This window comes from Zosterops lateralis, assembly GCF_965231275.1.
Source record: "Zosterops lateralis genome assembly, chromosome: 1".
Classification (NCBI taxonomy): domain Eukaryota; kingdom Metazoa; phylum Chordata; class Aves; order Passeriformes; family Zosteropidae; genus Zosterops; species Zosterops lateralis.
The window spans coordinates 30,691,787-30,980,144 of NC_139762.1; the positions used below are offsets into that span (position 1 = coordinate 30,691,787).

At 38.9% G+C, this 288,358-nt stretch overlaps 4 protein-coding genes across 4 annotated transcripts; 2 read left to right on the forward strand and 2 right to left on the reverse strand.

Moving 5' to 3' along the window:
* Positions 1-9,661: 9,661 nt before the first annotated feature.
* ANKMY2 (ankyrin repeat and MYND domain containing 2) lies at positions 9,662-33,355 on the reverse strand (the record flags this gene model as incomplete). Its single annotated transcript, XM_083879200.1, has 10 exons — positions 9,662-11,120; positions 13,276-13,417; positions 13,824-13,952; positions 15,672-15,807; positions 16,884-17,098; positions 18,228-18,388; positions 20,475-20,573; positions 22,362-22,500; positions 29,892-29,956; positions 33,145-33,355. The coding sequence occupies 10 exons, from the start codon at positions 33,353-33,355 to the stop codon at positions 10,897-10,899; spliced, it is 1,521 nt and encodes a 506-aa protein (XP_083735326.1). The 3' UTR covers positions 9,662-10,896.
* A 223-nt stretch (positions 33,356-33,578) lies between these two features.
* On the forward strand, positions 33,579-89,537 carry BZW2 (basic leucine zipper and W2 domains 2). The gene is made up of 12 exons (XM_083868186.1): positions 33,579-33,687; positions 53,694-53,758; positions 59,904-60,080; positions 61,200-61,303; positions 64,346-64,411; positions 70,853-70,988; positions 74,946-75,055; positions 75,974-76,144; positions 76,537-76,683; positions 80,837-80,975; positions 87,313-87,435; positions 89,080-89,537. The coding sequence occupies exons 2-12, from the start codon at positions 53,701-53,703 to the stop codon at positions 89,106-89,108; spliced, it is 1,260 nt and encodes a 419-aa protein (XP_083724312.1). The 5' UTR covers positions 33,579-33,687; positions 53,694-53,700; the 3' UTR covers positions 89,109-89,537.
* Positions 89,538-107,408: 17,871 nt separating this feature from the next.
* Positions 107,409-123,439, forward strand: TSPAN13 (tetraspanin 13). The gene is made up of 6 exons (XM_083856951.1): positions 107,409-107,517; positions 119,107-119,274; positions 120,313-120,393; positions 121,228-121,341; positions 121,683-121,793; positions 122,969-123,439. The coding sequence occupies exons 1-6, from the start codon at positions 107,455-107,457 to the stop codon at positions 123,041-123,043; spliced, it is 612 nt and encodes a 203-aa protein (XP_083713077.1). The 5' UTR covers positions 107,409-107,454; the 3' UTR covers positions 123,044-123,439.
* Positions 123,440-128,170: 4,731 nt separating this feature from the next.
* LOC310907092 (anterior gradient protein 2 homolog) lies at positions 128,171-133,434 on the reverse strand. The gene is made up of 8 exons (XM_083856962.1): positions 133,313-133,434; positions 131,503-131,640; positions 131,153-131,216; positions 131,029-131,081; positions 130,036-130,109; positions 129,596-129,659; positions 129,095-129,178; positions 128,171-128,498 (listed from the first exon to the last, which is right to left on the reverse strand). The coding sequence occupies exons 2-8, from the start codon at positions 131,630-131,632 to the stop codon at positions 128,449-128,451; spliced, it is 519 nt and encodes a 172-aa protein (XP_083713088.1). The 5' UTR covers positions 131,633-131,640; positions 133,313-133,434; the 3' UTR covers positions 128,171-128,448.
* Positions 133,435-288,358: the final 154,924 nt, after the last annotated feature.

Genomic DNA, 288,358 nt, shown 5'->3' on the forward strand with positions numbered 1-288,358 from the left:
AAGGTAGGATTATATGCAATTTAAGATATTGAAGGTGGACATATAAGCAGTCTTTTCCCCTGATTCCTAGAGAAATGCCAACATAGGTCATGCCAAATGCTTTGTACTTGGGTAAGACAGTAAACAAGTTTTGTGCCTTGGTGACACGGTTAAGGAGGTGAATGTCAGAATGTCACCAGGCCATAACACCTCCTTAAGAATTCAGAAAGCTGAATGTGTGATTGTGGGAAAGGAAAACATGAATGAAAAATTAAACTTTTCATTGAACTTGACCCTGGACCAAAACTAAGAAAAACAAATCAAATGTTAAGGAAGACAACGTGCCAGCCAAACTATTGAAATTCTTTTCATTATATGCATGATAGAAAAATTAGTCCATTTAAGAATGAAGTTGTTTGAAGTGATTAGGCAGTGTCTGGAGTGACATCCTATGTATGAATGGTGCAGTCACTTGAATTTAATGTTAGCTCTACGAATTAATAAGGAGCTTCAACAGGCACAGTAAGTTTGTTGTACTTGTTGCAATCATCTGTGGGAAATTCATAGCAGATAGTTAAAGCTGCTGAGTTATTACAAATGGCAGTTACAAAGGCACAGTGAAAATTGGATGCAAATTGGACTGGCCAGCACCAGAGAAAAGGAAGTATTTAAAAGAACAATCAGACAATATATATAATATACTGATCTACCCTAATTAAAAAAAAAGTTTTTAAGTTCAAAGATTTGTACAAGAGTAAATAGTAATCAGTGGAAGAAACTTAACAACCTTAATAACTGTAACTTCAAAGTCATTCCTTCTTGACCTTTGCAGTCATGAAAAATATTGTCAATGTGTTTGCTTCAAGGGGATTTCATAATAATGAATTCTCAAATTAACAGGTTTCTATTGGTTTAATAAAATGCCCTGTCATATTTGAAGTGAATTAAATCAGCAAATGAACAAAATAAAATTTAAAAGTCATATCCTATGTATCATATCACTATATAATTTATCTGCCTTCTTGCAATATTAATAAATATTGAATGGGTGCAGAATTTGCATTATGTAGCTGTGAAAAGGGCTGTGCCCATAACTGACTTTTATAAAACAAAACCAGTGAGACTTCTCGCTGTTATGAGGTAGATCTTTTTTATTACCAATCTGATTTAAAAAAAAAACCAAAAAAATCCCTTGCTAGCCTTCAATAGAGCTCCTGGATGCTTAACAACATTTTATTATTTTGTAGCTCTTGGGGGCAATAGAATTATTAAAACATACTATTATTGTTTGCTTCAGGAGTAGCATCCAGCTGCCAAAATGTTGCATTTCTTTTCCTGAAGGCTCTCTCGTGATTTTAGTCACTGCCCTGCACTGGATGTGTAGCATAACAACCATCCTTCATCAGGTGTCTAGGGAAGACACTCAGCTTGAAAAGATTTACTGCACATGCTGCTCACAACTGCAGCCTTTTGGGAGATTCAGAGTGTTTCTTTATGGGCTCACCTTGTGCTCACATCTCCCTTTTGGAATCCAAGATTTTTGTTGTGTACTCTGTAAATTGCCTCAGCTGATTTATTGTCCACAGTTGATAACATCCTGCTGCTAGACCTCAGAAAACTCTCTTGTTCACTATGTTTCTGCCCCATGTGGCAGAGGCACACTGTTTTCCTACACTCCAAATAGAGAAAACAGACAAAACTGTGGAGGAAGAAAGCATTATCCTAATTTGTAGAACTAAAATTACATGACCTTGACAAGAAAGTAGATAGCTTAGCCAGGAATTGATCCCAGATGTTTTGTAAAACAAAACCATCTTGATCTGTACAATGGTTGAATTTATTGTAAAAATGAGTAGTAGAAAAATGCACATTCTCTAAAACAAACCTACAAATCAGTGTTGTTGAGCAGACAGGTAGTCCAAGCAGCATCCAGATTCACAAGTGTTTAACGTCAGACCTGGTTTGTGCCTTGGAAAAATTTCTCTTGAATAACATCAGACCTGGTTTGTGCCTTGGAAAAATCTCTCTTGAATCTTTATTCTAGTCCACTGCCAAACATACCTGCTTTTCAAGATCTTTGTGAAACATTTTTTCTCTTTGGAGTGCTATTTCTCTTTGTAGTATATTTTCTTGACTCAAGAACAGACTTATTAGATACTACATAATACTCTTTCTGATAACACTTTCTAGGAAAAAAAAATCGGTCAGTTAAAATAGAACTTTCTTTTGCTGCCACCTTGTGGGTGTCTTAATAATTTTAAGTACAGTGATTTAAAAAATTTTGTTAAAGAATTAAAAGTTCTCCTCTGAATACATGAACAAGTGTTTTCTGTGTAGGAGAGGACAAATGCTCATTCCAGTCTTCTTGTGTCTTCAAAATACTTGCTAAACCCCATCAAGCACTGAGCCCTCTCAGCAGTCATATTTGTCCTGAAGAACATGAAATTGCATCCTGTAGTTTACATATCTGTGTGGAATATTTTCAGACTCTTTTCTTCTACTATCTGTTACTTGGTTCTGTAATACCATCTTCCTCTCCCTAACTGCTAAAATGACATATTTTTTTACCCTAGAGCAAGTATTGGCCACAGCCTCTCCTCAGAAAAAGAGATGACTGTAGCCAGTAGCAGTAGTTGTAAAAATTATTAATTTAAGATTTTTTTTTTCCCTGCTTTGGTCTCAAGGTGACAGCCTCCTAATTATTTTTATGGTGTTAGAAGAACAGCATTTCTGTAAGGAGATAAAAAGCATTATGTTTTTTATTTAGAAAAGAGGCGCCACCCCACAACATTTGCTTGTTTATTAGCTCACCTGTGAATGAGCCAGTTTCTATTTCAATCAGTCTCAGATATCACTGTCACCGAACAAACTGATCTGGCATGTGAGCTAGGCTAACGTTCCACACCTGGAAAAGCAGCAGCACAGGGTTGATACCTGTGCTGCAAAGGTTTGGTTATGCAGGTTATGTGAAGCTGAACATAAACATTTTAGCCAAGTTGCTAATAGGCTTTTGGTATCTCCAGTCTCAAGGAAAGCAACTGGGACCCAAGTTCTCAGGAGTTTAGGCCCTCTGAAACAATTTTCTCTTACGTTTCTTGAGTTTTTAAACCCATCATCTGTCAAAATATCAGAAGGCTCTGTATTTGCATTTTATATTGCATCTGTGGGATAAAGCCTTTTATCAGCTCTGATAAAGTCTTAGGTGTCTTGAAACTCATCTAATATTCAAAACTCCATCCTCCTACAAATTTTGTGTATTACATTTAAGCTGTCACACCTAAAAGACCATTGCTATTTAAAATAGGCAATACCTAACAATATGTAAGAAAAATTGAAGGCAAACACTTCAGTGTTTTTTGTGGGCTTTTTTCTTAAAGATCTTAAAAAATAGAAAAAAACTTTGAAGGTTTGGAGTGCATGATGACACCTTTACTCAGTTCCTGCCTGTGGTATTTTGCATACTCTGTAGTAGATCAGTTCCTGCAGTCCATGTTTAGATGAGTAATTTCACATGTGTAGAGACTACTTTTCTTTACCCAGCCTAAGAACAATTTGAATTTGATATTTTGTACAAAATCTTTGGCTCCTAGTGACCTTTAATTTTCCTGCCTTGCAAAGTTGTTGTTTTGCTGGGTTTGGTTTTTTGTGACATTGTTGTTTTTTTTTTTTCTGTATATGTTTTGCAGATCTATTCCAAAACCCTCTGGCATATGATCCAGACTACCGGCTTTATGTGATATACTCCCTTCCTTCAGTTCAGCTCCTTGACAGGAAGTGTAAGGATTGCTTTCTTCTCTCACAAAGCATTGACAGTTGCTTTTCATTCTAACCAGTTTGGAAAAATAGGTGAATTATCCTATCCTTTTACATGCATTTGTTGATAGAGAAAGAGAACTGATAAACAAGCTACCTGGTTTTTGTAAGATTTATCAAGCAAAAACAGTTTGCATGGCATAAACACTTTGTCAAATGTTTTTGGTACCTTTTTCTTTCTAAATTGTGTTGGCTTTTCTTGTATCTTGGTCTGTTTGGGTAAATATAAAAGCTTGTGCTTAGAAATATGTACCTACCTCTGTGCATTCAAACTGGTACATTGACATGGGTGATTGTGCTTACTTAGGTGTGGATAATATCCTGAGCTATCTGCATGTTTCTGTACAGTTTAAGTATCTATATGCACATTTCTTCATAAATGCAGACCAAGCTTTCAAATATAATAAATGCCCACAAGATATCAAGAGATCTTTCACAGCTTGTCTACTGTAAATTCTATAGAAAAAAAAAAACTGTCTTAAGAAAAGCCAGAGTTAAAATCAGTGAATCCATAAACATGCCACAATTTACCCAGAAAATCATCTTTGGTGAATTTTGTCTCGGGTGTTGAGAGAACTGTGTGACTGACAGGACTGAAAATGACTGGAGAGCATTGAGAAAGTAGCTGGTTCCTACCTCAGCTCTGTAAGAAAGTAGCACAGAAAAGTCAGTGCCTTCTTGAGAGGAGACTGAGCAAGGGAGACGTGCAGGTGCTGGGAGGTTGTGCAGGTGTCCTGAAGGAAAGCTGCTGGATGGGCCCCAGCAGGTGCCAGGGCTTGATGAGGAGTTACTGGATCTCACCAGGTGCCCATTTGCTCACACAGTCATTTTGCACAGGTACCTCCACTCCCCTGAGAACTTGCTTTTGTCTTACACTTGTGCTTAACACATCTGTCAGCCTGTTACTAACATCACTTTTTGACTGGGGAGAGATGGCTGAAGTTTAATGTGCTGAAAAATACGTGTTGTATTTACATGTCTAGAAACGCTTCCATAAAACTTCCTGGACTTCATCTCCTAAATACAGTTCTGCTGTAATCAGCCCTGGATTAAGACTTGAGGCAGTAATTTCTATCAAGCTGTATCCTGGACTTTTTATTTAGTGAACTATTTCTCTAAAACATTACAAGGCTTCTTCACCATTTGTAGAACATTACCAGCACAGTCCTGGCTGTCTCCTGCACACAAGACATGTGCTCATGTTCTGCTACCTTCAGGCATGACTACTGCCGTTCCTTCCTAATTGGTCCCCTAGACACCATGACTCCAAAACTTCCATGAACTGAAAATGCTTCTGTCAGTTATTTGTTCTAAAAGTTTAGCTGACTTCTGTTCCATAGCTGATTAGTATAAAGTTCATAAAATTGAGGCTAGCATCCCCAATTTGATTTAACAGCCTCAAACTATTTGTTTAAAAATGAAAGTTATTTCTCTTGAAGTGCAAAGGAGGAAAAAATTAATTTTCTTTTGATTGCACTTCCAGGGTTTTATCTGTAATTGACCAATGGGAATTGAACTGACCTTAAACCAGGACTTATTTTTGCTATTGGTTAAAGACACTTCCAAATCTTTACTGACTTCTGCAGGAGGTCTCATTTAAGCACCACAAAATGTCTTGCTTTCTAGCATCTTCATTCAAAACTTCTGATCCTACTGCAGTCAGAAGAAATTTATTGTACAGGGCTTCACCCTAAAGCCTTAGGAAGTATCACTCCATGTTCCCACTTTGAATTGCCATGAAATTGTGTAATTAAAATTAACATCACTTTAAAAACTGCACAGAAAATTTATGAATCACCTTTTTTATGCTGCCTTTTCAAGTGATAGAAATAAACTTAATTTTTTTCTATCCCTTTTAACAGTAGTTACACCAAGAGAAAGGGAGTCAGCGCTTCATCTCTGTAACCCCAAAAGGGCTTGGGTCATACAGTCAATAGCTTTTGGGAGGAGAGTTGATACATCCCTCGGGCCTACAGTGGGATCCAGCAGATGCACTCAGCCAGCCAGAGGACCAATAATGCCCTCAGGTATTTATAACACTTGAAGGAAGGCACACATTTCTAGGTCATTTGAATTGGAAGCAGTTTTTTTCATTCATCTGATAAAATATTATTGGTTTTAATAATAAAATATAAAGGCATCAAGAACTCAGCTGGTTTGCTTCATAAAGTAGTTGTAGCAGCAGCAGGCAACAAACACATCCTTCTACCGAGAGTATTGTGGCAGATAAGATCTAGTCACACCCCATAGTTACAGAATTGTCTTTAAAGATAACTGGAAAATTTTTGTCAGTATGAGTCTTGTGTTTAGTTTTACTTATATTTAAAACATCTCAATATAGTTCTGACTCTCAGTGCTCAGCATCATAGAGTTTTGATGCCCTCTAGTGCTTTTACAAGATAATCTCTTGAAGAAAATATTTTCTTCTAGTGTTCTTAATTTTACGTATCTTCCCTGGTTTTGTAAGCAGATTCCTCTTTATGCTTTCCAAGCTGAGAATAATTTTAATGATGTCTTATAATAGCTTAAAAAGCAATTTTTAGAGTTCTTAAAATACTCGGATCTGGAAGACAGCATGATCCTGGCACAAGAAAGCAGGTGAACACCACTTGGAATCATGAGACTTGTATCACAATCCAGAACCAACTTTGAAATCCCACACAATCTTGTCAGCTTTTTTTATGTTTTAAAGATAAAAAAACACCATTGTGCATAGATAACTGAAATTGTAGCATTTTAAATGGTGTTGATAGAAGTTTGGAAAGTAAGCAAATACCTGCAAGTTTTTTTGAATGTATGTATCACAACAGTAAAACTGAAAGCACTGTACTTAATGATGATTTTGAAGGGGTTGGGAAAAGGAGGGTAGTTTGAGTATATTTAATAATTTGTTTTGCTGATGATTATTTAAGCTGGCAGACAGCTGTCTTTATCTCTACCCTGCAACCATACACATATACAGTGGCATCATTTTCTTTGAAAGAAAAATGAATGCCTGAATGTGTATGTCTACAGGAAATAAAATACAAGAAACTCAAAACTATATACACTTAAAACCCAGCAAATACTTGCTTCCATAGTAATTTAATAAAATATTATCTTAAACATTTCAAATCATGTGCTAGTTTTCCATTAATTTGAACAAGCAATTTAGGATCAGGATAGCAATCAATTCTCAGCTACTCAAATTGCTGTACAGCCATTAATGTCATCATCTGAACTTTCTGTTATAGGTCATGAATTTGGAAATAGCACAAATAAGTAAGTAATGTTTTCAGTGTCTTCTTCCTTTTGCATCTCTGAAGCATTTAAGTTCTCATCCCATGCCTGAAAATACCCTAACTAGAGAAAATATTCGTAAAAATGAGCTTTTGGAATGGTTTCAGGTCTTTGTATTCAATACAGCTGCAACTCTACACTGGGTTTGTTGTCTAAAATTTAGTATTGAAAGGTATTCCACATTTGGAAATGGGTACCTAAAAATGTCATTTATTTGTAAGATCAAACACTGATCACTAGAAAAAGCATGCTCAAAGTATTAGAACATCAGAATAGCTGTTCTGTATTATGTCCCAGAAAATGTTCTCCTGACTGGCTGTTCCAAAATACACTCTCTGGGAAATATTACGATGTAGAATAAAACTTTTTTAGTGTGTACATGTTGTTATTTTTATTCTGCTCAGTTTCAAAATCATGGAAATAAATGTAAAATTTTTATCTCCGTGTCTGGATTGAGACAGGAGAAAGGTTGCATTTTAACGTGATGACATTTCAGATGCAAACTTTTTAAGAGTAGATTTACAAACTTTAAGTATCAGGCTTGGCTTTACTTTCTAGCTTTATACATGAGAAGATTTGAAAAATGCAATAAAGGAAATAATAAGAGCCTACATACAATATCCTTTAACAGTACTCTGGTCACAGCTTTTTAAAAATCAAGCTAATTTCTGTTGAAAAATTAATTCTTACCTGCCTTCAGCGCAGTTAGCTGTCCTCATTGATAGAACGGATGTAGAGCTGCCTTGGGTCTTTATGGAAATGCTGAGGCTTTGCAAGGTGCCTTTTCATGACAAGGTGCATTATACTCAATGGAGATAGTCCTGTGGCTTATATGAAGTGTGTTACTACAGGGACATCTTTAAGAAATAAGTTCTTAAAAGATAAAGCTTTAATATTGTGAGTTGGAAGGTTTTCTTTCCTTGTCACTGCTGCTTTGATGTTGTGAATCTGCTGCTTTTCTCTCCCAGACTGCAGCTGTGGCAGGATACATGAACACAAGCTCACAGTGATCTGCATTCAGAGCTTGGAGAATGGGTATTTGCTGTTGGGCTAGTTAAAAGAGCCACAGTGAAATGTGCATTTCCATTGATGAGTACCAAATCACTTGAATCATGTCCATTGAATCAGAGCATTAAAAGTAGACAATTACAACTTTTGTGGAGGAAAAAAATTGAAAAAGAAGAAACATTTTTAAGTCTACTATGAATGTTTTTAAAATAATTTATAGCATGATTTTTTCAAATAGAATCCCATCATTCCAACCTTTCCTCATTTTGTTTTGCTTTCTTAAATTTGACAGAAGAAAATCTTACAAAAATTTAGCTTTTTTAAATCCTCCCTCTTTTATTGTCATTCATGATTGCTACTTTCACTTTCCAGAGAGCGTGTGTTGTAAATTAGTTCTGAAGTGGTTTGGGAATGTTCAGGTGATGGATTTGCTTTGTTCTTTTTGCAGAGTACCATTTGAGGACCCTGAAGATGCAGTTTTAGTACGGGCAATGACAAGATCTCTAATGGAATTTTCCTCTGTGGACTGGAACAAAGTAGCCACCTGTCAAGAAAGACGGCTCAAAGACGAAGCAGAAGAGCCCCTTGAGAAGCTGACAGTCCAGTTTAGATGAGAAAAAACCAAATTTTCTCTCTAACGTTAAGCCCATAAGTAGGTTAACAGCTCAATAATACAAGAACACAACACGCATCTAATTAAAGTGAATTTTCAGAAAAAAAAGTTAGTGTAACATTTATGATATGTAGCATAGAGAGTGAAGAAATTAAGATAACAAATGATAAATAGGGGCAATGTTATAATAAAAGTTGCTTGAAATGCAATTCTTACCATAATTTTGTTATCCAAAAGTACTAAACTGCACACTAATTTTTAAGAAATTAAAGATAAATAGTTTTATTTCTTATAATACACTTCCTCACATATTTCTCCTTCCATTCTGTCAATGCTTAAAGTCAATGATGATTTCTAAACACACCAAAGCCCTTTTTTCAGGTTGTAGCTTGTCTTCTGAGTTCTTTCCTTCTCCCCTAGTTAGCACAGAGCCACAGGACAGTCTGTGGCTGGGATCTCTGGAGCTTATCTAGTCCAACCTTCTTGCTGGAAGCAGGTTGGAGATGAGGTTGTCTGGTGGCCTGTTGGGGGAACCAAAGATTGCCAACGAGCAAGGCACCACCACTGGGAGAATGAAAGCAGGATCGGTACTGGGGATTTTAGCACACTTCCAGAACCCTGACCCTTCTGCCCCTGAAGGGATGGCATCTTCAGAGAATCCTTGAAGAGCAGCACACCCCTGTGAGCCCCAAACGCTGAGTGGAACAGGGAGGCAGCAGCACTTCTGCATTCCCAGACCTCAGAGTGGAGGACTAGAGCAGCACTACAGATCTGAGTTCCAGGCAGGCATCTCTTGCTTGCCAACTGTCATGAAGTTAAATTTGTATACCCAAGCTACAGGAGGCCCCTGCATGTCACATGAGAACGTCACTCTGTTACAGATGCGGGAAACAGAATTGCCACATAGCCCCTTTATTTTAAAAAAATTTCCCTTTATTCTTCTCAATCTGCCAATCCTTGAAATTAAAATACAGGTACATTCCCTGCACAGGTGCACTTATGTATCCTCACTCTTACAGTTTTCAGAATATTAAACAAAAACTTTCAACATATTAAATAGTAAAAAAATTAATAGCGTTTTCCCTCTCTTTTGAGGATGGTCCTTACTCCTCTAATTAGAAGAATACTGCCATGTGTAAAAGACCAGTGATTCAGCTGACAATAAGGCAGTCTCCAATTTTGCCATCCTTATGCAGCAAGTGATATTTTCAGTTGTGGCATTCCCACTGATTTCATGAGACACAGAAATAAATCTAAGTGAAAAACAAAGTTGAGGGAAGCTATTTTCTAGATCTGGTATTTAGCTGAAAGCCGAAGTAAAATCCCAGTTTTATCAATACACACATGATTTTCTCATCTAATTCACTGTGACCAGTTCAGCATGAAAAATATTAAAAGCATTTTTTGTTTATGAAATAATCCATAAGCATCATTCCATTGTGCTCTAAGGCATCTTTACCTGAAAAATTATTTAGAATGCGTTATTCTTGTCAGTCAAAATATTTTGAGTTGTTCTGGTCTTCCTTTCATTAGACTTTGGAATACTTCTAACCAAACCAATAGTGAAATACACATTTCACCATCAGCTTGAGACACCTGAAACAGCAGTTTCACTTACAATTGCTACAAAATAGACATTGTTGTGCTCTCACTAGTCAAAAATATTTACAGTAATGTCATGAGAAGTTGAGAGTTCAAATGAGTATCTTCAGAAACTTAATTGTTACTGAATTCCTTCAGATAAAGCTTCATAAAGTGCTGAAAAAAAGAGCAATTTAACAGTTGGCCTTCCAGTGTTTTTAATGACAGGTCTACGTACTTGCAGAAAAAAATATTTAAATTATGATTAAAATACATTTTAAGTTTGGAAAACCTGAATAATCCAAATCAAATGCTGTTCATTTTTCACTAAGTGGTTCATGAACCACAGAAACTCAGAGTTTCACTAGGCTTATTGTTGGTATACATACAGATGGATCTATGCCACTAATTTTTAGCAGATAATAAATATCTATCTTGACAATTTACAACGAAACCCGGAGTATTTATAGACAAAGTAGCCAGTATTCTATCTCTTGATGAACAGAGACATTCTGTCTTTTAAAGGGAGTCTTGCATAAGCCATGCTCCAAGAACTCAGACATGGTCAGCATAAAAAATTGTTTAGTACCCTTGAGAACTCTCAGTCCCTTCCTACCCTCTTCCTACTCCTCAGAATCTTGAATTTTTTGAAGATCAATGTCATCTAAGGCAGTTTCACTTTCCACTGGACTTTCAGGTTGCAGGGCTAGTGCCCCCATCTCTTTGGTTAATTCAGGTTCTTCTGTTCCATCAGTAGGACGATTTGGATCCACTTCTTTTGTAGGATCTGAACCGGGATCTGACTGTTGTTCACTTGTAGAACTACCCTCTGCTAGTTGCATTTCATCTAAACAAAAGAAAAATCACACAATTAATAAACACTGAACTCCTTTGCAAGCAAACATTTTTATTGTTGAAGAACAATAACACTAGGATACTTTGCATCAATTACAGAAGTGATTAATTTAGAAAAATCTTCATTGAAAAACCCCAAAACACTAAAGATTTGCTAAAGTTGGTATAAGGTTGCTCTGGAACTAACCCTATACAAAGCTCTCATTAATTTATCTTCCATTTTGCCAGACTTTTTTTTGTGGTTTTTTTTTGTTTTTTTTTTTTTTTTTAATATAGAGAGGAGCAGCAGTAGGCCACTACAGTTATTTTACCTTTCAATTCAAACATGCTTTATTGACACTATTCTTATCACCAGCTTTTCAAAGAATGGCTGCAAGCCAGTTAAACACCAAGTACAAGTGGGGCTTGTTTTAAATCAAAAAAGCATGGACACAACTATATAGGAAGCATTTCTGCATAAAACAGACTGAAGAAATTATGTGCTTAAAAACAATGAACTTTGGTTGAAATGAGTCATCCTAAAATTTGACTGCATGGGAACAGAATCAGCCATTACACCTTTACTCTCTTCAAGCAATGTTTTCTGAGAAAAAAAGTTGTTAAATAACATTCTTCCCCTGATTCTCCTAAGTAGGCCTTGCATGCTAGGAATTCTGAAAAGGAGGGGAAAGCCTAACTGGGAGCAATAGTTAAAGCTTGGTTTCTTGTTCTCTGTTGTGACTGACAGCCAGCCAAAACCAGCCAGAGTTAGCTAGCCACAACCCTGCCAAGGTCTTACGTGGCAGTGAGCTAACAGCCCTCAGCACAGGCTGAAGTGTGGACTTCCCTGACACTCACCCCTGTACAGTGGAAATGCTTAAACTCTTGGGTTTGCCTCTAGTTGCAACTGTCACATTTGTTTTTTTAATTATTACTGTCCTGATGTACAGGATTTGTAGGGGGTATTACTAACTTCCTGAAATAAAACTGCTGTTGATATGAAATGCTCTGATACAACACAAGGTGACCTGAAGCTCAGATGACTTCAGTGTCTTGCTCAAAGTGCACAATCTGATAAAGTCTGGCCATGCTGGCCATGTACCTGAATCAGTTCATGAAGATTAACATGTAGATAGTGGAGTAGAAACATAACAAAAAATGTTAGCTCCCCATTTTTAGGCAGGGAGGGAGAAGAGCCATCCACCAGGATCCTGCCTCTCCCTCTGAAAAGAACAGCACCTGGCCACTGACTCCTTCAGTAAATATGAACCTGCAAGGGTGTGTGTTTGGCACCACTGCTCACAGTTCATTATGTCTTGTTGTACTGGTACACAATATATCCAGGGAGTTCTAATATCCTTGCCTCCAACTTCCACAGTCATCCTGATCCCATGCAACAGCAGCCCTTGTAACAGGATCAACAGAGGAAACTGTTGAAAACTTCATTACTGATTTACATCCTGCTATTTTGAGGACACCTGAAGCAAGTACAGCCATTGTAAGGCAAGCACGAGTTGTGCAGTGCACTTCTATAATCTTTAAAACAAAGGAAGGGAAATCCAGTAAGTTGTAAAAGAGAACAGGTGATTTCATCCCCCATTTTCCTATTATTTCACTTGGAGAAACATGGGAAGGGACAATACAGCGTTTAATCAGTTATTATGTTTTAATTATTTGTTTCTTGAAGGGAGAAAACCACCATGAGCAGTTTGAAGACTCCTGCTTGCTTTCCTCACATTCAAAGCACACTGTGATTATGAAGAGAAGTATTATGGGAGATTTAACATCCACATTAACCTTCGCAACTGGAAGGAGCAGGTTGCTTGCTTATTATTCAGCTTGTCCTAACACCTCCAACAAAACACAGAGCAGCATTAAAGTTCTGCATCAGCTTGATTAAAGATTTGGATTTTGAAACAGTGAAGTATAAATCAGAATGCTTTCATTGTAGAAATCTGTGTAACTGCATCATTAAAAACCACATTTGCAAAGTATACAGCCTTTGTAAATCAAAAGGCCAGAATCACAACAAACTCAGCTTTGCTGTTATGTTTCATCAAAGATTTTTCTCCCAACCTCAGCTGTTACAGTTTTAACACTTGTTAAATTGCTCTTCATGATACAGTTATCACAGCATTAGTTTCAGCGAGGGAACAACAGATCCTAACCTTTCTTTTGCTTCTTTTCTTGTTTCCTTTTCTCTTTGGCAGCTTCTAATTCTTGTTTCTCGTGAATTTCCTTCAGGATCTTGCAGACTTTTTTGTGAGTAAACCAGTGTATTTTCTGGCAGTTCTGGTCACAGTACATCACCTGAAAGTTACCAGTTATCAATTTATTTGCATGAACTAAAAGAATAGACATTTTCCTTGCATTTCTTAGTGCAGCAAGTTAAATGTCTATGTATAGCACTTAATGGTATTTTTAAAGCAATTTTTAAGGTCATATGGAGTAATTCTTACCTATATAAGAATCTATAAAGAGCAGTTTTTTAATAACTGTACACATACAGAAATTTTACTCTTTCTTCATTCTTAAGTGAACTTGGAAATCCAAGTATTCTTTCCTACTTGTGAATTTCAGGCATCTTTCCCAGAAGTAGATGGCTAGAATGTCTTCAGTGCAGACATGCATGCCATTTCTTCTAAGTCTACAGAGTAAACAGGGAAGCATTCAAAATCCTTAACATCTCAGTAGAACTATTTTTTTTGATTCTTACCATTTTACATACTGAGCATCTTTTGTCTGCTCCCTTTCCCCCACAAGTTGTACAGAATTCAGCATCCACAAAACCCACTTGGCCAGTAATGGCTTGTGTAAGCACAGAAAAAGCTGTGGGGTCAGAGCCCTGAAAGACAAGAAGTGGTAATGAGATTAAAACCCAGCACTATTGAAGAGAGGGACACACAAGGGAAGACCAGAAATGATTAACACAATGTTGGTCTCACTGAAGCTGCTGCAGCAGTAAAAAAATAAAACCAAGTCACAGAACTTCAACTAACATGCACAACTTAAGATATATCTTTAGATAAACTTTTGTATATGAAGTTAACTTAAGCCCTGAGCTTCTGTAGTATTTCCTCTCTAAGTAATTAATAAACTCCACATTCTTTACACCTGTAGATCCTATGCAGCAGATTTCTGCAGCTCAGTCTCTGTGCTGGCACACAACAAACATGTTTCATTTGTCACTTTTGTGCTCAGTGCATGTAGGTGCTATGGTCAGAACTTGAAATTTTCAATTATTTGCATATTACTATTTACATGTTATTTGCAGCATCCTTCCCACGCGATGCAAGCAGTAAGGTTTAGGTAACCATATATCAAAACTACTCTTTTGGGCAATGATGTAAATATTTGAAGAAAAAATGCCAAGTTGTTCTGGCTGTAGGTAATTCCTTAAACTGTTAGACTACCATGGAAGATGTACAATCATAACTACTATGACAACACTAAGATACCCAGACTGAACCCAAGTAATCGTGCAATGACAAAGGTCAAAGGCTTCCACATAAATAAAAATTATAGCATCTCCTCCTTTCAAGTTCTGCATAATGGACAGAAATCCAATGGAATAAATAGTCATCGCTTTAAAGACAGAAAAGACTGCAGGCTCTCCTAAGAAAAAAGCAACAAGAAGGAAAATGTTTACTCTAAAGCAAGTTGTAATGCATCACAATGGCTTATGCTTTCACACTGTGTTTATCTTCCTGGCTTAGACAAACAGTAGAGATTGCACTAAGCCTCGGGACATTTTAGCAGACCTGGAGCCACTTAAGATGGAGGCTATTTTTAATTGGCTCTGAATAATCCAAACACGTCACAAGATTGTTCCAATTCCCCAGTGTTTGTGCGTTCAACATCTCGCTCTCAGAGACCAGAGAGAACATGCTTAAAAAAGAACAGCCACTCTCCTGTAAAATTTATTTTGAAGCAATGAATAGTCCTAAAATGAAAAGTGTGTTAGCAAAGACGTAAGAGGACAACTGAGGTTAGATTTTTAAGTTGTAATTTTGATTTCCTAATTTAGATATAAATTTTGCTGCACATTGCATCATCTTGCCTCTCCCTCTCTGTGATAAAAGGAACCTCACAGAACGTTTCTCCTTTTTCTACCATCATCTATTACCAAATTCTTGTGTACAATAAAACAAATGAATGCATTAAACCTAGGAAATTATTCAATCTTAAACTGAATTTAGACATTGTGAAAACTGAGTGCAAATTAAGCTTCATTTTTGTCTGAACCTACCATTTCAATAGGTGAACTGTCATTGAAAAACTGAACAGACATCCCAGAGAAGGGAAACAAAGCTCAGAGACAAGAAAAAATTGCATCAGTTTTCTTTAAAAGCTGAGGTGTTTAAGCATTCATTATGGGTACATGAAAAACATACTAGTTGAAGTATTTTTTCTGCAATATGTAAAATCCAGCTCAAGAGTTTAGGGACATCAAAACCCTTTGCTTAATATAATATATTGCAGAAGCTGAGGACAGAAAGATGTCTCAATCTGGATTTACTATGCAAGTTACTGAAAAAGCATTTTCTTGATGGGAAAAACTTACTATTTCAACAGGAGCAATACTTCTCACAAGCTGCTGGAGCAACGTAGCTTCACAGTAAGGAAACTTCCGGATACTTTCTCGAATGAGCTTCTCTTGATACACAGGGAAACCATCTTTATCCCTCCCTTTCAAGAGGCTAAAAAAATGCATGTGAAATGAGAAATCACAACGTAAATATTCAAATAACAAAATATACAGCATGCTCCACTCTGTCCCCTTTCAGATTTTAGAGAACAATTCATAATATTTTGGCAATTTCATATGTCAAGTTCATATGTTAGTGCAAATGAAGGTGTTTTTATTCTAATGCACAATCATTGTGAAACACACAATATATAAATGTATGCTCTGAAACCAGGACATACAAATTCAGCCACAGAGAAAAATAATCATCTATAGGTAAACTACCTACTATCTACATCTGACTAAAATATCAAAATGCTTTGTGCTGTTTAAAAATTACCCTTTTAATAATAAACACTGATAAATGAACAATAACTTAAAACACAAATTCCACTTTATTATGTCCAATAATATGTTGTAGCCCTTACACCTCTTTGGCTACTATATTTTTATATGGATCACTGCTGAACGATTCGATTTCATTATGTGACAGGTGACTGAAAATAATTTATTTTCAGTAAAAATCCACACAGGTGTACGAGGAACGTGATTGATATGTAAGATCAGGCAGCTGGTTTGTAATTCAGAAGATCTGTCTAAATGATTAAAGAGTCTAACTCTCATCCAGAGTCTGTGGGATTTGCAGTTCTCACTTGCTTAAGTGTTTTTGAAAAAAACCTCAACCTGCATGACTGCTGGAGAGCAAAACATCACAAGAAATGTTCCCAGGTGAACCATATTGGACACAGAAAATATTTTTTTTAAGCCTATCACTCCTTTTTTTTTCATCACACATTGCTATGTGCTGCTTCCTGGTATACATGTAAATGCCAAGTTCTAACCAGTTCTAGCAGAGCTGAAATTCTAGGAAAGCTTCCTTTGTACCCAGGAAAGGACAGTGTCACTTCAGACACACAAAAAAGGGAACCAGTGCCACCCTGAAGTAAATGCAGCCAGGATTATTTAACAAGTTCTTTGTCACAGCCTTTATCCAAGCCAATCCAATCTATTTCTTCAGTTGTCTTTTTCCTGGTATCTGTAATGCCAGGGCATACATGTGCTTTCAGACCTCTCTGTAGAAATGCTCACCTTTTGATAAACCCATCTAGTTTATCCTCTCGCTCTTTTAAAAATGTAATACATTTCTGGAAGATGCAACTAATGTAGTGCATTTTCATAGCAAGAACTTCATTCATGTCTTTCTGCTTCATGCATTTCTCACAAATGAGATCCAGAACCCTGTAACATTTCTGCAGTGCTTCTACTTCGGCCAACAGAGGGTTCTCTTTCACCAGCAACACAATCTAGGAGAAAGAGTGAAGAAAATGTAATCCAGTCAAGACTCGTGCATTGGCATTAAAGCTTATATAGCTCATTGTAGCTAAATTTCAATGGAGTTTCTAATATTCTTCTACTTCCTTCTTATGTAGTCTTCCCTTTCTTTTTCCATTAATTATTTAGCATTATTATTCAGTATACTGTAATTCACAATTCCCAAACGAGAAATCATTTAAAACTAAGACTGGTATTAAAAATAGCAAGATTGTTTGGGGCTTTTTTTAGAATAAGTACCTGAAAAATCAAAACTACTTCTAAAGCAAGTTATAGAAACTACCATACATTATCCTAAAATCTGTTTCCTTCTGAACACTAAAATAAACTGGACTTGTATGATTTAAGCAGTTTTACAGAACACATCAACCTCACATAATTGTGGAGTATTTCCTGCAGCCTAGTAAAGCACTGAATAAAATGTTCTAAGATGAGACTGTATGCTCTACTCACTCAATTAGCTGCCACTGCCACTGCACTACTGTCTCTGTGTACTGCAGATACCTGGCTGGAAACTGTTAACAAATTTTGGACTTTGATTGGCAAGCCCAAGGAATTTGTATTTGAATTCAGGTGTATTCATTTCTCTGAACTACACTGGAGGAGCAAACCATAAAAGACATTATTGTCAGCAATATCCTGGGAAGTAAAATAAACATTCTCTTGCAGATATTTTCAGAAACGGCAGCAGTGGTAGATGTTACTGTGGAGAACCAGTGATGAAGGTAAGAAGATACATGCTGAGAAAAGCATTGAGAGAACAATGAGATTTTGTTAAGATAGGAAATTGTTCTATGTTTCCACTTCAAGTGGGGCTGAGAAATAAGGCCAAAAAAGACAGCTATTTATGGTTACTGATATAAGAAATAACAATCTTTCCACTTAAATGTGCTAGTTCCAGATTCTGGTGTATACAAACAGTGAAATAATTTTTTAATCACATCTAAACGTTGAGCCTGATTCTTCCTCATTTTCAGAAGTAGCTGAATTACCAGATAATGCTTTTGATCTTAGCAGAACTTGTGGAAGAGCTGAATGATTTCTGACACAAAGAAACAGCTCCCACACCAACAAACACATACAATTCACATATTACTCCACCTTAACAGGATGCATGTTGGTAGTAGTAATAATTTTATGCAGAGGCCCAGCTAATTTTACTGGCAGTTTTGGTTCTTTGTCTAGGCCTTGTGGTTTAGTATAGTAGTCCAGCCTTTCACGTGGAAAGAAGTTGTTGATGACAGTCACACAGTCATGTTGACCTAAAGGCACACAAGAAAAAAATGCCAGTGAAATAATAACAACAACAATAACAACAAAAAGAAACAAACAAAACCCCCCAAACCACCGACAAACCTAAATTTATTATAAGCAATACAAGTGAGAATGACCCACATGCAAAGGAGCTTTGCATGATACAGTCTGCACTGCAAAGAGATAACTCTTGTCATTCTCTTGTGTGTAGTCTTAATCTTCAGTGTTACTAACTTACCGACTCCCAGCAGGGAATGCCCTCATGCAAATTCACTTTGAATATCCTGTCCCCTTCCTGCATCCTCTTTCCCTGGTAAGCCACAACTAACAGAACAGTTGTTTCTCCCCAGATTGTACTATACTAGTAGTCTCATACTGGTGTTACAATTTTTCAAGATAAGATTTTTCTACCTTTCACTTTTAAAATTAATGACATTTGCATTGAGACTCCTAAGTTTTCAGACCTGAAGCAGATATTACTGTATTAACCTAAGGTGGAAGAAGTTATAAGAACAGAACATGCTTTAAGTTTACCAAAAATAAAAGGAGTGTAATGAAAGTAACAAGATGAGAACAGTTACACTCTTCTTGTTTTCTGAATCTGACAATACAATGGATTACTTGACTAAAGGGAAAGTAAAACTTATCTTTTCTAGTTCAGGACTGCATTCTTTAAATTGATTGATTTGTCTTGACACTAATCCTATAATCAGTAGAAGACACAGCCAACCAAATTCCAGCATTTATAATCCTCCACTGTTTTAGAAGAGACAGCTCTGAGCTAATAGAACACAGTCTAAGACAAATGACAGGGGAAGAAGTATCCTCACTTCCCACACACAGGCAGATGAATTAATGTTGTTTGGACAAAGAATAAAAAAGGAACAGGAATAGATTCCAATGTGCAGACTTTTACAGAACAGTGTATCTCAGTATGCCTGAAAATATTTATGCTACCTTGGTGATGTGATGGGATTTTAAACAAGAATTCTCAAAAATTATGTTGGGGATAATATTCCCCATTCACTCCATACAGCATCACACTGGAAAAGACTCTCCAAATCCAAACGATCATTAACAGGAGTAGACTTCTCTGATATTAAGTGAATAGTTAAGGGTTTGCTGCTCAAACCTCAAGTGAGCAATGTCAACCTTTTCTTCTTTAAAGAATGAGATAAAATAGAAACTGAAACATAGCACTAAATCAGTATTCAAGGAAGTAAATCTAAATGGCAAAGTAGGTTTGAATTCAGAACACCAAAAGGACTTGAAAGGGGATTCTCAGGCATTTAAACACTGTGAGAGGGTTGCGTTTGAAAGAAGATACAGGTCCTCATTTTTGGTTTTTGGGAAGCAGCAGCTGTGCCATTGAAAATGACTCCACTTTACCGCATAATATTTTATCAATTCTCCTTACTATAGAAAAAGTGCAACATTAAGCCAGGAACCTAGTATTGTAAAGGAGAGTAAAAATATTAAAAGGGCTTATAAAAACAAACAAAAAAAAGACCAAAAATAAGAAACACAACAACAGCAAAAAAGCCCGTTGCATGATTTGCCAGAGATAATTCCACTGCTGGAATGACGAATCTTTATCTTATTCTAGTGAAGTTCAGGTCAGTAAATAGTGACTACCTCAGAAGAGGTTCCAAGACTTCTTCCTCTCCCAGAAGCTGGGGAGAAGGGCAGGGGGTGGTTCACTGCCAGCACACAGCTGCAAAGCTCAGCTGAGTTCCTGACTCCTGGCTTATCCTTTCCTACAAGGGAAGCTCCAATTAGCACTTGGTGCTGCACTTCAGGCTCCTCCAATGTAACCAGCTTCCTCTTACTATTTCCAAAGTAGTGACATTGCAAAAACTTACACATATGAACGGTAGCACCTGTTTTCACAGTAAGATCATCTGTGTTTTTAGGAAGTCAAACATGGGAATAGAACACAAATTGACTCTTACATGATGAGATGTGGAAAACAAAGCTCAACAACGTGTAAGTTCAGAACAAGTCATTATTTAATATTCTTCTCCAACAAAAGCATCAGAATCTAACACTTTACTTCTTTAGGAGTTTAGGAAATTATAATAATTTTCATCTTACCCACAAAAGCAGCCATCTGAGCTGCTGTCCTTCCCACAGAGTTGACAACATCAGTTTCTGCTCCAGCCTCTAACATCATCCAGGTGATTTCTTTATTTCCTGAATTTGCAGGAAAGATATGGGGAATGAGCAAGGACAAATCAGAACTTGTAATTCTCCGTGCTTCAGAAAAATATGTACTGAATTTCTTAAATACCAGGAACAACACTGAGGAAAATGAATGTTCTTAATGTCATTATTTTAAGCATGGATTAAGAGAAAAGCCTGTGCTTATTTACAGTTCCAGCAGCTGTAACTGCTCTCTGCAATGCACATTCAGCTTCCCATGGGGCTTATGGGACTCATGTAGCTACACTAGAGCTTGGTCCCTCTGGAAAGCAGTATAGAGGGAAATTCTACTAATCTAGTTTAACAGTTCAACTACATTTGCTATTCTAAGAAGAAAAACACATTCAGGACTATGATGTAGCAGGAACACAGTGAACAGAACAGATTGTTCCTTTCTCCACAGTGCGAACTGGGTGTTCAGACTGGGCTAAATACCAAGTAAAATGAAGCTAAAATTTGATGGGAAGATTAGATGACTTAATTGGTGCCCTTCAGAGACTAAAAAAGGACATTTGTCACCACTCCTGCTGGTTCTGCTTTCAAAGGTATTCTTAGTTTATCAGTTTTTGTGCAGATGCTTAGTATAGAAAAGTGAACACAAAAAGGGGGTGGTGGATGAAAATCAATGTTTAAAAACAAAGTCACTGCATCAATAGTGGTCAAGTACCTTTTGTGCTCACAGATAACAGACACTAAAGTCAACATTCAGAAGCTTTCACACCCAGGATGACAGGTTAAAAGCTCAGCTGTGAAAGAAATGGTAAAAATCCAGCATTTTCCATAAAGCTGCAGTCATTTAACAGCCTCTAACAGTTTGCTCTCATCTATCTGCTGCAGATGTGATATTGCTCAATACCACAGAATACTGGAATTTCCCAAATCTTTTTACTGAAGTTGTCGCTGAAAAACAATCTGATGTTCTAGTTAAGGTTCACATACACACATAAGCCTTTTGTTTTTATACTTATGATGAAAGAAGGCAGTTTAAACTCTACCTGCTAAGGAACCTGACTCTCCTAGAATCTCATTTTTGGGAAGATACAAATGGCCTAGTAGGAAGATACTTAAAATAACCTGATATTCCCAAATTGACTCTTTTCCCCAGAAGGAACAATGTTTTAATGTAGTGTCTTTTTCCCATTCAAGGAAATTACTGTTCCTGCCATCAGGGAAAAAGAACAGCAAGAGGAAAGCTGCAAATCACCATTTGAGACAGGAGAAGATACATACAGCTATATGCACTTTCATGAAAAAAAAAAAACAATGTAAGAGGAAAGTGAAAATTATTGTGAGAAAATATGTTTTTGAAACTTACTAAATACATTTTTTAAAGCCCACATTATAGTTGGAAAATAATGCAGGAGAAAGACAAAATTTGTAAAGTACTGGATTGAGAAGTCTCAAATATTACCAAAAGCTACTGATGCAGCATCATTTTCAGTGTAACACAGTCTGAGTAAACAGAATTTATCCCACTGCACAAGAAAACTGTTACAGGAAAGCGAATGTTGAGATCTCTAACAAATAGGACAAGGTAGGTACAGGACAAGTAGACTGTATGCTTCAAAATGCTGAACAAAATCAATTTCTATATGAGCCCCAACAGAGGCTTTCCTGTTGCACTACCCACAGGATTCTACTGGTCATGACACAGTTGCATGGTTCACATAAATAACAGCAAACCTGAAAAATAAAAGTATGTCACACTTACTTTTAAATTATTAACTTATACCCATTGATGTCATAAAAATCAGTGATCTGAGTTTAGTAAGAAGTTACCTGAAAGTCCAGCAAACATCAAGGCAGTGTATCCATGCTCATGTTCATTGCAGTTTACATCAGCTCCGTGTCTCAAGAGCAATCTGCACATGTCCACCTTCCCTTTGTAGGCTGCATGCATCAGAGGGGTCATGCCATGCTGGCAAAGGAAAGGAGAAGCAAGTAGCATCCAAAAAGAATGTTATATCTCTTGATCTTCATACTACTGATCATTTTTACTTGGCCATATATATTCAATGTAACTACCGAAGCCTCTCTCCCACTTCTCCACCCTTCTGGCATTGTGTCCACGATCAGCCAGAGCTCTGAAAGCCTCATAAGGACACACAGCTCTTGTCACACTTTAACAGACCTGGCTGATTTGATCAACTGTCCCAGTACAAAAAGGATTTGCTTCAGCATTGGAGGACTGAGGTGTGATTATAAATGTAAAGCTGGGCAAACCCCAGAGGACATTTTCAGAACTAGGGTGAACTGCCAGTGCAGGCTCTCACCCTCTTCAAGGGCAGGGAGAAGCATGCTGCTGTTTGAGAAAATTGCATGACACTCCATTTTTAGAATATAGCATGCTCTTTCCAATATGCTGTTTATTTTCACTTAACATCAGGTCAGGATTCACGTTATCAGCCAAGACACTTTAATTGCCCAAGAACACCCTCCAACACTGCCTGCTGGGGAGAGAGCTTTAGTTTGTCCCTGAAGAAAATCAAAATGGCATTCTGTTTCCTTGCCAGACAAGGCTGTGTGCTTGAGTACCTTCATGTGCACCACTACTGCAGCTCTGTAAATGCCTGGTGAGGTGATACTCTGAAGTAATATAATTGTCAGTTTGAGCCTTAACATATTTCTAGTTTCAATTTATGACTGAGCAAAACCCAGGTAAGTTTAATTTACCAGTGTAATTTTCAAAAACTTTCTAAAGGTGAGAGAAATTGGAAAAGTTAAAAGTATAATAATTTTAAGATATTACATTTTCATTACTTTCCATCCTAACTGAAAATAATAAAAAGTGCTTATTTGATGCATTATATTTTCATAACTCACATATTTTGGTAAACTGCAATATAAACTGCCATTGAAGAAACAAAATACCCAAAGATATCACTTCATGAATACAAAACAGACTGCTTTTGCTAGATTTGGGGTGTCACAAATGTTGAATAAAGACTTTCTGTCCTACTATATAAAGTACATTTTATTATATTATATTTCATAATGGTACATCAAAAGCAATTTTACAAGCCAATCCCAGTCTGGAGTCACAGTAGGGATTTGTCTCCTTTAGCAGCACAGAAAGGTACTGCAGTAATGGAATATAAACACAGGTTTTTGATGGGAGAAAGAATTTTTAGAAAACAATGACTTTTAAGTTTGGTTATATCTTGAAAGTTAGTTGTTTCAATTAAGATCAGAAGATTATATAACAAAGTAAAGAACTGGGTTTGTTTTATCCTCTCCTCCCAGAAAACTGTTTATAAAATCCTTTGATTAAATTTTGGAAGTGTCAGGTTGTGGTGTGGATCAAAAAAACATATCAGGCAGAAAATATGTGGACAGTTGCTATAAAATTTGATTTAAAGTCACATTAATATCAGTTTTTCACATTCACAGCAAACAAAAGGGGGTCAGGCTAGACACAAGTTTATCTGGAAATGCTTGGTATCCTGTATTATCCTTACACTGAAACTGGCTTGACTGCAAATACTTTTCTCAGCCTGAATGTCAAAGACGGGTCCAGCAACAGCCTGTTTTCTCACAGACGACAGTTGGATTGTGAATACAATGTCCTTGAAAGACAAAACTTGCAGATGAAAGCATACAGAAAGTTTTGTTCCACTACAAAACATCTGATAAAGGATCCTTTTTCTACCTGTTACCATGCAACACTCATCTGACAAAAACATCAAGATCTTTAATCTTATTCCTCAAGACAAAAATGAATCCTTCCAGTTTTGGTTTTTTTGCAGGTATGTTACATGGTAACATCTCTTCTCTTCTGCAGGGCTGTAACTGTTCCCTGTCTGTCTCACTATACAAGAGGAACAGAGTTTGCAGTGCCTCTAAAAACTACCTGGCACTTCTCTTGACTGGGTTCTCCAGCTCACCAACCAACAAGCCGCCCTGGCACAAGAGGGCTCTTGGCACAGCCAGCCTGGCCACTACAGACCATCCTTCCCAGTTCCCCATGTTGAAAATAACCCAAAAGCAGACTGAGGAATGGGATTCCAAGAACTGCTGCCATGGTGGGGAAGTCCATTGATGAAAAAAAACTAAACAACGAACTATGGGGCCAGTGGAGGGGCAGGCAGATGAGTACCAGAACTGGGGAGGGGTTGGACTCCACCACCAGACACAGAGGAAGAATAAAGCAGGTCAATATCTCTTCAGCATCCAGCTGAGATGTGCTTGACCAGGATGACTAAAAACAAATTTACAAAGATAATAAACTGGAAGAGCAACTTTCTGCCTCCTAGGAACTACAAAGGAAGTTCCCAACAAAAGTGCTCAACCTTCATCAACTAAAGGAACAGGGAAACACAGGAGAGCCATGGAACAAGAAGTGGGCCAAACAAACAAACAAACAAACAAACACCACAAACTATCTCTCACTCCAGTGACGTGTGCATATTTGGCACAACATCTCTCCATTTTGTGAACATTTAAACACTCATGCTGACTGTGTAGGAACACAGACATCATGTGTGTATTGTTCTGTGGATAACACAATGGCAATTCACCACTGAAATAGCCACAGAAACCTGGGTTACTCGAGTGAAAAGCACAATCCAAGTGCTCCCAGCATTCCCACGCTCACTTCACCCTTCTTCTCAACCACAGAACTGTGTCAAGGTGGGGCAAACAGGCTGGATCACACTGCAGCAGTCCCTCAGCAGGTACTGGGGTACATTGAGACATTGTACATGTGAGTACCAGCTATTTAAATAGAGTGGGAAAAGTAAAAAAAAAAAAAAAAGGAAAGGACTGACAAAACCCTAGCTGAAAAACTGCTGTAGACACTTGTATGCCAGCAATATTAAACCACTCACCTCTCTCTTTCCCAGCTCATTTTCCAATGAGGAACCCAGCCACACATTAACAAAGGAAGAGTGTCTTATTTTAGCCTTTAGATTTAGGCAACAGTTCAATTCAGAAAATTATAAACAAAACACACAACTCTAGGTTTGGCTTTTACTTGAGACAGTATTAGGGACATTACTAAAAATGATGTAAAAAGAACAGATGCTACAAGGCAGAAAATATTTGTTGATGTATATCTCCAAAATCGACTCTGGTAATGAATGCTGCTAGTCTACAAAGACAACTTGACTCTTCATTGGATGAAAGCCTTCAGAAATTTCACCCTTCAAGCTTTTGAATAAGATTGCCCTTACACATTTTAAATTTCCTAAAAGCAGGATTTGGAAGGAGGTCAACAGTTACATGCACAACTAATTTTAGCTGCAGCTAAGTATGGATTAATTAGAATATGAAATACTGTTCAGTAAGTGTCGATCACAGCTATAGTTCTCCTTTATAGTCATCCTGCTCAGCTGTTGGTTTCACATATGTAACACATTAGATTCCTCTGATGATCCTTCAGTTCATCTGCAGTGCTGAAAAGTTAAAGCCCACATCAATCAGCAACCTGAATTGAAACCAGATAATTCTTACTAACAGTGGAATTTTCTTTGCTTTGTGTATTTTGAAGCACTGTGTAAAAAACATCAAAAGACAAAATACTTCCTCCTCAACAAAGGCCAAGGACCTGGGCATTTTCTGCTAGCACAGGATGTTCACACTGGAACAGCAGGATTGATCTCCTGAAGAACCCTCCATCGAACACACTCAGTAGGAGTGAAGCTACACACATCTCAGCCATGAATAAGCAGGCTGCTGCTGTAATTCCCAGGAAAGTGTTTGGTTCAGTAGCATAGAGAAGGGCACTGTTTCTAAATGCTGCATTACTGAACTGAACAGCTGAATTACCAAACTAGATGAAAAATGTAATGCCGCTAAAGCCAGATGATAGTTCTGTATGTAAGAAGATTATGAAAAACCTTACAGTTATCTTAAATAGAGAAGAATTATGTACTTTTCAGGTCAAGTCTGTTGGCTTGATCTGCAGAAAATAGGGGATATAGTACTACAGTGCTCCTTTGCAACCTTAACTACTAACAGAGGAAACTTCCACAGTTGGAAAGCCCATGTGCTTCCTTGAGCCTGCCTTTTTAAACAATCTGAAATATTTTAGCCACATGCTAAATGGAGTTCAAGTCAGCAAAGTGCAGACAAAAAGTCACAATATTTACAAGCTCTGCACTCTCAGGGGAAAGAAAAGTCCTGAACACTTTCTCCCATACTAAATTTCCAAATTAGCAACCACTCCATTTAAAATCGGACAAAAAATTACTAAGCAGTGTGCATTTAAGTTAAATATATTTGTGTTTATTTTACATCCATTTCTACAGCCTGTCTATTTGTCCTAATGTTTGAGGACACCTGAACTTAAATGCCTCTGAAGTTTTAAGACTGTTAAAGACCAGTTTTGCAGAAAAGACATTGAATTTCTTTGTTTTCATAAAGACAGTGATTAAGCCTAAATATCCTTTCTTTCTTCATCTACCTAAATCCACAAAGACACAACAAAACAATGCATTTGCTCAGAAAGGGTGCTGAGAAAAAACAGGACTGTATCTACTGGATATCTTCAACCTTCTGGAAGTTGGGCATCTGGAAAACTCATTTGAGTGAAGGATCTTACTCTGTGCTGACACTCCCAGCAGAGCCCGGCAGACAGCAGGAGGTGAAGGGTGTGAGGGAGTCTTGGAACAAGGGCAGGAAAAGCAAGCAGACTTAGAGGAGTAATTTTTTATTTTTAAATACATGTATCAACAGCAGAAGGGATGCTGAAATACTGCATCCAGCTCAGATGTATGTTTTTTAAGTAAGAAGCCAAAACAACTAGAAATTATTTGAAAAAGAGCCACAATTATAGATCACTTATTGCAGAAACATAACTTTAGGCAATATACTTAAAAGGTCACTGCATCTGGAAGATATTGAAATGTGACTTGGTCCTTGTCTAAAGATACATAGAGAAAAGACAGCTGATTGTTAGCAGTTTAAACCTACAGGAAGGAGGACCCAAGCAGTTATAATATATGGTCAAACCAAAAACAAAAGGAACAGATTATGTGTGTTTGGTTTGTTTGTTTGTTTGTTTGTTTAAATTAGGAAGTGCGCTATATAACAGCCTTCTGGATTCTGTTGAGTTCTTCAGCCTGAAATTATTAAATTGTGATTGCACACTTGCTGTACCACAGCTAGAAGACAGAATTACACGAAACCCGTGCTCATTTTGTGGATTCTCTCACGTAAAGAAGTCTTTAAGGATGGAAATGAGTTCCTAATTGAATTGAGCTCCCACTTAAATACCTAAGCATTCCATCTTCAGGGCTTCCTTACTTCTTAATATTAATAAAGTAAGTAACAGTAGTAATAAAAGTGTCAATTTCAGGACAAGCAACTAAGGCAACAGAAAAAAAAGTAACACCTGAACTGAGAGCAGCTTCCAGTTGTGGCAATAATGAATAACAGATGAAGCTGATGTTTAACTAGGATTTCACACACTCTTACTTATCTATAGATATTAGAACAACACATTGGAGGCAAAATGGGTTATAAAAGAAAAATTGTAAAGCTGACATGGCAGATGAATTCAAGAAACCTAAACAAACCTGAACCCTCTCCTGTTTAATATGCATGATTACACACCCTTCTAGGGGACAAAAAGTAGTCTGCAAAAAGTCCATTGCATAAACTTTAAAGTTTGATGAGCTTTATGTGTATTTAGTCACATGTAAGCCTTAGGCAAATACTGTTAATACTCTTTCTTCAACAACAATAGCCCCAGGCATAACTCAGATATGGCTTCTTTGAATGAGCCATATCCTCTCAACACTAATCCTGGGAGCTGCACTAATACTGCAGCAAGGCTGCCATCAGGCAGCATGACTTCAGCAATTACACTTAAGGAAAACCTTTTGATGTCCATACAATAAAGCACACTTGCAAGCATACCTATATTGTGTCTTGGGTTCCTAAAGTTCACTGTAAAGTTTAGTCTGACTAGTTTTAGAAATTTGTTGAAATTCATACAATAGAAATTCAGGTTCAGTATTTAACTCAAGAACAATCAGAAAATTGATCTGTTGGCAGAAAAAAAGGGGCTAACAATATTTCATGAAGGTATCTGGTAGAAGAAGTGGCAATTTTTCTCCATTCAGCATTCATGAGACCACATCTACAATATACCCTGTCCCATTTTGAGCCTTCCAGTGCAATAAAGACATGGATAAACTGCAACAAAATCAATGGAATATCACCACTACATGGTAGGAACCTGAGCAGTTGTGCAGTGAAGAGGCTGCAGGAGCTGGGCTTGCTCAGCCTGGAGAAGAAATGGCTTTGGTGGGACCCAAGAGCAGCCTGCCAGAGCTGACAGGGAGATCACTGAGAAGACAAACTCTACACTTATGGTGGTAGGAGGGCAAGAGACACTGAGCCTAAGCTGACATTCAGACATAAATGAAACACTTTTTCACCAAAATCACAGTTAAGAGAGTAGAACAAGTTGCCCAGAAATATTGTGCAGTCTCCATCCTTAGAGACTTACAAGGCCAGACAGGTCAAACTCAGAGCAATCTCATCTGACTCTGGAGCTGAAGCTGCTTTGAGCCAGAGGTTGAGCTAGACACATTCCCAGAATTTCCCAGTGATTCCTATGACATTATAAAGATGTGAAAAAACCCACAAATTAACATTTAAATTGATAAATTATGCATGGATTTAACATGCATGATGGGGAAGTAGTTTTGTTTGCATGTTACATTTCGTATTAATGTTGCATGCTTTAGAAACACATTGTAAAAAGAAAAAGAAGAGGAAACATGAACATCACAGAAGGTTCCTTTTTCCACAAACTTATTCCCATCTTCAGGTAGCCCTTCAGGATTTAATCTTCTACACATTTACCACACCCACCTGTATAAAAGACTGTGGTTCCATTTTTGACCAACTTACTCACCCTCCAAGTATGTTTATGGTTTGGCAAAGACAGGGCTTTGGGCAATGAGAGCCAGGCATGGGACAGGGACAGGTGCAGAGTCTGCCCACAGGGGGACTAAGCAGAGGGACTGCTGCTCCTGAAGGTGACAAACAGCCAGGGAGCACTCCCACGTGTTTTGCTGCAGTGTTTATCTTACCTTACAGACAAAGCTCATGCTGGAACTTGAGACAAAATACAGTGCAGTACTTTAAGTAACATTAGTCTTTAAACTTTCTTTAAAAAACAGTAAGAACTCTTCAAAGGTTCATTATCTAGCTGCAGGCTAGAAATATCTTGAGAGTAACTCTGATTTTCAGGGCTAAAATTGCTGTTAGAGAAACGTTATTTAACAACATGAAGGCCTTCAGATCTAGCATTTTCCTTATTAAACTCAGCATAATGCTTGCACAGTCTTGCAGTACCTCATCCAGGCAATTGACACGGACATTCTTGCTCCCCAGCAGCCTTCCAGCCTCCTCGGTGTTTCCTTTGATTAAAAATAAAAACACACAGAGAGAAAAAGGGGGTGAAAAATAGAATAAACTGAGAATCTAGAGGAAAATGGTCATTTCCATTTCTCATTAGAATCAAAATCTTTGTATGTTAGCTGCCTGGGATGTAGATTAAGTGCAATTAATAAATTAATTGCACTTAGTGAAGAAGCTTAGGAATGAACAGTATTATGTTCTAGAAGCTAAAAACCAAAACTCACAACATCATAGAGCAGTGGGAAAGCATGAACTACAAGTAAACATCCATTTTTTGTGATGTAACTGACCTACACACACAAGAACGGGACACTCACATGTCTCATCATAAACAGCACATGAACCTCTCTGAAGGAGTACAATGATACTGAGCACTTTAACACCTTTTGTACTTTCATCTCTTTTGGAGCATCTTTTGTCTAAAAGAGCTGTCTACATTCTTAAGAAATTGCCTCACTTCAAAGACACTTTGGCTTGAACAAACACACTTTATCATTTACTCACATAATTTTTCCTGTTCAATTTGAAATTTACAACTTATCACATTCACAGGAGTGGAATGAATTTGCTTTTGGTAACAGAGAATGAGATAGAAAGGACAAGGACCCAGGTAGCTGATTGTTGACAGTTCTAAAAATTGCCAAATGCATAAGTAGACTGAAGTCTGAAAAAAAAGTGCCAGGAAAAATAGGCTACACCTGTTTTTCAATTCTACTGTCCTACTGTTTTTCAATCCCTTACCAAAATCCTTTTGGCTAAGCCACAGGTCAAAGAACTTGATTTAAAGCCCACTGGAGGACTATTCAGATATTGCAAATGCAGCTTCTACAGGCACAAACAAACAGAAATGCAAGAACATTCCAAGAGTCTGAGTTTGAAGAATATTTATGGCAAATTAACAGAAACTTCTAATTACTGATTCAATCATAAGCAAAGCTCTTTCAGCAGTGATGTGCTTAATAAAAATAAGCACTGCATCTCTTCTTTTAATGTTTTTTATGTTTATCTGCACTCTTTCAGAAGGAGGTGGTCATCCAGCAATTTTTCAGCCAAACAGCTCTTACAGCTTCAATTTTGGCTGAAAATCCCATTAAAATACTAAACATAATATCTTTTCATAAGGCTTTTTGGTGTGGATTAACTATACTACAGGAGCTTTTACTATTTTTCTTTTAATTCATTAATTTAAGGAAAAAAAAAGACAATCACTTGAGTAATCTCACACCCTTGATAAAGACCCCTGACTGACAGTCAGGGAACCATCAACTAACTTGTGTCTCCATACACACGGATATTCTAAACATGTTAGAAACTTAAGAACTGGATCAGTTTTCAGACGAATATCCCAGCCAAAGAACAAACATCAGCAAGAGAAAGTCTTCAATAAATTTCAATACAAACAAACCAAAGGTGCATTTACAAAGTCAGAGTTCTGTATGACAAAACATTGAAGGATTTTCAAACAAGACATTAAACTGATGGAAGTCGGACTTCTAGAATTGGCCAAAAAGAGCTAAAAGTTGGAGCCAGGCTCCTCATAGTGGTGGTGTGGTACAAAGCCAAGAGGTAACAGGCAGAAGCTGAAATAAAAGGAAGCTTCACACTGGAGACAAGGAAAACCACTTTCACTATGAACCCAGTAAGACAAAGAGGTTGCCCAGAGACATTTGCCTTCCTCCTTGGAAGTTGTCAAGACCTGATGGGATAAAGCCCTGAGCAGGAGGCCTAGAGACCTCCTGAGGCCTCTTCCAACCTGAATTATCCCATGACCCTAATCAGAAGCATCAGGTAAATTAGACAGAGGTGTCTGCAAGACCAAGGTCTAAAATTCTTATTAAAGTGAGTCAGTCAAACTGGTTCTGGTCCACAATAAATTCACTGCTGACAGTCCTATGCTTGTGTCTCTGATACAGAGGAATATTTTAATACAGCTGAGAGTGAAGCACCAAATCTGTAGTAAAACTTTCATGGGTTCAAATTGCCTGGAAACTACATATAGAAATGCACAGAACAGAAAGTTTGCCTCTCGGTTTGCCTCCAACTAATGAATGTTGCTCACGATTTTCAAACTAACAGTTAGAGGGTAACTACTTAGTTGGGGTTATGAAATTCACATTGCTGGTCCAGGAAACCCAAATGACAGAAGCCTCCCCTGGCAACAAGCAAGTGTGCCAGACAGTGATGAAACTGCAACACTCATATGAAATGCAAAATCACAGAATGGGTCAGGCTAGAAGGGACCACAGTAGTCTGGTAATCTGGTCCAGCCTCCCTGCCCTCAAGCAGGCTCATTCTAGAGAACATGGCACAGAATTGCATCCAGACAGTTCTTGAGTATCTCCAGTGAGGGAGACTCCACAATTTCTCTGGTTAATCTGTTCCAGTGCACAGTCAACTGCACAGTAAAGTTCTGCCTCTTATTCAGGTGGAATTTTCTGTACATCAGTTTCTGCCCATTGCCTCATGTCCTGTTGCTTGGCACCACCGGCAAGAGCCTGGCTCCATCCTCTTGACACCCTTCCTTCGGAGACATTGATTCCCTCTCCTCTCTCTAGGAGGACAGTATAAGATAGTATAAAGGATAGTAAAATAGATTATAAGGGATAAGAGGTGCACAAGACCCCAAACAAGCTCAAGTTCTGGCAATGTGAGAATAACGTGTGTGGAAAGAGGCCCTGGTCTGGCAACAGCACATGGGGAAAACCTTATAGCACGCTGGAAGACTGGATCAGGCCCAAGAAAACTTATTTTCTTTTTTTTTTTTTTTTTTTTTTTTTTTTGCAGTGGAGATTAACAGCAATGATTAGGAAAACGCCAACAGACATTGCCAATAAGATGCAAGCTTTCCTTGGCAGAGTTAAACCCGCCCAGCTGAGCCTCCCCAACCCGACTTCACCGCGACGCGTCCCCTGTGCGCTGCCGGGGTGACGCGGGCCTGCCCGAGGGACAGGAACCCTGGGAACAGCCCCTCTCCCGGCAGGGAGAAGGGTGCCGGCCCCAAGGCGGGGCGGGAGGGCAGGCGGCCCCGGCGCCGTGCCCCGAGGAGCGCGGGGAGCCCGCGGGGAGCGGCCGGTAACGGCGCCTCACCCGCCGCCCGCAACGTGCGGGGAAGCGAACCCCGCCCGGGCACGGCCAGCGCGGCCCGGGGGAGCTGCGGCCCGCGGCCGCGAGGGCCGGGAGGGCTCACCTGTGGCGATCACTGCCAGCAAGTCCTTCTCCTCCGCGCTCAGGTCGCCTTTCCTGGGGGGAGCCATCGCGGTCCCCGCGGCCGGTAAGGCGGGATCAGCCCGGGACGGGGCCCGCAGCTCCTCCGCCCGCGGCGCCGCCCCCGCCCCGCTCCTCACGGAGCCTTCCGCCCGCAGCCCCGCCCTGCCGGCGCCGGCTGCGGGCCGAACCATTCCTGCCCAGGGATGGGGGTCATTGCCTGCCAGCCTCTCGCTTTCCTCCAGCTTCCCACCCGGTGCTGCTGGAGAGAAGGGGCCTGTCCACTGTTGACCCTGGTTTTCAAGTTGAGAAATGCGTTCCGCTTTTCTTTTGTCTCCCCTTTTTGGCTTCTCCGCGGCTCATTCGTTCGCCCCCCCCCCCGGGGAGGTGCCGGGAGTGGTGCGGGCGGGCGGCGGCGCCCGTGTGTCAATGTGTCCGTCCTTCACTCCTCCATTGTCTCCCGCCGTCGCTGCCGCCGTCGCGCTCGCTCGCCCTCCCCGCCCCGGACCGCGCAACCACCCGACAGGTGCGGCCGGGACCGGGAGAGCGCCGGGCGGGAGCCGTGCCGGAGCCCCGCCGGAGCCTCGCGGCCGCGCCGCCCAGCCCACCGCGGCTGCTGTGGGGCAGCTCCGGCCCGGCGGGCGGGCGGGCGCGGCGGCCATGGCGGGGCAGGGCAGGGCGGGCGGCAGCGGCGCGGCCCCGGCGGTGGTGCCGGACCGCGGGCTGGGAAAGGCCGCCGCTCGCGGGTTCGCGGGGCGCCGCCGGCCCCGGGCCCGTGCGGGAGGGCGGCGGTGCGGGCTCTTCCGTCCGTGCGCCTGCTTCCCTGCCTTTTTATGGCATCGGCTGGTTGGGTGGTTGGGCTTTTTGTGGCTTTATTTTTTCCAGGCAGGAAGAGCGTTTTGTTTGGCTAAAGCGGCCGAACGGAGCCGTGGTTGTGTCGCGGCACCGTGTCTCCAGGAGGAAGCGGCGCGGATGGATCGGGAGGGAAGGAACGCTCGGGGTGTTCGGAGCCTTTTGTTGGCGCCTTTCTAAAATTAAACTGTTGGTGGAAAAATAATCTTTGTTACAGATCCAACTTTCCACTATTCCAGCGGAAGCTCGGTAGGCACAGGGACGATCACGCAGATTCCCTCCAAGGGACAGAGACTGAGATTTAACATCCTTAATTTTTGCCTGTGTTTAGACCAGAGAAAAGAGCAGGACCCTGGTACTTGGTGCGGACTTTTACCTTTCTTTGCCCTACTCTTCAATGTATGTTTTCTGTGTCTTTTAAGGAATCTGTTTTTTTCATGTAACTGATTTTTGAAGGCACGGCTTTATCAGCAAGCCAGATTTTTCTTTTCCTTAGTACTTTGCAGCTCACCTAATGCTTACTTACATATTGAAATTTCTCTTTTTAATACTAATCATTATTTTCTATTTTGATACCTGTTGATGACTGTGTTGATTGACTTTCAGAAATGTTGAAGTCTTTTTCATAGAATAGAATCCTGTCTGAATATAGTGTGTCTTAGTAACTGGGTAGAAAAAAAATAGTGATGCAATTTTGTTTTAACTAAACAGCCAAATCATGCACGTTTCTATGATTTTAAAAATCATGGAAATATAGGAGTGTACCACCATCTAGTTTTACTTGCATCAGCAAGTGTAAATAAAAGAGATTGGTTTCGAGTTCAGATTATAACATATTCCCTTGACTTTTTTTGTGGAGAACCAGAAACGTCTTGCAGGAAATGTCGTTGAAGCACAAATGCTTTTGATATTCTGATCCAGAGAACGATCCCCATGTTGTGCTAACAGAAGTGTGTCACTGGCTCAACCATGAAGGCTCAAATTAGGGTTTAAATGGTCTTTTGTTGGTTCACTGCAGGGTGTGAATTTTACCTGCTGTGAACAAATTTTGTGATACCACAGTGCCCTGATAATCTCTGTGGCACTATTAAATAAAAAGAGCCTTCAAGCTCCCTTTTGCATTAAAAAAAAAAATCCGCCCTAAGCCTGTTGGGCATTCAGCGCACAAAAATATGCATATTACATTCCTTTTCTTTAATATGAGAATGTCATTTTTGCCATCCCACTCTTGTTCACAGAGTGAGCAGGCACACACAGTTTTTCCTTGGCAGTCTCACTGGATCTCACTTGGTGACTAAGGCTACAGGAGTGCTCCATCTGCAAGGGTAATAAAGTACTTTCAGTGCTAGTTAAAACATGTTTCTCACTCTTACCTGGCTTCTGTATGACCTTTAATCCTGTAATATGCAGACATTTCACAATCTTCAGATTATCATTGTGAGATCATGATGAAGTGCCATTGCCTCCATTTTATGAACATAATTTAAAGCATGGAGGCAACAAATGATTTTTTTTTTTTTCTAGGTGATGTAGGGAGTGTTGGGGCAGGAAACTGGGATGTGAAAATGTAGCTTCTGTGCCTTTGTGTCTTGCCCCTTAATGAATTTTCTTTTATCTGCTGCATCTGTTTGTTTCACATATTTAAGATGTGTGTATTACTGCTTGGTAATTAATAATTTATATTTGGGGTATTACAGAGGGAGAAGGAGATGTTCACTTCACTGTGATTCAGAGTATTTTTTAGATTTTTAAATAAATGTTTATATAGTAAAAATTCCCTATTTCCTCACCAGGTGGTACATTTGGTACTTGTGACTTGCAAAGCAGGAACCAGTGGTGACATTTTTCCCCAGTGGTTTGCTGGTTTTACTGCATGGAGGTGTGCTCATGGGGATTTGTGATAGCTACTGTTACCAATGTATAGGTGATCCTAAGTGCCCCTGTGCAATTGTCAGGAGTAAGATTCATGCAAGAAGATGACAAGAATTCCTTTAATTAAGTAACATTCATTTTGGGAGAATGTACAGAGCGATAACCTTTTTCTTGGGTCAGTTTGGGGAGAAGACACTGCCCTGTGCCTTGGAGAGTGCACCATGAAACTCTCAGTCTTTGGACATGGAAGAGAGGGAAAGGCAATGCTGAACTGGTTTCACTGTTTTCTCTCAAATGACCTACCTTCACTTCTGTCTTGCAAGGTTTCCTGAATTCTGGGCATGTACTCTGCAGAGGTCAAAGATCCCATAGTCTCTTTCAGTGCCTGGGCCTGGCAGAATCAGAAATCTGTCTGACCCACTACATTTTGTCTAGGGGAAAATAAAATCATAGGTCAAACCAGTACACATAGTTCTATGACTTATTTCCTAACTCCCATCTCACTGGTTCGGCTAGGGATTTCCTCAGCAAGAAGTGGTGTCTTTGTGTTTACTTTTATATTTGACAGCTTAAGTAGGCTGGTAGGCTTTTTAAATTTAGGTAAATTGTGTGTATGCAGCACCTCATGATTATAACTTTCATGACTGCTTGAGAGAGGACAGCTTCCTTCCTGTTTTTGAACCTGCTGCTTCATGGTTTTGTTGAATCCCCAGCCACCAGTTCCTGTTTTGGGAGCCGATGAGGAATTGTTTCCTGTTCAGCAGTCATGCCTTGACAGACCTGTGGTGTCCTCTGCCGTTGTCTTTTTGCCCAACTGAAGTTTTATGTGTATTGAGTCATTCCTGTGTAAAATCCATTTCATATTGTTGTCAAGTGTGTTTTTGTAAACTAGCTCTGTCTTCCTGCATGCCCTGGGCAATAGGAAATCTCTGTCAAGTGGAGCTGAGCCTTGCAGACAGACCCCCACTGGGTTTTGGTCCTGCTGTCTCCAATCCTTATAATTATATCCTGGCCAAAGTTGAGAGAATCTAATAGGATTATTCATTTAGACCAATTCAAGTTCATGCGAGTTCAAGGGGTTTTTATTGCTAGAAACATCCTCTGTTTTTTCCTCTCAGATCTCACAAATAGTAATCTGTGGATAAGTTACTTCCCCTCCCCGTGTTCCCCCCCAGCCCAGTTGGTTGGCATTGTATAACTCTTTCACTTCTTTAAGTGCTTTTATTTCAGCGTAAGGGATGTTTTTTCAACCTTCATCTGTTTCTGGATCTCAGGACAGCCACTTGGTCTTTGTTATGATTTGTCAAGGTTGCTAAGGCCTGTTTTGTACCAGAGGGTTGATTATAAAACCACAGAAAAATAACTGAAGCTGACGAGCGCTGATATATATTTTTGAACACAATTGGTGTATCCACAGTAGGTATTACCACACAAGGTATTCCTGTAGCTAAGGTGCTAATCTAAGACCTCAATAGAGATCTCTACTTGCTAACAATTCTTTGTGAGACCTTGCACAAAGTTAGGCTTTCCCTACACTTTGAACTTCAGGAGCAAATCCCAGGACTTGACTCTAGATGTATCCAAAATCTGTTAAGATGAGGTTTCTGCTTCTTTGATCTTCTCTTGAATCCTGACTTGAAGGATTCTTACATGTATGGGACAGGACACCAAAGTATTTTCCAAAAGATTGCCTGATCCAGACTATAGGATGAGCATGGTGAGGTGAGCAGTGTTCTCCAGCAGGAAATACAGGTCAGAGAAGTGTGAAAGTACCAGTTTGGGGCCTGAATGTCTCTATAATGGTAAGGAATTCCTGTCTGGGCTTAGTAGTCTGATTTAATTTGGGTGTTGGTTTGCTCCAAGACTTGACCTGATTGAGCAGAGCCAGCTTTGGTGGTTTTGCACCAAATATATTTCCAGAATAACAGTCACCTACAGAATTTTCTTCTAAGAAAACTGTTCGCAAGTTTATTTGTATACGTTATGAAGTGCATTTTTGAGCATATGCTTTTATTTTCGTGTCTTTAACTGCTAATCGTGCCAGGGCAACTAGAATCTTCCCTCAGGGAGTGAGGATTAACAGAGCAAAGAGGAAATTGCGAGGTGCGCAGGTACTGTGATGATGATCATGGGTAGTGTAAGTGCCTTAGATGAATGTGTATTTGTACTACCTGGTTAAAAGTTTCCTTTGAAAAAGTCACCATTGCTTTCACAACAAAATCAGATATGTGTACCTTTTTCTTCTTTTATATACCCAGCATAGGAAAAAAAAAATTGCTCTTTTGCAGATTGAGTTCACATTCTCATAATAGTTTCTTCTAGGTGATTCTAGTTTGAGCAGCTTGCTCAGACAATACGTGTTCTGTGCTTTTCATGTGTAGCTCTAACTCACTGTGATTTTATTGTATTAAAAGAAATCTAAGCTTTAAACAAATTGTTTCATGCCTATGAATTCCACATAGATAGATTCTTGCATTTTTTGGAAGCAATGGCATGCAAGCAGCTTTTTGCTGTTAAAGACCGAGATGTGTTTAGTGACAGCAGAGTAATATGTGTCAGACTGTGCCTGAGCACCTTTGCAAGACTAACTTCTTTCCCACTTAAGCTTTGCAGGTGGTAGCAATAACCCAGTAAGGCATTGGCACAGCTTCTGTAAGAGTTGATTGGCAGTGGCTTTTCAGATAGCTGTTCCTAAAATAAATTCAAAATTTCAGAGATATAAAGCAAATAAAATTACATAAAGCTGCAAGGGAAATATATCTGTGTGTAGAAGGAGATTGAAAAACTACAGCACACATAGAAATTTGTACTGGTTTTGGGGATTTATGAGTGCAATACTGGGAAAAACAGTGTTGGCAGCATTTAGTCAGTGACAATCAAACCTTTTTTGGTGAAGAATGGTGGAGGCACTTGGGTTAAACATTTAATTAGATCTAATTAGTGAGTGGTTTTTTTAACCTGCAGACGGGATTATTTAAACTGCATACAGTCATGTGCAGATATATGTACCCCTTTGTAGGCTTAAGGTTATTGTTTAGGACAGAGGAATTAGATCATGCATTGAATGGATGTGTGCTGTTAAATTCAGATTGCTTCAAGAAGCATCATCTTTTATTCCTCATCTTATTTCCTGTCCTCATTCCTCCTGTGCAAATTCAAGAATTCCTGTGTCTGTGTTGCTCATAAGGCAATAGGCTGTCACCCACATCTGTCTCTCTGCCTGAGCTTACAGGTAAAGTAATTCCATTTTGATATTTTATGAGCAATAAATCACCTGTGAACTGCCATGGTTGCCCATTAAATTGTAGATTTCATTTCTGAAACAGTTTCTTTTCCCGTGTGATCCAGTGTTGATTAAAAATTACTCTTCCCCTTAACAACAGTAGGGGGGATGTACTTACATGTTAAAGTACTAACTATCTGTTCAAAGATAAATAAAATGCACAAGGATCACTCCGAGGTAATGCTGGGGTGTGAGAGAAAAATTGACAAATGGAAAAAATCTATTTTCTCTCCATAGAGAGAAGTCTGGAGTGCAGTAATACTCTACCATGCCTGAAAGCCCTTTTGAACTTGCGATACCATAGTTCTTAAATGTAGCTGTGAATCTTGTAAGAGACTGCAAAAATCAAATTAAAAAGCCAGACAGAGTCCAGTACCGACGTGCAGTGGTGTGGTGGCCATTTTACAGCACTGTAGTGCTCTTTACCATTCTTGCATGCTGTACAGCCGAGAGAAGAATTAAATGCTTGAGTTTCAGGGTTTAACAGCTTCTGTAAAAAAGCGTGGTTGTATAGTGCAAGCACAATATAGGGAACTCAGCTGTTTGTAACGATTTGCTGGTAAAACTTCCGACTTGGATTGCTGTTTGTGATGGGGATGGTTAAGTCCAAGTGTGGCAGCTCGTGTAGATCAGATTGCAGGACTGTTCTCACTCCATCTTTAGATACATTTTTGTTGGCTAAGCTGGTTTTGATAAAGTAAAAAAGTCTTCCTTACCTGTGCCATATAAAACAATTAATCAATGTTGAGGTGCTTGTTTTGGTTTTTAAATTACAGCAAGTCAGGAAAATACTTCCAGGAAGAGTAAATCAGTAGTAATTCCTACTTTGTCTGTGAGAGCTTTTAGTTGCTGTGTGTCTAAGAGCTTTTGAAATTAAAAATGTGGCTTTTTTTCTCTGCTACAGAAACTTATAGAGTGAATTTTAAAATTCACTGAGTCTTTCATACATAAGTGTATTTTTGCATTCTGTCTAAGGATTTGCTCTGCCAAATCCGAGCTTAGGTTGGATGGAGAAGTTTTGTGTAGAGATCACTTAGAGTTTTTGCAGACTCATAGTGGCAGACAAAGATTACTGCTTTTATTCAGCCTGTAGAAGGGTGGATTATGGTGAGAATTAGGGCTGAGGACAGACAGGTCAGGCAAAGGAAATGCTAGGCACACTCTGAGACAGAGGTTGGCCAGGGACATTGGAAGGAAGCATCTTCTGTGATGTCTTGAATCTCTGTGAGTTACACCCTTCCACAAGTCCTTCAATTACTGCAGGCAGAACAATTAAATATGGCTTTGGGGTTCTACTTGCTTGTAATGACTACTGTCTCATGTATTTTCCTTAGATGTGTTTTCATGCAGAAAAGAAGTCTAAGCAGTTCAACGGTTTGTAATTTGCAAGCTAAAGTGATCCTTTCATTTTAGGTTTTGTTTCCATAAATAAAATCCTCTAGTTCTCTAGAAATGTTCTTTAAGAGGGAAGATACATTCAGTGCATTCAAGTTATACATTAGTCATTTTCTTCTGATAGACACTGTGGTGAAATCTTGGGAAGATACTACTGAGCATTAGGTACAGGGGTTGTCATTTATTTTCACTACCGTTTCATGCCTTGAGCAACAGAAAATTAGAAAAACAAAGTATATTATTTCTTTGTTTGAGGAGAAGTCAGCCCTTTAGAAGAGGGGATGGTAAGTTTCTTTTCAATCTACAACCTTCTTTGTATGCACCAATATTGATGTGAGCTTGGTTTGAGTCTGGTTGCTGGTTTTTTCCATGTTTCTGCACCTTTCTGAAGCCTGCGTTAAGTCTGTTTTGTCTTAGGTCTGCTTTGACTGTATTTTCTTAATGTGTGGTTTCTTCTGACCTGAGGATCCCAAAATCATCAGCCAGTGCTCTGGAAACCCAATGTTGTGCTGTTGAATACCATTTCTGCCAAGGTGTTTGTGGGTTTCTTTCTCTACTTTTTGTATGAAAAGAGGCCCCAGTCAGTGTGCACCCAGGGCCATGTGAATCCTTGGCTCTGCCCTTCAAATTTGTCATGCTGCCCGTGTGTCTCAGCTCCCTTCCCAGCATGAGGAAACACCTACTTTATGCTCAGGCACATGCTTGAGGTCTTTTTGCCAGGTTTTGACTTTGGCTGTCTTGTTTTGTGGGGCCTTGTTAAAAGGCTTCTTGAATTAGATTGAAAGGATGCACATAATTCTCTAGAAGAGCCAAGGGAAGGGCTTTATTTTATCAGTTGTTTTATTCCTGTGAAATTGTATATTGGTGCTGAAAAGTGCCTTTTTCCCATTGTACTCTGCCATCAGTATGTCAGTGTGCATTGCTGCTGTGCCTCCAAGACTCTTCCTGATGCTAGTGGACTGGTTTGTTGGTGAGTCACACTGGTAAATTGTCAAGGCATCAGACTCCCAGGCCTCTCCCGTGAGGGAGTTTTGTGATTCTTGAACTTTTATCTGTGAGTGTTAGTTCCCAGCTCACTGAAGCCAAATATGTCAAACCAAAGCATTTCATGGGTAGCCTGTTTGGTGCTAGGATTAGTTTAGTATCTCAGTGCCCTCTCTAAGCTGTATTTTGTTGAGGTATAGGAAGGCCTCATTCATTCCCCATTTTCTTTTGTCAATTTTGCAATTGTTTACCTTTTCAGTAGGTATCAGCACTGCAAAAGCAGTGTTATGAGGAGACAACATAAAGTCTTTCTTTTGAAGCTTAGGGGGAGCAAGATCTTGGTGATGGGGACAAGAACTGTAGGCCCATTTATTGTCTTCCCCATTTATTGTTTTCAACATACTTGTTACTTTTTTTTTCTTTGTAATCCCAAGATAAATTACTTAATTTATGTTGAAAACCAGGCTACTAAATTACTGAGTAAAGTACCTTAATTCATGCTCCTAACCCCTGATTAGTAGAGGTTCCTATTGACCTATTTTTAGCTGAGTATCAAGTTTATCTTTAAAGCATTGTCAAGAATAGCAAAAAAATACCAGTTATTGCAAAGCCTCCAATTGAGAGTCATGTTGAATATCTGCTCTCTTCTGTTTTAGAATTGAAGAAAAATTAATTTAGGTTGTCACTTCTACCTTTGCATTTTTATTCTCCCTTAGCAAAGAACATACGCTAATTTTACTAGTTATTCAGCTCTACAGAGTGTATCAAACTATGCAGAGCAACATTTGAGGTGGTATATAACTGTGTTGGTTTGCCTTCAGCAGTCAGTTCACTGACTTGGAGAGTTTGGCTGTATCCAATGGGTGAACAGCTCTGCATTGTAGGATTTAGCTAGGTTAACTGCCATGCCTTTCTGAAGCCTCAGAAGGACAAGCCAAACCTTTCATTGTGGTTTCTCAGCCAGCAAAAAAAAAGAAAAAATCCTTTAGCTGCCTCATTAGTAAACCCTTTAAAATTCTTCATAGTTTGCATCCTCATAGGAAGTGAGTTGTAGAAATCTAATGTAGCTTTTACTGGTGTTTTTGCTCTCTTGTACATATGTGTGTATGCATACACCTACAGATGGAACCCTTACTAGATTATCTACTGAAGTAGGTTGCTGATATTGGTCTTTCCAGAGCGTGAACAGTGATGTTGTAAACAAGAAAATAGATTTCCCTATTAATAGTATCAAATGTCATTGTGCCAAGCTGACGTTGACATAAGCCAAACAACCATAAAGTGGATGTATGCTTTCTCTGAAGGAAGCAAGGCTGTCTGGCATAGTGATGCTTTATGCACTTTAAAAAAGATACTAAACATATTCTGGTTAGAAATCCATAGCTCCTTGCAGTAATGCTTGGCTTCAGAAACTGGGTTGGGAGTGGGTGGATGGCTATGGTCTGCTGCTGAGACGGTGCTCTCAATATATTTGTGGTACACTGGATTTTGAAACTTCTCAGCCAACAATGAAAGTTCTGTGAATTATTTCAGAAAGATATACAAGCAGGTATACTGAATTAACTATAGAACTGAATAGTATACAGATAGTAATTGCCTTATTGTTAATTTGGAGTGGGTAACTAAATTCCTAATTCTGAGATGTTCATAGGTACCACTGAGCTATAGACCTTCACACAGATGGCCAATCTGCAGGTGTGAAGTTTGATCAGATTCAGATACCTAAGAAGTGCTTTAAATCTGAAGCTGTGGAGCTGTTCACCCATCTCACTCTAAGCTGGGCAAGCTGAATGTTTTAGATAAGCTATTTTTTGGAAAAGTTTGTTTCTCCTTATGGTGAAAATAGGCAAGAATTGCAGGGACAGACTCGATGTCACCATTCATTTTTAAAGGCAAGTCAAATGCAGCCCCGTATTTGAGTTCTGACAGTTGGCTGTTCAGTCAAGAAAAGTCGATGGGGGTTTTGGCTTAGCTGATTGCCTCCTAAAGTGATCAACAGTGAAACAGGGAGTGGTCCTCACGACCACTAGTGTCAATTCAGTTGCTGGGTTTTGCCCTGAACTGAGCTGACTCACAGCTCTCTGTGCTTCCATTACCAGTGTGTGGGCACAAAGCACTGCAGTGTATTCAGTATTGCCTGCTGCCTCTGTGGTGGAGTGGGGTAAAATATTATATACCTGCTCTGATCTACATCTGGGTGAAACAGATGTCTCAATAACTGATGTGAATAAGCTTTTAGGAGATGACGCTCATACTGGAAAATAGATACAAATTAGTGACACAACAGGCCAGTTGCTCTATTTTTTTTCTGCCTCGTGTGATTTATATTGTTGCTTTATTTGACTTCCGTTTGTGGCAATATTTCTTAGTCCTGAATATATATGTATATGCCACCTGTGTATATAAATGCATTTTTGAGAACCAAGTTTTCATCTGATTGCAATTATGATGAAAATTGCATATAATTACCACTTTTTGACAAGCAAAACTTAAGAAGCATTCATAATAGCCATTGCTTGCAGTGCTGTGTTTATAGATAGACTGTGAGTTCTTTGGGTTCAGTTTGATGTATTTCAAAGTCTCCTGAATATAGATTACCATCAAAGACATATTCTTGGTTTTATGCATTTATATTTTCAGATAAATCTTGCATTTAATGTCATTTATGTTTAAATACAGGATGGAAGAAGTTTAAGAAAAGCAAAGTTAAACTCAAAATTGAGAGAAGACTCAGTGCTTTGAAAATTTTCAGGATTGCGTCTGTGTATGATACTCCAAAATAGGGGAAACTTTGCCATACATGATTGCTTGGCATTTGAGCTTTGGGTTACCAAACCAAAACTGATCTCCCAGTTCTGATATGTGAATAGTGCTGGAGTCCAATACTCTATGATCAGCATCTTTTAGATATTCTGCATGTGGAAGGTATGATGTTTAATATCTTATTTCCCCACCTGAAGGTAGTGGATATTACGTGGGATTTCTGATTTAGCAGAGTAATATGGATTATACTGAGAATGTCATACAGTTGTAAATGACCCATAACAAAGTAAAGCAGTTGGGATACACAATTCAATCACAATACCAATGTGATTCCCATTACCAGTCTTGACAATATTCTCTGGGCACCCCCTGTTTTTGGGAAGAAATGCATGGCTTGAATCACAATATGTCTCAAAGATTTTTTTCTCTCTGAAGAAAACTGGTTTGAATGTTTTCCCTTATCTTACAAAAAGCAACTGAAGTCCTCCTGCAAAATTAGTAATACAACAAGCTAACCTAGGATAGTCCTCTTGGGATTTTTGTTTACTTCTCCTCCTAACCTGACCTTACTCAGGTGCCACCAAGCTCTTAGTGCTGTTGTCGTAATACTCTCAGGTGAGGTATGCTGTCATGGGTAGGTAATGCTTGTCTGGTGTGTTAGTGGATTTAAGAGACAACCTTCTTATACCAGAGCTTGGCTTACTGGGAGAAATTTGCCTTGGATCTATAGTCTCATCTCTGGTAGTGTTGCTAGGTGAGAAAATAAAAACAAAAACAAACCCCAAAAACAAACAAACAAAAAACCACTGACAATATAAATAGGGGGGACTGCTACATTTCTCTTTCATGTCCTGTGAAACTCACAGCAATATTCAAGCTTAGAAGGCTGTGTCATTCATATGATTAATAGCCCTTGATAGACTCTTCTTTCATGAATTAAATCTAAGAGCTTTCAGGTTTCCACATAGGGGTGAAGAAATGCCGTTCTGAAGTAAGGCTGAGAGTGCAGGTGTGGGAGCTGCCAAGCAATGGGTAGAATAGCAAGTGCTGCTCAGTCTGTAATAGCTATTTTTCTGGCTCACCTAGCATAACAGTTGATTGTGTAGACACCCCATGGGAGGCCTTTACTTTTTTTTTTTTTCCCTAGCACATACCTTGGATGTGAATCAGTATCTATTGCCATGGGATTATCGTAGCTTGATCTGAGAGGAGTTGTACCCACTATTGCCTAGAAAATAACTGTTGGCAGGTTGAAGCAGTCCAAACATTGACTGCTTCGTTCCCCACTCCAGGAATTTATTTACCAGAACTATTGTGTAAAAAAAAAAAATGTTCACCTGCTCTGAGGAGGAAGAAGTAGCCACAGGGAATATGGGACTGCTTGGGATGCAGAGTGACACAAGTCAGTTACAGACTCCTTTTTTTTGTCCAAGTGAATACTGCTAACAGCATAATCAGTGTTAAGCTGGTACATTTGGAATTCTAGATATGGTGCAAAGTGTTGTATGTTTTCACTGCTAGTCCTTTGTGCCAGAAAGATCAGAATTCAGATATCTGGAAGCTGATTCACTTTCCCTCAGGTAAAAAAAAGAAAAAAAAAAACATGGATTATCTTGGTGAACTCCTTGCATATGCTTTGACAAAATAATTAGGAAGTTCTGAATTGAAACTTGCTTTAATGCTTAAAGCAGTTGTTCTATTAAAATCAAGGCCTTCACCAATTGCAGGTGTGTAGGAGGTGCTGGCTCTTAATACATCCCTCCTTCCATTACTGTATTTAGTTCATGAAATAATGAACTGCTAGCATCTGGGGGGCATTGCTTTCTGGAGAATGCACAGATTGTATTTATTTATTTTTATTTTTAACCTTAGCCCCTCTGTTTATTGGTTTTTAAGTGCTGCAGTGCATGTCCTGGAGGCACTAGTGATGTCCAGTGCTTTTGGTGCTTCTCAGAGCTTTGAGGCAGCAAGAAGAATGGAAAAGGCACATCTTCTGATTTTATTATTGATACTGAAATTGTGTGAGTAGGGTCAACATTGTAAAAACTTCCAGTGGGCTGATACATTAAAAAAAAAACCCAACAAACAAACAAAAAACCAGAAGCAGAATGGACTTGAACAGAGGAGTGGTACTCTACATGAGAAAGCTGATCTTCCTGCCTTCATTGCTGAACTGTTATTGTGTTGTCTTCTGTCTTACAAGCTTTGTTCCTGGAAATGAAGCCTCTCTGGTATTCTTTTTAACACATTTTCTTCCAAATACCTGTATCTATTGGTTTATTAGAGACCTGGTTCAAGGGAACCCTATAAAGTAACTCCATTAATGATTTCTTGCAAATGTACTGTGAACAGTGTCTACTATGGTTCTCCCTCAAACATTAATGAAGGATTGAGCTAAAGTGCTGCAGTACCTTTACAGTCATGTTTTTGCAGAATTTCAGCTACACCATTTTTCCTGTAACAAAATCGTTTCTATGGCAATTGCTAAGACAGTTGTTTATTTCAGGATGATCAGGACATTCAATGTCTCCAAATTCAAGAACTCTGTTTTAGCATTTACACAGTCCATTGAAAGTGGTGTCTTATGTGAGGAAAAAACTTCGTTAGCTTTGGAAGAGTTCTGTCTTTCTTCAGCCTGTTTTCTCAGTTCACCTGACCCCAATCTCTGCCTGATCTTTTTTATCCCCTTCTTTTTTCTGGTTGGCAAGGTATGCAAGCTTGGAGTTGGCATTTTACTTTAAAATGAATGTTAATTGAATATGAATTGATCTGTAGCAATACACCATCTCCATTATTGCAACCTATTCCAATTAAGAGTGCAGCACCTAAGTGAGCTCTCAGCAGTGAGAAAAGCTCCTGCTAATACCTTGTTCTTAAAGAATTACATCTAATTCCTCCTCTCTAGTTACTGGAAGAAATCTTGTTACTGAAAGTCAACATTTTTCATGTGTCAACCTGAGTGTGTGATTTAATTTTCTTAACTTGTATTTCTACCTGTCAATTATTAGGAATTTTTTTACTCTTTTTTTTTTTTTTTTTTCTTCACTGACTGTGCCATGACTCACACAGTTTTTTATGTGGCTCCTGATGGCACGACAGAGAAGTCCATTGTCTTCAGTGCTCAGTTAACAGTTCTCTTGACACTGTGAAGTGCACTGGAAGTGCTTCAGTAGTGTTACTCATCTAAGCCACTTGTGTAGGAATTCCTGGTTAGTGACCCAAGGAATACCCACGCTACTGAAATAAGTGCAGTGAGGTGGATCTCTAATGCAGTGTGTGATTGTACAGTCATTGGTGGCAGTGGGAACTGGGGTTTTTCTGACTGTTTTTCAAGAAGCATTTTGCTGTGCATCCCAGTTTAGCTGTTAGGTGATGTGATTTATGGTGCAGACTTCAGTGAGTTTGTCTTCTCATTATTTCTGGGTTTACCATGTCCTTAAGTGCCATCTGCATGTCTACCAAGTCCAACTACATGTGTTTTAAGTACTTCCAGTGACAGCAATTCTACCGCTTCCCTGGGCAGCCTATTCCAATGCTTCACAATGCTTTCAGTGAAGAAAATTTTCCTACTACCTAATTTAAACCTCTCCTGATGCAACATGAGACCATTTCCTCTTGTCTTGCTGCTCATTACTTGGAAGAGACCAGCCCCACCTGGCTCTGGCCTCCTTTCAGGTGGCTGCAAAGAGCAGTAAGGTCTTCCCCCTCCTTCTCCAGGATAACTCTTCACAAGCTGCATGCCCAATTCATTCCTGGAGAATCTTGCATGAACACTGTTTTTTATTTATTATTTAATGTGTGGTAAGTTGCATTCTCTTCTGGTATATGTTTCTACTTGCTGCAGAATTAAATCAACTCCTTTTGTTTCATCTCTTTGTTTTGTCTCTCCCACTAGGCATGTTAATAAGGGACAAATACTTTTATTGAAGTAGATACACTTTTACTGTGGGCCAATACTGTTCTGTGATTAAAAAATAAACATTTAAAAAAATTTAAATGCCTTGAGAGCTTCTGGAAGGCTCTTTAGGGAAAGACAGGGCATGTGGTTCAGCAATATTCGTATTTCATGTAAACATTAAAACCCCATGTTGATCATATTTCCCCTGCAGATTCTTATGTTAGTTACTGTTTTGTCCCTGCATGTTGCAGTTGAGGCTATAAAATCAGGGAAAGGATTTTAATGTGGTAAGAGCCTGGCTTTGGCCCTATTGTTCCTAATGAGCAGCACCTTTGGGTTAAAGGTTTCATAAACAGGGCAGCTGTGCTGGTGCCTCTGTGGCAAGTCTGCAAGATAAACCTGGTTGCCAGTGCTGCACTTCCTGGTGATTTGTGCCATGGTTGAATTTACAGACCTCCAGCTTATAAGTCAATTATTTAAAAAATCCCTACGTTTTAGGAACAAAGAGCACAGTGTCCCGGTGGAAAGTGGGAAACCTGATGGGGATTTGTTGAGAACCTGTGTCTGCATTTCATCTGCTCTGTCTTCTTGTCCCCTTACATTGCTCTGTTCCTCTCTACTGGTAATGATTTATAAGTTTTCCACCTACAGCTTTTGTTAGCTCATAATCTAGCTGTCTGCTGCTTTTCAGAGAGCAGAGACAGCTGCTGCCTGCATGCTGACATGTTTCCTCTCTGGCAAAAGTGCAAGGGCAGCTCTTCCTCTATGCTGCTCAAGTTCAGTAATTTGCATTTAATGTAAAATCTTGGCTTGCTGCTGAAAGGGGTGGAAAACCCTCTTTACCCCAAGCCTGGAACTGTAACTGTGAGAGGATGAAAACACCCAATAGTGTTGCTGGATAAAAAAAACTCAGTAAACCTTTAAATGTCCTGGATATTCTATGGGGGAAAAGATTGCCCTTGATATGTGGGTTGAGATGTTTCCTTCATAGCAACTGTACGAATTTATGCTTCTATTTTATTTGCCTTTGTGATGAGTGCTCCTGTCTTACATGATATCTCAGCAAGGGAAGGAGCTGGAAATAGTTCCTGCTAAGCATCTGTTCCTGTGAAAGCTGGTGGTGCTGTGTTGGTGGTGTTCTGGCAGCTCTCTCCATCGCCCTGTCAGTCAAACGCCGTCAGTGCCAGTCCCCACAGCAGCAGCATCCTATGGAGAAGTGCTGCTTTACCTCCCCCCCAATCCAGTGGGCTGCCCAGAGGGTCACTGCCTACCCTTGGTGTTGTATTTTGTGCCCTGCACACATAGAGCCATAGAATCTTGGTGTTTTTTATTAAAACGTTGTTCTTTCTCTTACGTTGTCTGGCACTGTTTCCCTCCTTTCTGTAACTAGGGCAGTGAAGTTTCGCTGCTGTGGAGCAACTGTTCCCAGATTCATCCAAGCGTGTTAATGTTTGAAGAATCTCAGATGATTCTGATATTTTGGTCAAAAGAAGTGTAAAATGATGCTTAGAAAAATAGTGTTGCTTTAAATGAAGGTTTTCAGGTTGGTTTTTTTTTTTTACAATTTGAGCAAAAAGTTTCCAAGAACAAATGGTAGAAACTTCAGCCTTACCAAGGCTTTAAATAATTCAGGAATTAATAATCATAAGAATTTCCCTGTGGTGTGGATAAAAGACTACATTTTTCTAAATTAATAAGCAAGTTCATACTTGTTGAAGTGGTGAAGAAACTTTTACTTCATCTGTTGCAGGTTTTATAAATTAATTTTATTAATTAATGCTGGATTTATTAATTAAAATAGTTACAGTTTTTATGGATTGTGTGAGAATGATTGGTTGATTAGAGTAACTGCTGTATAATATATGTCTGAATATCTACAACTGTAGATGTCCCTCAGTTTTATTTTAACTGTTTAGAGTCTTTAGCTTGAAAATGAGGAGCAACTGTAGAGAAAGCTTAGCTTTTGGACTTCAAGCAGTCTCAGGAGAATGTGCCAACTCACCAATTTATGAATTTTTAAAGTATGAATCTTTTTTATACATGCCTGTTAACAAGAGTGGGAGTGGAATTTGATAAACTTTGAAGTCATGCATTCTTTTTATTTTTCTGATGAATTTTATAGCTGCAAGTTAGTAATTAGCAGGCTTAGACATTTTGTGGTTTCTGTGGAAAATGAACCAGTTGTGGGGTGTGTAGGTTCCGTACTGCTCTGATATCTACTTGAGTACTGAACAGTAAATTGAGACTGAAGCTTCTATTGCTGAGCCTGTCCCATCTTCTGGTGAAGAGTGGAGTGTGTGAAAGGAGTGAGGTGCCATTTCCACATCTCTCTTGCTTGCTTTCCTGCTGACAATTCATATAAATCCTGGAGGATGTTGGGCTGCAAAATACAAGTTTGACTGGTGGTTTGGGTTTTCTTTTGGAGGCTCTTGCTTTCCTGCCTATATCTATCCGTAAGATCCTTGCTGCATTGAAGCTGTTGTGACTTCTCTCGCTGCCATTTCAAAATTGGCCACTGGCTTTGAGCTGTCCAGGTCCTGTACCTTTCAAAATGGAGAATATATGTAATAGTTCAAGGTCCTAAGTGATTTCAAGGTTTTACAGCTGACACCTGGGAGGCAGACTGCTCTCTGATGCAATCAAATGTGCTATACAAGTTTATGTGCTGCCACCCTGAATTCACAACCTTCAGCCACCACTTTTGTGCTGGTGTTGGTTTCTTCTTGATTGAAAAAAGGTTTTTGCATTGCATTCACTTTTTAAAATTTTAAATGTTATCCAGTGGTATTATCTGTTGCTACTGTGGTAGCAACAGCACTTCAAAATCTCATTTTCAGGAGCCGATGCCATTCTGGATTGTTGTATAGATCGCTGGGTTGGTTTTGCTAAGTCTCAAGATGCTGTTTCTTAATGAAGGATCCTGGGTCAGTGCTTGAGGCAGTGCCTTATAAAGCCAGACCCTCACTTGAGCAGATTAAAGCACAGTACATTTTAAGCTAAATATAGAAGGCATATCCTGTGTTCCTAGTAATTACCTATTCAAGAGTGTTCTGTTGCACTGAACCTCTAGTCATTAAATCTGCCACAAGTTGTGAATCCTGCTTTAACTGCTTTTTTTAAAAATCTTTTTCCTAGCTGTCTTAAAGGACATATTTTATGTTCACAGGAACAGTTAAAATCCATAGTCAAGCTTCAGGTGGATGCAAATTTTTTTACAGCTTAAAAATATACTGCATCCAAGGAAAGAAAGAAGTCTGGTGTTAGAAATTTAGCGTGTGCATTTCTGTCTTTTATAGAAACTGGGAAACTGCACCGGTATGCCGAGTTGAAGGCTTTTTTGCGTTTCTTAAGGAAGTGGGCACTGTTGACCCCAGCCTGACAGCATATTTGTGCTCTGGAAGAGCTGTGAAAAGTGAATTCTTGCAGTTCTTACCCGCTGTGTGGCTTTCTGCTTTGCAAACCTCTTGGGCTTCTCTCACCATCACTTAAAATGAACGTTTTTAGAATAAACTGTAAGGTGTCCAGGCAAAACATAAACACAAGTCAAAAATGAATGTTACAACAGATCATTCTCTTTACAAATCACTGAAGCTCAGGAAGACAAAACAGATCAGTATGTCAAATGTAGCTTGTCACTGGCTAGAGGCTGGGCTGTTGCTTATCGCTGTAGACTGCTAGATTATCTGACTAATTAACTTGTAAAGCACCTCCTGTTCCTCTAACACTGAGCTGTGTCATCAGGGTAAAGAGCCTTTTGAGCTCTGCTGTGAAGGCACTCTTGGATCCTCCATCTCTTTGAGGGATCTCACAATATCCTGCTTTGCCATGTTTAACTCTATTTGCAGATGAGCAGAACATTTTTCCAGAAGGCTGTTAAGCGTTACGGTTGCTTTGAGATGCTCCTTGGTCTGTTACAACTGCAGCTTGAAATCTCAGTGATGAGTGTGAATCTCAGTTGAACTGCTGGTTGTGTATCTGTGTTTTTGTGACCTACAGCAAACCCAGTCTTGACTCTGAACTTTACTGGCTATTTCCAGTTCATGTGCCTGCATGCAGAGTTTTTGACTGTGGATAAGTGGTAAACCCAGACTAGAAGAAAGTGGTTTGCCAAGTAAAACGTTTGAAATGCTGCAAAAGTGAGCAGGTAGGGGTGCTGCCGCTAGAAATCTGGTGAATGGGAATATATTGTATAACTGGAGCATTGTTAAGAGAGTTAGATTAATTTTCAGGGGTAGAGAAAACACTTCTTGGATAGTAACATGTGATTGATGGCTTCTTTCTCAGCCATGGAGCTTGAGTTTAATTTGTGGTAGAAGTATGTTGGCAAATCTCTGTACTTCTAAACTAGACCTACAGTGTCCATGATGAAGAAATACAAATAATGCAGATTTCTGTAAAACTAAAGTTACTAGAAGAACACACTCAAAGTCTTGCATGAGAAGACTTAATTTTGGACAAGCAACTCATAAGTAACGGTGACCTAATGGCCTGGAGGGTGTGAAGTAGGTGGCTTCTAAGTCACAGGGCTGGCACATGCTATGGGCATGACAGGGTGATGACCTGTGGTGATTCCTATGTGCTGCAAAGCTTCCTTTTAATTGCTGCTGTTTGCATTCAGCTCTTGGTTTAGCTGCTCTTTGCATAAGCCGTGTTTTGTGCAATGAAACTGATTATATCCAAAGCTTTAAAATAGTTTTGATTTCTTTAGATAAAATAACATTAGTATTTTATCACTTCCCAATTTTTTTGACATTATGTGTTGAGATTTGCTGTAAAAGTCTGAAGTAATACAAGCCCAGGATATTTTACTGTTATATAATGTGCTGTATAGGTCCTTAACTCTGTATTTATGCTCAGTGTTGATGGGGCGAGGGATTTGTTTATTTTCTATTATTTTTACAACACCCACGTGCTTTTCAGAACTAAAAGTTGCTAAGATACAGTGATGCTTTTAAGAAATGTTTGATTAGAATTTGATGGTTAGAGCACTGTCTTGATGGTTAGACCACAAAATCTTGTCTTGAGTTGGACAGTGTGTAACCCTGGGCATCCGTCTGCCTGGTGACCGTGCCAGAGGGTGAGACCTGTGCCATGCTGAGCCCCCCCAGCATGGTTCCCAGTGCTCTGCCTTAGTGGCTTCTGTGCCCCCAGCGTCCCCATGAGCTGCATGGGCAGTGGTGCTGTAGCCCTGTCCCAGCAGTAAGTGCACCTTACTGTTCACCTTCCTGTTTGGTTTTGAATCTTCACGTTTTTTTTACAGAGACGCCAACAGCCAGATTTTAAGAATAACACATCTCGTTGGAGTTATCCTTGGATTGTCGTGTTCTTTATCTTAAAGATAATCACTCTTGGAATATGTGTTAAGAACTTTCTTTACTTTCATATGTTGGGATTTTGCTACACTGAGTCTTAATTTTGCTTTTAGATTAAACTGTTGCTGCAAATGCTAGAGTATAAATATTTTTCCCTTTTTTTCTTTCTCCAGAAATTTTATGAATAAGAATCAGAAGCCGGTGCTAACAGGCCAGCGGTTCAAAACTAGGAAGAGGGGTAGGTTGCATTACATCTTTTGCTTTATTTTCTTCTTTGTTAAAATGACTGGAAACAGATCAGATGGAATAATTGAAAGTTGAGCTAAAGGATTTTTCTCCCCTTCTTTTCAGCCATGTTAAGATTGAAGATGTTACTTTTAACTAAGCTCTATGAATTCTATTATTTTCACTATATACCCTAGAACTTTATTTAAAATTTGAGTTTATTAGCTATGAAGTCCTCTGGAGGCCTCAGTTAAAGATAAGATGCTAAATGAATTTACAGTATATTTACACATGATAAAGAAAACTTGTTAGATGTTTGTTTCGGGTGTTTCTTAAAATGTCTTTTTCAATTAAGAAGGCAAAATATGAACTTTTATTTAAAGGCTGTGTAAAGAAAATTATCTTGGCTTTTTTGGTTTGATTTTCATTTTTACTTCTTTGACTCAAATTAATGCCATGTCTGTAAATGAACCTTTCATATCTAACAAGGGTTTTTCTGACCTTCCTTCTCCAGGAGATAGTCAGCTAATCTCACTGGCCCTGCTTTCAGGTTAGAAGGAGGTCAGAAACTTCCTTTACCGCAAATGTGTATTTCTCTTGTGTTAGTGTACTCTCTTTTTTAATTGATAAAAATCAAACAATTGTGTGAGTTCAAATTTACTCCTTGTGATACTGATTTTCTGTAAACATGACCAACACTTTGTTTCATTAAGTGCAGTAGAGTATCAGTTTTTAAAGAAAGCTGAGTGGTGCTGATTGTGCTGACCATCCAGGTATGCTGGCAAAGCAGGTGTTATCCTAACACACTCACTCATACTGTACTCAGAATTCATTTGTTGCAGTTTAGGTGGCTGGAATGAATGGCCAACAGTTTTAGGGAGAGAGACAAAATATCTGTAATTATTATTTTATTCCCTTCCTCCTCCCCCACCAAAAAACAAAACCAAAAGTCTGGTTTGTGAAAAGAAGGATCATGTTTTTTGGTAGTATAATAGGAGATTTATTACAGCAGACACAGGTGGGGTTCCTATCTGTCATGAAACAGACTTTTTCCATCTTGACTTTCCTGTTTCTGATCAAAAGCTAGCACTTTATCTGAATGTTTTGTGACAGAAAATGTAAATATTAGCATTTTGTTAGTGAATGAGAAAAACAAAAAGAGTTGGTAACCTTTCTCAGAAAATTTCAAATTCTCTCACAAGCCTTAAGAGCTGACTGATGAGTGTCTAGAGACCTAGGATAATCACAAATCTTAGGTAGGAATTGCAAAATAGTTTGGTTTCAGTCATGTTAAAAAGCAGCGCCAGCTTTCTCTTGTCTTTCTTCTCTTTCACCCAGCACTTCTTCAATTTGTTTTACTAGTACAGTCTCTTAAATGTATGTCTTTCCTATGGTCCACATACAAACGATTGTAAGAATAACTAATTAAAAAAGAAACCAGTATTGTTTGTAATTAAATGCCATGGTGCTTCAGTAATTAGTGGGATTAACTTTCTCTCAGCACGGTCAAGGGCATTATGCAGTGGGAGCTGTACACTGCATTAACTCACAACCAGATCGATGTAGCCAGAGGAGTGGAATTAACAATCCCTAAAGAAATCCCTCTGTCAGATCAGCCAGTGAAAGCACTCAGATATGCACACTGCTGGATTGATCCCATGTATTTTTCAGTCGAGGTCAGTCAGTTGTGGTAAATATGTTATTTGGTAAACTTGTATTAGAAAATATTCTCTCTCTCTCCTCTCTCTCTCTCTTTCACCTTATATTTTTTACAGAGTCTGGCATAATCTGTCCTAATACAGATTTGGTCTTTGACTCCTATTAATGCAAGCAATAATTAGAATAAATAAAGATACTTGATTTGCAATTCTGTGCCTATCCCTTGGATTTCTGTTCACAGTGATTGGAAGTAGCCCTAGGTAACTTGCTGACTACATAGAAGAAAGGAAAGACCTGGGGGGTGGTCTGAAAGTTTGGTTGGGGTTTTTCTTTTGAGAAAGGTTACTTAAATGGGATTTTGGATATTAAGTGGCTTTAATATAGAAATTTTAATATGCAAATACACTTTTTGTACTCAAAGCATAAAATTTCTTCTTCTAAAGTGGTGTCATCCTGGTTGCCTTAATATTTTAATATCCTGCTTAGAAATTTTTAGATACTTGGTCCTTTCTAGAGGCAGAATGTTTGAGGAAGAGAACTGGCATCCAAAGTATGTTTATTCCCTTTTGTTTCTGTATACTTTTGTATCACAGCAGTCATAGGTTGTTAGGTCTTTCACTTGAGACTGAATGATACTGTTAGGGTTTTTTATGCTGAGTTTCAGTATATTGGGGAGTCCTGAAATGTCACTCAGGTAGGACAGAGTGCAGTAGCTATGGTTTGACCATGACATGTCAGTTTTTGGAGACTGTACTGTGATGTGTAACAGGCAGGCAGGTAGGGGTTCTGAAACATGCACATGCTGGGGACAGCGAGCTGTTTTTATCCCTTTGTGTCCCATGATACTCTTTTTTCCCTTCTACAGATCCGTGGAGCACTGCCATCTCAGCAAGGTGTGACACTGCAGTCAGACATCTAATAAAATTAATTGCATGTGTGAACTCATCACTGGTCAGCTAGCTGCAACTAATCTTGGGTTGTGAACAACTTAAGAGCTTTCAGAGAGCAAAAAAGAATAATACAGTGTTTTTCAATTTAAAGTTTGAAAGTATGCTTAGTGTGTAAAATACCTTTTAGAGAGAACCATGATGGAGGAGCTTGTAAATCTCACTCTTTATAATTATATTGATTAACCAAATGAAAGAAATATGGCTTGCTTGCATCATATGTAGTGGCAGACATTCAAATCACTTTACAAGATTTGAAGGAAGAAAAATGATGCTGTTAAGGGGAGAACCTGCCATGGGAAGGAGACATCTCACAGTTCCTATTAATCTAGACAAATAAAATTGTTTGGCTAGTTTTTGTTATAATCTCTATACCTGTTGAATATTTCTTTTTCAGTGAGGGTCAGCAGTAGTTGGTGTCTGGCCAGTACGTGTGCTTATGGAGATAAGAAAATTGTCTAATAAAAAGTCAAAATGAACACCTTTATGTTACCTTGTTTGACCCCCTCTTCTTATTTCATGTTCTCTTTTTCCTTCCACAGAATTACAGCTGTGGGCCTTCTGTTGAAGTGATAAAATGAATTAAGGACAGGGCTATGAACGTGCTTTATGATTTTTCTTGGAAGCAAAGGATAGGAAATAAGGATCTGGGAACATGCTGGAAATGAAAAGCTGTTTATAGCACTGCTGCAGTGGATATTATGTGCATCACATCTGCAAGCTACACCTGCCTCTGCTAGCCCATGATTGGAGCTGTGCTTGTTCAGTAATTGTGCACTTGACAGCTCAACAGATTGTCACCCCTTGTTGGTGATGGCTTCTTACTCACCCTATTGTACTACATCAACATATTCCTCTTCAGTACATTAGCTTGGGGGAAAAAATGTTTCAATAAAATTATAAATCATTTTTCATGCAATGAATTCACCTTCTGTTCCTGTGTAAATTTTTAGATTGTGATAGACAAGAAAATAGTAGGGTACTGCAGATGAGAGGAGGACTTCTGGGATAGGGGAAGAATCTATTTAAAATAGCTAAGAAATATTAATCATGGTATTTGTGTTCGTACTGAGCACTGTGTACTCATGATACCAAGCATATAATACCTTCCAGTTTAGATGGGAACATCTTAAATTTTTAGGCAAAATACATTTGAAAAAGTAGAACAGGATTTTTTTTTAGCTCTTCAGGCTAAAGCCTGTCTTCTTGCTGGTTGAGGTGTCATTAAGCTTTTTTTTTTTTTTTTTACTATTCAAATAATACATTCTTATTTGGCAATCCAAAGAGAATAATTATACTCAGATGCTTGTTTATGGGTGGAACTGTTTCTTGTGCACAAGTAAAACTGCCTGAAGTACACATACTGGAGTACTTATTTCAGTAAAAGACGGGTTTGTTTGTGGGTTGGCTGGTTTGTTCTTTGTTTTGGGTTGGTTTTTGTACTTGAAGTTGGAGGAGAGCTGCAGCTGAGTGTTTGGTAACAGGTCTGGTGGCTCGGATGCTTCTCTGTGGGCATTTCCCTGGAGCATGGCATGTACTTCAATTCCCCTCTCAACCTTGTGGTTTGACCCTGATGGCCATGCCCTGCAGCTAGGACAGGTGATTCCTCAGAACACAGACTCCAGGTTTTTATCACAGCCAAAGTCGAGGTTACATGGCTGAGAACCTGAACATCTCCAAGGTCTGGTGGAAGTAAAAGCCTGAGAAGTCATTTGCAGTCCAAAGAAGGGGCATCTTGAGTAGTGTATTGGGGTGATGAGGGCATGGTCGTGGAGAATCTAAGTTGGCCCTGTGTTTGTGTGCATCACTTCAGGATGAGCCAGAGCTGGGAGCAGATGGTTGCATGAGCATATATATATGGGTGTCCATGGAGTTGCCTCAGTTTTGGTCTGAGGAGATCAGATTTGGGGGATAGGGAAGCAGTCCGTGTGGAGATAGGTAGTAGACTCAGTAAGTCATGAAAAGCTAGGCATAGGAGGGGATTTCTGGAAAATGAAGGGATGCTACAGTTTTCCAGTGCTTAGTGCTTGAGAGACAGCCCTTGAACTGCAGCTGGCTGTGTGCTACCAGGCTCCTTGGAAGGACAAGTGGACTAGTCTCCTGAGCTTCCCAGGGACTGCTTTATGCCTTCCAGATACAATGGCTATGGAAGAAGGGGATGCATTGGAAGAGGAGGAAAATGTGCAAGTGATGTGCTGAAGGAGCTAGGATGAGCACACCCTGGGTACATGCAGCAGACGAGAGAGAACTTTTCTGTATGAGATATAGAGACGTTATCAAAAGTAGGAATTGTCTGTAAAATAATTATTTAATTCCATGAAAGTACTATGGCACAAGGGAAGAGATTAGGGAGGAGAGGCTGTTAAAAAGCAAGGTCTCTTGTTTAAGGCCTGGGATGAAAAACTGCCCTATGAGTAGCAGGGAACAGAAGCCTGCAGCCAGAGGTAAAGGCCAGAACCTCATGTCACAAAAGGCCTGCAAGAGTTGCAGCTGGCATGTTTCAGACTGCATTAGCACATTTTTAGACAGAGATTTAACCAATCCTCATTTATCTTAGTCAGTAAAAATCTCTGGATTTATCCTCTGGATATAGTATTTTCCAGTTTTTCAAGAACTTGTATCAGTGTTTGTCAGCAGGTGATAACAACCCTGGGTTTGAATGTGCAGAACAGCTTGCAATTTTGTTTCTGAAGTTCAAAGTTATTTTAACAGTAACAGGCATTTCATTTGTGCCCTTATATAGTGCAAATTTCCTTAAAAAGCTTCAGGTGGCCCTGATAAGCAGTTAACTGCAAAAAGACAGGAGGAGGTATGGGTAAATCTGCAAGAGAGTTATCTGGACTTTGCAGTTGTTTCTGTTGTGACTAATGACCTTGACACAGGGACATTTTCTGGGGGTCAGGCTGTGCCTTAATTGAATTCAACAAGGGACAGCTGTGGAAAATGCAGTGTGAGTGCTGTGTTCCTAGTGCTGCAGAGGTCTGTGAATATAAAAGATAAATTCTTGGCTACATTGTGTTGCCTTAAGTGTTTATTCAAAAACTAGTTTTATTAATAACTCAGTCTCCTTTTTTTTCCTGAAGACTTGGTCTTTTTGAAAACATTTTAGTTATGTGACCATAGTTACTAAAAGAAAAACAGCATGAGATGACAAGTGAAATGTTAATACGTGAGATTATGTGCTCATAGCTTGCCATTCCATTTATTCTGCTTTCAAATTTAGCAATGCACAGGGCTGCATACATGGGATAATATCCTCAGCAAAGAAGAGTATGAAGTTTGAAAACCGTTTCAGTAGTTGCTTTTTCTCTGTTTATTTATTCCCATATGTTTGTTTGTGTTTGTTTTGGTGTGAGGAGATGAGAGAGGGGAAGCAAGAGTAAACACTGCAGAATTTCCAGAAACTATACAAGTCAAACACACTTTTGGTGTGTTGACCAAAATGAGAAGAGTATATTGGGTGCCATGGGCCTTTCCATTGCTGACTGATACAGGATTTTAACAAGTTTAAAAACTGACACTCTCTCTCCTTCTCCTTTCTCTTTGTTTCAGATGAAAAGGAGAAATTTGAACCCACAGTCTTCAGGGATACAATTGTCCAAGGCCTCAATGAAGCTGGGAATGACTTGGAGGCTATAGCCAAGTTTCTGGATGCAGCAGGCTCACGACTTGATTATCGCCGCTATGCTGACACACTCTTTGATATTTTGGTAGCTGGCAGCATGTTAGGTAATTTGCAGAGTATCTGACAGAGAATTCTGATGATCTGCCTTGCTTGCTACTTTTAAGATGCTATGTTCCTCTACAGTGGAAATTATAACTTGTATTACAATTTCACTGCTTGCATCTGATATCATAGCACTGTTTGTTGTTTGTCGTGCAGTAACACCTTCGTACTTTCTGGATACTGCTCTGAAAAGCCTTCAGTCTGAGCTAAACCAGCATATAATTGCAACAGCAAAGAGAATGAGAGAGATGCTAACTAGGGGAAACAGAAGGATTTATTAGCATAAAAAGGTGCACTCCGGGTTAAGAGCTGCTGCAAATCTTGCTTTGTAGATGTTGAAACAAAAAGTAGCTCAGGGAAGGATAATGAGGTGCTCTGTGGATGTTCATTGGACATTTCTACCAGATATCAGTGGCAGCTTCTGGCAATAACATACTTTTCACTTTCCTCTTTATTTTGAGTAAGTTATCTCGTTTTACTGGTCACGTTGCTTTGACTCCTGCTTCCTGCTCTTTGGTATGTAAACATACATGCATAGATATGTATACTCTTTCTTCTTTGGCAAGAAGAAAAGATGTTTTTGTAAGACTTGAGATAATGCAGGATGTTTCCTGCATTAGCTAGTGGAATTACCTAAGGGAAAAAAATAAGCCAGTGTTTTGAATGTTTGCATGAGCCTGGTGAGTGTTAGAAGGGTTAGCAGGATGTTCCAAGTACTCAGATTACTAACGCAGTGCTAATACTTTCTCTTTGGGAGGGATTTACATTATGATGGTGTTTAAAGTAAGAGTTAAAATAATGTGTAAGGGTTGTGCTCCAACCCATACTTACCTGATCACTAGCAGTGCTTTCAAGACCACCGGAGATTCCTTAGGGTGAACTGAGTCATTCAGTCCTATGAGGACTACGTGATCTACAGTGCAGCATTTCAGCCAGGTGTCCCTTTCTCAGGTGCCACCACATCTTAGCAAAGCTTGGTCTGTTTCTCCCTCTCTCCTGCTAACTGTTACTGTGGTCTTTTGCCTCAGTGATATTAATGTAAGACTTACTAGACTTATTAAATCTTACATTCTTTAAACTAAGAAATAATTCCTTGCCTTTTTTTTTCTGCTTTCTTACAGCTCCTGGAGGCACACGCATAGATGACAATGACAAGACCAAGATGACCAACCACTGTGTATTTTTTGCAGATGAAGATCATGATGCCATCCGAAATTATGCTCAGGTCAGTAAAGGCATAGCTGATTACTGTTTCCCATTTATGTGTCAAAAGAGATTATAGTGGAACATCTGCAGACTGTCTAAGCTGCACTAGGCTAGCTGCAGACCAATTGAAAATCCAGTTAATCATTAATCTACCCTAACATACACATTTTAGGTAAGAAAATAGGATGTCTAAAATAATCTGATCACAGTTGACAATCCTTTCTTTACAAAAAGCAGTCTTGCTTATCACAGTCTGATTGGTTGAGTCTGTTTTTAGATAACCACCCTTATTAATTTTGCTAACCTTTTCTGTGTGCAGACTGAAATATTTATGTGACCATATTTTGAGAAACACATGAGCTGTATCAGAAATTCAGAAATTCAGCTTTTATAAGCAATGGTGTGGCCAGCAGGACCAGGGCAGTGTACATTTCCCTGTGCTCAGCACTGGTGAGGCCACACCTCAAATCCTGAGGTGTGAAAAGAAAGACACTGAGGTGGTGGAGAGTGTTCAGAGAAGGGCAGTGGAGCTGGAGAAGGTCTGGACCACAGGCCCCGTGAGGAGCAGCTCAAGGAGCTGGGGGTGTTCAGCCTGGAGGAAAGGAGGCTCAGGGGAGACCTTATTGCTCTCTATAATTCCCTGAAAGGAGGCTGTAGCCAGGTGAGGGTCAGTCTCTTCTCCCACATAACAAGTGACAGGATGAGAGGAGATGGCCTCAAGTTGTGCCAGGTGAGTTTTAGATGGATAGTAGGAAAAATTTACTCACTGAAAGAGTTGTAAAATACTGTAGTAGACTGCCTAGGAAAATGATGGAGTCACCAGTCTTGGAGGTATTTAAGAGATCTGTAGACATGTTAGCCTAGGGCCGTGATTTAGTGGCCCTTGGCACTGCTGGGTTACCAGTTGGACTCTGTGGTCTTAAAGGTATTTTTCAATTCTATGAAGTACATGAATGACAAAAAATAAAAAGCTCACGCCTCCAACCTTTAGTTGCATAACGAGTTAGGAATTGGGCATATATTCCAAAAGCTTTCATTTCTCCTACATATGGGATGTATAATTTCTTCCTGCAGGAATAAGGCTTGCATAAATAGGCCTATGTGAAATTATTACAAAAAAAAAAGTGAACCCTAAAACATTCTTGAAAAGAAGCTAACTTTGCATAACTCCTTAATGGAAGGTAGTAATTATATGAGAATGTACAGTAAGAATTCTGTGGAAAGTTCAAAGCCACCATACCCTTGCAACTCCCGTATCTCAAAACTCTATTGTTAATGAAGTATGTATTTATCTTTTTTAAGTGCTAGGTATTATTGGAATGCTGGAGACAGGAACTAAAAGCATAAAAGCTTCTTTCCCTGCTAAGGTGTCTAGGGTGATAAGTTCCTGTAAAGGTGCACAGTTGATTTAAAGAGTGCTGGGATCAAAATCTGTGTTGGTAAAAATGTTTGCTTAATAGCTCCTGTAAAAAAACATCTTTAATAATCTGAATTAGTGAAATATGCTTATTTTTGGAAAGGGAGTTGGTATTTCTTATGCATCAGCTTTATCATCTCTTAAAAACAGGGTATTCTGCTTCAGGAATATCTGTTATCAGTAAAAGCATTGATGCTGTCTTCTTGAATTCTAATATTTTAATGATCTTTTGAACAAAAATCAGCAGTGCCAGTCCTCCAAGGAGAAATTTAAAGTAAAAGATTGCGTGTTGGAAAACGGAAAGGAAGGCTTTGCTTCAGAGTTTGAAGGAGTGGGATTTTCAGTGGATTCTCTGCACTTCAAACCAAAAGCCACCAAAATAAATCAACTTTTTGTAATTAATGCCTGAAGAGATGTGGTTTTTTTATTGATCTTGCCATTTTTTAATGCATAATGAAAAATAGTTATTACTCCATTATGAAAATGTGTGGTTAGTCTAAAATAGTATTTAGATCTTTTTTTATCTAGAAGATATCTAGAAGGTAATTTCTTACTCTGTCTCCCAAATGAACCAGTAGCATGGCTAGTTTTTTGTGGATTTAGTTATGGAAACAATTAAAAGTTAACAGTCTTCAAATCAAAAGACTGAAGTTAGTATTGATATTTTAGCAGATTATTTGTATATGAAGTCATGTTTCTGTCATTTACAGAGGCTTAAAAAATATGCAGAATTTTGTTTGGAAATATTAACAAGAATCTTACATTTTCATCTTCTATCTTGTTAGGATTCTGTGTGTCTCTACTTCTCAGCTTGGCCACACTTGATTTTCTTCTTTTTCTGAGCCAAAATACTACCAGTTAGGATGTTTGGATGTATTTTATATTCTGGAAAGTGAATTGAAGCTTTCTGAACCCAATTTCCCTTCCTCCCCCATCCAGTGTGGCAATAATGTCATTTGTTCCCCACATAAACCTTTTTACCTGTGACAGTGAGTCATGTGCTTTGTGCCTTTGTACAGCAGTGCGAGCGATGATTTGTTTATTTAATTTCTTATCTCTTCCTTCTTCACCTTGAATGAACTCTGCACCTGTGCTGCTTCTGGTTTCATAATCTCTGCTCACATGATGGGAAACAAATGGCCAAAAGTGGTTCCAAAAGCATAATTGCTGCACAAGCTTTGGCAAATGTTCTTCCTCTTTCTTTGACAGTAGTGTGTTTTGTTGTAAACATTTATGTTGATTTGCCAAGATATTGCATCTATTGAAGACGCCCACCATCCTGAGTGCCTCACTTCATCAGCCTACAGCTGAGAGCTTCCCCAGCACTGCATTACTGGGGGAAGGGTGCAGTTATCCTCCTTCTCCTCCTCTCCCTTGCTTTTATCTGTGAATAGGGTGAAAAGTAGAGAAGGAAAAAACTGTTGAGAAATATGAAAATATTCAAGCTGCAATAAATTCTTCAATCCAACCATTGCTTTATGAAGCAAGAATGACAAAATTGAGAGAAGGGTGTTTCGTGCTCTCCATGTGGCAGACAGCCCTAGAGAAATATTCTGCAAGCTGCTTATTTCCCTTTACCTTTTTTTCAAAAGAAAGATGGCTGTAATTGTTACACTTTTTAAGTTAATCTGTGTTTATCTTTAGGTCTTCAATAAACTTATCAGGAGATACAAATATCTGGAGAAAGCATTTGAAGATGAAATCAAAAAGGTAAAGTTGATGGCAGTCTTTACTGGAATGCTAATATTTTTTAATATATTTCTAATTGTATATGTACAAATGTGGTGATGTAAGGCATTTTATTTAGCTTTACTGGAAAGAGGATGGAATCTACAAGAGGCAGCTTTACTCTGCAAATTTACCTCTGTGGGAATACTGCAGGAAGCATTTGATGTAGAGTATTTCTGAAGTAATGATTCCTTTGCTTGCTCTGACTTAACTGCTTTTCCTATTCCAGACTTTTTTGTGCAGAAGTTTGATACACTTTGGGATATACCTCTTAATGAGAAGTGGTATTACTGTCCTGCAAATAGAACATAACTCTGTTTTTTCAAAAAAATAAATGCAGATCTGCTATGTAGAATGTATCTTGATGTATGAGTATTAGACCACTCCTGGACTGTGGAATGAATCCTAACCACAAGATTTTTGTATTTGAGGCCGCAGATACATGTAAGAGAAAGTCCTCACCAGTGGCACAGTGCTCAGGATTTGCCTGTTAGACTCTAGTGGCTATTTGTGGATACTGTTTTGTTTTGTGATACTGAATTCTCAGGAGACAGGAAAAGCCAGGGTAAAAATGTTTGAAAATCAACGTACAGATTGATTTTGTCTATTCTGAGTTCCTAGTAACAAATGTAAATATCTTTTTCTAACGGCCTGAATGAGTAATAAACACTGTACTGTCATGTAACTTAACAGGCATGCTGGTAGTGGCAAAACCTGTCCCATGAGTAAAGTATCATGTTTGTTAAACAGAGAAATGTGTTTCCATATTATTTAAACACTAGAAAGGTTGCTGTAAGGGTCAAATGAGGGCGCATTTGTAGCTTGATACTAACACTTCTTGTGCCTGAATTAATTTGGCTCTGATTTATACATTCTTGCTAATACAGGAAATTATTTTTACACTTGTGGCCAGCATGCCTATCAACTGATGCTGATTACTCAGTACATCATTCTAAAGACCTAAATTTACCTCTGTCCCCACACAAATCTAATGTTCCTGCTGCTAATTACTGTAATCACTGACATGAGAAGCGCTGACTCACAGCATTCAAGTTTCAGAGAGTGCTCAGCATATTAATCAAATGCCATGTCAATTCAAGCCGCCTCTGCTCATCTTTGTAACTTGCTTGGCTTTGCATCCTCTTAGGCTTCCAAAAATTCTCTTTGCACCGTTAGTGACAAGATGAGACTATGGTTAATACATAATAATTTAACTCTTAGTAAAGGAACAGGTGCCTCTCATGTGAAGTTTATCCATATGCCAGCTTGAGAGAAAGCAGTCATTTGAGGTGCAGTGTGACTAGGGCCAAGCTACTCATTGAAAGCCATTGGAAACATCCTAGCCATGCCAGTGTGGGATCAGAGGAGGCTTGTTCATCTTGCAGACTGGAAACTTCAATTTTATGTACATGCTTTTTGGATAGTTTTCAGTGTCAGACTATATCTTGTACGACAAATCATGAGATGAGGTTTGCACAGTGGTCCTAGGCTGTGGGGAAATCTTTCCATCTGCCCTTCCACCACCACCCATGGTGCTGTTGTGAATCTTGGTGTGGCTTCTGGGAATGCAGGGTGTATCCTCTTCCTCAGTTTATCCAGTTTTTAGAGATTTAGAAAATAGGGTGGTGGTTGTGAGGGTGTTCTGCCATGCCCTTAAAACCCTTGAGGACTACTTGTAGGTGCCTTTTGCTTACCTTCTCCCTCCCCCTGCTTGTGTGAACCCACAAAGTGGCTGTTTTCCCATTTATGAGGCTGCAGGGGTTTTAACCACTTAATCCTTTAATCCCTGCGTGCTGTAATCTGTACAGGAGTAGCTGCCCATGGAGGGGCAGAAGATGGATACCTTTGTATTTCCAGAAAGTGTTTCTGCTAGACCAAATAATGCTGCAGTTAGTCGGTGGTTAGATATGTAAGAGAGTGACTCATTGATGTTTTTTTGTGGGTCATGATCCCAGCAATGAAAGTGATGTTTCTGGCACTCATTAGGCAGATAGAGCATTTGGGGGGAAATTAGCCCTTCTCATAGGAAAAGGCATGCCAAAAAAGCCAAGGCAATACCAGCAGTTTCACGCTAAAGAAGCAGATGGTGTCAGTGGAGCTTTTCTTTCAGGAGAGATTATCTTTGATAGCAGTATTTGCATAAGTTCTTGCTTTATGTCTTCTAGATCACAACTTTGTCATTACAACATTATTTTCTACCATCTTTCTCCTTTTTGTCTGCTTCCTGCTTTCAGTTGTTTTATTTCTTAACTCTCCTCAAAATTGCTAGTTACTGGTTTTTCTAATGGCATAAGCAAACTATGTATCTAAAGTTTTACATCTAAATTATTTTGTGCAAGCAATTTCAACAGAAGACAAAAACATCTTTAGATGCATTGCTCACTTGCTGTGTTTGGATGTAGGCAGCTTAAGTTCATGTGAGCATGGCCCAATGTACTGACATAGGCCCATGACATTTTGCAATAATTTCAGTAAAATTTTAAGTTCCAAACTTGTGTTCATCTTTCTCTACATATGTATTTCCATGAAGAATGCAGATGCTATATGTATATTTAGTATGTTTACATGTTTAGGTAATTTTTATATAAACTTTTTAATAACAAAATTGGGATAAAGTACAGATAAATTTATTTTTTGTCTTAACAGTGGTAAATATTACTGAGTCATGAGAGGACGTCTGAAGTGCTGGGAGATGTTGTGACATCTGCTATTTGTGTTCCTATTTTCCTAAGGAAAAACTGTAAATTTAGCTAGGAATTAGAAAATAAGAGGAGAATTACATTCTGAGATTGAATGGAGGGTAAGCAGAAATGCTTCAAGTCAGCTAAGTGAAAGGCAAGACTCAGTCAGCAGATATCTGTTGCTATATTAGCTGCCTTCTCCGTTGCTGACAATTCAGTGCTGTCTGCAGATGTGACAAACTGTCAGCAACAGACCAGTTCAGATAATGAAGACTTAAAAAGACACCACGCTCTCTGTGTGGGTAGAGTTTCTTAATTTTCACCATTTAAAATTACTGGATTACAAGAGGTGATCAGAAGCACTTGTTTCTCTTCTGTGTTTTTTAATGTTGTATGCATACAACAAATTTAAGCCCAGAAATTGTGCTTAAAAGACTTTTTTAATGACAAAAACAACACGGAGCATCACATTAGGTCTGGTCCTGTGCTTATATTCTGAATATGAGAATATTCTGAATTTCTGCTTAAATAGTTGGGAGTTCTTACAGATATCATAGAAATACAAAATTGAGAGCCAGAGCTGCCCTTTTTATGCCTGGAAGCAGTTTGTACCTAGCAAAAGCAGTAATGTCTGTGCTTGGCTGACAGCAGGGAAGCATTAGCTTGGAGAACGTTCTGTGGGTGGTTGGGAACTATTCTGAAGTGTCTTGGACATTTTGTGACTTCCCTACTGAGGTTTGTAATTGTGATGGTAAAAGAAGAGTGATTAAATTAATCAGCAGTAAAGATCTAAAATAACAACTTTGAACTGAAATTTAGGTTCTGTTTCATGTTTTTTAAAATGGATTTATGAAAGGTTTTGGGTTTTCCTATCACCTAGTCTCCCCCTAAACTATGTTTTAAAATTGCTGGAAAGTACAGAATAGATTCTTAAACAGCAGAAAAGGACAAGTCTGGGTTTGAGCTGCTTTTGAAAAATATTAATAAAACAAAAATTGGGCTAGTAGCACCAACAGTACTTTAAGTAGTGGGATGTGTAGAAGATGAGGGTACTGTTTAAAACATACTACAGTGGGATGCAGTTCAAGAACACCAGAAACCACATTAATGCTGAGAGAGTTGCAAGGAGCATGTTTCAGAGGAAGGGGAAGAAGATGAGGCTGCAAACTCCATAGACATGTGGTTTCAGACCTTCCAAAACATTCAAACAAATACAGATTTCTCAAAATTAAAGTTGATGAATTTTTGGGTGTCCCTCTCATGGAATCTGTCTTCATCTTGGACTGCAGCTATAACTTTGGCTTTGCAGCTGCATTCTTGCTTTCCTGGCTCAAATTTGACATGAATGGGTATAATTGTCCATGATCTATACTGATAAAGGATGGAGGTTAGAGCTCAGAAGTATATCAGAACCTAGCTGTAATATTAAAGTGGTCAGTGGTCAGTGTGATCACTTTCTAATCGAAATCCTCATCTATTGCTTATAGAGAACCAAAAGAAAAAAGACTTAGGTGGGGTACAGAGAAATCTGAAGCTGTTTCTTCTTTATTAACAGTCTCAGCACTTCCACTAAAGAGGTCTAATTCTGATTTCTTTTTCTTGTACAGATCCTAATTTTAGTATTATTGATAAAGCTTGTATAAAGAAAGCTTTAAATCCACAGGCTTCCAGTTTACACTAGGATTATATCGAAATTCTGTAAAAATACTCTGTTTTCCATTAAATGTAGCCTTGGAGTTCCTTTGCCTACACCATTATACACACCAATTAGTTGCTGCATTTGCAAATATAGCACACCATTTGTTTCTCATTCATATATTCAGAAATAATAACTCCATTCTTCTGCATCCCAAATTTTCATGCATTTTGTGGTTGAGTCACAGTTTGCTGAAATAAAATTACACCTTGAGATTTGGTCGTTTCATAAGTGTTCTTTTAAGCTGAAAGTGTATGTTGCAGTCATTTGGCTGAAGCCCACTGAAGAAAATTGAGTGATTTGTCTGAGGCTGAGTCATTCAGTCCTGTGAAAGCTGTAATTTAAAGCTGATGTTATTATGCAAGTACTACCATATGAATGAGATTTTTTCAGTTCTGTTCACTGATGCAGAGCAGGACTATTCATAAAACACTGCATGAGATTTAATAACTTTGTTAGTTACCTGGATTTTTAGAACATCACTGCATTCAGAAGGCTTTACAGTTGTTGATAAGCTGCTTAGATATGTCAGAGAAGATCGCTCACTGTCCATGGTAACAAACAAAGACAGGGACATATGTAATATTCTGTCCCTTTGTATGGGTAGAATCTGGTAATTGAGAAATACCCTGAATGTGGAAAACTGGTGAGAATTTTCTATCAAAACAAACTCTTTTGCTTTGATTGTGTTTGTTGCTCATGTAGAAAAGGAAAAAGAGTGTCCTGACAGCAGAAGGTCAGGACATCCTTTTGGAAGGGTGCCATTTGTTCTTCCTTATGAATTGCATTGAATGAAGCTGTCTTTTATTGTCTCACCGTCTTTTTCCTATCACCCATATTTTGATCACTAACAACACATTAAGAAAACATTATTGTTAGCAGTAATGCCATTGACAAAATCTGATTCTGCATGACTTTCTTTTTCTAATATAAAGAAAAAAGGGGCATAATGTACTTCATCAATATCCTCTCAAGTCAATAATTCTAACATATGAAATTAAAATTTTAAAAACAGACTTAATTGCCAGTTTTAGAATTAAAAGGTCTATATGTAGTTCAGATCCTCAAGACAATGAGATTTGTATTTTTTTCTCAAGCTGTGTGTTTTCTCTTGTAATTAGTACTGGGAATGGCAAGGTCTTAAATCAGCCTATGTTCCTGCCTATCCTTTGTCAGTTTTATCAAGAATGTCTGAACTTGAAATGTATTTCTTATTTTAGCCAGTAAAAAAATCTGTTGTAATTGTGCTGTCTTCCCTTCCCTAAAAGAAAACCATCAAATTTTCCAATCCTTTTATTATTTGATAAGCAGTAGTTTTTAAAGCTAGAAAACAAACTGCAACTGTGTGTGGCTTAGCTGGAAGTCTGAAGATGTGAATAGGCAGGCTCCTGTCTGTGATCCTGTAATTTCTGTCTGTCTCAAGCCTCTGGCAAGTACTTTTACCTTCACACATATGTATATGTATGTATGTATATTTGGAGAAGACAGGTGTTCTATACCTGACTAAGGCCATATCCCCCGAGAATCACAGAATCATAGAATAGTTTGGGTTGGAAGGGACCTTAAAGACCATCTGACTCCAACCCCCCTGCCGTGGAGTCTTACTAGACCAGGTTGCTCAGAGCTCCATCTAACCTGGCCTTGAACACTGCCAAGGGTGAGATATCCACAACTTCTCTGGGCAACCTATCCCAAAGCCTTGCCACCTCACAGTAAAGATTTCTTTCTAATATCTAATCTAAGCCAGCTTTCTTTCAGTTTGAAGCCATTCCCCCTTTTCCTGTCAGTAGCTGCTCTTGTAAATAATCTCTTTATATTTTGTTTATAGACTCCCTTCAGGTACTGTCTTGTGTTCTTAGAGAAAGTGAAATTACAAGGGATCAGTGAAATGATACTGTCATGCTTCTAGATAGATTTTGATGTGATTGCTATAATTTGCATTAAGACTTCTCAAGAAATAAGAAATAAAACTGTTAATGTTAATTTCTGCCTATTGTCTACCTATGCCTCAAATAAATACTTTTTTTTCCCTTGTCTGGCCAACAGCTCCTGTTGTTTCTTAAAGCCTTTACTGAGACAGAGCAGACAAAACTGGCAATGCTTTCTGGCATCCTGTTAGCCAATGGGACTCTTCCTGCTACAATTTTAACAAGCCTCTTCACTGACAATATAGTCAAAGAAGGTAATTTTCCATTTTTTTTTCTTATCTTAGCTTTTTTAAAGGAGATCTATTTTATTGGTATGTATGATATATGTTGCAATAAAATGAAAGTTGGAAACTTGTGGCTGTACAACAGAAATCAGAATTTTAAAGCAGAAGCATATACAGACAGCAGTGCCCAACATACTTTGTGAAATCTTGTAAGAGGCCAATCAGACAGAAGAAGGCCACAAAACAAAAACAAACCCCAAAGGATTTTTTGTTTTTTGGAAGTCATACTTGTTTGTGCAAAATTGTAGAATTGATGTATTATTGTGGTACTATAAAAGTGTGAAGTATATATCTTCCTGAGATAGATTTGCTGGCATTTCTTGAAATGTTGCTAATGTCTTGTGAGTGAGAAGCGGGACAGAGATCCCATGCAGGCCAGTGGGATCTTACAGGACAAAAATCAATCCCTCATTTTGCCTTCATACTAGTAATGACCAGTGACTGATAAACATTCTCATAAATTTGTTTTTATTATATTATGAGTAAACGAGTTCTTTCAGTCTTAAGGTACGATGCCTTTTTGAGATTACTTTTTTTAAAAGATTTTTGTTACGTATTTATAGCTGTCTACCATGGAGTCCTGATTTTGCAACTGCTTGCTCAACAATTTTTTTGACGGTTCTGACTACCTGGCATGATTGCAAGGATGCTGGCAGTTTTGAGCAGTTTTCATGACCTTTTTTTGATTTTGTTAGAGTTATGAATTAGCTAAAATGTATTCTAATTTTCATTAAAAAAAAATTCTAACTCCATGTTCTCATTTGCAGCATGCTAACCATTACATTTGTTTTCTAAATGCTGCAGAAAGAAAAGGCACAGCTGCAGCTTTGCTCTGTCATCATTCATGGCTTTTGGAATCAAAATTAAACTAGGAAAAATCTCAAACAAAAGCACTAATCCATGTTTTTAGGCTGATTGTCTGCAATGTGTTTAAATGAAAGTCTTCCTAATTATGGGAAGACAACAGGCATTGGAAAACCCAAATTTTTAAAAATCATGGAAATTGTTATATTTTAAATCAGCATTTTAAGAATATAATTTTTATTTGCATTATGAATTCTATGTTTCTAGGAGCCCTAAAATTTGTCAGAGCTTGCATATACTTTTAGTTCTAGGTTTATAGATACTAAAAATGCATCCGTGACAGGATTTAAGGAAAGATTGTTCAGTCAGTATCCTGGGATAGATATTTTATGCAAGAATAATTGAAGATGCAAAGATAGTTTAAAAATGGGGAACATAGCAAGGCAAAAGAAGTAGAACATACATTAATAAACTCCAAGATTTCTTTGATTTACAAAAAAAAAAATAAAATGCTGCAGGCAGGTGAAATTAATACACAAAGAAACAATTAGGTGAGCTGAGGGAGTTTTGATGAGCATGGGATTTGTAACACTGGCTAAGAAATGGCTGAAAGTGAGGGAAGAGTAGATTGTGTGGACAGGAGATCTATCAAGTTTGAGCACAAATACCTGCTTTCTTTTTAGATTACCTAATTTCAGTGTTGTCATTACTTTCACTGTTTTATATAGATGGAAAACAGAATATTCTTTCGTGGATTGCTGACATACTTGTAGTAAAGACAGAGAAAGGTCTGGGTGGTGATGGAATCCTGTCAGGGTTAAGTGTATCCTTCTTGTTCCCTGTGCTGGCAAAGTAGTAGAAATGCAAAAAGCAGCTAATGGGGTTACTCAATAAAATAAATGGCTGGAATTACTATCTGCAAATAAGGGGGAAAAAAACCAAAGCAAACAAAAAGAGAAGAGCTATTTGAAGGAAGAGAGTGGCAGCACGTGCATAGAATATAGGAACAGGCCAGTGATAAATTTGGGCTGTAAATGAGAAGTTTGAAAATATGTGGGTAGTGAAGCTGTAGAACAGCCTGCCTCTGTCATGGTGTAATCCCAGCCTGCAGTCAAGCCCCACACAGCCTCTGGCTCACTCCCACACCAGCAGGATGAGGAGAGAATGGGAAGAGTAAAAGCTGGAGAATTCATGGGTTGAGATAAAGACAGTAATGGGGAAAGCAGAAGTTGCACACACAAAGCAAAACAATGCATTAGTTCATTGCTTCCCAGGTGTTCAGCTACCTCCAGGAGAGCAGGGCCCCATCGTAATTGGTACTTCGGAAGACAAAAGCTGCCACTTAAAACATCCCCCGTTCTTGCGCCTTCTCCTCACTTCATATACTGAGCATGACGTCACACAGTCTGGAATATCCCTGTGGTCAGCTGGGGTCACCTGTCCTGGCTGCGTCCCCTCCCAACTTCCTTGCCAGAGTGGCAGTTGGACAAGCAAGAAAAGGCCTTGGCTCTCTGTAAGCCCTGCTCAGCAATAACAAAAACATATCTGTATTATCAACCCTGTGTTCAGCACAAATCCAAAATACAGCCCTATACAGCCACTGTGAAAAAAATTACTCTACCCCAGCTGAAAACAGCACACCCTCTAATACTAATACTGGCATAAAACTTACTTTGTTTTAAGCTAAAACTACAAAACGTGTCTAGGATATGTGTGTTGGGACAATGCTTGGTGACAGAGAGCATTCAATTTTGGTATTGAGCACATAAGAACATGGATATGCTGAAGTGTGTTTGCAGGTGGAAGTTACGCCTAAGTCACCTACTGGTTGACCAGGCTTTGTGAATCTTGATTAGTCTGCTTGCAGCACTTAGGATTGCTGCATCATGCCCAATATGTAAAACAAGCCCGAAGAAGTATTTGCAGGCCTCTCTTGGCATGGTATTGTGCATCCCTGGTTCCGTGCAGTACTTCTCTAAGGATCATGTCTTATGACTGAGCTCCTGAAATAAGCTTGCCAAAACCGCCATAAGAGTCAAGATGTGTAATGACTGTCAGTGAATTTTACAGTGGTCTGGAAATAGTCTCTTCTGATCTTGTTTGGTGACGCATTTAGTCGAAGTATCCTAGAAATAAAAATAATGACTATCTGTCTATAAAGTGGCTAAGAGTGATGAAGCTCCTTCTCACCAGTAGGTTCCATGTAGCTCTAAGAGGTTTTGGACTGTCTGGAGGTGAGACAGAGAACTACAGTGGCCAGCTGTAGCATGGGATTGTGCTTTTCATTATGCATTACCATTATCACTACCTTCAATAGCCCTGATGTTGGTATGAGTGTAGTGTGGAGAATCATAACTGACCTACAGGTGACATTTCTCAACAATGACCTTCCTCCTCCGTTTCTGAGGCCTTTCAGCTTCCTTCAGCTCCCTGCACTTCCACTGGAGAATCTGGAGCAGTTGTGGTGGTGGTGCAGCTCTAGGAAATAGGAGGTGTGAGCTTAATAGTTTATTAACTCCCCTGGGAAATCCACAGCTAGTGGAGGTAGAGTTTGTTTGATTAAATACACAAAATACTAAGCTGTGCCTCGAGGAAGGAATTTTTTCACTTTAAAATAGTGTTTGTGCCTGGTACAACTGGCTACTAAATGGCTCCTAGGAAGACTTAGTACAATCAGTCACCTTGAAGTTGCAAAGTTATTTACCCTATTCCAGAATTTGCTAAAAAATTTTGAAGATGTGTTTTCTTAGTTCTTGTTCCTGATTATTCTTTATTGTTTTGTGCCTTTGTTTCCTATTCATTTAATGCATAATGTTCCTTTTGCATTGTACTCAGTCTGTGAATTGGGAACGTAGGAAAAATAATTGCAAAGAAAATCTTTGAACAACTGCATGGAGATGGGCAATACCAAATGAAAAGATTTTCAAACAATCTAGTATAATTCAGAAAAATAATTTTGCGTTGAAGAAAAAAATAGGCCTTTCAGCCCTACATGTTTGTTTCTGTTGTCATAAGTATTTCATTCCACAGTCTTGTAACTTTTTTGTAACCTTGAACTTCTTATTGTCAACTCTAATTTATGTTGAAAATTGCAGAAATATGTTTTGTGCTTTTCTCTAATAGGGATTGCAGCCTCTTTCGCTGTAAAGCTTTTTAAAGCATGGATGGCAGAGAAAGATGCCAATTCTGTTACCTCTGCTTTAAGAAAAGCCAACCTCGATAAGAGATTGCTAGTAAGTACAATATATTTTCAATAATCTTTATCTTTCCCAGAGAAAAAGAAGGAAATGAAATGCAGATGGTAGTTTGCTGTAAGCATGTTAACTCCCCCTCAGACTATGTTAGCGTTTCTAAAATGTTTTGAAACACAGCAATATTGTTATGGCTGTAGCACTGATACAGGTTCAGGAATATTAAGTATCACATGTTTTTACATTCTGTCTCTATTTTTCCTGTAGTCAGATGCCTTCTGAGAGACTGTATATATGGGGCTTGAGAATTAAATAAATGGGGAGTTTTTCTAACCATTGCTAACAAAACATACCACCAAATGGGCATAAAGAAACTCTGTTTCTTTAAATAAGTTTTCCTTTTGTAAATGGTATATAAAGTATAAGGAATTGTGATTTGAATGTAAGTTTCTGAAGCAGCAGTGTTTAAATAGTATAGTAAATGAATAGTAAAGTAATTTTCTGCAGCAGTAGCCATCTAGGTAGCATAAATGGTCCTGCAGTGGTGACAGCAGACCTAGTAAGTAGGTACAGTGCACGATGCTTTCAGCCTTAGAGTGTGATAAGTGTGCTTTGCCTATAAAATGGCCATCTCTTCCTTTGTACTTTCCCTACAAGACTCCTGGAATCTGGAAAAAGTATGTTTCTTCTTAGGACTGTTTTGAGCAACATGTTTGGCTCATGGCTATTCATAAGTACACGCACTTCACATGGAGTGAGTGTTAGGTTATTTGCGTAACTGGACATCATTTTTCCCTCCACTGCAGTATGAATGAAGTGTTGACTTTTCCAGTGTGGATACAAGCAGCATTTTAAGTGAAGTAGCAGGTTATTCCCACTGTTCATTCTTAAAAAATGTTCTTTCCATTCTGTCAAGAGTCATAGTTGATTATTTAACAGAGAGCATTCCTGTCTTTTTAGGAACTATTTCCAGCCAACCGGCAGAATGTGGACCATTTTGCCAAGTATTTTACTGAAGCAGGTCTAAAAGAACTCTCAGATTTCCTTAGAGTTCAGCAGTCTCTGGGGACTCGTAAAGAACTTCAAAAAGAACTACAAGAACGTCTCTCTCAGGAATGCCCAATTAAGGAGGTAAAAGTGGTTTTTTACAACTTTCTGTTTATTTAGTCATAATCAAAGACTTAAATCAACATTAGGTAGAGAAGAACAGATTTCCTCTGTTTTTCTTTAAACTATTTTAATTTATTCATCAGTTCACTCTGTGCTTAAGACTAAAGCAACCAAATATCCTCTGGATTTCCAAGTGTAGTAGTCTGTGGGATGGGGGTGGTTTTCCCTCATTTATCCTTGAAAATGTATTTTCTTTAACTGCATTAACTGTTAGGTTAGAGGGGAGGGACAAAATCTTGTTCTAACTTTATTTCTTAATACTTCTACACCATAGTGTTGTAAATGACTGCAAGTATTTGGAAAGTCAGGATCATTTTTGGTTCATTGAAAATGTTCCTTATGTCCTTCTCCAGGTAGTACTTTATGTAAAAGAGGAAATGAAGAGAAATGAGCTGCCAGAGCCAGCAGTGATTGGTCTCCTTTGGACCTGTGTCATGAATGCTGTGGAATGGAACAAGAAAGAAGAGCTGGTTGCAGAGCAGGCCCTCAAACATCTGAAGGTACATACATGGGTGAAGATGAGAAGAAAGCTGTGAATTCACAGAATACGTTCTTTGGCTCTCAAGTTACCTGCTTAAATCCAGGAGATTTAGATTTTAGAAGGCTGATGCTGAGCATACCCAGTCTTGTGTATAGTCTGACTTCAGTCAAATGGATGCAAAACTGAGGTAGTTCAGATCATTGAGTGTCCTGAGTCCCACAGTACCAGGGCAAGCCAAGGTGGTCACAGCCTGAGCACTTCTTCCTTGTGCTTTCCCAGGGTGGCAGATCCCTGAGAGGCTCCTTGCACCGGGGCAGGGCTAAGCAGCTGCTGGGACTCAGCCTGCTCAGACCTGATTAGTAAACCTGACTAGTAACCCTGCAGGAACTGCCTTTGCAATGTCTTTGCCAGAAGCAAAGACATTTTGGGAGCATGATGAGGCAGCACCTGTGCTGGCTGTGCACAGGGCTGGATAGATCCAGGCAGGAATCCAGGCCGGAACCTGTGAATCGGTTGTTGCTGATGTTGGCTGTGGTAGCTGAATACAGTGACTTGTGGAGTGATAAGCCAGGAGCTGGCTAGGGACTATGTGCACATACAGTGTGGTTACTCTCTGATCCAGCTACTGTCCTTGAGGATGAGGGAGCTGAATACATAGAATGACAGGCTGCAGTATTGCAGTAGCACCATTGCATGTTGATACAAAAACTCTAAAGGACTTGGGATAGAAAAGAAGCATGAAGCCAATGCAGAAGCATCAATCACTGCCATCATTGGTATTCCTCATCTAAGTCTGAAGTAATTGTGCAGTGCAAGACACTGGATCTGAGAGCAGAGGCTTTTCAGCAGACTTAGACCTTTTAAGCTGGTAATCTGTGACCAGGAGAATATTCCCTCACAGCCAGGGCTTCAAAGGTTTGCCTTGGAACAGAAGCAGTCTGGGCTTTATTCTTTATGGTAAAGTAGATCTTTATTCATACTGGATGTCTCTCCATACTTGGGTGTTCCCATGTTGGTTTAGCTCCTACTGCTGCTGTCCTTTTGTCTGAATTTGGTTTCCCAATCAGTAATCCTAGAAATGCAGTCGCTTGGGATATTGTGTAATCTTTGATGGTAAGACTGAAGGCCTTCGAGTTTTCTCAAGTGGCTCAAATAGCAGGAGAAAGACAAGATAGTTTCCAGAAGGAGGAGAGACATTGTTTTTCTTGTTCTTTCTATATAAAATCTGATTATCTCTCTTTGAGTTGTAACAAAGTATCCATTGAGATTTATTGCTTAGTACTGCAGGGCAAATTAACAAACGCTTTCCGGAATATTTGAACTCTGAGAAAAGAGAAACATAGCTGGTTTTGTACAAATCCTGTTGACTGGATGTTTAGTCCTATGCATCTCACTCGCCCAATCCATCAGCTAAGTATGTATCCCCAATGAATTAGGTAAGGCATCTTGCCTATATAAGATAGGCATCTTTCTAGGTACATCCACTTTCTAAAAAGTGAGGAAAATTTTGTATGGGGTATTTACTATTTGCCCTCAGGGGTAAGATTTTAATAGAAGCAATAGAAATAGCAGTTTAGACTTTGATACAGTTTACAGTTTTACAGTTCAGTCTTCAAAAATGAACCAACACTTTTCACATCCTTCCTCTTAGGACAGGTGGAGACAGATCTTGGATCCTTCTCTTAGGGTTCTCAGGTAGCTCAATGTATGAGCCAACTCCAGAAAGTGGATTAACAGTGTTAGAATGATGTAGAGCTCAGTTCTGTGCCCTCTTGTGTGTCATTGTCCCAGGAAACAGTCAGGGAGTTGCTTTGACCTGGTGCACTAATTGGGATGTGTATAAATACATACTTGATGTGTGACATGTCAAATGGTGGGATTTATTCTTGTATAGCTCTAGCTGACAGGTGACTTTCACAAAGCACGTTGCCAGAGCTTTGACAACTGGGTACCAGTCTCTAACTTAACAGATTCTTCCAGTAAGTTGTACACTAGGCACCCCTGAAAAGATGTGTCAGAACACAGAGTATTGGCCTAGTTTACAGGTCTCAAAAATCCTTGCTGGGTGGGTCACTACTTATTGGCAGGGTTGGGGCGGGCAGCCCTGAACCAGCACACTCAGGCAGTAAAAGTCATGTGTGCCATCCATATGGCAGGACCAGCAGGAGCTGACCTCAGGAGGAGACAGGGCAAGCTGTTCAACCCTGCATCTCACAGAATAAGCTCCTCATTGTCCCAGTAACCTCTCTGTGACACTGGGGCTTAGTGCCTAGGCCGTCTCCAGTGCAGAGAAGAGATATTCTCCACGGGTGAGGAGAATCTTCCAGACTATTCTCACTGGAGGCAAGGCTCTGGTGAGCTTAAGAGCAGTGTGGGTGCTGACCCCCTGCTCCCTAACATGATGCAAATGGAAAATAATGCTACTTGCTCAGCTAGCAATGAAAAGAAGGTTCCTAAGTCAGCTGGACATTTGTGAAACTCCTATGAGCCTGTACCAGTTGAGAAGTGAGGGAGGAATGTGAAGGGGATAAAGTCAGATGTGGCAAAATGAAGACAATTTACTTCTGAACTGAAAACACAGGATTTTTATTAGAAGTTATCAATGTTTATAGACAGCAGCGCTTCACAAACATGTGAATGGGGGTGAGCTCTGCTGAGGGTGTTATATAAACTGCACTGTATGTTGCCCTGCCTCCCTGCAATTTGCCTGGATACCAGCTAGATGCTGCAAGGGCTAAAAAGGGAAAAAGAGCTACTCACAGCCTGCACAACTTTTTCAGTGCTCTTACCAAAGCACTGACATTGTTTCTAAAGATGTGGTTATACCTGCCAGGAGTGGAAAAACTTGGCCTCTGGCGTTAGCTGTATCTAGCCATTTTAAGGGAGTTTCTTCCAAAAGTACTAAATACCATCAGCCTGCTGAGCTGCTCCTTGCTATTGTGATTTTGTGCTCTCTTAAATAGCTGATAATTACTGCTAAACACATTTTGGAACAACCTGTCAAATTTCAGTTGATTTTTGTGTGTTTTACTAATTATTTCCATGGACCACATTGGATAAAACCCTCAGGATTTAGCCCCTTGCAGAGAGGTGCTGAAGTGTACTTTTGAACATGCTCATCAGTGCTGTGGGTGATGGGTGGTTTGTCACCTGACTAAGACCAGCAGCAGCCCTGGTCACTCAGACCAGAACTCTGTGATATCAGGCCATTGCAAATCCAGCTGGAGATGCCAAACTGGGGTTACTGAAGGCTTGGAAGAAAGGCTGAGCTGATTAGTGCAAGAGCAGATGAAATAGTAACATGCAATGTATATTTGGCTAGGGTCTCTGAAGATCAAAGGTAATTTAACTTCATCTCTGAAAAATGCTCATAATATTACCTTAAATTTAAGATTGCAGTCTTAGCTAGAGGCTAAGATGACAGGAAACTGGAGAGATATGGATATAAACACTAGCTTTTAAGAAAAGATATGGTCCTTCAGTGTAATTTTTAGCTTTAAGATCTGAAATAAGAGTGGAAAATTGCATAACAAGTAAGTTTTTGCTTTATTTTTCATTATATTAATTAACTCCAGGAAAAGACAATGAAATGTACCGCTACTGTCTTGTCAGAGTAACATTAGCAGTTAATACTGTGCTTGGAAAATGTTGCTACTTACCAAAGAGTGTCACGATATTCTTGATTGTGGTAATGAGAAAAAATAAGGACAGTTGATTACAGTTAACTTGAAATAATTTACTTTATTTCAGTTTCATGGGACTTCTAAAAGCCCTGTGAAACCAGAGATTTTTTTTCATGTCTTTCTATTTTATCCTGGGATGTCTTACGTTATGAACATCTGTAAAGCATCACTCCTGAATGAACAGAATGCTGCATTGTGAAATGTATGACAGAAGTAATGCCAGATTGTGGGCTTTATAAATTGATTTTACAGAATTCAATAACTAAGTGGTACTGAATTTCAGTTTGCAGCATGCAGGACATGGTACAAAAAATCATGGATATTTGTGTATATGCATTGTATGTGTTTTAGAAAATGCAGTGTGCAAGTAAATCTAAGGTTTCAGTGAAACGTTTTCAGGGATGAAATTCATGATGTTTATTCTAAAAAAGTTTATTATTTTTAAGTATACTGACATGCATTTTGATTTTTACCCTCTTTTCCTTTCAGCAATATGCCCCCCTACTTGCTGTGTTCAGCACTCAAGGCCAGTCAGAGTTGATCCTACTCCAGAAGGTGCAGGAGTACTGTTATGACAACATCCACTTCATGAAAGCCTTTCAGAAGATAGTGGTACTCTTTTATAAAGGTAAAAGTGTATAATCCACTGTTGTATTCTCTTCTTGGATTCTCAGTGTCAACCACTCTCCTATGATGTTTCACCAGGCAGTGCATATGAGAAGGCTGTGTTGGTGTTGAGCTCTGGAGTACTTTGTGCTTCGATAGTTCAAAGGAGTGTGTGGCAGCAGGAAAAGCTGAAATAAGCCCTTCTCTCCTTCTGTTGTTTTCATCTCATATTCAAGAAGCATGAGCAGGATCAAGCACTGTCCAGTCACTTCAAGTGCAGTTTAGTCCTTGTATAAAACCAGTTCTAGGAAGACATTTCTATAAATTCCTGGCAGATTTCAAAAGTAGATCAGAGCTTGGTTTTAAGAAACCTTGAAAGTGCAAACCTGTTAAACAGGAAGATTTTTCAGTGGTTTGGAGTTGGAGGGTTTTTTGACTCATTCCCTACCAGAAGGAGCTTTTCTTACTCTTCTTTTCCTGCCAAATTTTTGCAGGTGCTATAGTTTTGAAGGATTTATTTTTTATTGTGAAATTGACTTCTTCACAAGTTTATTCTGATCAGGTTGTCATAGAGACTAATGGTCTTGCACCGCCTGTGATGGGTGGGTGCCAAACAGTTTGTTCTGACGTTCTTGCTATAAATAGTTGGAGGAAAAAAATCAGCAGGAGTAGAAACCTAATGCAGATCTTTGTTCACCCTGTTGAGTCCAGGTACATGTTCAAGGCAAATTGATTCCAACTGTTAAAATAATTTCATGGTTGCAGAAGGAAGTGAGTCATGTGGATTTATTTCTATCCTTTCAATATAGCGTGGCCTCAATGATAAATGAAAAAGCAGTGCACCTTGTCCTTCTGCCCTCAAATTCTACCATTTGTAAATACTATTAATGACTGTGGAACAGCATGAAGCTGCAAGCTGCAGCAATCACTTGATTCAGTTTTCTTAAAAGAACATTTGCTTCGGACATGGTGAATGAGAGGCGTAATTACTGTGCACTCAGAGCATAACTGATGGTCAAACCAGAAATAGGCTTGTGTAGGATTGCCTTCAGAATTTTTGGAGATTCATTACTGTGTTAGCCTGTAAGAGCAAACCTGACATGCCAAAGCATTTAAAAATTAAAAAGAAAATGAATCACTGAATTGTACATTAAAAGTAACATGCTTGAAGAACCTAGTTCCCATCTACTCTGCTCACCCCGCATGCTCTTGTTCTGACTTTGGAGATTACTTGGGCAGGCTTGTTTGGAGGGCTGAGAAGACTTCAGCCTCAGCACTACAGGTGCCACAATACTGTTTAGGATTCACATGATGTCTAGAGGAGTGTTTGGAGCTACCTTATGGTCTGTCCAATATTTGCTGTGCCTGCATTCCTGTTTGGAATATCTGGGGTGGGCGTGCTGCAGCACCTGCCTCTGCCATATGATGCAGTCATGCAGCAGCACAGCTGCCAGCCCTTCCTTCAGCCATTTAGGCTGAAGCTGAATCTGCTCTGTTTGACAGAGCTGCTGCATGCTGCCAACTGCTTGCCTGACCTTACAGCTACTGGCCATAGGGCCCTTCTGGGTGCTGGATGCAGGGAGCATCAGCTCCATCTGGTTTTGGGAGCTTTGGAGTTAAACAGTGTCCATTAGGTGAGGACATGCTGCTTTGTCAACCAGGGAAGATTCTGGGAGAACTAGGCCTTCAATTCCTGTTTCTTCTACATGACTGTATTGAACTTTAATGGCTCATGGTGTGGCTTGTCCAGTGCCATGCTGCCTGCCTCTTCTTTGTTTCAGTGCTGGTAGATTTCACCCTCTACTTCTCCCCAGTTCATATCTATCTACTAAAAACAAGCCATCAAGTCTTTTTAGAGACATGCACTTTATTTGGATAACTTCCCAATGACAGCATATCTTCTGTTTCCTAATAGCTGAGAAAAAAAGCCCTCTAAAGCTGTTACTGGCTGTATCAGTGGTGAGGGAACAGCAGACACCTTTGTACCCCTTTCTGTTGTTAAGTGTAACATGCACAAGATATGTAGAGATTTCAGGGTCCCTAATGAACTTCATCTAGTGACAAATAAAGGTATCTGAATATCTGTGAATGGGCAGATAAAAATGCAGCTTTGTACCAGCATGAATGTATACAGTTTGTTGCTTGTTACTCATTATGAGGGAGTGCTTCCTGGGCATAAAAATAGTCAGCAGTGATGATGATAGGCACCTAATGCCAGTCACGCTTTGACTAATTTAGTTCTATGACTACTCTGATCTTACATCTCAATGCTTTCCATATTTCCATCATAAAATAGCCCTTGGATTACTTTCCTGAGAATTACCTGGAGATACATGTTGACAGCTGGGCCTCATTAGCACCTAGAAGATCTTTAAATTCTGTGATGCTGATTTTTTTTATCTATTATTCTGTCTCTAAACAAGAAGGAGCATCCATTTTTTCCCCAATATAAACCCAAGCCCTATTTTCCCTTAAGTAGCAGCAGCTACTTACTGGCTTGCAGGTATAATTTTCAAAGCAGTTCTGTAGTTGGCTAAAGCTTGTTGACATCATTATTTATATTAATGTTATTACTCTACCCTTGTGTTCCTGAGACAGTATAGCAAAAATAAGCTGTCCAGTTCTATACTGCTCCCTGGCTATGATCTTGCTTCTTCAGTTTTCACTTAAAGCCAGTACAATTTTTAATCAGACAGCTGCATTTTGACCAGATCTAAAAGCCAGTTGCAGAATAAGAATTGCTGAGTTCTGAGTGGCATTCAGTAAGTTTGCTGATTTCCTTGCTAGCATTGTAACATGTCTGTTGTTAGTTAGTTCCTTCTGTTTTGCAGTGTGTCCCTTAACTGTTGGTAAAATTAGCACTGTTGTTATTGGAATACCATATTCACCTGTTGATCCCCTTTCTTTTAGTTTGTGTCTGTCCTTGAAATTTCAAATGTGAAATCTTGACACTGTTGAAATTAATGATCGTTCCTTTAATCAGAATTTCACCCTCTGAACGGCAAACAGAAAGCCTCTGTGTACTTTTTCATTAGAATTCAAGACAACATTTACAAAATACAAGAAGAAATAGCTGATTGCAAGTACGTGTGAAGCAGGGCTCTGGTTTGAGGCATAATTGGCCTCAGAGATATTCTTTTGCAGATACATCAGCCAAATGATGCAGACTGAAAGAGATTCTCAAACTCTGCAGGAAACAGAAGAATGGAATCTTGAAGTTCCACTTCATACAGGGGTTTTGTTTTTTGATGAATCTCAATTATCTTTAAATATCTTCATTATGCAAGTACTTTCTGTGGTACTTGATGCAAAATTTTCCTGGGAAAAACCCAAAACAAACCAGAAAGGCCTTAACTGTACTGTGGGGGACATTCCTTGCATTGAAAGAACCCTTGTCTGAAGGCTCTGTTCTCCCAGCTAAGTTAGCTGCAATAAAGTTGAATTTTGCAGATTGATTGACTGTGTTGGCAGCTGCCAGGGTGTGCTTTTCCCTTTACTGCCTGTGGCTATGTGGTTTGAGTTAAAAGCAGAAATTCATTTGAACTGGATGATTGAGTGCAAAGCTGAGGCCTGAACCTCAAGTAACTCTCCAGTTAACCCTGAAGAAAAGAGACTGGGGCTGTTCAGTCTCTCTGCTCTGCAGCTTCTCCCTTTCATGAAGGACGTCCCTGGAGGCTCTGGCTGTGGGTGGTTTGAGTGGCAGTTGGCTGCACCTGCAGGAGAAGCAGCTCTCTGGGGCTGACATCACCTGGGACTGCAGTGAGAATGATGTGCACACGCCCACAAACCGCAGTGCTCAGCTCCAGCCATTAAAATATATCTATAATCAACTTTAATGAGGAATAACTATATATGTACAAAGTGAGTCATTCCCTTCATCCTCCTTCCATTTTCCCTTCCCACTGCTTCAAAGCAACTTAGAGGTATGATTAACTACGCGCTATCCTGCATGATTGTTGAATTGAGCATCTTTGTGCTGGTGGGAGAATGCCATCCCTTATGAGCACTGGAGGCATGAAATGTATTGCACATATTATTTCTTAGAAATTAAAAGAGCATTGCAGTTGTCCTTTTTGTAGTTCAAGGCATTTTGTTCTTCTCTGTTAGGGTAGGAGGTTTATTGCCATGGGGTTAAATACAGGCAAGTTTTTCATCTTCCAGACTTGCGAATGTTTTAATCTTTGAGGTACACAGTGAGACTTGCTGCTTTTATTAGATTGGGGTTTTGGGAAGGGAGGGAGAAATTGCACTTTCCCTTTTGGCAACAAAACCATTGAGCTTATGGGCTTCAGATCAAAAAAACAGACTTAAGTCCTATCACTTTAAACTGAGCTATGTGGCTACCTGGAGGTGCTTCCTTGTACAGTTATCATAATGTGACCTGTCCTGCAGCAACAGGCTTCAGCACTTCTATACAGCAGCTTCATACTTGTGAATGTCCACAGTGCCCCAGAGCTTGAGCTGGGGACAGGATTGCTCTACTTGGGTTTTTTTGGTTGTTGTTTTTTTTTTCCCTGAAATCTCTCCTGACTTTCTTTGCCTGTTGTTATGTGTCATACCCTGAGTAATTTTCCAGATGTAGTTGTGAACTTCAGGACTTCGAGGTAAATGTAATCTTTTCACATGCACTTTAGCATTAAACTGCAGGCTCATGAGTCCATGTGAAATATTTTCATGTATGCTAAATTAAAATCCAGATTCATTAAATAGTGTAATGTCTTAGAGCTGCTGCTAAGGACTACAAGCAAGTACTTACCGCAACATGTTCAAAACCTCTTTCTTGTCTCAAGCATTTCTGTAACATTGGAGAAAATGTTCATTGTGACAGGTTGTGATTTCAGGAAGATGGTGGAATTTTGTGCCTCCTGTAGGTTCACTAAACACAATTTATATATACAGAAAAAAGCCTAAAGCCAGCTCAGTTCTGTTTTCCCTGCATTTTCTCAGCATTACTGTCAGCTGCAGTAAACTGCAGAAGAGGTTTTATTTTGGAAATGTGCCTGAGAGACAAGGTAATTACCAGTCACATGCACTTACTAAATTCCTAATTTTCAGGGAGATTTCATATTCAGTTACTGTTGAATGTCTTGGAATAGTTTTGATTAAGTTCAAACGTATCCCTGGTTGCTTCCATCTGTTTATTATTCAACAGCATATGTGAAATGTGTCTCCTCTGTCTCATTTGATCAGATGCTTTGGGGTTTTAGCGTCATTTATTTCAGTTTGTCTTCTTCCCTTCCCTGCCACATCTGCTCTAACTTCAGGCTGAAGCAGAAGGTGATGGTCAGGGTCGGTGCCTTGGCAAGCAAATACCCAGTGGGTGGGATGGCACCAAGAAGCTCAGGGAAGCAGTGAAGTACATAAATGTGTTGATTTTGAGCAGGGAGGGTAGTTTGTTCAAAGACAAAAAGAATGGAAATTTTAATGAGGTGTAGAAAGCTGTCTTTAGTCTTTTTATAGAACAAATACAGTTTGATTTTTGTTGTTGTTGATGTTGTTGTTTGTTCTTGCCTCTTGTATTACATAACTGCCAAAATGCCATTGTGGATCCCAGATTTTGCCTCCACAGCCATCAATTACTGAGATACTTGGCTTGGCTGGATCACAGGAGCTTTGTCCTGGAGCTAGAGGTCTGTTGCTAGACCTAAATTTGCCTATGTTGGTAACAATAAGTGTCCTTGCTATTTATTAGTACTTCTTTATTTTGAATTGCACTCAGCCTCACATGTCCTAACTGACAGCTATTTTTTCCTGATGCTTGACATAAAAATGTCAGCTGTGCTGTCCATCCAAGCCAATTAAATGGGTGGTCTGAATAGTGACCTTAAAACTTAGCACCTAAAAACAATATAAGACCTTTAGGGGAAAATGATTGCAAAAAATCCCTACTGGCTGTCGCTTAAGTGTTCAGTCAGAAGATATCTGTCACTTCAGGCTTCTAGAACCATGCCCAATTCTGTGATACAACAGCAAGAAAATCATAGTAATTCTTATTGTGGTAACTTCCAAGATGTACAGGCTGATTATTATATTTCTTTTATCCAGCAATCTTATGTGGTATATTTAAAACAGATGAATAAAGAACTCTTCTTGACAGAAGCACAATGTTTGATACTTTATTTTAGGCCTAATACATTACACATTTTATTGCATCTGGAACCCATTATATGCATCAAATATTCTTTATTTGATGCATATAATATAGCCTAATGTAGCCTAATATAGATCATGCAAAGCTTGTTCCACTGCAATCATATTAGTTTTAAACTGCCTTGAAAAATCTTTCTCCGCTCATGTTTTAAATTTGCCAATCTCTAAAAAATACATTTTTTTTTTACAAACACTGCTCTGTATTTCAGCTGATGTTCTGAGTGAAGAAGCTATCCTCAAGTGGTATAAAGAAGCACATGTTGCTAAAGGCAAAAGTGTTTTTCTTGACCAGATGAAGAAATTTGTGGAGTGGCTGCAAAATGCTGAAGAAGGTACGGATTCATTTGAAGAACTATGGTAGTCTCAGCAAAACAATTTTTTTTTTTTTCACATTTTAGTTTTACCAGGATATGAAGTATTCAGGACTCAAAATACAAAACAGCAGGCATGGCCATCTCAATTGTTTCCAGGCATGCTTAAGCCTAACAATGCTTGCTGCTTTGTTAGTGATTATGGTGTTCCTGTGAAGTCCTTTATTCATTGGGTACCACTTGTCTATAGAGAAAATCTTCTGCAGGGAGGAGCTCTGCACTGATGACAGCATGAAGTACCTTGGTGCTAACACCTCCAGCCACACAGTTTTCTGTCTCAGTGCCTTTTTTGCTATTGTCATGTTTAATGGCACAGAGCATGAGCTTGCCTGTGCCCTGGCTCTTGAAACTGACTTTATCTGAATGGTCAGGTTAACATTAAGTGGTCTGTATTTGCTGCTTTAAAGTGGTTATTTAGAAGGAGAATGGGTTTCTTTAGTCCCTAACTCGGCTTTTTTTCCTCGTATTCTTGATAGGAAAATACTTCTACTGAATAAGTAAGTTATCTTTTGCTGCATGGACAAAGAATTCCTCATCAGTTGGGAAGATAAACCCATGTGTAATAGATAGGGATAGAATTATTAGGGTTCATTTGCATCCATTTAATATAATTAATTTTATAAACTTGGAGGGAATATATACTACTGACAAGGACCAGATAAAACTTAGCAGCATTCACATATTGAGGAAATGGCGGCTGCTTTCACACTTGAGATTTTGGATGGGCAAGCTTGGTCTAATGAGGCTTTTTTTCCCCCTTTTTTAATTTTCTGCTTGTATGCCTCGGCTGCTCTGTATTTTTATCCTTTCCTGCATGTCTCCTCTGCCAGATGTCCTTAATTACAAAGTCCAGCACAAACAGAGACAAAATATTTCTGTAAGAACATGCAGACCATGTTTGCTCTCAGAAATCTGATCTATGGTGTAATATTTGTTGGCAGTGAGCTCTTTCCTGTCAGGTGAATGCAGAAATACAATATGATGCAAAGTAGCTTTAAGTTACAAAACCAGCATGTGTATTCCTGCTTCTAGGTTACTTCCTACTTCTTCTGCTTTTATTACTAAACGAACTTTATTTTATGCTATAAAAATTATTTAAAATTTTGGTTTGTACATGTTTCATACCTCCTGTAAGGTAACACCACTTAGCCTTTCTAGATAGGCTGGATGGTGATGTTGATTGATACTTGCAAAGCAAATAGTTTCAAGGGTGCTTCCTGGATGACAGCAGTACAGTCTACTCACAGAGATTAGAAGAGCGAGTAAATAATGCTGATCCTTTATTAAACTCAGCTCAGGTACATGTTGTGTGGCTCTCTAGATGAGGACCAGAATCATTCATAGCAACATGGTGAAAATTTTAATGACAGATCTGTAAATTAAGTAGCCCACCATGGAGGGCAGCAGAGTAACCCTTCATCTCCTGAAGCTGTGTGTTTCTTCCTTGTTTGCTCTGTTTGATCTGCCAACCTTTCCTAGGAACTATGAGGTGTGGTAAAAATTTTCATTTCCATTTTGGAAGGATATCTTGTTATTTTTACAGACTTACTCACATCAGTGTCCTTGTGCAACTTACATGAAGTGTTTTACTCTCTTCTCTTCTAGAGTCGGAGTCTGAAGGGGAGGAGAACTGAGGTGGTTCCACAAAGCACAGTCTCAATCTAGGTTAATGCCAAATGCGCTTGGGAATGCCGTACTGTTCAAGCAAAGAGGCTTTACTTCAGTGTCATACAGAAAACTATAGACTAGACTTTCCTTTTGTTTAGAAGAATAAAGGTTTTTAATGGAGCCCTGAGGCATTAGATGCTTTACTTGGGACTCTACCTCTGGCTCAGTGTACACTAACTTAGGCAAAGACATTCAGCAAGGAGCCATATAGAAAAAGTGACATGAAATACTTATGGACTCCTTTTTATTAACGGTCTTTTTCAGGTACTATGGTATATGAACACTCCAATTTCTGTTTATAGAACTGTTTGGTCTGTGTTTGTAGCTCAATATTGGCTTGTGTATGTGATTTGACACCACCACATTTTTTTGAATAAATGGCTTTTATATCTTAATTTTGTGGTATTAGTGTGTATGTAAAGTTCTGGCTTGCCAAAGTTTATTATGATTCTTCAAGTAAAAACTACACAAGAATGCAAACAAAACATTTTCATACTTCTTGCCCAAAACATCAGCAGCTGTAGTTAACTGGTATAGGGATCACTGTCAAATCTTTATTCCTATCCTTACATACAACTTTGGACAGATTAACCATATTCCATAGCAAATATTGATTCATTCTGTTCCTTAATTCAAAGAAAATGTGCAGGAACAAAACTGTGGAGTCCAAATTTTGCAGGTACAGTTTATACAAATGGTATATAGAATAATGTGCTCTGCTCAGTTCAAACTACACTCAGTTCTTGATGATTGCTGAATTTTGAAAGAGAAATTGTCTCATTTTAGAAGAATTAGCTTCAAAACATGCATGACTAGAAGTCATTATTTGTGAAATCTGAAATTTATTTACATCAGGTTTAGAAAAGCCAGGCTTGTATTCTTACAGGGGAAGAAGCATGACAGGGCATAATCAATTAATGAAGTGATGTGTTTTGTAATTAGAAGCCAGTAAGCTAACAGATAGTACAGATTTTTCTGAGGGAAAGTCAACACTTCATATAAACCACAGATCATATGAGTGTAAGTGTCGTGTCTCAGTATGTATTTAGCTTTACTGTAAACAGCAAGTTAGCAAGTGGAAATCAAGTGCTGTTGAGCACCAGCTTTCCATCTATTACAGCATTTATTTTCCTAACAGGTATAGATCTTTGGAAGGGGAAATATGTCATGGTGATGTTTCCAGTAAGTTTAAGAAGACCAGAGCCAGTCATATTAAAAAGCAGAATTGATGCATTAGCTGCATACTTTCCATTTTGATCCTTGTTATTACAGAAAATAAATTTGCTCGGCATGAAAATACATGCACAAAACTCTGCAGCTGTGACGTTGGTAGTATTGAGTCATTGATATGCAGCCACTATTCCTAAAAACATCTTAAATTCAAAATTGCTGTTTCCTGAGGTACTAATGGGTGTTTAGTTTGGTGTACACAAACCCACTTTCCTGTATAGTCTTAAATTTAGGCTGATTTTGAAGGTGCCATTCTCAAGTAATGTGCAGAGATCACAATTCCATTTCCCTGCAGTGAGACTGCCAGGGAGAGCCAGGCACGGCTGGCTGTGGGCTGGCTGAGCCATCTGCTGGAGACAGAAATCATTGGCTGCAAGAGGCACTGTTGAGGCCAAAGGCAGCAAATCTGGGATTCCTGCTGCACCTGTGCCCCCAGCACACTGCAGGCACAAGCAAAGCTGAGTGGATCCACTGCACTGGAGTTCAGGTGCCCCCAAGCCAGGCACCTGAGTTGCACCCAATGATCTTTTCAAGGTCCCTGCCAAGTTGAGATATTCTATGGTTGCTGACATAGTTGTCCTAGCTCCATTTATAGACATTGTGTTAGAGAGAAATGGGTGTTTTTAGCACAGGGCTGCTGGCCAAGTTGAGACTTGTGATTTGGAGCAGGGTGAGGAGTTGCACTCTGGGCTGACAGGAGTTCTTCACTTTTCAGTCATGCAATGCCCAAAGCCCTACATCTTCCGTGTTAATATCATGCCTAATGAGTAGCTCCTGGGAGGCTCTCTCAGCTTGCCCTCCCCTAGGAAAATTGTTAGGCACTAACAGTTTCTGAATCTAGTTTTCAGGAATTTTTCTCACTTAATCTCTGAGATCAGTTCAGAGGGGAACTTACATGTGTATTTTTTCTTCCAGCATTTCACATATATGCTGGTAACGGAACTAGGTAGGTACAAATAGATCTAGTTTGCATCAGACTGAATGTCAGTACAAAAGCATGTAAATGATAAGGTTTTTCAGGAAACCTGTAAATTAGAAGCTGAGCAGAGCTTTTGATGTGACTCCCTTCAGGCAAGGTGCCCTTCCCTTGAAGCCTTCAGAGTCTGCATTTCAGTTAAAAATGTTCCCAACCCAAGGCATTTCTTCAACACAGCTCTTGAATTATTGTTTCTCTGCTAGAGAAATCAAACCTGCAGTCAGCATTAAATACATGTTTTAAACATGGAACCAGTTGTCTTGTAAAAATAAAAAGATACTTCATAGAAAATGTGCTTCACATAATATATTGCGTTCAATTTTGAAACTGCAACCTTAATGTGAGAACTGTACATCTTTTACTTTACAATAAATTGCAATAGGGTGCACTTTAAAATGGCGACTGCTGAATTTGAAGGTGATTCTTCTGTTCTGGCCTCTCCCTTCTGAAATCGTGCTGAGGTTTTAACTAAGAAAGCCAATTATATTGCTTTAAAACATTCTTCTGGTGTACAAGTGCTCTCCAGGAGAGAGACCACATCATCCTTGGGATGCAACAGTGAGGTTGGTTAAAGTGCTGGTTATGAATCTGAAAGGGGCTGACACAGTTCCTATTTCTTGCTGTTCCAACTACCTAATTGCATTGTAGGCTTGTCTAACTGTGTCAAGCCCTGTGCAAAGGAGGCTTCCAGCCCACTGCAGTCTGTAATCCCACAGATCGCAAACCATCATCGAGCTGACACTCCCTGCATTGTTTTCAACAACAATCCTGCTTCACCATTACTATGCTTTGGCTGATAGAGATTTACCCCCAAGTAGGTGATGACCTGCTGTGCCAGCATCCCCCTTTTCTGCTTGTTCAGCACATCCCAAACTCAGCAGCCAGACCTGTGCCAAAAGGAGTGATGGAATACTCCCCAAACTCATCTCTATGGCAGCTGTAGGCTGGCTGAGCAAGGAAGGCATTTAACACCAAGAGAAACCAGCATTTGCCAGGTGAGATCCCCTACAAGATCCCAGGGTCCACTTCATGATCACACTTGGGAGATGGAGGGATATGGAGGTGGTCTTGTGTGTGTGCGTAAGTAATATTTTTCCACCAAAGTGGTTCTTCAAGCAATATAGAGCCATTTTCTCAAGTCTTTAAAAGCCTTCCCCCTCCTCAGTCCATTTAGTGACAAGGTAGTGTTAAACAATGCCTCATGAATGGGTGGGTGTGGGAGTCATGTTTTCCTTCTATGCTGCCATAATCCACAGTTTAAGAGGCAGAGCTCTCATCAGAACAAACCTGTGCACTGAGTGAACAGCACTGAGGGACTGATGGACTGGGGAGTGTTGGAGGCCCTTCCTCCCCACTCCAGGTAACACCCGGGCTGAGGGTGTCAGGTGCAGCTCTTCATGGGGCTCCTGCTCCCAGCACAGCTCCCCAGGGGTGGTGCCTCGGTCAGGGCACTGACAAGCAGCTTTGGTGTTTCATTAGCAGCAAGAAACAAGCTGCTTCATGTGTGTATTTGAACAGCACAGCTTTATTTCAGGGCAGCTTGTGCACTTCAGCAATGACAGGCCAGCACTTCAAGGCAAGCAGGGGGCAAGAAAAGGTGGCCCTATCCCTTATGTTTGCTAATGTAAGGGTGTAGGGTTGCTGAACTCTGATTTCTGCTTTGAACCCCTTCCTCAAAATGTGACCTACCAGAACCAGTGGGTTCAGCCTAGAGTGGTTGCAGATGGGGGGCACATGGTGAATCAGTCGTGTCACGTTATTCTAAACAGCATTTGGAGAATAAAACCTGTTGCTACCAAGCATGCCCTAAACTGAGGCACTGGTAAACTGCCTGGTAGTTCTAACAGGTCTGTTCTGGCATCTCAAAGGCTTTATAGCTCCTGTCATGTTCATGGACAAGAATAACTACCTTTAAAGTCACATTTGCACTTAAAAATGGTGATTATCTAAAATAAGTCTTGTGGGCTGAGACAAACCAGTCCTTTCTCAAAAAGAGCCACAAATAACATTACATGGGTTAATTGCAGCAACCATTCAGCTCTCACTGAGCTGTGCTGGTTATTAAGAACCAAAATTAGGACAAATTACATAAGTATATATTTTCCAAAAAAACCCACATCTTTTGATTTTGAAGGGGGGAAAAAAGCAAGGGTTCACTTCTTCCACTTTTCCACCAAGCTTTTGGTTTTGTTTTTGCTATGATATTTTAAGCAAAAGTTAATTCTTGCTCCTTACCAGTGACATGGGCCTTTATAGCTTCATGTAAATGAAAACAAATCCCAGGAGGGGAAGTTATGCCAACACCTGCAGAAGACAGGATTCAGGCAGGCAAACACTCCTGGGCTGTGCATGTAACCTATATTTGGCCCATGTTACAGAGCCACTGCACTGGTGTCCTGGATGACTAAAATAGCTCACTTGCTATTTTTTTCCTGGCAGGAATCTGATTAACACCACGGTGACAACCTCACTTTCCTCCCACAGAGGCCTGGTAGCTCACATCACACCACACACTAGCAGGGGATTCAGGTGCTCCTTTCCAGTTCACCAACATTATTCCCTGATGAGAAAGAGGTCCTGAGCTTACAGAACCTCAGAAAGTTCCACAGGAGCTGTGCAGGTTGGAGTCTCACCTCACCACAGCTCCCTGCTGCCCTGGGCCCCCCCCCAGAGGCCATGCTGGGAGAGCAATGTCCTTAGCACTCATCTGAGGAGATCCGGATTAGGAGGGTGAAGGGTCTGTCCTTGTTTTCCCGCTGCCTCTCCCACACGGATGCAGGAGAGAAATGCACTTGTCAGTCTCAGTGCTCAGCAAGCAGGACCCCACACATGGCTCTATTTTGCAGACATACAGGATGTGTCTCCTTCCCATGGGAGAGGCAGTGCTGGGCTGTATATGCCAAGCACAAGGGAAGAGGCCAGTACTGGAGCTGCTAATATGACCCAGCTGCAGACTGACAGGTAACATTTTGGTACTTGGATCTGTCCCTCCCATGGCTGCCAGAAACTCAATTGCCTCAGCCCAAGTGCCTCATATAAGAGTTCAATGTTAACAACTGCTTACTGTGTCCTACACTCACCACAGCTCTTCTACTGATGGTGTTACAAGATTTGAGTGTCTGCTTCCATGCTGTTCAGTACCCTTCACTCCACAGGACTGCAGGGAAACTGCAAACTGCTCTGGAACATCACCAGCAGGGAGAAACACACCCTGAACACCAAGTTTTGCTGATTTAGAAACACACAAGAATTAAAAAAAAAAAAAAAAATTCAATCCACAGTGAACAAAATAAAAGACTGTATCATGGCAACTTCATAAAAAGAAGATACATTTATGTTGCAGTGTCTCAAAGGGCATCAGTTGCCTGAGATTTTTCTCTTAATTTTTCCCTGATGAAATAGGCTAACGTAACACTCTCCATATCATTACTACTTATTGTTTAGATATTTGCATAGCACTGACAGCCATAAATTATGCTAGAAGAAATAACAAAACAGTATTGTTGATGTATCCCAGGATATGATCAAAATAAGGTTTTTAGCCAGACCTATGTTATTAAACCCACTAGTCTAGCTGGGAAAAAAATCAATAAGCTTTCAACTACATTTCCTTCTCCAGGTCCAAAATAGCAGCAGCAGCCTTGAAAAAATTAAAACCGACTGAGAAAAACTGATCTAAAATTTAGTTAGATTTGTATCAGTAAGACCACCTGAGAGAAAATAGATGGTATCTGTGATACTGAAGGAGATTCTAAAGGGAAATGAGAAGGCAGGTAAATCACAGTTTGTGGAATAAGTAGCACAGTCAGTGAAAGAAATGGTAAAAAATTGTCACAGAATCTCTCTCTTTTACTGATGACATAGATAGAGAAGGTGAATCTTTCATGAGGCTTGCTGTCCATCCCTACATCAACGCTGTTCCTTTCAGTCCCTACAATCCAGGCCCTTGGGATAACAGCAAGCAAAGACATCTTCTGAAGGATCCTAGAGATGTCTCTCTATTTCCATTACCAGAAATTTTTGTGGTGTCAAGAAATGGAAGCAGTGGAAGACCTGGAAGATTATACTTTTCCCACCTTTTGAAAATAAAACCCAGTTTTCTGTGATTTTATCAAGACAATGGTATTCTGGGATTAATAGAAGCAGGGTCTTTTTTTTTCTTCTTTGTATCTTCTGTATTTTGCTTTCAGTTTAAGAAATGAGTGAATCCAGAAAACTGAACCTGTAATTCCAGAAGAACCCATTAATGCTGATCTCATAATGAAATCATTAATTTGATTTAATCAAAGGGTATCTCATCCTGTACTCAGCTGAGAAAGTCCTGATTTCTCTCTCCATCACAAACCACACATAATTCAATAAATCCAACATGGAAATATCTTCTGCTTCCAGACAGATCACCTTCACTTACTGTGGTTTCTCACCTTCCTCAACCTCACAGGCTGGCCCAGATTTCCAGAAAGACTGGGAAAGCATTTTGTCACACTCAGCTAAACTTCTGGACCTGCAGTCAGAGCTGTCTGCTCTCCCACGCTGCTGAAGAGCCTGTGCAGAGACACGTCCTGCAGCCCCTCGCTTGGAGCAAGGAAAGGGGATCCCCCCTTTCCCAGGGGCTGAGGCAGGCACCAATGCCATTGCTCCAGCCCTTTCTTGGTGTCCCTCCAGCTGGCACAAAGCCTCCCTGCCGGGCCCAGGGGAAGCAAAGCACATGAACCACATCTGGCACAGTTCTGCTGCTCCTCAGGGAAATGTGCGACGAGCACTGAAATAATCACAGCAGTCAGATTTGTACGGATGCAGTCCCTGGAGATCCCAAATAGGCAGTAGCTTGTCAGGGAAAATGCCAGCAAACACTCCAAAGACAGAGAGAGAGGACAGGGAGAGGGGGAGAGAGAGAGAAAGAGCGAGAGAGAGAGAGAGAGTAGCAGTCCCAAGAGAAGGAAGTATAGGACACAACAGAACAGAAAGAGAATTCAGAATACCTGCATCATTCAAGGTCATGTGTTGTCTCTTCTTGCATCAAACTGTACTTATGTAACACTCCCATGCATTGCCCCTCTTACAGTCACACCAGATCCCTGTTACTGATGAGCAGACAGCTTTATTTCTAATTTTTTTTTTTTATTTTTCAACTTTTAATAGCTTTTGTACATAATCACATCCACAGTTCTCTTCATCTTTTTGTTGTTGTTGTTTTATGGGGGTGAGTTTTTTTATAATAACTGGCTATAATTCAGTGATTTTTGTAGCATTTGTGTCATATTTATGTTATAATTTAGTGCTGTTACAACAACTAATGTCTTTTTAAATAAGCTTTTTTGAAACAGCAGCTCCTGGTAATCCTTTAAACTGAAGGATTCTTCAGGCAAAATGCAGCTCAGATGATAAGGCACACCCCTGGATGATTTATTTAAACTAAATAAAACTATCCTCCCTTCAAGTACTAAAAAACTAAACTTGTTTATGCCCTGCCTTTGTGCAACTTCACATTTATGCATTACTAAACTTGAATAGGATAGATGAAATGCAATAATCAGATGTAGGCAAGAAGAATCAGCATGGAGAAATCAAAGACATGGGTATATTTACTAGAGAAGTCCTAAAGCTACCAGTTCTCATGACCCTAAACTCCAAATGGCTTTATCAGGGTGTGGGAGAGGTCTGAGCTGTATGGGCAACTGACTGAAGAGAGACATACGGTGGTGCTGCTGCTGCAGAGCAACCCTGGAGTTTTAAAATGAAAAAAGCACAGAGGAAAAGTGTGGTCTTCTAGGGAACACTAATCCTCAGAGAGGAAGCAAAAGGACAGCATCTTCCCATATCAAAGGAAGAATCCACTAGGGACAATTTTAATAGTATAGATAGGAACCTAAATGTAAACTAGAGGAAAAGTACCAAAGCATGGCCTTCTACAAACATAACAGACAGCAGAGCAATAACCTGCCAGTCCTGCAACAGTGGGAGGTCTGAATCATGTTGTAGATGACATTTAAGCTGGAATTTTGTTTCCATATTGAAATTCATGTTAACTTTTCTCACCAGAAGTCACTTAAAATATCAGGAACTCAGAGATATTCTGAATTCCCAGGGGGTTTTAGTCCAGCTCATAAAATGGAAGAATCCATATAACCCCCCAAGACGAACAAGATTCTCTCATCAGAGCCAGAGACGCCTTCCTGTTTGGAGAAGGTGTTTGAAGACAGTATCATTATATTACTGATCCACCTCTCACCAACCACTTTCTACTGCTGTGCTAGTCTATAATGGACAGAAATACATTCTTAAGAGGCAAAAAAAAACCCCAAGAAATCATCCAGCTCAGGAAAATAATAGCAAAGAGATAAAATGATAAAGCATTGTGAAAAAAACCTGACTGCTGAATAAAAATATCAAGTGTGATCTACTCCCCAAAGGCAGAGGTGCCTTGGTTTGTGCAGCATTTGGTTAGTGAAAAGCACATGCCTTTGACACAAGAGTGTCAAATAAAATAATAAAATTAAGAATTGTCTCAGTAGTTAAGGATTTACCCAGCATTGAGAGTAAATCCTTTAAGGGATCTTCTTTGTTCTGTCAGACCTGTGACCTTACTGTCCTTTGACTCAGAAATGGAGATGACACTTAAAGAAGACATTAAGATGCCTGTAAATCCTGGATGAGTTCTGACAGCACAGACTTGGCAGGGTGAAGTGGTGCTCTCTCAGCCCCAGCACAGGTATAGCAATGTGAAGCAGGTAAGAGACCTGAAGTCCATTCGTTTCTTTCTCAAAGAAAAACTTCTTTGCACCCATAGCCAGAATTGAAACTAGAAACAAACCCTGGCCTGCTGCTGCTGAGAAGAGGGCCATAAAGTCTGTTCCACCTTTGTCAGCCACCTTCTATCATCACTTGTAATATCTGATAGCAATCTTTTATCCCTCATGCCAGAAATTCCACTGAACAGGTGCAAGGCAGCACCACAGTGCACCCACCACCCAGATCTCTCCACTCCTAACATGACTGACTGCTTGCTCTCCCTAAATCATGGGAAGAAATATTTCCTGGGGAAAAGTAGCCTTCAAGAGCACTTTATTCAGTGTACATGTTAATTTAAGGCTAAATCCTCTAAAAAGATTGGTTCATATTTAAAATAGTAGCCTTGTTTTCCATCAGCATCCCAGTTATTGCTTTGTCAGCTGCTGTGTCTGTCTCAGTGGCATCAAGAAGGAAGCAGCACCAAGAGTGCTGCCAGCTGCCATGACTTGGGCTGCTCTAGAGAAACTGTGCCAAAAAGTTTCAATACACCTCTAGGAGAAAAGCCACTCCTGTGGCAACAGGCTGGCAGCTTCCCAAGCTGCCATCTCTCACTCATACATAGAAGGTGGGAATAAAACACAAGATGGTGTCAAAAACACCTTCTAGCTGATACTAGGAAGTAAACTAATTATTTTAAGCTTGAAAATCCACCATCATTTAAAATTGTCTGCAGATTAAGTTTAGATTTACCTCTGGATTTGCATAGATTTCAGTGTACATTCTGTAAAGCACAGTAACTGCAAATACTCTATTTTTGGATTCTTCAGTTACTTCCTTAAAAAAAAATAGAACCATATAAAACCCACTTTATTCTTCCTTTTTTCGTAACAGTTTGCCTCTCTTACCCTCTTGCAGAAGGGTTCTTAACCTACATGAAGTACACAATTAAATGGAAACTGTATTAGCCCATTGGCAGAACACTTCTCTTTGTCTGCATAAACTCTATAGTAAAAAAAAACTGCATTAAAAAAAAGAGAGAACAAACCAAAACTAATACCTGGCTAATTAATATAAAACCATTTTCAACTGATGGCTATCTTGATCAGCACTGACAGAAACCCACGGTTTCAAAAAGGCAAACCCTAAACTGGGATTGCAGGCTGGGAAGCCAGATGGTAAAAAGAGATAAATCTCGTGACGCCAAGAAGAAACTTTGGTGAAAGATAAGCCATGACCTATCAGCTTTATCTTTCTTCTAGAAAAATCGTAGCAAGACAATTCGACTGACAGAAAATTCCTGTGTGCTTAAGGGATTAATTACTTATTGCAGATACCAGTATCTGACTCTCAGCTTGTGTAATGTCCCTAATACAGATGTTTGGGCACTGATAGCAAAAAGCACTGCCAGTAGACTCCATAAGCAGCTAACTTGTAGGATAAAATGGGAAACTAAGTTTAAATGTGTAAGCCTATATACTGCTTAGCTTACATAAAGCCAGAAGTGCACTCCACACCAATACAAATGGGCTGATTTTCACAGTGATATGTCTGCCATTGTACTGGAGCTGGATTTATATAGCTCAAGAGCAAAGCAGAGAATTCAGAATAAGTATGATACTTCAGGGTTTCACTGTCAAACTCTGGGTTGCCATCTGACACTTCAAAGTAACAAACAAGGTTTGTTTCTTCTATTTCCATGTTACTAGATACCCATTCTGCTGTTAGTGTCATCTGCTTGCAAGAAGACCACTGGAAAATAAAGAGCTGTTCTTATAGATGAACATACTCCTGAGCACTCTTGTTGCTTTAAATTTTTATGTGAGCATGGTACGCTTTTAGTGCCATCAAGGGAAAAGACCAGACGATGAAATTGCTTCCCAGCTTGCACTCAGATGATGGTGGTGATGCAGCAGAACTGGCTGGCAGCAGCAGGTTGTTTTCCTAACTAAAGAGCCATAGCTTTTTCTATATACTCCTCATGCACACTCCAAAGTGCTGAATTCACATTACTGGAAGCTCACAGCTATAGGTCTTCTGTTTGCAAGAAAAGAAGCAAACGAGATATTTTAACAAGATATTTTAAATAAAGATGACTGGCTAGAGGCATGTAGCATTATCACTGAACCAACTGCTTCAAAATGTATGTCAGGTGTCTAAATTAATTATGACACTAGTTTAAGATTTGATATTAGGAAAGAAATGGGGTTCTTTAACTTCTGAATTTTGAGTCATTTACTGCTCATGATTTCAAGGTCATGCTCATGACCAAATTGCCTGTTTCTGAAAAGTTCTTACCTCACCAAAGTAGCACATAAGCTAACTTTACCACAGCTAAGCCACGCTAATAGAGCAGGGTGAGAACACTGACTGTGCTTTACAGAAACCACAGAAAGAAATAACATGTACAGCAAAACTTGGCATTCTATCTTTCTCTTTGCCCTGTGAATTTGTTTCACTGGGGGTTTGCTGATTTGGATGAAATGTCTCTCTCCCTCTCTTCTGTTCTTTAGCAGGATATTAAAGGAAAGTACCAGTCATGATATCACAGGGAAAAAAATTAATGTTCTCGCTCTAGACAAATAACGTAGGAATGACAATGGGACTGTGTTTATTTAGTCTACATAGAAGAAGGCTGGGGGTAGATCTTACTGCAGTCTTTCACTCCAGAAAGTGGAAGACTCTTCTAACTCCAGAAAGGAGTTAGAATGAAAACAGAGCCAAACTTCCCACTTGACACAGCAAAAGAGCAAGACAATGGCCACAAATTGCAACAAGGTTAATTCACCTTCAAGGTTTTCAGAGTGAGAGTACTCAACCACTCTAACAAGCTGGTGCTGCCCTTCATCCTTAGAGACATTCAAAATTTGACTGAATGTTTCTCTGGGAAAACTGCTTTGGCTTTTGAGCTGAATGTTGGATCACACAACCCCCAGGAGTCCCTTCTAACCTGTGTTCCCCATGGTTCTCTGACAGGCACAGCACAGCTAATCACACAGCTCACATGCATAGGAGTAACAGTGACACAGTCAACACACACACCTGGTGATGGTTGCTTAGCAAATCAACTTACATCAGGACCTTGGTGCTCAAATTTCCTTAGTGATGCACAGCTTTTCCCCCATCCTTACGCTTCCACCATATAAGGTCCTGGTCAAACCATCCTATTCTGCTCTGCTATGTACTTACAAAGACTTAGGATTTCTGCTTCTTAGAATTTCTTGGAACTCTCCCAGAGAATCATCTGGAAGGGCACTGAGCAGATGGCATCCATTTTCCCTTGAAGAGGTGATGGTTTCCACCTGAATGTGATAAATAGGAACCCTTTGGGATGCAATGTTAATGAGATCTCGCAGCAGACACAGCATAAACCAAATAAAACCTGCAATTAATCTGAAAGCTATTTACTCTCCAAAAGCTTACACCCCAGTGTTAGTCCACAAGCATTAAAATGTCCTGTTAATCACAGAGTTATCAACTTATATTTGCCATTGAAGTTTGCTGGGTTTATTTCAGACCTGAAGAACAGATGCAGCAGTGGGTCAGGTACTAGCCTGTTGCCATGATTCCCTTCCCATGGAAACAAAGTATGACACACACAGTCACCCAGAGGCTACTTTCCTGCTAGTTATCCACCTCTCCCAGAGAGACACATAAGGGCCGTATACATAACAAGCCAAATAAGTTTGGATTTGTCTGAAGGAAGCCCTAGACCACTTCACTTCTGGGATCTAGAATTTTGCCTTTTTCTCTTCCAGGCTTGACTAAACCCAGCCCAATTTCAGAACATTTCTGAATCCTGGTCCTGAATAGAAAGACTGGGCTTTCTGTCAAGACTTTTATGTACTACTATTTAAAATACCATTATATTGCTATTTTGAGCTTCTGGCTGTTTCTTTAATACATTAGAGGTAACAAACTCTCCTTATCCTAATCCTCTATGTGCTTAATTCAGAATGGATTTTAAATGTGATGAAAGGTGATTCTTACAGTTAAGATCTTTAGAAATCCCAAGATATAGCTTTGAACTTCTTAGTATTTGCCTTTTTTACTATTTGTAGCAGGTTGGCCTAATAAAATACATTTTCCCTTTAAAGTTTGTGTCCTGGCGCTGTTTCAGATATTTCTTTTGTTGTTTTGCTTTTTTTTTCCCCTCACCTGTCTACAAACTTCAGAGGACAAATTTCACCAAGCCTACCTTTTCTGGCAAGAACTGTTAGTGAGGCAATTCAAAAGACATGGACATCAACTGAGTTAACAAGCAGACATTTTATTGTTACACTCCAATGTTATTTTCCACCACTGCATGGTATATCTGGTGGGAATTATAAAGAATGGCTCAAAAAGCAAGGCTGGGCATACAGCTGCTCCATCAGGGGCAACAGTTTTGGACTGGCCGGTAGCTGCTTCTGCTTGTGTAAGTCTCCATTCTAGGTAATTTCCTAATAGGAATTTAACTTCCCAGGCTCAATCCAAGAGCTTTATGCCATTTGGATTTTGGTCAGAAAGTTTGTCAAAGACTACACTCGTTATCTGTCTCTCCAAGAGTGCAGATGAACAAGCCATTATTTCCTTTGTAACCACTTGTTAGATTTATTAAACTGAACAGGAGCTGTGTCTTTGTGCTTTTGGAGGAGCTAATTTCTGACCTAGTTGTGGGTTGCTCTAGCCACAGTACTTAAACGGCCTACTTTCCTGTCCCAAATTCCTCTTCTCTATCTACAATGCTCCACTTCACTAAAGAAATAAATAAAAATGCCAAACAATTTTGTACATTTTTTTTTCTCTGCAGAGAAGATTCTCTGATCCAAAGAACACAGATAATTTTTTTCTGTATGCCAAGCTCGCCTCTCCACCATGTCTGGCTCGTAATGATCATTGACAAGAAAAGGCACCACAACACCTTGTGTGTCAACCTGTAAGACAGCAAAAGATCCATGCAACAGCTACGCCTACTCATGCTGTTCTTCACTGCCAAGTGCCAGAAAGGGCTTCTTTAAGGCTGGTGATGGAATGGCAACCAAACAACTGCAATAGCACTGCTGGGAACTGGTTTTGTTCCAGGAAGCAGGGAGAATTTCATGACTGCAAGCAAACATCACGGCACAGCCAATTCATTACTAACACATCAGGAAATAGCTGGGGTATGTCCACAGGACATTTGCGCTGAATTTGAGCGGGGGGGGGGGGGGGGGGGGAATCTTGATTGTTACAGCAGATAACATTTTAAGTGTATGTTTAATTGATTCTATATGTTCAGTCATCGGTTACTGGCAACTAAGGTGACTAATTGACATGACTCAATAACTGGGGCAGTTCAGGTGACTGAGATGACTCAGATTTTCCTGCCCAGTGACATAAGAAATGACTGGACATTGGAAACTACATCCATGGAGAAACACAATTGATGATAAACAGCATTTTACTTCACAGACTTTGTTGACAGATTCTACTATCGTCACCAAACTTCAGGCATACTTAACTGGCATGGGAACACGCTCTAATGGTCAACTGCCACGGGAAGATAAGCACTTTATCTACTCCAAGTAAAGCCAGCTGAAACCCTGTCTTGTGCGTATACACTATTCACCTCAATTCTAATATCTAAATATGTCAACTGTACACAATAAATACTACTCCTGGAAACACTTGGCTTCCTTAAACCCTATTTTCCCCCTCCCTGATTTTGATGTGCATGAGAGACTTTATACAAATAAGGGGAAGAAAAATGACTTTACAAGACAAAGAGTGAAATGAAATACCTAAAGTGCTGTCAACGACTCATTGTAAACGTGGAGAAAACAAAGCGATAAAAATCAATTTCTGCAAACAATGTTTCACTCACAACATTTTAGACTCCATAATAGTAGAGAGTAACAAAAAAGGTCACACTGTCTTAAAATTAAGACAATAGTATATACACTTTAGGAGAACTTTGTTCACACTTGAGGCTTCACTTTTCAAATTTGTGCCTCGGAAGTGACACAGACCTTCAGATTTCAGGCACATAGTAGGTAACAGAAACCAGCAGTACCGACGTGAGGCCACAGCCTACAGAAATAGAATAGATTTGCCTATAAGCTGAATTTTCATTTAGCTTGTTACAGTAAAAGGCTTCATGAAGCAATCCTCTGGAAAACAATCCAGCTGATGCAAATTTACTGGGAAATGAAGAGTGAACTACCCAAACAGCTTCATTTTAAGCTTTTTAGACTAGTAAGAAGTGTGCCAGCATTGAGCCCCAGTAACTCTGTGTTTCCACTCCCCTCTCCCTTTGCAGAAGCATTTACTTTTTGTACTGTCTTGTAAGTGCACGTCAGCAGCATTACAAGTGCCCAGTGTACTCTCCCCCACTGCTGTTTCCCATGAAAGAAAAACTAATTCACACTGTTTGTAGCTCCTCCTGCTGCCAGCAGTGCCATTGAAACACACCATAGAAGGGCAGGAGAACAAAGACTGTGCAAGGAAGCGGAGAATAAGCACCAGAAAGACAAAAAGTGAGGGAAGAAAAGGAAAAGGCGTATTCTGCTCTGGGTTATATCCAGCAGCTCTGGATTTGTAACAGATGGGAGTGCAGAATTTATTCCCTAAAAAGACAAAGGCTGAGAAGACAAATACCTAGGATCCTCACTTAGATCAGGTACTTAACAATTTAAAAAAATATCAAAGTATCACCATCTGTATTTCCTCTACAAAGAAGGACAGATTTCCTTCCAACTGCAGGAGAGTCTTTTCATAACTAGCAAGTCATAATTAGCCATTTAGAAAACTTGAGCCAATTAAGTTCTAGCCAGAATACAAGCTAAGTGCTGAAACCTAATGTGAAATAGGAGCGCAGACACACCCTGATCATCATCAGAAATTACAGACATCAGCACAGCCAACTGCTGTATCACCAAAAGTGTTATTTTAAATCCAAACCATATTATTCCAAGTTTTTACTATAGCTCATGAACAAAATTGAAAGGGAGATGGAGGAAGGACCCATTTGTCTCTGACAAATCTGCTACATTTGTCATAGATCTCCTTACTTAGAACCTTTGAGTGCTTACATCAGCTGAACTATGCCCCAGAGATTATGGTCAGAGGTGGGTATGAACCACGTTGCACGCATGGTTAGATGCCTACCTGGACATGAAACAGTGGGCAAAAGGTACTTCCCACCCACAACAGGCTGTAGGAGCTGGGTCCTTCAGTAAGAAACACCAGCATTAATTAAGAAAGTGGAGGCACAGCTTTTAATAATTAATTGTGAAAGAGATCCTCCAAAAAGAAGGACAGTGGATGATCATATTGAATAATTCATCACCATAACCAAAGCAACAATGGCACAGTAACTTTAGATGTTAGCATTTGCAACAAAATCCAACAAAAGCATTTGATATGCTGATGGCTGCTTGTGTTCAGGAAAGGGCATACATCCAAAATACACTTTTCTATCAAGTAGACTTTCTGATACCAGCCTTTACCATAAAATTACAAGCTGCTAGTAAAATTACACTGAAAGAAGTGACTTTATACTGGCTTTATGCTCTGCTAGAGTTGGGCCCAAAGGATTAGAAGCACAGCCCAGTAAAAGCAGTAGATCCAGTCAGTAAATCTGCATTCCCAACAGGCCAAATTAGTTACAATATTAAGTCAGTATAATTATCAGAGAAAAAATTTTTCAACAGATTTTTAAGGCTTCCTGTCACTTCACAAAGCTGCAGCAGCAGGGATGGCAAGTTTAGAAACAAACAAACATAAAGCTTCAGCAGCTGTTGAGCATTCAGATTCAATTTGTGGTCACAAACGTTGCAGAATTTGAATTTTGTCCATCTAGCAGCTGAAAGGTAGATATACATCAATAGAAAAGCAACAAGTGTTTGTTATTGAATGAGGGGGGGGGAAAGTGTATTGTATTTAATTGGAGAAATCTAGCAAAATACCAAAGAGCATGGAAAAAAATGTTTAAAACTAAAAAGATCTGAGTGACAGACTAGGAAAGACAAAGTGTGCTGCTGTTCAACATCTCACTGCTGGCAAGGATTATTTGCCTGCTGGGGCTTCCTTAGCAGATGAAGGCCAGCCAAATTACAGAAAAAAAAATTGCTTTTGGAATTTTGTCCCTGAACTGTTTTGATGACAAATTCCTATTAAGATTTGTCGTGAATTCATCAGAAAGTAGATGCAGCTTCCTTTGCTTACTAGGAACTGATCATCACAAATTCTCCAGCACCAAAACCTGATAAAGTAAAACTACTGTTTTAGTTTGCAAACAAAGTAAACTGTGCTATGTACTCTTACAGACATCCCAAGAGAGGAACAAGCATGCCCCTGTCTCTTTGTGAAGCGCAGCAAAAAAGATAAGAAACTCTCTTGGACACTAATGCCACAACACTCGTCCACACAGGAACAGCTGGCAGAGATCAGGTGTGTTGTATGTATTACAAAGCATCACTGGGCAGGCTGCAGCCCATGGGGACTGTGAAGACAAGATTTTGGATGGTTGTAGTGAACCAGGACACCGTTCAGGCCAAGTACAAACATTTAATAAAAACTAACTACTGAACAGCAGGAAAATTATTGATAGAGATGGAAGGCTTTGTGAAGTAGAATTATTGTAATTGAAAATATTTAACCCTCAAACTAAGGAAATACACAAATATGTAAGGAGGCGCAGTAGAAATACGACTTAGTAAAAATAAATCAATAAAGAAAATATGTTAAAAAGAGAAAGGACAGCAGCAGTGCTGGGTTGACAGTGGGACTTGACAACGCTATGAAGTGCTGGTAAAATATCCGCACTCCCAATACTCTCTCGGTCTGTACAAGTAAATCCCTGGATGTTTTCCGTGGGATTACACAGGCCACGGATTACAGGGGTGCCGCCACCGGCCAGGCGCCGCCGCCCGTGCGGGAACAGAACGGCGGGGCCGGCGGGGGGGGCGAGGCCCGGGCTGTGTGTGCCCTCACGGCAGCCGGGGACGGGGACAGGGGCAGGGCCGGTGCCCTCACGGCACTGGAGAACGGGGAACAGGGCCGGTGCCCTCACGGCAGTGGAGAACGGGGAACAGGGCCGGTGCCCTCACGGCACTGGAGAACGGGGAACAGGGCCGGTGCCGTCACGGCAGAGGGGAAGGGGAAAGGCGCTCGTGCCCTCACGGCACGGGGAACGGGCCCGGCGGAACGGGACCCGCCCGCACAGCACGAGCCGCCGGATAGCGGCTGACGGCGCCGACGTCACAGCCCTCATTTGCATACATTTACCTTTGCGCCCCGCGGCGGCCAATCAGCGGGCGCCGCTCACCTGCTGCGGCCGCACCCGCGCGCGGCCGGGGGCGGGGCCGCGGCCTCCTGGCGGAGCGGCTGCCGCGCGGGGCGGCGGTGGCGGAGCGATGGCGTGCGGCGGGTTCGCCTGCTCCAAGAACTGCCTCTGCGCCCTCAACCTGCTCTACACGGTGCGTGCCCGCGGGCTCTGCTCGGCCCGCCGCTCCCTCCGCCGGCTGGGCTGCGCTGCGCTGCGCTGGGCAGGGGAGGTGCCGGGGTTCCTGCGCTTCTCTGGGCGGGATGCGGCCGCGGGGTGGGGGGGTCCGCGGTGCGGCCGCCGGGCGGTCGCGGTTTCCGGCCCGGGAGGACGGGCTGGGGTGGGAGCGGTGCGGGGGTGACAGCGGCGGGGCCGGGCTGTGTCACCGCGCGGACGTGGCCGCTCGGGATCAAAATCCAGGGCGGTCCCGGGGCGCTGGCCGCCCGGGGCGGCGGCTGCTGGCTCATCGCCGGGAACGAGCGGCCCCGGGCCCGGCCCGCCGCTGCCCTTTCTCTCCCTCCGGGAAGGGCGCCGCATCCATCCAGGCGTGAAGCAGGGAGGGGTTTGTTTTGCTGTTCCTCAGCCGAGGATCAGCGCCCAAATAAGTGCAGTGGGGGCAGTGACGAGGCCCCAGCCCCAGCGGTGTTCCCTGGGGTGGACCGTGGAGTTACCCAGTCGGGCTGCCTCGGGTGGTGGGGACATTCGTGAGGACGGGGAAAAAAGTAGGATGTTAAACTGAAATATTTATCTTTGCTGGGGAGCTCCAGGCAGGTGCCCGATTTTGTTTCAGGATGTTGGAGGTCTGGTTTTCAACAGAGAAGAATAAAATCTCCAATTGTGGTGCAGCTACGGAAATGTTTTTCCTCACTATCTATTTTTAAAGGGCTCTGAAATAGCAAGGAACGGGAGTAAGTGTAATGGCTTCCTCTCACAGCACATCTGGAGAGGTAGAATGTCCTCTAATGTTTCAAGTTAACAATTGTGCTTGGGAGTGACTTTCAGCAGACTGAAATTGGGGTCAGCCAGTGCTTGTGGGCAGTTGTATTTGTGCTCTTTGCTGAAGGCAGGACGAGAACAAGCAGGTCTAACGGTGTTCATCAGAACAAACAGTAGCTGGCAGTAACTGGAGCTGATGGCCATCAGGATGGAGCTCGAAGGGACATGGAAGCGCCTCTGCTGAAGCTAGAGTTGGTTGATTGTATATTCTTGGGTGTACGAGGTGACCCGACCCCCCTTTCCTCAGAAAAGAGCAGAAGAGAAACCTTTATATAGGAGAGGCTGCACTATTACTTGGTCTCTGTCCTTGGAGGAGCTTGAGGAGTGAAATATGTCCCTGAAAAAGTCTGGAGCATGCTTAGGCAGCCCAGCTGCCACTGTGAAAGTCAGCCTGGATCCCTGTGATGCCTTCGTTGTTGGGCTACCCATAGCCAGAACAGAGGGGAGCAGATAGGTGTTTGGTATCTGTAGTTGAAGGTGAGTTCGATGCATGTAGAGTGTCACAATGGAGCTAAGTTAGAATCATAAAATAGCTCAGGTTGAAAGGGACCCCAGAAGATCTTTGTGGCCAACTTTTTCTGTGATTTTCCTGTCCCAGAAGGTGAGTTATGGGTGCATTATCCCATCCCAATTTCACTTTTCAGTAAATGCAAGACTTCTTTTGTTATTATTGCTATTACTCCTTGAGTGACAGAAGAGTGAGAGAAATCTGGATCATTCTCAGATGGATGCACAAATCTTATTGTGATGTCATGTGGACAGCAGGTTTTGTTTCCTAATGACTCCATCATTTATTTCTACAGCCATATAGCCATATATTAACCAGGTGTAATGACTCTGGTAGGTCTTTTGGGCATATCTGGCCTCAGCAAGGGTGGGTTGAACTTTTGGACTGTGGTACCTGTATAGTGTATTTACAAACTTAATCTCTGCTCTGGTGTCTCCTTGAGTAGACTTTACTTTGTGGGTGTCACTTGGTCTTCTGTCACTTGACCTATATAGAACATATGTTTTTGCTGAAGGGAGGGAATGATGTCTTTAAATGAAAGTTACAGGAATACAAGAATTGTTATTGCTAGTATTGTTTATTAATTATAGACAAGTTACAAGACTTAATGCTTTTAAATCCATGGTTGGAGAAATAACACTTAAGGTACTTAGTTGGCCTGGTAGAGTTGATCCAGTAAAATGTGTGGGCTTCTCTGTTCCTTGGCTGTCCAGAAACCTGGAGTACAAGGGTTGGAGCAGCACAGTGAATGATGGACTTACTTTCTCGCAGCTGGAAAAAAAATGCAGAAGACAATCAGAGCAATAACTTAATAATTCTCTCTTTAAAATAGTGTTGATTCACTAATAAGTGGTGAGAAGGGAGTAGTGATGGTAAGAAGGGATAGCTAATACTTCTTGGATGTTTTTATGGTCAGCATTGATGTGTCTATATGAGATGAACAAACCCTGAAAACTGTATATTGGAGATGTCAGTTTACATTCTGCCTTTCATTAAAACACTCTGAAATAAAATATTATATTGGAGCTTTTTTTTTTAATTTTTATTTTGCAGTACTGCCTCTTTTTCCTGAGTTCTTGTAGTAGTACACCAAGATAAAAATATATGTCCTGGCAGTAATAAATCAGTTACTGGTTTAAGGCAAGAAACCAGAAGCCCAGTAACCTAATTGCTCACTTAATGTTCTTTTCAGATGTTACTTTGCTGATGACTTTTGGTTCTTCTCCTGATGAAGTTAGTGTCCTTAGGCCCTGCCTCTATTTTTCAATCTATTTTATATGACTAATTCTTGCATCTATGCTGAGCCTTGCTGACTTCAGTATGGTTCCTTCTCGGAACCAAGAGGAAGAGTAGAAAAAAATAATTGAGACTATTTGTTGACTCTGGGTATACGATGATGTATATTGTCAGAATAGAGCCTTACATGGAAGAGCTGAATAGAAGAACCTTTAAAATACTAATTTTGGGTATCTGGCCTATTTAGTTTTTATTTAGTCAGTCATATTTATATTTCCCATCAAATGGCAAATCCATACAAACTGTTTAAAGTGCCTGTCCACAGAATTAATCCATATTCAGGGATGTGTTTGTAGCTTAAAACTTAAGCTTCTGAGGAAGGCTTTAATATTTGTGTTGAAGTGCAAGCAGTCAATATCTTTCTTCAAATCTGATTTTCGGAGAGGAAAAGGAAGTTCCTAAATAGTGGTGAAAGGTTGAAGTGGTAGGTGAGCCATGAGATTAAATATTCAAAATTTAAAAAAAATGCTGACAGTTTATTTGGGTGATGTGTGCTGGTTTTGCTACCCAAGCAGCAACTTAATTATTGCTGCAGTAGGAAACATGAAGTATTCATTGGCAGCATGTAAACATCTCTCATTTAGATCAGCAGGCTTTGTTTTCTTACACCTGGAGCAGCCATTTGATTTCAATTAAAACATACAGTATCTTTTCCATTAGAAGTTTGTATTTTTTAGTAGCACAAAGCTTATTCCATAAATGCATCCACACTTACTTGTAACACTAGAAAATACCGTATCAAAAATTTTCATTTTTTAATATTACTTCATTCTCTCAACCTCTTTCTTTGATTGCCTATTAAGTGTCTCGAGTTTTGCATTTATTTTCAAAGCATTGTGTTTGAAAGAGTTTTTTGGGTTTGTTTTGTTTTTCCTATCACTGTTTCTAGTTCTCTGGGTGCTGTAATTATTGAAGGTGCATTTGGGCTTTCTGCCCTCTTTATCAAACTTGCTTTCCCTGTATTATGGAAATATGCAAAGATAAGTATAGAAATTCTCAGATTTGGACAGTGTGTGCTTGGTATCGTGGAATGATTTGGGTTTGGAGGGACCTTCAAAATCATGATGGTCCAACCCCTCTGCCAGTGGACAGAGACACCTACCACTAGACCAGGTTGTTCAAAGCCTCATCCAACCCAGCCTTGAAGATTTTAAGAGGGTTTTTAAATACTGAGGTATTTTATAATAATGTTTGTCTTTATAATAATGTTTCAGAGTTCCTAATGCAGAGGAATGTTGCATCTTCCATGCAAATCTGTCTGCTTCATCTTTGTGCTGCATAGGGGAAACTTGGTTTTAGAGGCAGGGTGGACATTTGGATTTTCATCAGGAAAGGGAATGTGTCTTCATGTTCTCTGGTATTTCCTGACTGCAGTAGTGGCTACACAGAGCCAGGTACAAGCAGACAGGAGTTAGAGAAGCAGAGTTCTTGCCTCAACTCATAGTTTCTTTCACATCGGTGAGTGAGCCTGCGATCTCTGAGTGCAGCTCTGTTGTGGTTTGTTCTCAGTTGTGAGAAGTAAATAACCCTCTGCTCGCCCTGTGTGGCAAGCTCTGGTCAGCATTTAGCTGTGCAGCATCAAGAGTTTGCCCCAGCACCAGCCTGTTCTGTGCTGGTCTCCCTCATTGCCACAACTGGATGCTCAGCAAATGGGGTGGGTTGCCTTGGAGCCATTTCTGTTGTTCTCAAGAACATTTTGAAGATGGCAGTGTAAGCTGGGCTATCTAGTTTTGACATGTAAATAAAACTGGTACAGAAGCTCCCAGGTATTAGTCAAGGAAGGTAATGTTGGTCATGTCCATCTTGTGGCCTTTTTGTTTTTGTTGGCATTTTGGAAAAGGTTTCTGTGCTCACGCTTGAGAACACACAAGAGTACAGCAAAAGTACAGATAGATATTTAAAGGTGTTTATTCCAGGGTTTAGAAAGGCCTTGGCTATACTGTGTCAATTTATAGGCAGAGTGTCAGTGATTTGTGGTGGTGGGTCAGAATTGAGACATGTTCTGGGTCCATAGACAGCCAGGAGTGGGTTTTGGTTTTTCATTGTCTTGTGCAGAGTGCACAGGGGCATTTGGAGCTAGGAAGGCAGCCTGTCCTTAAGGAAAGAGCAGGAGAATGACAGGGCACAGAGGAGGAGGGTATATGGAACATGATGTGTTCTGATACTGCTGATATCTTGTCAGCCATCCTGTGGTGCAGGTGGGCACTTTAAAATCAGCACAACTATTGAGAACCCCTTTGAATGCCCTGTAAGAGCCTTGTAGCTTGTATCATTAGTTGTGGAGTTTTGTGTTCTTGTTTTTGTGTTGAAGGAGATATGATGTGTGGAGGAAGGATCTGTGGGCTCACCAGGCTTTGTGAAAACATTCATAACCTCTTAAAAAACAGTGAACAAACACACAAGTAAAAGTAAACATTTTAGAACATAGTTGTTCCTGCTGCACAGCAGAAAGCTTCCATTTCCAAAGACCAGAGAATATTAAGCAGGGGTTAAATCTAACTGACATTTTAGTGTGTAAGTAGTTTGTTACATGGCCAGTAACGTGAATAACTCTTTACAAGGCCTGAGACTGAAAGAACAGGCTTTTGTGATAGGAGTCAGGAATGCTGCCTTTCACATAAATTGCTTGTTCCACACTACGTGTCTCAAGGCTGTTCAGTAATCAGACCACTGATCACTCTTCATGTAAGTAAGTCACGTAAAGGTGGAAGATTTCACTTTCTGCTGGAAATCCTTCGGAGGTACCCAGAGCTTTCCTTTGCTCTCAGTAAAGCTGAAGTAGTACTTTAAGGAAATAAAGTTGCTTACAGGTTGAGTAGCTTACAGCTGTGATAGAAACCGATTTAGCTTCGTTTTAACTTGCTAAAGGTTATGGTTACACCACCATGTACCACCTGTTGTTTTAGTGCGGTGTTTTTAAATGAAGTGCCAGGAATCAGAATTGTCTTCTAGATTCTCTATGGCTGTACAGAAATGGTTGTTCAAGTTGAAGAGGAGAGTGGTGGATACCTCTACCTTCAGTATATATGCCATTTGACATTTATATTTTAAAGCACCCTTAAAAGTAGTAGAATATGAACTTAAATGTGGAAAGAGTGCTTAAGGAGGATGAATTTCATCATTTGTGTAATCTCTCTAGTTGTAGTTCCTGTTCCATATCCACCCTGACAATTGTTCTGTAAACGTTTCCCTTGCTGATATGACTATAAATAAATGCTATATAATCTCTTTACCTGGGAATGGTAAGTTGATAGTTTGTGAAATTTAAGTTGTGAAATGTAGTTTTTACCAAGTCCTGTTTGTACTGAGGCGATAAGGAGGCGGTGGGAATAGCAGCTTCTGCGTATGACTTCCTTCCTAGCCAGCAGTCCAAGCTAGCTGAAATACCAAGAAGTTGCCAGTTAGTTGAGACAGCAGATTTGCTGGTGGCTTGCTTTTGTGGGAAGGAGGAAGTGGTTTTAGCATTTGAATTGTTTCTCATGGCATTGTATACAGAAATAGGTTGTCAATATCTCTGTTTCTTTTTTGTAATGTAGACTATAAACTTTCACGTAAGTACAGAAGGGATACTTGTGGAGGGAAATATATATTTTTTTTCAGTACAGGAATGAGGGAAATGAACAGCTATGTGCACTAGAGAACTGTGATTTAAAGAAGAGAGAAGATAAGGAAATTTGTTAGAGAAACTGTTATTTTTGGAACATCTCTGAAATTCAAATGTGTGTATATATGTTTGTAAAAAAAAGAGAAGTTGCCTAAACTGGAGTCTGATCTCTTCCACTGATCTTGAACTGAAATGTTCCCTAAAATTTTCCCTATACAGATACTGACACTGGGTAATGTTTTGTCTACTTGACAATATGCTTGAGTTTTTTTTCCCATTTTTTTAATTACAAAATAGAAATGCTCTTATCTCATAGAGAGAACCACTGATCTTCACTTAGGAGTTGTGCTACCTACAGGTTTTTTTCTTAAAAAAAAAAAACCATTTACCTAATTTCAAAATTACTAGTTTTTATATTGAATTATGCTAGCCTGTATTTGTGTGTGTGCCTTTTAAGTAAGGTAGCTAAGGCTTGAATTGGTGAAGATAATATACAGTAAATGAAGATACAAAATACTGTCACCCCTTCACATGTATACACTTTCCACAGCTTTGTATTGTTTTTCTGGTTTGTGGACAGTGTGTGCTTATAGCATCATTTTGTACACAAATTACTCCAGTTCAAGGTTACTACAAATTCTTTGCTCGTAATGCTGGTTGGCTTTTATGTGAACATGCCTTAAGTGAGTGTGACCTTTTCAATCACTTCTGGGAACAAGACTTGTACTCATGTTTTGAAGTACTTCTGAAGAATCAATAATTTGTTGCTCTTTTATTGAGAGACTTTCTTACTACTTGTAAGAAGGTGTTTTGCTGATAGACAGTTTAGAAGCTACGTAGTGAGCTAGATGGTGCAGGAAAGTCTTTGGTCAGTGCTAAATCCATCTTATCTACCTGTTAAAACTTTGATTTTTGGTGTGGAGAGAGTGGCATGGTCAAAGTGCTGGTTGTGGAGTTTGGGAGTGTTGTTTGGAAGGCATTTTTGAGGCTCATCAGTCCAGGTGCCTGCTCAGAGCAGGATTATGAATAACAGTAGCTTGCTGTCTGTGGCTTGGTCTGTGGAGTCTTGGAACCCCCTGAGATCATCACCAAACCACCTTGCAGATGTGTTTTCCTATGTCCAGTCTGAACCTCCCAAGCTGTTACTTGTGATCCCGGAAGAGTTTGCCTCCAGGTTTATGTAACGTGTCTTCAGCTTTAGTTAGTATGTGATTATCCCTGGGCAGCCTCTTTGTCATACAAAACAAACCCAGATCCATCACCTCTTCTCAAACCTCACATTCTCAAGGCCCCATGCCGTTTAACTGACTCTTACCAGGTTCTCAAATTCCTTTTCCACCTGGGGGACTTGAAATAGAACACAGTATTTCGGGCTTCAGTCTCACCAGCATTGTGTTTCCTTTGATTGCACTCCTCTTGGCTCTCCCTGCTTGCAGTGAGAGCTTGTATTCAACCTGACAAACAGTTTGATCCCTGTATCTGTCTCATTAAGGCTGTTGTTCAACTGGTCCCATCCCAGGCTTCACTGAAGCGCCCAGGAGCACAGTTCATCACTTTGCAAGGTTCCTAAGGTTGGCTTATTCCTCAAGTTTATCAAAGTATGTCTGAGTTAGATCTCTTTTTGGAGAGTCAACTACTCTTCCTTGTTCAGTATCATCTACAGATTTTCTGAGGATTCATTTTGTGTTATAATCAGGTTGTTGATGAAGATAGTGTGTGATAATGGCTCCAGTATCAGCCTTTGTGGTGGTGCTTACCTGCTGATGCTTACAGCTGGATGCTGAGGCATCAATTACTGCCCTTCAGGTTCAGCAGTCTGGCCTCTGGCCATTCAGTCTAACAGGCCATTTCTCCAACCTTTCTGTGGGAAACTGGATTAGCACTAATCACTAAAAACTGGACTTTGATTTCAGATATTTCTGGTACATACATCAAGCAGATATTTGAAGTGTTACTAAGCAAAGCTGGCTTTGTGTAAGTAAATTTGTATAGGTAAAATGAAATTTCACAGATAACTCAGTCTTCCAAGGATGACACCGTTTACTTTGGCAGATTTCTGCTGCTGTGAAGTGTGGTCTCAGTTAAATAAAATGTGACATTCAGAAGTTCTGTAGAGAGTCCTTCTTTCTTTATTTAGCAGAAATACATGGCCTTTTTGCATGCAGATGAAGCTTGTATATTTAGAATGTTCATGTTGCTCATTTGAATTGATTAGGGTCACTAATTTTGTTTCAGGGACATTATACTATAAAGCTGTAGTTGCTTCAGTTTTAGAAATATTGCATTTAAATATTTTCATCTCAAAACACTGGAAATAAGCACTGTTGAGTGGTCATTTCTAGTGGCTAAAAAGTACATAACTATGAGCCTTTCATTGTTTTACAGATTTTTAAAGACTCTTCTCAAAACAGCTTATTTTTCCTTTTTGTAGTAGCGTGCTTTTACTTTAGCTCTTTGCATTTTGGCACTAAAACACTATATAGAGTTATTCCTCTCATTCAGATAGTCCATGCCAAACCTGAATATGAAGAAATAACAGTAATTTCATCTTTCGGTAAACATGTGGAGGAGACAGAAACTTAGAACTATATCAGTATCCGGAGTGGTTAGTAAATCTGTAGTCTCCATTTCAGTTTTGAAGCAGAGTCAATTTTCCATGATTTCAAGTGGCAAGATACAAGTAGCCAGTAATGATTTTGATACAGATCATGGACCTGTCTGACTGGGTACAGCATTTTCGTGTAGTTTGTCAGCCAGATCTCAGCAGCATGGATCTGTGATCCCACTGAATTTCCAGATGTTTTAAGGATTTTGACAATGGACAACTTTGTCAAGTGAAAGAAAATAGAGCCTTGGTATTACTGAGGTAACGCTTGAAAATGAGATTGATAACTCTAAAACTTGAATGTGACAAATGTGAAACTAAAATGGTTTTTGTTATTTCCTGAATATCTGGAGTTCAGTAATGGATTTAAAATCCAGGGAGGCTTTTTTCCCCCAGTTGATTGAAAACCAGGCCTTTTCTAGATTCAGCATGTGGCTGTTTCTACCAGAAAAGCTTTTTGTGCCAGGGTGTTGGGACACTTCTAGCGTCATGCAACTAATTTTATGCATATGTCATCAGATTAATGTAAGATGAGATCAGCAGTGGCAGCAAGAAGCAACTGGTACCCTGCACCTCACAGACTGTTTATCCAGTAAGTCTTGAAGGCACAGATTTTGTCTCTTGTTTAGATTTCAGTATTTTGAGAACAAACTAATTGCATCTAATGCTTTTGAATCTCTTACAAAATGAGTAAAGAGCTGAACACACATTTTGGTATCCTGGAGGCAGATTGGTGAAAGATTTGCCTTCAGACAGAAAAGTATTGGTGAAAATCATTAGAAACAAAGTTTCGTCTGCTCTTTTTTGTGAAATAAAATAAAATTTGTCATGGCTTGTGAGAATTTTATTTTTAACAACCTATGTAGTGACAGTGTGAGTTTAGTGCTTAGAAGCTGATGCAGAGCCTGGGATGTCAGACAGCACTTTTTGATTGGGAATGGGGCTATGTGGTTTCTTTTGTTACTTGCTTCTGGTACTTATATGGAAAAATAAATCTTTCCAGTGGAATGAGACAGTGAAATAAAGTAAGTGGGCATAGTTTAGAAAAGGTAGGTATTGGAATAAACTGTCTGAGTAACAAGGCTAATTTTTAATGTACTGGTATCAGGAAGTTTATAGTCTTGTGCAACAAGGATTCAGAAAATTTGTCCATGTTAGAGCCAAGACATTTTATTTTTTTCTTCAATCCTCTCTGTAAATTCGATTCTTGACTCCTTTGCCTGTATTTTTTGTTTTAAATAAATGTGGTGGTTTGGGCTTTTTGTTTAAGAGAAACAAATGTGAACTTATCCTAAAACTGCTGGTATTGAACAATTCCTTTGAATTTTGTATCTTTTTTTGTCTCTTTATATGTAGAGAGAAGTGTAGGTATAACAAATATCCTGCTTTTGTCCTTGCAGACTCTTTAAATTTCTGGTGTGGATTACTGGCTTTTGGTAAAAAGTTTTTTGAGATGTATTCCTCTGTGAACACACAGAAAAAAATCCACCTGCAGTGTTTTGATCTTGATGAGCATATCTAGTTGTTTTATTAGCTTTTTTGATGTTATCTGAGATTTCCATGTTTCAAAAGCTCCATTACATAGGTTAGTCCTCTAGAATGTACTTAAATGGAAAAAATATACAGATGTATTTGACATTAAAACCAACAAGAATTCCCAGCTGTAGGGTAAGTTGACTAAAGTGATAAGTTGGAAATTACCTTTTTTTTAATTATTATTATTATCCTCCTGCTTCTGGGTAAGCAGTAAAATGTCATGAGAATGTGCCTTGTTTGAATGGAAATGGTGAGCAAGTGTAAGTGCTTGCTCTATACCTGTTGTTAAATGAAGCCAAGTGGTTGGACTAGGCCAAGTGCCTACTGTTTTATATTGTTGGTTTGAATTTTTTTTAATAACTATACAGCTGGGTATTTTTTGGTGAGATGAGAGTTTTGGAAAGTTAAAAGTTGCATGTTGAATTGGTGTCATTTAACAGAGAATATAATGAGTAGTGTTACACATAGGTCTGTTTCAAACCAGAGAGTCTTGGGCATCTTGTGCCTTGGACATCTGGGTTGGCTTTGTCTGCTGCTTTCCTCCTGCTGGACTTCATTACAGATTTCCCTGCAGCTTTTCATGTTGGAATTTCTTTCTTCTTGGGGTTGTGTTTTTTTGGTGTGGAAACAGGAAGGGCTGGAGCTTCCTGCCCATATAAACAATAAATCTCTGTGAAGTAACTGGGACAGATTCCTGCCTGTGTAGAAACTTCTTTAATTAATAAATACAGCTGATTGCAGTAAGTTTTGGCAAAGTGCCCTTTTTTACACGTTCAGAGCTGTGCAGCTATATATTCTATTTTCTTTAAATATACTGCCACAGTTTCACAAAACATCTGAAGTTTTTGTTCTGAATTTAAGCCTATGATTTTTAGCTTGTTTGTCAATTTCGTTATGATCTACAGTTTAGTGTCTCTAGTCAGTCACTGATAGTACAACATGGCTTGACTTACAGGTAGTTTGAGTTGTAACAGTTCCACATTGACAGTGGAAGAATATGTATGCCTTAAAACATCTGGAATTGAAATTACCTATAGAATGATGTAGAGGATTGGTTTGTTTAGGGTTGTGTTTCTTCTCTTTGCACCAGAAAGGAAAATTTTACCTTTCTAAAAACAACTTCAGTATAAAAAAATTATCTGTGTGTGGGAGCCTGTTTTAATATGCAGTCTAACTTTGTGTTTTCTCTTCCCTCCAGCTGGTGAGCCTGCTGCTGATTGGAATTGCAGCATGGGGAATTGGCTTTGGCCTCATCTCTAGTTTCAGAGTTGTTGGAGTGGTAATTGCAGTGGGAGTCTTCCTCTTCTTTATTGCCTTAGTCGGATTGATTGGTGCAGTGAAACATCATCAAGTATTGCTATTCTTTGTATCCTTCTGATGCATTGCATTGATTGCAGCGTGGTTTGAGCCATGTAAACAACCTCCTCTGTCAGCTGAGTGCTGGGGGAGGTGCTTCAGAAACAGAAATTCACAATCTTACTTTGGTCAAGTACAGTTTAAATTAGACTTCTTTCCCATTTAACTTCATTTCAGTTTCCTTTTTTTTCCTCCACTGTTTGTGCTCTGAAGATAGAAGTATTCATGTCTTTTTTAAAAAATGAGACTATTTTAATTCTTCGAGAGCTTTTTATGGTAAAGTGGTTTTTCACTGTGTCACAGGTGCCTCTTACTGTGTGCTCAGCCCTACACAGAACTAAAGTAGGTGAACTATTAATGTTTAACTTTTGTGGTCTGTGAATAAGAACTGACCTCCACTTTACAAACAGCTTAATTGTGTGGAGTATCCACCTCTGAACACAGCAGCCAAATTTTGAAAGTACTCCCAACTTTCAAAACATGATCTTTAGTCTCAAATTTTGTTCTTTTTGTTTTTTACCATCTTCAGATGCAGTAGTCTAAAAGTGTGTGAGGCTGTGCTCCAAGAAGCAACTCTTACTCTTTTTTTTTTTAATCTATGATAAATTTATTTTTTTGTAATTAATTGCAAGGCTCTGCCATTGAAAAAAAGTAATCTGAATATGCAGTACCCAGAAAAATATTTTCTCTACTACTTTAAGTGAAGTATATTGAAATGATATGAATCCCTAAACTAGGAGAAAATGGCTGGAGATTTTTCTCTCAAAACACCTTTTATTAACCTCTCTGCTCATGTTTTCTTGCTGGGCAAGAAAACCCAGAAATACCAGCTTTATATAGTAGTAGGCAAAAAGAGATAATACGTAGTGATTGTATTTGGGAACATTATTTACACACATCCAGTTAATACATCCAGTCAGAATTTGCTTCCATAGTTCTTTTGTTTTAAAGGTCTTACTGTTATCCAGCGAAATAAGGAATACCATTAGGTGTATATGTTATAAAAGCAAAATTAATTTCAGAGGATATCCTTAGCAATTGTTTCCAGTACATGATTATTCTTCTGCTAGTCTTTATTGTCCAGTTTTCTGTCTCCTGTGCATGTTTGGCACTAAATGAGGAACAGCAGGTAAGAAAAGTTTCCTGACTTCGCAGTTATCTATAGCATAACACTATAAATATATATGTATGTGTATTTGTATTACACCTCCATAAAATGGGGAGAGCATATTTTAATAAAATCAGCATTGTCCTATTTATTAAAGACTAGACCTTGGTCAATGCTTGGCTGTGGTAGCTAGAAATAAGTACATTTGGGTCCTAAAATTACTTTTTTTTTTTTTAATTGATTTGTTTTGAAGTTTCCTTTCTAGGTTTATGGTCACAAGTATAGCAGCGTGATATCTTGAATATATCTCGTGTTCAGCAATTTCAGATAAGCTGATGAAATAAACAGTAAACATGGTGTAAATTTGATAAAGTCACTGAATTGTTCTTGCATAACTGGAAAGGTCGTAACTACATTAGGCAGTTACATGTGAAAATACAACAGTCTTCCATGTGGAATGGAGACTAGTTCTTACTGCATAAGAAGTGGGTAAAGGCACAGTGACCAAATTTTTTTTGGTTTTGCATGTGAGGGTGCTTTTTTGTGCACCTAGCCTGGGCAGTCCCAGCTAGATTAGTCGTATATCCTTTTACTAGTGATCCTGTTGGATCACCATGTTAGCAAAAATGAAGGAAAGGAATTATACCCATGAATGTGCTGCTGTTAGGTGCTGTTCTTTCATTAGCTACACAGCCTCTTTGGACACTCCAGTCATTCTTTAATATGTTTATATTCTCCAGTTAAGCATCAAGATCTGAAGGCTTTAGTTAGGGCATTATCAACTTGATTTTGTATATTGGCTTGCACTGAAAAACAGTTCAATTAATGTAATTTGTATTTGCTTATGGCTTCTAGAGTGAACTCCTAGAGGTGGGATGGAGCAACACCAACAGCGCAAGAACAGATATTGAGAGAAATCTGAATTGTTGTGGATTCAGAGTATTCTATGCGAATGAAACCTGCGCCGCTGTAAGTTCCTCAAGTGTGAAAAACCATAACTTTTTCACACTGCCTTTGTCCAAAAATGTACAACTGTTTTCATAGTTTCAGAACACAGCATTTTAACAGATGTGTAAAGTAGTTGTTACAGTGTTACTAAGCTTTTCTCTTAACTTACTGGAAAGACAATTACAGGTCACCCTGCAAAGTTTGTACTCCACTGTCATTTATATATACTTGCTCTCTTGGAGTCTTTTAAAACTCCATGGGTTTTGTCCATTGGTAGCAGTCTCTTCTAGAGCCAACTAGATGCTTTCAAACAACCAATTGTCATCCAGCAAATGGAAAACAATTCTCTGTATCTGCTACAGGATTGTCTTAGAACTCTCCACTGTAGACCATGTGCACCGATAATGGAAGAATATTCTGGAATGGTGCTGAGATTTGTCGGAGGGATAGGACTCTTCTTCAGTTTCACAGAGGTGAGTGGGTGGTTGGAAAATTGAGTGCTTTTTTCCCCCCACTTTTAAAGCTTTGTTTTGTGAAACACAATTTTAGGGAGTTTATTACGGGAAACCTCAATCCAGTCTCAGGAGTCAAATAATTAATTAAGCCACATTTTTCAAAGCTATGAGTTTGCTTAGTCTGTCAGAAGGAAGGCTTTTCTTGCAACTTTGTTATTTAGACCACAAACCTCAGCATTAAAATGTGCTTCTGTAAAGTTTAAGCTTTTCAGAAAGTTAGCTGTTCAAGTGGACCATCCTCCAACAGTAATAAAAAGAGTGCTGCTGCTTTACCTTATTCCCTCTTCATCCCACCTATTCCCCACTCCAGCACACATAAGGTCTTTGAGGGTTTGTTTTTGTTTTTTTTTTGATGCCACCTATAGTGCAAAGATGGAGTTGCATGAGAAGTGAAATGTATTTTAAACACTAGGTTAAAATTAAAAAGGTCTTTTGGCTCTGCTTTAGTACCATGATGATGCATAACTTGCTTTATTGATTGGAGTATAAAATTCATCAGAGCAGGTGTTTTCTAATCGCCAAGTAGAGCATGTGAAAATGCTCCTCCTGCCTCTTAGTGCATTTTTTAGAAGGTTTGTACATATGACAGCAACCAGAGAGATACAGCAACTTAAGCAGAACCACGCTGACCTCTGCCATTTCATCTAAAAATGTGAAGGTGCTGGGAGCAGGGAAGGTAGCTGGGGGGAATGGCAAGATTTGAAAATGCACAAGAATAGCTGTATGTGGTAATGATAAAATGAAACTATTCAGAGGATTTTTTTAATCATTATGCTAAAAGCAGCTTTATGAGTATTTATCATTTGAAAGGGGGAGAAGAGTAACTTTCATTGTAACAATGGGAAATTTTTTATTGCATTGGGAATATGGCTTTGGCTTTTGTTGTTTATAGTTTTGTGAGGTTCGGTTTGTTTTTCTCTCTTGCAAGGTTATGATTTTTCTCAGAGAGAGAGAGTGCATTCTTTTTTCTAATTAAGAAAGATAGAATGTGGTTGTACAATTTTAGCAACAGTAAAATATCCTAAACTTGTATAACTGGAAATTCATTCTCATGATTTTATGTTTAAAACAAATTTTGTAAAACTAGGGATGGAGACCCTCTGCTTAATAATACCTTTGGTTTTCATTTTCAGATTCTGGGAGTCTGGCTGACTTACAGATACAGGAACCAAAAGGATCCCCGTGCAAACCCTAGTGCATTTATTTGATAAGTTTATAAAGGACTAAATCTTCTCTCTGCACCCTCTACTTAAAAATACTGATTCTCTATAGTTTGGTATTTCTCCATAATAGGTATTCCACGTGTACCTAAAATAAAACTCAAGTTCTGTAAGAAACTTCTGTAAGAAATGTGTAGTTTTCATATTTAATTTCTACTATTTTTCTTCTAAGAATCTCTATCTTAAAGTAGATGGGTGCATTCAGTAGCTGGGCAGAGTTGAACTGCTGGTGAAGACTTTGTTAATTGATGTGGTGAACTCCATACAATGAGTTTTATAGCGCTACTGGGTTATCTGGTGTAAAAAAAACCCCAGAGGTATTTTCTGCTGTATTCATTGATTACAAAAATTCACATGAATTCTCATTAAAATGATAAAAATTTATGGTGGATGGTTGGGTATGATTTACTTAGGTTTTAGGATGTACTCTAGTAAACTTTTTTGTCTCCCACTTTCCCGTTAAGATAAAAAATAGAAGCTAGAGATGTTATTTTCTGTAGTGCACATAAGTGTATGTTAATGACTACTGTAGTCTTCACCTCTCCCTTTCCCTGTTTGTTTTGGTTTTCTGGTAGCTTTAGAATTTTATTGAGAATAAAAACAATGTTAATGAATATTGTCATTATGAGAACAATGAATTAAAATCAGGAGAATGTAATCTGCAGCTGATTAACTTGAAACTTTTTTCCCTTGACAAGTGAATGAGGTTTGGTATTTGCACAATCAATGTCATCTCTGATGTAAGAAACTTGATGTCTGGAAAGTTGTTGTACAGCTATTTTTTTTAGATGGTGTAAAGTCATTGTTGTAATAACTCAGCAGTGTATATTTCTGTGTCATCCAGATAACAGTCTTGATTTCATGAGAAACTGAATGACGTGTAAAAAAAAAAGAAAAACAGCAACAAAAAAAATGGTTTCCAGTAGTTTGTTTTCTGAAAACAGAGAATTCAAGTTAGAATGGTATGTTACCCATGTAGAAAGCATTGTCTGAGCTGAAGGAAAGCATGATCCCTCTTGCTGCCTGTAAAAAAGTGGTGCATCAGCTGAAACAGCAGACATCTAAATACCCAAGGTGCACAGTGTTCCATTTGTTTCTAATCATACTGAATTGCAGATCTGCACTGCACTTTTTCTTCATTCATTCTTCACTCAGTTGTTGTTACTGGCAGGGTAGGCAGTTGCTGTAGCCTGAAAGACAAGTCTACAGGAAGAAAAGGGGAAGAGTATTAAGGCCTTTTGCCAAGGATTACAGCTCCTGAGCAAGATGGAAAGGAAGTCTGGAAGCAGACAGAAGTAGATGCCCTTTTAGAGAGATCCCTCCTTACTCCTGCAGAGGAGGCAAAAAGAAGTTGAAACATATGCCCATCAAAGCACTTTCGGACTTTCATGGGCTGAGTGCTCCTGAAGAAGGAATTATCTTGAGGTTTTGAAGGGGAAGAGCAGAAACTGAAAGCAGAGGGTAGTCATGAACTTGATATGGAACTCCATCTCTTCAGGTGTAGCTGAGTTTTCAAATCTATGTTCAGCACCTTCTGGAGCTGCTCTGGGAGCTGCTGTGTTTGGCTTGAGCACATACCTAGAGATCCAGAGTAAGAGCCACTCATGTGCTGAAACACCTGAAGAGCCTTCAGGCCTGCTGAAGTCAAATAAAATGTACACAGCACTTTTCCCAGTTGCTCTCCAGCCATTCCCAATATGTGGCAAGAGGACAGTGATGATCTCATGGCCACCTTTAAGAACAGGTCATTTTCCTGGTTTAGACAGGCTCTGTGTTTTGTGCATTACAGTAATAAATCCAAGGAGTTGTCATAATGGAGAGGGTTAATGAAGGTTAAAATAATACCACATTGCTACTTCAATTTTGACCATTTTCCTGGTTGTTTTTGTAGTGCTTAGTTTTGGGTGGATCTAGTTTCATAAATACAGTAGATTATACTGGAGTGTAAATGTGCACCAGTGCAGAAATACTGAAAATATTACCACTTCCAAAACTCTCCTGTCTCATAATGTGAATTTGTTTTAGTAGTCAAAAGACAGATCAGTGGATTGTATGGAATGATTAAAGTTTATCATATTAAAAATATATCATCTCTCTGGGATTGTGGTTAAACAAACCCATCCACCCACACAAACACTGAAATACCTAATCAGAGGTATGGATTTGCTTTCCAAGTCTGATTCTGAAGGGGGCAGTAAAACACAATGAGTCTGACTTTGATTTTGGAAAGTGAAGAGTGTTGTCTCTCAGAGAAAGTGTGACTTGTGTGAGTATTGAAAAAATGCCATACTATTCTGACGTGCCAAACTAGAGCACTTTAAAAAGTTATTTATACCTGTTCTTGGTGGGTTTTCATTGAACTTTGTTGCTTTCTCTTCTTGAAAACCACTTTCACCGCACAATGACTTTTTGTTGTTGTTTTCTAGAGATGCTTTTTAATTTTCACCTGACTACTTAAGATTTGGACTTCATTGTAACCAGGTTTTCTAGAAGCTATTTACAGCAGCACAGTGTCAAAGTAATGGAGTAATTTCACTTGCAGCATTCTTACTCCTTACATTAGATGGCTTTTGGCCTTAGTTTGTTGAAATGCTTTCTTCAATTTGGTTATTCTGGAAAAATGTAGAAAGACGTCTTCTTTCAAAACATACACATTTTCATCATATAAAAGTAATTGGCTATAAAACAATCTAAATATTTTCCATCTGTGGGAGAAAGTGAATCCAGATATTGACCAACATTCTGATACTACCGCACAGTATCTTCCCCCTTTCACGTGAAAGTAACTGTTAGAAAAGGGAAAGCTTGTATAACTTGAAGTGATATCTGTAAAAACATACCTTAAAAGCTGTAGCTGACAAGTGAATAGGAGTGTGTTAATATTCTTGCATTACTGTTTTAGACCTAATTAATTATAAGATTGTCTGAATGCTTAAGTGAAATTCTTAAAACCCCCCCATTCATCCTGTGTATTTGGGTTATGTAATGATCATATGTATTTTAGCAATGATTTCCCAGGTTTTCCAGAGAAATAGGCTTTTTTTAGATATCTCAGCTTGGCTTGATGCCTCTGTAAGCCTAAAAAAAGAATCTGAATTTAGAGAAAAGAATTAAAATTGCAGGATTAAGTTGACCATTTATGTATTAAGAGTCTTACAAATTTTGTTACAGTAAAAAGTAGATGAGAAAAGCATAGCCTTGAATGCAAAAAAATTTCAGTTTCTTGATACTTGCAGGCTGGACTAACTTGTGTATTCACATCTAGGCATGTACATTAGTAGACCCTTGTAGTTATGCCTTATATCCATTTACTGGATGTTATCTATAGCATCAGTACCTCAGTGTAAGAAAATGATGCTACTTCCATAGTGTTATAAAAACAGCATTGTAAAACATGATGCCACGGGCAGCCTTTATGTCATGTAGCTCTAGCAAGTGTGTATGTAAAGATGATTCTGATAACCAGCTGCTTTGGCCGCCCTCTGTGCTGTCTCTCAACTAAGTGATATGACCACATTTTTTGCTTTTTCTGACTGATAAATGATTCTAGAGACTCTTTCAGCCCCCCACTGCATCTCCTTCTCTTCTGTCTTCTGGATGCTGCAGTAGAAAGTAACATCTTACTGAAGTGCTGAAGGAATGCTGAATTCCGTGTCTGGAACCCTTTCCAGGTACCTGTGGTGGTTTTTTGGTAGGCAAGGTTCTCACAGCTTACCAAAGACCTCCCTTCTGATTTTGCTGAGGGGATTCCCTTGAGCTGAACCTCTTGCTTCTCTCACATGTCCTGCCCTCCCAAGTGTTTTCCTCTTATAGTTCTCACTATGACTGCTAGTGGCAGTAATGGTAATAAAAGTGGTGAGAGTGCTGTTATTGCCAAAGAGCTGAGGAGATAATAAAGGCATTGTCCTGGCCAAAGCGTCTCATTGATGCTGCTGCTGAGTTCAGAGACAGCAGATATTTGAGGCTGGAAAGTCTCCTTTTTGCATAAGTTTTTATGTGATGTATACTGTCATGGTGTTCATCTACAGCATTTATTTTAGTTCTGACTTCTCTTGTCTCTTTGTGCTTATAAATAAGCAGTTGTGAAACCAGCCACATAGTCAATGTGGTATCCCTTTATTAATCATCTAGGGGATTTACTGAAATCTGATAAAAGTAGGGATCTTTTAAGGGAAGCAGTTACATCTTAAATCACTTCAGAATACAGCCAGTTCAAAAGAAAAATAATGCAAACAATGTATGCAAACAATCCCATTGTCTAGTCTCAAATACTTTTCTGTAAAAGATTTTCACTTGCTACCTTACCTGTAAAGAAAGGGCTGATGATGAAAGCTCCACAAAGGCTGGTGCTACTAGAAAATAATTGGAGATAAAGTAGGCTGAGTAATAGGGAGCTTAGCTAGCTGCTGAAACTGGAGATAAAAAGCTGCTTTCCTCTGCTGGGTTTGTCTGAGTGAAGCTGATTCTCTTCACAGTAGCTTGTGTGGTACTGTGCTTTGGATTTGCAGCCACAATGGTGCTGATAACACAAGGTTTTTTTCTGTGACTGTGGGCACAGAGTCAAAGTCTTGGCTGCTCCCTCCCACTGCCCTGCCAGCAAGTAGAGCTGGGCTGCAGGAGAAGTTGGGAGGGGACAAAGCTGAGACAGCTGGCTCCAGCTGAATAAGGGGATATGCCACGTTCACCATACCAGCTGGGGGAAGAAGCAGGAAGGGGGACACATTTGGAGTGATGGTATTTGTCTTCCCAAGTCACCATTACATTTGGTGGGCCCTGCTCTACTGGAGGTGGCTGAACACCTGCCTACCTATGGGAAGCAATGAATTAGTCCTGTGCTTTGCTCTGCTTGTGCACACAGCTTTTGCTTTATCTATTAAACTGTCATCTGAACCCCTGAGTTTTCTTATTTTGATTCTCTCTTCCATAACACTGGAGTGGAGTGAGAGAGCAAGTGGCTCTATGGGGCTAGGCTGCTGTGATTGAGCCATAACAGCCTTTTACCTACCAAAGTGCTTGAATGTAAAATGCAAGCTGTTTTCTCAAGCAACATGATGCTTTTACATTTTCTGATAATGGTAGGTGAAGAAAAAAAAAAAAACAAAACCCACAGCAATGTTTTGTATGTAAACACTTGAAATGAATTTATTTTTTAAAAAATCATTTTTACAGTTGAATCATACAGTATTCTTCTGTACGCCTTAAAATAAAAGCCTCCAGCTTTTAAAAATATTGCCCAGTACAAAAGTGCTAATGTAAAACTGTAGTGTTTATGTATAGAAACCATGACTACACATCACTAAATATCACTCTAAATAGGCTCTTCACCAATATCAAGGTGTGGAGAAGAAAGGGAAGATAAGACTTCATAATATTTAAGGGCTTTCTTCTTCGCCTTACAGTTCAGTCTTCAGGAGCTTCAGCGCTTTCTGCATATTTGAGTACACTGGAAATGAAATATTCATGCATGTTATTTTTGCTGCAACTTCCTCTGCCAGCAACCAAAAATGCTGCAGAGAAAATGTCATTATTATTAAAGCTTTTAATCACGTGCCTATTGCTATAGGGATTCAGATGCTCTTACTCTTCCAAGCAATTTGTGAACATCATGGGTTTAATTTTTACTGGTGAGAACATTCATTAATGCCAACACATGGGCAGAGATTGGAGCTGTGCAGCAGTGAGGGATGGCTGTAGCAAACATCTTTCCTTGCTCCCAGAAGGTTTCCTGACCTGGCCTGTAGGGACTCGTGTGTGAGTTCTCACCATTGCTTGCTTGAATGCTGCTGAATTATGCAAGTTCCTACTGACGTATGCTTGCTTTTAAAACAGATGGATGTTTAAGGCTCCAGGGTTCTGCCATAATTTTCTTCATCTCACTGGGTTTAAGTCTAGCATCCTGTTTAATTTTAATCCTGGTTAAATGTCTTTTCAGCAAGTACTGATGGCAAGGATCTGTAATGCTTGGTGTTATTCCTTGTCACATGAAAAATGTGACTGCTTTCAGAATATTTCCAGAATGTGTCAGAACACTCTACTTACACAATGAAATGTCAGAGGGCTCATACGCATAGAGACGGTTTGAGTATCTTCCAGTAATATCTGCTCTCACAGTCAGGGAAGGATCTGGGGGAAAAAGGATGAGACAAATTGTAGATGTTAATCTTCAAGCAGAAGGAAATAAAAGGAAATAAAGCTTTCTGCACCCCTGCTTGCTTCCTAAATATTTCTCTGAGACGTGTCTGCTTCCGCTGACTAAGAGGTTGTTCCAACAGGGTTACTGACATTTCAGTTTTAAGTGTTGTGTTTGCAGGTTTATTAGGAATGGCATGAGCCACCTATTCCAGCAACTGTGGCATCAGCCATTGAGGGAGGAATGCTGGACCTGTGAAGCTGAGTGGTATTGAGTCAATATTTGACCCACAAAACCAACTTGAACCTTTATATCTCTCATGAAATATATTCCTGTTATTCCGCCTGAGGATTTGAGATGCATGATGCAGCAGGGGCTCTGAGATCAGCTTTGATGCTTGAGGTACTCACCTATGAACAAAACCCGAGGGACGTACTGGCCATCAGGTGCAAGATTCTTGTCTGTGGTTTCATACTTAAAGAAAACAGAGAAGGTTCTTAGTCAAGGAGAGTGTATTACCTAAATATTTTTTTCCTTCACCATACTTTGTATTATGAAATACAGCTCAAATACTACATATTTCAGTTTAAGAGATTGACTGTATGGGTTACAGTTTTTTAACATCTGGAATTGCAAATGGGTAGCAGTTCATGTTATTATTAAACTTTACATTTCCTCACATTCTGAGTTTATGATAAGTACAAGTGAAAAAGACTTACTAAGAAATCTCATGCTTCAGCAGTGGCCATTTTCCTAGCCAACCCTAGCTATTAAACTCACGTTAGAGAAGCCATAATTAAATTCAGAACTTTGTCGCTTTCACTTAATTAAGTGTAACTGGGAAACTTACTACAAGATTCAGGAGAATGAATTTTTCAGCCAGTTTCTGTATATCTTTGTGTTCAGCAAAGACCTTCTTGAGGGCTAGAGTAGAAACAAATGAGAAAGAAATGGATGAATGCCCTTGAAATATATTGTTCTCCAAAAAGAAATTCAAACAAACTGATGAAACAAAATGAGAATTTCCAGTTTACAACTGCTGCAAATAAGGATTTCCAGTTTATTCCACTGGGACATGATCCATTCATTTATATTCTGCATTAAAGAGCAATTGCAATAGTGCAAAATGTCCCATCTTCCTTCAGAGATTACAGCTGGCTCTCAAATTTGTCTGCTTAGGTTTAATTTGAGCATTTGACCCTTCAAAGCTCCTGTTCTGCTTATTGTGGTTTCTGGCCCCAGATCTCAAGCATGTAGGGCTTCAGACTAAAATGTTTGGATGGGTTTAAATACTTGTACAAGTAGAGTCTTCTGGAGTTACTGGAGCTGTGGATGGATACAAAGATCTTGCCATGTGGATTGACTTGCATGAAGGAGAGCCCTCGGATAAACAGTTACCAGAAATCCTGGAATAGCTCAGTTTCAGCCTGGATTGATTTAGTCCCTGGCTGGATTCAGTCTCAATCACTGATGATATCAAGAGCTGAATATGGTATTTCCAAGAAATTGTTATTTGTTGCTACTGGTCTTCCTATTGATTTTGGCTGATCGTGCTGTGAACCAAATTCAGATTTGTGAGAGATCAAACCCTACTGATCTGTGCTCATTTCTGTATCCATTTTGTATCACGCAACACTGCATTACCACTTCTATTTTATTTCTACACATTGGAAAACACCTTTATGGTACAGTAACTTGAAGAACACTCCCCATGCTTGTGCAAGCTAGTACTTCACTCAGGTTTAAGCAGAATGGTGGCTGATTTTTTTTTAAAGCAGTATTTTTCCAGAAAATTAAAACAATATTTATTTCTTTTTTTCACTGCCGAGTGCAAAAGGATTACCTTGGCTGTGTGGGCAGTCTTCCAAGTGGTGGATGATCATCAGGGGTTTCTGGCTGTAAAAGAAGAGCCCTGGTTAGCACCGGGGGAGGCACGGGGGGTCGGGGGGGCACGGCGGGGCGGGTACCTGTGCTTGGCCCGGAAAAGCGCCTCCTCGTAGGTCTGCGTCCAGATGAGCTGGTCTCCCCAGCCTGCGGGAGGGACAGGGCACACACCCCCTCAGACAGCGCCCACAGGCGGGTCCTGCCCCTGCCCACCACTGCCGGGAGGGGCCTGGAGCAAACCCGCTGCCAGAGGGATTTAAATCAGGAATGGAGGAGGAGAGGGTGCTAGGAAATACTAGAAAAGGTTTTGCAGAATGAGTTGCAAGAAAATTAATTTTTTTAGAATAGCAGAGTAGCTGAAATATTCACAAGATCGCACTTTTAAAAAATTTGGTGGAGGTTATTTTTCAGTTGTTTGCGGGTTTTTTTTTACCTCTGGAGAGCGTCTGAGGCAGTTTTGGCTTAGCGGTAGTGTCCTTTGAATCCTTCTTGCCTGCATCCTTTGCCAGAGCACAGGAGATGACAATGAGCAGCAGGAACATGGACACGTAACTCTTCTCCATGGCTGCTCCTGGAACAGGTGAGAGAGCTCCCGGTGACTGTGGTGCCCGCCGCAGGTGAGGACAGACCGGTAAAGCAGCGGCTCGAGTCACAAATATGCAGCGGGGTGAGTCAGGGCTGAGAGGAGCAGCTCCAGGCAGGGCCCCCGGGGCACGGAAGGTTTCTGAGGTTTGCTCAGAAAACCGCCCTGAGGGACCCAGCCGCTCCCAGTGCCCTGTTCATGCGCTGGGCTATGGCCCTTTTAGGATGTGCACTCTGTGTTTGTGAATATCTCCCTCTCCTTTCTACATATATTGAATGTGCTCAGTAAAATAACTGAGTTACAGCAATTCCAAAAGTTCTTACAAGTCCTAATAAGTTCACAGTTGTACCTTGATCGCCCAGCGCTAGAGAAACCCGGCCGCAGGTGCTGGAAAGTTCATTTGTCTCAGCTCTTCCCCCATTTTGCTGGGGGAGCAACTCAAATGCGAAGTCAGAGTGTTTAAGTTTCTAAGTCACAGTGAACATTAGCATGCACACAGCTTAATGGCGTCGAAGCTTCCAATCCTGTTTTTTTTTCCCTTAAAAATACTATCTAATCCTAAACCCCAGCAGAATGTGTAACAAAAAGAGTTGGGAGGAGTTGATGTGTGGCCCAGTGAAAACTGAAATGGAGTTTGAGGGTGGAGCAGCTCATAGCACAGAGCTTTTCCTGAGCCAGGCTGGCTGGGGCTTTGAGATGAGACAACTCTGATGAAAAGCTCCTCAGCATTCAGCTGAAGGGGAAAATTATTTCAGCAATGTGACCCTATGTTTTCTCATTGCACGTCCTGCTAGAAACTAGAACCAATATAATGGGTACAAAAAGAAAATTTAAAATGTTCTAAAAGCAGTATAGAACATTGAAAAGATTCATTAAAAAAAAAAAAAAAAAAAGAAAACAACAACAACAAAAAAAGAAAAACCAAGCCTACAAAACAACCCCCACCACAACAGCCGACTGTTTTTAAGTTCAGACAATGAAAAATAAACAGAAGTGTTTTTCCAGGTAGGAACTGCAGGAGGAGACATTAGCTGAGTTTCCACGAGTGATACAATGCTCTTTACTGGGATGTCCAATAGAGCTCAAACATCCAGAGAGTCCCTGTTTCAATGGTATGAAATACAACTTTTGCAGCAAACTGCATTTCTGCTCCAAGAAAAGTCTCTTAGGCAAGGAGGAAAATGGCATGAAGTTCAGTTAAACTCTGGATTGTCAGGGTTGCCTCAAGAATTGTTTTGGCTAGAGCTGTATGGCAGAAATAATGCTTCTTTAAAAAGGAAGATAATAAAATTTTAAAAAGTATGAGACAACCAGGAAACTCAAGATCAGGCATGCTGAAGATCAGGTTGTGAGGTTGTGGAGGCAGCATGCAGAAAGCAAAAACAGAGGAACCTTAAACCTGCTCCTTAAAAACCTTGCCTCTGGAAGACTATGTGCACTTTTGAAAAGCTTTCCAAAATAACCCCTCTTCTGTTGTGTTTTTTTTTTTTTAAACCTGCAATGCCAATATTTCTCTAGACATTTTCCTTCCTTCCTGTGCTGGACTGTGCCTGCTTTGCTGAGGTCTTCTCTTCCCAGTGACCAGATTCCCCATCCCCAGCTAGCTCGGGCTCACAGCTCCCCTGGTACCTCCCGCAGCAGGGAGTGTGCAGTGCCTTACCTTGTTTACTCGCCCAGACGCCTGCCAGGATGGGAAGGTGTTCCTGGTTCCAGTGTGAATGCTGCTGCTCCTACTGCCTATTTATGCACCTTCACACCCCAACTCCACCCACAAGCTTTGAATTTGAATACTACTTTCAAAGAGCTAAACTTTCTAGTTTTTCCCCACCAAAAGGTTCAGAGTTTATTTTGTATTAAAAAACATTACTGTCTCCTGTCAGATACTGTATCCAAAGCTCAGAGACATTTCTGTAGACTTTGGGGATATTTCTTGAAAGGTGATTTTAAAAGATTGGCAAAGATCCAAGTACAGGTAAGCTTTAGTCAAGACTCCTGATTTGCCTGAAGAGTGATTTGTCTTTTTTTGATTGGTTGGAAAATCAGTATGGGTTGCTGTTCTTTCAGTCCTTAGAAAAAGTTAAATTGATGACTCAGAACTGTGGATGTTAATTAGATAAATAACTATGCACCTTATACAGATATTTGTGCACACATTCACATGTAACAGCACATAGAATTGTAATCAGATCTAAAAAAAGATTCGTAAAGGTCTCCACAAAAATATATTTGGAAGATATAATGAAAAACCTGTGTTCATAAGCAGAGATCGAGGCCAACATGTAATTCAAATTCCATGATTAATTGGTTGTGTAGACATTTATTTTTAACTACAATATAAACCTCAATCACCTTGGGTTTCCAATACACACATAATACAGTGCAATGCTCAGGAAAATGAGATCTGGATGGTCATTCCCACTGCTGCACTGACTGCACACAGTCCTTTCACAGGGGTCAGTGCAATATATATTGAAACTACGGTACATTCTCCATGCTGCATGCCTCATATATTTCAGTGAGATTAAAATCACGAGTTCATGGTCAGTGAATGCTTAAAATTACTCAGCTGGGTAGATGAAATCCATCAGATATGGATTTTCCTGTTTGAAATTCACAGTGCTGCCTGATGGCTGCTTAAAGCATCCATTTGTTACAAATGTACTTGAGAGAATTAAGAGCTTTGGATCTTAGTGTGGATTTGGTTGGTTTTTATGGGGTTTTTTTCCTGAATAATAATTTGGAAACCAAAGTGCAGAAGCAAGATGGTGAACTCAAACAAAAAAAAATTAGTGAGTTCTACCATGAATTTCTTAGCTGCTTGATGTATTAGGAGGGTGAAACCAAAGCTCCTAGGCATGTCAGTCATTTTAACTGCCCTTTCTGTATGTTTCATGAAATAAGTATGTTTTTCTGAGAGAATTTGCATATAAATTTCTTCTTCTCCTCCAGCACTTATCCGTGAAGATTTAGAGATGTAATTTGTTTGCTTCTATATTGTCTATCCAAACTACATCCACTACACCTTTCTTCCAAAACATACATGAAAGAAGTCTCCAAGGTCCATATTTGGACATGGGACCACTCACTTTGGACAATTTAGGTTACGTTCTAAATCCACTTCAGTGCAGATGTAGAAGTTAACCTTGGGTACCCATGTTGGTCTCAACTTGGACAATTCATAATTGTAATTTAACACGCTTTTGCTGACTCTCTTCTCAGGTGACACCTAAGAGCATTTGGCAGTTTAAAAGCCCATAAAAGAAGTTCTAATTGCTCTCTGGTGCTGTGCAGAGATAAGCAGGTGGGTTCTCACTCACACACCTTATTAAAAAAATTGAGTTTTGTTTAAAAATGCATCATCCCCAAAGCTAAACCCCTCCCTGCTCCTGACACCAGCCATTGATGTCTCTCCATTTCATCTGCACCTTTGCTTTCTCCTGTTTTCAGGGGGTGCATTTATCTTAGCCTATGTCCACATAGTCTTGTTCTACTCTGACAGAAGTGTTTCCTGGAAGAGTCTCAGTAATTCTAACACAGCTGCTCACAGGGGCTTCCCTGTCAGCTCAAACCCAGGGACCTCAATGCAGATAGTTAGACGTGTCTCCAGACCAGTTTGTGCTCTGTGAATGAAGAGAGAGAGAAACTCAGTCTTTCCCACAGCTCCCTGCTTGGGCCCTGAGGCTGAGCATACCCAGCTAAGATTTCTTCTGGCCTTTTATAATGGGCTACTTTCTCTGCCTCAGTGACTAAATCCTGCAGGAGCTGCCCTAGAGAGCTTCAAACCAAATAGGACTATTCCAGAACGTTTTTCCTCTTTTTCTATAAAGATCCGGTAGACCCTATTACTGTTAATATTTAACATCTTTACAAAACTAGCCATCAGATTTTTAATATAATTTTGGTTTCCCTGCTCTGAGGTGCCTTTGTTCATTGTGTTATACAGAAATTTGCACAGCTTCAGTGGCTGATGTTACACCTGTTCTGAAGGCATTCTCTGACCTGCTTTGTTTTTTCTTGTATTTTATAATACATAAGTTTTAGAATTCAGGCATTTCCCCTAATTTCATAATAAACATATTTCCAAGCTTTATGATCTACTGCTTAGAATAAATATCAGAAATTTACATGAGAGGAATAAGAAGTAATGAAGGAGATGTGTAGTCAGTCCCACACTAGCAATGCTCTGAGTCAAAGCCAGAGACAGACAGATCTGGAAATGATCAATCTTCCACTGCTCTTAAAGTAGTAGCATATTTTAAGACATGGTTGAAAGCAAACAAAATTTATTTGAGAACTGGTCAAATTTCTATTCTCAGTGCTTTAACCCTATACATGTTTTTTATCACCTGAAAGGTCTTTGGATGAAATTTGATTAAAATTTTCCAGAAAGACTTATACCCCAAAATTTAGGAGCTGAGACACCCTCTTACACCTATGACAGATGCAGGCTCCATTTTGTTTCCTTCTTGCCCTGAAATAGTTCAAATCCTTTTCATGAATATGACAGGTAGGCACTGCCTGGATTGGGATATGCCACGATGATCAATTGTCCCTGGTCACACATCCCAGGACTGTTTATTTGTGCAATAGGCATTTATGCTGGAGCAGGCACTGAACCCCAGGCCTGCTCAGTTGTGATCTGTTAGGGAAGAAAGTGATTTTTCTCACACTGGCTCAGGAAATATTTGCTAACACTTGCAAATGGAAAGCATTACTAAAGGAGAAACTGGTGTCCTATAAGTGGTCCAGACATTCTCTTGAGAGCTGGAAGGCCATGGTCAACCATCCCCTGACTACTTTATTTTCATTACAAAGCCACATTTCAATATATGGCTGGAAAGACAAAAGTTCAGCAGATTTCTATTGCTGAACATTTAAAGCTGGTAACTGAAGCTCAGATAGATTTTTGCTAGGAATCTGATGATAAAATATGTTAGCCCAATATTTTCCTCTTTTTAGTTGAATAAATTACTCAAATAACTTGCAATACCTACAGTTTGTTGATAGTATTTTTCAAATCAGCTAGCAGAAGAGAGGCTGAGGATTTAAAATATTATAATCTGACTCTTTAATTACTGCTTGCAAAACAAAAGAGCAATCTGTGAGGATTTTGGTATCTCTGGAGGCTTTTTTTCCACTTACATGTGGATGTTTATGTTTTTATACAAATCACCACCACTTGATACAGGCTGTCATGAAAAGCATGGAGCATCCCTTACATAGTTTTAGATGAAGATGTGGGTTTGTCATGTAGCCAGTTCTTATCCCGTATTTTGTTTTGAATCTTGATGTGATGAGATGTCTGGAAGGCATTGCTGAATGACATGTTTTAAAATCACTAAGTCATTTGAAGACCCATATTAAATGTACTTGCTCTTGTATTGCTTAATGCCCTTTCCCCAACAATAAGGAAACTGTCATGGTCTATTACACCAAGGAGTTTCAAGGTTTTCAGCATATGTGGAGCTTCATTGCTCAGTTGTGTTTGGTAAGAGAAAGCCTGTTCCTGGTAGCATTTAGATTTAACTTTGAAATATTTTTTCCGTCCCACAGGGAAGCAGCAAATGAGTGAAGAGGAATTCTGTGATGGGAGGGACTGGAAATATGGGGTTGTACCACAGCCTGTGAAGAAGACTGTTTATCTGGTCTTCTTAACTGGGCAAATCAGTTATGATCAGCAATGCTTCATGTCTGAAATTCTTGTACTGAAGCAAATGCATTTTAATAAATTAAAATAGCTTGCTCTGTCTAAAGCCTGAAAAATTGCTGTACTACATAATTGAAGCCAATGACTCCTTCCCTGTCTGAGTAACTGATATCCTGTTTTTGGTATAACTTGAGATCTGTAACCCATCAGTTTCTTACTTTGTTATACTGTAATATTTGAGAATTGTGGGGAAAACATTTAGGGTTCAAAAGAACAGCATATTTTTGTACTTAGTATCACATGGGAATTTTTTAACTAACCCCCTTTCTGTTAATTAAGACCCCCTTCTGTTTCTGGCCTGCCTTGGTCCTTGGATGCTAAACTCTATTACAGGCAAGTAGCTGAGCCACAATGTTCATAATTCAGTGAGTATCCCAGGGCTGCCACCTTGCTGTGATCTCTCTTTAGGCCTCCTTTCTATTCATTGTTCTTATTTCAAATTTATGTCTGTTTATCTGTAACCCAGATCCTCTTAGTTTTCCTAATCCTTTGCCTCAAAGATCAGAAACCTTTGGCTTCTAGTGAGTGTGAGTGACATGGTGTCCCAAATCTGACTCCAGAATTCATGGTCCTTAAGTAGTAATGGATGGTACTCTCTTTACTCTCTTTATTCTTGCTAACTTTCCTGAAAGTTTGGAAAGATGAAGGATTCCATCCTGTTCTTTTTAATTTTTTTTCAATGAACAGTAAGCACATCTCAGCGAAATTCTAGCTGAAACCAATGACACAACTGCTTGCTTATTCCCACTGTTGCTTGTGTACTAATGTCTTCTTTTTTAACATTGCTTTTGCTTTAGGGCCAATATCTCAATCAGCATGACTTCTGCAATTAAGTGCATGCATTTGTTCTGCAAAGTTTCTCTCTTTCCTGGTAGTGCTGGTTTTTATCTCCAAGCTATGCAGGCTCTCATGGGATTGGCACTCTCTGGCCTGCTCCACAGAACCCGCCATCTTTTCCTAAGTTCTTGACATTGCCTTGCCTTGTGTATTTATCATAGAATGTGCAGCTTTACTCAGCCACACAGACTGGACAGTTTTAGTGGACTGCAATGCTGAGTCCTTTCTGCAGCAGCTCTCAGAGCTGCTTATGTGTTCTGTGTTCCCCCACATCCTCACTGTGTCCATGTCATGGTACCATTTTCCTTTCTCTGCTTCAATCTGGACTGGGTGGAGGTCTTTGTTTGCACAATTCTAGTTGCTTTGTCAAGGTTAAATCTGGGATCTAGAAGTCTCATTTCTGAGCTGGATTTTCCAGATCCTGAATATTATATTTTTATCTGGGTCTCAGCCACAAAGTTGTAAAACTAACTTGCCAAATGTAGATCAGGTATAAAATCTTCTATGATTTCACATCTTATTTTACTTTGTTTTTCCTTTTCTTTTTTTTTTGCCCCTTTTTCTTTTTTTTTGTGGAGGGAGTGTGAGGATTTCCATCTTTGTGAGGAGAATGGTTTATCGCTGGCACAAGTTACCCAGAGAAGTGGTGGGAAAACTCTTCTGTCAGGTTTCAAAGAGTTGTTTGACAAACTTGTTTGATTATTAATGCCATTACTCAGTGATCATGGATGGGGACAGGGTTGGAAAGAATATTTTTGTCCTGCCTGACCTTCAACTGTTAGTAATATGAACTTTGAAATAACACAGCACCCAGTTCCAGCTGCTTCATGCTGTGAGGTGCTTCCTAATGCAGAATGTTGAATGTACTTCTCAAATCTTCTCACTACAATCCTTGTCTTCAAATATTGACATAATTTAATTCCTTTTGTTATACAGTATTCTAATGACGTGTTGCAGACCACTGCATTACCAGCAGGACAAAGAAGGTGAGGTCGCATCCACAGTGCTGGGTGACTGTTCAGCTGCAGAAGAGATGGCTCAGGGGGCCTCACTGGTGTGTATCAATACCTGACTGTGGGGACCTCCTTGTCCAGAGAAAGGCCACAGAGATGATCAGAAGGCTGGGCCGTGTCTTCAAGAGACTGGTTTGGGGTTTTAGCCTGGAGAAAGCTCTGGAGAGACCTTACAGCATCATCTATACCTAAAGGGGGGCTACAAAAAAGGTGGAGAGGGACTTCTTCCAGAGCATGTAGGAATAGGAAAAAGGGTAATGGCCTTAAACTGAATGAGAGTAGATTTAGATATTAGAAAGAAATTCTTTAAAAGGCTGGTAAAGCTATGGGACATATTGTCCAGAGAAGCTGTAGATGCCTCATCCCTGGAAGTGTTCAATGCCAGGATAGGGCTTTAAGCAGCCTGATCTAGTGGAAGGTGTCCCTGCCCATGTCCAGGAGGTTTGGAACTTGAAGGTCTTTAAGGTCTCTTCCAGCCCAAACCATTTTATGTTCCTTTGACTCTAAATAAAGAAGGAAGAGCCAGACTCTTCTCTAACATCGTGACAATATAAGAGCCAATTGAAATTCAGGAAATTATGTGTAAATATAAAGTAGGGGCTTTTTCCTTTTGTAGTGTGAAGTTGATTGAAGACTGGAACAGGCTGTCCAGAAAAGTTGTAGAATCCTCATCCTTGGACATATTCAAAACTCGACTGGGTATAGCCCTGAGCAACCTGCTGTAGATGACCCTGCTTTGAGCAGGCGACTTGGACAAGACAGTCTCCAGTGGTGCCTGCCAAATTCAACAGTTCTGTTATTTGGTGAATCTACATATATAGTATGTATAAAATAAAGGTTAAATAGTACAAAGGTGAACTTATAACTGAACCCACACATATCCTACTCTCAGCTACGCCTGATCCTTTGCCCAATATAAGCTAAATTAATGGAGAAATTCCACACTATGGTCACAGGTTAGAATATTATTGCTGGAACAGTAATGAATGGTTATTAACTTTTGCCCATTAACTTTTGTCATGTTTCACCATGGTGTGGGTCATACACTGTACAAATACAGTTGTAATGTCCCTATCAGGATAGCTAACTGGCTGCTCGAGACAATTGGAGTGACTTTAGGCAACGTGTACTTAAATTTTTGTTTAAACATCATGGCCTGGAAATGGTAAGCACACCCCCACAGGTGGTGACACTAAACAAGCAGTATCAGTCACAGGGAGCTGATAGAGGATGGGTGTTCCCAACTCCTGGCATAGTTCCAGCTGATGGCTTGATGGTAATGTGGCTCTATCTTGGCATTCAAATGCAAAAGGCTCATTTAAAATTGCTCTTTTAAAAGAGTTTTTTTCTGGAGGTAGCATAAGCAATGCTATCCTAAATCTTGTGAAATACTTAGTGGTCAAAAGGTTGATATATGTTTCAGCTGTGCTTAGCGCAGAGGCTCAGGAGCTGGGACAGAGCAGCCGTCTCTCGTTTGCCCTCCCTCTTCACAAGGTCATTCCAGCAGCTGACAATGACTGAAAGAGAAGCAAGCTTAAGCAGTGTGGTCTTTTTGCATCCAGCTGTTCCCTGTACCTAGCTGTATCACTTGGAGATTCCTGGAAGGCAGTGAATTCCCACACAGTCAAGTCAAAAGTAGGCTAATCTCTGTGTGCCAAAAAATTTGTGTGGAAAAAGATGGAGATGTGTGATCTGAAGGAAGATCACTTAAAAGTAGACCACTTCATGAGGAGCCATACATAAGTAAAAATGCACATATTAATGTTCCTGTGTCAGTTATCTGTTTGGAGCAATTTCTGCTTTTAACATGTCTGAATGAGAAGAAAAAATAAGGTATAATTTCTTGTTTTGTGTTTAGAGACCTGTAGCTATCCTGCTGTAGCTAGCTAGGTTTTCAAAGTTGAATGCATTGAGTCATTACAAACACTGGCAGGCTGGGATTTCAGTTCCTGCCCTCCTATTTCGTATCATGCAGCTGCTGGAGCTGCAGAGCAAACAGGGAGCTGCTGGAGAGCTGCCTGCAACCAGCAGCCTCCTACATTCTGCATGTGTTGCTGGGCAGAAGTAACCAGGGACCAGCTGGAGTACCCACCTCCTTTCTGGGATGAGTGGAGGGGATGTAAATCAGCAGCACAGGAAGAATGGAGGAAATGCCTGTGTTTGCCTGGCTATTGTGGAGCTCTGCTGTTTGCTACTTTGGTGGCTTGGTTAGCAGGGCTGAATCCAAGCTGCTAGTTCAGGACACAGTGCTTATGCCTTCAGTGATCTGAAGTTTTAAATGTCAAATATCTTGTTAAAAAGCAAACTGAAGGTAATGGATGGCAGTCATGTAGATGATATCAGTTATTTGGAGAGAAGAAATTATTCAATGCTATATTCATGTGGATGCAACATGCCAAAAGACCACAGACATGGGGGTCAGTAATCATTGCTGTTGTTTTCATTACAGGTTTATATGGTAGGCATTACTTTCACCTGGTTCATATGATGATTAAATAATAGACTGTAAACAGCTCATAAGCTCCACTATCTGTTACAGCTCCTTGTACTTTCTGACTGAAAATCCTAAAAATTATTTGCAGTTTTGGATGACCTTCATGTGGACCCTTGGATATTGCAAATGTCACACTGTGTGTGTGCAGAGCTAGCTGAGACTTTTGGCATGATCTCCTATAAAAATCTTACTTTTTTCCTCCTCTTTTAGAAGAAAAAGAATCCATCTGACAAGAGGTTCAACTAACGATGCCTTCATGGTTTTGAGAGGTGTTCCTTATACTTGTATTTCTTCTTTCTGTTGACCAATAAGATTGTCACACCTGTATTTCCTTGCCAGCTTCCTGGTTGATGTGTGCAAGAGATCAGCATCTATCTTACTTGACTTCGTTTCTCATGTAGCTGTTATGCAGAACCAGTCCAGCTTTTTGGTCTTAACTGTCCTGGCTCAGCCCAAAAAATAAATAACATTCTTATATTTGGTAGATTAAAGTAGAGTCATCATAAAAGCCTAAGAATTACTGTAGAAAGCAGCAAACTGCATCTTGAACTTTGAGACCATCCTTTTGGTGACTGACACTGCTATGTCAATGAAACTTAAGCATGAATGCACCATAATAATAAGAATTTTCCAACTGTCTCCTTGAGTCAGTCAGATTGGTTTTGAAATAAACCCACCCCATTTTCTTCTGTTGAATACAAAAATGTAGGAATATAAAACTCCTGCTACGAGTAGCTCTACCTTTTAACTATTTCAGCTGCAGGCTGTAAGAGTTTCTGGGAGATGCCTCAACATTGTGAGGCACTCCAGCAAAGTTAGTGGAGCCATTTGTTGTTGAATGTGCATTGGTCTAGCAGAGCTTGAGTCTACATTACTCACAGGCTTTTTAGTTCCTTTGAATTTGGGAAATGAAGAAAAGAAGTTTAATTTAAAAAATCTTTTTCAGGTAACTGATACATGCCTTGGAAGACTAAAAATGCTCAAAGGGGCACACAGTGTGATTCTTGGGGATGTCCTGTTCTGGGACAGGAGTTGAACTTTGATGACCTTTGTGAGTCCTTTCCAACTCAGCATATTCTATATTTCTATGGTCTTTTTAAAAGAGTAACGATGTTAATTTAAAAGAAGTGTTAAATTCACAGAGGTCTGGGGAAAATGAAACTGGTCCTTTGTGCTTACAGGTAATTTAAATTGAAAAGCAAAATTGTTCCAGGGGTATTATTCTTATTGCACAATCATAAGATTTTCTTCCTGTCACTAACATTGCTCATGTAAAGAGAAATCACTCCTTTTGCTCTGCAGCACCTGATTCATTAACAAGGTGAATCTATTAGCAAGGTGAATCTATTAGCAAAGACCCATCCAGGAAAGTCTCAAGAGTTTTTGCCTTTATGAGAGTGCACCATGTTGCCATGTTTCTTTCCTGTTTCCTGTTTGGTGAGCAAACAAACCTTCTGTGAGTTCATTCAGTGATCTGGTTTACACTCAGCAGAGAGCTTCCAAATTCTATGTGCATCTGTCTTACTGTTATGTCTAAAAATTTTAAAGTCAAGCTCTATTTTTGGCCACTTGTCAAAAGGTCATTTTAAAATTTTTGTGCAGGAATGCTAATGTTCAAGTCAGGCCTTAAGTGAATCTCAAACTGAACACTCTTTGCCTTTTCTGCATCAGCTGGTATGATAAATTCAGCTCTCCTTGCAAACTGCTTTTTATGGAAACCTTGCTAGATAAAATGCTTTGGTTCAAGTGGAAGATACATTGTGTTGGAGCTGAATTCTGTAAAGCCTTCTAACCAGTTCCAGAACAGTGCTGCTCTCCCATTTGCTTGGTTTCACTGAAATCTGCCTTGTGTGTGAGTCTCGCCCAGGATGACTTGCAGAGCTGGCGAGCAGGAATCTCTAATTGCAGTAGCCCTGGGTGTTGGTTCTCTGCTCTGTGGCACCATAGCAATTTGGGAGTGGCTTTGTTTAATTCATAATCAAAATATCCTACTTGCTGCCTTTAGTTTGACTAGGGAAGTGGGGGGGGGGGGGGAGGGGGGGGGGAGAGAGAGAGAGAAAGCCTACCTGTGGTGTATAACAATAATGAAGTTTAAATATTACAGCAGATAAATAACAAAGAGTTTATTCTATCCATGAAGGAAGATAACCTTTAGCCTTCTCTCTGTGTGTTCTATGTGAGATGGTATTGTATTCTGAATGTGTTGGAGACACATCCTAATGCAGGAATGCAGCTCTAAGTCAGCAAATCTGAGATGGATGAAAGTTAATGCTGGGTTTACTCTGCTGGTTGAACAGTAGCTTGCAGCTAAGTTGTACCAAAAATGTTGCTGCAATTCTTCTAACAGGAAATGAAGTGGATATAAAAGTAAAGCTCCACTCTACAGTTTTGGGGGTTTTGTTGTATTATTCTATATTTTCAAGATTGTCTTATTCACCAGTTCACACTGTCAGGAGTTTAGCAGAGATATTAATGAAAGACCCACCAACATCTCTTTGCCATTTTGCTACAGGGTTGATATTTTGGAAAATAAATGCATATTTGGAGGCTGGAGCAATTACACTTGTTCTTGTTTCTGTGAAGCTATCCCTACCCTTGGGCCTATTCATAGGTTCTTCACCATGCAGCTTCAAAATAACAGTGGAGCCAGATTCAGGCCACTCTTTTTTCATTCATTCATTTTGCATTTTTTTTCTCAGGCTTCTGCAGAAGGATGAAAACTATGATTTAAGCAATTTTTTTAGAAGAGGTGACTGGGGATCCGGAGAGTTATTTGTTGTCAACCAAACATTTTAAACAAAAAAAAGTAACTTTAAAAAAAAAACAAAGTGCTTGATCAAAGATTTGCTGTGTCAGATTGTCATTTTGCAATAAAAAGGAAAATCTGTTTGGATATGAAAAGTAAGATTTTTTGCAAAATTTCTCATTGAAGTAAAAGTTTGTTTAGAAAAAGTAATGATTTTGGTTTCACTTCCCAAAATGAGACTGTCACAGAGAATTGCTTGTGCTGTTTCTACTTGTGGAGATCCACAGTGTGAATAATTCTCTAAGTGAAAGCATGAGTCAGTTACAACGTGTATGTTTTAGAAAGGACTTAAGCAGTTGAACAGCCTGATGGGAGATTGGTTAGATGAAATTGGTCAAATCATAATTAGATGGTGGTGTAAGATGTAGCATGACATATGAAATTTGTAATTTTCCATAGAGTCTCCCACTCCTGATAGAAAATCAGATAGTGGAATTTTTGCCTTCTAGAGTAAAATGGAGAATTTAAGTGCTCTTTGAAGCATGGAGAGGCTTTAAAAATTGTTAGAGCAACAGATTCAAATTTTTGAAATTCTTATTCTTTCAACCTGCAACTTCAGGACAAAAAGCCAGTGAAATCTGAGCAATATTGGACTCAACACTTGGATCTACAACCCGGATCTGCATTTTGTGCCTACCATTACTAAATTTACTTGTGACTTTCTACTAAGTAACCCTCATGTTCTTGTTGATTAGAAACACTTTGTTAAACATGGTTTAGGTGTTTAGCACTGCACAATGACTACAGCTTTTACCATTCTGAAGGAGTTTGTTTTGGACATGAACCTGGGTCATTCCAGAGTTCTTGTGGGGCATCTTAATATGACATCTACACTTTGAATCCAGCTTTTTCCTTGAGGCTCTACCATTTATGCCTCCAAGGATGAAATCAAATAACCACTGTAAAGCCCTAAAATTAGTCACATAGATCAATGCAGTTATGAAACTGTGGGAATGAAACTGTTTTGGCAGACTGTTACTATTATAATAACAGAAAGAGAAATTATATAAATGAAGATGTGAGAGCACAGGGTGCTTGTGATGTTGACAGAGCCCCCTATGCCAGAGCTCCTGGAGCAGAGTGTTGTAAGTACATACAGCAGTGGAGGAATTGGCAGGTCACAGCATGGCCACACAAATGTTTGGAAAAGCTTCTCCTTTTAAGTGGTATATCTTAGCTTATCTGATATAATACTGTGCAAAAATTGGCTTAAGCACTGCTGGGGTTATTTGAGACACAGGAGTGATCACACTGTCATTTTGACAGATGAAATGCACTGGGCTCACCACTGTGGGTAATCAGTTAACTGCCTGGCCAAGTGCCTTCATTCCTAAACTCCTTTTCAGTCACTGAAGAACTTCCCCTTTCTTCTTGGGTGAGCTTTGCCGTAGTGCTGAGTAGCCCTTCCTTTGGCAGGTCTAGATGAAGAGTTTCACTTCTGCCAGACATGGTTTTAAGGTTAAGCTGTCTAAGGTACAGCTTGTGTGTGTCATGTCTTAGTGCTCAGTTGTGTCCTGGTTCCTGTCCAGTTCCTGGGGATTGGCTTTGAACAGAAGCATCAGCTTAGAATGACATCTCATCCCTCTCCCTGAATGACTTGGGGGCATGATGATGTGTGTGTTTGTGATTATAACTCTTGGCTTGAAAAAAATGTGACAGGGCGACTTTTTGTTACTGACTCAAGTTTTTAAATTCATCCTTATTTTTTCCCAATTATAGTGATGTCGATATTTAATAATCTTTGAAATACTGTCCCAGTGTCACAGAATATGGAAATATAACTCAATATAGTGCAGGGGTGTAGCAGCTGTGTGTTCAGGCATCCTGAACAGGATGTGCTGGCGGAAGTGTCCTGGAACTACCTTCCTCTTAATTCCTGCATTTAGCTCACTTGCAAAGCTAATTGGATATAGTTTCTTCATGTAAGCAGTAGCTTGGCTTCTACTTCTACTTTGTTTAATGACTAATCTCTTCCAATCTATATATGTTTAATCAGGAGATGACCTAGGTCAGATAATAAGTCTGCTGCAAATGTTCTATTTGCAGCATGTTGTGCTAAGCAATAGCAAATCTGTTGAGTATTCTTGTAATGCAAATCCCTTTCAAATCACTTTTACTGATGGAGAGAAAACATGTCAGCTTGTGAGTGGCTGCCTGTCTATTCCTGACTGACTTGATGTTTTCAAATAGAGTTTCAGGGAATAAATATACTCGTGCTATATTTATCCATGATGGTTTCAATTTGTCAAGCTGCTGCTAATTTAAGTTGCAAAGAACTTCCTTTAGTATTAAGCAATTATTTCTAGGTTGATTAGTCTTAAATAATTTGTCCTAAATCTAAGACCTGTCCCAAATCTTGTGTACTTTTTTCCCTGTTGTTTACTGCTTCTATAAATGCAAATCTCTATATATCATTAAAATCTGATCCGTAGATTTCAAATTGCCATGTCTGTCTGTCAAATCTACATTTTAAAAACATCTGTATGTATATCTATCTGTCTGTCTATCTATCTTATCTGTCTATCTCTATACACATGCAGACTCCAGAAAAGACAAAGGGTCTTGTTAGAGCAGTGATGCAGACCTCTTTTTCAGTTAATATTTGAGAACGGGAAACAAGCTTCTTTCATGGTGGTCATTTTAAATATTTGATATCTATTAAGACTACTGCCTCCCTAAATTTGAAAGCCTCTTTGACTTTTCTAGTTTTTCTGTAAGGAGTGACACCAAGACTGTCTGTCAGAGGATCTTTCCATTGTGGTTATCAGGCAACCCTGTTCCTCTCTGTGTGAATTTATTCCCAACCAGTAAGCCCTGCCTGGCACTGGGGACTGCCAAGTTGGATGAATCTGGCCCTTGACAAAGGACACGCTGTCTCATTATAGTGCCTAGCGTGATGTCAATGATGTGGTTGGTGCTGGCTGAGATCACTGCTGCTCTGGTGAAGGGGAGGGCAGCAGGTCAGCCCTGCCAGCCCAGCCTGAGGAATGCCTCCGTGCTGGCTCTAATTGTGCTCCTGTGGTGAGGAGCTCAGAAATGAGAGACTAAACAACTGCACTAAGCTGCTGCTCTGGGAGGACTATTGGGAGGTTTTTCACATGGTAGGCTGTTCAACAAAGCCCCTAAATATACCCACGCTGGGGAATGACTGTCATTCTGACCCGGGCTATTTGTTTCCTTCTTGCCTGATTATTGAAGATTAATATTCTGCCTTCTTGCCCCTTGTGATATCCTGGTCTAGAGGGAGCATAGGAAACAGCTTATCCTATCAAGTAAAGTGATAGGGAATGATTCTTGAATGCTTGATCATTCTTGTCATACTGTTTGACAACTCTTTTTGTATTGTAAATGTGCAGTAAGACCTTTGATCCCTAAGCTGGTCACATTAAGTTCACTGCTCAGGCTGAAGCCCTGCTGTGCATTCAGTGAAGGTTTTGTATCTGTGGAAAAGAATTAAGGGACACAGAGAGCTTTGTGCAAACCAACCTGAGAGGATAGATGTGTTCTGGAAAATAAGCTTGAGCTGTGCCTCTGCAGAGGGAGTGGCATTGCTGCGCAGGCCAGCAGCTGCTGCAGCTGAACACAGCTTTGCCTTGCCCTGTTTGCATAGCTGGGTGGGTGCTGGAGACAAGGGGAAAGTGGATAGGAGCCTGGACTGGTTTGCCCACCATGCACAGGGTCCTCAGTGAAACACAGGAGTCATCGTGTGGTGAAAAGGGCAGAAAGGTGCCCTGTCCTTTCTGTGCCAAAAAGGGAGTGTGTGATGCTCACTCTCAGCTCTTCCTGCCTGGATGCACTTTTGTGCTGGAGGAGGAAGTGAAAAATTAGGGTGGTAATACACGTGCTTATGGTGTGAACTTCCTGTGGCATTGGAAAGGATACTGTTATTTCCCACAAAACCTCCCACAAACCTTGTAGGAATAACTGCAACCACTCCTGATGTGACTAACCCTGAGTGACTGCTTAGCAGAGTCCACATTGTGAAGGGCTTGACTCACTTCTGTTCTCCTAGGTGTTTCAGAAAGTGGGATCTCTAAATGAAGATTAGTAGAATCAATGATATATTAAACCAATGACAAAGAAATGTTGAGCAACAATCAAAATTCTGTGCAGGAGCTGGAAGTTTGCTGTCATGGATACATGCCCATTGCTGGGTTATTTTAATTGTGCAACTGAATTTATATTTCAGAAAAGCACAAAGTGCTGTTTTGGTGAACTCCCCCCCCCCCCCTATAATACCTATAGTTTTACCTAAAAATAAGTATTTTAATTATAGCAGTTCTTCTTTGATTGTGAAGATTTCCTTTGATTAATGAATATTACTCATATTATGTGCCCTGATGATAAAATAATTTTCTAATTGCTTATGAGAAAAATTCACTGGAGAAGTATTTCCTTATTTATACTCCTTTCTGTAGAACCTATGTTCTTGACTTCTTTGATTCATTTACCAGCCCAATTAATCCAGGTGGCCTTCCTTTGGTCATGCCCACAATTCCTTTCCTTCTTCTTTACAGGAAGGACCAAGACATAGGCATAAACTGCCTACACAAGGAGGCTTCATGGCCTGGAGATATGAGAGAGAGAACAATGTGTAATCCCTGTAAATGTGGAGGGCAGATTCCAGAGCTCCTTCCTTAGGAAATCCATGCTGGGAAATGGCAGTTTAAAGTAGCTCAGACCAGCCCCTCTTTGATGCATTTTTTTTCCCCCCAGGTATAGAGTTCATGGAGAAATGAACCTCTAAAGACACATTTTGCACTGTTGTTTTCTGCAGCCTTTGTCACTCCATCTTCTGTTGAGTAGGACAAGACTATATGTTACACTATTTGTCTCAAACACCTGTCAGTGATGACCCTCCCTTCCCCAGGCAGCCACTGACAGCTGACTCATGCCTTTTTCCTAGAGAATGACAGCCTCAAGGCTTTAGTTTTTGGCTTAATCCTGGCTTGAGTTCAGGAAAATATCATTTAAGATATACAGAGGAATTTTTCAGTGAACAACTTATCCTTTCTTTCTCTACTATCTTCCAAATTCAGTCTTACTTTTGACATTGCTTTCTTTCATGTTTTTGCTCTTAAATCAAGAGAGGATAAATATTTTGTGCAGACAGGGCAATTGTGCAGACAATGACCAGGAGAATTGAGATGCATGTAGGCATTTTAAAAACAAATTAAAGAAGTGTATCACTGTTATGTTCCCTAGTATGCAGTGTTTTGTAATAAATTAATTCATGGGTTGCTAAATTGTCATCCCCACCTATAGTCTCTTTTGCTGACTTATCCAAATAATTAGTTGAAACATAAAGATAAATCTTAGGTCCATATGGTGTAAGTGGTTTTGTCAACATGAAAAGAAAATAACATGGCTATTTTACATTTTTCAAGTTTAATGTCTAGAATGGTACACTTATGTAAGTTACTTATATAAGTTATCACTTACTTCATCAATTTGCACCTAAAATTAACAAAGAAATCTGTGTTTCATTCAGGATCTACTCTTGCCTAGCATTGTCACTTCAACTGTGTAAAAGCTGTCCTTTATTAAATAAGGTCATTTCTATCTTCTGTTCTACTCTGGTTTCACAAAGTCTAGCTTATATAGGAGATAAGTTTGAAAATCTTCTGTAATGATCACACAGTAAATGCCTTGGTAACTTTGAGGATAATTAGAGATGTTTTTTGTTGCATAAAGAAGTGCATAAAGAAGTGATTAGAGCCAACATATGCCAGGAGGAGGCAGCCTTTCTATATGAAGCTTTTTATAACAAGAGATTATAACCACTCACAATTTAACTGCAGAAACACACTGACAATATGTCTGCTGTTTCATACAGTAAGTTTATATCCTTCTTATAGGTAATAAAATCAGTCATTAAAAATACTACCACGCAATCCAGGAGATGCATGTTCCAAATATGTACTAGCATTCATGAAATCACTTGATGTAGGTAAATCACAGGCAATGATACATCTTCATGTGCTTGTGCACACTTCCCTTAGGTATCAATAGGGAATTCAGGCATCTTTTCAAACCAAAGCACTTCATGCTAACAGTTAATCTAATTTTGGAGTAATACTTCTAAAATAAGAGAAAAGATCTTGTAAGGAAACTTCAGGATTTGATAACTAGCTGCACATAAAAGGCCAAGGCTCTGGTCTGAGGCAATTGTTATTCTCCAAAAAGAAGTTAGCTTCATATTTGGTAGATGCAGGGCCAAGCCTTCTTTTCTCCTGCCACCTGCTTTAGGCTGTAGTGGATACTCTGCCCTTGAAACATAAGCTTCTGCACTTAATTTGTACAGGGCCAGCTAGCATTTAGTTACTAGTTAAACTTCAGATAAGCTCACAACAGTCAAGGCATTATGATTATTGTTTAATCATGTGCCAAAATGAGCCAAGGAGGACAATGATGACAGCTACCATAGCTTCCCTTCATCAAGGCAGAGCCAGTATTGTTGAGTTGAATAGTGCATTTTACTTGTTGCAGTTATCATTCACCTCAAGTACCATGTGAGGAGCTTAATGGCCAAAAATGGGAAATGTGATCGTGCCAGCAATATGTGCTGCTCTTGGGGCTGAGTTCTGGCTTCACTCCATGGAATCAGAAAATGGTTTGGGTTGGGAGAGACCTTAAAGGCCATCTATTTACAAAACCCTTTCCATGGTCAGAGACATCTTCCACTGGACCAGGTTGCTCAGGGCCCCATCCAAGCTGGCCTTGAACACTCCCATTAGAGTCCTAGCAAGCCCAGCAACTGCATGCAGACCTCTAATTCCTCCCACTTGTCCCCATGCCATGTATGTCTGTGGACAGGCAATATAAAGAGACACCCTCTTGTGTTGGTTACCCACAAAGGGGATGGGAGCCATAATCCTGCCACCTGTTGTCCCCCCATGCAAACAATCTACAGTTTCATAGGTAAGATACCCCTAGAAGTATATTTTTTATTCCCAATTTAGCAAGCATAACCAATACCTTCACAAATTGTGCATATAAGTATATAAGATTTTTATTTTTCTCTGCACTGTTTTAAATTATTATAATTACTTTTATGGGAGATTTTGCTTGTTTTCCAACTTTGCTGTTTCAAAATGTGGCTGTGAGCCTGACATCTTTTTGGCAACTTGCCCCCTATGTAGTTTGAATATTTTCAAGATTTATCAGCATACTGCCACAAACATATTGAGCCTACATGACTAAAATATACATACAGTGTAATGCCAAAGTATTTACTGGCACTGGCAATGCTGGCTATTGTCAGACTTGGAACCACAGTGTCTTCTTTAAATGAATTTCAGCTCTACCTGGAGACATGGCAGCTACTAAAAAACCTCTAGCACTGTAGATAGAACTGTGGAATTATGTTTACCAGAAGTATTTCAGGTATTCACTCTTTCTCAAAGACATTGTTACTTCTAGGCTTATGGCTCAGTACACCATATTATGAAACTATATAGCAGGAAGACTTTTCTTCAGCTTTCTTGGTGAGTCATCCTCTCAAAGGACACGTATCCTTTGATTTGTTTCAGTGCAGGAAGGAAAGGTTTTATGGTTTACATGTCTGTTACAAAATAGTGGATGCTCTTTTTCATTTGTCTTAGCACAATGCCTTTTCTCCCTTAATTTCAGGAATTCAAATGACTGATAGAACGGATTCCACAGTCAGAAAAGGGCAGTGCTAATTAGTTGGTGCTTTTTTCTATTAATATTAGCTGGATTAAGGCACCCTCACTTATTTGACCTGCCACATGCTTTTTGTGTGATCTTAACCTGCTTGTGTTTTAGTCCCTTCTGTATGTATATAAATATATGGAAAGCTAAACATCCTTAGCTCCTGCAACTCACTTCAGGGTAAATAACCAAAGGAGCTGTCAGCCTCTTTAATGCTGTTTCTATACAGTAGGACACCTTCAGGCAGCACATCTGCCTGTGGATACAGCTTTGCCTAGTGCTTAAGGTGTTTGGTGCTTTGTGCTCCAGAGATGCCCTATAGCTGTACCCAGGGCTGTACAGGCTCAGCTCCCATCTGTGCAGTCAACACAATTGGTCAGGAAAGGCAGCCTGAAGGTATCCCCAGTGGTCATACTTGATGGTGTTAATAAAGTGGCTACCACATAAGCACTTCAGATAGGTTCACATTTGCACTGTTGCCTTCTAGAAACAGCATATGAAATACTGTTATTCAGTATAGTTTATTCAGTTAAAATTCTCTGTGAGATATCCACAAAGCTATTTCTTGGCTTTATAAACAACAACCAAATGCATGCTAAAGGTTCATTTCTCTTTAATGGAGTTGTTCTGCATCTCATATCTTTAGTCCAGGAATGCAGGACAGCCCATAATACATTTTTTAGTGGACTATGACTCCCTCTGCATTAATTTGTTTGGTAGGTAAATAAGATAGGGCATTTTTCCAAGGAAGTAAAGATTTAATCACCAGGTCCAGGTGCTGCTCTGAATCTTTGAATTCCCTTTTGGGAATTCATTATGGGATTTAGGAATTTTTTTTACTTTTTATTGTCAAGGTTGAGAGTATATGAATTACTGAGAACTAAGCCATTGAGGCTATGAGGGAATATTTTTTCGATTAGGGCAAGAATGCTCCTCAGTAGGAATGTATATATGAAAATGTTTGAAACATAATAATTTGATATATTGGTTGTGGAACTGTCTTCCAAGTGAAGCATTGGAGGTCTGGAAGATGCATGCTCTTCTCCTGCTCTTATAAAAATGTTCAAGAGCTATGTAAAATCACACCCCCAACTACCTGTAGGCTTGACACAAAAAATCCCTTAGCAGAGCAAGGCTACTTTTCTCTCCATCCTATGCAATATTCCTCGCCATAGGGTGTAGCTTCTCCTCCAGGCAGTCACTGTTCTCTTCCCTGCATGTGAACACAAGCAATGAGGCCGGTGGTTTTTTATATCCGTGAACTTGTCTCTGCAGCTGGCTGAGTGCTAAATAGCAGGGTGGGTTCTTGTGTGCCAGCCTTTTACAAACAATCGCCTGGGGACATGTAGCCAGGGTGTGCTAAGGAGTAACAAGTGATACCTCAGAAAGGTAACAGAATATACAGTAGATCTTTTTGAACGCTCCATGTGGAGTGTTTTCTTTTGCATCTTATAAACTTGCAAAGTTATTGTGTATGGTACCTTTTTCTCACAGGTCAGATTTAGATGTGTAAAAAGGGTGACTTGATGAATGTTTGCTGGAGATGGCATTATAGGGAATTTTCAAAATGCAGATCTTGATATGGCAGTATGAATGAAAAGATGGTTTTGCCTACTTGGGTTTTTTTTCTAATTACACAAAAATAGGGGAAGCAGCAGTTTTTCTGTGGCTTCTCTGATTCTAAAGGGATCAGCAAATACCTGGTACCTCATAAGAGAAAAGCATCTGCTGATACAGATGTAGTTTTAGTGACTAGGGGGTCAGTTACATTACAATACATGGTAGCAACCAAAGATGGAAGTGATGAATTACATGAGCATCTTAAACAGCAAGGAAAAGGAATGAATAGATAGACTGCAACCTCTGTAGATTTTCTGGTGGAAAAGTAAATATTCCTCCCCTTCTATTTGGTGGTTTTGGACTTTTTAATTGCCATGCAGACTATTTATTTCCTTCTGACTTGTACTGTAGATCTCTACATCCATTTGAAAAAAGGAACAAACAAAGGGAAGCAGATCAGTGACTTGGCTGATCCTGTGGAGGACACCTCAGCATTTGGAAATTTCTCTGTGTCAGCCTTTGGCAAGAACACGTGTAGTACATGAAACAAGCCTAATTATATCAATCTCATTCTGCAGGATCAAGTTAGTTTTGCAGTTTGAGTGCTGAGCTGTCCCACAGTCTCTCACCTCCACGGTACACAAAGGTATGGTGCCTTTTCTTTTGTTCTGGTCAGGTGCAAATATTTGCACATGGGAAAATGTTTTAGCTCCACAGACCAGTAGATCAGCCATCTGCCTGGAAAAGGGAACGCCTTTCTGCACTGAGACGGATACACAGGGGAGGATCCTGTTCTGTCAGTTCTCAGATTCCTGAGCTTCACCTCACTGACGTTAAGTCCACGTTTGTTTGTCTACGCTTGGTCTGATTACACCAGATAAGTCCAGACAGTAAAGCAGAGACGGATATGTGAACAGGTGGCAGTAATTTTGCTTCCCAGAATACGTTGTGTTCAAAACTCAGAGAAACCTTTTTGTATAAAACATGGATTTCCACAGGTGATGCCACATTATGCCCATGCCAATATCAATATCTAAACACAGAGAGTACAGGTTATGAATTCTGTAAAAGCACAGTCTACACAATAGGTTTTTCTCATCTATTGGTCCTTATATTGTGACTGAATTTATTCTGTATAAAACAACTTCTGTTCTCACATTTTCAGTCTTTTATTCTCTTCCTTCAGCTCTGACCTGGTTTAGTTCCAGATAGCCAAAGAACAAAAGGAACAGTTTCCAATTCTTTCTTTAAGAAAGTGGAAAATAAAGAGTATAAATAAAAATCTGCCGACTAATATGGTGAATAAATTTGTGTGGTGTGCAAACAGAAAAGCAGAGAATAAAAGAGGGAGCAGATTATTATGCCATTCATTTCAGAGGAAAAGAGAGGAAAGAATCATGTTATGTCTGTTATTGAACAGGTTACAGGCTTGCTATCTTGTCTCAGAGCAATGAGACTCTAATCTGAGATCTGAGTTTCTGTTCCATTAGCAGAATATTACCTGGCAAAAGAGTCTTCAAAGAAAAGGCAGAAAGTGTAGTAGCAGCTCTAAAATTAGGGATGAGTGTTGAACTAAGTTGTGAATAAAAAAAAAATATGTGCATACAGGATGTCTTTTACCTGAATATCTAGCTCCACCAAAAGGACTTGTTCTGAGTCTTTAAGAATCTCAAAGCTTCAGTCTCACTTCTGAAGGCTATGGCTGGGAACAGATTTCAGCATGGTACTTATGGGGATTTGAGAAGGGAAAGAAGAGGGTGAAATGCCCTTTACTTACTTTGCATAGAGATTTCATCTGGCATAGCACAACTCGTGTACCTGTGACATCTCTAGGAAGTGTCTGCTCTCTGCTTGAATGAGTGGCTTGTTAAAACTGTTACAAACTTCCACAGCAGCAAATACTGTTCAAGGTTACAGATGCAATCATTATCAATAATACCTTTGGAAATGAATCTGGATTTTATTCAAATGTTAAAATAAAATTCACTGAAGTGTAAATTTAAAGGCTAGCTTTCATCTGACAATTAAGTCAGTGATCATTGTTCTGAAATTTTTGTTATTTATTTTGTTTAATTCACATAGTTTGTTTCTATGCCAGCCCTTCTGCTGGCTCAATGTAAATGCCAAAAAAGAGCAGAAAAACAGTAGCCTTCCAGGACTAAGGTTTGAATTACTTATTTCTTCCACAATTTCAGTAAGTGGTAATTCTACCATTTATTTCCTGTTACAGCAGTGATATAAGACAGATTATGAAGTTAATCTTTCTTGAGAGCTAGCAAGATCTGGACTGTGTGTGTCCAGAGAAGGGCAATGAGGCTGGTAAAAGGTCTGGAGCACAAAGCTTCAGGAGGAGTGGCTGGGGGTAATGGGGTTGTTTAGCCTGGAGAAAAGAAAGATGAATGGCTGCCGTGGGTCATCTCTGGCAGCCAGTTTGCATTCCTTTCTCCAGAATATCTCTGGCATGCTCAAAAGAGAGTACGACCACAGACAGGGAAATCTTGTCAAATCTGGAACAGATAAAGAGGTAAATGAGTAGAGCTCAGCACAAATCCAAGGAATGAGATTTGCAGTTTAATTTTGATTCTAGCATTTTCCCATAAATTAAAAGCATCATGCTGATTGACAATACATTCCTAATGGCTGAATTTTTTTTTTTTTCTTTTAGTGTACAGGTCATTCATCTCCACTCAGTTGGAATATATGCTTATATTGAAATTTTACATAATTATGAGAATATGGATATGTGTAATATAACTCACTCATAACATATTAATACTAGGTATTGTGAATTAGCAAAGCTTTCCTGCAGAGATCCTTCTCTCATATATTATATATACATAGGCAGCATCACATCAAATACAGGTGGCACAAACAAATGACATGGGTCATACATGGGTCATTCATGCTTTACATGAAACAAAACATACATGCTCCTACTGCAGGTGAATTGCTACTTTGCTCTAACAAAAACCCATATTGCTGGGATAATAAACCATTTCAACTGACTTTAGCTTTTTTACTCAAAACAGCTGTCTACCCTTGCATACAGTAATCATCTGAAAATTTTGCCAAGACGTTTATGTCCAGATTCCCCCAATAAGCTGTCACCTTCATGGTGGAATGCTGAAAAAAAGGAGGGAATGATCTGGGATGAGCTCCCCATGACTGAAATGCTACTTAAATGCAAAGAGCTAGGATAAACCTCCTTACTTTTCCCATGCCAGAAATTACAAACATCAGTTAGCCTCAGGACTGGAGTTCTCGATCTATCTCCTTCCATCTCTCTTGCTTCACTGTATCTTTATTGTAGCAAAACCTGTGGCTGCCTCTTGATTATTATCACCTCGCTGAGACTGCATGCTCAGTCTCTTCTGTTTTCAGCTACCACCACAAAATTTAGAGGATTATACAGAGGAAAGCTAAGCCCAGAACTCTGGTGGGTTTTTTGGTTGGTTTTTGTTTGTTTGTGTTTTTTTTTTTTTTTTTTTTTTTTTTTTTTCCTGTTAGCCAACATATATAGCATGAGCTTTCCAGCCTGATTTGACAGCAAAGTTTCCTTTCCTTTAGCGAGATATGATCATATCAAGCAGGAGTATGCTAACAATTAATAAGCTTCTTGCAATAAAGTTAAAATGGGGAGACAAGATGCAGATACTAACACATGTTTGCAAATAGACATCAAAACGATTGTTTATAATTCCTCTTTAGAAGTCATAGCTGGCCTCACAGAGTCATAATTGGATTGGTAAAATACAGCTCAAATTTGCTGCACTTAAAACCATCATTTTCAGTTATTTAGATAATTAATTTCAAAATGTTTAATGTATTTCTCCTCATGTTTTCCAAATGGGTGCTTTAGTCTTTCTATGTTTGTTCTCCAAGCTGTACCTATACACATCTTATGAAATCTGATACACCAAATCTGCTTGGTAAAAGTTCATTTTGCAAGTAGAGACAGAGAGGTGCAGCTTCATCTCGTAGAGGTTGTGGTCATTTCACTGTTACTGGTTACAGTTCTGTCTGAATAAGGCGTAATGCTTTCTTCATGTTCTCTATTACTGAAAGAAAAATAAGAACTGTGAAAATGTATTAGAAATACATTTGTAAAATTAAAAAAACCCCACCTATCTTGATTTAATAAATTATTCACACTGAAATTGATTTATGGTCACACATTTTATTTTAGAGATTTCGATTCTGAAAATTATGTCATTGATAATAAAACAGAAAGTAAAACAATTCCTTAATCAAAATGTTTAACTTAAAGGAATTGACAAGAATTCTTTCAACTCCCTCATTTCTCAACAGCAAGTCTGGTAATCAGATGTGATGTGTGTATTTGTGGTGAGATACTGCATTGGTGTCAAATAGATGGCAGAGAGTAAGAACTGGCTCAACCTGAAAAATCACATTCCTTTCTGAAATATCGCTGTTAGGGGTATGGACACAACCACCTGCATTTCTTCACTGATTCCCTCCCACCACTGGCTGTTTACATTGTACAGTTGTATACTTTTGAGCACAGTGACATTCACCATTCTCCACAAAACTGCTCAGATCTTGATCCTGAAAGTTCTCACCCATGATCTTCCAATTTTTCTTACTTGAGTAGTCCCAATAAATGCAATGGGACAATGTGTGTGATTGTTTTGCTAGAACAGGTTAGACCATTATAATTTATTGCTAATGCTCTCACACAGTATTTATTCTTTACTTTGAGATCCTAGTGGATTCTCAAGCCCCAGTGATCAGGATGGGGGGTATCTGGGTGCTTACAATGTGAAATACAAAGTGACACGACAAAGGGGCACTTACGGAACATCATGTCCTGTGGTTCATAAGTGTAAAGCCGGTTGGAGTATCTTCCTGTGATATCAGCTCTTACTGTGAGAGATGGGTCTGAAAAAGTATTTGGGTTAAACACTGCCTTCCATTTCCACAACAGCTGAGGGTGATGGTGTGGCATTATTTTGGCAGCCCTGATTCTGGTTTCATCAATGCAGCAATTATGAGGCCGTTACGCTCTGTTCCAAACAACTGCTCTTTACTTGGAGAAATCCTGAACAAAAGCTAATGCTTATTACACAGCTATTTTTAAGTGCTAGGTTACACATGCATTTCACTCATATTGAAAGAAAAAAATCCTGTTTTACAGGTTCTGGGTTTACATCAGAAGAGGTTAATTTGACTAGATGCACACAGAGTGGGGGTCATGCCTATCTATGGCAATAGATAGTGTGTCTTACCTAGACCCTTCAGGATGAAAATCTTCTGACTCTTAATGTTCTCAGAGTGGGAACAAGTTATTGTGAATCTCTTTTACCCTTCCAAGTTTTTTATTAATTTACTGATTGCTGTAACTACACTGCTCTCTGTCTGAGTGTGGGCTGAACTCTGAATGCCACCACAGAGCTAGTCACTCCAGGCTCCCTGGTCAGTGAGTGAGAAGGAACAGGAACTCTGGGGCATGATTAATTTGGTCCATTCCAGAAGTCAGCTTTACAGTGGGATAAATCCTTAGATGCCACTGACTATTGATTTATTCTGTGGTAATGTCCACTTTGTAGCTATCCACATTCAGTCAGATATCTGACTTTTTCAGTAAACTTTGTCTTATGACAGCACTAGCAAGAAGCATGAAGAGCAAAACTCCAGATATTAACAGACTTCTAAACATCTTGCTCTCAAGCCCAAATTAGCACCCTCCAGGACATGTCTATAATCTGAGGTAGTTTACAAGAGTCAAAGTATATAACAAAGGCAGAGAGCTTTTCTTTTGGCAAGATGAATAATTTTGATGTCCCCACAGGATGACAGGGGCATAATTCAGATGTAACAACTTTGATGATACATAAATATTTTACATACCTACAAACATGATTCGAGGCACATATTGTCCATCAGGTGACAGGTTTTTATCTGTAGTTTCATGCTGGTATAAAAATTAAGGCTAGTTAAAATGTTTCTGTAAATTTTGCTGAAATAGTACCACCTGTGAATAACCTTGTACCAGGAAACAAGACCAAATAGGTACTACTTGTGTGTGAATACACATGCACAAATGCTTCTACATAAATAACTAAAATGTCAGATATATTATCTAAAATGACATGAAAAGACAAGACAGAGAAAACACAGACCATGGAACGATAGCAGTGAAATTGCCCCAAACCCTTCATACCATGAGATTCAGCATAATGAAGTTATTTTGGGCCATTTCCTGTATTTCTTCATTTTCTGCGAAAGCTTTCTTCAGTGCTAGAAAAGACAGGATCACTTTGAAATCCATCTCAAAAGCTGCCTTTCCATCTGTGCTTGGGCACCACATTGGCCAGAGACTGGGCCACATTGTTCCTATTGCTGCTGATTCACATTCCTGAGGAGACCCTTAAGGGCTCCATCACTGCTTTTGGGGGCTTTGTGGCCTATGGCAGTACAACCTCTGGCTATGAAAATGGAAGTCTCCTCTGTTATTTATGAAGCCTGTTGTCTCAATGGATACCATGTCTTGGCTTGACAAAAGTGCATTATTCTCAGAAAAATTCTTGTTAGATCAATTTCAGCAGCCCTGTCCTTGCTTCCTTCTTTAGTTACCATTTCAGGAGAGCTAAACAATATTAAATTTGTCCAATGAGTCAGTAGCCAATCTGTGCCTCTTAATTTAAACTGAGTGCTGCATTCAGGATAGCAGTACAGCAGCACTGAGAATTTTTCATGTTCTTTATTGTATAGTTTCATAGTGGAGTTTTTGCAAATAATGGTAATAAATTTTTCACTTTTCAGATACATTTTAATTTACATGTTTCTCTGAATAATTTTCAGTAAGTGCAATGTAAATATATAGATAAGCTCAGTTTCTGATGAAAATATTCACAAAATTTTAACACACAAAAAAAATCAAAATTACCTTGGCAGTATTGACAGTCTTCCAAATGATGAATTACCATCAGTGGCTTGTTACTTTATTAATAATAATAAAAGATGTAGTTAGGTGATATGACATGTATTCAGATGGGTGATTTTACTACCAGACTAAAAAAGGCAAATTGCATTTAATTTTATGTTAACTCACAATAAAACCATATAGACATTCTGCAAAATATTACAGACATTTCTGAGCAAGGGAAAAGAGCATAAACACTTCATAAAAGAAAGAAATAGAGAAACAGAGTTTCTACATCTAAATAGGCTGTCTGTAGGAAGAGATTCTAGAAGAAAGAAACAACAGATCCACCACAATTTCATTCCCGAGTAGTAAATAATCAGACTGAATAGGTATTTAGTGTTGCTTAGGTGTGAATTTCTCCAGGACTAAGAAAATAAAAATGATATATATGAATTGCAATAAAATAGATTTTATAAAATTGGGTTTATCATTAAATACTTCCAATGAAAATTTCTCGTGTTTTAAGCTTTCTTGAATAAGTATATAGTATATTACTTCTGTTAAAGTGTTAAAAAATTATGTTTTGGATGTCAAAACATAAAAAAATTCTTTGCATTTTCTCTTGTATTTTTTAAAACCATATTTACTGTTCAGCAGGTTGGTTACTAATGCTTGGTCTGCTTTCAATGTCAGGAGTTAATTTCTAACCATTTTCACACAGGGTACATGGAATTAATTGTCTTTTGTTTTACAAATAATTTGCCTTCAATTTGACAATAGCTCATGCTACAGTATTGTGATCTACAATGAACTGTAAAACATATTTAAATAAGTATCGTTAGGAAAGCTCAAAAATATTTGCAGCTGAGTCTCAGGGGAAGACTGAGCTTGGAACTTTCATTTCTGTCAAGATGTGAGAAAAAATATCATGAGCATATTCCAACTAATAAAGGGTTGGGGGAAATATCAGAGGCAGTAGATCACCATGCAAGAGTAAATGTATCAGATTTCAAGGAAGTAATCAGAAGTACATGATATTAAAACACAAGAGATGTAGTTTAAAAAATTATGGCATTTATTTATGATTGATAATTTAAATGACAACACCTCTTCTGTGGCAAAGAAATTACAGCATTATATTATTGGCCCCTGATGTTACTTCAGAGTCATAAGAGTCCTACAAGTCCTTTTGTTTATAGACAGAGTCTGTTTTATTTAACTGGGTGCTCTGCAGATCAGCTCTCATTGTGTTTCTTTGTTCTGTCTCATTAGTGTATATGGTGGCAAGATGAAGTAACAACTTTGTCTTCATACTACTTTTTAATCTCTTACCTTTTCTTTGCTTGATAAAGCCCTTCTTCATAAGTTTGTACCCACGTAATTTCATCTCCCCACCCTAGAAATAAAACAAAAGGACTAGCTGCTGGCCAGGCAAATAACTCACAACAAATTCCTTTTTGTCTCCTTTTTTCTTTTTTGTTTATATGTATCAACTTTTGTATGCAAATAAGATTTGGGGTTTTTAGTCAAAGGTTCTCTAACATTGGGATATGCTAATTTCACATCTCCTGATAGACACACTAAAAGGTTAAAAAACCTCAACCACACAACTCAACCCTCCCCCAGATCTCAGCTGGTTGTCTATCCAGTCCAAGTCCTTTGACAGACTGGTTATCTTTCTAAGTGCTCAGAGGTTCCTAAATCAGCACCCAAGTCTTTTCTATCTTCATATTGTCTGCTCAGTATTTCATGTAGACTCTGGGACTTAAAGAGAAACTGGCATATAATGAGAGATAAGTAAAATATGACAGCTCAAATAAAAACAGCTTTAATATGAATATCATTAGAACAGTCTTGGAATATATACTTAACTCCAAAGTAACTTCAGAAGTTGCAAGCCCTTCATTTAATTAAATAATTCAATGAAGGGATGGCAGTTAAATAAAAATCTCCACTGAAACAAAATTCTAACAAACTCCATAGCTCATCCATAGCTGGGATTATGCAGATTTTAAAATTCAAATTGTCCACTTGGTTTTATGCCTTCAGGTCCCAAGGATGCCAGCCCTTGCATAGTAGATTCCTGCATCCTGGGCAGTGTGGCTCCATTCATGACAACTCCCATGGGGATTGTAGAACAATTTCTGGACCTGGACCAGGTTAAAACTCTGTTTCTTCTGTGCTGTCTGGACAGTGTTTGGACCAGCCCAGATTTGCTGTTGGAGTTCCCACAAGACAATTGTCTGTGATGCTTCTAGATTATGTCTTCCTTCAATAAACAGATCTGTCTGGCTGATGGTGAGACTCTAGCATGCTGACCAGTGCCTTCCCTAACCAGGCTGCTGTCAGATCCTGATGCAGGTAACTGCACACAGGAGTCAGCAAGGGGCATCTTGCAGCACATTTAAGCATTTCGCTTTGGTCTGTGAAAATTGCAGGTAAAGTGCTCAAGGCATCCCAATAGGCCTGAAATCAGAATTAGAAAAGTTACATCTGTTTTCTGTGACTGCTTTGTAGCTTCCTTGGTTGTTTGTTGTTGTTGTTTTTTGTTTTTTTTTTTTTTTTTTTTTTTTCCTTCAAAACTAATGTAAAAGATTTTATTATCTTTTTTGTTATCTTTTTTGTCCATTTAGGCTTACTGGCAGAAAATAAATCTCAATCTAGGCAAACTAGGCAATACATCCCAGACTGATTATAACCTTTCTCCAGGGATACTGCTTACAAAAAGTGTTTTTGAAATTTCTCTTAGGCCAGTCCAGGTGATGCATGATTTTTTCAAGTGGTCTCTGAGCAATTAGGCTCAGATGGAATCTCTGAGAGATGTGCAACTTTGCCAGGACAGGGAAAACTCAGAGGTGAGCTGTGGGATCTGCAAGTTTTGCACTGCCTGCAGAAGATGTTAGGAAGTGAGATGGAAATTTTTCATTTTTTTGAATAGCCCCAAAAAGAAGAAAGATGGGGAAGGGAAAAAGAGCTAGCTAAGCTATTTTTTCTGCTTGTATTTCTAAGTATTGATCAGATATAAATAAATTAAAACAGAGTCTTTATTTAACATCCAGGTTGCAACACAGGGAAGCAAATTACACACAGTAATTCATGCTTTGCAGTGGATATCTGATGAAAAGAAAAAAACAAAACAAAACAAAACAAAAAACAACAACAACAACAACAACAAAAAAGTCATGCATAAAATCCCACCAGTGCTTCAAACTGTTCTGTGTACAAAAATGAGTCTGTAGAAAATTTGTTCTATAGCAACTGATGTTATGGTAGGTTACAATAATAAAATATATTTCAAATGGTCTGTGAAAGAATATTTCTTCACTGATAGTCCTACATGTGCACCTTGATTTGAGAGACTCAGTTCAGGTTATTTGCTTCTGTTAGATCACTATGTGTTATATAAATTATGCAGGTTATATGAGGCCCTCAGTTATATCCTTAAGAATAAACTGATGGAGTCAAATGATGTGAAATAGGAACATATATTAATTAGAACATCACTTAACACTGAAGAAGACACACCCTGGTAAGTATATATGTGCACTCTATGTATGTTTCATATATATGTGTGTGCATACCTATAGATACATATTCTATACATGTACATTCAAAATAAAAATATTTGCTGGTCTATGTGGTGAGGTAGGAGGTAACTATAATCTAATCAATGAACTTACAATACCTCTCGACAGTGTCTGAGGTGCTCGTTTTTCCTTTTTAATTGCCATTGCAAGGTTGGAAGTGACTGCAATTAGCAGGAGGGACAAGGCCAATGTAGAATGGAGCATTATTTCCCTTCCAATGCAAGGAAACTGGAAAGCAAAGAAACAGTTTTAGTCCAATGAATTTGTCACCTGGTGCAGTGTAGATCCATATGTTAGTGGCATCCTAACAATCTGTACTTCAGAGGCACTTTTAGTTATTTCTAGAAATACTTGCCTTTGTGAGGAAAATGCAAACTGGGGGTGCTTAATTTTACTGTGCAATGCTACTTTCAGCAGTCAAAATTAGGCTGCAGGGTACTGTTCTCATGTGATTCTCAAGAACTAGTACAATGTTGTGCTACTGAATCACAACTTCAAGACACTGCTCCAGGTTTTTTGATTTCAGTGAAATGTAACAGAATGGGATCTTTATTTCTTTTTACGTTGGAGCTTTTTTGCTGAAAGATGTCTCATAATAGCTTTAATTAAGTAGAAAGATTAGCAAGTATTTGCCCCAAGTATAACACTCTTTAAATTGTCAAATCCATCCAAAATGTTGAAACCACAGATTTTTTTAAATCTCTACTTAAAAACTTCCCCATTCTTCATTGCATCTTTTACACTGAATTTCAGCTCAGCTCGTTCTGAATAAAACAATTCATTTGTGTTTCCAGCTGGTATAGTATTCTCTCCCTGACCAAGTTCATTGTAAGAAATTCAGTAACTTCTGACCTTGATAAAAGTCAGAGAACAAAAGCAAGAGTTGACAAAAAGCAATCCAAAGCCAAATTGGTTTTAATTGATAAGTCTGCTTTCTGCCACTACAAATCACTTTCAGGCATTAAAGAGCTGGTATTCAGGGGGATATCAGAGGGTTACAACTGAGTTAAAAAATGTAATGTAGGCCAGGATACCACTCAGTCATCTTGCTGGAGATTCCACTTTTCAGAGGTTGAACTTTAGGAGCAACCAGAATGCCCCACTGAGAAATTCCTTTGACTTAAATAAAAAATCCCCAAACCAAATGAACAACAATAACAATGACTTTCCACTCCTGCCCCACAAAAAAAAAAAAAAAAAAAAAAAAAAAAAAAAAAAAAAAAAAAATATATATATATATATATATATATATCCCCCAAGACATTTGTGCCTGTACTGATAAAGAAAATCTCTAGCTTGCATTTAAAATTGGTATTAGTGTGGAATCACAACCCTGAGCACTGGCAAAAGAAAATACTTCATACGTTTTAGGACCAAGAGGCATGAAAAGTACTGTTTTAATGAATCTCTTCACATCACAGAATCATTGTTAGCAGTTAAATTTCTTGTGAATGAGTTAAAACCCCATTTCTAATAACTGGCAATCTCAGAGAAATTCATTCTATTCAAGTGGCTGTAGAAAAAGTTGTACATTAAAATATGCAAAAGCTAGGAAAAAGAAAAAGAATTGTCATTTTGTAGTAAGAAGTGTTTCACAATATTTTCATTAAAAAATCAAAATGTTAATCTCTTTAAATCACAGGTATAATCATTTGAAGCTCAATAATTGATTATTATTCTATTGAAAATCAAGAGAACTTTGGAACTGCAACTGGAGGCAGTTTAAATTTAATATTCTGTATTTTTGATGCTACACGATCCAATGTTATTTAATTGATTCAGAGAAAAAAACAACAGCCAACACCAAATAGATTGCCTTCAAATCCCTGCCAGAACAAACATTTGCTAGCTAATCTGTATGCATCTATCATTTGTCTTTTTGTATAACTAGGCTTTAAGGCATTTTTGAACTAAACCTCCTTGCTTTACTAAAGGAGAGTTAAGAATGAGAAATACTTGCTCACCAGCAGCGACCAATTCTCCTGATTGAAGGTCCTTTTCCTGGAATTTGTTAGCTAAAAATCAGTGATTTAAGCACAGAACACCTGAGCTCCCCAGGTCTCTGTGTAGTAACAACAGCACATTCACCTGGGAAAAAATGAGAGGAACCTTTGAGCTGAAAACCAAAATAATATGTTTCCACCCTCCCCCTTCCTTTGCTGCTATGCCTCCAACTTTCTCTCTTGCAAGTTCCCATGCTTAGGCACTGAATCCTTGCATTTCTCTTCATCTTGGCTTGTATCAGGTGTCCTGTATGAGGACTGGAAATAAATAGTGGCTTGTCTGTGTCTGCTACTTCCCCCCTCAAACAGTTTGAGTCTGGCTTATGTCCAGTGAAAAAAGAAACCACCGATGAAAGCTGGAACTGGAGGTGCTTTTGTTCCCAGAGAATGGCAGAGTTCACTGGTGCTTGAAGACAGGAATGAACCTAATAGGAAGACACAAGGGTTACTTTGTGTAGAGAAGTGTAATTAACAAATAAAACAAACTCTTTTTTTTGAGAGGGAAATAAAATTATTTATTTAAAACTTATGGTTTAAACTACCTGATTATTGCTCCTGAGAGTTGTAGTTTAAAAAGACCTTTTTTTTTTTTGGACATGATGTTCCATATAATTTTACTGAACTTGATGAATACAAGCAACATCCTTTATTTATCATCTTTGCACAAAGAAGGAATGAACTGGATCAACTTTTTCCTCCTCCTTTCCTCCTCCTCCTCTTTTGCAGGGGAATCAGAAGCAATCCTCTTCTGCTTCTTCTTCTCCCATGTATTTGTTTATATGGACTGTATGGTTACATTTCCTAGAAATACTGAATTTTTCCAAAATTATGGAAGTAATTTTGAGATATTGTGCTCTTAAGCTCTGAGGTATTGTGTTTTTCATGGCACAGGTTTATTATTGTAAGGCCTAAGGGGGTAGACATTCAATCAAATAGATTGAAATTAGTGCTGAGCTACCTGTGAGTTCCCTTTAGCAGGATCATGTTCAGCAATTTGTCTCTATATTTGAAGGTCAGAATTTCAACCTTAGTCAATTTTGCTAGAGAAATTGGAAGCCCTGGTCAAAATGACGTTGTTAAGGTTTAATGCTGAAAGAAAATGGCTGTAATATTTTATCAAACTGAGCTGGATGCCTTCAGTATTCCTATTCAGTCACTGCTCGTTAAGTGGGTCGTACCGTCTGCCTTGTCCTTGATTTCTTCTGCGTGTGTTCAGCATCCACACTTGAAAAGAGTGTGAAGCCAGAGCTCCGTCCCAGGCACTTGTGCTGTCTGGCAGTCAAACCACTGACCTGTGTAGCAGCAGTTACCAGCCAAATATTCAATCTCTGCAAATGTAGAGCACATGCTTCTGCACTCAATCATTGAACTAGTGCTCCCACTCGTTGAACTTGGCCAGCTTAGTCTCCAGAGTAATGGTGGTGGAAAGCCTTTCCATTTTTCTTCTCCACTCTAAAGATTAGTTTTGGAGATACAACTATAGTTTAACTGTGTATACACACTTATATCTCAGTCAAAATTAGGAAATGTAATAACTATCTAAAAGTAGGGGAGAATAAAGTATGTGAAAAAGATGGACTTTTAGAGAGAGAAAGATTTTGCAGAATAACTGGCACTTGGAGTCCCGAACTGCTGCTTCTGTGAGTCATGCAGCGGCAGATCTAGGTAAGTACTCATATGTGTAGCCTATTTATGAAAAGTGAAACTGACTTTTAAATTTCGCTTTACAGAATGTTGCTCAAATAGGGATGCTGATGAAGTTCTTACCCTGTCCAGCTCTGCCTTAGCTCCTGTGTGAGCAAGGGATGAGACCACAGCTCCTGTGACAATTGCAATTCAGCGTCATTCCTGCAACCTCTGTTGGCAATTCTGCCAAAGACTTTTACACGTGATCAATGTGCCTCTGCAAATCAATACAAAATTAATTAGGAGATCAGAAAGAGAGGTCATAGTATGGCCTGGAGGGGGGAGATGCACCACCACAAATGCCCAAACAAATTTTGCACTAAACAATATGAAGAACACATATTTTCATGGATGGGAGGTACTTCTGGCTACTAACACAAGTATTTGGTGTGGACTGAGTCTAGACCTCAGTCCACATTCAAGCAGCACATGGTACCATAGCAGAGAACTACTCTTGAGGTGTGGAGTGCTGAGCATTAGCTTTCACTGCCAAACAGTAAAAGGAATAAGTGGAAAAACCCTGCAAATGTCCATTTGGCTTAGGTCTTGACTTACAGCCAAAAATCAATTTCTGGATAATTTCAATGAAGTAATTTAAAGAAATCTAGATATGACATGGTGGCTTGTTTCTGTGTGTGTGTCTTTCAAAATAGTCATAATTGTGGAAATAGTTCTTCTGGTATTACAAGCTGATTCACAGCAGATGTACTTTCCCCCCACCCCCATCCCTAAAAGCAGAGCTCTAGGTACTGCTCAAGTGTACAAACTACTCCAGTGTTATCTGCAAGCCAGTTTGCTTTTGCTTGACCATTGCACCTTTTTAGCTTTGTATTTCTGTGAAGGCATTGTTATGGAGCATAAGCATAATAATATAACTGGAAAAGCATTTATTGAATTAGTTTTTACAGTGGTTTGTACTGGCTGCAAACAGTGTTCTCTGCTTCCCCAGCCAATGTCCATGTTTTCACTTCTAAGCCTTCAGCTTATTCCAGTATTGTCACCTCCAATCCCTCCAAGGTTTTCTCCGCATTTTTTGGAAACTGGCCCCTCCATCCTTAAATTGCCCTGTGGTGCAGCCCCTGGAAAACTTGGCCCCAGGCTTCATTGACACCTCTCTCTCAGCTGCTCTGCAGCTCTGTGCCTGTGAGTCACTACTCTCTGTTGGCTCTCACTTCTCAACAAGATTATTTTCCTGCCCTCTAGGCTTCTCGGATTTCCCAGAACTTTTTATAGATACAAAGCTTTGAAGACGGTAAGGGGAAAAAAGTAATTTATTATTTTTCATGGATTTTGCTGAGATTTAGAGAATAAATGTGTTTTGGTAAATAAAAGGAAACCAACGCTAGATGTTGCTGGCGCCTTCCTTCAGTCCAAAAGCACAAACTGTTCTGGACTGTTTATTTAATGCTGTGAGAGCCTTGTCAGGCAGGTCTTGCCCTTCTACCAGCAGATCTGTGTCTTGGAGTGTGGTTCTAGCCATGCCAGAGGAAGCCTGGGAAGCCTGACCTCCCAAGCTGCTGGTGCACCCCAGGGCACTCACTGACAGCCCAGGAGAGGGGTACAGCACCCTCCATGCCCGTGGGTCTTTCCCCAAGGCTCTGCTGGATCTGGGCTGGTGCGAGGACCTGCAGAAGGTCCCTCTCCTTCCTCGTTCCAGCTCCCTCTTGCTGTGTTCTGGGCTGCTGTGGGCTGCTGTGCCTGACCATCACAGGCAGGGCAGGGGCCGGGAGGGCAGCACTGCAGTCCCAGGTAGCCCCGCTCTGTGCTGCAGCACAAACACTGACAGCTCTGCACTGGCCTCTCTCACACAGTGAATTAACAACCACAGACACCTCAGGGAACCACATGGGATAGGCAGTGACTGAGCTTTCTGGTCAAGGACATGTTTTCTCTATTTTCAACATTGCTCCTTCAGCTGTGAACAAACACCATCCGCAAAGTGTGTGCCACCTTATGGAGCTGAAAACCTATACAAAAATTGTGTTTTAGACCTCTTGAATAGATGATGATTTCTTTAGAAATAATAAATTACAAATCCTTATTGAAATAGTGATTTGAGAAAATATCTAGAATTTATTTTGCTGTGAAAGTTACAATTTTTTTTAATACTTTCAATGTCTTGTGGAGGTGTATTTCCAAAAGCTGTTAAAATGGCTTCATAACTCTTCGAGGAACTCAAAGTAATTTACTCTCTGACTTGATTTTATTTCAGATTCCGGATGATGTGATGTGGTGCTTTTATTCAGTGAATGACATACACTGACAATGTATGAATGACAAGGAAATGATATGTAAGTACAACTGTAGTTGAAGGACTTGGGTGAGCATTCTCTAGTGCAAATATGAACTTTTAATATTTATAGCTATGCAACCCATTTAAGTTTATCTCTGTGGTCCACACGACAAAAATTTGATCATTACCAGTGCCTCTAGTTGGCAGTGTTGCATTACTAATAGCAAAAGGACAAATCTTTGTTTCAACTTTGCTGTATTCCAGTGATAAGTTCAGAATACAGGTAATTTAAACATAAAAATGGGTGTACATAAAAATTCACAAAGTTTGAAAAAACAATTAAAAATCAATTTTGATAGTCAGAACGCTGCTTTATTATTATTTTAAATATATGTACTCATAAAGTAATTTGAGAGGTGACAGGGGTAGAAACCCAGACCAGATTTTAAGGAAGAGAGCCAGGAAATTCAGCATGTGTTTTGGAAGAGATTGAGAGCTCAGAAATATTCAATGAAACTTTCTGACTGCCACAAGAAATGAAAAGCGGCTGCATTTCCCTGCAGTCAGCGTGTCCCAATAAAGACTTCACAAGCAAGAATGCTCTCCAGAAACACATTGGACTACTTTGCTGCAGCTGTGAGAGTGAGTCAACCAGGCCTCTGTCGAAAGAAATCCCGTTGCTGCAATGTTTTTGCAATGTTTCCTGCAGTGACATCACTATATCTGCTTTAAAATGTAATGCCATCTAAGAAGCAAAAGACACTGTGTACTGCAAAATGAGTGTTTACCAGGACCTTTCAGTGCCTTGACTTTCTGTGCAGGTATTCCTTTTAATATATTAAAGGGTTTATTCCAGGTCTTGCTTCCTTGAAGGACTGACGCAAGAGGGCATGAGAGCAACTCAGTATCTCTCAGCTTTTGTCTCCCTTTATACTCTCTGTTCTTTGGCCAAACCTTGATCCTGCAAGTTTCTTAGTCCTTGGTCCTATTCCAGCACAACACTCGATACATATTAAACTTTAGGCACATTAGCAACTCCATTGATGTCCGTAGGGCCACTCATATGCTTAAAGTTAGGCATCTTCTTGAGTGTCTTTTCTGGATCAGAGAATATGGGACTGAGGTCTCTGGCAAGTGTCCAGGCAGACTTCTCCTGAAGGAGCCAGACAAGCCTCTCTTCTGATGTGGACCTGTCATGATGCAGTAATGTTTATCTCCAGCAGCTGCTTGGTAAACATGGACTCTAGTAGATCATTCCTCACTGACTGAGCAGTGCTGCTTTAGCCAGAGAAAGGCTTCAGCTTTGGCCGTCTCAATGCAGAACTGCTCACCTGAGCAGTTTGTAGAGCTGCAGCCTGAGTTGTGTGCACTAACCCCTTTGGTCATGCTCAGCCATTACCTAAAGCCAAGCTCATTCACTGCAGTCCATCCAGATATTTTTTATATTCAGTATTATATATGTATTTATATATATATTTATATTTATAGTATATTCAGAAAACTTGAATAATAATAGTTACACTACCCAAAGCGAACAAAACTTTTATGGCTTGCTATGTCCTCCTGTTTCAACAATTCATGTCTGAGAAGCAGGATGAAGTTAGCATTACCTAACTGAAAACAATTTCACTTTGAGTGGCAACGGTGGAGATGGCAAACATGTCTAAATACATGTGAGTATCTTGTGCTGACAGGTATCCCAGGTCTTGCTTTTCTTTTTCTCCACGGGCATTAAAAACCGGTAATTATCACAGTATGGCTTCTACTGACTAACAGTTTGCTTTTACTGTGGAATATATTTTTAGCTTGGCCAAGCATAACCTTTTGCTATTTTGTTGTTACATTTATAGCTCACATAATTGATGCAGAAAAAATTTTAGCTTCAGATTAGCTTCTAGCTACAGTATTTTCTTGTTGTTGCTTTTTTAAAGCCAAGGATTAATAGAAGACAGAAACACAGGACTGAGTCATCAAATGCTGCCCTCCTGGAGGCAGCCACATCATAATATCCTGCTTATATATGCATTAAAATGACTTAGGAATTTTGCCATTCTTCTTTCTCAAGCCTGCCTTTGAAACTCAGTTCTTTGGAGAAATTGATTTAACTAGCCTTACACTTGGCAACTTCTGATCAAGGGTTTTTTTGCCAGCATTGCCCCAAATGCTGCTTTTCTCTCTCTGTATCTCTCTCACTCTCAGGACTGTCTGCAGGGAAAACATATCTCAGCTTGATATTTTTTCTTTTGGATGGAACAAAGAAAGGATTTTGAGTTTCTTCATTTACCATGTATAGTTGCCCTTGTCTGCCTCCATTCTAGCAGGAACAGAGGTGTACCATTATGTCACAGATATGGTCCTATTTGGGCCTGTGCAACTACTGTCTCTCTGAAAACATCTTGTCCTACTTCTCCTTGAGTCACATTTGCCTCTTTTACGTTGTTGTTTTTTTTTTTTTTTTTTTTTTTAATACACTAGTTACTAATGATCAATCTTAGTATGATCTATCTATCCTATGACTAATGATGATTACACTCACATCTTTTTTCTTCTGGAATTTTTTCCAACTGCTAAGACTCAAACTTTGAGCAGAAATATCTGCCACTGGCCTCTGTGAAAAGCATTTTCTATATGAGTGCCTTTTCTATCTTACACAGCTTTTATAAGATGTGGATGAGCTGGCCTTGGGGCCAGTTGGGAAAACTGGAACACCTTGCACTTTCCTCTGTAGGTGTATTCACTCAGGCTATGCCTACCCTAAAGCAGTTGGTCTCCCTAAAGCCACTACTTTAAGAAATGGAGAGGAACAGAGATGACTCCAAACATATGGATTAAGTGTACTCTAAGTCACCATCAGAAGAAGCCAGATGGGATCCGGATGGGAGGTACCAGATGAAGACATCCTAGGAGATTGGCTCCCATCAGCTGATGTTAGACTCTTTAGATATCTTTCCAGTCACATCTTTGGAAGATCTTGTTGTATCTGCATTCTTCTTTAGCATGTACATCAAAATAGATAATGTTATATCTCAAAAAAAGCCCCAAACCCAAAACCCACATAACAGATTTTAAGCCCAAGGATCTAGATAGCTGAGACACAAAAGTCTGTGTTACCAATATGAAGGTAACCTTAGTGAACCTATTTTATGCCCTAGCTATCACCATGCACTTGTTTAACTGATAGTCTCCTGACAATCATTTCCAAGGCCTGCATAATAACTTCCAGCTGTGGTACATTCCCATATATGCTTTTTTTTTTTTTTTTTTTTTTTTTAAAACCAAAATAAAGGATAACCTTTTCCTTGTATTAGTGAGGTGTCTCAGTAGACAGGTGTAACCAGACAGTTCTTTGTTATTTATGATGGTGATGCTGCACAAAGGATGATGTTAGAGATTCCAGTGACTTCATCTTTTCCCATTGATTAAATGAAAAATGTTATTGTTGCACATACATGTAAAATATTGTAACTGGTACTTGGCTGAAAGATTTTGGTGCGATGTGCCAGGAAGCGTGGTTTGTGGTGTGGGTTGCAACAACCCTGGGTTTCTGTTCAGCTTCTACCACATTGCATTTCCATGATGAAAAGGAAATTAGTGAACTTTTGGAAACTTGTTGAAAATAGTGTCTGTTTGTCATAAGAGCACAAACTAGAACAAAGGCTGAGCAAGGTCTGCAGTGTAGTGCTACTGCAGAGCTAACAGGCAGAGCCCATCATCAGTGGGACCTGGACCGTGTGAGGGAACGCTGGTGGCTTACAAATACTTTCCCCTTGTCTTGTATGTACATTTAATTCTAGCTTAGCTTGCAAGTAGCCTTAAATTCCATGAGAGTGCTATATGGATGCCACAGCACAACTGACCATGCTTTTTTATTCCAGGTGGGATGAAAATCCTTGTTCCAATATGAGCACAATGCAAATGTCATATGGATGTTCCCTCTGGCAAATGCACTGTAATTAGGTGTCTAAAATAAGTTTGTAGAGATCTCAAGATTTTTTATTTCTACAGATAATGAGGCACTTTGGTGGAGGTTGACCAGCTGAGATATGGAAGTGCACTGTGGACATCTGTACTAAAGCTGTGAAGGGAAATCTATCCCACATGTTTGTGTTGTGGATGACAGAGGGAGAGCAGAGTGGAGGAGCCTCTAAAGCAAGCAACTACCAGGATGAACCTATTCTCAAGGACAGAAATCTGACCCTGGGTTCTTACTGAAGGGAGGTCTCTTAGATTGACAATATCCACCGAATTAAAAAGGAAGCAAATGCAACAGTCGTGACAGCAACAGCAAAAATCAGATAGTGCCTGTACTATATAGAACACATTTCACAGGGACCACATTAGCTACAGTTCCAAGATTGCATTTGAATAACAGAATGATGCTCTAAAACCTATCAATTACTTTCCTGCTTATCTTCCTCTCATCTTTATAAAACTTTCTTTCTTGGCTGTCAGGTCATGGTATTTTGACTTTTTCCAAAGCAGGTTTTTTAAAATGGAGAAATCAATGTTTTCTTCAATTATTTAAAGAGAAATGTGTTTCCTGTTTCCTAACTTACTCCAAATTTGTTAGTGGTGTTTAAATACAGAAACATCCAATTTGGAAATGGCCTTGGGAGATCTTTAGTCCAATCTCCTGCTCAGGGCAGATTTAACACTGAATTCAGACCACATTGTTCATGACTTTGTCCAGTTGGGTCTTGAAAATCTTCCAGGAAAGGGATTCCATTACTTCTCTCAGTAACCTAATTAAATGTTTAATTATCTTCAGAGATTCTTTTTCTTTTGTCCTTGAATCTGGATAGGACCTTCCCTGTTCCAGTTTACATTTTCTTCTCCTAGTTAAAATCTTGCCTTCTTCTTCCAAACCCTCAACAATTTCTGTTAGGTTCTTCCTAACACATCTCTTCCCTGGGGCAAATCAAGCCCAAATCATCTTGGTTTTCCTTGTGGGTCAGTTGCTCCAGCTCCTGACTGTTGGCAGAATCTTTCTACATACCCTTGACAAGGTTTATCTTCAATTTTCATGTAGTTGGTGGTACAAAACTGGATGCAGGTTTACATATGCTGTCTAAAAAATGCCATGCAAAGCGGAATAACCAGTAGCAGGATTCTTGTTAATTCAGTCCAGGATGCTGTTGATGTTTTTTTTCTGCCAGGGCACACTGCTGGCTCATGTAGAGCATATTGCCAAGCAGCACCCCAGTCTTTTTCATCAGAGCTGCTATTAAAGCTGCTCAGCCTCCAGACTATCCCACTGCAGAGTTTTAGCTCATCCCAGGTTCAGCAGTTTGCATTTTTTTTGTTATTTTTGAATTTCATGAAACTCCAGAAATAAAACCACATTAAATTAGACTCAGAACAAAGCATATCTAGTTTCTCACCCCACTCAAACAACCAGCAGAAATTCTCAGAGTGGAAAAGCAGAAATGGTTAGATTAGGACAACCACAGAATAAAACTATGCAATTAAAACCAGGCAGGGACCTAGAGGCAATCTCTCAGTTTGATTTAGCAGTTCACAATGAAATATTTAAACCTCAAGTCTGCAACATTACATCCACAAACATTCTCTTTTCACAACCATGTCCTAGAAGTACAAAAAGTTCTTGGGTATGAGAAGAACCAAACTGTTTTTCTGTTTTGTCCAGGGCATAATCTGTAAACAACTCATAAAATTACCTGCGATATTCTCATCTCTCACATATGGAAAACGAGTTTGTGAATAAATAAATAAATAAATAAATAAATAAATAAATAAATAAATAAAATCTCTGTGTATATATATACATCTCAGAATTTATCCCAGAGGTGAATCTCAAAAGCATTTTTAACATGACAAAGAACAGAAAAACCTGGAAAAAATCACCATAGCAGGCATCATTGAAACTAGTAAACTAACTGTACTGAGAGAAATACCATTGCAAATGTATAAGTGTAGGTGTTATAAAGAAAGAAAAGGGTTTTTATGTTGAATTAGTCATCTCAGACAACCCCAATTGGCCTGTTTTTGCAGCTATACTGGTCTCTCATGGTACTTTTTCATCCCATCCACTACTGTTTGGTTCTAGATTTTGCTTTTTATGAAAATACTGCACATAATGTCTTTGGTGAGCTTTATGTCTGAATTTTATTTATTTATCTGTGAAATAGGAAAAATAATGTAACTTGATCTATTTCTTAATCATTACACACAGCAAATAATGAGAATTTTTAAAACCACTGAAAAATTACATAAAGGAAAAATAAACAGGGGAACATTTGGACAAAGCTATTGCATGAGGTAAAGAGCAGAAGAAATAGTGGAAGGTCTTGAAGAGAACAAAAATATCAAATACCCCTGTCAAATTTCAGATTGCATGATGCTTCATTGCCAGGGTGCCAATACTCTGCTGATAAACTGATTGCCACAGAGACTGCTAAATAATTCAAAAAACAAATGCACAGTACCTAAATACAGTGTTGAAATAACACAACTGCCCTACAAAGAGCAGCTGAGGTAGCCAGCGCTGCTTAGCCTGGAGGAAAGGAGGCTCAGGGGAACCTTAGTGCTCTCTACAAATGCCTGAAAGCAAGTTGGATTCAGCTGGGGGTTGTTCTCTTCTCCCAGACTACCAGAGGCAGGATGAGAGGATACAGCCTCAAGCTGCACCAGGGGCAGCTCAGGCTAGATATTAGAAAAAAAATTCTTCACAGAAAGAGTGGTTCAGCATTGGAATGGGCTTCCCAAGGATGTGGTTTAGTCACTGTCCCTGGAGGTGTTTAAAAAAAGACTCGATGAGGCACTCAGTGCCATGGTTTAGCTGGTAAGGTGATGTTTGGTCACAGGTTGCACTCAAAAATCTCAAAGTTCTTTTCCAACCCAGTTTATACCGTGATTCTGTAATTTCTCTATTATGGACACATGAATAATAATATTTCCTCCCCAAGTGCAGTAATTAATGAAAAAAATGGTGGTTTAGGTTATTCAAGCCTGACTGGTTATTCAAGCCATCTCTCCAGGCCCATCCAAAATGCACACAAGAGCAGTCTGGAATGCAAAAAGGTTCCAGGCATTCTTTATGCTTTCTCAGCTGTCACATTACTTTATACACAACACTCCCATCTCTGAAATGCCTACAATGCCACAACACCAAAACACAGCACCAGGTTCCTGTTCTCCATTCTCTACCTATGTCCTCTTTCTTTCACTATGAGTTTCATCCTGCACCAGAGAGGCCTCCTGTGCTGTGGAGGAGGCCGTGAAGTGGTGATTGATGAAGTACATGTAGTACTGGCATGTTCAGCATCACATGACACTGTAGGAATAACCCAGACCAGGAGAAGCTGGTGGGTTGAGGGAAGCACAGGTGGTGCAGTCAATTGCACAACAGCGGAAGATCAGGCTCTGTATTTCCTTTGTCTCTGGGTTAGGACTAGAAGAGACAATACAATCTGAAAGGATTGCCACATAAATCAATATCTTTTGTTAGCTGTGAAAGTAGACATGTGAACCTCTTCTGTGATAATTATCACTGAAGAAAGCTATCTACCTCCTCTGCTTACTGTTCTTGTATAATTTGCATCAGTGAAGAAATGATTGAGAATCTCGCTTTCAAAATTAATTTTTTTCCTGCATCTTCTCTATGAACGTCTTAAAAATGTGTGAACATCTTGATAATGCTTCATTTTTTCTATGTTGAAAGTGAAGATTAAGGTAGGTTACTTATGACCAACTGTCGTGAATTAAAAAAAACGGAAACCAAAAAAGCTATGTAGATTTCTTGTAATCCCTTATTTCATCCACTTGCCTAATTTATTTCACAGTATTTTATCATATTTACCATTTACATCACATGCTTCCTATCCCTGACATCTGAAAATACTTGAATCTCTGTCCTTGTGACTTTGATATTTTGCTTTCCAAGGAATTGATTAAATCTTTAAATATTCATGTCACATTTTACCAACTAGTCAATGTTTTATAGTTTCTGTGGCTATATCTTCTGTTGTGTAATATTGGCTTAAATAAATTTCTCCCATGTTTGCCTGAGCTCTCCTTTCTGTGACTCTGTGGTGATACTTTTTGATTATTATCATGATGAGTCTGAGGAACTGTATATTCCACTACTTTTGAACTATCACTTTCATAAATTATTTTGAGGAAATATCAATATTATATGTTTTGGTGTCACAGTATTTTTGGTATGCTCATGCCCCTGGGGAATGCACTGCAATACATTCATAATATGTATGTCACAATGATAGTGTCTATCAGTTCTCGTTATAATTTTGTTTCACACTTAGTGTTATGACCATCAGAGCTTTCACTGAACAGTTCTGACGCAGAGACGTAAACTCCATGGGAGTTTTCATGGCACATTATGTAGTTCAGTTTCAGGGAACTCCTGGAAAGTTGGAAAAACCAGCAGTAATATTTTCACTATTACTATTTATTATAACAGATGAACTGTAATAGTAGATTTCCCTGTTAAATGTTTAATTAATTTAATTTGTCCCTCATTATGTGAAAACTTCATCCTGAATTATTGCTTTGTATTTTTGTGAACAATGGCTGTGATAATAACAATTGTCTAAATACAAGCTGTATAAAAAAATGAGCTTCTAGTATACAATGCAGTTAAAAAACAGTATTGGAAGACAATAAGAAAAGAAATCTCTTGAATTAAGGAGATAGAAATTGACTGGCAAAGTATTTTTCAGAAATCTCTGGCAAGGACTGCTGCCTGGGAGTTCCATGTGCAGTCAGTTTTGCCTCACCCCAGAGAGAAGTACACTTCCTACTACAAAAAGTTAACTTGTTTGAAGTTTTTTATAGCCAGCTTTTCTTCACTCTTCTTTGGTTCAGAGAACAGGATGTGCAGGAGAAGTCTTACAAACCACTGCCTGTATCAACCAAACTGCATTTACCACAAGGTGCCCTAATTTATTTTTTTAGCAATGAATCAAGTATAGGTATGTCTTAAAATGTCTACACAGGACTTCTTTTTCAGAACTATGGCAGTATTGTGAGGCAAAAAAGCAACATTTTTGATGGCTCTTGAAAAATTCTTATTACAAGAGAAGGAATATTATTTAATTGTTAATAAAAGGATTTAAAGTTTGAGTTGATTTGTTAATGCCATTGGTTAGTGTCAGTTCTCCCACATCCTTTCACAGGTGGAGAAGATCCCTGGTACTGCTGTTGGTTTAGGTCAATGTGTAAATGAATAAACAGTTTTAAGGGAACCTAAGGAGGTTTGCACCTGCTTCTGTGGGGCAGATTTCAACTTCACAGAAACAACTTACATTTAGACAGGGTGAGAAAGAGATTTTGAAAACAGACAATAAAGAGTTCTGCTTGTGGGATTATTCAGCTAAGGTCCACAGTGGGTCTACAGAGAATATACTTTTAAGTAAGCAGGAGAGCCTTTGTTCATGGACTCCCTCAGCTCTGTTAGAGACTGTCAGTAGGAAAAGGAACCTGTCTTCCTTCCTTCGTAGCTACCTCACCAGCAAGCTCTGCAGCCAGGCTCTGTTATCCCAGTTTTTCAGGAGATTATTTCAATTAATAAGCTAACAGAGGTTAAGTAATATGAATCCATGTCTGCCTGGAAGATTTGGTTTATATGGTGTGCCTCAGCAAGATTTCCCAGCTCTACCACACTGGTGTCTCAGGTTTCTAATGTGGTGCATGCCTTCCAGACCCTTCTGACTCCAAGAATGAGCTTTTTAGACTGAAAGGGAAGAAACCGAAAAAGTGAAAGTACATGTACATGGTCATCTACAAGGCCTGCTGCTTACATTTTCTTTAAGTTCTTGGCTAAATCACAGAAAACAACAACCTCATCCTAAATTCTTCTTTGTCCTTGAGACTTCACTGAAATTAGAAGGTGGTGGCTTTGGCCATGAAGAAATCACATCTATTAATCCTCCCTTGTCTCTGCTGGGAACATTGGCATGGTGTAACTTCAGATCCATGGAGCTCTAGCCACAGTGATACATGAAAATTTATCAAAATGTACAAATGAAAATTTGAATATCCCTGTCCAGTACAGGGATATTCTTATCAAGATTTCCATCCTCTCAGAGGTAGCCTATGTATCTGAAGTAATTCTCATAATGAAATGCTCTTTTATGTGGGCAGTCTGGTTTTCCTTGCCTTCTGAGGCTTTACACATACAGAAAATTTCAATAATCATGAAGTCTGCCTCTTGATGTGTAATGTGACCCAAGCAGCTGCCCTTTAAGTACGAAGTTGCGATTGAAAAGGCATCTTCTTGAAACAAGTAATTGAAACTATATGGCCTCATTCTTGACATTTATGGTAGCATACTGGAGTTTTATAGGAAACATGAAGGGCTGACAGGAAACATTTTCACATGTGGTCATGGAACTCTTGAAGGCATTTAGAGAAGAACAGTTCATAGAATTCTCACATGTGGAAAACAAACATTTTTTCACATACTTCTCTATGCACAGAAAGTATAATCATCTTGCATCTTTTTTTAAGACATGTGGCAGCATTCAGAAAACATAATGCTAAGGTGTTGAATAAGTGTAGAAATTTCCAGTATATACTGAGATGTTACCTGTAAAACTCATTCAGTCTCAAGATCTGTGTCCTAAGTTCAGAAACTTAATTTACCTTGAAAAGGGACAGAGACCTTGTGCCAGTCAGTAAGTCCATGTGAGTTTGGATGGAGACCTATTTCTCCTCATATAAAGAAAGGATTGTTAGAGGAGTGCAAAAAAAAAAAAAAAAAAAAAAAAAGAGGGAGTGAGAGATGAAACAGATGAAGGATGCAATAGGTCCTGACAATTCATTATTAAAAGGAAGGATACCACTGTATAATTTGTTTATGAAGTGTAATAACACAGGGTAGAGTGAGTTTTGTTTTGTGACAGAGAGTTATTTGAGCTTCTGTGTATACCTTGTCTACATAATCCTGTGAGCTTGTGCAGTGGGAGCCGACTAATTTATGCAGGTCATAGCTTCATAAGGAGGCAGTGCAGCTGGCAATAAGTACATCACTTCTGACCCTCCAAAATGACTGCCAGGTGGCCAGTTCTAACTTGGTTTACTGTGGTCAAAGTGTGAGTCCTGTCTTACCTCTTGCAGCGAAAACTACTCGGCTAAGTGGATTTATAAATGCAACTCAGAAGAGAGACACTTTGATTGTGATAAAAATGTTGAGGATCTGTCTTGCTTTCTGTGGGTATAGTGTCTTCAGATGCTGCAGATCACCAGAGCTGCCCAACTCCCAACTCTGTCCATGAGCCCTGCCATTAAACAGAGGTCTCAGCAAATGTGTTTGGCCAATATGCATAAGTAGTTAGCAAAACAAACAGGATGCTTGAATGTAATAAATTACAGCTATGAAATAACAGAGAAAGTGTTATGGATTCAAATAACATGAATTCATGTGCTGACATGCAGTAAATCTCTTCTCAAGGCTTGAAGACTTTGCTAATTAAAGCACATTTGGAGGGGAGGAAAAAAAGGAAAGACACTATTACTCCAGATTTTAGTAATGCTAAACACAAGGCTGTAGGCTGTTCTTTAGGGGATGGCCAGATAGTGTGAAATACACATGACACTTTATAAGAGTTGAAAGGAAAGAAGTGAGAACTAATGACATTAATGCCTTTTTGAGATGGATTCTTAGTGCTTTAGTTTACATCTTATTAACCTTTTGTGGCTGGGAGAGACCTAGAAGAGATTTGTGTATGAAACATCTTGAGAAAGGAACTCATGTTTTAGCTTTGAGACAGCCATGCAGTCTAACCGATAGCCAGTACCAACAGAAAAATGTTCAGTTGTGGTGGGCTGACCATGGCCAGCAGCCAGACACCCTCCCACTCACTGCTGCTCACTCACTTCTTCTTCTCAACAGTACAGGGGGAGAAAACAGAATTAAAAAACTTGTAAATTGAGATAAAATGGATATATCACTTCCAGTTAGCATCCAGCTAACATCCCAGGCAAAACAGACCTTACTTGGAAAAAATAAAATTATTTCCAATGAGAATATATTTATATAATGAAAATCAAAACCAAAAATTAAAGCAGTATTTTTCCCCATACTTGTCACTTTTTTTTCCTTACTGTCTTACTGACTTAATTCCTTCATTGGTACCTCCTATACCCCCTCTTCACCCCAAGCAGTGCAGGGAGGATGGGTGATGGGAATTTGTGGACAGTTTTGAAGAGTTCCTCTCTGCTGCTCCTCTTTCTGCTGCTTCTTACTCCTTAAAATTTTCTAATTGCTCCAGCATTGTTCCTTTTTGTGGGCTGCAGTCCTTCAGATAAATCAGCTTTTGTGTGGCCTGTCCACAGTCTGCTGTTCCTTCAGAAATTATCCTCTGACTTTGGAATTGGGTGCTCCATGCTCTGCAGTGTGGACACCAAATTAAACAATCCAATTGGTAATCCTCTCCTTCTAAATAAGAGCATGTCTAAATGCACATAAATAATTGTCACCACTGTACCTGTCTGAACATATTCAGGAAAACAGGAGTTTACCATTTGCTGCAGATGTGTTTCACTTGTTGAAGATGGGTCAGTTTTGTGTATGTGGTGCCTTCCATTGAAGAAGAAAATAACAGAGAAACTCAGCAAGGTGATCCTCCAGTATTTCAATGTTTTTCACAAAATTGAATGCACTGACAAGGGAAGAATGATGAAGGGGAATTCTTCAGGCTGTTGTGGGTGACTATATGTGGTCCTTGTATATGTGTAGTTCACCAAGGAACAGCTGATGCTTTCTCCTTCTGCTTGAATGTAGTACTTGTTTGAGATCTAGCAATCCTGCCAACATATTTTAAGTGAGTTCTTTTAGACTCCATGTAGTATGATTTCTGCACCTCTGTAATCAACTTGTGTGCAATATCAAAAAAAAAAAAAAAAACAATGGAAAGAGGAGTTACGTGCTGGGACAACAAAAAAAGTAAGAGAACTGGCTAAGCTCGCTTGCTCTGGGGTCACTTTTCCCCTACTTCTGGTAGGCATCCAGCTTTCCAGGTGGGCCTCTCTGATCTGATCACTTCCTGAACCCACCTCTACTTCATGTCATTTCTTGCATTTGTTTTCCAGTAAAAAATAAAGAAGTGAAATTAAAAAGTTTGGGGGATGGGTGGAATGAAATATATTTATTTCTAGCCTGCTCCACCAAAACAGAAAAGCACAAAAATGAAAACAAGGGATCCCAATACAATTTCACCCTTGGAAAATGCAATTTTTCATTAAAAAGCATTTTTTTATTTAAAAAGTGATTTCACTGAGAGAAGGAAAAAAAGTGCATTTGTAATTGCACTTTTGTTGACTCAGACCTGCTGAAGCCAACTGGGAGCTTTCCCACTGATTTCACTGATTTGGATGGGGTCTCTTATGAACTCATGACATGTTGTTGAACTGGTGTTTGTTAAAGAGAAGCCAGAACTTTCAGAAACTTTTCCTCAGATTTGTTATCCTCCACTCAGTTTTTTTCCTACATCTCTTTCATGAATGTATGTATGACATTAAAAGGGAAAAGGGAGAGATGAGTTTACATTTCCCTTTATCCAGAACTTGCATGGAAACTTCATTGGTTGTCTGTTGTTTTAATGTATAGCAGGCTCATGTTGCTTTCAAGATGGAAGCAGCGATTTTCATTATTCCATAGGAAGCGTATTCACGGCAAGATCCTTTGAACATTTTCCATTCCAGTCTAATGGGGAATAAGAAAAAGCCATGGGATACCACTAGAAAATCAGATTTCATACCATTTTAAAAAGAAGTCTGTCTTCTTTTTAATCAGTTTCCTGGGATCCTGCTGAGGACCCCTCCTGACATTTTGTCATCTTGTCAAAAATAAATTTTCTTTTGCCTTTGCTCTGATGGGGGTGGGGCCATTTTTACAGATGGCTTGGTAATGTGAGTAAGAGCCAAGAATAAGGGATAATTATTCATAAATGACATTTCCCATTTCTGTGGGTTTTCTTGAACAGGACAGATATTTTAATGTTCAGTTCTAATGACAGGGAAGAATTTATGGTCTCTCTGTCTTATCTCCTGGGAGTGTAAATGCTTTACTTTCAACTCTTCAAGATGTTTTAGTTTTCTTTAAAAAAGTCCCTACTGCATCTTACTTCAATTTTGGCATTTAACTCCAGTCAGTGTTCAGAATCCTGAATATGTAAAGACAAAATGTCAGATAAATGGAGAGCTGTTTAGTTTTCTAACATGCCTTTCATATGAATCTCCAGGAGCACATAATTTCAAGGATATAATTTCTTAAGGTTAAATTGTCCTGGGTATGAAGCATTAGGTCACGCTGCCTATTTATTTTCAAACCCAGGAGGTGTGTGACAGGAAGTGTTCCCTTCTGGGACTCTGTGAAGCAGATACATGGTTAGGGCAAGACAGACAGATGACTCATCTGTGGGAAACCATCGTGATACTGAAGAATTTGACTGTAGCCACTTTCAGTGTTACCTCATTTTGAGGAGACTTTTCTCTACCCACACTGTGCTGTTCATTTGACTCAACCTCAGACAGATAAACCTGGGAGTCTGTTGAACTAGAGCAGAGAATATTTCACATTTCTGTGTACATGCAGCTCTCAGGACTGAGTGCAGCTGTTTTCTCCTTCAAGATTCAACAGCCAAATTAGACCATAGGGAATCAGATGAATGAAGGTTTAACCTTGTGCCTTTGTTTTGTAGCTCAATGACTGGAGACATGTTGGGAAGGCAACAGAGGTTTTCATTATCCTCCAGGAATCTATTCACGAGGTCTTCAGAAAAGAATTTGGGAAGCCTGAAAACTCCTTGCAGGCCGAGCACCTTCTCTGTAAACTGTCATTCATGCCTCATCTGTTGCTCCAACCAAAAGCCTGTCTTTAATAATACCCACTAATGGGTTGAGAATGGTCTAAGTCTCAATGATGATAAATAAGGGACAGGAACCAGGGAGCTGTATAAACTTATTACTGAAAAGTGAATTTAATAGAAGAGCAATCTCCGCCTCTCTCTTTCCTTTAAAGGAAATGGTGTATCCGGCATTTAAAGACCCTGTGACAGCTACATAGAGGGCCTTTTTGTGCTTTCTTGTGCACTAGAAACTTGGAGATTTCATGTGAAAATCTTATCTCACCTGGCAGACTCAGAAGAGTCTTAAGAGTTTCCAGTAACTAGCTTGAAATTTATAGACAGCATTGGTAAAATCCACTGATGAGCTGTGAGAAAATGGGTGTGGTCCAGTGTGTCTTCAAATAATTTCAAAGAAAAACACAGGATACTGTCACTGTTAATTTTGAAGGGAAACTCAGGCAGAACAAGAGAAATACCCACTTCTCCATTCCAAGATATGACTCATAACTTTCTTTTCGGTCCCCTTCTCCCTTCTTTATTATTATTATTTTATGTAGTCCTATCTTATAAAAAAATACAACTCTGTTACACTGTTGGCTGTGTCCACTACACTGTGATTTTTTAAATTGCTGAAAATCCAAAGCACCCAGAATGTCCTGTTCTCCTAACTGAAAATATTTTTCCTACATGAAGTACCTGTAGAGTTCAATTTCTCTAATATAATCACCCTGCTTCATGAAAAATGCATACATGATGCTCTACCAGATATGCCATCTTTTATTTGGTAAAAAAATCTTAGAACTATTTTCAAGGAAAAGGATATGGCTGAAAAAACAAAAAAAAATAAAAGAGCCAGAGAGTCATGAGCTACATTATCTCTGTGGGAATGGGGATTTTCATCACTCTTTCAAAGCCAGCTTCCTACAGAATGTGATATCAACACCTGCTAAGCATATGGAGGTTGTATGAAGGAAGAGTTTATTCAGTGTTTAGTGAATTAGCTGCTCATGAGAGGAGGCACAACAAAGATGTACTTGCTCAAGAAATATGTGTAGTAAAGGCAACCACACCGGAAGCAAAGTTACCTACACCTCTGGTGCCCTTAATGCTCTTTACTGCTGAGGCAGAGACCAGCTCTGCTTCAATGCTCACTACAACTCTGGCCCCTCAGCTCTCTCTGTCAACCAAACACCCAATTATTGAATTCCCTGGATTCGTGAAAATGCATGTATAAGAGGCGGGATTTCCCCATAGCTACCTTTCTCATAAATCACTTTATTACCAACAAATACCATTCAGTGTTGACATGAGACAAAATACCTATCAGTAACCTAGGGCTGGCTAGCATTCTGCAGTGTTTCCTGATCAGTTCCTTTGAAACGCCAACATGCAGAAATGGTGTTGCAGAAATGGACTATTTTTATACTGATTCTGAAATAAAGTTGTTTCAAATGCAGGCAGGAAGAAAGATTTTTCAGATTTATTGGTGAGGTACAGTGATTGCCTTTTTGCTGGGTTATCAGAGAAGGCACTACCACACAGGTTTGAAGTAATGTGATTTTTTGAACAACTGCATTTTGTTGTAAAAATATTTACTGGTTCTTCCTAAGAAAATGTATCTGCCCTAAGTGCTAGTGTGCTTGCTATAGTGTGTCTATAGGAAACTGTGCATTAAGCTCAGTACCGTGGCTGCAGTAGACAGCAAGCTAGATCATAGTTTTGTTGCTGGCGGTCCCTGAGACAGCTCCTATCTAGTAGCCTTCTTCAAACGCCCTGCAACTTGTCCAGCTCTATTTGTCCTGATTTCAACTGGGACTGAGTTAATTTCCTTCGTAGTAGATGGCACAGTGCTGTGTTTTTGGGCTTGGTATGAGAAAAATGTCTATAAAATGCTATTGTAGCTGTTGGTAAACAGTGCTTGCCCTCAGCCAAGAACTTTGAAGTTTCCCATGCTCTGCCAGTGAGCAGGTGTACAAGAAGTTGGGAAGAAGCATAACCAGGAGTGCTGGCTTGAACTGGCCAAAGGGATATTTGTACCATGGAATGTCATACCCAGTATATAAACTGGGAGAAGTTGGCTGGCATGAGCCAATCGCTGCTCAGGGACAAGCTGTGCATCGGTCAGTGGGTGATGAGAAATTTTCTTGTGCAGAACTTGTTTTTCTTGGGTTTATTTCTCTCCCTCTCTTATCATCATTATTATAATTATTATCATCATTATCATTACCATTATTATCATTATTATTTTTAATGCTGTTTTTATTATTGTACTATCTTTGTTTCAATCATTAAACTGGATTTATCTCAGTATCTCAATCCCCGAATTTTTTTTTTTTTTTTTTTTTTTTTTTTTTTTTTTTTTTTTTTTTTTTTTTTTCCGAGTGGGAGGGGGTGAGTGAGTGGCTGAGTGGAGCAGCTCAGTTACTGCAGTTACTGGCTGGGGTTAACCCGCGGCACATCCTGTCTTATGCGCCATGCGAGAAGCTGCGCGAGGAGAAAATGGAGCAGCCGGCAGAGGGCAATGAAGGTCAGTTTTTAGAGAAGTTACATAAAACAGTCTCAAAGTGGTCGAAAATGTAGGGCAAAAAGGTCAAACGAGCATGTTGTGAACTGCTGCTATACATCCATTTCTACTAATTACTACGAGACCCAAGTGAACCCTTGTGATCATGTGATCTATAAACCTCCTTTTTAATGGCCACATTAAACAATGCAGTTCCTTATTTATGACAATGGAGTTAATAGTCATTTCAACAGGGGGAAAAAAACCAATAAAATTATACTCTGCTAAAATAGGACAAACAGCTTAAACCAATAGCCAGTAAACCCACAGCTCCTCGTATAAATTCTGTTTTATTGGTCTGTTCTGGACAGCAGTTGTTTTGTTTAAGTTGATAACAGGTCATTTTTCCCAAGACAATTAGGTGCTTGGATGAAAAAGAGAGAGGTCCATAGAAGTCAGCTGTTGCTCAGATCAGACAAAAAAAATTGCTTCTCTCAGTCAGACTCAAAGCTCTTTATCGCAGCTCTTAATCCCATATGCTAGGAATAATGTGAATTTATAGTAAAGAACAATCTTTTTTAACTTGGGTGACATCTGCTAGGGATGTAAATTTTATCTGGGCAGTTGGATGAGCCAAGAGAAAGCAAGCTGTAAGTGTTATTTGCCTCTGACAGTTTGGGCAACATCTTTTTGAGCCTAATTGTGGCTCTAGGTGCCAAAATTTTTTAAACTGATGTCTTGACATTGCTATGCTAACCACAGAACAGCTTAATAGCAGAAAATGCCTGGAGTGTTAGGGGGAAATTGTATTTATTTATTCTGTGGAAGATCCTAAAGGAGTCCCTGCTGCAGAGGAAAGCTCCTGTGTGCTGTAGACCTGGGTTTCACTGCTGTCTGTGTCACACCAACTTGGCTCTTCTGGGCATGGCACTTGACTTTTCTGTGCTGAGCTTCCCACCTCAGAAAAGGATTAGTACTTCCTGCAATGTGAAGTGGTGTGACTGAAATGACTATAGAAAAGCTAGCTTGTATTTTGATACAGGGTAGAAGAGAGAAAGCAATACTGCTTTTATGAATTTTATGAATATTTATGAATGCTCTGAGTCCAAGAGAAAGGTCCTGGGCTCTTTAAGTGAAATGAATTATCTTTGCCTCCCAAAATTTCAGCAGAAACTGGGAGCTATAACTGTCCTGGTGAAATTTCTGTCTGACCATTCAGAGTAAGAGTCTGGCAAGTATACCGCAGGAGCCCAGGAAATAAAAAAAGAATACTCATTGTGAAAACAACAACAACAAAAAAGCAAAATAAGACCTTGCAATGATGATGTGAATTTTGAATAGTTATGAGAAGGAAGAGCAAAGTCCCAGAGGAAGAGGAGGGGCGAGCCACCCACCTTGTGTTCCAGCAGAGGTTCCTGGGTGGGATGCAATTGGCCGGTGGTAAGTGCTCTAATGTTCCTAGCTATTAACAGTAATGATAATTATAACAGAAGCTTTCAGTGCCTTTATTTCAGAAAGAATACAGGACATGTTACACTGTGTTGGACACAAAAGGAAAATGTTAATAAGTATCTGTTTGCATATGAGAGGATTGCTCCTTCTGGGTTTTTATGATGTCTCATCAGCTGATATCCAGAAGTCTGGCTGGCGCCAGATGGGACGCCAGGTGGGATCTACCTGGAAAGATGGCAAATATTTGACTTGGTGCTGATGAGATGGATTTCAGTCATGGCTCTCTGTCCTCATCAAGAGGATTAGCAGATGTAGTGGGTGTGTTTGAACCTTGTCAAGTCTTCTTCAAATGGCTGCCGTGTTTTGCTTTTCACTTGTCTGATCATTCTAATGCAACCAAGAAGTTATGTTCATGTGAGCACAACTGAAGTGCAACCAGAGCAGCTCTGCTCAGGGCTAGAGATGCTGTTCCCAGGGGCATAATATCCCTGGGAGGGTAAGAGCTAGATTCCTTGCAGGAGGAATTGCTGGGGCTTCTTTTCAACAAATGGAGTCTCCTGCAGGTGTGCAGTGGAGGGCAGCCTGCCTGCACTTTCCCTCTGCTGGGGCTGACTTCTCTCCTGGGTCATGGGGGCCAGCTGAGGATTCCAGGAGGGCAGGGCTGCCCCAGTTTAGCTGCTGTGCAGGGTTTTAATGGAGTCAGTGCACTGTAATGCAGCAGCACTTCTGCCAGGCTGACGTACTCTGCCAGCGCACATTAAGTGAAATCAGTGAGCACAATAGTTGTAGGCAAGTCACAAATAAATTATATTCATAGGCTTTAAATATTTTATTATTTTTTTTCCCCTGAGGCTAAGAGGGGTGGTAATTCAGTCTCCTATGTCTCTCCCACAACATAGACTTTCACCCAGCTACTCCTAACAATTTGAGGGCAGATTTTAGACCTTAAAGAAAAATATCAGCATTCATTTTTACCTACTTAAGTGTGTAAAATAAAAATCTCTACATCCTCACCCATTAAATTAATCACTATGTGGTTTTATTTCACTTTCCTGTGTTGAACTGTAGGAGAAAGAGGAAATTGCTGAAATATTTTTCTCTATTCTTTTTTTTTCCTTTGTTTTGAGGTGTTCACATATTAGAGTGAAATGGAAGCATTAATCAAGGAATAGCCAACCTTCCTTACTGTTCCTCCCCTCACACCCATTTTTTTCCACAGCCAGACCAGCATCCGCTATTTGGAGGATGGTGTGGACTGGCAGCTCCCAGAAAGGCAGTTTGTAGCCAGGGGAGTGTGGCAGTGGCCTCCTGGGACCCCTCCAGCAGGGCATGGATGAGATGGATGGCAGCTGAACTCTGCATGGACTCCTTGCCTGGGTATTTAAGCATGGCAGCACCCCAGCAGGACTTTGTGGCTGGTCGTATCACCTCTGAGCTGCATGCAGGTCAGATACTATGGCCAGGCAGTCCCTGTGCCCAGCTTTTCATAAGAGAACCTGTAATAGTAAAGTAGTGAATAAGATTTTGAATCCCTATGAGTTTATGACAAAAGTGCAAGTGTTAAATACATTGGGAAGCATACTTGGAAGAAAGTGACAGTTTGACGCATTCCAAAAAGCAAAATTAAAATTTTTAAAACTTGTGACAGAATCGCAAATTCTTGAGGTTTTCTTTCTCTACCATTCCTGCTTTGTCCTGGGTGAATCATGCCCCATTCCCATTTTAGATATGGAGAGTATTTTCTTGAATCCTTTTAAAACTGATCACTTAGCACTTACTTTCCCTCTGAAATACAATATTAAGATTCTTTGCTCATAAGAACTAGGTTATGCATTTTAAAGAGATGAAGGGAAAAACAACAAAATGAATAATAATAATAAAATATTAAAAAAAATGTTGATCTTTTTGTATTCAAATATCTTCAAGTGAAAGCTTAATTTATTTTTAAGCCATTTTGTGCCACTGCAGCCACAGTTAAAGGCATGTAATAGAATAACAAAAAACCCCAGAAGAACAGTTGATCAGAGACATGAAAAAAAGTTTTTCTGTTTGCTATATTACAGAAAAATGAAGTTGAGAGTCATGAAGTAAAACTTCTTAAGGAAACTGATTTGTTAACATTGGAAGTTTAACTTCTAGAATGTTTTTCATCTTTGAAGAACAAATACTTATTGCTGTACAAGAATCAGCTACAGCATTTTTACTGTTTTCAACAAGAAAATTGTATAGCTTGTAAGTGGAAAAAGCAAGACATAGAGAGGTAAAAATATTTTGTAACCGTGCCACAATAGGAGCTAAGAAGTGAATTAGAGTTTTTTTAAACCTGGCAATAGTCATTGTCAAACATAATCAGTTTATTTGCAGGTAACTGGAACTTGTTTTTAGTAAAGAATTCCCTATAACCTCCCACAGAAAGCAGCAATGCATACATTCTTTGAAATGAAACTGTATGCTCTTGGTTTAGGCTAATTATGTTTTACAATATACCTTTACATTGAGGAAGTTTTGTGTTTCTTAATAGTGAATTACAACATGTCTTCTTAGCCGAAAGATTTGCCCACTTTCTGCTCAAAAGGTCAAAAATAAACTGGGAATTTTCATGTTGATAAGAAAACCTGAAAGCAAAAAATATTATACATGAGGTAATGCAAAATGCATGTTGCTGTGACAGGCTCTCAGCCAGAGCTTTTCTGAGCTGATCCTACCTTTTTCTCCCCTGCTTTCTCCTTTCCCATCTTTTTCTTCTTTCCCATTCTTCATTCCTCCAAACCTAAAGATGGCCAGATATGAAATGCTGCCAGTCATGATTCCTAAGCTTCAAAAGGATCTCTCATCAGCCGTGACAGAGGCTCTTTTGTGTAGCTTTTGGAAGTGGCTCTGGCTGCTTCTGTACAGGCAGGGAACTCCGGAGCTTCTCTTCTCTCCAGCCTCTGAATGCACCATCTGGATGTCGGAGGGATTTTTGTGTATCTTTCCCCCAAGGCTTCAGGCGAGGTAAGGCTGCAGTCAGTGCAATGGTCTGCAGGGACACGTCATTCTAGATGAATGAATACAAAGAAATGGGCCTCTGCATTTTGGTCCATCTCCCCAAAAGGTACTTTTGGCCTTGTGTTTTGCCAGCTGAGAGTAGTCTGAAAACTACAGGAAACATGCTAGACTTGTGCTGTGAATTCATCACCACATGGATGCATCACCATGGGTAGTGTAACAGAAAAACTGTGAAAAGCAAACTAAATAGAAGTAATGCTAAAATATTTAGTTTAATACCATTGTCATGGGTTTCTGAGGGTCAGGAGAAAGTGCTGTGCTTTCTGAGAGGGAATTTTATAGGAACTGTCAGCTTGATTTCACAAGGCTTTGCTCTAATTTTTTGTGTCCTGCTCTGTGAAAATGGGAGTGCAAAATTCTGCTATATCGACAGGTCAGTTAATACCACTTAGCAAGGGGCAGACAATCTGTCAAGTGCAAGAGCCAGGGAGAGGTGACCCTTGTCTTTTAAGCAAGTGATACAAATTGGGTGAGAAGGCATCATAAGAACAGCCACAGTCAGTCAAACCTCTGATCTGTTTAGTTCTGTACTTTGTAAGCTAAGGTGGCTAACAGGGAATGCTTAGCAAGAGGATAAAGCGTAGTATAAATACAGAAACTGTCTTTCTGTAATACAGCTCATGAGCTGGGAGAGAGGGAAGAGAGTCACTGAATGAGGCTGTGAGAATCCTCGTGCATCTCTTGCAGTACAGAATTTCATGTTGCCTGTGATTTACTCTTATGCAGAAAGATAGTGTTTATCAATGGCTTTGCAAACGGCAAACCTTGTATTTACTTTCTCTCTGCTTTCCGGCAGCTGAAGCACAGCACCTCTGCTCTCTGGGGCCAGAGGCTCCCCGAGGCAGGTGCAGTGTCTTTCTGTGTGTCAGCAGCAGAGTGCCAGTTCTCCCTGGGGCTTTCACACACTCATTCACTGCTGTTTCTTCCACTTCACAGATCCAGAAGACCTTACCTCTGGTCAGTGGTTCATGGCATCCATGCCTCTCTAGATCAGTGACTAAAGTTTTTGGTTTTGATGTCAGCATAAGGGACTGGGGTTGTAGGAGTGAAGTTGACAACCTTCTGTAGTGACTTAGTGTGATTCCTGATCACTAATAAAGCTGGGCATGCATTTTTGAGAATGAAGCAACAATTGAGAGAGAAAAATCTGGGAAGCTCTCATACCTTTCCTTGGGGATCTCAAGGATCTGTGAAACTGTAAAGCTGGTGACCACTTCAGCTCCACTGCTAAAAGAGATGTACAGGCATGGAAAGTTTCTTGCACCGTTTCTTGGGTTATTATTACATTATTTTCATATATACTTCATGAGTGGAAGCACTTTGGGATGTACTTTCCTGTATTTTAACTAAAGAGGAACCTAAAAATGGTGTGCTGTGAGTTATCTTTTAAAAATAGTTTTAGATACTCTAAGAAAATGTTCCTGGAACATTTGACCATTGAAAGCAAAAGATCACACTGAGTCTAAATCAGAAGAACCTTTTTATACCTTGTGGCTAAGAGATTTTAAGGACTCACTGAAGGCAAAGCTGAGCAGTACAGCAAGGAGAGGGTTTGCTGACAGTGCACTGTACAGTGGGTACAAGATGGTGCAGCTCTTTCCCTAGGCAGCACTCTAGCTTATTAACATCTTTTATTCAGCATTTAACAAGACCATCGCTGTGTCATGGCTGCATTTCTGGGCAATGCCATTCTGACACTACCTCAGGGTAGAAATGCTTTAACTGTAACACAAATGTACCTTGCAATAATGGAAAATCCTTTTTCAAGATGGAGAGTAATGCACTCCAAACAGAGGAGTTCTGGTGGCCCCAAGCTGATATCTGCCAGAACAGCCAGAAAGATGAATTCACTACAGCAACAGTATTTTATAATAATTTACATGAAAACCCTCCAGAATAACAGAACTAGGGGTTACTTTGGAAATAGATTTTATTTTTCCCCTAGCACTAATGATAGTGAAATATTTTCTATGAGAATTTTATTGAAAATACATGTGTCCTGGAGAAAAAAAAAAATCCAGTTTTATCCATTCCTTTTTCCTCCATTGTCATTTGGAGGGATCTCTTTTTTCTATGCAAATGGTAAGGTTGCTACATAAATAGAGGATATAGAAGGAATATCAATTTTCCTTCTGACATATCTCCCCCACCAAAATAACGGAGAGCTTTTTCCCACTGCTTTCACTGTGACAGATTTGTAGGTGGATGCATGGAAAAACTAATGGAAGTATGTTACCTTTATAGTGTAAGAGGTCTGAGGACCATTTTGAAAGGTGGTTAAGGCCATAGCTTGTGTTGTCCAGCAGCACCCTGGAGGCAAGGAGTCTCTCTCTCTGTGACTCAGCTCCTCCAAGGTGGGTGCCTTGGCTGTCCTTCCACTCTGCAGCAATACCTGGTCATGCACCAGCCCCAGCAAGATGTCTCTGCAACCATGGGCACAGAGGCTGTGGTGGTACCAAGGCATGTCACATGCTGTCTGGACAACTGAGAAGCCTGTTGGAGGGTAGGGATATGGGGGAGAGGGGTACTGCAGAATGCAGTAGCCTCACATTTTCTGCAGTCTGAGAGTTCCTATATAGCAGAAGCTCAGGTGCATCACACACATGGCCCCAAGCAGCAAAGCCTCCTGAGAAGATACTCCTCCCCCTAGCTTCTTTGCTCTCAAAAAATATAAAAGGATTATTAATTAGCAGTGAATGTTGCCATGGAAGGGAATTTCAGATATTTACAGGATCTCTCTACCCAGACTGGTGTGGCCCAGCCCAGAGCTGTCTGGGAAAAAACACCTGTGGATGCCATTGCAAGGAGATGTGGAAGGGCCATTGGACACCAACAGGCAGTACCTTTATATGCTTTTTCAACAGCCTGAGACAAAGCAGCCAAAACTGTTTACTGTTTTTGCCTCCACATTTAGGGCATAGAGTGGGAGGCTGGAGGCATGTAATATCTGATGCATGTGATGCTCACTTCAGAGCCAAGAGTTGTTACCATCTTTGTGGCCTAGGAAGCAGAGGAATATTCTGGGAACCAGCTACAATGGCTCATGTGGTTGAGCTATTTAAACTTTAGAGCAGGGAGATTTTCTTGATTCCCAGTGTTTTAATCCAAATTTGCAGGTCTTTACAACAGTGACCTACAGATCACTACCAAAACTAATGCAATCCCTTCTGCTTTGAGGCAAAAGAGTAGTTTGGTAATCTCCTACTGCAATCTTGCTCATTATTATAGGAGTAATTGCCCTGACCTAGCAACTCTGATGCCTTTTGTATTTACCCAAGTTTTGCACACTTGAGTGGTAATGCAGACCCAGACACAGAGATATAAACTATGAAGCCTCTTGTATTTTTTTTCAAACATCACATGTCATCTTGCTGTCTGCTTTTGCTCTAATTTGTGGGACTCCTTGTGTGAGAACATGGCCTTGGAGATTTTTGCCTCAGGTCTCTTGTGGTATATTTGATTCCTCATTTTGTTCACAATGACAGAGCCCCTTTCAAGATTCAGAACTGGTGAATTTTTTGCCTGTAATATTCTAGTACTTTGTAAAGGCTGGCTTTGGGGACTTGCCATAGACTAGCAAGGTGAGTATTTGTCCTCAGTTCCTAGGAATTATTAACATGGTCCTCTCATGTCTCAGCCACAAAGCTGCATGATCAGATTCAAGTATGAAAGAAGTCCTTTTTCAAGTTATGTCATAAAACTCAGATCTCTGCAGGCATGAAGGAGCTCAGGGACATGATGGCAAGTAGGAGAACATCATAATCCAGTCAGGGAAAGGGATATGGTGTCTCCAGGGCTGTCTCAGCAGTGCCTTTGACTCCTTTGCCAGGGATGACACCCAGCACTGATGATGGTTGCTCCCCAGACACTTCTGGGACTGAGAGGAACACTGCCAAGGGTATGGGGCATATTACAGGAGGCAGGGGAGAGTATTTTGGGATCATTCAAGATTTACTGTGGGAGGTTTAGGGAAGGGAAAGAGAGGGATAAAGGCAGGTTGGGGAAGAAGAAATATCTGGGAAAATAGAGTCAAGACTGGTTGTAGGTAAATAGGCTGATGGTCGTTGGCTTTTCTGGCCACCCCTTGTCCCTGGCCAGCTCATTCTGTCCTACCTCCTTAAATCAATTTCTAACTATCTTCCCTTGTGAGAGGACTGCCTGCTGCGTGCATGTGTGTTGGGAGGTCTGCATGACAGTAGCTGGAGCTGGGCCATGGTTGTAACATGGTCATACATAACTGTGGTGTCAGCAGTCATGCTGAGTGAGAGTGTACAGTGTTTAATAGCTAGCAGATATCAAACTGGTCTTGCCAGTAAGCTGAATAACTGTCTTGGGAGCCAGATATCAGCCTTTCCCCCCCATCTTCTTTTAAAAGTCATTCTCACATGGAGTACAGCATTCAACTTGCTGTAGTATAATCTCATAACTGGCCCCTTATAAATAAAAATCTGTTGAAAACTTCATTTGACAAACAGTGTCACAATAAAAAGCTACCTTTGGAGTCCTTTTGACTCTTCCCTGTTTTTAAGGCACCTGCTGCTAGCAAATAAAGTGTGAAACCTTTCTTTGACACTTATTCTGATGTCTACACTGTTCTAGTGTTTCAAGTGGCTTTCCAGCATTTTCACTGCCTGTTTGGTCCTAGCAATAGGTGTTGATCAGCCATCAGTTGAACCCTAAGTGTGACAGTTGATACACATACAGCGACAAGCATTGCTTAACTTCTGCATGAGACTAAAAGCATTTCTAACTGGCTTGCACTAAATCTTTTTAGGAACATAGCTCTTCAGAAAGTGCCTTTTCTTGCCTAATAGCTTTTCTTGGTGGAGCAGGTCCAGGATAAAACACATAATTAAAACTTGTCATGCCTCAATCACTTCAGGGCAAATAATCCAGATAAGTATTTTGGTTTTACTAGTGGGTAAGTGGGTAAATTTGGTATTTCCTGTGACATAATCCAAATTTATGGCAGCAGACTTATTTGTATGCCAAATCATGTACAGAGTGCAGTCAGTTTGGTGCCACAGCTTTTCTTGAAGATGATTCATATCAGACTTATAAACATAACACATTATCACATCAAACGATGTCTAATATCTATTCTTGGAAAGGAACAAGATGAGATAAGGACTGTAACAGAACATCACAGTTTTCAGGAAATTAGTTCTTTTTCACTTTAAGTCAAAAGCAGGATTTCTTTAGGCCTATATATATACATATCCCCAAAGATATCTCAGAAAATTTTTCTTATATGGTTTCACATTTAATGTGATTTTTTTTGAAACAACATTCTGTGGTATTGACCCGTCATACCTGAATGGAAAAACTAAAAAGTCTTAACTGCAGAGAACTTTTATCTAAGAACGGTATGTACATGATAGGTGGATCCTATAACAGTCAGGTGTGGGAGTTAAAATACAGACAGACCTGAAAAGAGAACTGTACATTATGAAGTTAAAATCAAACCAAGCATAACCTTGATTCAATAGAATTGACTCATTTTGAGGCAGACATGGGTTATGCAAATATTCCTGGTCAACATAATTTCTGAAACTATCATACTCTATCTAACTCTTGATAAGGCAGCATTGAAAGAGGGAAATTGCTGCCATTTATTTTAACTATTAGCTGATGCACTGCCTTTCATGCAGGAATTCATCCTGACCAGAGTGTGTTCTCCACTTGGTACATGCACAGGACCTCTCTTAGAAGACCACTGTTAGCATTTCATTTGCTCTTCAGTGTGTGAAACAGTCTTTGTCACTCTACAGTGTGCAATGTCTTTATGGAAGAGCAAATTACTTATGCTGTCAGATTTCTATGTTATTGTTCAACAAGTGGTTCCACAGGAAGGGCCCAAATACAGATTAAGGTTATCTGTATTTTTTCTATATTTCCTAGTGCTTGACTTTGCTGTATTTTTAACATTTTCAGGTGATCATGCCTATGTGCACATTCCAGGGTCACTGTGTTCCAGCAGATATCCTTTCTCAGGCTGCATCCAAGACAACAACAATTATATGCAAATTAATTTTTACTATGCAATATAGAGATGTATACAACTCCCCTGTAATGTCAAACTATAAGCCTGAGGAACTGATTCTTATGATTGAGAGGAAACTATTACTGAGGTTGGTGCAATACCAATTTATTGTGCAAATTATTTGCTAGATGTGCACCACAGATACGAATACTTTACAAAACAAGAAAAGTCAAAAGTAGTTAAAAACTGTGTAGTGCTGGTTTGGTGATTAATTTTCATGTAATGGCTGAGAACTTGGTGAAGATTGCGCTGTTTGTGGTATTTGTTCTCACCTTCTGCAAATAAGAACCTATCTGCTAGAATGGCATCTTTATTGTTTCCTGTTATATTATCCCCATCCAAATTTTAACTTTTTTTCTCTGAACTGTGAGCCATGCAACTGAAGTGTCAACCAAGGAAGAAGCTGAAACTAGTCTTCAGACTTTCCATGCTAACATGTTACTCTCAGAATTTATAGTAAAAAAAAAAAAGAATCTCACCCCTGCAAAATGTTACCTTTTTTATTTTTTCAGATATTTTAAAAACATTACTGAATCTTTTGTTTTGATGGTGGATGTCATCCATTGATGAGCAGGAAAAAGTGCAGTGTAGAATGCTAACTCACTCTCTAATTCCTCCTTCGGAACCCTCACAAAGTATGCTGCCTTGTGTTTAAAGGAATCAATTGGAGTTTTGTCTGAATAAACACTTAATTGGAATAAAGGCTTCATCTGAGAACTTTATTCCTAAAATTAGAAGCATCTGTTCTGAGGTAAAGGTAACATGATTATTGAAGCAAACTTTGATGACCAAAATTCTCAAGACTAAAATAAAATTAATATTAAACAAACTTGATTTGCTGCCTAGGGTATAGTTAAGCAATCAGGTTTCAAATGATTGGTCTCAATCTTTATTCAGCTTGAAAAATTGGGGAAATTTAAAGGCTAACAGCTTTAAACTAAAACATAAGTTTATGGTATTGATCATTACAGATGAATTGAGTAAACAAAAGATTTTGATATTTGAAGTTGTGCTAAATATTATAGTATTTTTCTGAAGCTCAGGGTTATAAGTGTTTCAAGTTTCTATATTATATAGCTAAAATAAAGGCAGGAACAATCAGGTTAATCTGCTCAGTACTACATCTTGAACAATATGCAATGTAGTTTCATGTAACAAAATAATTTTCAGAATATGCTCTTAAACATTTTTGTACCATAAATATTTGAGAAATAAAAATATTTTTATTACTAAGATATTTTACTGTGACAGTGTTAAAAATTCTTGTATTAGATTTGTCCTTGCTACATCAGTTCTTTGGTTATCTGTCCAGTAAGCAAGGAGGGAAAAGAGTAAAAAAAATGCAAAAGAACAAATACATTAAGAACAGACAATACACTATTACAGTTGGGCAGTGTCTTATAAGGTGTAGTGGCAATGAGATTTTGGGTGAAACAGAAACCAGTCTGTACCATGTGAAATGTCTGTGGTTAACATGATGAAGATAATAATCTCTTTTTTGAAAAAAAAAAAAAAAAAAAAAAAAAAAAAAAAAAAAAAAAAAAAAGAGTACTAATGCCAGTGAAGACAGGGCAGGAATTTAGAATTGTGGCTTGAGAGTACTGTTCACAGTGAATTCTTGCTGGGAGATTTCAAATATGTGGATAGAAGCAGTGATTTTTAAAGATGAATTTTCACTGAAACTATTTTTAGTTCCCTAAAACTGTTCTGTAGTCACTTAGAGGGGGGTGTTGTCATCCCTCTCACAGGTGACTACATGTCCAGATGCTTGTCAGAAGACCCCAAGTGGCTTTCTCCCTGGGTTTGCTCAACCAAAAATTATGACTTTAGATCTGGTTTTATTTGCCTTTTTATATGTACAGGTCCTGAATGAAGTTCAGTCTATTGTCTCTGAAGTAGTATCTCATTAAGTAGCAAGCCTGGGTACCTGTGGTGCTCACTATAATGTGTTTTACACGTTTGCAGCATTTAACTATTTGTTCCTTAAGTCTCTGCTCTGAAGATATTTCCCACCAAAATCAGGACTGTCTTAGTCAAGCTGGGATGGGTGGTGGCCATAGGTTAATGACTATGTAAAATTTGATTCATTTCTTATTAGATAGTATGTCAGATTAAATGAGTAAGTGCATTATCCTCACAATTTTGTGAATTGTTTTAATAATAAAGAGCAATATTGTTGGTGGAACTGTGAGAAAGGATCTGGGAAATAGAATTGTTTCTATATAATTCAGTGCACACTATGAGTCTCGACAGATAGAAAATACAAATCTGCTGCATACCCACTGCATAGAACAGACATTTATCCTTGACAAAGTCTTGTTCCACTTCATCTATATACACATTTGTAGTTCATCCTGACTCTAGACACTAGCCCTGATGATTGCTGGGCAGGTGTCTGAGCTGGTGGGCTTAGCTAGAATCAGTGCTAGTCATTGCTGCCCTTCTGCCATGTGAGTACTCTCCCTCTATTGCATTATAGGGCCAAGCCATGCCTGTTCCCTGTGGGAACAGACCTAGGATGCCCAAACACTTTGGCACTAGTGAGAGGTGCTCACCATCATGGTGCTGTTCAGACTGCAGGAGCTGGGTGGGCCCCCAGCCTGCCTTGCTGAGGAGGAAGCACAATTTCTGCATTACATAGGGATTTGTAGGTACAGAGGTGGGAGCAGGAGCTGTCAGTGTGTGGGTCAGGAGGTTAATGGTCTGGATGGCCCAGAGGTCAGGGCTCAGCCTGACTAGTCTAGGCACAAGCCCATCTTAACTGGTAAACAGAGTTCCCTCCACTGTCACATTTATTTATATTTGGGCAAGTTCTGCCAAGCATTCTAAACTAGCATTTTATACTTGCCTCTGGGAAGATGTTGAAAGCTTTCAGCTCCCATTAAACTCATGCTTTGCATAGGTATGGGTAAACCTTTAGTGCACTTTTCACTTCTCCGGTCTCAAGACAACAGGGAATAAATTTTCTCTGTTCTATGAAAGTATGGTGTCTTCATATTCCTTGTGTGGGGTCTGGGACCTGGGTGTGATCCTCAGTGGCAGGTGTGGATGAGTGCACCAGCCTTCCTGCTCTGCACCTTGGTTTCCTCATGGAAGAAGCCCAGATACAGTGACCAGACTCAGCCATCACGCCTGGGCCAACAGGGATTTGGACTGCAAAGGACATGACCATCCATGCCTGCTCACCCAACAGTCCCATTCTGGCACTTTACAGCTGACTGGCACAGTAACTGCATCATCCAGCCCTGCCTTTGTGCCTACCTGTGACCAACATGCTCTTCTTGAGTCCTGGATGTAACTTCACACTTTAACCTACTTTAATACACCTTTCTGCAGCAGGCACTGAAATTCATATCCACTCTTCACATCCTGTATTCCCAGTGATTCCCCCACAGTCACTGGTTTAGGGCAACAAGTACAAGTCTACAGAACTTGTGTAGCTGTGTTGTGGTATAGCCAGCATAAATTGCTGTTTTCCCATAAGTGGACATGTTTGGACATGAAAGTATTAAATCTATGAGAGAAAAACTTTGAGAAGGCTGTTTGTGTCTTTTGCATTAATCATCATTACCGCCCACACTTTTAACAATATTCCAGAAAATTCTGTCAGATAATACCATGTGTGATTAACATATAAATTCCTTAGCTTTGAATATAAATAAAGAGCAATGTATTAACAAAATATTATGATTGCCAGTTATAATTGAGTTGCCAGTCATGATTTAATAAATTGTCACTGTAAAATATCAGTAAGACAATGAACAAGATTTTCTTTAACTGCAATCTCCTATTATTCCAGAAAGTTTTTAAGCATAGAAGAGAGAATTTCATCATCTTAAGTGCTCTTGAAAGACAATTTTTGCACATGTGAAAAACAGGGCAGAGTGTAGCAACAGACTGGATTATTTTGATGAAAAGTCTCACAAGTTGCCAACACAGTGATAAATGTTCTGTGATAGTGAACTGATTATTTGCCTTTTGCTTTTTGTTTTCCCCCATCTTCTTTCTACTTGGACTATTATTCTGCTTAACTGGCATTTGGAGTGAAACCAGAAAAGCAGACAATTTACAAAGGAGATTAAAAATTACTGTCCAATTGAAATTTTCCCTCTGACTCTAAATTTCTAAAAGACCCCACCCAACTACTTGGATCTAAATAGTATTTGAAACTATGTCAACCAGATTTTAAAATCCACAAGTAGTTATGGAGTTCCCAGGTAAATAGAAATATCTCTCAATTCAAAACAAAAGTATTTAACTGATTCACCTAACCTCATAAACCCTGAGGAAGTCTGTGCTGCACCTCTCTGAGTATTAAATCATATTGTTCCATATGCTAGGTACTCTGTCACAACACTCTCTGGGGAGATGCACCTTTTCTGTATCCCCCAGCAGGGAAGAAGGAAAACTAACCCTTCAAATCGGAGTGCTAATTGCAAATCCTACATCCTACCAGCAAGAGCAGAGAAGACTAAAGAGAAATTTCATGTGCTGAGTAGTAATGCTGTTTGATGATACTTCCCGCTCCCTCAGTTAGCTCTTTACAATAATGTATAAAACTGGACAAAACTGAAAGTCATGTGTGACAAACAAAGAAATTAACACCCAACAGTTGCACGTTTTAGACCTTTTCCCCTCTGTTATGAGAGACAAATCAGCTGTGTGCAAATTTACAGATTTACACTCTGTTAACTTTTGTGTCTATGGATGACATCTAGATAATATTTTTGGATAATGTAAGACATAAGGAACCTAATTCTCCATTTGAGATCTTTTTCAGAGGTGAAGGTAGGGGATGATATTTTTTCTGATTTTTGCAAGACAGATTCTCCTTTCCCCAGACATAGTTCCTCACTTTTCTGCTTGTTCAGCTGGTCTGAATCCTATAGATTTCTGATGAAGTGTCTATTCAAATAGGAAGTGTTCTTGCTTGGGGTTTCTTTTGTAGCTTTTTATTTCTGCCCTTTAATCTCTATCTATTAAAATTTCTTGGAGTACATAGCTGCCTGCAAGTAGATACACTATCTAGTTCAACCACACAGTGCTTTCACAAGAAATGCTTTAAAGCAGTTTATGCAATATCCTTGCATACTATAATTTAGTTATCTTATCTTTTGGTGTATATTAATAAGTTAGAAGATGCTGAGTAAATAATTTCACCCCCTTGAAGTGCCTGACTTATTTCCATCCTGCAGCTGGAAATCACCAGAGCATAAAGAACAAGTACTTCAATTACAGTGTAGCAGTACTTAAAATATAAATCTGTGTGAGCAAGAAATGTATTTCCTGCATATCCTTGGTGCAGCTGAGGTCATAGGGCCCTCTCAGAGTGCTCACAGCAGTGTCCTGGTTAGATACACAGTGTGATGTGCAGAGGACATACCCACCCCACAGGCCCACACCTTCTATTTTTTAGAGCAATGGCATCTTGAGCAAAGAAAGCAAAATTCAGCAGCACTTTTCTAGGGTAAGTAAAGGCCTTTAGTTTAATAAGAGCAACACTATTAAACCAGGAAGCATGTTTTAAATATATATTCTAGTCATAAGTTGTAATAGGTGAATTTTTCTTGTCTCTGCACTGCTGTTGAGATTTTTGTTTCAGAGGTCTCTGCAGGTTTGTTACAGCTAAAGAAGTGGTAGTGAACCTATTACAGCAGCCTGATCTGGCCTCATTTGTTGTCCATGATAGGACTTTCATTGCCTTCAGTGGGAGCTGGATCACACACTTCATGCCATGGTCATTTGCCCTGAGAGGCTCACTTAAGAGCTTTTCAGTCACCTTTCTGGAAGCTTTCAAACTGTTGAGTCTAAAAATTGGCAAGAGGTTCGAAACTGAAAAAAATCCTGGCATCAGACACCTGGTAGCATCATTAATCACTGAGGGAAAAAAAAAAAAAAAGACATCAGGGACACAGTGCCAAATCCTTGTTTGGCTCCATCACATTTTTATATAATGGATGTGCATAATGCCTTATCAAAGGATAGAACTCAGCTTTGCTTCAATATGTAGACATAAAATGCTTCAAGCACTAAGAAACAAATAGCAGCATGAGTCCTCTTATGTGCCAAATGATTTTTTTTTGTTTCCTTCCATAGCAATTCTAAAACACATTACAGACTGTTGATGTTATGTTGGGAGCAGGCCTGCTTGCACCACAAAAGCACGTCTGCCTTTAGGATCTCTCTTTTGTGATAATTGCCACTGTATTGCAGTTTTCTTCTGCAGTGACAGGAAATGAAATTCAAATTCTGCCTTTCTGCTTAGCCCACATAGATATTTAGCCAGAGATGGTAAGAAAATATTCTGCAATTATGCTAGCTGAGAGTCCATTATCCCTTCAAATCCATGGTCTGCACAGAAGGGAAATCTAAAAGACCATTTCAGTCGTTTAGGGTGTATGTTTCTCTGGCACACTCATAATCTGACCAAAGCCATTATTTGGAAGTCAGTTGCACTCAATCATTTTGCCTGCTAATGAGGAGTTACTGAATCCTCCAAGCATTAATCCCATTTAGGAAAACACAAAGGCAATCTGTACCTTGTATCAAGCAATTATGATTGCATTGAGCTTGAGGAATTTGGTTATTTGTTGGAGGTTGTTTTTCCCACAACAGACCCTGTAAATAGAATTACCAAGCCTTTCAAATGTTAATTTGTTAAGAAAAATATAATGGCTAATAAAGACAATTAAGTTTGTATTGTAAATACTGGACTGCAGGGCTAAAGCTGCTGGGGCTTGTGAAGAAAGCGTGGCACAACTCTATGGAACTGCTAAGGCTGGAAACTATCCTCCTAACTGAATAAAGAACATGTAGGTATTAACATCCATAACAAAAAATATGTTTCATGCAAGGTAAATGTAACACAGGGTCAAAGAAAATGTGGCCTGGTATGGGCAATTTTTTTCATATAATGGTAGTTAAGCAGGGAATACTGAAGATCTGAGACTGCAAATTGAAAAAAAAAGGACAAAATGTTGAGCCACAATGAAGCTGGCTAAATACATCATGCAATGGATGAGCAATTAGCTCACAGGTAGGGTGCCAAGGGTTATTGTAAATATGATTATATCAGACTGGTGACTGGTGAGGTTCCATAGGGCTCCATTTTAGGTCCAGAGCCCTTCAATATCTCATAAAGGACTTGGATGCAGGACTGGAAGGTAAGTTTGCCAAAGACACTCTTTTGGGAGGAGCCACTGACTCCCTCAAAGGCAGAGAGGCCCTGCAGAGAGACCCAAACAAATTGGAGGGCTGGGTAATCACCAGCCACATAAAGTTGAGCAACAAGTGCTGGATTCTGCACCTAACATGGGGCAACCCTGGAGGTATGGACAGACTGGGGAATGAGAGGATGGAGAGCAGAGGAAAGGGACCTGGGGGTCCTGGTCAGTGTCAGGTTGAACATGAGCCAGCAGTGCCCTGGCAGCCAGGAGGGCCAACCCTGTCCTGGGGACATCAGGCCCAGCATGGCCAGCCGGGCAGGGGAGGGGATTGTCCCCTCTGCTCTGCACTGGGGCTGCCTCATCTCGAGTGATGTCTCCAGGTTTAGGTGCCACAATGTAAGCAAGATATAAAATTATTAGAGAGAAAGGCTGCAAAGATGGTGAAGGGCCTTGAGGGGAAGTTGTATGAGGAGCAGCTGAGGTCACTTGGTCTGTTCAGCCTGGAGAAGAGGAGGCTGAGGGGAAATCTCACTGCAGCTACAGCTTCCCCCTGAGGGGAGGAGGAGGGGCAGGCACTGATCTCTGCTCTGTGGTGACCAGTGACAGGACACAAGGGAATGACCTGGAGTTGTGTCAGAGGAAGTTTAGGTTGGATATCAGGGGAAGGTTCTTTACCCCAGAGGGTGTTTGAGCAGTGGAATGGGTTCCCACAGGAAAATGGTCACAGCACCAGCTTGATGGAACTCAAGAGGTGTTTGGACAATGCTCTCAGGCACATGGTGTTACTCTTGGGGTTGCCTGTACAGGGCCAGGAGTTCGATTTCAATGATCCCTGTAGGTCCCTTCCAGCTCAGCATATTCTATGATTTCATGATTCTGTGATCAATAGTATGGCACTGCTTAAAAAAAAAAAAAACAAAACATAACTCAGAGATAAGAGCATTATATAAGTAAAATATTAGAGCTTGTAACTTTACACTGTGCTCTTTGTGCCTCGGCAAAAACCCAGGTATGCTTATTTGCACCAAAAATTTTAAAAAAAGAAGGTGCACAATTTTGAGGTCTGAGTTCAGGGATGTCAAAATATGTTTTGGGAGGAAAAACCTGACTTTTTTCCTCCTTAAAAAATAAAAAAGAAATACATGATTGTAGATTGTGATTTATTCCCTTTTAATATTTTTAAATACTAAAAAGTTAAATATTTTTAATATTTTTAGTTCAGAAGACAAATATTGTTTATAAAATTGAGGAAGAGAGATAAAATGTAATGCAGTGTGTATAAATCATGAAGTCCTTGATGTCCAGGTTTACACTCATATTAATAACTTGTCCAGTCCCAACTATGTTGCTATAGAAGTTGTTTACAGGGTGCAAAACAGGACAGATTTCCAGTGTTTGGTGCTTCTGCTTCATCCTGAAATACTGTGAGAAAAGCACATTGCTATTTCAGCACTTCCTCTTCTAATCTCACTTGGAACAGGAGCTCAGAGAAGTGGGCAAAGTCCACAAAAGAAGGGCTCTGTTACAGCTGGAGAGAGCAGGAGAGAGGCACTTGAGAGGAAAACAGTGCAATCTGCAGTAAAAGTATCAGCTCAGTACCTGTCCTTCAGACAGACAAGTCAAGTTCAAGTGAAATTCATTCTCTTCTGGCCATCCTTACCCCCTGCTGCCTTACTCCCTAAGTGAGACCATTACAGGACAGAGAGATCAGGAAAGAGTCATTGGAAACTGAAAGTGTGGAGCCTACCCTGTAATCTCATGTGTCTTCACTATTGGTTTGTGTTAGCAGAAAAAACACCAGGCTCACTAGATTCCTCAAGCAAAAACCACAAGCATATGTTTTGAAAATTCAGCCAAATGTGAAAGGTGCTCTACAAATTAACCAGATATAAATCACTCTTCCTTTTTTTGTTTGGTCTCCACAGAGATCTAAGATATTTTTGAAGCTCTCTAGGCTTTTCCAAGGCCAGATTTATATCTAGACAAAGCAGAGCAGAAATACTGCCAATGTAGCATGTACTTATTTCCAAAATGAATGACAAAAATCAGCTTCCTCTAGGCTGTGACAGACTTCAAACTGCTCTTTGTGAGCATGAGCACGGGAAGAGGTGAAAAGGGCTACAAATGTGTCCTGAAGCCACTTTAATGACAAATAAGAAATTGAGAACAAAACTGTTGTTGGATCCAGATGTCCTTAGTAGGAAGTAGAGATATGTGCCTGAGATGTGCCTCCCCTCTTACCAAGAGAGCGCTGACTGCACAGTCAAGCTCTTTATTTCCAGTTACTGCTCCAGGTAGCTCACATGCACAACTCTCACTCCCTGCTTTTTTCTAATTTGCTGCTCTCACAGGTGCTTGCTTACACGACACGCTCTGACTTCCGAGGACATGAGCAAGGGCCCACTTTATCCAATCCCCCATTTGTGGAAGGGTACCAGCTCTAAATGTTACAGAGACCCCATCCTGGGGCTCACACTGATGATCCCAGCAGTGCAGCAGGAACAGACCTTCCTTGGGGTTATTTTTGTTTTCACAGCTGTGCTTATCTGTATGGCTTCATGATCATCTCTGTGGGAAGAACACCTGAGCTCAATGAATGTAAAAGTACAGAATGAGGTAGGAAATTACTCGGGTCTTTCCACTTTTCCAAGAGCAGGGATCGCTCAGACTGAGTATTTCAATTCTGTAAACTTGAATTCACTACAATGAAACATCCACCAATAATAATAATTTTTAATCTCCTTCCTGTCTGTATTCTAAGGCAGATCCCTGTGCTGCTTGTGTCCATATTTTACTTATTAAATAATGTGTTCTTAATATTGCTGTCACTTGTTCACAGTGGTGGAATATTTTGATTAAAGATCATATGTGAGTGTTCTGGGATGGGAACGTGAAATTACACACACATGTGTGTAAGTCTGCATCTCCTATTTTTTCTCACCTCCAGAGATGATATAATACTGGGCTGGGAGTTAGTATCTGTTCTACCACTAAAATAATGCAAGGGAAAAATCTGAAAATCCTGATCTTTCCTGATCTTTTCCTGAACTCTTAAAGAAGCATACCTTTGCCAGTTTTTTATAAACATGCATGTAAAACCGTTTATATAGATAATCACAGTAACTTAATACCCACATTTTAAATTCAAATTTAATCATTTTCAGGGCTGGCAACTTTAATTTGAAAATCAAGTAAGACTGTATGGAACTTATTCAGAAAGAACAATAAAAAACCAAATGTCAAGAAGATGTCTGCTATAAGAAAAGATGGACAACACAGTTAAGAGGTTATAACAGAAAAAGGTTATATCAAAACAAACCATTTGAGGCAGTGATTGGATGGTCTGAATTTTGTAAAGCTAAAGCAAGTAAAATGAGAGACAAGGTCTTTCAAATTCTACATGACCTCAGATGTGAGTGCAGAAGCATTTCTGTTGTGGCACTGGAGTCACAGGAGATGTCATCTCAGATGATGGAATTGATAATTAAATTCCTGCCAGGAAGCTATACCTTTTAATGACTTTGCAGTTCCTCCCACATCATGAAAAAAGAATTAAAAAACCCCCACATGCTTATTATGGAAGTAATTGAGGATGACCAGGCTGTGTTAGTCACCCTGCCAAGAGTGAGTTTGTAGGATGAAGAAAGTTACCTGAGAAAAAAATAACACCAAGAGCCATCTTTGTCCCCATGTGATGATGAGAGGCAGCAGCCGTCAGCACTCCCTAAGTGGCGAGCAGGGATGTTCCCTTGTTAGCACAGTGATTAACAAGCCAGCACTGTAGGAGGGTCTGTGGGCATGGTCTGTGGAGGCCAGTGAGAAACGATGCAGAAAAGAATGAGCTGTGAACCCTTTCCTCTTGCCTGCCTTCTTCTCGCTCTGGGCTGGGGGGAGAAGGACTTTTCCAGTTATGATCCATCACTGGAGCTTCTCTGTCAAGCCTAAGGGCCCTATGTCTTGGCTTTTGAGGGAATCATCTGGCCTTGTTTGTTCTTCCTGTGTGTTTGAGGGTGGGGTGAGTACAGGCAATATGACTCTGCAGTACAGTAATGCTTAGGGTACCTGCTGAAATGGAAATCCTGGGATTCAGTAATTGGTTTTAGTTGAGGAATTTCAACCTTCACATTTATACATCCCAGAAAAGCCTTACTTTAGAAGAATGATACTCTGTCCCCACTGCTTAAACTGGGCTTTAAGCTAAAAGCAGAGAGTCACAGCAGTCTTTCTCTAGCTAGATGTATTTATTAGAAGATGAAGACTTTTCTGACATTTTTTGAGCATCTACATCAGCTTCATGGACAGTGCACTTGCTAAGCCCAGAGTGATCCCTTGCCACAGCTTTTTGTGTGTTCAGAGGAACGTTTGGATCTTGAAGCTGGGTGCCAGGGCAGACTGAAGTGACTGATTCTCTTAAAACCAAGGTGCTCTGGAGGACAATCAACAGCAAATCTTTTAGGCAGATGGGGAAAAAAACAAAACAAAACAAAAAAACCCTCAACAACAAATGCTTAACTAAAACACATCAAAATTGTGGGAATTGTTTCAACACAGGAATGTTTTCCTACTTCAGGGCTTCCAAGATTTTACAGGCAAGATCTTAATTCTTCAGGCAAACTTTCCCCTAAGAGTCAGTCATCAGCGATTGCTGCACACAATCTATTTTTCTAATAAAGTCTTTATTTGCATTCATATGAAAGAAGCAAATTGTTGGACTGTGCACAGTGTTATTTTTAAGAGGGTGAAATGGGAAAACAATGGTGTATGATGCAAAGGATAATGCAAATAGATTTTGAGACAATTCCTGGATTTTCTGGCTTATGAAGCATTTAAAAACACTGAGTTACAAATAGCTACTAGAATGGATACTGAAAATCACAATTTTGTCACTGGTGATTCTAACAAAGAGAGGAACTACTGTAGAGGGCCTATTTCTAGTCTGATATAGTCTCAGTAAATCAGAATAAGATGACAGCCCCTAAAGGGGAAGTGGTCACTTCTTATAAATTGCAAGATTTTTAGGTTCCCTTTCACGTTCAGCTCCTTCTAGCAATCTTGCAATCACAGAAGTGTGATCTGCTTTTTTTCTTTTTTCCTTTTTTCCTTTTTTTATCTCTTCTCCTGACTGAATTCACCACAAATGCTTAATGTTCTTGTTTTACTTTCATTGCTGATGCTAGAGAAAAAAAAATAAGCCCATATATTCAACTTTTTCTAAGGCACATATAGTGGCACTGAGAATATTTGCGGAGCAGAGTCATTATTTGGCTTCAAGTGCCAAAAGAATATTTATTCAGCCTTTGTGCATAATATAATCTAAAGAGGGGCAAATGACATTTCAAAAGGTAAGACTGCTTCCTCTCCCAAATTTCTGCTTTTAATTAACTGAAACTCAATGTGAAAGTTTCTTTCATTTCCTTTCCCCCCATTTTCCTGTTGGGCTGGGAGCCTTAAATGCTGTACCAGCTCTGAGGAAGAAGCTGTTTGTCATCAGGCAAATGTGGAGTGCTGCCATTTTGTCAAGTAACACTGGCATATTTATCACACTTGGCAAATTGCTTCTGTCATCACTGGATGCTGTTCACCTTCATTTTAATTTGTTCTTTCCACTTAGCTCTAAATAAACAAACCAGTAATTTTATGATGTCTGCTTTTCTTGTTAAGACACAAATGTCCCAATTTGCACATCAGTAGAAATCCCTGGGACACCTTTTCTAAACATACCTCTGTTTATCACAGGGATTGCCACATTTCCAAGAAGGAATTTTTCCCAAATTTCTGCCAAAAAGTTTTGTCTAGTTTGGCTTTACTGATCCAAAACATTTACTGAAACAAAAAGGCAGAAAGTCCTTTTAATTGCATGTCATTTATGTCTGGGTCTGCTTGTGGTTTTCCAGTGTAATCACTAACTGAGAAGGTAAGATTTACAGTCCCAAAAGTAATGGAAATAACATTTACTATGCGTAGGCTAAGTGGTTACCTCTCTCAGATGTGCTGCCTGAGTTTCCTCTACTGCCTTTCCACCAATATTTCTTTAGGTGGTGCTTATAGGTGAGACACACCAGTTCATTTCACCAGCACAGGACAGGACCCACCTTACACTGTTTAGTGAAGATACAGCTGCTAAATATTTGCCTGCAATTTTTTTTCTCTTGGGACAGAGGAGGAAAAAGATCTTCCACAGTTCACGGAGAAAAAAAAAAAAAATAGGGCACGTGTACTCAGGTCTTTCTGTGTAACAGATTTATCCAGTGGGTCGATTGGATGCTGCTCCTAAGGGAACAGGCTGTCCCTCTGAGACGACCTGGCGTGGCTAAGTTGTTTCACCTCAGATTTGGTCTTGGTTTTGGCTTCTTATTCTTACTGTCCACCCTCTAACTCTGAATGCTACTTTCAAGTGCTGATTGCTGGTCAAAAAATTAATTTGGTAGCAGTGGACAGTCACACAGCCTACACAAAAATAAAATTACACTGGAAACAAATATACTAGGAAATTCTGGCAGGAAAAAAACCCCAATTTTAACAGTAGTTTTAAAAATGTGAACTAGATCTTCTCCGAAGCTCATGAAAATTTGATTGAACTCTTCTCTTCTTTACCTATGTTCTGCTCCTACATATTTTCTAGTGCTGATCAGAAGCAGAAGTAAAATACTGATACTGTGATATAAGTATTATGCTGAAGCATTCTCCCCATCTTATTGCAAAAAAAATCCAAAAAACCAAACAAACAAAAAAAGGAAGTACCAGAAATTAAATTTGAAAGACAGCTGTTGCAAGATTTCCAACACAATTTTGCAGACCCAGGAGATTAAAATACAGATGTTACTGATGAAGAGCTATTGTTTGGATGTTTCTGAAAATATCTATTCCTAGACAGTGTATTTTAAGGTTACAAGTTTTGGAAGTTCAGCTTAATGTTATAACTAATTATTAGGAGGGAATACAGTGAGGTGTATTCCCTCCTAAGGGTATACAAGGTAATTTGGAGGAAAACAGGATAGAAGGGAAATCTTAGCCTAGCTGAAAGAGGAAAAGGAAGGATAATTAAAGCTAAGATAAAAGAGATTAGCTCAGGGTGTTAGAGTATGGTTCCAAAAATGCCAAGGTCATGGATTTGATCCCTGTGCAGTCTATTCACTTAAGAGCTGGACCTGACACTTCTTTTCAATCTCATCAAACCCAGAATATTCTGTGATTCTGTGAAAATGAAGATCAAGCCTATAAAGAAAAAGGTGCATAAAAGATGCATTGTTCATGTATATGTGTGGGATTGGCTAGTATGTATACGATGGCCATGTGCAGTCAGTGGTGTTACAGCTGAGTTGATAAAACAATGCTTGCTGGCCTCCACCCTCACCAGATAATTTATTTTCTGCCAGTGCACATCATGCCATTTTTAAATGAATTGTGGGTACTGTAGATACAGACCTCAGCAGGATAGTGTCAGCCCTGGGGGATGGAAAAAACCACAGCTGCATGGTAGGGATCTGGCTTTGAGGAAAGTCAGGCTGGTCCCAGCTTTGCTGTGTTACATCCTTCCTGGCATTAAATGAAGGATGAGCTCTGAAATTCATGAAGTTAACTAGTGTTTTGTTCCTTCTGCGGAGAATTTAAAGGCAAAGTTATCAGTATGCAGCATCTGGATGCTGGGTGAATGAATAGTTTTGGTGATCACTGCGAGAAGAGCTTTATCAGTGGAAAACATGAGTTGCTGAATATTTGTTTATGCTGTTGGTACTAGACAGTAGATGGAAAAGAGCTTGTTTGGTTTGTCTACTTTATGTAGGCTTCTTTGCCACCAATAAGAAATCCCTAGAGCCTGGCTTGAAGCCTATTGTTAATGGCACCCATATAAAGATGAGCGTACTTGGCCTCTGTGATCTATTTCCTCACTAAGTCTTTAACCAAACAGCTGTGCAGGCGAGAAGAAGGAAAGAGATCACATTTCATTAGCACTGACTTTGACAGATCTGGCACTGGAGCTAGAGGTAAACCAGTGTATGTCCCCAGTCAAAAAGAGCTGGGAATGAGGTACAGTGTTTCTGTCTTTCACCTCATCTGGGACATAAAATGATGAGGAACAGATTTAGGCACAATCACCTCCTTATCCCATTCTTGCTTGAGTACAGTTGTGGATCTGTGCCTTTCAGCTACTCCATTAAAGGTGTGCTTTTGATGATAGCCAGCATTGCTTGGCAAATGAGAAGCAGTATATTGTTATTGGCACTGCACATAGGCTGTTATACTTTCCATACACAAGGAGCAACGCAGATGTTTTCAGCTTAGTGCCTGGACTTCCCTTAATACTATGGGAGAAATATAACATTTGACTGCTAGAAAGTGTTTATTCTAAGGCTTGAGCACCTTACAGATTTCTTCAGGTGATGAATTTCTTACATAAAATATGAAATGCATAGAGCTAGAATCTAGTTGTGTAGTCATTTTCCATAAAAAAACCCAGGCATTTTGTTCCTGTATTTTAAAAATTAGGATATAAGAGTATTTTTACAAAGAAGAAAGACAGCAATTTTTTTCTTGGTTCTTTAGCTTGATGAATTAAACAAATAGATATTGCATATTTTATCTTTGAGTTACTAAGTAATTTAGGCTTTTTGCATCTCCTGCAAAGTATGAGTTTCATTTATATAATTTTATTGATTCAGAAGTCAAGAGATAAGTGATATTCATTTTACTGATAATAAAATATTATCTGAGAGGCATTAATACTTGCTGAATTACTCCCATCCCAGTTTGGTTAACAAACCTACTTCCACCTTGAGGTGGAGTGATGGGCATGAGAGAATGTGTACACAGAGCAAGAAAATGTTCTGATATAATGGACATTTGGCTAGGTAAGTAAGAAAAAGAAGTTTTATAAAGTGTTCTATGATGTTCAATAGTCTGCACTTTTAGTATTTTTCTCATCTTTTGGGTGAAATATCAGGCATTATTTTCTATGATGCTATACTAGATTAGAGGTTAGCTCTGCAGTCCTGGGCAAATGCCAGCTGGAACAGCATGTGCTGACACCGCTGTTAAATGGGTGTATTATTTCTGCCTTATACCCTGTTCTGCACTTCTCTTCTATGAATGCTGTTCCAGAGGCTTCACTGCTAAGTGATATTATCCCTCTGACATGTAATTTATAAATCAATTTGTAAAAAGTGGTGAGTGCCATGATCTTCTGTGGATTAGAGATGATCTAAAAATAACCACCACCTTTTTTTTTTTTCTCTTTTTTTTTTTTTTTTTTTAATTTCACAGACAGAATTGTCACTAAATGATTTGCTGTTATAGCTTATTATTTTGGAGTGCAATGTCTGAACGTGTAAATCATCTGGGTCTGCTAGAGGAGCCTTCTCTACGGACAGTGAAAGGATGCACAAGAGTTCCAGCAGCATTGGCAGTGGCAAGGCTCTGAGGGTGAGTTACAGAGCCTTTGGTCATGGGACTGGTCAGCATTTATTGAGACAAATACCAATTATTCCACTGACATTGCAGTAGTTATTCTTGATAGTGCTTCCCAATGTCTCCTTATATCTGGCTATGATTTTAACAGGAAAATTACTGTGAAGCTGAAAAAGAATTGTTTGTGGAAATGGGTTCATTTAGGGTATCCAATGAAATCACTTACATGGGCAGGTCATGTTTACCTCTCCATAAACTGGAAATAACTTATTTAGAAAATAATAAATAAAGAAAAATAGTTTCTAAGTGGCTTATGACAGAAAAATATGTTATTCTTATGTGCATGTCCCTAACATACAGGCATGTAAAATAGCAAGCACTTCCTTTTGCCTCTTTAATTAGCAGTAGCCCAGTGATTCTCCAGCATACAATACTGGGTTAAATCTAGGACTCAGAATGTTACTGAAAAAAGCCCAAACCCAAATCCTAACAAAGTTTTCATTTAAGTATACAAGTCCAAATATAAGATATAATAAAATGCAGTATTTACACATGTCAAGAGATGGCATTCTTACTTTTTAGTAATTTTCTTCTTATTTGGTTTTTTTACTCTTTAACAGTTACAGCTAAAATATACCTTTTGGTATACTGTGGAGAAGTTATTCGTACCGGTCAGAAGATATTTTTACCTTTTTTATTTCCAGTGTGCTGAGTGGCAGGTCCTATGGTTATCCTGACCTAAATTTCAATGCTTAGCAACTTTTTATTACCTCATTTTAAGCATCCATATTGGTGTGTGATGGCTGGACCATCTGTTCTGAAGACTGTCATCCACTTGGACTATCAAAATCACAAAGTCTTTTTTAAAATGTAGACCATAGTTGTATTTTTTAGAGTATTTGTACTGACTATGTGCCTTTTGAACCTTAAGGGCCACTCCATTAGATCACACATTTTTAGTGAGAAAAATATTGCTGGTGAGGCACAGAAATAAAATGTGGGGAATGATCAGATGGGGGTCTAATCTCTCAGGTTGTGCAGATTTATTATATTAAATGATCTCTGTCTCCAAGAGATTAGTGTTGAAATTCCCAGGAAATATGTGTATTAAGAAGAAATTGAGTGAAGACTGTTAGTCTTTCAGAGGAAAGCATTGACAGAAATTCTGAAAGAAAACATGGTATGAGAGAAACTTAGAGACAAAAGTGAAAAAATGTTTTGGAGAGATACTGAGCAGAGTATACTTAAGAATATTGTTAGGCACAAGAATTAGAAAATGTAAAAATATGAGGCATGGATAGGGTTTCATTGCTCTGAATAGGGAACAGAAAATTGAATAGTGATACCATGAGTGGGAACAAATCTTTGCTCCAAATCTGAGTCAGAAATGCTGTGTGCAGAGATATAGATTGTTAAATATGACAAAAAACATTCAATGGACAATACTGCCAGATTTCCTTCCTGTAAAATTGTCTTTATACAAATATATATATAAATATATAAATATATAAATATATAAATATATAAATATATGTAAATGCATGAATACATGTAAGCATATCTGGAAGTCTGAATAGCATGAAAAAATGTCACTACTGGGTCCTGAGTATCTGCGTTCTTTATGAGTTTTCCCGATTCATGATACTTTCTACTACAGTATGAGTTACAATGGCTGTGAGCAATTACCTATGAAGCTTCATTTAACTACTATTTCTGTCTAATATTTGACTTTTTTTGCTTCACAGTACTTCCTTTACAATTTTTCGATAACAACTAAAAAGTTAGAAGACCTCCTATGTAGCTGCCATGCCTTTCAGCAGCAACAGCTTTCCTAGAAAGGTGTTCACTAGTTTATGAACACTAAATAAACAAGCTATTGTACCTGCATAACCATTTTTCTTTTAAAAAGCACCTATTTTCAATACATGGTTTTTAGCATGGTAATTTTCAAATTCAGCATTTTGGAAGAGAAATTTTTCACACAGAACATGAAAATAAGATTTTAATATTGTAATTAAAGTCACTGTATCTCTATTAATCATAATGAAATCATCTCATTAAATAAGTGATGACCAATTTTTATTTTATAGAATCTTAATGGAATTGTGTGTTTCATGCTTTTCTTCTCACATTCATAATTAATACTTGCTGCTGAGCAGAGTCCTATGCATTTTATCAGTTTTATGCTTTAGAGCAAAGTGCAGAGGTCCCTAAGAAAAATGTCCCAAGCCAAATAGTATCCCCCAATAGATGGGAGATAAAAAACAACCTTTTTTTTTTTTTTTTTTTTTTTTGGTGAGCTCTTGGTTTTGCTCTTAACATGTTTCAAGACTGCAGTCTGTCAAGTTATTCAAGCCAAATGTAGGAATCCAGTCTTGATAAAGCTTCTCCTCTAATTTGTTGTGAGGTGAGCTATTAAAGCAGTTCTCACAGTTCTTGCTTCTGGCTTTGAACCTGAGGCTCCCAGTTCAGTAGAGCATGGTTATATTCCTGGAGCAAGAAGTTGAAGCAACCATCAACAGTATGGAGTAATTGCTTATTATTTTAATCGTCAGTAAAAAATATCATAAAGATGAATTTTGAAGTGGAACATTCATAATATCCTAGTTTATGCTTCAGAAATGTTTTCAAGAACTCAAAAACAAGAGAGCTTTTTAGTACTCTGAACAAAGAAAAATATTCCCCCAAACATTCAGAAGTTATAGAATCTGTGTTTATGTTAAATTATGTAACAAAACAGAGACAATTCTGGGAAAGGGAGCTTTAGCAATCTTTCAGGCCTCCCATACCACGTGGTACAGCCCTAAGGCAACTCCAGAGCAGAAAATAAATGAGACCCCTTGTCAGAAAGAGTTTATAATCTGTGAGCCTTCACCAGAGCTTAGCAAACGCAATCAGAACATCACCAGGAGCCCAAAAGGGTTGTTGAGAAAGCATCAGTCCCGAATTTTCTGAAGTTAAACTGAATGAATGATAATTTTTTTACTCCATTTAGTTCACCAGCCAAAAGAAGAAAGCAAAGTAGTTTCATGCAGGTTTCTGCTAACTCTCTTGCTGCATAGGCAGGAGAAATTGTGAGCTATTTTTACAGTTGGTAAAATCCGTCCCATGAAGGATTATCCAAAATAGAAGTCCTCAATTTTCTCAAGGAAACTATGTTAAAAATAGCTCCTGGCCAAATGAGAAAAACAGAGGGACATTTAAAAAATATATTTTGAGCATTACAAAAAATATTTATCTCATAAAACTATTGAAATGGAATATTTTGGCTTTTGGGGAAATTTTTGTTGCCCATTTCCCTCATGTCTAGCATGTGCAAGTCACATAATTTATCAAACCAGTACAATCTCAAAGCTTTTTTCCACTTCCACAAAGCATCTCCACTTCTGATATTAGCAGTGGAGAAATTTGACTTATAAGTGTGAATTAACTGTTTTCTTGAGAAACTAAATGTTTTTCAAATCACACATCTAAAATATATTTCCTTTTATTTCTTCCTTCTTTGTTTTTGGAATTGTTTTCTCACCATTTGGGTGTCTACCTCCTTCCTCCTATCTAGTTTTTGGTCTCAGAGAACAAGTTAGTGACTCACACCCTGTTCCTTTTTCTGTGGCCAGCTTTTGCCTCATCTGATATATTTGCTGCCTTTACTATTTCCTGTGTTCTTGTTGTTTTGGTCTCAGCCCTTGCACATTTGTCATTTTAGCTATCTTTGACCTACAATCACCATTCCTGCTTGCTCTGTGACGAAGACTTGCAGCTCTCAATTTTCCTGCTTTTCTTGTGCCCTTTCTCCTCAGCCTCTCTGTTGCTTCAGTCTTCAACATTTCAGCTGAGGGACCTGAAAGACAGTTGAAACAAGGTGGCACTTGTCCCTCAGGATATGTCCTGCATCCTGACTTTTAGGCTTTGTTAAGAGAAATTACACAGGTTAGTGCTGCCAGTGTCAGAAGCAAGGTGTCTCTCCAATATTTATCATATTTTTGGGAGGGGTGGGGCACAGATGAAGAACAATTAAAGTTTGTACTGATCTGACATCCTGATACATCTTGCTAGAGTTTAACTGTAAGTTCTTGGCATCACTGTCTAGAATGACTCTAGAATCACTTCTGTGATTTGTCTGCTGAATTCTGCTGAATTTTGGACAAATCCATGTGTCCTATGTGTTCCAAGAATGAGTGAATATATCTTCATTTCAGCATTTGTCATGGAAAATCCCACTAAATGCTCTGAATAATCAATATTAACGGTACTCTCTGGTATATTTACTTATATAAATATTATATCAAGCCTCATAAGAGCAGATGACCTTAAACTTAAGTGCTGCTGTTGCTGTACTGCAAGAGGATTAAAGCACTTTAATCTCAGGCTATTGTCTATCCTTCGTGATCTAATGAGTGTATTCTATTACTGGTCTTAATATGGCTGGAATGGTGAGTTTATGAGATCATTCTAGGTACTTAATGACAGCACATCACTAATCATGTGCCCTCTTTTTGACTTAATTAAATATTGATGTTTTATGGCAACCTGACAAATATAAGCTTTTCAGCCTTGTCAAATTTTGAGAGGTTAAAAGTAAAAATAAGATGTCATGATTATAAACAAAAAATATATATATGGTGCAATTCTTCAGCAAAGATGCCAATTTCACATTTGATCCAGTTTCTGACTAGAAGGAAGTTACTGAGATGATGATTGGACAGAGGATATCTAATAATTTAAGTCTCTTCATTCACACAATACAGGTCATGTATTCTCAAGAAAAATAAAAATGAAAGACTATTTATTCAGCTATTCAGCTGTGAAGGGATGTTTGACCTTTGTCAGGCCAGCCTCTCTGTGCTTGGCCGAGGTATAAAAATCGATGTCTGCCTTCTCAATGCTGAAATTTGATCCCAGCTACTGGACACCAAATCTAGGAGGGAAGAGTAAAATGGTGCAGATGATGGGCTGTACATGGCTGGGGGGCACCAATAGGAGCACCCAGAAAAACCAACAAAAAAAAGCCACTGCAAGAGAGGGATTGAAATTCAAGTAGCTTCTCCCTTCTCTAGTCACCCCTTGTCCAGATAAATATCACTTGTCACCCCACCAGCCATGTTTCTGTTATCATCATGAAGAACCTGGTATTGTACCCTGAAGGTAAGTAAGACTGTCTGGAATCAATTTCAAAGGGAATATGTTTGGATATTTTAATTCCTCTACATGGAAGAATCACAGAGGCAGAAATGTTTGCAGATGTGCTCACAGATAGATTTGCATTATGTGCCAGTGCTGACCTGAGGTCTGTATTATCACCTCGTGTAATTGATAACCTTCCACTGGAGCTCTAAAAGGCCCAACCTATCTGTCTGAAACAATGTTTCAGGTCTTTCCTACCAACTATTGGCCAAAGTGACCTACAGAAATGTGTGTGACTTCTAGAGAAGATATGTTATGGGGCTAAATTTTTTGGTCCTTTTCTTCACACAACACTCACAGTATTTTCTTTCCAACATACGTATAAAACTGCTAGAGTATTTTACCATTTTGCCTCTAACTTTAGCCAATATTAAATTAAATATATATTGGCCAGCACAGAGCCAACAGGAAAAAGTTCAGTTTACACATTAAAAAAAAATTGGAAAATGGTCTTTGTAACATGAACACATCAAGCACATTTCACAACATAAAAACTGCTATCACTGGAAAATGTAAGCTTAACAGATGTGTTTATTTTGGTGATTTTCAACTTAGTCTGTGAATATAGATTGCAAGTCCAAGAAGAATAATATAGATAGTATTTTACTTTTGTTTAGCTTACCTTGACATTTCTTATATGTAATTACTGGTGAATCAAGTGAGATCAGCACGCACACACAAACAATTTGAATCAAAATAAAATCCTTGATTATGCTTTTTTTCCCTGTTCATTTTGAATACTAAAATACTTAAGATACTGCTTAAGCACCTTAAGCAACAAGCTGCATCTATGGCACAGAAACCCTTGGGCACTCCAAAACTACTCCAGCACCAGACCACAGGCACTACTTTACATGGCTCAAACCTAGGAGCCAGGTTACTTTGCTTCACCTTACAGCAGGCAATATAGATCATTGGTCCTGGTATTCTAGCCTTATATAGGTACCAAAATTGCTGCTATGTGTTGAATATTTATGCTATCTTGGGAGAAAAAACAAGAAGCCATTCTTCTTAGACATGCTGTGATGTCTTCAAACCAAACAGACTAAAGTATTTCTATTTTTTATTTGTATTTACATATTTAGTATTTGTCAACATGCAATATTTGACAATACATTCATTTATACATATTTATGGTTTATATTTCTAAAATAATAAATATAGGTGGATAAATTAGTGGTAAAAGACTGGTGTGCTAGCAAAACTAAAATTTCACTAAGGAGGGCACTTTTGCATTCACCCTATTACCTTGAAATCAGTAAAATATTGACCATGACTTTGGTGGGCTTTGGGTCTGTCCCCATTTCTTGTTCTACTTATGACATGATCTGGCTTAATGCTGGCATACAGCTTAGCAGTCCTACAAACACTTCCAATTTCTTTCTAGCCTACAGGATTTCTATATTTGTTCTTCAATGTTCTTGCTTTTCTGATGTTAAAATTGTACAAACTACATGTTATTAAAGTCTTTGGGGAATTTTTCTTTTTTTGCCTGAGGTCTCTGTTTGCATAGTAGGGATCAGGATTCTCAAAAGGCTATTTCATCGCATTATTCTCTTCTGTCCAGACCACTGGCTATTAAGGCCACTACTAAGGCCTTTTGGAAGCCTCTGTCCACCCATCCCATTCCCTCAAAAACTAGAGTTGTGCCAAGGCAAAAAGCCATGAGAAGAAATACTACCCTGTTGGTATGTCTGTAAAATAGGAAGGCTCCATCTTAATATAAGCCACGGTAGTAATTATCTGTGTCTAATATTTCAGTTGCGTATATTATCTGGATAAGACACTTTTACTAATTGGCATTTCTTGGCTCTTGTGGTTAACAGTTATAAACCATGGACTTTTAGTTAACAAGATGTGTGAAGAAATTCTGAGAAGCCTTCATTAAGAATTTCACAATAATGTTAGAAACTGTAGCCAGGGAAGCAGCTAATTTAATTTTCCTTGATCAAATATGCTAAGACAGGGGATTATTCTTAAATGTAATTGTTCCCCAGGGAAATGAGGAGAGAAGAAGACAGGGATGGGGTTGCCTTCCCAGAAACCGGTTTAATGGTGTGCATTCCTACTCTCTGTTTTACACTCTCTAAGTCTCCAGCTGAATTGTATGTAGTCTGACTTTAGCATTGATTGTCATCACATGCGCAGAGCAAGTCAACCACAGAGGAAGTGGAATAAGAACCAAACTGGGCAAAAATGAGTATAAAAACATATTGATTCCTCCAGGGTACCTGGAAGCAAAGTAGCATGTCCATCACACTCTACCCTCATTATATCAGTATCTTTGAAGTTGGGCATTTTTTAAATTAGAGAGTATAGTAAATAAGGATAATTAAAATAAGTTTTAATTATTTGGAAGCCAAAGCTAGGTTAGTAACCCTAGAGTTAAAACAAACAAACTGTGTAAGCAGTCTGTGCAGTCCAGTTTCCCATACAGCTTTACTTCAGTGGTTTTTATATAGCCATTCCCTTTGCCCCATTCTGTTAAATTCTAGTCTGCCATGGCAGTCTCAAACTATGCTTTATGGGTTTTATAATTTGATAATGTATGTGCTGCATGCTAAAACTTAGACCTGAGTAATTTAGGCTCCAATCCAGTGTGGGTTTCTTCATATTTCTTTGCCTGAAAACTATGGAAAAAATTCCAGTCAGCAGCTCTCCAAGTCATCAAAGAGAAAAAAAAAATTACAAAAGTAAAAAAAAAAAAAAAAAAAAAAAAAAAAAAAAAAAAAAAAAAAGGAGAAAAAAAGAGAGAAAAAAATTGTCTCAACAACCCCAAGCTCTTCTTCTCAAGTTGAAAATCTCTTCCAGAAAAAAATGCTTAGAGATTTCTAGTGTAAACTAGTACTGGATAATGTGTATCATCTGAAGTAATCTGAAGATTCACCTGAAAATTAGCTTTGATGCTCAACTAAGGATCAAGTGCAAGTTGTAGTGCAAAGCCTTTCAGTATTGACCTGTTTCAAAATAAGCGTTAAATGTTTTGCTGAAGGAGAGGATCAAGAATATATTCTAGCAGGATATCTTTCTGCTAGAGAAACCTAGCAGAGCTAAAAGAAAGCTAGAGGAAAAGGTTAGGCAAAATTCCTGAGAGCTATAAAAAGTCCCCAAATAACTACAGAGACATCAAAATGTCATCAGGTTGTTAGACTTCAAATTATAAACAGGTGATTCAGTGATGAGATGCAAAAGCAGTCCAAGTCCCTGAATTTTAGACCAGGAGTCTCTTCATTATTTACTGCTAATTATGCTGAACTGTGATCTAGTTTTAAATTAAGCTTGTCCTGAACTCTATCTGCTCTGAGACTTCTAAAGTCATTAATCAGACACTCCACAAGCACAATATTATCAGAATTATAAGTTGCTTTTGGCTTTTCTTTTGCTTTTTGAATCTTTTCCCTGCACATCTGTAGGTGTGTGGCTCTCTTCCAGCTCAGCTGCTGGGCTGACTAGAGCTGAAGGTGGAAATGTTCCCTCTGGACAGCAGTGCACAGAGAAGCTGCCCACACCCTGAGATGCAGCAGCCCTTCTCCTCAAAGATGCTGGGAAACTTGAGCTGCTTTTGGGGAGGACCCTCTGCTTGGGTCATCTGGGGGATGGAATGTGACACCTCCTGATGAAGAAACCAAATCACTTGCACTCAGTCATTCCCTTTGTATCATCATTTGTGCATGACCTACAAGAGCAGATGTAGCTAAATTACAGCTTTTGAAACTTGTGTTGCATTTGAGCTGTTCCTGAGCAGTTCCTCACGGGAATTTCCTTTGTTTCTGGAAGCAGGACTGTGGGGAAGAAGGAAGCTGAAGGTATCTGAACCAGATCCCTAACTGTGCTGGGACACAGACATTTGCTTAGTGAGCTGCCGAGAACACCTGGCACTCCCACTTCTTGCCAATTATTTTCCCCCAGAGTTCCCCCCATTTTGGGCTTTTTAAGATATACAGAATGCCTTGGGGCCTTTCAGCCTTTCAGCCTTGTGAATATTTTTGTTATGAGTTGCAGCCCTGGGACAGCAGACCATCCTGGTGTTAGAGATCTCCCATGCAGATGCTTCCCAACTGTGGCCAAATGGGAGATTTGCTGTGGTTCTGTATAGACCTTAGGTCTAGTCTCACTGACTGAAATTATTTTGTGAAAAGACTGAAGGATTGGTTTCTCCTACCAAAGCTGTCAGATGTGCTGCTGTTTGTTGATGATTCTGAAGTGGTCAGAATTACAAAAGTCACTTGCAAGTGTGGCTGAAGATTTATGAACTCTAGATTTGTAGCTCAGACAACTTCCCTGAATCACAGGAAATTTTCAAGGAGAGTTGAAATAAATTCTTCCACCTTCTTTTGTCTTCCTTCTACCTTATTAGCCTGACAGCTGAAACTGCCAAAGGAGGCAGAATTAGATTGGCAAGACTTCTCTGGAGACTGCTGTTTCCATTCCCTACTTCCACATGTGCAGAGGCAACACCTTGAGGCCAAAGAAAAGCAAGTTTCAGTCCCATGTTTCTCAGGGTATGGATCTGAAAAGTTTTCTGTGAGTGACTGGGTAATCAAGTTACAGTGCAACTATTTTAAGAATCGAGACCGTATGTAAAGGAGGAGAACACATGTATATGGTAAACAATAGTAGTTTGCAATAAAACACTGTGTAATATCTGAAGGAACTATTGCAGGGGAGGTGTGACCAATATGGAGATTTCTGAGCCATAAAGTATTGTGTAGGATAGTCTAAATGATATTTTCATGGTTAAGGTGTTGAATTGGATGGCCAGACCTCTCAGCTGAATTGTGTCAGGGTCCTTGTCTGATGTTGGAAAACCCACTTAGGTCAATACTTCAGTTCTGTCAGGTTTTTTTGAGTGTCTGTTCAGGTAGTCACTAATGATGTTTCTTTCCTTGCCGGGGGACAACCTATACAGCTCTGTGTGACATAGTGCAATCTCCAGCTTCTTCATACCTCTTAAAAATCCATATTGGGAAGTTTGTAACTGAAGATTCCAACTGAGAAGTCCTGGAAGAAAACAATAATTCTTGTCTTTCAAGGTGAGATACTGCCTGTTTTATTTAATCATCATGAAGATTAATTCAGTCATCTTTTACCTGCTTTGGGAATCTCAGAAGGATTAATAATAATTCATCATTTTTTAAACTCTGAGATACATTTTAACATGATGTTTGACAGGCTTGCATAATGTGTGATTAATCAATTAGAAATTTTGTACATATGCATGACACTACATGAATATTTCTCTGATCTTTCTCCAATACACTTGTAGACACAAGGTTCTTGTACAGTAGTTAAAAAAAAAAATCTCTTCATTCAGCTCCCACTTATGAAAGGTTTCAAAAAGAAATAGCTTTGTATTCACTAATGAAAGAAAGAAACAGAAAATCCATCTGTCTATCAGGAAATCTGATATGTGTTACACTTGCTAAATCCCCTTTTCAGTGAAATGGATTAAGAGACATTATAGAAAAATGTGAGTGAAAAAAATGGGATAATAAACTTCATGCTTTAAATAAAAGATAGGATTATACTTACTGCTCTGGAAAAAAAATATGTTCTTTGTACTGTGGAATTAAAAGCAGTTCATACACGCTTCAAACTTTTATTCTGGACCTGAGTTCTCTACCAGTTTAATGTTGTTACTTAAAATTGCCAAGGGATTTCAATGGACAGAGCTTACACTTCATTCTTTGAAACGTGGATTAAACTTCAGCTGGCACCAGTGACATTCACATCAGTATACCAGCGGGCAGGTACTGGGTATGAATGCCTCTCATTAGTCATAATCTACAAGTAAGATCCTAGATGAAAATAGATCCAAACCCTAGAAGTACTCAAAATGCTTCTGGATCCAAGATATACCCAAGGGAGTTTTGATCCAATTAACTAAAATCTGTACACTGGATCTGGTAAGCAAAGCTCCCTTTCTATGGTGAATCTTCTTTACCCATTTCAGTTTGGCATGGATGCAAATGCAAAAGCAAACCACTTATCTGATACTAAATCTTGTAGAATAGCTCAAGATGGCTGACCAAACACCAGCTAATGGAAAAAGGAATGTGATTTGTTGACAAACACTTCAGTTAACACATGCAAAGTGTGTGCTTACACATGCCGAGTTAGTGACCTCAGTGCTCCATTTGATGGAGAAAAGGCAATACTGGGAAAATTAATCATACTGGTGCCTGTCTACCTGATCTTTCTGGTGTATTGCAGAGCTTCATCTACAGCAAAATTTGGCAAGGGATTCTGATTTTCAGTGAAATCATCTATTTTGCAACATTCTCCCCCTATTCTTATTATTTTTTGGCATGTAACACACTTGAAGATTAGAAGGTCAGATAAAAATATTTATTAGTTACCTAAAAATGGTTACAGCCTCTAACAAGGAAGAAATAAAGTCACCAAAATCCTTTCCAGAGCACACTGTGAAAGGCTGAACTTGGTGCCAAATGTGAGACTGGTCAAACCTATGTTTAGAAACCCATGATAAGTTCTAAACACAGTTTGATGAAAACCTGATGCAAGCCTCTCCTTTCCCTGTCATCCGTTGACATTAAACTGTGAAGTTGCCTGTGATGTCAGTTCTGAATTATTCCCTCTTGATTGCTGACTCAAAGGCTAGATACTAATGGAGAACCAAGATTTTTAAGGTTCATCAGAGAAGGCATTGTAAATCTGGAAAATATGCATAACTCTGGATGGAGTATGCTCACATGACTTTTCTGTACTTAGTTAACTATTTTTTAGCAATAGTTTTGCAAGAGATCTTTTTTCTAAAGGCTGATTTCTTTTTGGTTTTGTCTTAATGCTCTGTCCATGGAGAGGGAACATTGGCATAAATACACATATTCTTTGCCTGAGTTTAAAGGAAATTTCGTGTTGGAAAGACACTGGCCACTCTACACTTATAAGAAAGCTTCAAGACAATGTTAAAACTACTTTAGGGAACTTTGGAGTATTTGAAATATTCAGAGGTATAATTCAACTAAAGATAAGAGATTTTGCTCTGGAATTGCCTCAGATGAAAACCATAGAAATCACTGCAAAATAACCCTCTGGTCCTGTGAGATGCATGCTCTTAGCTTTGACTCAGTGGCTACTGCTTGACTAAAGTTTTAGCTACAATGGGATCTTGACCAGAACCAGGCTGGCAGTCCAGGCTTGTCTTCTTCAGGCAGCCAAAGGAAGGGTGCCTTTGCCTCAGTCCTGTTCCCAGGTTAGTTCTTTTATTTGAGAACCTGCTGCTGTTAAAACTTCTACTCTCCCTTGCTACCCAGGCTTTTTCTTATCCTGTTCTCTTCCCTTTTCAGGAGAAAAGAGACTTATCTGTCTCTATTTTCTCCTGTCCTTGCTGTTTCTTCCAACTAATAAACAAAATGAATCTATGTTACAGTGACTATTCCAATAAGCAGGTCAGCATTCAGCATTTGGAATTGTTATAGGGCATCTCCAAATATGTTCACATTCAACCCACGCTTCTCAGTTTTGGCATGCTTTCTTAATGCTGGAAGCATTTCACAAATATTAGCTGGTTATACTTTCCAAGGAATCTGGTGCAGTTAAAATAGTGTCATTTCCATTAAAAATAAACTTTTATGTTTTTTTTTTGTTTTTTTTTTTTCCTCTCCTTTGTTATTAGAAGAGGTGGTACTCTGTGAAATTTTAAATACAGATGTGATGTAATTTTGGAGGAAAGGTACCTCTTTAAAACTTCTGAATGTCTCATACATTGTGATAAGATGGTGATGTAGGAGGAGAATATTGGACTAAAACCCAGAATGAGGATTAGCCTTTGGAGGGGTGTTTAACATTGAATAAGTGGGATGAAAAGAAGAAACAGAGAGCGATGCAAGGAAAAATGCCAACTAAGAAATCAAATGCTGATGAGCTATGACAATGAAACCAAATCTAGGGAATCGTTACAGGATGAGAAAAGAGAGCAGCAAAAATATTCAAATGCTTGAAAAAACAGTAATTCAATTACACAGAAAAAGTGTGGAGAAGAAAAACAGAGATGGAACAGAAGTTGTCAGACAGACTTTGGAGAGTAACAGGAGCAGGACAAGAATGGAATGAAGTAGGGGGAAGTTAAAAGTTAAAACCAATGCACAAAATCAGCACAGAATTCAGCTGTCTTTCTGGTATTTATGGGAAAGCACTCATAAAGATCATGGAATATATAGTATCCCATAGGGCTCTTTTTGTATTTCTTGGTACTTACATTAGTGTAGTATATCTCCCTGACACAGTACAATGGTTTCAAAGAGGAGGAATTGAATGGTCCTTTACTGATTTTCTGCATGGTGAGAAAGAGTGGCCAGATGTGGAATTTTTCCATTCTACTTTTTCTCCAGACTCTTTGTGCAAGTGAGATTCAAACCTCCCTGGCTGATGTTGGTAGAAGGAAACAAAAGTTGACAAGCCTTTCTGTAAATGCTAAATTATCCTTGTTTTCCCATTATGTGGCTAACCCAGTCCGAAAACTTATTTTACATCTTGAACATTTCATAATCTAAATTTCCAGTCCATCTTATGATGGAAGTAAAATCAAGCTACAATCTTTTGAAGATGTCTCTGTTTAAGGGTGGGGTATTTCTTGACATTAGTGTGTGGTGGGGAAGTCTGCATTATCAGAATCACACACCCAGCACGAATTTCAGTCCTTTGCGTGGTGAAACACTTTTTTGGCATCAGTGTCCAAGCATGGGGGCAAAACCCCATGGCCTGGTTGCACCTCAATGTCTGTGAGAGAAAGAGATGGGTGTGGGCTCCAGAGTTTTCCCATGTCTGATCCTGCTGCCTCACAAGCCAGCCGCTCCACTCCTGGTCCATTCCAGTGGCTGATCAACATGCAGGTGGTGCTTATGACCAGGCAACCTGAGTCTGGGCCCTGCTCTGCTTTGATGCCAGTAGGTGTTGAAATTTGTTCTTCACCCTGTTCACATTTATGGAAGGAAGCCATTTGCACTTTATGAGATTGAAGCAGGCAATACTGTGTCAAAAATCTTGTTGAGTGGAGTAGTGGGACAAAGTCCTCTGCTGGTGGAAATCCACCCAAACCAAAAATTGCATTAACTAGAAACTGAGCTCAGGCTTTCTGTCTGTTTTAGTCAGCTTCTGCAGAGACGGCCTTGGAGGGTGAGCAAGAGAGAGGAGAAAAAAAACCCAGCAAGGTTCTCAAGTTCTGGCAAAACTTGCTATGTCTTAGGGGCTAAATAAAGAGCTTAATGAAGCCAACAGAAATTTCAGTAAGCATCAGTCAACTCTGGATGAGAAAATTACCCATATGTTCATCTACAGACTCAAGAAAAAATCCAAAATAATGATGTAGTGATGGGTAAACCTTCCCCTTCCCCTTTCACTACTGTCAGAGCAGGCTGCCTTTAGCAGCTACTTTATTTGGTGCTTAAAAAGTTTAATAATAGTACAAATACTGGGCCAGAAGTTAATGATTATTTCCATCATAACTGCCATACAACACTCATAAAGGCTCCAATTTTAAAAGCTACTCTTTGGTGTGGCAATGTAGTGGATTTTCAATAAGATATACACAGAATATTTTATGAGAAGACTGACACATCATACCACCATTGCATTTGAACCAGAAATATAATATCTTCTCTGAGATTTTTCAGAACTCTGTTGCTGGATCTTTGAACAATATTATGTCCAAACTTTGTGTAAACAAGTTCATTTTACTCCAATTCAGCCTGGCATTATAAGTGTCTTGAGGGAAGGAAATGGGATAGTATTATAGCACAATGATTTCCAGATATATTTTTAGTCTATTTTCCTCACAGCATCGTAATTTGGGGAGTGGTGTGCATGTGTCTGGAAAGTTATTGTTCACAGCTATAAATGAAAGACACTGTTTTAAAAAGTCATAATTTACACTGAATATCTGAAATCCAAACTAACTTCAACACTGGTGAGGAGATAAATCTGCCACTTCAAATCTTAATGGTTGTATTTCAAAAGATTCTAAATTGTACCCTTACTTTGAGAATATTAGCAACTTTTGTCATCATCAGCATGAAATAAGTAGTTTTCTTTTTGCTTTTGTGTTTTAATTTTACTGATTAGGCAGAAGTATGAAGAAATTGCACTGAATCATGAAATTGAGGTTTAAATATTTTAAGATTTGAAAATATTTACAATATTTTCCAGTGTAAACAAGCAATCATACAGAATTCCAAACTACATGAAGTGATAACTTACTCATAAACTGGGAGAGCAATCACAAAGGCCCACATTGTCAGAGCAAGCCACAAGCTCTCCTGACCTTGTGAAATGCTTCAGAAGAATGATGCTGCTGAATCCATGTGCACTTTACACATGCTGATGGCTCAGATGCAACAAACTCATGCATCCAGGACCTAAATGGACCTTCCTAAAATGGAGCAGACTAAAGATGTGGAAAAATGTTTTCACACTCAAGTCCAGTCGCAGATTTTAATATCATAGGCTAAAATTTCTAACTTTCCTGCCAAGAATGTATTTTAAAACAGCAAAATATGAACTGAAAATCAATGCCAGATTATGGGCAGCTGGGCTATTTTCGATGAAGAGCAATACTTAAGCCATCTTTTACATCATAAACAAACCATGGTGGAAAATGTGCACAGCCTTTCCATCTAGTCAAAAGAGGAAATCTAAAACTTTCCCTTGCAATCAGCTTGTTAGCTTGCATCCAGATAATCTTGGGGGCTTTTGCACAGAAAGGGGCCTTTGGCACACACAGCAGCCTCTGCCCAAGCAAAAGAAAAGAAACACAGAAAAAAGTGCTTCCATGGTCTATTTTATATCATTGTTTCAGGTTTCTAAGCCATGTCTCTGTTGTGTTTGTTCATTAGAGATTTGATTTGAGGGATATTGGATTAAGAGGATTTACTAGTCACCTCCAAGGCTGATGGATCACAACCTGGCCACCTATTGTGCATAGCACTGCTAGCAATAGAAGTTGAAGGAAAATCAAAGGTACAGTGCTATGGCAGCTTCATTACAGGATAACAAAAAAAAGGAATACACAGTCTTCACAGCTTTACTGAAAACTACCAAAGCTGCTGTTTCAATTACAATCTGGGCACAATTCATGGTGTTATGAATTACACTTTTCTACAACTTGTTTCATGCTGGCAATGTGAAGTCCCACATTAGATCACCTCACAGTTCTTGTGCCAATAAACTAAACTGTGTATGGATTTGAAAATACTTTATGTTTAGGCTATCTGGCAAAAAGGACAGAGTGACCATTTTGCTTCATCACAGATACATTTAGTCTTAAGAATTCAATGAAGGGTAGGCAGCAGGCTTTCATTTCCTGTTGTTGTTGTGGCATTTTTCTGCACAGGAGTTTTGAAACATCTTGGCACAACTGAGAAGGCAGAAATGTTTCCATTTTTGATGTGCTGAAGTTAGTATGTTTTTAAAGACTAGTGGAGGAATTTTCACTCACTGAAATCCAGCACTTATGCTATTTAACTTCCCTGAAAGAAGTCAAAAGTTTTCTTTAATATTGAATGCCTGGCTGGATCAAAGTCTGAGAGTCCTCTGCTGAGTTATACCTGTATGCCTTATTGCTACAGGTGATATAAAGGAGAAATCATAATTGCCCTGGGGAGATTCCAGCTGTCACTAGTAGCTGGCATAAACAACCTCATGAAGAAAAACTGGTCTTTTCTTGCAGGAGTGGTTAAGACAGAGAGATGAAGAAAGGAATAGTACAGTACCGCACTGCACCATGAGGATTTCCTCTTCAGAAGATCAACAACATCTGATACATGTTGAAGCAATCTTTTAAGCTCTATCACACGGGACACCTGGCTTAAAATTCACAAATTTGGCTTTTTGCATTTGCCTTTTTGACTGTTTAGTGGATTTCTGTTCACATTGCTGAACTTTATTTTCAGTGAGGAGGGAAGGACTAGCTTTTATTCTCCTACTGTAGTTGACAGAACTGTATGGCAATGTCTTTTTTTTTTTTTTTTTAATTCCCTCCTGTGTGGAGGGAGTGGAACCACTAAAAAAGGGACTATGCAATTTTTTCTGTAGTGTGTGGTTCTAGTGATTCTGTTTGTTCTGTTTGATGCTGATCTTTGGAAGTTTGCTGGAGGTCATAGTATGGAGATTGAACCACCAGTGAGCTAAGCATTAGTGCAAATAAAATTTGGGAGCAGAGAGGCTGAACCTTCAAGATTTTCTTCAGAAGTGAAGGGAAATATGACTGGTCAGGGATCACTGTAACTCTATGGCCAACATGGCTGTTATATAATTAGCAGTAAGAGAAATGGAATACAACCTGAAGGCTGGAATGCAACCATGAAGGAAGATTATCTGCATTGAGATCTGCATCCAGGCCGTGTTCAGATACTAAGGCTCCTGAATTAATTTATTATAGTCTTCACGCTATCCTACATTACTGAGATTTTGATGTAAGAACAATCTAGGTCCTTCTGAAAACTTGACTCACTTTCTCCATATCTCCTCATCACCTGTTAGGTGTAAGTGAAAGTGACAGTGAAAGAGTAGACTGCACCCCTGCAGAGCCCTGGGGGCTGTGGTATTGACATGCTTTTATCAGCAACCTGATCTCATAAAGAGTTCCTGAAAGTCTCTGCATTGTGGGAAGAACTTCAGTTCTGCAGCAAAGAGATGTGTGTTCTAAGTCTAATAGAACAAGGAAGAAAACTACATCTGAAATGATTCACTGTGTAGCATATCTCTCCTCATGCTTCAAATTAGCGACTACCATGACATTCTGGAAACACATTTTCATGTCAGCTCCAGAATTTAGCTTTATTTAGTGTTATTAAAGTTTTATTTGACCCTCAACCTTTTGAAGAATTAAATACTTGAAAAAGTGCTACCTTTGTTAAGTATTTTAACTGAAAATTGGCACATAATGAGTCAGGTCTTTACACAAGGGTACTTTGTAGAGCTAAGTGTATTACAGCTACATCATGACAGCCTCCCAGGGGTTACTGAGGTGAGAAGAAGGGAGCTTCAGAGGCCTCTGAGATCAGTCACTAATGATCTCCCCCTGGCCATACAAGGCGAGAAACAATTTTTAAACAGAAACACAGCTCCTGCTATTTTGGCAAAAATCAGAATGAATGGATTGGAAATGTCACCAAGGGCTGCCTTTTCATTCATTTACTTCACCTATAACCACTACATCTTCCTGAGCTCCCTGAGACATTGGTTCACTCCATAGCTCCTGTTATCATTTGTTTGATATAGATGTACAATGAAAGGAATCAAAGGAAAGATTTTGTGTGTGGACAGAGTTTATTGAGCAATTCACAGATAAACATGTTCCTTGAAATTTTACATGCGCTGTTATATAAAGAGAGTAAGTAAGGCAAATAAAATTCTATTTTAGGAGTGATTTTTGATACTTAGGGAGAGCTGCTTAGGATCCTGAATTGGAAAAATGATAATTCTACAGAAGAGGGGGAAGATGTGTCATGAAAACACAAACCAGAAAAAAAAATCAAAAGTTAAATAAATTTGTACACACATTGATCAAGACAGAATCTTTTGTCTTATTAGGCTGTAACTACTTCTTTGGAACAATTTCCTCAATATGCAGAATGACTCATAAACATTGACAAAGCGTCTACTATTCTGCTCATGACTGCCATTTTAATGTAGCTCTTTGCCCACATAAATGTAAATTTGCATATAAGTGCATACACATAACTTTGAGATGTCAATGTTAGAAATGCATACGACTGTATCCTGTCTAGCTGGCAGTGTGTCACTCAAAAACCCCTCAAAACATTTCTTCATGGGAAACATCAACAAATGTATATATGTTGAAAGTGACACTTAAAATAAATGGCAGAGTTTATTCTTCAAAATCGGTTTAAAAAAACCCCTCAAAACACTTTGACGAAATGCAGCTGCTCTTTGGAATTTGTAGCACTATATTGAAGCATTTGAATGTGGGTCTGGGTGGCATCACAAACATTTGTTTCCCATTGATTTAAAGCTTTAAATGCAAAATCCTTTGAAAAACCCTCCTATACTAAGGGGCTAAAAGAATGGCTTGAAAGGTCCAAATGTCAAGCTAGAATCAAAACATATTTGAGGAAGCAGATCATTGAAAGTAGGAAAAAAGAGCATTGCCATTGCAAAGCAGTTCAGCTATAGTCATGTTTATTTGTGCATTTGCAAATCTGGTTTATATTGCATATGCTAATCCTGTGTAGGGCTTGGTCTCTCAGTAAACTGACAGTGGAGTACTGGAGTACAGATAGACTGGGCAGTGCATTCCTGACATTACTCCAGTGTTCCCCACGCCCACTACAGTGGAGTAATCAGCCTGTGCACTGGTCTCATCCTCTCAGCACAGCGGAGGCTACTGCCCTGCTCGTGATTGCCTGGTCAGTTTGTCACTCTCCAGAGCTCCAAGGAAAGTGCAACACTGACTGCACGTACCAACTGAAGCATCATGGTTCTTTCCATTCTCCAGCACAACACCTTCCCTGATTTTTTCTTTCCTTCAAAGAAAATTAACTTCCAATTATTTCACAATTTGGACATTTATTGGGCCATGCCAAGATAAAGGAAAGCTTGCCAGCAAAGTTTGTGATTCATCTCTCTTTTCATCATCAGCTTATGAACCTGCTTTTTGTTTGACTGGAAGCTCCCTGGATTAAGCAGATGTGGTTTAGCAGTGCCGTGTACTAACAGCTCAGAGCCAGTAACTGTCTACATCTTCTAGCTTTGTTTTATCTTACTAAAGAGCTGATTATTATCGTGCCACTGGTCTCTTGGGAACTGCACTCCTTGTGTTCAGTTTTCAAGCGTGTGAAAGAAGATGAGGGGAAGCAAGAACAGTAAATAAGAGGATAAAAAGTACCTGGCACTAATAGCTGAAGGTGCTGCTATTCTAAAGTGAAAAGCACAAAAGTTCTGCTGGCAGCAATGCCCAGTAGTGCTTAAAAAATGACTTTTTCTACTGTTGTTGAATTAGCTAGTCATCAGAATAAAACCACTGCTGTTTACCAGTTTATATCTTACAATACTAAAATGGGAAAGAGTAACATTACATAACTGAGGAGTTCCTGTACCATAGCTTCCTTGTTCTGTGTTTGGTATTAAACTTGTAGTATTACATTTCTAAATCAAATAGCTCTAAAAATCTCACCTGAATAACTACCCGGCACATGTTTTATAATGTTACCCAGTAACTAGCGACTGGTATATCAAACCTTGAAATTTCTGATTGATTCAGAAAATAGTTCAGGATTGAGTGATAACTAATGTAAATCCTCTTTTGGACTTGGTAAAATGCAGCTATGATTAATAACAAGGTTGGTGAAAACCTTGTGAACCAGAGCCAGTTCTGACTGTTCCCTGTTAGCCCTGCTAACACAGGAAAGACTCTGTACAGGAGGAACCTACTTGCCCAGTTCCTGTAGCCAAAGCCATTTTCCCACTGTTGAATACCAAAATGTCACTATCATATAGGAAGATGCCCCTTTGTACTGCATGCCTTTGACTTGCTGGACTACAGAATTGATGTTGTTTGCTATTTGCTGGAAGCTGTGCTCTGCTTCAGGAATAGCCATCAGAGAGAGTTCTGCCCGCTGTAGAGCAGAGCTGTGTAGGCTGGCACTTGCTTTGGCATGCCCCTGAAAATGAGGAGCAGACTTGATTCTTGCTGTGCAAACATGTCAGTGACAGCATAAAATCTGAGTAAAATATTTATCTGCTAGGTTCAGTATATGCTTGTCAGCATGAATTAAAAAAAGAAAAAGAACTTGTAGAAACATATCTGAAATGAGTAGACATTTTGCCTGCTCCTCATTCACCTGGACTATGCTGTCCTTTCATTTCTGTCACTAGATTAAAAAATATTTCATTTCATATTTTTCATCAAACTTTGGGACAAATCACACAATTTCTCTTTTGTCATTGTGAGGAGATCATTAATAATGATATTTACCAGAATGAATGTATTTTAATATTTTATTTCTTCGAATGGTGCAGCAGACACAGCAAGTGCCCATGTTGGGCTGTTCAGCCGTCCAGATCTTAATGGCTAATGCATCTTTGACTTTGGGAAGTCAGATATGATAGGTCCAAATAAATAGTTGCAAAGAAAGTACTCTGCACTTCAAGGCTTTTGTTAGGCAGAAGAGGAGTGTCCACACTCTGCTTAGTTTCAGCTCAGCTGGAGAGTGTTTCTGAAGAGTTTACACATCATCCAAACATAGAAATTCACAGAGCTGTAGAGCAAGAAAAGACTGTGAGACTCTAAACCAGCTGTGCATGTGCGGAGGCATCATGTTCAGGACACAACTGCCTCACAGGGTTTCAGAGTGCAGCAAGTCAAAATAGAAAGTGGGAACAAGAAGGGAGATTTGGATTAGCAGGCGTAGTTTTTCATGTTGGAGGAGTTCATCTGGTCCACTTTTGGTGGCATTGTCCTCAATGTGTTTTCATCCATGTATTCCTTTATAGGGTTATTTTCCCCTTAGTTAAGACAGAAGATTATGGAAAACATAAATTTAGCATACCTTTTTCCCAAGCCATTTGTGTATTTGAATGTTTTTGAACCTTTATTAAATTGTAAACAAAAAGCAAAACTCTAATAATTCCATTAAATTGTTATTATCCCCACCATAACAGATGATCAAAGAATGCTAAAGCGCAGCCATTTTATTCTAGTTGTATCTTAACTCTCTCTCAGTTCATGTAGCATTCACAATGGCCTCTTGCTTGTGAGCTGAAATGTTTTCCCCTCTTGCTCTCCAGATGTCTGGCTGCGTTCCTCACGTTATCCCTGCACCTTTATTCGGGCGGCTCCGGCTGCCCACGGAGCTGGGGCCGCTGTCGGCACTGAGCACTGTGCTGACGTGATGGGCACGGCGCAAAACGCTCAGCCAGACACCTCCCGAGGATGGCATGCACTGTCTGCACTGGCAGTGCAAGATGTTTGGGATGATCCTGACTGGCTGTGAGCAAGCACTTCTTTGGTATTTATCTACCTGAGATTCTCCAGTGTAAGGCCCTGGTACGTGCATCTCCCAGTGCAGGCTCCCACCGTGGACCAAACCGGCACACTCAGACATGACCAGAGCAAACACTGATTCTAGGGAGGGGTGCTTTTTGCCCTGGATCTGTTCAGAGGTCAGAGGTACACATATATTCTATTTCCCAGGAGCAGGCTGATGATGCCAAGGGCTGCCCAACCTGCTCCTGCTGCAGCTTGTGAATTTTGTTTTCGATACTCACTTGCCATTTAGATCCACTGAGTCATGCAGGTGGCAATCTGAGGAATGATACGCTGTGTTAGAGACTTTGAAAGCACCAAACAACTAATGTGATATAAGCATCTGAACCTTCTTCACCACTCTTCAGGCTGAAAAACCAGCTGGGCGACTCTGAGCATATAGGTTCTGGATAAAAATCTAAAAGTATCAAAGCTTGGAAACTCTTAAAGTGTCTTTCTATTAACACTATAGTCACTCTCTTTCATTGCCAGAAATCAGTTTTACAGGTACTTCTACTGTGTTTATGCAGTCCTCTTTCCAACTTTAAAGAGGGAAGACTGAATTAGGGAACTGAGAACAGACTGAAAAAAGAGCTGAAGCAGCCATAGTTAAGCAACTGTATCTTCTGCAGGACTGTCTCTTTTCTCTGCTGCTGTCACACACTATTAATGTTTGTAAGTAAAATTAGGTCAGTATTTGTTACACTGTTTTGGAGTGAGGTATCTGGTAACTGTGTATTAGAAATATGCATTTGAAATAAAAAAGCAAGTGAAGGTATTACAGTTATAGCACAAGTCTGAGAGACAGGCCAAAGTACTTACAGAATGTAGCCCAAATGGTCTCAGCTTTTAAATACGTATATTAACTTTGAGTACTCCCTTGAAACAACATAGAATAGATAATCAGTGCTACTCACTAACCCAAACAACCTTTGTCAGTAATTTTAATAATCAAGTTGTGTGTTAATTTGGCTCCAAAGTTCATGTGACATCTTTAAAATCTAGTTTCCTATTTTGCAATTTAAAGAGACATTTATACTACATGAGTGTTGGGAAAATGAAGTCATTAAAATTGTAACATCTTGAGAAACTCAAACCTTTTTCTATAGAAAAAGGAGAGGAAAAAATGTCAGCTCTGCTCAGTCTGCTCAGTTGCTGTTCTGTTGGCTTATAAAATCTAGGTAAACCAATAACTGTCCAGTCCAAATCAACAAAAAGTAGTAACAAAAATTACATTTCTTTCTTTCAAAATGAAAGAAATCATAAGTTAGTGTTTTCACTGAAATTGAGAAGAGAGAGCTATTTTTGAAAACAAATCAGGTTTGCATTCATCAGTATAGTATGTGGCAGATAAATGGAACCTTTTCCCTTGGAATTCACTCAGGGACCCAAACTCTTATTTTGCTTGGGGTTTTTTTCTATAGAAAAATAAGACACACAAAAAATATACAACAGTATAAAATTAAGTTATGGAAATTCACAGTAAATGCCTTTCCTGAAATAACATTCTGGGGTTTTATTTGTATTGGAAACTCTGAAAAGTTAAAACACCAAGACTCCGCAGCTTCTTTATCTGTCGATTTCCCCTTTCCAACCAAGAAACACAAAAGAAAAAAAACACAGAGAGAAAATGATGTCACAGAATCAGGAAAAAAAGAGACTAAAACCTAAAACTAAAACCTATTTATCACTCTGCTTTGAGCCAGTTTAGGTCAATTTACCTGCTTGGAATTCTGTATATTTTAGAGGAGGTAAAAAGCATGACCTTCTTGCTTTGAATAGGCTGCGCAATGACCATTTTACAACTTAGTCTCCTTCTCTTAACATATTCAATCTGGTATTTCCTTTCTATCCATTATGATGTTGTATATTAGGGAGTAATGAGAAAGACACAGACCTCCCAGTCTGGCTTTCTGTTTTGATTTGAGTTCATTCAACAAGGCTTTGTTTTCTCTCCGTGGCTTTTCCTGCCTCCTTGGCTGGCTCTGCACTGCGTTCGGAACACAGACCATGCTTCATTTAGCAGTGACCTTGATCTGCGGTTGTCAGACCGGGCACACTCTGCCTGGTGTCTGATGGGTCCCTATTCTGTTGTTTTTACTGTTGTCTCAATATTGTGACAGAGGAAATCTTCCTACAATTGTGGATGCCCACAGCCAAGCTTAAAGTTTTTGGCAGGTAGGAACATGGGGGCACGCTTTTGGCTTAGCCTGGCTGCATGGCCAAACCTCTTGAGGCCACTGGCTGGTGATTGGAGAGGCTGCAGAGAGCTGGTGAGTAGCCAGGGGGGAGCTGGTTGTGTACTGCCAGTTCTTGTAGGCTAGTCCAGAGTCACTGAAGCATACCTGTAATCTGGGACAGGTACCTGGAAAATATAAAATGACAGTGGCTATGAGAAGAATAAAGACTAGGAGGAAGAAATTGGGGTCAATACTCATCTTTCAGGATCAGATAGATTGCTTTATTGGCTGATTTCTCAATAAAAATGTCTGGATTTAGCTATTTCTTACCAAAGATGAATACTAGTTAAAATACTACTCCTAAAGTTAGGCTACAGATATCAGGTAGCCTTTCCTAATAACTGTGTCCTGCAGAGCCCAGGGCTATAGCACAAGGGGGATGGGACAGGCTTTTCTACAGTTCAATGCATACAAATGGTGTTGAGATGGTGACAGTTCCTCATGTTGATGAGCAGACAACAATGAGCTGGAACCAGGAGCTGGAATCTCAGTTCTCCACACAGAGGATCTGTGGCAAGGTTTCCCAAAGGCTGGTGTTTCACACACATCATTTGAGCTTCCTGTTATTCACAGTAGCCACCAACTCAATAAGACATTAGCATAGCTGTTCTAAAAGTCACATTGCAGTCTGTAGCTGCACAGAGAACTTCTCTTTCCTTTTGCCAGTAAAAGACATACAGGCTGCTATGCCATAAACCTGGAAATCAACAGCTCATCCCAAGGAAAGCTCCATCACTGATGGAGGATACAATTTTCACAGCTCAGCCTGCTGGCCTGGCTTCCAGGCTACAAATGGTGACATCACCCTCCACTGTGTTGGATGTCTCTCATTCCTCTGGTATTCAATTTCAGCTTTATTTTTACTTCCAGAACTGATAGCTGAAATTCCACTCCTCACATCTAGTCCAGAAATCTAGTCCAGAAATTTTCTGGAAGCTTTCTATCCCAGCTGAGTCTCATGGTAACTTTGCAGCCTCCAGACTCTGGCTGCCTGGGCTCCACATAGATGTTATAAAAGAAACAATGCCACTTGACATCTAAAAACCTTTTGTGGCTAGAACAAATGTTGGAGGAGAAGAGAAGGAAATCATGGCTTTGTTTCATGCAGCAGACTTCTGAATTGCTTACCAAAAACTGACGGCAGAACCAACATTTCATTTGTATTTATTATATTTCTGATTTATAAGCAGCACCTGCTTAAGGCTGTTAAGGTGTACAACCTGATAGTTATAATGTATTTTTTAAAAAGAAAGAAATCCTGAATAAGAAAACAGGGGATGATGAGGTCGTTTAGCAAGGTCAGTCAGAGGGAAATAACCCCTGTTCCAACCTGAGGAACAAATCTTTGTCTACAGTTTGAAGGGCTGCTGATTACTCCTGGAGGGGTCACATAGGTGGGTGAGTGGCTGATATTTCCTGAATTAGTTGCATATTTTGCTATCTACTCTGAAATTACTGTTTTTTCTGAAGAACTGGCCTCCCTACTGGGGTTTTCTACCGTTTCTTACGGTTTTGACTACTTCATTTCGCTTAAGAATAAAAAAACAAACAAAAAAAAACCCAAAAAAAAAAACCAACCAAACAAAAAAAAAACCACAAAAAAACCCACTCTGCATTTAGATTATATTTAGCAGCCAGCAAGAAATCTAAAGACCTGTTTACATATATGTAACAATTCAAGAGTTGAAATCCACGTTGCCCTACCTTCAAATAACTTAATTTTATTATGAGTAATTATTCAAAATAACATATGCTTCTCTTACTTTTTCCCTCCTCAAGACAGTTCAAAGAAGACTCTTGTTGTGCAGCCCAATCACTGCTAGGAAATCTTTTTCACAAAAAATGTTTTCTTGAGAGTCCATAAATGCACAAATGGGGAGGAAATACTAGAATAAAGCAAAAGCTTTTTGGTGCAAAGTTTTTAAAGCCATTATTCCTGAACTTTTTAAAAACCATTATTCCTGAACTCTATAATTTCTTGCTCTTACAGCTAGTTCAAAAAAGGTGAAAAATATCATACAGTCAAAAAAATGAGCTATGGTATATGTTCCAAGCCATAAAACACCATCTTGTCTTTGTAGTATGACAAATAGAATAAATGAGTGAAAACTTCTACATAAAACCTGAAAGCATTGATGCAACCCAGACAGATAACCTGGTGCTATCAGAAGAGGTTCAAATACCCCGCCCTATATCTTTTGGTGGCAAAAAAGGACTGAATAAAAACTGAATAGAAATCGAACTGACATGAACCAGGTTTTTTACATTACATGCCAGCTGCACTCAGAGGAGGCTGAGACCCTTGTCTCACAGCAAGATGAAGAGAGTGCAGAGGGCTGTCTAACAGTTCTTGTTAAAACCTGTAATTATTTTTCCTAGTTTATACTAGGAAAAACTATACTAATTTATACTTCAGACTGGAAGTCATGGTGCAGAATCTTGGACATGTTTAAGAAAACAATTGACGAAGTGCCATGAGAATTTCAGCTTGAATTTATTAACTTTTGGTGTATTAATTTTGTTTCTAATTTTTTTTTAAATTATACAGAAGGTTCAGAGAGAAACCTTTTGAATTTCTATCCCGTAGTCAGCTCTCGACCTATGCTTAAATTGCACTGGGTATGATGACAAAATTAAAGTGCTTGGTCAGCCAGAATACTGTGTTAGCATGGTAGTGACTGAAAGACAGAAAATACACATTTAATCAGTGGTTCAAATTATAGGCATATTTTATGTACTGTCATTTATGTGTGTGTAAAATAACTCATCTGAAAACGTATATCAAGAGCAGGATTTGGAGTTGAAACCTCACTCAGAGATTTTCAAAAGCATAAAAACGTGGCAACCTCACAACCAGCTATTGAAAGCAATGGAACTTGAATGGATAGAAGCAAATCTTGCAGAATGTGCCATAGACAGCAGACTGCCAGCAAGGTAGAGCACACATGGCATGGAGGGAAGGTTTTGGTTCTCATCTGAGAGAGTGTGTAACTATAATGAGAGGCATGCAAACTCTGGGCTATCAGCAAGAGTTTTCAAATATATTTAGAAAACAAATCTGTTTAGTCTGTGGCAGAGATGGAGGGAGCCCTTCCCAGTATTGCCAGTCAGAGCATTCACCTCAGTGCTGACAGCAGCAGATCAGGGAGGTGAATATAAGGCAATTGCTCCAATCACTGTTCTCTCCTCAGTCTGTATGAATTATATTAATAAAACATGAAATGCCTTCAAGAATAGTATGGCCAAGAGCCTAGTGTCAAGTTGAAGCTTGCTCATTCTCATAAAAGGAGCTGATTTAGAAAAAAATGGCATTTTTCATCAGGAACACTTTATAGAAGACCTCTCAGCCAGCTTTGTTTTAAACATAACACAGTCTGTGAAAATGGAAAAAGAAATGATCTTATCAGAAGAACCAAAATCAAAATGTCTCTTTCCAAGAACAAACTTAATGGGTCTAATTTAACCAATGTCAGCACATTTCAGATTAGATCTGCAGAATTGAACAGTTTCATCCTGCAAACCTCCCCCCCCCCCTCAACCAATAGATGGAAAAAACCCCTTTGGTTTCCATCAGCTTTCATATTGATGTTTTCCTTTGAGCATATCTCTTCAGCTTTGTCCCTCGGTTTCTCTGTTTCTTGTTTTACTTTTTTCTGTCTACAGTCTCTGTCTACAGAATGATCTTTTTTTAATGAGAACTTTGTTACTGCCTTTATGCAGCGCTTAACTCAGTAACCCAGATTTCATCACTAGCAGCAAATAAGAAATATATATGCACGTCTTGGCAATGCTCTGTCTAGCCAGACACTAAGGACGGAACTTGGTTTTTTACATTTGCTGCTTCTTGGCCTTTACTTGTAATTCACCATTAGTTCTATTCTCTGCCAATGTTCTACCTTCTCTTCTATCTTCCAAATCTTCTTAGTTATCATCGCAGTAAATACTGCTGATGTTGTGATTAAAATCTGAAAAAGACTTGTGAAGACATGTTAATTTTATCTATCAGGAAAAATTACGGGGAGCACCAAGTCACAAGAAAAAAGAACCCATTAAGGACTGAACCCACACAGCTGGCCTGAGCTTGATCATGCTCAGAGATCAAAAGTAGATAAAGAATCTGCCTGTTGGCATAAGAACAGGCCCAGATACTTGGATCAAGAGAGAAGGAGCACCATGGGCTGAAGCAATCTATGCAGAGAGGTTATAGTAGCTGCTCCGAAAAAAAGATAAAATTTCAACTTCTGCTTGGTATGAATCAGACAAAAATGCTGTCGGAAAAGATCTTGAATCCTATAACTTGCTTTGATTTTTGGGGTTTTTTTTTGTTCTTTTTTTGTCATGTGAATACTTCTTAGCCGTCAAGTAAAATTTAACTTCCCCCTAGGAGGCAGGTTCTATTTTATCCAAACCAGCTAACCTTTTCTGCAGCTTTTGCACAATGCAAAAAATCATACAATGAGGGTTGGAGAAGGTACACAAAAGTAAATCATCATGTTTCATTTTTATTATACAGTCCTCTGTTAGCTTTACTCATGAATTTCAGCCCCAAAAGTGCCAAATCCTAATCTCATCTAGAACTATGTAATTCACATGAAATCAATAGCAATAGCCTAACATAAAAACCCTGCTCATTTTGTCAGAAAACCAGTTTTCAGACTTACGATTACATACTTGCCTTATTTCGATGCCTCATTTCAGTGCCTTCCTCTGCCATTAGATTTGTGTCTCGGGTTGCACTTCAAAGAAGAAACATAATGTAAGAAGGACTCTGCATCTCCCACTGTCTCCAAAAATGTAAAAAGATTGTGAAGAAAGTATAAGGCACTACTTCACAAGCAATTACAAAAATGTTAGCAAGTTTGGACTTGCATGCTCTGTGTAGTAAAACTTGGTAATGTGCTAAAAATGTGTGGGACTGTGCTGTTTTGTCAATCTTCTATAAATCCCAATATATTTGGGGGGTAGGATGGTAGGATGGGGTCAGAAGTGGAGAAGCTTCCTCCCGCTTTCTTGTCTTTACAGTTCTCCAGGGATATGGAGCTGCTGAGAGGCCTAAACTGCATGGAACAAATGCGTTACTCATTATAGATCTGGCAGGGAATATGCTGGAGATTTGCAGGTTTTGGCCATAGAGTTGCAAGTGACACCCAGATACTTGCAGTGGTTCGGCTTTTTCCAATGGGTGCAGCTCAGGCCAGCCCTGCCGCCACTACATCCAGGGGCTCACTTTGCCAGAGGCGTGGGCAAACTCGACCAAGGTGCGGATGGTGCGCAGAATAGAAAGGCGGGACTCTCAAGAGGTGCAACAAGGGGATGCGTGTCCCCGAGGCAGCGCTCCGAAGAGAGACCCTGGCCTCAAGATGGCACGGCTTTTTATTGAGTAGGTTCGGGGGTGGGATTGCGTGGGACCAATTACAACCTTTTGCCAACGTATAATGAGGGGATGCACAACTTTTGAACCAGTAACAGGTAACTTGGGGAGGAGGAATACATGACGAGGGGGTGGGGAAGTTATATAACTTAAAGATTGACAGGTAACCGAAAAGCGGTAAACAACTATTATGGGATGGGGTTACCAGGACAACCAAGATTTTGGCGGGAAGGTTTGAGGGGGGGGGAAGGAAGGTCTGAGGGAAGGGGAGAAGGAGAGGGAAGGAGAGGCCATCTTAAACAATAGAAATAAATACAAAATTATAAAACACAAATTATAAAACCAAACCGGAGCAGTAAAAACCCAATTGGAATTGAATTTAAGCACCACCACAGATACTAACTTGAGTAGTTATTCTTTTTTTAGTTTATTCTTTGATGAAAAATTATTTGTGTCAAAAGTATCCAAGACATGAATAAACCCACTTTTTTCTACATACTCTCAAATTGTGTCTGATCCTAATGGCACAAAACACACAAGTATTACTTCCATTCCCTCATATCCATATGGAGAGATTAGTCACTCTATGGTCTTTATGCTTACCTATCATTGAAGGCTGTGAGGCTTGTGACATCAGCTCTGTGAGTGCTTCAAGGTGATCTCCTTCTTCCCTGCTCACAGGCCCTCATGGCAATCTCTGAGCTCTAAATACACTCTCCAGGGGTCTAAATAGCACTTGTTCTGCTTTCCACTTTGTCAGTTGAAGAGAGAAACCTGAACTAACATACTGCTCCCAGTTTCATGCCTGACACTTTGTGTATTGAGGATGGAAAATCTGTTTTATGAAAGTCCATTGGATTTCAACTTTTTTCTTTGGTTACAGTTTGGAACAGATGCTCCAAAATTTGAAATTCCTCATGTGATGGAGGCAAGGGAAGCCAATAAACAAGTAAAAGATAGTTTCCATTACAATGTGCAAGACGGGTAATTACCTTCTTAGGCAAAAAGGTGTTTAACGTCAAATATTTTATCTTGCAAGTGTAGAGCATTCATTTTGACATTTTTCAAGACTCATTTCTGTTTTAGTGAAAGAAATTATGGTTGGAGTGATCATGATAACAGGAAGCATTCTCTTTTGCTAAATGGCTCCTTCAAAGCTTTCTCTAAGAGTTCTGGTTATTCACTTGGTAGTCTTGTTTTTGCCCTAGGCAGGAGGGAATAAACTGTGGCTCAATCTAACACAACGATGAAAGGGTACGAAATGCCCATAAAGCTGCTTCAGAGTCATTACAGCAGTAACAGAAAAGAGAGTAAACTCTTTGCTCTTCACCTAAATGAGTGAAAAGTCCTCCCTATTTTGAGAAAAAAGAGGCAGACACTTGGTTCTGTTCTCTCTTTGAAGTGCCATAATTAGAAATGATCTGAAACAAGAAAATAAGTGTTCAGAATGTAGTAAAAAATCGTATCAGCTTCTTTCTGTGGAAACCAGAAATGCTTCATTGGTTTTCTCTGGAAGTAACACCAAGTGTTGCTCACAGGCTCTCTCTAGTCCAAATCAAGGCTTTTTGATATTTTTAGCATTAATTTTTGGAGCTACAATAAAAACATGAAAGATGATTGTTTTCAGGATGAACTAGAATGACTCCTAGATGGTTTAATTGGTGATAACTTATGCTGCAAACTCATGCTTGAAACAGTGTTTATAAATATCCCACTTAATGTAAAATTAAGTTATGAGTGATGATAGAAATCTGTCTGGCAAAAAAAAAAAAAAAAAAAAAAAAAAAAAAAAAAAAAAAAAAAAAAAAAGCTATCTGCCAGCAAGTACGGATTCTCAGTACAACTGCAATATGTGTCCAGCTGTGTTAAAAGTCCATACATTAAAGATAATTAAAATATTATAAATTACCACTCAAAATTGTTTTCTCCAGAAGTAGCCTGCTGAGTCAACTGCTACTGAAGCTCCTTTAAACTTATGTCTTAAAAGCATTGATTTTATCTCCTAATAAAAGGGCAAAGCCAAGACCTAGGGTGAAAATGTAATCAAAAGAGCACTTGAAGCTCATCCATAAATAGTCTAATATTACTTCAATAGAGAAATTTTAACTTTCCCACACATTCACAAGTTTGCCTACTGTAATGTAGAGCTATAATTTCCTACTAGTAGTATGCCTCCACAAGAACTTAATTATATTCTGGTTTATTTACTTCTAGCTTTCCCATACATGTATATAAATATATGTACATATCTATATACGCTGAATGAAAGAGGAGCTAGCACTAACTGAAACATATCTGCAACATCTGTCAGCAACAGTGACAAGAGTTAACTACAACTGTATAGCAAAAAGGACTGAAAAATTTTCTCATGGCAAGCAGCACTTTTTCAGGATATTTGATAAGCAATATTATGCACTATAAACCACAGTCAAACAGAAACAATTGGTTTAATGACATATACTGCATCTGGATCATAGGCAACTTGACAGGGTTTTTGCCTTGAGCCGTAGCCATGTCAGCTTTAATGTGACATTTAGCATATTTAACCATGAAAATATGACACGTCTTTAGAAATCTTTATTGTCTAAATAGCTTGTTTTTTACATGCATAATTGTCAACAACAGTAAATAAAATTCAGTGTGAAGTGACATTTCATAAGACCTTATCGGTTTTGTCTTGTGGCATTGCCCTAGTCTAGCCCATGCTACAGAACATGAGGCATATCCTAAATGGTATTTCTGAAGTCCTGCACATTGACATTATCTTTAATATTCAATGCTAACTGTAACAAGGAATGTGAACTTTCCCTGAAATTTCTGTCCTTTCTTTTCCTTTATATTTTCTAGTCCTTTGGACAGCGACTTACTGTGTAAAATCCCTGTGACTGCCATAATTTATGGCCAAGAGCAGGGGGTCATGGCTTGGAAAAAATCAGTAACTGCATTAATATCATTGCAATGTGTGGGAGTAGCTGGAAAACATACCTGGTGATGCTTAAATCTCTACCTCTGGAGTCGACAGTTTGACATAAACCACTTTTTAAGTTGATTAATTAAATACATTTAGAGACTCAACAGGGATCTCTGAAGAGACTAGAAAATGTGATTTTTCTTCAGTTTGTAGTGACACTGTTTCTAAACTTGAAACACAATATGAAGTTCCAAGGTATTAAACCTCAGACTGTGCTGATAAAAGAGGTAATTGCCATGTATTTGGTTTTAGCATACTGATATTCCTGTTTATCAGTTCAGGATGTACTACTCCATAGAAAATCATGCTTCCCATTTAATCATCTTGGTAAATAATAGTATGAGAGCATCAAATCCAGACTCTGGATTTAGAACTTGATTCTGAGAGAAAGTTAAAAGAAACCTGCTTCTTTCTTTGGTGTTTATCTTGGTAGCATTCTGATATCAATCTTCAGTCTTGGAGCATCTAATGGATATGAGTGATTCCTCCTCAACACAGTTCTGTGACTAAAACTCCTATGGCATTTTATAAAAACTTAATTTTTCCAATTCTATTTGCTTGTACAGACCTCATATGAAAGCATTTCCCATCCTTACATCTGTAGTGTTATAGAAAACAGAAACAAGGTATTATTGTCCACTCACACACACACATTTTAATATATATATATATTTACATATATAGATTTAATATAAATGTGTGTGTATATATATACAAGCATACACATATCTAAGATCAGAAACCATTATTCATTTCTGACACTCTATGAGCCAAAATTCATTTAAGTCAACATTCAAAATCAAGAAAGATAATGAAATTTCATGGGATACACACTTTAGGCTTCTAAATGAAATTTGAGCACTAAGTTGCAGTTTCAGAACCTTTTAGGACTGAGCCATTTGACATATGTCAGCTCTGTGACTGATATTTTACAGCTTAATTATGCTTTTTAGGAAGACTGTTCATTTTGGCAATAGAAAGTAGTAATACATATTTCTGCAGAGTGTACCGATATTCAGGACCTGGCAAAGGCACAGGAACAAGCCCTCCTCAATTTCTTACTAAAATGAGCTATATCTTTATTAGAAAGATGAGTGCTTAAGCCAGCAGAGAATGTACTGATAGAGATTCAGGGATCTATGTCTTCTTAATCAAAAACATACTTGGTTACATAGGTTGAATTTTATGTAATCTAAGAAGGGGGGGAATATAAGGGGGAATGTATGTGAATACCTCTATATGGAGAAGCTGTTTAGTGAACATCTTTGACAGAGCTGTTACTGCAATATGCACCAGCCTTTAATGCAGATACCAACAAAAACAAATGGTTAGCAACAACAAAATATCTCTTCATTCTTATGCCTGTGATGTTGTCTGCATTAAAAATGAAGTACTGCTACACAGACTTTATTGTTATGGAGACTAAAATTCTTGCCTGTCCCTATGTGATAGAAGAGCAGAATAAGGTGGACAGCAGTAACAGTAGCAGCTGATAGAAGTATTATCATACTGATGTTGTCAAGATTGTCTGTGTGTCATGCTTTGTGTAGCTTGGAACTTCATCATTCCATAAATCCATTGGATGAAATACCTTAAACACACACGATTTCATATAGAATTATTTATCTGATATCCTGCCAAAACTTCATCTGCTGTTACAGAAACTTCTTTTTTCATTTAGTCACAGGAAGTTTTGTTAAATTTCTTCCGCCATGTGAATGAAGAGATCTTATCATTGATGACCAGCTCATGACCCCTTTGTTCACAGACTTTGGTTTGCTCTCAGCTGTTCCTCCTCTTTAGATCAGCAGAGCCTCTGGAGTCCAGCTTCACAAAGAAGACAGCAAAAGTTGTAATTATTAGTTATTCACATTTTTAAATTAATATCTGCATTCTGCCTTCTCCTCAAGCCTTTTTATGTACATGAGGCGGATTAAGAATTGGTTGGATGGTCACATCCAGAGAGTAATGATCAATGGCTCAGAGTGTTAGTGGGCATCAGTGATGAGTAGTGTCCCTCAAGGGTCTGTACTGGGACCAGTGTTACCTTCAGTTATGACATGGACAGAGGGATAGAGTGCAGCCTCAGCAAATTTGCAGCTGACACAAAGCTGACATGAGCAGTGGTGCTGTTGAGACATCTGAAGAATGGGATGCCATCCAGAAGGATTTAGACGGGCTTGAGAAGTGGGCACATGGGAATTTTATGTGGTTTAATGAGACAAATGCAAGACACTGGGCCTGGGTTGGGGCAACCTCTGGAATTAACACAGGCTGGGGGATGAATGGATGAAAAGCAGCCTTGATGAGAAGGACTTGGGGGTGCTGGCAGATGGGAAGCTGGACTTGACCCAGCAATGTGCACTCCCAGCCCAGAAAGCCAAACGTGTCCTGGGCTGCATCCAGAGCAGTGTGGGCAGCAGGGCAAGGAGGGGATTCTGCCCCTCTGCTCTGCTCAGACCCCACCTGCAGTGCTGCATCCAGCTCTGGGATCCCAGCACAGGAAGGACAGGGACCTGTTAAAGTGAGTCCAGAGGAGGGACACAAGCTGAAAAGGATGGAGCACCTCTCTTCCCCTATAGGGAAAGGATTTTTGGATTTTGAATTGGGATTGTTTAGCCTGAGAAAGAGAAAGCCTTGGGGTGACCTAATTGTGGCCTTCCAGTACCTGAAACAAACTTACAGTAAAGAACGCTATTTGCAAAGGCTTGTAGAGACAGGAAAAGGGAGAATGGCTTCAAACTGAGAGTAGGTTTAGATTAATATTAAGAAACAATTTTTTATTTTGGGTGAGGTGAAGTACTGACACATGTTGCCCAGAGAAGCTGTGGATGCCCCCTCCCTGGCAGTGTTCTAGGCCAGGTTAGACAGGGCTCTGAGTAAACTTCTGGTGTATTTGAAGGTGTCCCTGCCTATGCCAGGGTGTTTGGAAGTGGATGATCTTCAAGGTACATCATAAACCCAAACCAGTTTTTGATTTTATGATACAGATCTTTGAAATAACTCTAGAACATGCATCTTTCTAAGTAATTCTGACCAGCAGTTCTGGGCTTTTTGAAGGAGCAAAGCTAAAATGTGGCAACAGGGCTGTGGAAGAGGCATGGCTTGATGATCATGATAACATATTCTGACCTGATTAAAAGAGGTTTTTTGAGTAGAACACAGAGGAGAAAACACTTCTGCTAAGTAAGTCTATTTCCCCTGTTATTCTTGTACCAGATGACCAGATTACTCTGGTACACTTTAATTTTACCAACACTATAGAAATACTGCTGCTTAAAAAGTATCTGATACATTTTACAGTTCTAAAATGTTCGGAGATTTGATTTACTTTATTTTTTTAGTTTATTAATGAGATACATAGCTAACTTTTGAACAATAAAATAACATAAGTTTCGCAGACACAGCTTTGTGCTAAAACTGAATTTAAATAAAAAGAACTGTGATTTCTTATATGGTTTGATGTTTTTGACATGTTTGTGTTAAGAGAACCAAGTATGGAAAATCAGATCTGCCTGATATGACAGAGTTAAAAAAAAGCAGCCTTTAATCTTTTACACAAGAATTTACAAGTTTCCAAGCTGTCATCTAAAGGTATTTTTTTGTTCCATGATATATATTACCTATATATATGATATCTGATGCACCACTTAATAATACTTATGTGCTGGGAACAATTACTTTCCATAATAACAAATAGCATTAGTAGATATTAAATAAGAGTATATATGCTGTAAATTATTTGTTTTCTTCATTGCGATTTAATGGATGCTTCTTTGTGAAAGATTTCATTATAAAATTGTAAACTTTTTCAATGTGCTAAGAGACATCTGTGAGTTGATCAGGACTTTGCAGGATATCTGCTGAAGCAAGAGGAAGCCTCAGTCATGAATGGTTAGCAAAATAAAGTTGGGATAAATCATTCCTCCAACCACATACATATATTAAAAAAAGGGAAAAAAAAAAAGGAGAATTGAAAATATATGACTAGATCAAAAGGTCAAAAACTAAGTCAGTCATTTTCAAGAAAGATAAAAGGATTTAAATCTTTTGCAAGAATAAAAACTGATGGACTAGAAGGAGAATCAAAGGACATGCTTATATGACAGAAGACATTTTGACGGTTGGACCATTTGAGATCAAAGGAAGTTTATGCGGGATGGAGAAAAAAAAGAGATGTAAGCAAAGTCATGCACTCTGTTTCGAAACTGAGCTTCTAGGAGGACAGCAGATGCTCAGGAGCACAGGTATCCACGGGAGTGATAACAACATGGAGCCTGGGACTCGATGTGCCTTGGTTACTGTGCAGTCCCTCTGTCAGCACTGGGGCTGCTCCAGCTCACAGGGACACGGAGTCTAACCCAGCAGGAAAAGAGTTCCAAAGCTGCAATCTGAAGAAAGGAAAATTTGGCTCACTGATCTTCCCATCCTCACTGCACTGTGCTTCATTCCTCCAGGTTTACAGTGAGGATAATGATGTTTGCATAGCAAAATAAATAAAAGGACAGAAATGGTACTTGCTGAGTGTCTCTGCCACAGCATACAGCAAAAGACCCACAAGGAAGCATTTGGCTTTGCATTGTATCTGTGGTTTCTGTCTTAGTTTGCAAGAACCTTTGAGGATTTTGTTATACACCCTTTATTTGCTACTTTTTGACTAATGATAGAACTTAATATTATATTAATAACTTACCTTTACTTCCTTTATTAATATGTTTCAGGTATGTTCCTTAATTGTTGTTGTCCAGCTTCCACAAAAACATTTGTTTTCCCATCTGGAAGTATATGTTCATGAAAGCAGCGGTAAAGTAATTTACTTTTTAGAATTAACTTGCTTTATTACATCATCTCTGTGTGTTGTATGTCTCTTTCCATAAATATATTAATAAATTTTAAACTGTTGATCTTATCAAGCTAAAACAAATTAATCTATACAGCCAAACAGCAGATTTCAAAAGTGGATTAACTTAATGTAAATTTCAGGTTTGAGGTATTTTGTCACTCTTGTTTAGCCTTGGGTTTTATTTCAATTAGTAAATAATTCTTTACAAGTGACTTAATATCTATTTTTTAGGAAAGGACTGATAGTTTCTCAAATATTCATGCTGTTGTAAACTGAAAGAGCCTAATCTTTTTTTTTATCATAGATTTTGTTTTCATTGAATGCTAACACATGCTTAGTAATTATTTTTCTACCAAGAAGACTTTCTAACCAAAATATTCAGTTTACTGTAAGACCTGATGGAAACACATTTTATGGGATAAAATGGTTTTACTGAAAATATTCTCAAGTGGAAACAGTAACCCGACTAATTTAAATAATGAAACAGTTTTTTCAAAATAGAAATTTGGACTGGGAGGAAAGTATGGCTGATAATTTTTAATTTATTTAGGTTTTTTGAGTTAGAACTAAGCATAAAATATCTATAGACGTATTTCTTTATTTTCTCACATTAATATTTTTTTTCAGTATCCATCACGTTTTGTTGCAACATGTCCATAACTTCTCGTTTTTATAGAAAGACATTACAGGGAATACTCTCATGAGGTCAATTTCCGGTTAAAATGACAAAAGAAATATCTTTCAACATACCTACAAAGTATTAGTCATCGAGCTGCATAAAACTGTGCAAGCCCACACTCTGACAGTAGTAAAGAATGAGGAAATTAAATATTAAGAAAATTCCCAAACCTTAGTATAAGAAAACATTCCTGTCTTAGTTTGATTCCTGTAATCTCCCCACATCTCTCTTATTTGCTGAAAATCACACCACAAGTCTTACTCTCCAGCTGCTTTGGCACTACATCTCTCTGCCTCTGAGGACCACCTCATTGACTTACTGGCTTTTACCACATGAAGCTCCTTTCCCAAGTTATTTGGCTTTAAGAAGGGTCTAATTGCTGTGATTTCCTACTTTTCTCATCTTTTTTTATCTTTTTTCATCTTTCTTCTGCTGTGAACAAAATATTATAACCTGCCAATTGTAAGCCAGAGTGTATAAAGTATTAATAAACAAGTCAGCATTAATAAACAAGCCAGCATTAATAAATTTCCCGGGGCTGTTTGCAGACAGGAGCACAGCAAGCCTAAATCCTGCAGAGGGTGAGAGGGGCAGTGATTCCCTCCTAAGCCCAACTCCAAGCCTCTGGTGTCATCACCTGAGACACAGCACAGTGCCCTTGACCCAAACTCCCCAGGCTGAACCACCCAAGAGAAGCTGCTGGTTCCTACAATGAGGGACTTCATAGACATTAGTATGCAGTAGCTATACTTCATTTCTGACACATGGGAACACACCACAAAAGGAAGCTGTTTGAGAAGAATGGGGTTTAATCAGTCTTAAATCAGTATGAATCTGTTACAAATGGAAAGTCTTATTCAGACTGATGCAATCTCGCTCATTACAAAAAAGTACATCCCTGCCTACCTTGGAATGTTATTTTGTCTGTTCTGTCCCTCTGTGCAAACCAATATCTGTGGAAATAATAGAGAAATCAGACAAAATTCTGTGTTCAAAGAACCATATGCATAAATACAAACATATACACACACAGTTTTTATGCCTAGAACTACACATTTGAGCGATATTTCATACATTTACTTCACAACAAGATTGGAGTTATTTTCTCTGCTTTCTGATATTCCTCACCTTTACATTAGTTAAATGCAAAATAATCGTGGGTTTGTGTATTTTTTTCCTTCCCTATCAATTTTGTTTGCATTCATATGATCTAGTCATCACAATTCGGCTGACAATTGCCTACTTAAAAATCTTTATTTTAAGTTCTATAACTTTACATTATGGAGACAAGATCAAGGAAATGAAGTGATTTTGTTATTTCATTTGTGCAATTGAGTTTATCAGTACTATGGCTGAACCAGAATGCAAACTTGAGTAGAGTGGACTAATCTACACTCACAGATTTAGTGTTAGACAGAATGTATTTGGATCATAAATTAAATTTATATCAAGACAACTGGGTAAAATGATGTTCCTTACCCCTCTGAGCAAGGAGTATCTAGTGCTTCCTCTCAGCCAGCTGACTGTGTGATTGACTAACTGCTGCTCTCCTGTGCTACTTCACCCACCATCCTCTGGACAGCAGCCCAAAGTTTCCATCAGTTTTTCTTTTATAGCTCTTTGAGATGCTGAAGCATGTCCAGAGAAAGGCAACAAAGCTGGTGAAGGTTCTGGAGTACAAGTCTGTTAGGAAGAAGCTTAGGCTCAGGGGAGACCTTATCACTTTCTACAGCTGCCTGAAAGGAGGCTGGAGAGAGGTGGGGTCAGCCTCTTCTTCCAGGTAGGAAGTGACAGGACAAGAAGAGGTGGTCTCAAGTTGCACCAGGGGTGTTTTAGATTGGAGATCAGGAAAAATTTCTTCACAGGAAGGGTTACCAGGCACTGGAACAGACTTCCCAAGGGAAGTGGTTGAGTTTACATCTCTGGAGATATTTAATAGGTGTGTAGATGTGGCACACTGGCAGTGGACTCAGTGATATTAGAGATCCTTTCCAGCCTAAATGATTTTATGATTCTATGATCTTCAAACGTTCACATGGTTTTAGAAAGTAAAAATTATTGTTTCATGTTAGATATGTTAGAACACATTTCTGGACTAATGGTGGTTAGATTTGAAATGGAGTAGCCTGGATCAGTGATGGCAAACCTTTTCAGCAACTGTTGCCAATTTTTTTTTAAAAAAGCATTGCAGCTCACTGCCAGTAATGCCCACCCAAATCTGTCAGTGCAAAACTTGGCATCAGTACAAACACTTTGTGATCATTGGCTTAGACAATGGAAAAGCCCTTTGTAATTTGAGCTGCCTGTTGAATGTGTGTGCTATACAGTACTGCTAGCCAGGCTGCCATCATCCTTTTAAAGGATTATTTTGCTTTCTAAAATGCTACACTAACACAAAGAATTTAGCTCAAAAGAAATACATGATGTCTACTACATTTTTTTTTTCTACTTGTAGAGGATAAAAAAAGCTCTTAAGCTTCACAAATCAGGTAACTATTCTGTACATCCTATCTTCAGCCCAACAGTTATGCTTTTCTCTTGCCTTGGAAGAATGGACAAAATTGTACAGGAGCTTGTAAGGAATAATTTTCCATCCATGTAAATTTCTTACTGACTGTCTGTTAGTCTGAGAATATTTTATGGTTTTAGGCATAATAGTTCTCATCCACTCCAAAATTACTTTCTAAGTTGACACTCATCCTTAATGAGAAAAAGGATTGGCTTAGAAGATTAATTTGCAGACAGTATTGCAAAAGACACTTCAGTGGGAAGGATGTTACATTGCCTAGCAATAGATCTTTTTAGCTGAGTTCCAATTATTTGTTTATGCATTCTGAGGTCTTGTTTGTCCTTTTTGTTTTGTTTTGAATGCAGACATACACTAAGCTTTATTCTGCCTTTCAGTGGCTTTTTTTTTTAGTGCTTTATGACTTATCTATTTATGCATACTTGCTATTTTGGTTCCTTGTCCTCTAAGTGTATGCAGTATATTTACATTAGTGTACTGGTTGAATTTTTGACTGCTGAACCATTCACCTAAAAGCAGGATGTGAATGTAGAGGATGCAGATGAAATGCTGTCCTTTTCCCTATAGTGAAAAGAAGGGCAAGGTAAAAGGGTTGGCCAAATCTGCTCATGAATGTGTGCTGTTCCAGAGCAGTGTGAGTCCAAAGAGAGACACAGCATCACATTTAGAAACTAGTCTTTAAAAACATTTGACTCAGTGTTGAATAACACAACAACAGGGGCAATATAGTAAATTAAAAACAAAGCACAGCCCTTTATTTCAAGAAAAGTGAGAAGTGTTGTCCCCCATACAAATCATTAGAGTCACTCTGCATGATCTGGATTAATTACTTTGCCTCCTTTCCATCCTTGTGCTTCTCTTCTCTTCTCTTCTCTTCTCTTCTCTTCTCTTCTCTTCTCTTCTCTTCTCTTCTCTTCTCTTCTCTTCTCTTCTCTTCTCTTTCATATTAAGATCAGTTTCCCATCAGCCTTCTTATATGTATGGCATTGTCCCCAACCATTCCCTCCATTTATGCATTAACTGTGAAAGACAGTCAGTCACAAGACATGACAAAACCTAACCGCAGAGAGAAATCAAGGAACTCTGCCCAGCCATCACTGCCCTGAATTTTGACATAAGAGCAATGCTACAAATGAGTTTGTAATACCTTATCAGAAGGCAATGAATGTGCTAGTAGATTATTTAACTCCATCATAGCAAAAAGTTCCCAAGAAAGCGATCAAAATCTGAGACATGGGGCTTCAAGGGAACTGCTATGCTGATTAGGTCTTCTGTATTCTTTTCTGAGCTGCACTACAGATTTTTGATATTAGCTCAGTTGAGGGGTGGGTTTGAACGTATAATAATTTCTCTATTGTACATTCAGGCAGCCAAAAGAAGAGATCTTCTTTTTTTCTTTTTTTTCTAAGTACAAAGACTAAACACTTGCCTTCTTTGAGATGTGTGAACATCTACTGCTTTTCCCACAGATATCCTGCAAGGAACTAGGAAATCAAGTGGAGTAGATTTACTGCTCTTTGTTAGACTCAAAGCATAATTTTGCATTTAGTTTTTAAAAGGCAACAATTGCCTAAAGTGGTAGGAAAACCAATATTTTAGAGATAGTTAAGACAATACAAACATTCCACACACAGTTAATTAAATGAAAAGCAACACTAAATAACACTCTATCTATAGTACATATTTCATTCATTGTGCAGACCTGGCCTGAGGCTTGTTTAAAAAAGCACCAGATGTTTCTCTAAGAAATGTATTTGTCTTTGTGTGATGACAGATGCTCTTTGAAATCACAAAGTATGTAATAGCAGAGTTTGCCATTTGAAATCAGGAAATTCAATTTGTTTTCTCAGAGGCATGACTGAAGGGCAAAGCCCAGTCAGAATTGCTGTATAAACTGATGCTTTTCAACATTTTGTACTTGTCTTGCTACTTTGAAGCTTATTTCCAACACTGTTCCAAACAGAAACGGGAAAATCAGCTTCCAAATACAAGACCTCTGCCAGTAGGTATTTTTTCCTCTGTGCTTTCTTAGTGTGTTGTTTAACTTAAACTCAAGTTTGCCTTTTGTATTAGTCACCTCACATGGTCAGTAGTCTGGGCTATGAACTAATGGAATGGCTCATAGGGAAAAAATGTATTCAGTAGAAACTAATTAAATAGAAGAAATTTCAATATACTATGCAACATGTCCTCTCAGTAATTGTCATAATGTTGCAAACAGAAATGATGACATGCAGCAAAAGATGAATTCTTGCCTAAATTTGATAGCAGGCTGGTTTTCTTCCAAGGTTTTCAAAAACCTTGGCATTCAGACTGGCATTTAAAAAATCATCAATGTGATGAGCCCAGTATGTGGGTTCATGGCCATATATTAATAACCCAGAGAAAATGACAAGTAAGTCAAAATAGGAATTTGACTGAAAATAAGTTTTCAACTAGACAGGGATCAAAAATTGTGGAGAGAAAGAAGGCCCAACTGTTCCCAGTTTGGGCTTCTGTTACAAACCCCTAACTTCTGCCTCATTCATGACAAAGTTTGTTGAAGTTCAAAACCTGGAAGACTTTTATGATCCTTAGTTCATTGTGTTAGTTCATATGGGACACAAACTGTGTAAAAAACCCCCTGGCCTGGGGAAAAGCTGAAGCATACATTTTAGGTCATGTGTCCTTAAGACTACAAAGCAGTGGTTTAAATATTGTCTCGAAATGTATCTGTCCTGCAATATGTCTGAAGATACAGGATGTAATTCTTGTCACATTGAGAGCAGCAGAGTTGTTTCAGGCTATTCCAATTTAAGTCTAGATTACTTTGAAATGTCCAAGGCTATGTTTTTTAGCTTTTTTTCAGTCTTTCAGGGGTCTCAGTGCTAAGAATTTGTTTTGGAATAAGCTCTGAAAAAATGTCAAACTCCTTTTACTAAGAAATAATTTTTCTTGTAAGATACTTGGCAACCACTGGTTTGAAGTAAAAATAGCACAAACTCCCAATTTCTTGACATATACTAACTTGGGTGCAAGTGTGACATATGCTAATGTGTTGGCCTGAAAGCCAGGAGTTTTGTATTGTGGTTTAACTACACTAGTCTACAGCAATATAAATGTTCGCAATTCCCTTACTAAAAAAGATATTATGGATTTTTTCCACTGCTATGAGTGGACACAGATTAGATACACCTAATCCTTTTCTCACTTCTGTGACTGGGTTGTTCAATGACAATAGCCAGGAGAAGAGGAAATTCTGGGCCAAGGCTTGTTCATACAGGCAAATCAGTGTGATTAAAACTTGGACGTCCAAAAAATACCCCTGGAAAAGACAATCCTCCCCTCCTGCTCCTCTGCACCTCACTCAGCCTTGTGTCAACATCAACATGTGTAGGGCCTCATGCTAAAGTAGATCCAGGGGCAGGACTGAAACTGAACTGGCACGAAGGAGGGAGGTTTGTTTATTTTTTGGCTGGCACAGTGAGTGTTAGGCTATGATGTGTCAGGAGACAAGGGGAGGGCTCTGCCCTTAGGCCCTACCCTTTGATAATATAAAGAGTCTTCTGAAAACAGCTTCTTAACCTGGGCATTTTGTCTTGCCTTTTGTTTCTGCCAGGCTCCTGTCCGTGTGTGCTGAAGGTGTGGCAGACCTCTTGGCTTTCAGATAGTCACGGTGAGGCTGAAGCAGCTACTGGGCTGTGTGTCAGTGTCCTGCTTTGCAGTGTGCTGACCTCACTGCCTTGAAAACAGACACAGTAAAACTTCCCTGCAATCCTGCAGAGTAAAAATCATGTCTGTTGACTCAGTTTAATCGAGTGCTGAATGAATAGAAAAGAAGTCAAAATCTGACTCAGAGGTCCATATTGCAGAGCCGGTGTTGGGGAATTCCTGAATGTAGCATTTCTCCAGATTTTATAATGCATACAAATAGGGGTACATTTATGCCTACTTCCAGTAACAGCCTGCCCATTACTGACAAAATGTGCATTTAGCTAAATTATTTTAGGAAGCAATTACTGTGTTCTTAACCCTGCAGTAACTGATACACATGAGACCAGTTGCTTCTGAACACTGTGCATTTCATGTGTACATCACTTCCACTCATTTATGAGCTTTTCCTTTGTTTTTAATTACTGGCAACATTTAAAAAGTCTTTCACTGTAAAATTTAAATCCTCAAAATTAGATAATGTCCTATTTTTACGCACTCTTTGATCATTACTTAGAAATATATCACATGCTCTTATGTGGTATATCTGGCTTTTAAGGCAGAATTTCTCTTATCATACAATACACTCCTGGGAGTTTCACTTAAAGTACAAAGAGACACGTTAAGTGTGTGTAAGTCTTTATGATACTGAGGTCTTACAAGTCCTAATTTTTACACTGTGTAGTTCCCCCCCCCCCCCCCCCCAATAATAAATACAAAATCTTACAAGTTTCCACATGTAAGACTTGAATTACATGCTTCATTCATTGTTTTTTAGCATCTAAGTCATTAACTCTGGGCTTGAATTACATGACCAAACCAATGATGGTTGCTGTGGTACCACTCTACCTTGATCAAGACATTTCTGCTTCTCCCTAGCAGCCTTTGCACTCCATTTAGTTTAATCTCATTAAACCATCTGAAGAAACCATCAGAGAAAACGCCTTTGCCTTTGCTCCTATTTTAGCTTGCTGGAATGGTGTGGCACAGAGTCCAGTGCAATTGTTCTTCCAGATGCTGGTATGAGGTGAATGTGTGGTGGCCAGACAGTGGAGCTGAAGATATCAGGGTCACTGGATGAACTAGAAACCTGTAAAGCCAATGTAGAGATAGACATTCTCTCATGCCCATTAATTTTGATCAGGTAACTAAGAAAATTATCCCTCTCCCTTGGTTCTGTCATGAAAATTATATAGCTCATAGAATCTGTGTGAATACCACTTCCCTGTGTCTAATAACTTTGCCACCAGAGGAGTAGGGAAGCAGGTATGTAGTTCCTACTAGTTTGCAAAACTCCTCTGTGGAATTTGTCCTTGAAAAATCTTGCTGGCAAAGTCTGCTGGCTGAGACATGGGTGCAGTTCATGCAGGTATCTGAAGTTAATGGACAAGAGCAGAGAGCCTTGGTGAATCTCTGGGAAATATGAAATATAACTTCAATTAAGGCAGGATTTCTCTCTAAAGGACTTGTTCGTAAAGATAGGCATGTGCTTGTAATGCTTGCTGAACTTCAGTTTCTGAGATAAACAATTTTTTCCCCCCATTTTGCTCCAGGTTTCCCATAACCACTACAGAACTTCAGTTTATCATGTTGCATCAAAAGGACTCTAAGAATTTGTCCTGAAAGAGACATCCTGGTTTATATACTCACTTCTCCTATCACATCATAGAGTCCCTTTCATATAGTTTAACCTCATCTACACATTCAAGAGGTTTTCTATAAATGTAGTTTTATCCTTGAAGCTTCCAAAATGTGTTACACTTGTTTTGTTTTATTCTTTTGATACTCTATTGAAACAAGAAAATTCCACAAGCTCATAACAACCATCACATAAAGACCATCAGCATAGAACAAATACACACAAAATTGTTACCAAATGTTCTTAGTATATATTTTTCAATAAAAGAGAAACAAAAAACATGAATAGCCTGACTTCCCAACATGACTACTTAATTACTTACTTGACAAACATTGAATAATAAAATGCAAATGAATTCTTTCAAGATTTTGAATTTTTATAGACATACAAGGTGCAGAAGACTTTGGTGGGTGGGTGGTCTAAGAATTTGCCTTTTGTTCAACAATTTTTCTTGAGATGTGAATAGGTCTCTGTTTCCTAAGTGAATCAGTGTAACAGTGATATATTATCAGATCATTCCAAAGGCAAATTGGTAGGGAAAGGGGAAAAACATGAATGAGCATCTTTTGCAAAAGATTGACTATTGAAAGTAGGAGCTACTGGTAATGAACTCCAGACATTGCCGTAGGAGTGATAAGAACAGGAAATGCTTTGGGCAACATTGTTCTACAAAAATAGCCCTTTTAAAATGCAACATGGCTGGCCTGTCTTTAGCAGCATAGCTGTTGAAAGGATTGCATGAAATTAATTGTACCATAGATGACTCTTGACATGCTGGTCTCCTCCTTGTTTCAGATTCTACTTTGTGATCTTGTTAAGCTCTGGAACTGGAACAGCAGACTCTTTCAACAGATAACACTAAGTTCAGCTACTCTTCTCTGTAGCTCCCTGTTATCTAGCATTAATGAAAAGATTAAGAATATCAGCTTATTTTCAGTTGATGGGAAAGGCTCTGGGGTTTTTTTTTACAGTTATGAAAGGAGTGTCTGACACAATCTGGGAAAGCACTGGCATTCAAACAAGCATTCTTCTGAACCCAGACAGTTATATAAGTTTCACTGGGTGCCATTGCCAATTTACCGAAAGCAATTTCTTTTGATATTACATATCACTTCAATGATGTTGTAAAGACACTGAAAACTTGAATATTTGCTACTTGTTTTCCTGAAGACTTTATTTGTTTGGGAATGTCAGATTCTAAACAATGTAGTTATTCATCATTAACTTTTTCCCACTCTTCCCTCTGGAATAAAGTCCCTTTCAGGCCAGGCTTGTTGAGAAACTTCAAATGAGGGAGAGAACAACCAGACAGTAAACAAATGCAGAAGTTCTGTTGTCATGGAAGTATTTTTAAGTCATATCCTAAAAGCATTGCTCATACAAAGGTGTGCGGGTGTGTAGGTATGCCTGTAGCTCATGCAAGACAGCAATTATTTATTGGACTTCGCTGTTGGCAAAAGAAAAGAATCAAGAGTTTCGATTAGCAGTTCACAATTTGGGCAGATGTTTCTTGCAAAGGCTGTCTCTTCAGAGGGAGGTAAGACTTTTGGATAGAACCTTCTACAAAGTAGCCACTACTACCTTTTCAAGACGTTTGTTTGCTGCTTGTGGAAAAAAAAAGAGAGGGGGGGGGTCCTATTATTTGTATAATTATTGGCTCCTGGCAAAAATTTCTAGTGCTTTTTAAGACAATCTTAGTTGGGGGGCCCTGCTCCCAACATTTAAGTTGTTCTGAAGGGAATTCTCAAGAAGTGAGGATTGAGGCACATTTTCCCCACTTCTTTAACCACAGCTGTGGTCAGTTCTTTTTTATGAACAGTTCCATATTAGTAGACTGAAGATATTTGGAGTAATTATGGTGGCTATCTTATAGAAAATATTTCTATTTTTTTTTCCTTTAAAAATGAAATTAACTAGCTTGATCATCAGTTTGCATAACAAATAAATTCACGGAAAAACAGAAAAAATCATCTTTGGAAACACCAATGTATGAAAAGTCATGAAGATACATTCTCACCAGATTAAGTGACATGGCTGTGAGGGACAAGGAGGTGGCATGGCTTCTTCCATTTCTCATATGCTATCTGAGGCCTATGAGAAGCAGAATATAATTCAAAGTGGTGCAGATTTTACTCCAACAGAAATCAGAAATTCATTGGCTAAAAGGTGTCTGATCATTGCGAACCATTTTAGATCAAACATAAGAGGAGTTGAGGAGAATTTCAGTTGAATAATTTGATTACTCCAATAAAACTTACACAGATATTTTGAACTTTTTGGGAAGACTGAATGTTCAAACACCTTCAGAAAATGTACAGAAGTGACTAAACCAAAAGTAGCACAAGCCAGAAAACTATTTTTGTTTTATAACTTGGGGTTTCAGGATCTTAAGCAAAAGCAGTCAGGAGGACTTTGACGAAAATGAGAAGCTATTTTCTCCTGCTATTTTTCCAGATGAGATCAGTGGATGTCTGATGCCATCTGAAAATATTCAGTAGATCCCATTTTTTCCTGAAGGCTGTAAGGTCTCCCTGGTTGTCCTTTGTCAAGCTGTAAGCCCTGGGCTGATGTATAAACACTCAAGGGTGTCTAAAATGATGCCCTGTGCCTATGCTTAAGGACTTGAAACCTTGATGTGTTTGGGCATCTAGGACAAGTTGGAGTATGTGAATGAGCTTTGATGTCTGATCCTATCAGGTCTGTGAAACAGAGGACCTAGTCTTTGCTTGAATGTTTTGAAAGCCCACTTTAACACCCTATGGAAGGAATTAACCAGGCAAACTCTAACAATTCCCCTGCTCATACTGAGTTTTGAGCAGAGCAAAATACCAACTACAATTGGAGCTAGAAATATTTTTTTTTCTCCAATCATCTGATTCTTTGTTAATGAAAAAAAGAAACAAAGGAAGTAATTTTCTCCCTTAAGATTAATAATCTATTACTCTGATGGAAATTGTGCTTCAGCTACCAGCCAGTTCCATTAATTGTGGGATCTGCTATGCAGTTTGCTGCTAATTAGTGAGTAATACTCCATAAAAGCAATTGCGTGTGAACTCTTTCCTTTAAAAACACAACCCTCAATGGGAGTTGACTTCCTCACTCTCCTTTGAAAATTCCATCCCTGGTATTTCTTATTATATTAGTAAGCAGTTATTATTCAGAAATTATTACTGGCTAATTGCATTCAATGGGAAGGCAGATAAGGAGGAAACCTCATGAGTAATTACTGTAAATAGCATGCATATCTTGTTAATGGTGAGGATACAGTGAGTTCTGCAAGAAACTCTGCTTAGGAGCTGAAAAGGACGCAGAAATAAGTAATTCCTTCTTCTGAAGACACGTACTCTGCTGAAAGAGCTCTTCATTTTTCACATGATTGCACTTGCATTTTGTCTGCAGCTATTCACTGCCAAAGTCCTACTCTGTTGAGAGATTGTGCTTCTGAGCACATCACCAATCTGAGGTTGTCACAATGACCAAAAATGTCAAATTCATACTAAGAATCTTGGCAAGCACAGGAAGAAACAGCACTGCTCATGTCACATAGACATCTATTGGAGTAAATGCTTTTTTTCTTCCAAAACAAACATAACTGGTCAGAACTACAAGATACTAAACCACAGCAAACAAGCTCAGCCCAGTCAAGAGGATTTGAAATGTCCTAAAAAAGGTCACTGAGTCCCATGCAACACAGCAAATGGGTGTGAGTGAGCATTACATACTCTCTGAATATTCTTTAATGTTGTTGCTCCTAATGCCTGCTTGGATATTTTTCTGTTAGGTTTTGGCAATTTGTCTTGGCATGGGACTATGATCTGTGTTGAAATGATAAAGAAGACATTGTTACAATGGAGTCAGTGGCTCTGAATCATAACCCCCTGCATAATTGTTTCTGTTTTTTGCTGGCAACTTGCGAATACTGAGGATGCTTTGGGTGTTTATTCTCTATTATTGAGGTATTTACCCTGTGGTAAGTAGTCTCATGGAACAAGGAGACTGAAAGAATGGTCTCTTTAAGGGACTTTTCTGTGGTGTCTGAGGATAATAGGAAGATAAATTAACTAATATCTGCAAGTTGAAGTATTTCTACAAGCCTGTTAAGTGCTGTTATTTTATCTTTAAAAATAGTTCATGGCAATATTAATGAATGATGTATTAGAATATGAGAACAACCATAAGAGGCCAGATCCAAGGCTTTTGCAGCTCAGCATGCTCTTTCTTGTTTTGATCATCAAATGACATTACTCAGGAGGATATGAATGAGAAAAGCCTCAGATTCGAAGATCTGGTGGCCATTGTCCTGTATTGTTACAGGCAAAACTGAATGACACAATCTCTATAAAAAACTTTCTAACCCAGATCATGTAGGAACATGTGGTGTCCTCAGCAGAGGTTGAAAGAGAAAGAATCCCAGTATGGCATACCAGATCTGCATACCAGAAAAGTATGTCTGATCTAGATTTGGGTCATAAGTTTAGGTATACATTTAGTGGGTTTTTTTCCCTCCTTAATTGTTTTCGAACCTGTCACAGGAATGCTAATCCACTACAAACTGGACTCAAAGCTTTGAATTTCCAGCATCCTTTTCTAATATATGGATAATCCTGTTTCCCACTGAAAGACTGTCAGCCTGGTCATAATATTGAGAAAGGAGCAGATAATAAGCAGTCAGGCATGATATAACTTTATTGAAAATACATCCGTCCATGTGTTTTCTCTTTGATGTACATCTTTTAAAACATCTGACTCAGGCCAAAATAATTTAAAACTAAGAAAAGAGAGCACTCCCTTCCACAACTACCTTGTACTCTGAAGATATTCTTCTTTTGTTAAGAATAAAGGTAGGCAAGAAGTGCAAAAAATATTATTTTTTATTTACATGAAGAAATAATAATCTAGATTGTAAAAATACATCAGCATTTTTGAGCTAACAACTTAGAACTTGATGCTCCCAATGATAAACTAAACTTCCCCTACATACAAGGAAGGGCTATAATTCCTTGCAAAATTAATTTTGATGTTCACATTCATAAACACTATGGCTATAGAATCCTGTAGAGGAAAGCAAACATAACAACCTTAATAGTCAAGTGATCAATCCTTTTGATCTAATACATGGAGTTCTTTAACTAAGTGGATGCTTCTCTTTTAAGGACCAGTGATGAGTCTTTATATCATCCACTGGAGATCTCCTTTCTTATACTTGGAAAGTATAATTTATCCTTGAGCTATAACCTCCACAGTGCAACACACACAAAATTGTTGAACTCCTAGTGCTATCAAAGATGAGAATACTGTAAACTTTACCAAAGATAATGGGAAGCACTTGCCCAAAATATTTAGTACCAAGCATGATAAGGATATATCAGGGTAAAATCCTCACTTCTTTTTTCTCTAACTAGATATTGAAATAGTTTGATTGTGTCGCTTTAGATTGAAAGTGTCTCTTAATAAAGGACCAACATATTGCTTACTTAATCCATAGTTTGTAACACTGTGCATGTCTGGAGAAATAATTTTATTTCTACAGATCACAGCAGCAATTGACCCACTGTGATTTAGAGATCCTTTAATCCTTCTCCATTTGATCCAGAATTATTCAGCATTTAAGGTAGTATTTAATGAAGCTAAAATTAATTAATAACATTCATGTTTGAGCCAAAATGCATTGAATGTGTGGGTGGATCTCACTCAGTGAAAGAAACACAAGACCAGATTTCAGAAATCCAAGAGTCTGCTGAGGTAGACTGGTCAAATTCTGCCCATATCTGTTTTTCTCCCTGCATCTGCTCTCAGCTGACATGCAAGGACATGAATTTGAAATTACGTACTTGTAACTAAGAACAGAATTTGGCCCTTCAGCTGTCTCTGCACCTCTTTCATAAAATTTTATTTTTCTTAGCAAATGGTTTAAATATGTTCATATATGTATATATATATACATATATATAGTCCAACATAGCTATCTGCCTCTATTAGGCATCTGTGTTGTGGGGTAAGCCATGGATCAGCCTTAAACACGAGGTTTTAAACAGATTCCTATAAACCCTGGCTTATTTCAAGTCCAGCACAGATGTGGAGCTGTTCATCTTCATTTAATAGCTAGTATATCCCTGAGGTTTTTGTATTAAAATGATATAATTTTCTCCTCTATGCCTCATAATTTTCATACTTCACCTCTTCATTAAATATTAGTTCCAGTCCATGATACTGAGATTACAGTTGTTTAAATTTCCTTAATTTTCCCCTACTACGTCTCTTTTTTCAGAGCCCAAACTGGAGCATTCTTACAAGCTTAAATCTTGGTGAAATTTCCACTGAAGTTGGTACAGCCAATATTTGGTGGCCTGTTTTCATTCAAACTTCTTTTCGTGGCAGCTGTCACACATTTAGGAAAGCTCAAGGCACCCTTGGCCCCTATATTAGTTCCTCCAATTAGGATGAGGAAAGGAACTCTGGGCTTGGCTCTCTGTGAGTATTTTGCTACTACTCATTTTGCTAAACAAATTGCTCCTGATGAAAATCTTTCTGCAAGGGCTCTGTTAGCACTCCTTTCTCCCCTCCCCACATTAGTTCAAATATGATGACTGGGTTTCTTTTCAGAGCACCTTAAATACAATATAAACAGTGCTTACATTACATATTTGCAAAATAAGAGTAAATTTTCATGACATTTATGCAAACTTCTGGCTTAGCTTGTGTAAATTGTGCATTCCATATGCACAAAGAATGGACTTTATTACATTAGTGATAATAGGTTCAGCATTTAAAAGAAAGTATTACGTATTCCAACTCAATGCAAACATATAAAAAAATCAGAATTAAAGATGATAATGTTTGGATCCTGAGGATTAGGTGGGGGACAAAAAAACCCATGAATGTGAAAAAAGAAGAAATTAACCTTAGATCCGTTGCTGGCATCCTTAGCTTGCACATGTGTTTGGAAACCATTAAATACTTGAAATATGAGACCTGGCAGTACCATGGTGCCAGACATAGCTAGCATTAGAAATATTCTTTCAAATTATTAAAAGGTGCTCTGAAACTGCTGCAAAAACAAAGTTCCTAATCTTAAAACATACTCTTTACACTGAGCATATAAATGTGTTACTGTACTTTAAAATAGATTGGAGCATATTTACATACCCAGGACTGATTAATTTCCATCAAATGCTAGTATGAAATGGCTCCAGGTTTCAAAATAACTTGCAGTTTTATTTTAGAAAGCTTTTTTTTTTTCCCTCATGGTGCCATCATATGGACAGTTACAGCCTGTGGTGGCCAACAAAGGCTCTCTGTCACTCAACAAGTCCTCTGTGTCTTCTCTTACCAGAATTTCTTTTTATTATGTTGATCAGAAGAAAGTGAGTGGGGTCAGCATTCATTCACTCTCCATAATTTTATCAAGGCCTAAATGGTGCTGATAAATAAGGTATATTTCTTAAGTGATAAATTACTATAATTACTTTATTTCAAGTTTAGATGATGTCAGTTCCTCTAGACATGTCTACCCCAGAGTGTGGTGATTACATGAAAGACAGAAGGGCACTTAGATGTAAACTTTTCAATCTTTGTGTAGGATTTATATATAGACACTTTCCTATTTGCCTTCTGCAAGTATAATATGGTTTAAGAAGAACTGCTGCTTAAATCAAGGAAAATCAAAAGGCTGGAAAAGTGTACTGATTTGAATGAAAATGAAGTTTGCTTTTAAAAAAGCATAAGTTGGGTAACCTGAAAGTGAAAAAATAGCATTTTAAAGTGATGTAACAAAAAAGCTTCTTTGGCACCTTAATGAAATTATCCTTATTTTCCATGAGTATTATAACTAACAAAACTCAAACCACTATTTTTTAATACTGAAAATGGAAAAACTTGAAAGGTTCAGAACAGGAACATGGGTCTTTATTTATTTCTTTTTAAAACTGAATATCCTAATGTTGTGTGGGATTTTTGTGTTTTGTTTTTCTTTTCCATGGGCCATTCCAGCACTTGCAGTTTATGTTCCCTTTCAGAAATCGACAAAACAGAAGAGGCTGTTGTGATGGACAAGCAGGTTCTGAGTCAGCTTCATTAAAGAGTAACTCAAGGTAGGCAAGCCAGGTGACTTCCATATTATCTTTTACTGGTAATTGTCTACATGGACTTCAAGAATTCTATGACAAAAACATAATGTAGAGAGAGACCCATCATGCCACAAGGTGCTCCATATATTCTGCAATAAGTTATTAAGAATAATATCAAGCAAAGGGAAGCCTACGCTAACTAGGCTGACAGTTTCCACAGTTAAAAAATCTTCTGGATAAAGAAATAGCACAAGTTCCTGATATGAAAACCATTCAACATGAAATGGAAACACGTCCCCCTGATGCTTTCTGTAATTTTGACCTGCCCATCCTTTGGCTCACTCACTGAGCTTCACTTGTGTTTTGAATCCCCTGATGATTTTAGTTCACAGTCCTGCTCAGCTTGTTATTTTGTGAGAAATTACTGAAGCTGTTAATCTGTGTGATCTCTGCAAGGGAGGGTGAGAACTGTGCAGACTAGTGATACATACTGCTGTCTGTATGGCTAAACTCTGGTCTTTATCCAATAACACGATATTTTCATAAGTCAAAACACGAGTGTCCCTTGGGAAAGTAACACCTCCATATTCATGGAATACATAAATAAATGTTCACCTGCTGAGGCTGAAATGGTGGAATTTTGTCAGTCTTCTTCTGCAGTTGACCTTCTGGGGTGTTGGCAACAAAATTCTCAGATCAGGAGACCACAGGCTTGATGATTCTTCTTGATCTCAGAGTATTTATTATATCCTGGAGTTGGAATGTTTTGCTGGTCTGTATAATTTCCTTTCACATTGACGTTATCGCCAGTACCCAATGCCTCATGCTGTGACACGATCGTGGGTTTTTTTCAGTTTTGCTAAGTAAGATTCTGAATAGAACTGTGGTCATTTCCACTTGTCAGTAAAAACTGCTCCTTGCACTCCGCTCTAGCTGCACAGCACAACTCTATAAGAAGTTATTTAATGAGATCACAATGGCAGAACTAGAGAATGCCTGTGTTACAGGAGTCATGTGCGTTGACTGCCCCAGAATGTATGAGGACTGAAGAAATTATCCATGCTTTACCCAAGATTTGCTATCTAGTGAGGCCTAAATGAACACTATTGTGTGCTGCAATCCCTTTAACAAAAGCACATTTCTGAAAGTATCTGTTTGCATTTGCAAGAAGGGTGGACCTTCAGCTGTCTTTAAATCTGTACAGGTAGTCAGTGTCTGCAGATTTAATTTTTTGCTATAATATTTTCAAAAGAAGATGGGGCAATGAGCTACAGAAATACACTGTTTCTCCTTTTCCCCAAGAGATTCTAAACATGCTCCAGGGAACAACAAAACTCCCTGTTACAGCAACAGCTCTTTCTGTAACGCAGAAAATTCTTCCCTGTTTATAACCCTCTTTCTTCTATGTCAGTAACAAATATGGTAGAAAGAACTTAACAGCTGACAGTGGATTCCCTACCCTGACTTTTCTTCAGAAAACTTCTCAGAGTTCTGGCTTTCACAAATCATTCAGTGTAACGGTCCTGGATAACTACACCCTGGATTTGATAATCTTTTTCCATAGCTGCCTTATTTTTAGAAAATTGGTTTGAGTAAGACATAGCCCAAGGTAACTGTGCTCAAACTGTCTGGAATAGTGTACATGGAAAATAAAGATTAAACATTTAATTTAGTGATATAAAACTTTTGAAGCACAGAAAAATAAAAGTGGGAATAGCAGAGTCAGAAGCTCAAGGCAAAGAAATGTATGAAAAGGAAATGAAGGCATCATTAATGCTTCACTACATCAACACTGCAGAGCTGTCATCCTGACCCACAGAAATTCCTACACTTCTCAAATAAACTTATCTGCTTCGCACCATTCTGTATACTTGTAGAGCTGTGAGAACGGGTGACAGACAGATGTGGTCACTGCATGCCAGAATCAACAAAACTCCAAGTACAACCCAATCCCCATATCCTCTCTGTTGAGAGATCAGCCTTCAAGTCTCTATTTCTGACAGAGGGACATTCTTGTATCAGATTGGGCACAAGTTTTAGGAGGAGAGATAATACTCATGACAACTATATCTAGGGTCAATTATCAGCCATTATACTATGGATAATCAATTGTAAAAAAAAAAAAAAAAAAGGGCAATCAGGTAATCAACTCTGTTAAAAGATACACGAAAGAGTACCTTTTTCCTTGTTCTGCCTGTTTGCATTTGTAAATCTCTCTAAGGTTTTAAAAGCATTTGTGATGTGGGTGTCTAAAATGTTGTTAATTTCACTGGCAAGAACCAGAATATAATCTGTGTAATAGTAGTTAGTGGTTGCTTTACTTTTAAATTTCTTGCACCCTTCTGCTGGTAGTTCTTCCTGTACACCTTTCTCTTCTAGTTCCTCAGAATGTGATTTTCAGTAGCCAGAATTTTAGCTAAATCAATCAATTTAAAGTGGCTTGGGATAATGTGCATCCTGAGAATTGGAGGGAATTTTAAGACCCTTTTAGGCTTGCCTAGAAACTTGGCACTGAATTTTAAGGGCAGGTCCTCAGCAAAGAGGGTATGAAATGTATCTACTTCTTTGTCTTAATTCAATGAGAGACTCTCAGACTCTGTGGAAATTGTTAGCTTTTAAAGACCAGTCTGCCTTTAATTACACGAATAAACTCTGTAGGCCTATCTGTCTATTAGGGAAAACATTGCTGGCATTGTTTTTAATACAATGTTTTTAATTTACTTAAAGGATAGGAAAATAGAGTTAAAACCATTGTCCTTCAAACAGGACTTGGAGGAGAATGAAAAATAAGTTCTGGATTTGCCAGTGGCTAAGAATGGATTTTCAGCAGACTGACACAATTTTTTCCTTGTTTTTCTGCCAAAATAATGCAATAAAAAGTAGAGACATAAATGAAGCACATGTTAAAAGTAACAGGTCATGGGCCACATCCTAGAATTCCTATTAGTACCCAATAAGTTCATAAAACTGGGTGCCCTTGCCTTGGAGCACTTAGATAGGTGCCCATTGCAATCTTCAGGAAGACACAGGCAGGATTCGGGGCTCCAAGTTGGAGAAAAAGAAGCACAAGGGATCCACCATCAGTAGTCCCATAATATAGGTCTTTAGAGAAGCCAGAAAGAGATTGGAGTTAAGTCTGCTGTCCCTGTGTAGTAGCTGAGGAGCCCCTGGTGTGTGGACATTCCCTGAGTTTGGGAGCCTGGTTGGCATTCCTGTATTCAGAGGGAAGTTGGGGACTGTGTCCCCATCTGTCCATCTCACTCTCAGGGCTGGCTTGGGACAGCCCCAGGCTGTGTTTCTACACCTGTGGCATAGCTGGGAGATCAAGGGGAGAGGAGGAAGGAGTGAGGACCTTCCAGGAGACCACTATCCTATTCTCCTCTCCTAGAACAGGCTAAACCTTCTGCTGCCCAGGAATCTGCCCTGCCCAGGCTTCATCCTGGGAAAATGAGCAATTGCCACTGAAGGTTATAAGCAACAGCGACTGGATGACTTACAACTTCTTGCAGAGCAAGAGTTTTGGTGCCCTGAGTGCTCAGGATACAGATAGTTGCAGTACAGGCTACACTTAGTGCTTTTTCTTGCTCTTCCCCAGTTTGCTATTTTCATTGTCATTATAAATATATTCCTTTTACTTCTTATGTTTCCAATGTTTTAATAACATTAAAAATCTTTTACTTCATGGCAAATTCAAGATTTTATTAGTTCAAAACTTGATTTATCATTAAATCAGTAATTAATTCTCAAGAGTTTATGCTTGTCTCTTAGTATAGGAAGAGTATGCAAATGATGTGACATGTTTTCTCTCATAAAAGGTACAGTTACTAAAGGGAGCATCTTGAAAGTCAAGTCCCCTGGAAGATTATTCTGTTTGACACTACTAAAAGGCAAAAGTCCCAATTAAAATAAAATGACAGTTGTTTATATAAGCAGATCCCTGTTACTTTAATTATTGCTTTTGGCAGGATCCTAGAAGTTTAATCTTTGTTAAATCCTACGGTAATGTCTGCTGGCTATAGGGATTTAGTTACCATGAAAAAATATTCAGCCACTACCTAACCTAAATACAGCTGTACACTAGGGCAGTGTTACCCAAGATAGTTTCACTTGAGTGAAATGGGAAAATTGTTCTCAATTACTAATTCAGTTAGAAGACTGAAGAAAATGAGATACGTATAAATCTAATTTCTTTAGCATAGCAATTTAAAAAGGACTTTAAGTCTTTGAAGTCAAAAGATCTTATTTGTGTTGCCTGATGTAGGTCAGTAAATGCAGAATAATTTGCTTCTTTACCTTTTTCTAGGGAAGACATTATTTTAAGAACAAAAATAAAAGCATTCTTAATACGGATACTAGAGTGAAAATGGTCTGCCATGTGGTAAGAAACTATCTCAATGTGTGCTGAAGATTTCATTACAATTGCAGTTACGCACCTTCAACTTGTTCTTGGAAGTATCATACAATGAAAGTATCAGAGAACTTCAGTGGGCTGTGATTTCTGAGGCTGCCTGGTGGGTGCAGGTTTAGGATGGAGAGGGCAAAGTCATTCTCTGACTAGTGTTGCTCAATCTAACTCCAACATCCATGGTCATAACAAGCACCAATGTTAAAAAAGGATATTTCTGCACAGTTCAGTGAAGTTTCTTTAAAGCACTGACATTTTAGTTAGAAAATTCATTTTGACTACAGAGTTAGCTGAAATAAGTTAAGCGTTCTTTTGCAAGGGACAGCTTAAAGCTGTATTTGATGGTACTTTTTCTTGGAGTCCTTTAGCACTACCAGGCCTTAACAACCTTTCCTGTTGTCTTGGTCTTATGACTCAATACAGACCCATTAATTTGAGAAAAGCAGTGCTGTGACTCTTTCGTGTTAGCTGGTGATTAAATTTCTTTTTATTTTTTTCTGCGACTCAAGCTGGACTATATCTCTACTTCCAGTTTTCACAACCCAAACACAATATTTCTTTGAGACCTTTAAGAAATAAAGATTACATGTGCCTTTCAGTTCTATGTTTTATTTTTTTAGAACAATCTTCGGGTTTTGCAAAGATTATTGAAATATAAAAAGCAACTTAAGGTATATTTTCACGTATTTTTAAAAGATGAATGTAAGTTTATATTGCATTTAAAGGTATTATATCAAAATGAACAATGAAATAAAAAATCTAAATATTTCTGGAAAGATAGTAATCTTACTGATAGGAAATTTCACTAGTGACAAAGCCTTATTTTTTCTAAGGTTTATAAATGAAATGAAAGTTTTCAGTTAAAAAGCATCAATCCGATCCAACACTATCAGAATATCCAATCATTCAACAGCGACTGCGTGTGGCCAAGCCACATTCACACAATTCTGTTAGCAATCAAAGCAGCTGCTCTGTAAGCAGCCACATTACACTGAGATCATGTATCACCACCAAATAAGCATTTTATAAGTTTAACATAAAGAAGGGAGACATCAGGAAAAAAATAAATGACTACGAAATGTTTGACAGTGACCCTCTGTGAACAGTACTTTAATACCAGAATGATTTAACCCACTCCCTTACTATTAGAGTGCTGAGAATTTTTATTCCTGGAGGAATCCTTTTTCAGATAAAGTACAACATTCATGTACTCAGCCCTTGTGATAGGTGAAAAGTCCTTGATAACACTTCTTTTTATTAAAAAAAATCAGAAAAAATACAGAAAAGCATGACTTGAAAACAAAGCAATGGCTGCTTATAGCTGTCTTCTAGAGTGAGTAGCTGTAGCATACAGAAAAAAAGTAGATGCTGTTATGTGTACAACACACAATAAATTTTTACAAAAGTAGTGATTTCAGCCACATCCAGAAGAAAATAACATTTGAATCAAAACATTAAGCATTTTAAATTTTTTTTCATGATTTAGTATTGAGTAAAGCAGCCCTTAAATATCTCTTTATTCCAGTACATGTTGCATTAATGGGTGTTTTTGAACAATTTTAGTGAGCTCTGGCATAAGACTGTAAAGAAGTACAAAAAAAAAAATTCCACACGAAGTTCTATAACAAGAGTTCACTGCTGTGTCAGAAATGATATTGTAGGTAGTGCTGACATTCTTTTTGGCACTGTAAGAGAAAAGGGGAAAGTGTATGGAGGTTAAATGGAATTAACAAAACCCACTAAACTATTTCTTGCCCATTAAAAATTGAAATTTACTCATCTCAAAACACCTTTCAGGCTATTGGATATAGATCTCCTGACAGTTGCAGATGTAGGCAGAGCAGTATTAGAAAAACAGAGATTTTTTTTCTGAAGTTCAAGACCTGAGCACTGCCTAAAAAAGGAGACATGCCTTCGAGCACTGAACTTTTGATATTTTTCTGACTTAAGTGCATACCAGCACTTGGAGTTCAAAGAATGAATTTAGTAACCAAAGAAAAAAAAGTAATTTCAACTGTGATTATGTAACAATGAACAACACAACATAATTTTACCTGGGAAATCCTGACAATATCTGACTATTGTTTTGTTTTTTCTTTGCTTTTGGGGTGAAAATAAGTCAGGGAAATGAAATGGTGTTATTCACCATTGTCTGAAATATTTCAAAGTTAGCAAGCCTTTCTGATATGTGTAAAAAGGGAGATCTGTAGCAGGTAGAAACATGAATGCCTTCTACCACAATATTGTTTGGTTCCAGGCTGAGGTAGATGACCGTCCACCCAGGAATCCAGACAAACTCCTTCATTTAGGCCCCTGATGAAGTCAAAGTCCTGGCCAAGTGACAGCCTGGACCTCTGAATATACTAAGTTCCAAGTTCCACCCTAGATTTCAGCGTACACTAGCTCTGCTACAATTGCAGCTGTACACCCACAGTGCAGGTCGCTGGATTTGTTTTGTCTTTGCTTTCACCAGATCACTTTTCAGGCAGACTGAATCCCTGATCCAGTTCCAGACACCTGAAGACCACAGCTGGCATGGAGGAGAGCATCAGCCCTTCTGTTTTCAGGGGTGGTGCAGATTGTTGTTGAACTGATAGGTCTACATAAGAAGAATCTAAGAGTAAATGTTCCTGAAAATCAGGATTTGAGAAGATACCAAGAGACCAAAGATAGGTCTCTCAAGAAAAAAGTCAGGTGAAGGACTGCTATGTCTCATTGCAGCCAACAGGTATTTCTATAGAACAGAAAAGTTACCAAAATTTTAATATTCTTTACCCACCCTGACCTCCCAAAAATTTAGATGTGGAGAAAGAAATTACAGTATAATGATGACACATAATAATCACATGATTAAAACCCCTTCAGCCTATGATGATTTTACTGCTTTAAAATAAGTGTCATGTTGTAACACTGTAAATAAATCCTCCCTAACACAGAAATCTTTTGCCTTAGTCAGCCTAAAAGAAATGCATTCTTTCATGGTTTTAAATTGAGCTTACAAAACCTGATGCCTTGAAAGCGGAAAAACCCCCAAGGCATTCTTTCTAGCAGTAACCGAAGGAAAGTTTCACAGCAGCAATGCTGTTCAACCTCCCTTCGAGGCATGAAAATATTATAGAGAAGACTCAAAAGAGTGCAGTCTATTCTCTCCAAAGTACTAGACCAAGTATTATCCTTTATTTTGTGTGAGTACAAATACCTTTCTTCAGAACACATCAATGAGAAAAGTTTGCAAGTAACTGATATCAAATGGAATCCTTATCTACTGGGAGAAATATTCTCAGGTCATGGATTAGAGTCAAATTCTGGTGTCATTGTAGTCAATAAGATTTTTATTGTTGACTTCATGTGAACTAGCTAAAACTTAGAATTTTGTTAAGAAATATGCTTGACATTTGACACAGCAGGAACTTCAAGGGACCTTTAAAATAAAGCAAACAGAGCTTGTCTTCCAGCTGGACCACTGACCCTGCTGGCCACATTCTCATCTATAATTAGGTTCCTTCTTTTTGGTTGGGAAATATAATGGGCCTTTGAAGTCTGTATTTCCTTCCTGTGTTTCTCTCCAAGTCACTTAAGACTCATGACTCTGCTCCAACCTGGTCTCCCACACCAAGCCATTGCCAATGTGTTGCACACTCTCCTCTGGTTGCCAGCATCCACCCAGCCGAGGCCCCAGGCTCCTGGAGGTGGCAGCCAAAAGCTGGCTCAGAGCCACTGGCTCTGCATTCTTGCCACAGAATTTTTACTCTGCTCTGGAGATGGGCAAGATACTCTCCCTCAGCTTCCTGACATGTTAAAGGAATACTCCAGTGTGTGCAGTACCAGCTGCGGAGAGTGAGGTGTTCTGCATCAACACCTTGTGAGTGGACTCCAGCTTCAGTCACTGGCCCTAGCCAGCTATGTATTCCATAAAAAAGTCAGTAAAACTATTTTCTGGCCCCAGAAACAGACTATATTGTTCCCTGAAGAGTATAAATTGATCACCTAATTTTTTCTTATATTGCAGAGTGTTTACAACAAATGCTAGGTTTGCAAGGAATTTTTCTTGTTTGTTATCTCTGTGCTCTTGCTTATTCTCTGCTTACCTATCACTTTTTTATTCATTATTATATGGCTTTTTATCTCAAGAGTACTTAAACACAAAAAATGTAGGAGACACTTATTTTCTCAGTTGAGAAACACTGGAAGCAGAAGTGGCCTTGAAACATTTTGTTACAATGTCTTCTATTTCTGTGTAGAAATGTGTATAAAGACATGTATAAAACTACAAAAGCTTTTATCTGCACAGCTTTGCTGAGACAGAAATAAACATCTCTGGTCTTCGCATGGCCCTCACATTTTTATTTTCATACATCTAACAGATACAAAGGTGTACAGCTTCTTATTAAAATGCATATAAGTTTTCTAAATACTAGTATAGTTTAACATATATAGTTTTCATATCGTAAAAACATGCCATACTCTACAATATGGTATTAAAAAGAAAACATAAAATGGAGTTATATTCCATCTCCACACTTTTGTACTGCAGAATTATTCTTTCCAAAGGTCCTAGGCTTTGACAGTAATTTAAATTTAATTTAAGAATGAAAAGTTTTAACTTTTAATTCTTAAAGAGTTAGACAAACTATAAACAGAAAATTAAAAAAAAAAATTTCTCAGTTACTTTCTAATTGTTTTTGACAAATTAAACCAAAACACTATAACCTTAATGAGTTCCTAGAACATAGTTATTTTGAATCATAGCATGTTTGACTTAGAATATATTCTTATTATATTCCTATCTTATTACACCTCTGTTAAAGGAACACTGTATAATTTCAAGTAACTGAAAGAATAAGATTTAAGTCTTTTTTTAGAGCTAAGAATGCCAGTGCTTTTATGGACTGAGGCCACCATGCTTAACACTGAGCTGGGTTTGCCAAGACTTCTTTCTGCCAAAACACAGCATATTAAAACCCAAAAACTTTTGGTTTGGCAAAGAGAATTTAAAAAAATATTGAGAAGATGTATTTCTCGTGACAGTATTCCTCAGGGCACAAATTAGCCTGGGGAATAGGATTTGCTCTGTTGAAGATGCAGATTTTGATTGCTTTTCTCGTTTCTCGTAGGCTTGAAACGAAGATTTTTGTCTCAAGTCACTCTGAATTAAAAAAAGTATAGATTTTCAATGTAGAATTTCTAAACTCTTAGTTTGGAATAAGTACCCCTCATAGCAGGGTATGGAGCTTTCTCCTCTTTCCATGCTTTTCTTGGATTCATTCTATGTTGATACCAAAAGAGATGAATTTTCTCTGTGTGATAGGGAAATTACCCCAATGCAGATCTATCCAGCAATTTGTAAAACCCCAGTAAGAACAGGACTTCTGGTAGGCAAACTTCCAAAGAAACCTTGCAATACTATGATAAGGGAAATACTATACCTAAATACTTTATTTTAAAATTTTTGTTGTTTATTTTATTTTGTTGTTTATTTAATATCATTATTTATTGTTTATTAAAAACGTGATGTTCTTCAAATTTTTTCTTCTACAGTGATAGAAAGAGAGCTGTCTGAGGCAAATGAAGATCACTGAGTGATTCTACAGGTAGGTCTAAAATACATGTGGGACTTTGTAGAACTTTTCTACTGAGGGTATAAGGGATTGAAAAAAAAGTCCCTTAAACTTCAGATAAACTGATTTAAAGTCAGAAAATATAGGGCAAATATGGCAAAAACATATTTTTGTATACCAGGACATAAAATCTTCAGCAAGTTGTTTTCTTTGGAGGTCTATTGTTCAAGCCAGAAAAATTTTAGTTAAAATGCATCAGATGTCACTTCATTTCCCTGTCTTCAGAGCACACATATCTGGTGACAAGAATGCCAATCTCTCTACCAGTGAATAATAAGATAAGGGAAGTTTGCAGTTAATTGAAGATATTGAAAAAGGTCAATTAAAACTATTTTGAATGTAAAACACATTAAAAATACAAAGAATAAAACAAAAACCAAACCAAAACCATGAAAAATCAAAAAGCAAACCAACCAAACCAAACCAAGAACATTTTTTATTAACCAGTAAAACACTTTCAAGTATCTCCAATTCTGGCTTATTTCTTGTTTGAGATGGTTTCAGAAGTCAAGAAAATATTTCAGTAACACCCCATAAACCTACTTACGCAATTCAAGATTCAGAGTGTACCAAGGTTCAAATGACTGAGATGAACCAATTTAAAAGTATCGCAGAAGACAGATTGGAAGCTGCAGGTCTGCAGATCTTATCTTTCTCTTACTGTGTGCTTTCTAGCTGGCCATTGATAGGTTTAAGCCATAGAACCTACTGAAGATATTAAGAAAGCCTTGCAGAAAAGAAATTCTTGCATATTTTTTTTTTTAGAAGCTGGCATTTAACAATAATAAATGGCAACAAAACAATATTCTGGCTTGGTGCTCATGGTTGTAGTAATGATGCGATAGGAAGTGGGTGTCAAGTTCCCTTGGTGAGAAATAGGGAATAAATGAGACACTCTGAATCATCAATGAATCACTAATAGAGTTCTGCTTCTGTTTTTTGGCTTTTATTTCCAGACTCCAAAACTATGACAGTTTTAAAATGATGGATAAAAGTGAACACTTCACAGCATTCACAAGTGTTTTCTAAGGGTCTGATTGCCATTAGACTTCCTAAGACTATGAAAACAGGAAATTTTAACCACCAGCATTTATTGTTTCTTTTGGCTAATGTCAGAGTTAACGACTGTTCAGGCTCTTTGTAGAACAAGAGAGGATGAGGGTAGATGTGGCTAGCATGTAAACCACCAAGTTCAGAAGAGTTCAGGGAGTTCTGGATTTCTCTCACAAAATTTACAAGAACTCTCTTTAAGCACACACTGTATTACATATTGTGCTGGAAAATGAACTACGGTAGCTTTTACTGTGAATAAATATATGCATTTTGATAGCTAATAAAAATAAAATTATAAACTATGCTAATCTGAGAAACTGGGACCTCCCTCAAATTTTAAACATGATGCCACAATTGAAGGAAATACTGGACTGTTAAAGGGAGAAATAAAATTGTTGAGTTAGACTATATGTATGTATATATGTACATACATGGGTTCATTATCTTCAGTATCCGCACTGAAATTGTCTTAAACAGAAGTTTCAAAGGCAATGTCAGAGTTCAGATTGTCTGTTTTGAATGGACTGAATTACATGAATTGGAATATTTACTATAAAGGTACACATGAAGTTTATTCTGCATTGATTCTGAATTCCTGTAGGAGTTCAGTGAACAGAACTAGGTCCAGGTTCTGGTGCCTTGTCATACCAGATGGAACCAGGAAGAGACCAGGTCCACTGGTATCAGAAGCTTTACTCTCCATTTGCTTTGTTTATTCTGTTCTATGTGAAAAACTGCACTCATTGAGCAGGCAAGACCAGGGAGAGATGGGCAAATTTTGGTAAAGCAAGTGAAGAAATTTATCCTGCAGGTTTGCCATCTGGGCATTTACAGATGCCTATATGTACAGCAATGTTTATATTTATTGACAGTTACATTTGCTGTAGTTTTGATTTCTGCTATTAAATGTTTGCATTGAATTAGCAGTGGTCTGGTGTTATAATCTAGCCAGATCTCCTTGATAATTGTCACATACATTTTAATACTCCTGAGCTTGCAGTCCACTGGAATTACACTAAGAAAATGCTGAAGGAAAAAACCATTAGGATTGTGTAGGACTATGACAAAGTGACAGTGTAATGGCTATGATGAAAACGAAAAGTGCGGCTTCATTGACTCACAACACTATGTGCTCCATATTAATGTTTGCATTTCTACTGAGAGAAATTTCCTCAGAAGAGAAGCACTGTGCTGCCTGTTCAACTGATTTATGTATATATATTTTATCATCTATACTCTAACAAATGCTTTGTGAAATGTTTATCTCTGGTATGGTTACTCCTGAGCTGTTCCCTGGCCAGTCTGCTCTTCAGATAACCATATAAACGAGTTTTATCTGTGAGTCCAAATCTCAGACAGAGATGTGTTCCCGGCTGGAAGAAGGAGCGGACTCACACTTGGGGATCAGGAAGGTTTATTCAGGCCCAAAGCCCTGGTGCCAGTGAAGATTCTGGGGCTCACATGCCCTTAAATACAGGGGATGTTACCTTTAGGAATGAAGGGGAGTGACTTATGAACAGGGGGCATTGGCAGGGCTATTTGGGGGCAAAAAGGGGAGTGGGGAAACCTGAAGCCTGGCTGAGTCACCAGCTTTTGCCAGAGCAGTCAAGCCTTAGGATGTGGCAGTGGGTATTATCAGGGAAGGATTACAATGAACTGGGAGTAGGCTATTGTAAGGGGAAAACAACAGGGATTTGGGACAGGGGGGCGGTAGGGGTGAACCATTACAGAAACTTATAAACAAAAACATACAGAACTTTAGAAAACTCAAAACGCACCACAACATTCTGGTTAAAAGCAAATTAACAAATTTAAAGCTGGTTCTGGCTGCCATCTTAGGGCAGAATAAGGTAGGTTTAAATTAATGTGTAGGCTATTATGTTGGGAACAACACCACCACTACATTTGCTTTTTTAGTTTTTGCATTTTCTAGTGCATGTTTTAAATTGTAGAAGCACATTCAACTGTGAAAGGTCCTGTTGGGTCACTCTATACCCTTTTCTTTCTAAGTCGAATTAAAGCATAAAACTTAGCTTCCAGCAAAAGCTTTCAAGGCAAGGACACAATGTTCTTAACTATTACTCTCTTTCTGCCTCATGAAATTGTACATACATCCTGCCAACAAAATCAATGTTTTAAAGTAAAACCAGGTTTTTTATGTCTTTCATGGAGCTAAGTAGCTTCTTCCATACCTATTACACTAAATAGTGGTCAATAAATCTCTCCGCAGAGGTGAAAATTGAAACCCAAAACTTCCAAAATTTTTCTCACCTATAAATATGTACTTGAATGTTGAGATTGTACAGTCAAAAGAACAATGTAATCCACATCATACCGATTCATGGTGTTGTCAGTAACAATTAGGAATTTTTAAAATAAGAATATGAGAAACTAGTGGCCCAATTAGACCAAGATTGACTCTAAGCTTATCTTGATACAAGGTTCTTCGCCAGTTTGATTTTTGTAGTATTGGACTTAAAATAAAACCTCCATAACCATTTGGAAAACTGAAACCCATAATCATTGGTAAAGGGACAGACATTTCTGTGCTTGAAATTACTTGCATGAATGTAGTTGTGTTGACTCAAAGATTGAGAAAGGCTATGGTCCACTGACAATATTTTCCCTGGTTCCTAATACGTACCACTATACAGTTATTTAGCATATCTTTAAATTTCTCATTTGCTTCAACCACTCTATAGATTACATCAAAGCAGCTTCACTGGGTGCTTTTCATGGACTGCTGAGCTTAGTTCTCCCAAATGTAGATAATTCTTCCATGTGCTACAGTTATTAAATCTTCACAGAGCAGAACCCTAGTAAAAAAATTACTGCCTGTTTATGCTGTAGATTCTGTCTTTATTTCTATCAGCAGCAGTACCCCAGATGATCCAAAGTATTTGAGGTCTAAGAACTATTTCACATTTACTGAGTCATATTAGAAGATAAGCTTGTCAAAAGAAATCTAGGTCAGTTGACCCATGAAAAGTGATTTTTCTTACATTTTTTTCAGTCCCTTGTATCCTCAGTAGAAGAACTAGATTTCTGTCCAAAATTAACCGCAGAAGATTTTACAAATTGCCTGTGCATCCAAAGAGATGGAAATCATCTATGGTAAATGGACTGGATTTTCCTCTCCTGGCCTCCAAATATTTATCCTTCTATTTAATGACTCTAGAGGAAATGAAGGACCTGGGCTGATGCAGTTCCCTCCACCACAGATAAATTCACCACAGGTAAGTAAAACTGTAAGAAGACAGAACTAAACTTAGACTGTGAGTTAGAAGAGTGATTCCACATAAAGATAATTCCTGAAACTGCACACAGTGAGCAGGAGTGATTGACACTCAACATGCTTGTAGTCCACCTAAACCAAGCTGGGGAGCCCATTGTTGCCCCAACCCACACTGATGTAAAGTTGCACTGACTCCAGATCATTGGTGAGAAAAATTCTGTGAGTTTTGATAAACAAACTCAAACATATGTATCCTCTGTCTACATGTTTTACATGTTTTCAAATATAGTAAATGCTTATATTGACATTTAAATTTCACAACCACCAAGTTTCTGCTTTCACAGACTAATCTGACCCCTCTCTAAACCAGACATAGTCTCTCTATTGTGAGGTTGAGCAATTATTTTTCTTAATTTTTTGCCTTCTACTTCCTTAGTTAAGGAGCAAAATAAAAAATATACCTTGGGAGTTTAGGAAGTTATTAAGAAGAGAAACTTATTCAGGAGAGGAACTTCTTGTTTCTCATAGATGCCAGACTCAGACAGAAGATGTCTTTTTGTCTTCTTCCCTCCCCACACATACCCCCACCCTTTCCTCCAGCTACAAAATACACTACAGTTATTTGACTCATTATATTTCTTCACAGGAATCATAACTGAACATTGCCCTTTTGTTTATCTTCTTTGAAGAAAATCCCGTGTCTCAATGCACAACCTTTTCCAGACAGATATTTTTATTTTACAGTTTCAACCTCTACAGTTTCACCTGGCGAGCTCCACCTCAGCATTTCATTAGTGTCACAGGTGGAGATGAGTTGCTATGACTTCATGGTTTTTATTCTTTCTCTTTGCAAATGAGATAAGCTATTATAAGTTGAGGGCAAACTATTTTCTCTCGTACTAGCAATGAGTCAGCAACATGTTATAGTGCATGTGATCATCTCACTGCATGATTTTTCACTTAACTCTATACAGGGTGTTAGCTTGTTTGCTGTACATTATCTATGTCTTATTGAAGTAGTGCATTCAGAGAGTCCCTCTAGGTTGAAAATGACTGTGACTTGATGGTAGAGAAACTCACCTGCAGGAAAGTTTCTTCCTTCTTATTCTTTCTACTTCACGATTCACACGTAAACTTTCAAGCCAAGAGCCTTCATCTGAAACCATGGCACTACATATTTTACAGAGTGGTCCTTAAATACTCATTTTGAAGCAGTTTTAATTAGTACAGTTAATGACCAGATGAGAGCTAGACACACAGGGTATTTACATCAGCATTCATAAAGTACTGTAAGGCAGCAGAGGCAATAGAGGTGTTTTCAGAAGAGCCTTTAGACTGTGACACACATAAAGGAAAGAAACCTGGTGGAATTCTGTCAACAATCTATTGTACTTGTGAGCATTTACCCTCATATTTTAAATGCTTGATGATAGTAGATTTGGGGGGAGCAAAGGCTGTTTCATATCACTCATGTAATAAAGCAAAGAAGAGGTCATCTGCCTTATCTTCATTTTTTTTACTATTATCTGAAGAAAGAATGAAGAAAATATATTTAGCCCATGTTTTTTGAAGAATGCTTATGTTTTGAAAAGTTGTGACAAAATTGTATTTCATAAACCTACCATGGGATTTATAGCTAATAAACATTAGTATTATGTAGTAAATATAGCCCTTGAACCACACTTCCATAATACTCCACTGCACCTTTGAAAAACAGTAGAGCATACTGGCAGCAGTGGGAGGTTAGAGGGAAAGAACAGAGACTGGAGAAGGAGATTTGGCTGGAAGGAGAGCTGAAGTATGGCATGGAGGGGATCCCCAAGAAGTCACCTGTTGATTACACTCTGCAGATGTTGTGTTGCCCGGAATGTAAAAAAATTAAAAAAAATTACAGTGGGAAAAAAAAAAAAAAAGAGGAAGAATGACATTTCCTGCAATCATGTGAAGCAAAATAAGCAGAGTTATTTAGGCCATGAATCAATCTGTGAAAAGAGTTTAGTGTGAGCAGAGTTACCTACATTGACTGCTGGTCACTGTAGTAGAAGAGCACAAAGGCAAAAAAATTATTTCAATAGCTGGTCCCAGCCAATGCCTGCATCCAGCTGCCACTGGAAACATCCTAGGCTTTGCCAGGAGCTTCACTGAAAGTCTCAGACTGGTTTGCACAGTGAAATGGTAAACTTTAGTTTCTACTAGTTTTCTTCTTAATTACCTGTTCTACCTCAGGCTCCCTTCTGAGATATGAAAGGAAACAGAGGAACTGGAAAGAATTTTTCTTAAGTTTGAGAGTTTTGGGGACTTGTTATGGGGGGCATTAATGTCAACTCTTATGGAGAGATTGTCATTGATGAAAATTTAGAAACATCTCTGAACAACTTATTCTTATTTTTCCTTTTTTGTTTTAGTTCCCCCCAAGACACTGTGTACTTGTGTCTCTTGGATACATTTGTAAAGCTTGTTGTCTTTTGATATCAGTTCCCATTCTTTATATTTCCCCTTCAGGAAAGAAAATTTCTCTTCAAATGAAGAGTCAGTCTTAAAACAACAGAAAAAAAAAAAAGAGCAGGTGGACTGCTCATTTTAGATAAAAACCATTATTCTTGAAGGTAATTTGGGTTGTCTTTTTCTGTTGGTCATGTCAGGACCAATTACTTTACCTGCAGGAGTAATCTGATTTCAGTTATTTCTACACTTTGGGCTGAAGCTCTATCAAAAGACAAAAGCATACATGTTTCTATTGTAACTTGCATCTCAAACTTTCTAAAAGGCTCAACAAAGCACTGTATCAATGTATCAATGTGTTTAGCTTTCAGAAAGCAAATTTTTTATCTCTTTAACAAGAAATGTTTCAAATATTAAGAAGAATCTAATTAGCTAAATTAGCAAAATAGCTAAAACAAAGCACACTCAAGCTTCCTCTTAAAGATGATAATTGAGTACTACTATTCTGGAAGATTGTAAAAGTGTGATTATAATTTCTTTGTTCTTACTCCCAAGTTTTTTTTTTTTTTTTTTTTTTTTTTTTTTTTTTTTTTTTTTTTTTCCAGTGGAAAATTTCTCCTTTAGCATAAAATACAGGTTGTTACTTTCTCATTCCAATTTCTAAAATGTATGCCCTGATCAATGAGTTGTTTCAAATTATAATTGTGTCACTGAGAAACACATTGCTGGGATGTTTTCTTTAGTAGTGCTAGAATTTCCTCTGTGCCCAGAGTCTCTTGCTTCTCATCAGTCTGGAGACTCTGCAGACAAATTACCTGCCTTTCATCTTTCTGCTAGAGGGTCAAAAAAAAGACTACTAGAGGAAAAAAAACAAGGTTAGTAAGAGTTTTTTGTAATAGAGCTGGAATCTGAGACAGAGACAGATAATTTCAGGAAAAAAGACTTAAAAAGCAGAATGGAAAAGGAAGATGAGAAGTTATGCATTCTTTTACATTTACCTTTAAAGCTTCTACTTTAATTTATAATATTCTTTAGTTTTCATTAATAAAAAGTACTATTTATTAGATGTACTATTTTTACTATTAACTTTCTGGTAGATGAACAAATCTCAGGGAAAAATTGTAATGTAGCTGGAGAAGAAGGAACAGAACATATTAATCTGCTTTTCCTTTCTTTTGAAGTAAATTAGAGAAGTGTGAAATTATGGCATAGGATCTGGTTCCTCTTCCTCAATACAAGCTGGACTAGCCTTCTTATCATTTCATAATAAAGTAGACCAAAATCTCTCCGAATGATGTTGAAAATAAGATCTGATAACTTTAATTTTAGTTCATCCATTTCAGGGACCGCCAGACTTTGAATATGACTTTAGATTAAAAGTTTCAGAACTTTCAGATCTTCCTCCCTCTGACCAGCATTTCCAGAATTTGAGAACATTCACTTCCAGTGGTTGTCCTGGAAAGAGCTGCTTTATCAAAGTCTGCAGGAAAATCTGAGAAGGATGATATGAAGGTAAGTCTGATGAAGGTTGATACGACCGTAGGAAGTGGGTAGTACTGGACTCTTCACACTGGAAAGAATTGAACCTGGTCTACCACTCCCCTCCTCATTTGGATGGAGCAGAGAGAAAATAAGATGGAAAAAACTCATGAGTCAAGATAAGGGCAATTTAATAAAGTAAATGCAAAGGTCATGCATGCAGAAGCACAGGAAACAAAGTCTTTTATTCTCTGCTTCCCATCAGAAGTGCATGTCTTGCCACTTCCCAGGAAGCAGGGCTTCAGTGCACATAGTAGTTGCTCCAGAAGAAAAATTACGTAAATAACAGATCACCCCTGACCCCACTCTCCCACCCCCCTCCTCTTTTCTTTTAGCTTCTGTTGCTGAGAAGACACAAGATACAGGATATTAGGGAATACCCCTTTGGTCAGCTTGGGCCAGCTGTTCTGCCCATACTGTCTCCCAAGGTCTTGTCCACCACCAACCTGCTGGTGAGGAGGGAATGTTGGACAGAGCTGATGCTGTGTGAGCTCTTCTCAGCAGTATTGCAAACACTGGTGTGCTATCAACACCTTTTCAGTTGTCAGTGCAGAGCACAGCACTGTGAGGGCTGTTATGGGAAAATTAATTCCATCCCAGCCAGAAAAAATACACCTGCTAAGGGACGGAACTAAAATGCCATGTATGTATTTATATTAAACTATGTCGATGTGTGCCTTCCTATTAGATCATCACTGAAAAAAATCAAAACTATTTCTGGAAGCAGGGACAACTACCCCAACCTTTTGATGAAGCTGCATCTGAAATAAGCACATGAATTAAAATTAGTTCTATTCACTGTTGGCTTCTCAACAACTGTGTTATTTGCAATCCTAAAGAAAAGCGTATGTAAAAGCATGTAAACACATGGCGATATACATTGAAACATGCATGAATAGAAAAGTAGTAATTTTCTCACCAGAATTATCTGCTTAACTGTTAAGTCTTCAATGGTAAAAAAGAGGAAACAGTCTATTTGCTCTGTGCTTTATATCTTCACTAATTGCTCCAAGATTTCTTGAGCAAAGACTTGCCAGAAACCTGTGATTTCCTTATGCCTCAGAACTATATTGTTAATTACTTGTATAGTTTGGTGAGGTTTTATTTTGATTGTCAGATTCCAGCACTTCTGTGATTCATTTTTACTAAAAGAAATCACCAATTACCCTCCTCTTAAAATCACTTTTCTGGATGATTAAGAAACAGTTCCACACTCTCACAGGACTTCCCAAACTCTCTTTCTTCAAATACTATGTCCTGAAGTTCCT

What these genes read in the sequence shown, in the direction of transcription:
- BZW2 (XM_083868186.1), top strand. Translation starts at nt 53,701, where the DNA reads ATGAATAAGAATCAGAAGCCGGTGCTAACAGGCCAGCGGTTCAAAACT. An exon ending in GTTCAAAACTAGGAAGAGGG is followed by an intron (nt 53,759 to 59,903) that starts GTAGGTTGCATT and finishes TCTTTGTTTCAG; the next exon opens with ATGAAAAGGAGAAATTTGAA. An exon ending in GGTAGCTGGCAGCATGTTAG is followed by an intron (nt 60,081 to 61,199) that starts GTAATTTGCAGA and finishes GCTTTCTTACAG; the next exon opens with CTCCTGGAGGCACACGCATA.
- TSPAN13 (XM_083856951.1), top strand. Translation starts at nt 107,455, where the DNA reads ATGGCGTGCGGCGGGTTCGCCTGCTCCAAGAACTGCCTCTGCGCCCTC. An exon ending in CCCTCAACCTGCTCTACACG is followed by an intron (nt 107,518 to 119,106) that starts GTGCGTGCCCGC and finishes TCTTCCCTCCAG; the next exon opens with CTGGTGAGCCTGCTGCTGAT. An exon ending in CGAATGAAACCTGCGCCGCT is followed by an intron (nt 121,342 to 121,682) that starts GTAAGTTCCTCA and finishes TATCTGCTACAG; the next exon opens with GATTGTCTTAGAACTCTCCA.
- LOC310907092 (XM_083856962.1), bottom strand. Translation starts at nt 131,632, where the DNA reads ATGGAGAAGAGTTACGTGTCCATGTTCCTGCTGCTCATTGTCATCTCC. An exon ending in TCATTCTCCTGAATCTTGTA is followed by an intron (nt 129,660 to 130,035) that starts GTAAGTTTCCCA and finishes GTTTTCTTTAAG; the next exon opens with TATGAAACCACAGACAAGAA. An exon ending in GCCCTCTGACATTTCATTGT is followed by an intron (nt 128,499 to 129,094) that starts GTAAGTAGAGTG and finishes TTTCATTTCCAG; the next exon opens with TGTACTCAAATATGCAGAAA.